The sequence below is a fragment of the Gigantopelta aegis genome, chromosome 4, assembly GCF_016097555.1.
Source record: "Gigantopelta aegis isolate Gae_Host chromosome 4, Gae_host_genome, whole genome shotgun sequence".
Lineage (NCBI taxonomy): Eukaryota > Metazoa > Mollusca > Gastropoda > Neomphalida > Peltospiridae > Gigantopelta > Gigantopelta aegis.
In genome coordinates this window covers 14,569,995-14,834,994 of record NC_054702.1, presented here as the reverse complement: position 1 = coordinate 14,834,994, position 265,000 = coordinate 14,569,995, and the positions used below count along the sequence as shown (strand labels likewise).

Sequence of the window (265,000 nt, the reverse complement as noted above, 5' to 3'; positions counted from 1 at the left end):
ATAAGGAGCCTCGTGTACACACAATGGGTTTAACACACACATAGACGTTGTTACGTGGACCAATGTGCATTAATGCAATCATTGAATGTCATAAGCATGTATTATATTTCCATATAAATTAGACCCAGGTCGTTCAGCAGTTATACCGACCTCGTTGGTGGTGGTGGTTCGTATCCCGGTATCGGCTCCCACTAAGAGCGAGTTTAATGAGTCTAAGGCTACTTCGCCGACTTTACTTCTCTCTCACTAAACACCAACAAACTAGCCACTAATCCACAGTCAAGACAATTGAGGTGTATGGCCAGGACAGTCTGCTTGAACCTTAAGTTGATATAAGTACGAAAATAAGTTTAAGTAAACGAATAAACTTTTGTTTTAGTGGGCTGTAGTGTACTATGGTCACTCAAAGAAAGGAATGTGTGATTAACGAGTCGACACAGTACATTTTAAATACGGCTAGTTGGTGTCTAATATGGTTAGTTCACACACACACACACACACACACACACACACACACACACACACACACACAGGGAGAGAGAGATAGAGAGAGAGAGAGAGAGAGAGAGAGAGAGAAAGAGAGAGAGAGAGACACACACACACACACACACACACACACACAGGCACAGAGAGATAGGGTGGAGGGGAGGAGCCACATAGTTTTCCAGAACTGATTTTAACCGCGCAGCCACTGTGAACCATACAAAAACTGCTAAGTCAACACAATCGATTTTTTTTACGCTTTCACGTACTTTTCGGCACTCACCCCACCCCCGCACCATAAACCGCACTCATGTAAAATGGCTTGCGTCGCAGGATCGAACCACATCGGTGGATCCATTAAGTCAACACAATCGATTTTTTTTTTTTTTGATTTGGGGGGGGGGGGGGGGGGGACGCTTTCACGTACCGAGTTCTCTGATGACTATATGTCAGAATTACCCAATGTTTGACATCCAATAGCTGATTCATAATTAATCAATATGCTCTAGTGGTGTCTTTAAACAAAGCAAAGTGTTTTACGTTTTACGTAGGATCGACCCTCCTAATAGACGTAATCTGAAATGTGCTGAGGTGTCGTCAATTTTTTAAAAACTTTTTGTAAAATGCACCTGTTCGTTTCATATCATCTCTGTATTTTTCTCTTATGTATAATCAACAAAACTGTATATAAACTAGTTCTTATCCTTTATATAGCCATATATATAATTGTAAATTATGACACTAACGTTTGATAAATTACAGTAATGGCTACAAGGTAAGCTTAATATTAATAATTGATGACATAGTTTCGTTTTTGACATCGTGACATTTGTGGTTTGGAGTTTTTATAGCATTATGTCGTAAAATATTCAGATACCTACCCCCGCCTCCTACCTACGACCTATAAGTCTGTCCTTCCTGTCAATATATTGTAATGTTTAAGCCATCTGGACAGCCAATAGCCGATGATTAATAAATCATTGTACTCTAGTGGTGTCGTTAAGCAAAACAAACTTTAACTTTTTAAGCCATCTGGCTGTTAATAAGGTACTGGGTTCACAACCCGGTACTGGCTTCCACCCTGAGAGTTGTATCGAGAGTTTTTGGCCAAATACAGTGATTTTCTCCAACTAACCACTAACAATCACTACTCTAGCTAAACAGCTAGGGTTTATATCCAGCACAGCGTGCTTGAACATCAACTGGATAGAGGCAGGTTGTGTCGTTAAACCATACTTTAGACATCAAATAAGAACAAATGTTAAATATATGTCTTACCTGTAACAAAATAAAGAAAGAAAAAAAATAATTAAAAAAATAATAAGAAGAAAAATAATTTAAAATAATACTAATAATACTACGAATGTTAATAATAATATGAACCATAATGATATGAATAATAATAAAAAGGTGACACATTTTGATGATTTGTTCGACAATGACGTCCTTTTCTCGTGATAAAAACATAATTGCTATTGAGACACATAGTCTGTAACCAAATAAATTGTATCACAAACGAAAAGTGCTTTATTTTTAAGGAATATGCTTGAAGTAGGCCAACCATATATTTGATAATAGGAAACACTTCGAATGAAAGCCAGTTTCAAGAAGAAGTTTGTTTTATTTAACGACACCATTGGAGCACCTTGATTAATTAATCATCGGCTATTAGATGTCAAACATCTGGTAATTCTGATTCGTAGTCATCAGAGGAAACCCGCTACATTTGTTCTAATGCAGCAAGGGATCTTTTATATACACCATCCCACAGACAGAATAGCACATACCACGGCCTTTGATATACCAGTCGTGGTTCCCTGGCTGGAACGAGAAATAGCCCAGTGGGCCCACCGACGGGGATCGATTCCACACCTTTTTACTACTGGGCTACGTCCCTTCCCTCCCCCCAAACATACAGATAAAAATTGCGAAATATGCAATCAGATCGAGAAATATAACACTTGTAATTTTAACATGATCTCTAACGACGCACACTCAACCCCATGGGCGTACATAGGGGGGGGGGGGGGGGTTCGATGGGTTCGACCGATCCCCCCATGAAATCGTTTTTTTTATAATTTAATATATCTGACATTGATATCTGACATTATTATATTTACTCAACATAGAAATATATGCCCAATATCTCTGCAATCTATTTTGGAACCCCCCTTTTCAAAATCCTATGTACGCCCATGAACCCTATGACCTGACCTGACCTCACATTTTAATTATGGTTACAAGGCGTCGGGGATTTAGTTCAGGACCATCGAGATCATTAGAGAGGAAACCCACTGCCGCCACTACATGGTCTACTTAATTAATTAGCAGCAGAAAGGATAGTAGGCTACATAGCACGGCCTTTGCTACACCAGTTGTGGCGCATTCCATGACTGGAACGAAAAATAGCCCAATGGGCCCACTATCGGGGATCGATACTTAACCGATCGCGCATCAGGCGAGCATTCTTTCAGCTTACACTGTACTAACTCACGTTACCGATACTTGCCTTGCATGTTAACTATTGTTCTCAAACTCCTCTCCCAAGGCCATCGGGGAATAAAACAACTTGTATCTAATGTTCAGGTTTATTCTTAAAGGGACATAGCCTAGTTTTTAAACACTGAGACATATTTTTCACTATTATTGCCGTTTTGGATAACTGAAATCATACTTTACTTAGATTTTATGGCTTAGATTATCAATTTCCGTACATCCGAAGTGGTTTTGGTCATCCTGGTGTTTTTAATATGACAAAATGCATTTCTCATGTTTTTAAAAACGCACGTGCGTCTGAGAAGTAAAAGTTATGGAGTCTATTTTTAGTCTATTTTTAGAAGGGTATTTCACTATTTCAAAGTCATGTTTCACTCAACTGTAACTTTATCCAAATGTGTTACAGGTTTGTAGATTAACTAAACTTAGTGTTATTTTCACGGGTTGAAACTAGGGTATGTCCCTTTAAGCATTTCTCCTACTAAGATTACATTGTCAGGCCAGTTTTCATTTTTAAAGGTGGAACTGAAAGTATTAATTGAAGGTGGATATTATCTGAAAGTTAGTCTGTGTATTTTGTTTTATTTAATATATGCATGTCTTGTATATATTGTTAGTTAACAACATTAGAATTACTGTGGCTAGTTCTTGTTTAATTACTTTATGAATGTATAAAGTAATGATTATTTATATTGGGTATATAGTGTATAGTATAATTGTGTATGTGTATGTGTATGTGTATGTGTATGTGTATGTGTATGTGTTTTAGTTCATCTTGTTTAACAATATGTGATGTATTAACTGCGTAATTGTCAATAGTTTCTTTATATGTCTTGCATTTGTCCTGTTCTCTTTCCGTGTGTTGGAGAATCCACTTTATCTCACACCCAGGTGTCATCTACCTGGTATGAGTTTTATGTATATTATGTTTATCAAATATCATTTCTCATGTATAACTGTGGTATATGACTAGTTGTATTTGTCATGTTCATCAAGTGTATTTATTACATGTATTTGCTTTATGTTATCGAATGTTTTTATAGTTTGGCATTAAATACTTAGGATTTAAAGCAGGATAATTCAATTTACATTATTTTTATAATGGGATGAATGTGATTAAAGATATACATTTGCTTAAATTGTGATATAAATATTATATGTATACGTAAATTATTTTACTTTGATGACATATACATGAATTCTATATGTATTCTATGATGTGATATTTATTGTTCTTGTAGGGTGTTTTTCCTTATCTTCTCATCCATTCTGTTGTGACATTAAATAAATCGTCTGAACCCACCCGTAGCTGTTACGTTTTCCTTCCTGTGTTCTGGAAAAGTGTAAAATCTGATACTACTACACTATTTCTAATTAATTTAGGCTAAATATCGCCTTAAATCTTTTGACTGCAAAAATTAATTAATAATAACATTTTTTTAAATTGCCATGGAAACTTAATTAGCCTAGCATAAATGACAGCTAAGCTATGAAATTGTAACTAATATTAGACTCATTATAACTGACAAGATAATTACGGTACTGTAATGTCTGTGAAAAGGGGGTTGTAATCCATTATTAAATGCTATTTATTTCATCTGCATAAAACAATGTACACTAATTAAGATTTTATCTCATTAACCAAAATGCACATGTACATACACTAAGACCTATGTTTACAAAAGCCATGTGAGCAGAATTGACCAATCAAATTCCTTGTTTTGTGTTAAGCCATTTAGGACATGTACATGGATATTGTAAAGTGGTGGAAATAGTGGTTAACCTTCCTTGTAGTACAGGTCGCCACTCGACATGCCAAATAAGACAAAGAAAGACAAGGTATGTCCATGTTTTATATGCGCCAAATAAAATGTGTAAAATAAAGACAAAACGTTCGCTTTGTTGTTATAAAGTAGGCCTAGCCTACGACGTTGTGTCTCTTGGCAGTGTGACGCTGCAACCGGACGATCTCCGCTGTAACTAAACCTATTTTATTTTATTTTTTAGACTACCGTGAAAGCTACAATAAGTACAAAAACCGGTGGTAAAGAAGGAACAGACAACGACGAAGCAGAGGTATGATTATGATCGCTTAATATCATTGTTTATACTTGTTTAGCAGTAGGCCGCCATATTGGATTTGCCTAACATGGCGGTCTGTTGTGAAGCGACAAGCGCAAAATGAACGACAGAAACGTGCTTTTGTTAAAATGGTCTCATGTCATCTGACCATATCAGTATTGGTGAATAGAGCTATCGTGTTGTATAATCCCACACATCTAATGGTTGTTTTAACTTCCGTGTTCAGTCAAATAAGTGGGCAAAACTCGTATGATCCACTCACAACTGAACCCTCCCCTAACCACAACTAACCCCAGCCCTCATCACAACACAACTACCTAATTATACAGCATAGGAACATTTAAGTGATATCTTTTTTGTTGAAAGTTTGTTTAAGATGTTCATGGTCTTTGCATTTTGTGTTGCTTTATAATGAATTTATTTCAGAGGTAGGTGCTTTATTAGCATTTCAGTGTATTGTAACCACAAGAATGCAGTGGATATTTGCAGAACTTGATAAAGTTGACTGTTAAAACGGAATATTTGTTAGCCGTATGGCAACACATCGTTCAGTCAGTAACTGTTACAGTATCCAGGCTGCTTCTGTGAACCCCAGACTTTTGGTCGGAAGCATTAGATTGAGATGGAATTCCAAATATCTGCATGTGTGTATTATAATATTAGTTAAATGTAATTTTTAAGATTCTGACAAAATCTTTGGGGAAAATTCCCAAATTTAATGCCTAATATGATCGGTAATTATACTCACTTGAGATCATAGCATCCATTATGTGTGTTGTTTCCCTGACAACTGGTACATCAATGTTGATGCTTTGTAAATATGAGGTGCATGTAATCAGTAAAGGGGATAACATTGATTTCTGATGAAGATACAGTGAAACTCCTCTAAACCGGACACCCTCAGCGACAGAGCAAAAAGTCTGATTTTAAGAGGTATGTTTTATAGAGAGGTTCTCTTCCATACATATACTCAGAAAGTGGCTTCGAAAAACATCCAGTTTTGAGGGAATTCCAGTTTACAAAGTGTCCTATTTTGAGAGGTTCCACTGTATATGATTTTTTTCTTTTAAAGCTGCAATGTCTTGATTTCAATCGTATACAATAAAGTTCTAAGTTCAAATACAAGCATGACTGCACTTTTAATTCACTTGCGAGTTGTCGTCATTAACACATATCGTCAAATGCTTACTAGCCAGTTAGAACAATTCTCGCCACTTTGTAATACCGAGCGGATTCTAGCAGCCACTTCCTAGCATCCAATTATGCTAGCAGCCAATTTCAGCAGACACGCATGGCAACGTTCTAAACACCGGACTCATACGCCTTTTATAATGTGTGTTGTGGTGTGGGCTATACGAAACTAGTTGGACATCTTATATTACCGTAGTACAGACAGATTTTTAAAGTGATACTTCAGATATTATAAAAGTGCTTAATAAAATGGTTAAGTTGTATTTATACAGATATTAGTAACAATAAGACTGTGAAAATGAGTCTTGGTTGTTATTTAGTTTTTGTGTTGTTATTATATAAAGATACTCTTTAAAACTCTAAAATTCTTAAGTTGTAGTGAATAATAAAAATTAGCATAACAGTGTGTTTAAAAGTGTGTGAAATACAGGTAACAATCGAAAGGTGCATGAGTCCGGTGTTTAAAACGTCGCCATGAGTGTCTGCTGAAATTGGCTGCTAGAATCCGCTCGGTTTTTGTAATGCAACAATAGCCGAACCATACTATTTTTAGCCCAGAGGGCGCCTGGCAAAAGTGTCCCACTTTCAAAATACTGGGTTTATTTTTAACTTAGAAAAGCCAGTGTAGTGAAACCAATTCGGAGTGCGGCATCTTATATGCACCAAACGTAATGGGATTTTCTGTTCTAAATGCTTAAATAATAAAAATATTCCAGACAATGCACGTTTAAATTAAGGTGGCTAGAAAATTGTATTATAACTGATATGACTCTACCAAAGATGCAGTGGGCCATAGCATTTCTTGTGGCCTGCCAATTTGTTCACATTCATACATGTATCAGTTGTAAACAACACAACTCAAAATTCACATGAATCACCAGTCGGTTACGTGGTAAACCGTAACATATTAAAATTAAAAGTTACGCACTTCACAACCACTGGAAGTTTATTCACATATTGCAGAAATTGATGTACATGTATTTGCCAAAAAAGTCTTGATTGATTTTTGCACACTACTGGTTTATCAAAGATAAATTTATATACCATCTAGTTGATAGGGGAGGGAACCCATCATCAGCTGCTTTTCAGTGGAAATAGCCTATATGTGGAAGCAAGGACTAAATGAGATTTGGCCAAGTGTCAAGATCATAGTTTAAAATGTGTTACTGTGTCATAAACAAATATTCCTTTTCGTATGATTGTATATATATATTAATCATTGCAGTATGTATTGAATTGCATAATTTCTTTAATTTTTTTATCCTAATTAATTATTCTTTCTCGCTACACTACTTGAACTTTCCCAAACCATGTGCATCAATACGTGTAGTGTCATGTTATAAATTTGATGAGCGGTTTTTACTTTTAAATGTTCAACCTAATCAAATGTTACAGGCAGGAAAGAAGAAAACACAGCAGAACTCGGAACAGCACCCACCACAAGTTCCAGTGAACAAGATCAAATTCCAGTCATCTCCACACATTAAGAAGGACAAGAGACAGAATTCGTCGCGCTTTAATGTTTCCAAAAACAGAGAGCTGCAGAAACTACCAGCTCTCAAAGGTAACAACAAACTAATTAATGGGTTTCTCACTGTTTTATTTATGTATTTGTTTTGTATTCCTCACTTGGTTCTACTATAAGACTTGGTGGTACAGCAGAAGCTGATGGTGCTGAGCTCAAAACTACTGTGTAAACTTTGTTACAGTGTTAACTGGCAGTGCTGGACATTTTTTAACTGAAAGATGCAACAGCGTGTAAATCAAATTGTACTTTTGTAAAGAATGTGCAGACCTAGATTACAAATGTAAATAATAGTGGAAGTATTCATCAGGCTGTTTTATTTTTTCGGAAGCAGTTAAAACCAGCATGCTAGAATGTAATTATTATTTATATATGTATTTTCAGTTCTGTATTAAAACAGACCTTCACAAAATAAATCTTTGCATAATAAATAAAACATTTAGTGATGCATTTTGCGTTTGTCAGATCTATTGTTAATGCTTTACTAAATTGCGTGAAACATTGTTAATACCAAAATTTCTGTATTTTGAAATTTGGTTGGTACGGAAAATCGGTATTGACATGATACCGATACTGAATGGTATATACGGTATACTGCCTAGCTCCTCATTTTAAGTTATTTTTATATATTATGGTACAATTGCAGATGCGACACCGGCGGAAAGGGAGGAGTTGTTTATTCAGAAGATAAGACAGTGTTGTGTGCTGTTTGATTTCGTACAAGATCCTCTCAGTGACTTGAAATGGAAGGAGGTCAAGCGGGCAGCGCTGAATGAAATGGTGGAATATGTCACGCAGAACAGGGGAGTTGTCACAGAGGCCATATACCCGGAAACGATGCACATGGTGAGTATTTTATATGCATCTGTTGTGAAGTCTTGTGGGGAGGGGATAGTGTTCGAGATTAATGGTATCCCGATATCCCGGGGATACCAGAAATGAATTTTGGATACCAAACTTCAATAACCCAGTATCCCACTGGGATACCATGTAATGTTGTTGTTGTTTTTATTTTGCACTGAAACAATGAAAGTCGTCATTTACTGGTGAAGTTAAGTAACAGTGTCGTTCAAGTTTGTTATGATGTTATTTATGAATTTCATGTAAGTGGGATATTAAATTGTCAGGTGGGATACCAGATTTTGAAATGTTAGTATCCAAGTGGGATACTGCCCCCAATTTTTAATCTCGAACCCTGGGGGACGTAACCTAGTGGTAAAGCGCTCACATGATGCACAGTCTGTCTAGGGATTGATCCTTGTCTGTAGGCCCTTTGGACTATTTCTCATTCCAGCCATTGTATCACGACTGGTATATCAAAGGCTGTGGTATGTGGTGTCCTGTCTGTGGGATGGTTCATGTAAAATATCCCGTGCTACCAATGGAAACATGATGCGGGTTTCCTCTGTAAGACTATTGTCAAAGTTACCAAATGTTTGACATCCAATAGCCAAGGATATTCAATTATAAAAATTAATAATCGATTGTGTGGGGAAAATTTTAACTTTTTGTTCCTCCAATTTAGGTTATAGAATTGATGTAAATTTACTGGGATTTGAGTTTTGATAAAGAAAAAATAATGAAATAGTTATTAAACGGAAATTCCTGAGTTTGCTGCATTGTAAGATGTTTCCGACTAATAAAATATTTCTATGATTAAACTTACATATTAAATATATTTTCTTGTTTAGAATATCACTGTCTGTATATTCAATGTGTTTCTGGTCGTCTTAATATTTGTAAGAAGCCCAAACTGGATTTTGTCTATAAATAATTTCGTACGTACAAAAAAATGAAATTTGAGGAAATAAAATAAATGTAGCTTAGTATAAATAATAAAACAATCAAAAACACATTTAATATGCAGCCACTAATATTTTATGCAGTAAAATATAGTTGATATGTCATTACAATCGTTATAAAGTCTCTATTAGTCAATAACAGCTTTAAAATTGCAGCAAACTCAGGAATGTCCCTTTAAAGGTAAAATAACCATTTGTTGGGTAAACAGGACCATAGGTGCATGGTCCTATTCATGACCTTGTTATGTTCATATCATTGTAATGGATTTACTGATAATCAATGATGAAATTTGAACCGATTCTCAACAGTAATTTTAACCAAATTGCAAGCTTATGTTACCAGAGCTTGAACATAACAACGGTATTTGCAATATGAATTGCCATCGGTCACCAATGACAGTTTTTTGTTGATGGATAATAAATATTGCTGTCGATTGAAGGGACCATTTTTGGAATTATATTTGTTGCAAAAGTTACTGATTTAACATTGCTGTAGGCAGGCACAAAATTACCATTTCAAAATTGCCGTAGGTAACAAATTCTGAAGTTGGAGCCCTGTATTACAGTTATAGGAAGTTCACAGTTCATGAATAATAGCTAAAAGATAAATGATCTTGTATGCTTCACAACAACCACTAGGTTAAATGAGTTAACAAAATGATAAGTATCGTTAGAACCAACATATAACAACTAAATACATGTGTATTTTGTCAGATTTTTGCATATATCATGGGTTAAATTTTACTGAAACAATGTTTAGAAGTTATCTGTATCAACATTTACTAAAATAATTAATATGACTAAAAAGTATAATTCAAGGCTTGAAATTCATTTTGTTGATCATTTGACACTTATTTATCGTGACACTCGGAACTTCTCGGCTGATTCCATCGATAATCGGTAAGTTCAGCCAGTAGTTTTTTTGCTAACATTCACTAGACTAGTTTTTACACTACATGTTAAACCGAACGACCACTCAGAGAACCAGTCTAAATAGTTCACAACATTTGCATCATTTGCTGTCGCTGAACTCTGATTTGAAAAACCGTAATCGGCCGATGTGATCCGAATGAGTTTCGAGAATGTTGTTGTTAAATAATTCTTCCATTATTGGTGTGCGCACCAGTGTAAAATGGCCGCATCCACGATGTCGGTACAAATGTAGTGATGTTTTAAAGCCGCACACCCTAGTTCCATCCAGCGAAAATAAATTATAATTTGGTTAATCTACAAACCTGTAACACACTTAGATCACGTTTTTATCAAATGGAGTGAAAAAGCAGGTTTTATATCGATAAATACCATGGGAATCACAATGTCCCAATTGCTTGAAATAATTTTGAAAGTTAGTATTCTGATGTCACCGGTAGATGTCGCTCGAAGCACAACAATGCCTACGTCACGACAAATTACACAGACTTGGGGTGCATTCGTTTCACCTCTCCTGGACATGTTCCAACTGTTCTGTCCTGGTTGTATCCCCTCTCCAGATATCGTAAGACTTAGCAAAATTATTGGTTTTAAGGGTTTGTAACGTTTTGTATTGAGACACTTACTTGTCTGAACTTTATTGTTACTGAAAATGTTCACGAACTGTGAAGAAAAATCTCACAAATGAACAACAACAAATCGGGTGTTGATTGCGCGAACCGTGCACGAGAAAACAAACCGAACCAAAATGGTAACGGTCACGTGATATACCAACGTCTGTGACATTGAAATGGAAATATCCCCTCTAAAAATAGATTGGAACTCACTTGCTTAACGTTTTTTTCTCGACAGCACGTTTTGTGAAAAGAAAAAAAAAATGCATTTCGTGGTTTTACAAACATCAGGATTACCAAAAAGCACTTCAGGTGAATGGAAATGTGTACCGTATATCTTCGCCTGTAAGTCGATCTCGGCTATAAGTCGAGTCCCTAATTTCAAGCCCTGAAAACGTATTTTTTTATTGACCCGTTTATAAGTCGACCCATGAAAAACTACTTATAAATATTGAAATATTTCTTATTTTTAGCACATGAGAACAATAATATTTGAACAAAAGAAAATTATTTTACAAACTTCGGTTTTCACGTTTTGTACATCGCAATATGATCAGACTATTCCAATCAAACTATCATTATTACATAGCATCAAAACGAAATATTCCCTTAGTAGAGAGTGAAAGCTGTTTGACTGTTACTGTATAGTACTGTACAGATGGTTTTGTGCACAGACAACAACTTTATTTATAAACACTGACAACAGATCACTACGATAAAACTGAAAGTATCACGTTTTGCCGCCATATTAATACATGTAAGGAGGATAACTCTGGAAAGTACACTGGTTTTTGTACCAAATGATGTGTGTCCCTATTGCTCTAGATAAGTGAACTGCAGAGATCAGTCTATTTTAAGGGAAAGCTTAGTAATATTCATGAAGTTAATCACCGCCAAAACATTGTTTGAACAACCATTAATGCCAGTGACCAGATTTCAAAATAAACTCAGGCAACAGGTAGTTAGTATTGTTTACATTTTTACTATTAGTTATGACTGTTAATTTAACTAAGTGGACTGTTGTCTTGGCATGTGAGTGAGATCGTACGCCTTTTCGCATAACCAAAACCGTTCTAATGCCAAACAAAATAGGTTATAAAAAATAAATGTGTCAAATTAACATATTTGAGTATAAATACATGGCATACTTCAACAATAAAACTTGTAAAATAATCCCCAAAACAGTAATATTTTGTGGTGATATTTTTTTACCCTTTTATAAGTCGACCCCCCAAGTTATAAAATAATTTTTGGGTGAAAAAAATTTGACTTATAGGCGAAGATATACGGTATGCTAAATAATAAAATGTAAGTAAAGTGCAATTTTATTTGTGAAAAATGGGGTTTAATAGCGAAAAACAACTCTGTAACTAGGGTGTGTCCCTTTAAAATGCAATGTAATTTTGACATATACTTTCAGAGAAAACATGCTACATTTTCATTAGTAGCAAGGGATCTTTTCTATGCATTTTTCTACAAACAGGACCACACCTACCACACCTTTTAATATACCAGTTGGGGGCACCGGTTGCTTTGGATGGTGCATATAAAAGATCCCTTGCTGCTAATCGAAAAGAGTAGCCCATGAAGTGGCTACAGCGGGTTTCCTCTCTCAATCTGTGTGGTCCGTAACCATATGTCCGACGCCATATAACCGTAAATAAAATGTGTTGAGTGCGTCGTTAAATAAAACATTTCTTTCTTTGGTTGCTTTGGAGAGAGCGACAGACAGCAGACAGACATTTACATTATTTAAGACTGAGTTTAATTACAGGCATGAAAATTTGCTTCATTTACAGGGTTTACAATGTTTTAGTGGCCACTGGGACCATTCCTGCAATTCTTGCAAATTCGAGTTTTCAAATGCCATTATAGGGCTATGGGGGAAATTGGAAAATGTACGTTCATAACCCATTGACATTACTGTCTGTAGTTCATTTCACTGGCTGGGTCAAACAGGGCTCAAACTGAAAGAAATTTTGTTTTAGCCAACATGTAAAGTACAGTCAACTCCATTTATTTGCAAATCGGTTTATAGCATAATTTGGTTAATCGACTATTTTTACCCAACATTGGAAACATTTGCTCTTTTAACACTACAAAACATCAGGTTAATTGCATGGACTACTATTTGCAAGTGAAAATAACTAAGATTTAATTTTTTTGGTGCTAAATTAATGTCACAAAGTACTGAGCAAGTCTGAAGCAAAAAATCTGAAATAAATCGCCGATTAATCTGTTTTGTTTGTGTTCACTGTGTCACGTGTGTGGTAAGCCGACTGTAATCGCCAGTCAACGCGTGTAGTGTCAATCACAATGTTCTACTACAAGATTTAAGAATGACATAATTAAATTGAATAACCCTAACTCCTAATGTTTTGTTTGCAATACACTGCTGTTAATCAGAAGCCATCTCAACAACAGGTACCATATATTGCCGTGTATTAGCCAACTTTTGAAGTCTAGAAATACTTTTACCAGTGACAATTGGTCTTAGTTTTATTAATTACATTTTATAAAGGCAATGAACATGTTAACAAAACGGTATGCTATATCACAGATCCATGTCATTGCCACGTTGAAGGAAAACTATCGAACGAAGAACCAACAATTAGACGTACTCGTTGGGAGATGTTAATTGTCTATTGGTGTTTACTGGCCATGATAGTGGATACTGCTGTATACTAGCCATGGTTGAACGAATTCGGAGCAAGTTATAAAAATATTTTGATCAGTTGGAACAAATTACGTCCGGTCAAGTGAAGCATATTGTCTTTATTTTTTAGAACTTGGTTTAGATAATGGTCGTCCAGTTCCGGAAGCTGAATATCCGGTTTAACAAACAAATTTATGTAGTGTAGAATTTGTTTTGTATACGTCGGGTGTCTGTTAGACACCAATCAGTCGGACCACAGCATGAAGGTCAGTCAATTGTGTTAGAACGGTCATGCATGCAATGTAGATTGCTGGAACTGATAATGACTCACTGGCCGAGTTTAACTTTAATTGCTTAACAATAGCCACGTCATTATTCGGAGATCACAAATAATGCCAAAGCTTGCCACACCTTTTGTGATGGAAAGAACACCAGATCCGTCTTCACTGCAACATCGTACATGGTCACGTAATTCTACCACTAAGGTGCATTCGGTCAATCAACGGCCCAGTAATTCCGGAAAGTGACGTCATTTTGTAAATGTGCACTGATGAACTGTGTGATGGTTCTGTTGTTTTAAGTTGATCTCATTAACGTTTATGTTTATCAGACAACTACGCCCAGTAACAACAGGTAACAAAGACTTAAAAAATAATATCGATTTCTGGCAGATTAAAACAAAAACATCACTAATTATAATTTTAATTTTTCCATTATTATTAAAAAAATATTACATTTATATATATCCAACTGCATGTGTTAACTATAATAATAAGCGGGTTTGACTGTATTTTCTTGAAAGTTATTAAAATGTGATTACTTTAAAGAACATTTTCTTAGCCAAACATTAAAGACTGTATCCACTTGGGACAGTGGACAGGGTGAACTCTGGTCAAATAAATGTTATTAACGAAACCAAAAAGCATCAGTTTAAAACTCCTTGAAAAGCAGCAAGAACATGCCAGGATAGCATTAAAGAAGGGGTAAATATTCCAGATATTTCTGGGGAAGGACCCCCATACCTCCTATCATGAGCTACACATTTTCAGCACTCAGCTCGTCAGGCCACATCCTCTACACAAGTTCTGTTTGATTTGGTCGATCTCCCCATTTGATAGACATTTTAGGGGCCTGGTGGTGAACACAGATTTGCAATCATGAAATACTTGCCGTTGACAGCAATCTATATACACTCATGTCACCTTAGTCTGCGCACGTTAATGACGTTACATTACGTCTTGAAACAAGTGTCGGGGTATATTTGTAAACAAACGAACAACGTTAAATTAATTCACAAAACCGTTGTTAAAACAACACATCTTGATTGTGAATATATGTATAAAATGGTCGATAACAATTTTATTGAAAAAACCCTCTGAATTAATGCACTAAAAGTATACTTTTGCCAGCCTCGATCAACATGTTTTTCTGTCACCTGTCAACACGTGTCTGTCAACGTTGTAATGATCAACCTTGTATATCAACTTACACAAGTTTACATAGAAGCTTCAATACATACCTTATTGTAATTTATGAATCCATAAATGAAACGAATGTCTTATTTTATCTGTTAACGTAAACATCCAAGCATATTTTGAATTTCCCTCCGAGTTACACAGTGCAGAATGGCTGCACATGGACTTTGAAGATTGCACTTACAGCATGGCCTATTTTAGCTGTAGTCTGTTTCAAAATTATCATTGATTGTCCTATATGTCTAATGAACACTATTTGTGCTCATTTACACAGTTAATAACAGACAATTTGTGTTGAATAATGATCAATTGTTTTCACATTGGCTTTTTTTATATTGTCATTTTGTCTAAGGAGCATGGAACACCATTTATATTTATCTCATTTGCACAATCTAAATGTTTCTGAAACAGACCATAACAGGAAGTGTTTGTTATTTAGAATTTATAAAAAGTCGAATCCATTGTTTATTGCTGTTTTATGTAAACATTAGCGACAGAAGTGGTTGTTTTAATGTTTGCTGCGCAGACTTACGTGCCGTCATGCAGGCCAGTAAATGCAGGGGGGGGGTCCCACTAAAAATGCGTTCATTACTTAAATTTAAAAAACATTAAAATTAAAATAACTTTGGTTGTAACATGTTTATTGTTCCATTGTACTGTGGCTGTGAAACAAATATTTTTAAAGAAATATTTTAACTTTAAAATATAACACAAATGCTTAGGTGCGCAGACTTAGGTGCCACCAGTGTATAATATAGTGGTTCAAATAGACATTAGCAGGGCACAATATTTTACAAGCACCGTTGTTCTGTTTGCATATCAGTTACGCAACTTTAAAATCACGTGAACTGCCAATTGGTTACGTGGTGAACAATTAATTTCTAAAATTAAAAGTATCCTATCAGAAGTCAAATTGAAAAACAGTTTATTTTTTTTAATACCACCAATGTAGCATAGAACTGTAGTTCCAGTGTTTTACAGTTAGGTAGGTCTAACTCATTGGTTACTAGAACTATATTTTAATTTATGTAACCGAACAATCGGTTACCTAAGTAAAACTTACGTGAATCGATTTCCAGTTATCTAAGATTTTGAACTTCTACTATATCAAGAGGAAGGATGTCACCCTCCAATGCCCTGCCTCCGTTCAATTTCTGTACGCTCCAGTCACCCTCTCTTTTGGCTCTGACCTAATTTGGAAAACTGGATATACAGTCGGTAAATAATGCAAACATTGATGTTTTTTGTGCATTTCAGTTTTCCATGAATCTCTTCCGGACACTTCCGCCTTCATCTAACCCAAGTGGAGCCGAGTTTGATCCAGAAGAAGATGAGCCGACGCTAGAAGCAGCCTGGCCACATTTACAGGTGATCACTTATAGGATTTTATCCTGCAGCCACCATTTCTATTGACAGAATATGATGACTGATAATGCCAAAAAAAAAAGAAGTTTGTTTCAGGTAACATGGCCAAAAAAAGTAGGGTAGGTAGGTAGGATTTTTTTGTTGTTGTTTTTTTTTAGTTCCAAGAAAGGTTACCCTACCTTAAATGTGTTTGCCAGAGAAAAACTCAGTCTCAAGATGAAAGACATGAAGGCAAGCTGTCTGAAAAATCTTAGTTTACTCTTTGCAGACACAGAAATAAAAACAATCTCACTGTCAATGTCAGTTTTAAGTTTCACATGCCATTTTCAAAAGACAGGAAAACAAAAAAAGTTCAAACTATTCCTTTCACCAATAAAAGTCAGTAGATGACTGCACAGAAACTTCACAGCTTTGTCCAGTTTTGTCAGAGGATGACTGCACAAATTTGTCCAAGTAGATGTTTGCACAAAAAGTTCACAGATTTATCCAGTCAGTAGATGACTGCACCAAAACTTCACAGATTTGTCCAACTTGTATTGGAAATAACAAAACAATACTAACTTTGTGTGCAATTTACAAATCAATCAGCTTAGAAATGAATAACTTGTAGTAAATTTCATAGTAATAAAAAACGCGTTCCTAACCCGAGTACTCTGACTGTAAGAGAGCTAGACGGACATTTGGACATAAATAATGAGAGCGTGTTTATGTTCAAATTTCCGTCCAGCTCTCTTACAGTCAGAGTACTCGGGCTAAGGCGTTCCCTGTGGGACGGACTTATAGTTTTAATGTTTATTAGCCTATTGAACGGACCCATGCTAAAATCACTCAAATTAATTTATTCCCAATTAACTGAAACACTGAAATAAATGTGAATTGTTTAATGTTAGTGGTTATTCTTGAATATTCCGTTTATTTAATTATTACCCATGCTCAGCAGTTGATAGGCCTATCTACATCACTGGCGTAGGAAGCGGCATCAATGGTTTATATATTAATTTTATATACGTGTGTGTACCCACCCACCCCACTTTTTGATATCTTCCTACAGGCTACACCCGTGTATATTACAAATTCTGGGTACTAGGCCTAAGCAGTAGCCAACAACGAAAATTGTACCAAGTCTTCTTCAAATGACCTTCACCTTTGCATGTGGAAAAAACGCGATGACTGAAGTCTGTGCATGTGGTATCGAGAAATCCTTTGTTTTGTTGAGATCACACGTTGTTTTTTTGGAAAATAAACCTACATTGTATGAGATGACTGGTGTTACGATAATACGATATATTTTCCTCTATATGCCTACAGTATTTAGCAGTTTGTAATAAAAGCCCTTTAATCGCCACACACGTTACCGTACTGTCATGCGATCTTGTGTGTCACCAGTTACCGTGGTACCTAATAAAAGCATGTGTTATTAACAGTGTTCTACACTCGGTTTTATAACTTACTCTTCTTTGGCTAGTGGACAAACAAAATTTACTAGCCAAGCTTAAAATGTTACTCGCCACAGTGCGACACTACTCATTTTGTATCATTTATGAATGTGTTGTAAGTATCTGGATTGTTTTCGCCAAATTACTAAAATCAACGATGAGTTCCGAATTGTACCGACAATTAATACAGAATTCACAGTGATCAATCGGACAACTTCGTAAATAGTGAAATGTTCCGACTGCACAATGATGTCAACAAATTTCATTTGTTTTCGCTGCTAGGACTCTGAACGCACATGGCAAATAATTTAATACTTAGACGTTTTTGGAGTCAGTCGCCAGATGGCGACGATAATAAATTCAATCGGTCGCCACGCCAACATTTTGGTTGCATTGGCGACCATTTTGGTCGCAACGTAGAACACTGGTTAATGATTCCAATTTCAGTGGGGGTGTATAAAAACCATCGCTGTTGCCCCCCCCCCACACACACACACCCCCCCCCAAACATCCATTTAACACACACACTGACGTGTAAGAGTTATCCTACTTGAGTACTTCTGTCGTCTGCTTTGTCGATCCGCGACCACAACTTCTCTGTGCTTCACCCCACCCCACCCCACCCCAAAAAAGTTCAGGGTCAGTGGCAAAATTTAGGGTCGGTCGGGTGACCGGAAACAAACAATTTTTTTTGTTTGGCCTAAAAGCAGTCTTATCCGTATAGTAGCATACTTGCCAACTGTTATGATTTCGGTGGAATAATTACGATTTTTTTAATTCCCATTCTGCCCTACAAATTCTAAAAATAGTACAGTGAAACCCCTCAAAACCGGACAGCCATGGGATCAAGGAAAGAGTCCGTTTTTTGAGGGTATCCAGTTTACAGAGGTTTCAGTATTGAGATAAACCATTTGTTGGTGGTTGTTCTCTACTGATATAGTAACTAATAAAACTGCCAATAAAATAGGTACACTTTTGAACTTTCGAATTATTTTAAGTTATCATCAAGTGGTAATTCAACATGGCGGTGTTTCGCTGGACATTGCGACATGTCCAAAGTAGATACTAAAATGAAACACTGTTGACAAATTTCCCACCAAACCAAGCCAAATAATTTTACTCTTGGTTACTCTTTATTGTGTTAAATAAACTGCAAAGAAAAAAAGAAGGAAAAAAAAAAAAAAGGGTTCAAACAATTGGAAAAATTAATTAAATTCCTAGTTGCTTTGCCGTTCATTGCGGTAATCGTGAGAAGTACCTGTAGGAGCTGTTAAATTCGTAAATTAATCTAACTTTGTAACAATCGAGCTAAGAATAAAGGGAGTACATGTGTTTCCTCCAGTTATTTAAACATCAAAGCTTTTAATTAATCCCTTAATTGGTATTTGTCAACTACACAACAGTAACACTGGAGCATGCGCACATGTAATTAGCTTTGCGTATGCAATCACGTTATCGGCTGAGTGGGTATTCAAAGTTAAAGTAATGTAGTACTGATTGACGACGGTGTGACCGTTTGGTTTTCTGAGGTAAAATTTGCATTAAAGAACCACAATGGGACGAGATAATTTCGTCCGGTGCAGTTTAGAGGGGTAAATTTTAGTATTAAAAGATACAAATCACGGGACCAGTGTTCAAGTTTAACGGTATCCTGATATCCCAGGGATACCAGAATTTAATTTTGGATACCAGACTTCAAGAACCCAGTATCCCACCGGGATGCCATATAATACTAGATTCTCAGGTGGGATACCAGATTTTGAAATGTTAGTATCCAATTGGGATACTGGCCAAAAAATTTAATCTCAAACACTGGGGACCGTGTAAAACGTCCGTGTTTGAGGAAATTCCGGTTTACTGAGGGTCCGGTTTTGAGGGGGTTTCACTGTATATCCCTTTATTATAAACAATTTTTTTTTTTAGTGAGTCCTTAAATCGGTCCTTTTAAGTTTGACCTGCTTGTAGTACGCAGGTATTACACTGGTCTTATTAGTGAATTACATGTTATGTCACACAGAGAATAAATTTCGACCAAATCGTCGCTCGTGTCATCCAAGCCGGCAAAAACAAAAAATGTCTGATGAATCCTATTCTCCAAAACAGAAGTCATCAATGAAGTTTAACACCCCCCCTCTAGCGCCTCCTCGCTTCGTTTGATTATTAGGATTTTCATTTCATTACAATTGGCAGGTATGTAGTAGCAGGATATGACTTTTGACGTCACACACATGGCTACATTACAAAGTATCTCATTTGACCTCCTTTTATCCTGTTCAGGCTGAATGAGAAATTATGTGTGTGTATATATATATATATATATATATATATATATATATATGTATAGAAAATACATAATGAAAATATATCTGTATTTTTATTGGTCGTAGATCAGTCACATGACAATGCGTAAATAGTGATACAGTCTCATCGGTCCGAGCAAAAGTGATATTGCCTTGGGAGATTTAACCAATGCAGTAGTATGCCAGGCTTTGTTCAAAATAAATTATATAAGGGAAGTGGTTTATAGTGTGATCGTTTGTAATTATTTTCTCGATAATATCATAAAGAAAACCGAAAATGTCCGAAGTCTGTGTGAAACAAAAACAGAATTTGTTTAATACTGAAACGGAAAAAAAATGGATTTTGTAACATTATGAAACGGAAAAGGGAAAAATCTGAAATGGAAAATCAGTGCCTCTACGTTATCATTTTGGTTCGGTTTGTTTTCTCGTGCACGGTTCGCGCAATCAACATCCGATTTGTTGTTGTTCATTTGTGAGATTTTTCTTCACAATTCGTGAACATTTTCAGTAACAATAAAGTTCAGACAAGTAAGTGTCAATACAAAACGTTACAAACCCTTAAAACCAATAATTTTGCTAAGTCTTACGATTTCTGGAGAGGGGATACAACCAGGACAGAACAGTTGGAACATGTCCAGGAGAGGTGAAAAGAACGCACCTCAAGTCTGTGCGCACTCTGTGAAATTTGTCGTGACGTAGGCCTTGTTGTGCTTCGAGCGACATCTACCGGTGACATCAGAATACTAACTTTCAAAATTATTTCAAGCAATTGGGACATGGGGATTCCCATGGTATTTATCGATATAAAACCTGCTTTTTCACTCCATTTGATAAAAACGTGATCTAAGTGTGTTACAGGTTTGTAGATTAACCAATTTATAATTTTCACTGGATGGAACTAGGGTGTGCGGCTTTAATGAGTAGGCAACGTAATGCAATGTCAACTGCTAATTCTAATGTAAACAACCACAAGCTTGTGACAAAATGCTTTGCTGTCCCTCACAAAAAAGATAAGATCTTTATTCATTCCTTCTGAGTTTAATTCTGCAAATACTACAACGACAAGGTCAATAATCGCCAAATTTTGTAAGAAATATCTCGCAGATTTAGAAACGTATATGATACATCAAAACGCAATTGGATTCGGCACTCCCTGGACCCATATTCACAAAAAAGTGTAAATTTACGTCTACGACTAGCACTTACGTGTGCCGTAGATTTACGTTTACGTGCAAGAAGCACCTTATTCTCAAAGATGGTCGTAAATGTAAACGTAACTTAGTTGGACGTAAATCTACGATGTAACATTCTCACTGGAGTAATTAATAAAAACACATTAGAAACGATGGCTACTGGGTAAATAACAAATGCGCAAAACGCAATTTTGTTTGTCGTCTGCTAACAATAACATTGCGAACAGTGAACCTTGGCATTTTGGTATTGGTGGGGATCCGCGTTTTGGTACGAACTTGAGGACATTTCTTAAAAAGGAAAAGATAACTCAGGAGAAATTGGCCAAGTCGAAAACATCCGTTCGATCACGAACAAAAATATGTTCAATCCGTGGGCGTTCGCCATAGCAAACTGCTTCATTTATTGGAAATGCTGCTAGTTTCCGTAAATAATAGTAAACAACGGCGATCTTGCTTGATTTATTATATGTACACAACTTACGTGCAGCGTTAGTTGCAACCTGAGGCACTCTTATATTTACGTCCAACTTTACACGTAACTTACGTTTTCGTGGTTTCGTGAATAGCTCTTCAGTCGTAGATTTACGTTTACGTGTAAAACTAGGCTTACGATAATTTGTGAATATGGGTCCTGGATTCTATGAACACATTACAAATAAAGAATGCAGTTGGAGGTAATCAGTAACTGTTCAGTTTACGTGTATGTTGAAATGTATCACATTTTATTCTTTATTTTGTTATTAATATGTTTTGAAACTCTTGCTGATCATAGAATGCTTGGACCTTAGTTAGATATAAGCATACAAATAAATTAAAATGAAAGTTTTCTGTTTTTTATTTCTCGAATGACATTGACAATTTTTATGCAAGTTTCTTTGGGAAATGTCAAAAGAAGAAAATTAACTTTTGTTTTGTTTAACGACACCACTAGAGCACATTGATTTATTAATCATCGGCTATTGGATGTCAAATATATGTTCATTTTGACACAGTCATAGAGAGGAAACCTGCTACATTTTTCCATTAGTAACGAGAAATAGCTCAGTGGACCCACCAACGGGGATTGATCCTAGACCGACCACACATCAGGCATGCACTTTACCACTGGGCTATGTCCAGCCCCTGCTGATCATAGTGTCTCTAATTAAATTTTTGTCTTGGTAATGTTTCAACTGTTTATTTCCTCATTCCTATGCTTGTCATACAATGTCGTAGGATTACGTGATGTCATTAAATCTCATCAGAATGCATTGTGTGGGGAATTATATAAGCATTGGCATATTTCGATTATGATAAACCACAGAAATATATGAGTGCTATGGACATCATTATGTAAAAACATAATTATTGACCACATTTCTGGCCGTATCAGGTTTTATGGACCGAAGAAATTGATATTTCCTTCAATGACAGTCCATACTTAATACAGATATATATATATATATATATATATATATATATATATATATATATAATTTTATTTATTACCCATATGGGCTCAGATATACGGGGTAATATTTTTTCGATCTCTGCACAGTGTGCAGATTGCTTCTACAGCCACTGATTGGCTGGCTTAAAAATCACGATATTTGGTTGGTTGCTTGTCATGGCCGGAACTTCACTTTCATTCATATAATGTTTCCATTCATGAGTCAGATTACACGTACGTTATACGATCTACAAAGATTTACAAAAACAAATAGACTCATTTGTTTCATAAACATGAAATGGTATAGTTTCATAAGCAGCGGCTTTAGTAATATATAAAAATAATTATTTTCAAATGCAAATACAGTCGTATTATTTTGTACTGTAAACATTTAGCTGTAAAAAGAACGCCGTTATGCTATGACGTCACTTACATTACGTCATGTAATGTGCGTAAGATTATATGACGTAATGGCTGATGGCTTTGTTGTAGAATGCAGAGGAATTTTTACATTAAAAATCAGTTAAAATTGACAATGGGTAATAAAGAGAATAACCAACTCGCTACGAGGAGTTACGAATTATCTGTCCCTCGTGAATGAATGTTGTAAAACCCTCGCCAAAGGCTCGGTTTTACAACATTCATTCACTCGGGACAGATAATTCATAATTCCTCGTAGCTCGTTAGTTATTCTCTAAATATATATATATATATATATATATATATATATATATATATATATATATATATATATATATATATATATATATATATATATATATATAAAATAACTAACAAGCTACAAGGAATTAATTATCTGTCCCGAGTGTGTGAATGTTGTAAAACCCAAGCCAAAGGGCATGAGGGACAGATGATTCATAACTCCTCGTAGCAAGTTGGGTTATTCTCTTTATTACCCATTGTCAATTTTAACTGATTTTTAATGTAAAAATTCCTCTGCAGTCTACAACAAAGCCATCAGCCATTACGTCATATAGTATTACGCACATTACATGACATAATGTAAGTGATGTCATAGCATAACGGAATTCTTTTTACAGCTAAATGTTTACAGTACAAAATAATACAACTGTATTTTCATTTGAAAATAATTATTTTTGTATAGGCCTATTACTAAAGCTGCTGTTTATGAAAATATACCATTTCCTGTTTACGAAACAAATTTGTTTCATTTGTCCATTTGTTTTTGTAAAATCTTTGTAGATCGTATAACGTACGTGTAATCTGACTCATGAATGGAAACATTATATGAATGAAAGTGAAGTTCCAGCCATGGCAAGCAACCAACCAAATGTCATGATTTTTAAGCCAACCAATCAGTGGCTGTAGAAGCAATCTGCACACTGTGCAGAGATCGAAAAAATATTACCCCGTATATTTGAGCCCATATGTATATATATATATATATATATATATATATATATATATATATTATATTGGTGGCAGTTTTGTGTTATGAATAAATGGTTGAAGTTTTCACTTTCCAGCCCATACACACATACTGATATATCATTAACTTTGATGGTGTCCTGTTTGCGGCAAACTGTATAAAATATCCTTTGTTGTTAGGGGCAGTTGGTTTCTAAACTCTGGACGATGAGTCAAAATTGACACACCTTAGTAAATTGACAAATATATGTAGTGTTCTGAGATGTTCAGGGATAAGCTAGTGCTGGTTAGGGCTGCCCATTACTCACTAGTCACAAATTATTAATACTGGGCATTTTGGATGGATACAGCACTTTCCCCAGCACTGTTAACTGCTAAATAATGTTTACTTTACTTTGCAAAGTATACAAAATTATGTGACTGACATTGGGTCCTACCCAGCACTAACTTTGGTCTAGGCATAACTGTTGTAAACAAACATTTAAGTACCGCCATTTATTTGCTGCAATATTCAAATGAGTAAATGCTAATATTAACATTCAGATGGGGATGGTAATAACTGACTTTTTGCATGATGATTAGTTTTCAGATTTGATATTGAAAATTCTCATTGCTCTTTGTCTTACCAACTCGACACTGGAACTGTCATTTCGGATAAGTAATTATGTTAAGTGCATATATACCCAATGTCAAGTGAGCCCCAAATTGATATATTTTAAATTTTCTTTTCTTGCTAAAACTAGAAAAAATCTATTTAACTATGATAACGAACACACGAAAAGTGTGTCAAGTGGGAGAGGAGAAAGTGTGATTGATACATTTTCTGTGGCATGTAAATTTTAGAAACATTTTGAGCTCTGCCAAAAAAACATGTAACATGAATATATAGCTACATATTATGGTAAACAATGTGTATATGTAAATTAAAATACTACTTATATCGCTGCAGTTGGTAAACACAATACATGTTATTGACATGCCATTCTGTCATTTAATATGAATTGGCTACAGAGAGTAACGATTCTGTCACTAGTTCTGTGACATCACAGATGAATAATCAATGACTCCATTACTTGTAGGCTTTGCTGTTTTTTAGTGTGAATGTCATTATGACACTGCACTGGTGTGGTCTGTCCTTAATGTAACATTTGATAAAAAACAAAACACCTTTGTAAATTCATATCGGTTACATAGCTGTATTCAAACAGACAGCAACTTTTTTAAGTGTCAATTGCAGTATTTTATAACGGTGTGTTTTGACATTAATAAAAATGTACCTACTTTGCCCTTGCCTGACTGACCGACAAAATCGGGCTGGCTAAAAAACCCACACCAAAACATGAATAAAAAAATTTAAGAGATACACGCAGTAGTGTTTTACTTTGCTATTGTTCTAAAAGATATGGATGGTTTATAAGTTAATGACAGTTTTAAATAGTGGAGATTGAAAGTAATGAAGGATGGACGAATGTTGAAACTGTTGATGCACTGGAGTTAATCCAAAGTAACTGAGCCTGGTAAACTGAGATCTATGAACAAGGACATACTGCATGTCTAAAACTTTGTCTTTTCTCTGTTAGATCAGAATTACAGCACCTGTGTTAATTTGCATTACATTATTTTTGTATTCCAGCTCGTATACGAGTTTTTTCTCCGGTTTTTGGAGTCCCCAGATTTCCAGCCAAACACTGCAAAACGGTATATAGATCAGAAGTTTGTCTTGCAGGTAAATTCATGAGAAGCATCTAATTTTATTTATTGTGTTTGATGTTGTGTTTTATTGTTTAGTTCAGTGGAAAAACTGAAAACACAATCACCAAATTGAAAATAGTATTTCTTGTCTGGACACCACTAGAGCACATTGATTTATTAATCATCGGCTATTGGATGTCAAACATTTGGTAATTTTGACATATAGTTTTAGAGAAGAAACCCGCCACATTTTTATTAGTTGCAAGGGATCTTTTATATGTACCATCCCACAGACAGGATAGCACATACCACAGCCTTTGATATACCAGTCATGGTGCACTAGGTGGAATAAAAAAATAGCCCGATGTGTCCACCGATGGGGATCGATCCCAGACCAACTGTGCATTTAGTGGGCACTTTACTACTGGGCTATGACCCTCCCCAGTTGTCTGGAGTAAATTCACATGCTACCAAATGTGGATGAATGATGTGCATACGGCGGGTGGGAGGAGTGCATATAGTACAAAATTTGTTCACAATATCCTGACTCGTCCATACAGTGCCATAAAAGTGGGGAGGCATCTCTCTAGTAGTCAGTTTGTTGAACATAATTTCTGAATTAATTATTTATTTTTAAAAAATTACGGCTTAAGTACTATTTTATTTTTTAAGTCATCCTGGGATACAGCAAACAAAAAATTGTATAAGACTGGGTTACTATTTTTGAAAAGACTTATCTCATGTCTCACATATTTTATATTTTGTTTGTTGCAGCTTCTAGATTTATTTGACAGTGAAGACCCAAGAGAAAGAGATTTCCTGAAGACTATCTTACATAGGATATATGGGAAATTCCTGGGTCTACGAGCTTACATTAGGAAACAAATCAACAATATATTTTATAGGTAGGTATTAGTGTTGTGAACTGGCTCACACTTTCATTCATGTTTCTCATCTATCACCCTCTGCCTGTCATTCTCGTTACCGTAATAAAAAAAAAAATGTCCACACCATCACCTACCTGTCTCAACTTTCTCCACGGGTGCAGTCTCTGTGTACTTGTGAATCGTTCAGGACCTGATTCATGTATTCCAAAAATGTTTGGACCCTTGATGTACAACAAGTCAGTAGTGAAACTGAAAAGACTTCCCCAGTTTAGATCAAATACATTTGGAATGTTAGTGTAGTACAAAATCGATTGGTTACATAGGTAAAAGTTATGCGGTAGAGGATTGTTAACAAACTAGCTCTCTGTCTCTCTGTCTCTGTGTCTCTCTCTCTCTCTCTCTCTCTCTCTCTCTCTCTCTCTCTCTCTCTCTCTCTCTCTCTCTCTCTCTCTCTCTCTCTCTCTCTCTCTCAGATTAACCATAAGTTAAGATTCCCAATAGCCATAGTTTAAAGTGTGTTGAGATTTGCGGGAAAGTAAATGTAGAAGATCCTCTTCTACTATTTAATGTGTCAAAATATCTGGATGTTAGACAACAAGTGACACTCTTTAAAACATGGTGCGCATGATCTTCATGGTTCACACGGTCTTGAAAAGTGCTTGAATTTAGGAGTTTGAAATGAAAAGTGCTTGAATTTCATGTCAGTGCGACTAGCGCGTCATTTTAACCAGAAATTATGGAACAATCTCGAAAGAAATTTAGCATTTTTACTTCCGTGTTCGCATTTTCATTCCAACACTCGCGACATTCCGCGACCCGAATGTACTCTGCCCATTCCGGGATAAATGCTATGTTCTGAATGCCTCAGCCGAGATTTACCGATTATTGCCTCGTTTTGAGAACTGCAAACAATAGTCAGGCGAGACGACACGGAATCACTTAGATTTTGAAGTTTTTGCAAGCACATGTTCAAATTTAAACATGCCTAGTGGAAAGTGTATTTTTAACAAAACGTGGTGTCGAAAATATGCGTGGATCAGTACTGTCTATATAAACATACATTTTCTATTAAAAAACATTGTTCGAAAAGGCTGGTTAAAGTTTGTATTTATGGTCCTTGAAAACATACGGTAGGTCCTTGAAAAGTCCTTAAAAAGTCCTTGAATTTTATGGGTCCTTGCCTGTATGAACCATGATCTTGAAAAGTTCTTGAATATTGAAGATGGGCCTGGAAAGTCCTCGAAAATTTCATTGGGCCTTGAAAAGTACTTGATTTTCATACATGTGCCTTGAAAAGTACTTGATTTTACATGAAACCTAATAGAATGTTTATAAAAATGAATTGAATCGTAACTGGAATGAATTTTGGGAGAAATTCCGGATTAAAAAATATATACTGATTGATCGTTTTATCACTGTCCATGAAATCCGAATTTATTTCCGTTTGTTTGTTTCTGAGTTTACACAACTTCGCAAAACCTTTCAAAGCTGCTCACACATTCATTTATCTTTTATTTTAATATAACAAACTTTCCAAGTTCTCCCACGATTTCAGTCTGTTTCGACCCTTTCTGTCAGTTTCCTCCAACTCTGTCTTCTGAGCTGTCCACACCATCGCCTACCTGTCTTAACTTCCTCCACGGGTGCAATCTCTGTGTATTTCCCTGCACCCACCTGGCATCCTCATCCTCTGCTGCTAATAAAGCTGGTCTGGCACTAATTAACGACCGCCGGTAGTAGGGGTGTATAGTAGGTGGTTACAAGTGCCTCTTAACAGTGCCAGAAGTAGTTACTGAACACTCCCCGAAGCGGTCAGACTAAGCTCACAGTAATAGCTGATGGGGAATGGCAGGTGTGTGGCACAGATAGCCACAAGAGACAAGCACCTGTTGCGGTTGGAGAGACAAGTACTGGGATTTGGAGGTAGATGGCAAAAGAAGTTGAAAGATAGAAGTTGTCAGGAAGAAATAAGATGGAATTCACAGGAGAAAAAAGAAAGGGTGCAGTGGGATAAAAACAAAAGAGAAAACAAGATGACTTCACTAAAAGTGAAAGATTTTCTTAAATTTGAAGTTGTTATTTTCACAAGCTGCAGTTAATGGATTTGCTGGACATATTTCAGTCTCTAATGATATAAAAATTTTTCCTTTTTAGGTTTATTTATGAAACAGAGCATCATAATGGAATAGCAGAGTTGTTAGAAATTTTGGGAAGGTGAGTTGGTTTTTTGAACTGATGTTAACAGCCCCTATAGTCTGACCCATCATTCTATAAAAAAAAAATGTATATAATTTCAGTTTAGTTTAATGTAAGAAAAAAAGTAAAAGTGTTCTGGAAATAACAAAAAAAAAACTATTTGTGTGTGCAACTTACAAATCAATCGGCTCAGAAATAAATAATTTATAGTAAATTGCATAGTATGAAAAAAGGTGTTCCCTGTGGGACGGACTTTAGGTTTCTATTGAGATCATTGTTGACATCTTTGAACCTATGCTAGGGTGGGATGAAGCTCAGTGGTAGAGTGCTCGCCTGAGTTGCGATGGTTGTGTGGGGCTATAGTTTGTGAGAAAACTAATATAAAAGATCCTTTTGTACAATTTGATAGCCTATGTGTCAAAACATCTGAATGTTAGACAAGTGGCACTCTTTAAAATGTGCTGAGGTGTTGTGAAACATGCATTCCTTTTATTATGTACACTACTATGATGTTACTGACAGTCACAGATATAGGATTCAGGGGCCTAGCTTCCATATATGCAGGTACTTACACAGCTGCGTACCACCTGAGATTACAAATTTGTTTTTATGTGTTTTATGCCAAAAAAGTCTGTGTACCACCTGAAAATCACAATCTAGGCCCCTGGGATTACACAGGTAATGGTTTTTGTTTTGTTTTTTAATTTACAATATAAATGAAACTTAAATTTTTAGTGGTGGTTTTTTGTAGTTGTTTTTGTAATCTGTTTTTATGTTTTATTTTCAGTATAATCAATGGCTTTGCCCTTCCCTTGAAAGAGGAGCACAAGGTATTTTTGTTGAAAGTATTACTGCCCCTGCATAAGGTGAAGTCTCTGAGTGTGTACCACCCGCAGCTGGCCTACTGTGTGGTACAGTTCTTGGAGAAGGATCCCAGTCTCACTGAGCCGGTGAGTTGCTTCTTAACCTAATTAAACACAAACATGACAATCATGACAGTATCAATGTGATACCCATTTCAAAAATAAAACATGCACAAAATTACACCACATACTGAAATAACAGTAATTGGTCAGCATTTCAGATTAAAATTTATTTTATGAAAACAGATGTCACCATTTTGGAGTAGCTATCACTTTCGCTTGCCCGTCATTCCACTGACACTAGTTGAAGGAGAGTATTATTTAGCTCTCTTTAGCCCATGAATTAATTTAGTTTTTATTCAATTGAATATCAATGCTCAATGTGGTAATTAATATCTTAAAAGGCTCCCCATAATCTAAGTTAGGGGTACTCTTTGTCACTCTCCTCTATTTACTTTTTACGGAAAAAGAGAGAAGAAGAAGCTGGAATCTGATGTTTCCGAAATAAATAGAAACATAAGGTTGCTAACCAGGAAACATTCTACAGCCATCAGGGCTGTTTGTCCCGGACAGGGGTTAATGGTTGGTTGTTAGTGGTCAGCAAGAGAGAACCCAGGTTCAGTGGCCACACACCTCCCAATCTGACATTCAGACTCAACTCTTGATTGGATTCTTGCTAAACCACAAAATAACCAAGGGCAAAGAGTTTGCCATAATCCTCAGTAATGGCATGATAAAGTGATGCTGAACATTAACAAATAAAAACAGTTGCTGTAATAGGAGTACATAACAATTGCCCCGAGACTCGTGTTTTTGAGTTGTTGTTTTTTCTCAAAATATAATCTATCTTGTTTTCTCTTTTAAATCCATGGTTGAAAGTTTACTGGCATATGCCGGATTTTCCGGGTCTCGAAGGGTTGTTTTTCCAAATTGTGTAAATCCGTTAAGATTTTCAGGGTGGGGTAGGGAGGTATGACCCAACTCCTCCGATTTTTTATAGATAATTTCTCAAAGTTCAACAAAAAGTCTGATTCCACAACCAATTTTTAGTTACGATTCATTCCGAGAAGGTCCCCCGATCTAGCAGGTGCACGTTTCAGTAGGTGCGCATTTGTTGTTTGCGGAGATCGCCGATCCTTCCGTTCGATTCTGGCAAAACTGTCTCATTGCAATCAACATTAAACGGACTGGCCTCGGTGGCATCGTGGTTAGGCCATCTGTCAACAGGCTGGTAGGTACTGGGTTCGGATCTCAGTCGAGGCATGGTATTTTTAATCCAGATACCGACTCCAAACCCTGAGTGAGTGCTCCGCAAGGCTCAATGGGTAGGTGTAAACCACTTGCACCGACCAGTGATCCATAACTGGTTCAACAAAGGTCATGGTTTGTGCTATCTTGCCTGTGGGAAGTGCAAATAAAAGATCCCTTGCTGCTAATTGGAAAGAGTAGCCCATGAATTGGCGACAGCGGGTTTCCTCTCAAAATCTGTGAGGTCCTTAACCATATGTCTGACGCCATATAACCGTAAATAAAATGTGTTGAGTGTGTCGTTAAATAAAACATTTCTTTCTTTTTTCTTTTCAACATTCAATGGAAAACACCAAATCGCAGTCCTGTCAAATGAGATCGAGAAAACAAATAAGGTCATGACCTGTATACGTCATTGTCATTTGTTTAAAACAATACTTTTGTTTGGCTTGCTTGATTTAGCCACCCAATGAATTAGCGTGTCTTTAATTGTTTTAGGATCACTCAAAAAAATGTCCTATACAAAATCGTTTGACGAGAAAACCAAAAAACGCTTTTGCCTGCGGGCTATAACATGACGGACTTGGAAAAGGAATCTAAAAACAAGTGGAGGTGGGAATGGTTGTTTGAGGTTGACAAAGGTGGTGATAGGGAAATTGACTTTAAAAACCCGATATTGCAGGAGTTGCATTTTGTGAATGAAAAGTTATTTTTATTCCCATAACCCTTTGACTTCCTTAAATCTCAGGAGCTTCCAGGACCTCTGGCCCCCCCAGCCAGGTCTTTGCCCCCAGCAATGTTTTTAGTTTTTTTCAAAATTTTCAACTTTCACACATGTAAATCTTAGTAACATAGCAGTAGTTTAAAATGTGCTGAGATGTGGTAAAATATTCCTTACCTTTTCTGTGACTGTTGTGTGAATTTAATATCGTTTTAATTTTGTCAGGTTATCATGGGACTGTTAAAGTACTGGCCCAAGGTGCATAGCCCAAAAGAGGTAAGTACATGAAGCATAGCGATGTAGCATGATTACAAAATCAATATGAAATGACATACACAGTCTTTAAGCTAAGCCAAGAAAAATATTAACTCTTTGACAGTTGGGGTGGGGTTTTTTTTTGAAAATGTGTAACTAATAGTTTGACTGACAACACTCTCCACAGTAAAGGCTTGTTAAATGGCAAATTTATTGTGTAATAATACTTGTCAGTTTAAACTTCAGTTCATATTTGATGACTTGGCAAGTTTATATTAAAATGAGTACATGTCTGTACCATGCAACAAAATAATTAGTGTAGTGGCAGCAGTGATCATGATGAAGTGGATCACATTCAGCAATTGGCAATTAATTATTCATTAAATTGATTAAAAGTATCTCATTTGATACTCTGTAGTGTGACCTGTTTTATAGTTTTATCATGTATGGGCATGGGCAAGACATGATGAGTAAACAAATTGTTATATTTTAGGTCAGTGACACAAAATATAAAGCTTGACTCAACTTCTGCAGGCTAGATTTTCAATTAGATATATTTTTATATTGCTAGTTTCAATACAGTACATACAAATGGACCGTTGTGTCGTGATAAACATGATTAAACTTTATTTACGAATTAGTGTTGAACAAAGCTTTATTAACTAGACAAAATAATTGATGTCTTGTAAAACATAATGCAAAACATTTGCTAGATTAATCATACAAATGTGTATGACAAAACTGGATTAAATATGATTTGCTAATTCTTTGTGCTGGATTGCATGATATTTAATTGGGTACTGCCTTAAGAAATAGAATTATCCTGTTCATGTTGAATGGTAAATGTGATTTGCCATAGACTTGACACTTTCGCTATTCTAACCTTTGTAGGATAAAAGGGTGAGCTAAGTATTGTGACACAAATATTTCTTTCCTTGCATGATACAGGTTCTGACATCTTCTGACAGTACTTGGTAACTAGTTATTCTGTGTGTCTACAGGTGATATTCTGACAGTACAAAGTTATTCGGTAACTAGTTATTCTCTGTGTCTACAGGTGATGTTCCGACAGTACCAAGTTGTTCAGTAACTAGTTATTCTCTGTGTCTACAGGTGATGTTCCGACAGTACCAAGTTATTCAGTAACTAGTTATTCTCTGTGTCTACAGCCCCTGCGTGTGCTGTAACCTCACCGTGGTGCAGGGGTGTAACATTCTCTTTGAGAATGGCCAATACAGCACAAAATTTAAGTTTTTAGTAAAATTCAGTATCCGTAAAATTCTGTGATATTTGTGTTTTTGCACAGTTATTTACACTGTTTTTGTTTAAGTCTTGAATTTTTATATTGATGTTGATCATCACTTTATTTATTTGCATTACCATAGTTTGACACCCAATAGCCGATGTATTTTTCGTTCTGGGGTGTCGTTAAACATTCATTCATTCATTCTGTGTTTACAGGTGATGTTCCTGAACGAGCTAGAGGAGATCCTTGATGTGATAGAACCAATTGAGTTTGTAAAAGTTATGGTGCCACTCTTCAAGCAACTTGCAAAATGTGTTTCCAGTCCACACTTTCAGGTATGGCTCGGTGATAAAGTGGTCATCTGAGGTGCCATAGGTCTTGGGATCGATGTCCCTCGGATGGCCCTCTTTTCTTTTCTTTTTCCTCTTTTTGTTTTCAAACCCATCTTAACCAGTGCCTGGTATCTCACGCCTTTGTTCATGTTGTCATGTATGTGTGAAAGTGTATCTATAAAAGATATCTTGCTGTTAGTTGGTAGGAGTAGCCTATGTGATGGCAGTGAGTTTACTCACGCCATCTACACCTAGTGTCACACCAAATAGTCATAATTTGAAAATGCTGAGTGTTTCTTTAAGCAAACATTCCTTTCATTTTTTTGTAAAAGGGGTGTTTGGGTGGACTTGTGATGGCTAGGATCAGGATAGCTTAATTCTGTGGTAAAATGCTCACTTGACATGCAGTCGATCTAGGGTCGATCCCTGTCGGTGGGCCCATTGGGTTATTCTCATGACAGCCAGGGAACCACGACCATGATATGTGCTATCCTATCTGGGATGGTGCATATAAAAGATCCCTTGCTACTAATGGAAAAATTTAGCAGGTTTCCTCTCTAAGACTGCATAATTTTTTTTCAAATAACCGATAATTAATAACTCAGTATGCTCTAGTGGTGGTGTTATGCAAAACAAAGTAACTTTTTATTCTGTTTTAGTCATGATAGCAGGTGTAGTGCAGTTGTAGGGCACATATATGTGAGAATCGGAACAGCAGTTATTATAGGAGATATCTGTTTAAAACACGCTCTGGTGTTTTACAGTAGTAATAGATTTTTAGTCATAAAATCGACAGATTGCTATATGGGTACATGCACTGGAATGTATGGAGAAGTGGTGAAACGACACAGATGAAAGAAAATATCAGTCGAGAACATGGTGAAGAAAAAGTCAACACAAAATAAAATAAAAACATTTGAATAGTAGTCACTACAAGTGAAATCTAGAAAACATGAGATGATGAAAGTTAGAAAAGATAGAAACAGAGGCACTTGCCAAAGATGAGATGCAAACCTGTGAACAATGTGAGTGAATTGGACTGCATACAGATTGCATTGGTTCAAGAAAGTGTCGAAGGGATAAGTTGTTGCAAAAGGTTAAAGAAACAACGAGCATATACTCCATTTTTGAACAAAATAATTTGTCACAAATTCAATAAACTGCCTTTTGAATATTACATGTGTCTGTTAAACTAATTGTAATTGATGACTTTTCTTTCTTGGTACAACAGCTATGACAATTTTGTATATGTTATGTATTGACTTGGTATTGGTTGATGACAAATGTGTTTTGTTCATTACCTAGTTATATCTCGTTGATGTCAGTTGTGTTACGTTGATGACAGTAATGATCTTAACCTTATGCATGATCCAAATTTGGTATTTGACCCTTTAGGTTATTTCGAATTCTAAGTACTGCCTCACAGTTGGTACCTCAAAGATCATGGTATGGGTATGGGAATTCTTGAGGCGTCCTTAAATAAAGCTTTGTTTGTTTGGTGTGTGACTCTTGAGTGCGTCTTTGACAGGTAGCTGAGCGGGCGCTGTACTACTGGAATAATGAGTACATCCTCAGTCTGATCAGCGACAATGTTTGTAGCACTCTTCCCCTCATGTTTCCAGCCCTGTATAAGACAAAGCACCACTGGAACAAGTAAGGACGTGCCGCCTGCATGACATGTTATTCTCGTTACTCAACACCCGACCGCTGTGTCGTGTCTTCTCAGAAACGTCAACCCTGCCTTTCTTTATTTATATATATATATTTATTTATTTTCATTCTGTTTTATCTCGGTGTTGAATACAAATCAAGAAAATTTATTTCATGATGTTGATATGATGTTCCAAAAATAAAAATTATGTTTTGTTTTTTGACAATACCATTGTGGTTTGTCATTATCAATAGCTTTGTTAAATTAAAATTTTTACAATGTTCATTTTAATATATTTTTTAAAAGAACACTTAAAATATCATTAATATTTAACATTTAAAAGCAATAAATCTTAGATACAAAATATCATTTGAAAAGCAATCTTGTCAAACATCATGATAATAATTTTGTTGTTTGTAAACTTGTGTCCAAACACCGATTTGATTGGAATGTATGTTTATTTACATTTGGTGGTCTTTGTGATTTGCATGAGATAAAAGCCTGTCTTCGTCTTCAGTTTAATCTCACTGAAATCAGACCTTACAGGCCAAATGAATATGAGGTTTCTATCAATAGATCTAATCACCAATGCCATCCCATGTCCAGGTGACCTTTTATTCAACAAACCAAAATGGCACTAGCATACATCTTATGGAATTTTCACCTTTGGATTATCCGATGAAAGGTTACTTGATGCCATACTTATATTAGGTTTTGAAATTTAGACGTTAATAAAGGCTGAGAGTCTCCCAGGCTTATAAATCCAGACTCAAGACTAGCACCAAAATGTACATTCTTTGGAACATGGGTGAGACTTTATCTCAAGTTGGGGTCTAGTCATTATAGTTTTATTAGCATAGGTGCAGACTGGAAGACTAAATTCCCAGGGGCTATCTCTTCTTCAGCTGCAAATTTAAAAACAGTTGGCAAATGTTCTTTTAATTTGGCAAAATAATTTCAGGTAATGATTGATATTTTGTGAGAAAATACCTGGATTCTGTCGTTTTTTAAGTTTAATAATTTGACATGTTTCTCCTCTCCCCATGCTGGCCCTGAACTTTAAAAGATTTGTAACTGGGGTCTGACAGGCAACGGTGTTGGTTCATATCAGATCTATTGACACAGACTGTGTGGAGTGGCAGTAAGATCGGATTTTAGTGAGGTCGTCTTCAGTTTAATCCTCATTATGTTTTTTGTCATCAGTTTTCTTTTCTGTTTATGCAGGTTGCTGAGCGAGCACTCTATTTTTGGAATAATGAATACATCCTCAGCTTGATTAGTGACAATGCCACTGCGATATTGCCGCTTATGTTTCCAGCTTTGTTTAAGAGCAAAGAACATTGGAACAAGTAAGCATGCTTTGGGCTGGAACGTTTACACATTTTATGTGCATTTCGTACATGTGCAGCTGTGTGTCACCAGTTGAGTTTTTATGTTACACCGAATGTGCATCTTGGTACACTTATTTGCAGAATATTTTGTTTTGGGAAGCAGACAACGAAATAAGTCTAGAATGCTCATTCAGGTGCTGTGCATATTTCTATGCCTGGAGCAAATGACATGTTTGGAGGTTCTGTATATTATCAAATTATATCAGTTAAATAATTTAAATTTGTTATGGATCTAACATTGTTTGCAAATGTATTTTTAAGCATTTTTTAAAATATGTGGTTCTAAGGTGGAAGTGATGTCGATGGAGATATAGAGAATAAGATGTACACATTGTAGACGATTTATCTTGAAGCAAGTAGGTACCAAATATATCTTAACAAGCAAAAGCGAGTCAAATATATACTTTTGGGAACGACAAGTTATAAGATAAATCATCCCCAGTGGGAACGAGTGTATTTTTCTATTGCTTACACACCCTTAAAAAGTCATTTTAAATATAGTTTAACTGGAAAACACTAAACAGAAAGCCTCAGCATGAAGTGTATATGTTAATTATGTCATAGACATAAATGACACACTTGGGTCATGACTTCAGAACAGCCAGTCACAAGTCTCAGAAGTGATCTACACCATATGTTGACTAAATATTGATCTACAATGGGTCGTCCCTTACATATGTGTGTACAATTTTGAGATAAGTAGGTGGCTGTATGAGATACGTAGGTGGCTGTTTGAGATAAGTAGGTGGCTGTATGAGATAATTAGGAAGCTGTTTGAGATAAGTAGGTGGCTGTTTGAGATAAGTAAGTGGCTGTATGACTTAAGTAGGTGGCTGTATGAGATAAGTAATAAGCTGTTGGCTGTATGAAATAAGTAGGTAGGTGGCTGTATGAGATAAGTAGGTAGGTGGCTGTATGACATCAGTAGGTAGGTGGCTGTATGACATCAGTAGGTAGGTGGCTGTATGAAATCAGTAGGTAGGTGGCTGTATGAGATCAGTAGGTAGGTGGCTGTATGACATCAGTAGGTAGGTGGCTATATGAAATCAGTAGGTAGGTGGCTGTATGACATCAGTAGGTAGGTGGCTGTATGACATCAGTAGGTAGGTGGCTATATGAAATCAGTAGGTAGGTGGCTGTATGACATCAGTAGGTAGGTGGCTGTATGAAATCAGTAGGTACGTGGCTGTATGAGATCAGTAGGTGTCTGTATGAGATCAGTAGGTAGTGGCTGTATGACATCAGTAGGTGTCCGTATAAGATCAGTAGGTAGTGGCTGTATGACATCAGTAGGTGTCTGTATGAGATCAGTAGGTAGGTGGCTGTATGAAATCAGTAGGTAGGTGGCTGTATGAAATCAGTAGGTAGGTGGCTGTATGAGATCAGTAGGTAGGTGGCTGTATGAAATCAGTAGGTAGTGGCTGTATGACATCAGTAGGTGTCTGTATGAGATCAGTAGGTAGTGGCTGTATGACATCAGTAGGTGTCTGTATGAGATCAGTAGGTAGGTGGCTGTATGAAATCAGTAGGTAGGTGGCTGTATGAAATCAGTATGTAGGTGGCTGTATGAGATCAGTAGGTGGCTGTATGAGATCAGTAGGTAGGTGGATGTATGAGATCAGGTGACTGTATGATGACCTGTTATAGATAGAAATATGAGATTTATTTACAATTTTACTGCAAAACATATGTAATATGAAACAGACTATAACACCAAGTTGGATATTGAACACCCCTGAGACCACCTCTCTGCTTAGCTTAGTAGTTGTGATTTCACCTGTCAAGTGTAATCAATATAAACCTGGGAGTTATAGTCTGTTCCAAATTACATATGTTTTGCAGTAAAATTGTAAATAAATCTCATATTTCTATCTATAACAGGTAATTTATTGTCATTTTTTCTACCGGTTTGAATACCATAACAGGTCATGATAATACTGACACATATGGTTTTTATTCCAGGGATTTTCATAACCAATATATAAGACTGAAAAATCACCTGGGTATAATTTTGATTAGTACTTTAGGTGGCTGTATGAGATCAGTAGGTAGCTGTATGAGATCAGTAAGTAGTGGCTGTATGATATCAGGTGGCTGTATGACATCAGTAGGTAGGTGGCTGTATGAGATAAGTAGGTGGCTGTATGGGATCAGTAGGTAGGTGGCTGTATGAGATAAGTAGGTGGCTGTATCTACTGAATGTGGTGTATAATTGTGGCAGTGGAGGCAGCAGTAGCTGGTTTTGAGAATCAGTTGGAATTTCGATTATACAATCGGTTAAAATTATAAGAACTTCACATATCAATACCATCATTCAAACTGTAGGAATCGGTTATGGATTTTTATAATCAATTATTACATCGGTAGAGCCCCACCAATCAATTTTGTAATATAATCGATCCATGTAACCTCGTTAGCAAAATCGTAAAATATTGATTTGAAAATCTTGACGGTTCATATACAAGTGTATTGTTCATAAAAGTAATGGGGACTGGACGTAGGCCAGTGGTAAAGCACTGATCTGATGCAAGGTTGGTCTAGGATCAATCCCTGTCTGTGGGCCCATTGTTATGAGTCTATGAGACACGAAATACAGTGATCTCATGGCCGTTAGTTGTGGGATGTATCAGACCCAAAAATATATCCAACTAAAGGAAATACAACAAATCAAATGAATAAGTTGGTAAGAAATAAACTTTACTTTAAAGAAAAGCTGCTTCTTTTTAAACACCCCCCCCCCCCCCCCCCCACCACCACCACCACCATCACCAAAAACCTTGATTTGTTTCATTAACATTACATAATAGGAATCATACTGCCATAAATAGAGAATGTTTTTGGAGACCAATTACAACAGAATAATTTGCTAAAAATGTTACAAATTAGATCCAAAAAGACAATAGTACTCGGGTAAATAACTGTTAGGGCGCTTAAGTAATTCTTTTCACTTATGAGTTTGGAAAAAGTGAGAATAGATATTGTTTTATGCGTGAGACAGCCATGCTGTGAAAGACATCTTATAAAAATATGTATACATTTATGTGCTTGTGTGTTGTTTCAGTGAAAAATTAACAAAGCTTGATGTGATTAATAATAATACATTAATCAGTTCTTGAAGTTCATAGGCAAAAATAATTGATGTCCACACAAACTTTAGTTTTAATTAAAAATGTTTATAGATAATACAAATTCAAGACTTGCCTAAGTTATTTTTGCTTATATACAAGTAAACTTAAAACTACATTCCCTGGCTCAATCCCCATTGGCAGGTATACAAAAAGATCATGGTATGTGATATCCTGTCTGTGGGATGGTACATATAAATGATGCCTTGCTAAAAAAAAATGTAGCGGGTTTCCAAGGCGCGTGTGCAGGGATTTCAGCGGGGTTGGGATTATAGACTGTGTTGAGCAAAGTTTATATGGGGCCATGCTCTCCCCCCCCCCCCCCCCCCCCCCCCCCCAAAAAAAAATACATTTCAATTTTTTTTAAGCTTGGGCATGTAAGGGTTTTGACCTCTAATACCCTCCCCCTGCACATGCACCCGATTCCTCTCTAAGATTATATGTCAAAATTACCAAATGTTAGACATCCAACAGCAGATGGAAGGAAGGATAGGATATGTTTTATTTAACGAAGCACTCAACACATTTTATTTATGGTTGTATGGAGTCTGATGATTATTAAATCAATATGCTTTATCTTTGATGTCGTTAAACACCCCCCCCCCCCCCCCAACTTTACCCTTTCCAAACGAAATAATATTTAACACGTAAAATTAAGGAGTGAAAACGTCTACTTTAGTATATATATATTTTTTAATATATACATGATTAATGTGTTACTAGTATACAAACTAAACTTTGAAAGTTCTACTAACACTTTATAAAATATCAATTCTGAAATAGGAAGGTACGACTGTCGATAATACGTTGTCAAGATCAAACCGGTTTTAACTAAAGACTCTAGTACTGTATCCTCAACCGAACGTTCTTCGTACAGCACAAGATTTCTCTCTTAATTTTTTGAGACGAACCCTACATTTTGAAATCGGCAAACACACGTGTTAACTGAAACTGACAACAGGCTGTCGTTTGTGCTTTGCCAAGCTATGGCGGCACAGGCGACGAATCAAGCGTATACATTTGACGATATCCGTTCATAGCGAACACACACGACTTTTTAAAAAGTGCATTTGAGCTTGTATTTCACATTTGTACATGATGTTATAATATGGTAACCAGAGAATGTAACTTTAAGGAATTATTCACTGCATGTGTAATCTGATCATGTACTAAAGTGCAAAGTGTGTTGATAGCGTTATACTCAGTTATGTGCTCAGTTGAGTACAAAGCTTACAAATAAGAAAAGCTTATAAATAAGATCAGAGGTTACAATGAAACAGTCTTTGTTATTTTTGCTTTGCTATATCCCACTGTGAACTTTATTGTACGTTTGGAGTTGTTTGTATGTGACTTGAGCACTGTTATTTCTTTGGCATTGTGCAATACTTCATGTACTTGTTGCGTCTGTTTGAATTATGTTTTTATGTGTTTATCAATGACAGATTCTTTCAAGTTATGACTTTAAAATTATCACTTTGATTTAATTTTTATATTTGGATAAAATCATATTACTGAAAATGCTAAAAACAAAATATATATATATATATATAAAAAATAAAATAGAATACTGAAGAATTAAAATTATAAAACTGAACTTAAATTTTTTCTTGTCTTTGTACTTCCAGTACTAGATAACATCTTTCTGATAATTTACGGTGTTAAATCACATCATTAACCTGATAACGCTTGTTGCTATAACCATATATAACATCACATTATTATCAGGTCACTTGAAAGTGATTTCAGTAGAGCTGGGTTGCTATTCTTTAAGATATAAAAAAAAAACCCATTTAGATGAAACAAGTAGTTTCTCTTAAGGTAGCTCATAGAGCAGTGTCTGACATCATGCATTTGTGGACAATAGCATGTGCTGTTTACACATGGTCAACCTGGTGAGGTCGATAGTAATCGGGGAAGCAACTAGTGTCCCATGACCGTTACATCAAAAAGAAAAGCTATAGCACGTGCTGTCCTCCCTGGGAAAGTGCTTATAAAAGATCTTTGCTGTTTGGTTTTTCTTACACACCCATGTAAGAAATAACCCGTTGTAGATTAACTTCATCTCCAACATGTGTTTGAGCTCGCTTGTGATTGGATATTATGGGGTCATGACCCCAGTGTCCCAAGTAACCATTAACACATAACGTCATGTTAGAATGTCATGTGTGTGTCTATGATGTCGTTAACTTGCACATTTCACTTTTAATGTTCAGTCGTTTTGTTTATTGCTTATCTGTTAAACTATATTAAAAATTACTTTTTCAGTGTGTGTAAGAAATAGAATACTACACTCATACCTGTTGGAGATTATTTATCTTACAACTCGTGGTTTCCAACTATATCATAAGATAAAGCATCTACAATGTATTATTATATATGGTGCTAGTGGGTTTCTTGTCATTTTCTAGACTGTCGCAGAAACAATCAAATGTGACCATGAGATACAAATTAATTTGAGCCACCACAAATCTCAAAGTAAAGCAAATATTTAAAAATTGTTTTAAAAATATGTGACTATGTTTGAAGCTGTGATGTTAAACTATGTGACATTGTTTGATCTCATTTGTTGCAGAACGATACACGGGCTCATCTACAATGCACTCAAGTTATTTATGGAAATGAACCAGAAACTGTTTGATGACTGTACGCAGCAGTTCAAAGCTGAGCGGCAAAAGTAAGGAGTTATAGACATTCGTACAGTTACACGCACATGCACGCGCACACACACACAGAGGGAGAGAGAAATAGACACATACACAGACAGACACACAGAGATGAGGGAGCAAGGACCTGTTGCTGTAACATAGGCTACTCTTATTGAAAAGAAAAGGAATATTTTATATTTCCATAGAAAGCCTTTGGGGCAGATGGGAAGAGAAAGAAACGGAGAGAGAGATAGAAGGATGGAGGGAGTGGGGGAGAGACAGACGGGCAAACAGTGTTAGTTCATGATTAAGTATTCAGCAGCAAAGAAGTGAAAATACAGTGAAATTAGAACCTATATATTAATATAGTAATACATTAGAATGCACCCCAACAACAACAAAAAAGAAAATCCAAATGAAAAAAGCGTCGCTAAGTATCTATCTTTTACTTGTATGCATAAAAGAAGACACTCTGGTTTTTATGAAAACATTTATTTCTACACATCTTACATCGTATTTGCAGAGAAAAGGAGAAGAACAAGCAAAGGGATGAAGCGTGGAATAAAATAAACACTTTAGCAGCAAAAAATCCCCAAGTGAGTTTGGACAGATACTTGGATCGTTTTGCTTGCATGTTGTTGTATTCTTGATTCAGTTGGAGTTGTTCTGGTTTGTTTCGTTACTCTTCACATTAGTACAGAATGCAATGGAAGCTGAACAACTACTGATATAAACATTTAACTTTCTGTTCGTTTTTTTGTTATTTTTCATAGGTCATTTGTTTACATTCAGCATTGCATGGAGGCTAGAATAAAATTCTGTATTTTATTAGAAACCCTTATGCAAGTTAACTAAATTAAATTAGTTTTAAGATTGTGGCTATTTGGCTATTAATTAGTTGCATGTAGTATGTTTGCATATAGGTTTATGGAAGTTGAGAGACAAACTGATCAGAAAATGAAATATGACTAATGCATAGAACAGCTTTTTATCTATTGGAATTAGAGTGGAGAAAATCACAAAAATTTACAAAATGGCTATAAACATACATTTTGTAAAAACAGGTTATCTAATTTGTAGAAATATTATGCTTAAATTAATGTGTATTTGGGAATAACTAAATAATTATAATTTACGAATGAAAACAAGTTTAACATTTTCAGCTTCATAGTCCTAGTATTTTCATTTTCAATATTGCTTTCGAGTTTAAATTAATTCTATTCTCCTAGGACTAACTTTAATTTTCAAATACCATTTTATTATGTTGTGTGTTGACAAATTTTCATTTTGATACATTGCTTTCGTTTAATTTGGTGCTTGTAAACAAAAATGATATTAAAAAATATATATATATACCACTGAGAAGGTACTCTGCGTCAAATGTGTACTAAAATTGACAGTCGACATACAGTCTCGTTCTACTACACCTAGATGTCTAGATATCTTCTAGGATCTTCCAAGAAAGTCAGCAGTGGTCATGTGGACAAATTCACCAACGGAAGAAAATCTTGAAATGTTGGGGCAGAAATAACGCTTAAAGAAATATTATCAATACACAACATAATGAACTGATTTTGTGCAAAATTCTAGTGCTCTGCCTTACTTTTTTGAAAAACTATACGTCAAAAAGTGGAAGTTTTAATATTTTTTTCTTTGAACTTCACCAAAATAGATGTACTGAAGTTTAAAAAAAATAAAAATAATAACATCCAGTCCATTAATAACAAAAACGTTTTGATGAATTAACGAGTGGGAAAGTACAAGAAGGCCGTGTTTTTGGTTTGGGAACTGGTGCCACATATTGGAACTAAGAAACTTGATGACCGAGTACGGAAATAAGTGATATCATCAGTCTATCGTAATGACCTACAGGCATAAAACGCGATGTGGTGGTGTTGTAACTTTCCTCCCACCCTGTAAATGTTGAGCACCGTTTTTCCATTTCGCACATACCCTAAAATAAATCCCATTGCAAAAAGAAGGAAAAAAGGTATATACTGGAGATAATGTGTAATTTGTTTTATAGTTTAGAAAATTACCAACACCTTCTGACTCGTCAACAATACGTGGCAACTCGCCAACACCAAATAATGGCAATGACGATATAGACGGAGACTTGAAGACGTCTTTGGAAAAAATGGAATTTGAAGCGAAGGAGGTAGGCAGTGGTCTGCTTTCTCAGTCTCCATGCTTAACGCATAGACATGCTGTACATGCAGAGTAATCTCAAGTTAACACGCGGCGAACATAATCATTGTATGCTTCACATTTTTAACTAGTGTATTCAGTAGAATGCTGAAAACATTCATTTTGCTTTGCATATATTTATGTTTGAAGCAGGCTTCCAGTTTATATATGTAGCCATTCCCTCCCCACTCCCATTAACTTAGTGTTGTATATATATATATATATATATATATATATATATATATATATACTGATGGAAAGAAATAAAGGAACATGTGACATCTTAGATCAAATGTAATTGGGTACTAGCATAGTTAAATCTGTATAGAGTACAGAGATATAATGTGGCATTGAATGTCAGTAATATGGGGTTGAATGTCAGTAATATGGGGTTGAATGTCCATAATATGGGGTTGAATGTCAGTAAGATCGTTATCTTCCTGACGCTGTGGATGAGGGATTTGGTTGCAGTCAACATTTGCTGTTACTACTTGTGTGTTCTTTCTTTTTCTTTCCATCATTATATTTAAGAGGCTGTTTTGGTTAAAACTGCTTTTACGTGCCTATAACCTTTTACGGTTCAGGCACTGTTTTGAATTTGCTTTTAATGTAACATGTTTCCAACTAATAAGATGACATAATAACGAGTAAGATGGCATGTTCTTGTTTACAATACCAGTGTCCTTGTATCCAATGCGTCATCCTGATGCTTGTGTTACCTCAAATTTGATTTTATCTCCCAATAGTTTTGTCCTGTTAAATATATATCATAAAGTAAGATGCTATTACAAATATAACGACTACCAAAAACACATTGGATATAACAACATTAATATTTTAAACCCAAAAAGGTAATTAATCAGTGAAAATTGTCAATCAGCTATATTAGTTGAAAATGTGTTACAATGTCTGATTTTTTTTTTTTAAATCTGTTATTTCTTTTAACCCGGTGAATTGTACTTACTTGTGATCTTTCTACTAAGGGTTAAAAGTCGGCCATTCATGAGTGGGTTTTTTGGTTTTTTAATTCTGCTTGTTTTGGTGCTGTGCAGTTAATTCAGTTTATAGTATTTAATATCCTGTCATTTTGGGACATCTATTCATCTGAACAACTACTGGCAATAGTAGCAGGTATTGGTATTTCTGTGAAGTCGCAGAATTTTGCTAAAAGCTTTCAAATAATTTTTTAAATAAACATAAACGGGTGGAATTTTTCTTTGAAAACCATTTTTTCTCAACTCTCTACCTATTGTAATAATATGTTTGACTATGAGCTATTCCGGGTAACATTGCAATAACCAGAATCGACTTTGTCCATTGTGTGACTTTGTTTCAAGTTAAGTATTTGGTTGGGTCTTAATTGTTACCTACTTATTAAAGAAAATGGATGTGGCCACTTCAGAGAGGTTTGTATCTTAAGTGCATAACAGTTAGCATTTTTGATTTTTTTTCCTTTTATTTAAATATATATATATATATATATATATTGCATTCATTAAAAAGGTTAATTTTTCATTTATTAATTTGAATTGTTCATTATTCATCTTTCAAAAAAGAGAAAGAAAATCATTTGCAGATATTACCTTTCAGACAGTATGATATGGAATCCCTATGACAAGTCAATTTTTAAAGATACTGACATCAGTTATAAGGCAGTGTAAGCTATTGTTTGCCTATTACAGTCTTTAGCCACATAATAAGATATTATTCGCATCATCTTGTTTAAGTTATCAATTTTGGCAAAGTTAATCTGTAAAGGCAAAACAAACTGTGTATCTGAGAACTAGGATCATTGACTGGAGCCTGTTAGAATAGGTATGTTAGCATAGGTATGTTAAAATAGGTATATCTTCATCTCTTTCTTCCTGAGTCAAGTTTAATGATCAGTGGTGGCTGCAGTGCTTAGTAGGTGGTTGCATTTGTCGCTTAACAATGATGGAAGTGGTCACAGAACACTTAAAAATTTCCAAATTGGAACCACAGCACAATTGATGACAACAGAACCATCATCATTGATCCATTGACTTTATTCAAGACAAATAGTCCATTGATGTTTTGTGTGGGTTTGCTTTCATGCTTGGATTTTCAGTAATAAATGAATTCAGTTAATTTGGTGTTTTTATGTGTAATTCGCCTTATGCTGTACATAATAGAGTAAATTCATTTCAGTAAAAAGGTTATGCTCTAAATGGTAGATTTTTGGTGAATTTCTTTAGTTTTGTAGCGTGGTGGATGATGACCATTTTGAGGGTAGTGGAAAAGTAGCAGTCTTTTGTATCACATATAGTCACACCTGTTGTCATAATTACTTAATACATTAACTCTATAAATGTTGTTAGTACTCAAGATAAAAACTTGGACAGTTTGTGGTGTTCTTTAGCAATACCCATTTTTATTTGTGCAACCTTTTTAGAATCGTATTTATATACGAAAACTGAATTAGTGTTATCCTTACTGGTAAGCTTTCAAAGTCTATAACATTTTGCAAGTATAATGTTCCAGTATGTGATAAATTTTCTAGCGTATTGGTTTTGACTATTTTATTCATATTGATAAGCTACCAAGATGCATAACATTTTACTGTAATTTTCCAGTAAATGTAATGATATTTTTTTTTTTTAGTGTTTTAGTTTTTGCTGGATTAGTTTTACCCTTATTGATTAAACTTTAAACTCTTTAATATTTTGCCATAATAAAACCATCATATGATGAATTTCATGACTTGTTAACAATGCATCAAATTGTGAGTTAGAATTATTCCTGTTTTCCATCTACCCACCCATAGATGTAGGCTGATGGACAAACAAGAGAGTGCGTCTAAGTCTTACGGTATGTATCGTATGTCAAAGTGCATTAACCCAGGTTTCGTGCTCACATTATCTGCAAGTATTGTTTAACAAAAGCACAGTTGCTTGTGCTGTTCTACTAAACCTTACACATGTGGTGTGTGTGCTGTTACATAAACTGGCAGTGTGAGAGTGCTCGGTGTTGGTGTGACTAGTTGATCGCAACTCAACATTTACAACGTGATGCATTTTTAATGTGTTTTTTCATTTTAAAAAAATTATAATAAAAATTCCAAAAGTAAAATTCATTTAATAATTGAGATTGTCATGAAAAAAATATAATTTAATTAAGAACTGAACATGATCACTTTTTAACATTTCATAAAAGACTGTGCATTGAATGAAAGTCATAACATATTACTGCTTGTACCTAGTGGTAAAATAGATCTGTTTTATTTGCCTGTGAATGTTAGAAATGATCAAATTTTATTCTTATAATTATAAGTCGTCTGTGTTAAAATGTGCTGAGGTTTTGTTAAACAAATATTCCTTTCTATTCTAGAGTATTCACTAACTTCAGTATGATGTGTTAAAACAACAAGCAAAACAAAACATCTGTTTATCACTTTGTCAAAATAGGCATAGTTTTCTAATAAACATTGCCAGTTATAATAAGCATAGTTGATACTTGTAATTCAAATTAATACACTACTTGATTTAAATGTGAAATTTGAGAGAAGTTAAAACACTTGACAATGTCACAAGTCAGACTGCATTATTCCGATTAGTCCTTTGTTGTTATGTTAGCATGTAGACTAGGTCTTATATAACTGTCCTCATTCTGAAACCAAGTGTGCCAGGTGTATTTGACGTGCCAGTTGATCGTATATGCTTGTTGACAAACCTGTGAAACCATTCTATTGAATCATAGCAGTGGAATGGCAAACACAATGTACAAATGGAGTATGCACCTTACAAACGAAATAGCTTTGCTTTTATTTACTTTCTAAAAAAATGTTTATCCAAGTTGCTTTTATTTACTTTCTAAAAAAAATGTTTATCCAAGTTGCTTTTATTTACTTTCTAAAACAAAAACAAAATTATCTAAGTTTGAAGAACTAACCATTCCATTACTTTTAATAAAACAAGCACTTTCTGTATTTGTAGGTTTTTGCACAAAAAACATACATTTATTTCAAATAGTTTGAGAACTGTCAACATGTATACTACAGCAGCCACCGGTATTACTGCTATACTCATAGTTAACATATCTCTTAGTTTCAGTAGTTTTTATCCAAATTATTTAGGCACATTTAAATCATTTTCTTTCTGGGGTTAATTGGTCTTGATCAAATAAAAATATATCTCAACTGTTTATATTGATTATGGTAATTGGAGTAAAGCATTTTTCTTTTGAAACTGTGAAACCAATAATTTCACTGGTTCAGGATTTTTATATGTTTTTAATAATGCATTCTTGCTAAGGTACCAACATTATAAAGCACAGGCAAATTTTGTGTAAGTAGTTTTAATACATTTCATTCAAAGTTTGGTCAACTTCATCTGTGTTAATTTTAATCGAACAAAAACATGAAATATGTCTAGCTACATGACATAACTGTTGCTTGCATGACTACTAGCATGATTTTGCAGTTATTGACTATAATAAGTAATTTTATTGATAACAAGTAGCAACCATTAATAGTATATCTGAAAGTTGTATAGTATTACTATTAGTAGTAGTAACACATATTGAGATTCTTTTCTCTGCTAAAACTGACACACCTTCAAAAGTCAGGGTGGAACATAGCCCAGTGATAAGCACTCGATTGATGCACAGTCAGTCTAGGATCGATCCCCATCAATGTACCTATTGGCCTATTTCTCATTCCAGCCCATGCACTACTGGTAGTATATCAAAGGCTGCACGGTATGTGCTTATTAGTCTGTGGGATGGTGCATATAAAAGATCCCTTGCTACTAATGCGGGTTTCCTCTAAGACTATATGTCAAAATTACCAAATGTTTGACATCCAATAGCTGATGATTATTAAATCATTGTGCTCTTGTGGTGTCCTTTGTTGTTGTATACCTAGTAATAGCTGTATTGTTACTTGTGAAACAATATGTAATAACTTCAGTCTCTCCCAATGAAAATGTTTAAATTAAAAACAAAACTTAAGAAGAATCAATCATTTCTTTTAATCCTGAAATGTTCCATACTTAAAATAATATCTTTGTCACATGGTTATTATACAAATGCAAATAAAACCATCCATTGATTGGTGTCCAATACTGGTGGGGAAAAAAAGGAACATCTTGCATTCTGTGTTAGATGTAAAACAAATGTGCACAATATTAAAATATATAGAGAGATACATCTCAGTTGCACAAGTGTTGTTAAAATTGTGGCACACTAATAATATGAACATACTAGTTGCTTTAATGGCAACTCTGGGTTAGCATATACACAGCCAAACAAATGTTTGTTTTTCTTTTGTTACTCTCAAATGAATATTGCTTCACTATTGCCAGTTAAGAACAGTCACCAAGACACCATACACGGATTAATGTTTATCATTCATTTACTGGTATTGGACTCCCAATAGCCAAGATTTTTTTTATGCTGGAGTGTCGTTAATCATTCCTTCATATACTCATTAATTCAGTCTTTATATGTCATTGCAGTTGTCCAAGAAGCGACCCAAGGATAAACCACTACTACGCCGGAAGTCCGAGTTACCTCATGACATAAACACATTCAAGGCTTTGGATTCGCACCCTCGGCCAGACAAATTCCTGCCGACCTCATCCGAGAATAAATGACGACCAGTGATGTAGTAAATTTTAAAAAAAAGTGTTTTTGTTTTGCCCACGTCTGTGGCAGAACCCAACTGGTGAAGACTACAACCTCTATCATAGGCATATTACCTTTGACTTTCACGCTCATGTTTTCTACTCAAAGCTCCAGTGATAAGCTGTGGTATATTACTTCAGATGATAACCTTGTTCTCTTTTCTTCTTTTTTAAATTCGACTAAAGGACACTTTTGCAGAATGTGCGTGTGTGTTTGTGTGTGCATATGTGCATCTGGGTTTGTGGGGTTTTTTAATTATTGAAGACGCTGCAAGCCCGACGGGGGAAAACGAATTGATGATTAAAATGTCTTCTGTCTATAAAGTGTTGTGAATACGCCGTGACAAAGAGGTTTTTCTCGTGTGACTATCATGGCTGATCGCTGTCACTTTAATGGTTAAAACTTGGGGCGAACAATCTTACGATTCTGTGATGGTGACCCCGACTATGTCATTTGTAGATAAAATCTGTTGATTTATTGTACAGTTCAACTACAAGGACTCGTTTTTATTTGCATACAAGAAATAAAACCAGTGTTGTTGGGAGCAATAAGGGAAACTAGAAATTTATGAAAACAATGCAGATGTTGATAGTACGAATTAGTTTTTACGTCCGTCATTGTTTTTACTTACATGTATGTTTATTTTTACTTTTATTTATTCATATTCTGCCTATATTTTAAAAATACAGTACATTCTTATGGTAAAAGTTATGAAGAATTTTTTTAATACGAATATACAATAGTGAAAGGGGAACATTTATTCCATATCAATGATGAAATTATGTAATATTTACATGATCATCATCAGTGTTAAGGCCAAAATAAAAATTACTATATGTGATTCCTCCAATATTTTGAAAATGAGGAGGGGGTATCATTCATGCATGTGCTGTTTACGTAACAAAGGTAGTACATTAAATGTGAGCACACTGCCCCCCTCCCCAATTGCATCACATGGCATAAATAATCACTGAAATGATGACATGATAAAATGTTTACTACTGTATGTCTCTGATTAGCAACTGCTGTGATGTTAGTTTATTTTTTAAATTGTTGGCACTAATGAAATACATTGAAATAACACATGCTAGTGCTTAGATCAAGTCATACAGTAATGGACACACAGACGGCTGTTACAGCCAGAATAGCAGGAGAACCATGGCATCCCTCCCATTTTCAACCAATGCAGTTTTGAAATGATTAAAGTTTTTTTTAAGTTCAGTTTAAAAGCATCAATGATACAAACCCCAACCCCAGCAGTTACTATTGTTGTGCTGTAAAGTATTATGATAATTGCGTGTGATGGGTTTGTATATAACACATTTGAAACCATTCTCATTGAAAGAAATGCACTAATCTCTCCAATGGTCTTCCATTATTTGCAAGTTTGTTGTGGTCTGATATGGCATAAAATGATGATTGTATTGTCGTACAGGGTTCTGTTGAGAGATTTCTTAAATATTTTAATTGGAGACCGTTAACTAATTATTCAAAGTATCATCTTGAATTAATCCACTTCAGACTAGTATTTTATTTTGAACTCTTGTTGCTGTAAATATATTCAAGAAGTGGTGATTATTAGTAAGTAAAAAATATCAATACCATCATCACACCCGATCAAGCATCCAACTTGATAATGGTACAGATAGGAGGAATACGGAAGTTATTTCGTACAAGTGGCAAAGTTATTTCATAGCAGTAGCGTCAAAATGTTAGCCAAATCAAGGAATTGAAAATACTTTACAAGTAGTATATTGTTAGGCAAATGAAGGTATGGATGATACTTTACTAGTAGTAATTAAATCTTCCATTTTTGTTTAGCAGCTGAGACTAATCACCTCTGACATATGGAACAAATTATCTGTATTTAGCAGCCATGTTAAAATATCCATTGATGGCTGGTTTATGTTTACATAGATTTATTTCGGTTATATATTGTTTTGTACAAGCTTTTGGTGAGGCATGTATAATCAAATCATTTTCATTTCTGATACATCATTAAAATAATGCGTGATTTTGTTTTAATATATACAACATGGATTTTACTACACAACTCTGTAATCATTTCTGCAAGTCATTATAAATAAAATTTTCATCATATTTTAAGGCTTGATGATACGATTTAGCATTACAACTGGAAGCACATACTGTATTTTATTTTGGTCTGAATACCAAAGACCGTATGGAATACTATGATTGTTATCTCCTCTGTTTGACTGTGACCTAGTCTGTACCACTTACATGTTGTTGCTGTCCATGTAACTCTGGCCATCAGAGATTTCATTAAGAGTTCACAAATACCTGTATCATGTGATAGAGGACGACAGTAATGCAGAACCACAATAATAAAGAGACATTGCATAAAGGAAGAAAATTACATGTTTAGTTGTTTTTTTGTTGCACACACTCACTGTACATCGGACAGTATGGCAGGAGTAATATTAATGGTGTTCACATTTTAGTTTTTCGAAGAAAGCTGAAAACTGAGATGTTGTTCAGTCTTCATACATGGATCATGCATAAACTTCGGCTCTGCTTGATGTCCAGAGTAGCTTTTTGCAAGGCAGGAACCAGACATAATGACACTGGAAAGTGACTTGCATTTTGATATAGCCCACTGATAGTCATTACTCGAGGTGTAACAGGTTATAGGATCAATAGCTTGTTCTAGCCAGTGCCGTCTTGATTGGTGCGTCTGTCAAAGACAGTTGTGTACTAATGTGCATGTGAAAGCATTGTATAATAAGATCAGAGATGAAAGACTTGAGATGAGCATTTGGCTGATGTTGCTTTGTGTACATTCTAAATGGGGCTTGCCATTTAAGATTCAGCATCCACGACCCTAAGGCCAATTTCGGTAACTTCTTTTCTTTTTGTAAGCCACTTTCATCTAAAGAGTTGTTTTGTGGCAGCAACATGTTTTTCTCTGTTTTCCACACCCAAAGGTTGCCTCAAAATGGCATTTAACCCATATTAAGAACTAAACCTACCCTATCCTGTTGTGAACAAGTTGAGGTCTTTTTCTTTCAATACAGACTTTAAAATAAATGAGGGACAACTTAAAATAACAGAATAAAATATAAATTTTATGAAGTTTTAGATCCGATGCTAGGTTTCAAAACTCCTTGATGTAGTAAATTAGAACCATGAATTTTAACACATTACTACGGATAATACTGGATCTCGACAACTGTTCACAATTTATTTCGACCACTAAAATGAAGTTGCTGGTACACTTGCCCCAAATTTGACAAGATAAAATACTTTGTATACAAGTAATATCCAAGTAGAAATAAAACAACCATGCTGAATAAAACTAAAATGTAAGCTAGAACACAGGTTTTTTGTGTGTTTTTTTTACATTTATTTAGAAGAAAGCAGACCACATATAATTTTTATATGTATATATATACTCTCCTCACTCTCAAAAACAAAAAAGAAGACCTAAAATGTTAGCAATCTTACAATTTGGCGAAATCCATAAGTGACATATTAGCTACAGAACATTAGCAGTCGTCATATCGGAAACTTAAAAAGAATAAGTTAAAGTTGTAACCTCAGCTGATGAATCTTGACGTACAGCTTACAGACATCTTGAATGTAGGAAATTGAAGTAATGTGCATGCTAACTATTATTGTTTGCTATGTATTTGGGTTTAATCAATAGTATGTAACCATTGTTGTGCCTTCAGTTGATCACAAACGATTTTTGGAACAATGTGTTGTACGTGTGTTTTAAATTTAGCATCTTGTATGATTAAGACTATATGTCAAAAATGACCAAATGTTGGACATCCAATAGCCGATGATTAATAAATCAATGTGCTTTAGTGGTGTCGTTAAACAAAACAAACTTCGATAAATTCACTGACATTTCTTGATTTACAGTACATGTGTATAATATATATTGTACATAAACAATCACAAATGCACATCCCACATTGATCATGTGCAATTTTTTTAATGTATGATGTATCGAATTTTGGTGAGACTATGTTTAAAAGTTACACCTGAACCAAACACAATGTTGCTTATTGAAAACTCTGATCATTCGCTTGAGAAGCTTGATTTGAAGGATTGAACCCCCTCTGTTGACCCATTCTCTGAATGCTTTTTTTCACATCCCAACCAGTGATCCATGTTTAGTATATTAAAAGGCTGTGTGGTCTGTCTGTGGGTAAGTGCATATAAAAGATGTCTTGCTTCGATAGTTATTCATTTCATATTTCCCTTGCTCTCACTTGCTAGTTTTCTGTTATGTATATATATTAAATATTACTCCAGTGGACATTATAACGGGGAGGGGGGGGGGGGGGGTGATCATAATTTATGAAAGTTGTAATAAAATATTTTAATACAGTGAAACCCCCTAAACAGGACCCTCAGTAAACCAGAATTTTATTTTGTATTTGTGCAAGAATAATTAAAAAGTTAATAAGACTAATCCAGGGTTAATTTGACTATGCTTTTAACCGTTCCTTTTTAAATATTACATATTGTGCTGAAGTGTAATAGTTGTTAAACATTCATTCATTTTAAATGTAGACAACAGAACCTTTCTAAACTGGATATTTCTTAAAACCAGAGTTCTTACTTGGTCCCCAGGGTGTCAGATTCATAATAACTTCATTGTACAATTCAATGCACATTTTTGAACAGAATAAATAGAACTTTGGTTTTTTAAATAATATCTGTGAACATTAATAAAATACAAAGTCATTGCAATACTCAAAACGGCGAAGTGGTTTGTTACATAGTTTCTATACACGTATTAACATGGGTGTTTTTTTAGGAGGAATAGCTGATTTTAATAAATAGAATAACAAACTACCGGTTATTAAATTACTATGTTACCATGTGTCCATGATGAAATGATTTTCATTTGTCAATTGCTAAAGCTTGTGACAAGTGAAAATTATCTCACACAGGACAGAAGTTTGATAACTTGTTTGTTATTCTTTAGTGTTATATGTCGTTGATTCATGTTAACTACTCACTTTGTTACAAAAAAGAAAGAAAATATAGGGCCCATTTCTAGTTCCAGCCAGTGCACCATGACTGGTATATGCTATTCTGTCTGTGGGATGGTGCATACATAAGATCCCTTGTATAAAAGTGGAATAATGTAGCAGGTTTCTTCTCTAAGACTATACCTCAAATTTGCTAAATGTTTGACATCCAACAGCCGATGATTAATAAATCGATGTGCTTGCTAAACCAAACAGCTGATGATTAATAAATCAATGTGCTTGCTAAAACTAACTTTTGTCATTGGTTTTCATTGTGACATAATACCGTTTGCATTATTAAAACTGCATTTGTTTTACCTTACAATAATCAATATTTTACATCATAGGCTAAAGACAACAGACATTTAGCCAGCGTAATATAACTTTCAGATATTATATTGGCCTATCATTTCTCCATCAGTACAAATAAACAGTTTTAAAATCTTCACATCGCTGTACACACTGTTTCAGCTGTTTTTAGAGCTCTGTGAAGTGCCTGCACCATGACTGTCTGTTGAACTAGAATTTGTATCCAGAGTATTGTTCAAACTGTCTACACTGATTTTAGACACAAGTTTTTCTTTCCACTCGTCGTCTGATATCTCCTTAGCCCAATCGGGAATGTTGGTTGTTGGTAACTGAAAACCAGCCATCGCTGCTTTTATCTTGGCTACTTTTTCTGAAACAAAAAACTATTTTGTTTTCAAAAATAAACAAATGAGGACATATTTATTTCTAAAATATATGAGTGTGGAAATTATCTGTGTAGAGAGTATGTTGCTAAGACAGCAAAAAGTTTGAGTAAAAGTAAACAAATAAAATGGGCCTCTTTTTAAAACGTTTCAGTATATGGAATATTCAATTGCACTGTTCAACAAAAAAAAAAATTCTGTAAAACAAAATACAACAAACCAAAAAACCAAAAAAAACCTGGGAATAAGTGTATTGCAGGAATGTAAAAGTATAACAGTTATTCAAATACACTGTTTTGTTTAGGCTAACTTTTGAAGAAAAGAAAAATATATATTCTATGTACTGGTACATTTTAAAAATTAATTCCTTTTTTTTTCTTTAGGTTTTTTTTTTAAGATTGAGATTATCTAGATTTAAAATAATTATTGAAACATAATTTTTAATGAGGTAGTAAATTGTGATGGGCTATAATAATAGTTTCTGGCAGTAGATGTTTTTGTATTTTTTCTGACAAGTCTCAAGTATCGTGTTAACTGACGATGTAGAGACCTTGTTGCTGCATTTTGTAGAAATTTATTTCAAGTTGAATATTAATATATACTTATTGATATTTAAGGATTGTCTGTTATTTCTTTTACTTTGATCAGGGTATGAACAAAAACAATCATCTGCAAATTGTGTGAATCAGCGAAGCCATTCTCACATATATTTGCTGATGATTTTGTTTGTTCATACCCAGATGAATGTAAAAGAAATAACAGACAATACTTATAATTAAATTTGAATCATACTTGCTAATAATAACACTAAAACTTCATACTTTATTTGGAATTATATTTGGTCCATAAATAATAACATTCAATAAGACAACTTGCCCATATAAAAAGACCTCATCAGATATGACGTTCCCTGACGACATAATTTTTACGTTCATCGAGAAATGAACAAACTCCTGTTGCTATGTCTGGACCAATGGGATGATGTTGTATTGTAATGCATGAAACAGAAATTTAATTATTAAGCGATGACCAATGTCAGAATAACATTTATCAAACAATCAGTGGAGAAAAAAATTATCGTGAGCTAGAGGTGGTTTTGTTTTTGTTTTTGGGTGTTTTTTTCAAAGCCACCAGCCCATCAGGCTACTAATTTTGCATTTGTCACTAACCATGTGTTAAAAAGCACTAGCCTCGAGCGTTGGGCTATCAGATTTGTCAAACTCTATGTAGATGTTTTTTTTCTGACACGAGTCAAGAAAATCAATCTTTGAATGAGTGTCGGGTGGGGGAAAAAAAAGAGAAAAAAAAGGACTCGTGGCAGAAAGCGTTTCTAGTTCAATCCTACTTAAATATAGTTAGTATAATCATTATAAAATTCACTGCATGTTATTTTGGTACAGTTATGTCACGACCCTGCTCACAGCTCATGTAATTTATTACATCACTAGAAGGAACACATATCACAGTGTTACATATCACATGACATCACATACTATCTTTAATTATGGAATGACGTAATGGACAGGTAGCAACAGCCGTCTACCTCCTACATGACAAAAGCAATTAACCAATGAACAGGACGCTTTACCGTCTAGGGAATGTATTCTTGGCATTTTTTCCGGCACCTTTCTACTGGTTGACTGAACTAGAACTGGACTTCGAGCATATTAGATAATTAATCTAAGAAATACAGTTACTTATGTCTTAACAGGTAAATATTTAACTTTATAGATTTATTAACAATATATTTTTCTATCTGACCATACATGTATCTACTGCACGTGATCTAACCTTGTCCCATTTGGATGTCACTTTCATGCCTTGTCTGGTTCCACAGAATGCATTTCTTCTCTGGTTTTGGCAGATCAGGAACCTATTCCATAATGAAAACATAACTTACTGTAGATCATGAAATTAATGTGTCCCAAAATTAATGCGAGTGACAGTAGTCTGACTAAAATGTGACATGAAATTAATGTGAATGGCCTCTCTTGAAACATTACTTTTGTATTGATACATAGCTGTGTACCTTTTAGTTAAATCTGATATCGAAACATCTTCATTGAAATCAACTTGCAAACTCCATCACCTAAAATCAGTAGAAAGGTGCTGGTTTCTTGACCCCAGCCCGCCTCAATGTTTAATACATCCTTAAGTTACTGTTGTTACTGTAAGTTTGGATCATTTACATTTATGTTTATGCTATTCAAAACATCTTTTTGTCAATGTGCATCTTACACTCAATATATTTCTTGCTACACTAACCTCTTGCCTGGAGTTTATGAGTGATTTATTACTCACCTACTATTTTCAAACATGAAGGACTAACAGTGGCTCACAGCGCTGCAACCCTACATGACACAAGTGGCTGACCGCTAGCTGGACTACCGATTTAATTTAATTAAGACTTTATTATATACCCTCATTTGTGTTTTTGTAGCCCAGTGGTAAAGCTATCTTTTGGGATCGATCCCCGTCAGTGGGCCCATTGGGATATTTCTCGCTCCATCCAGTGCATCACGACTGGTACATCAAAGGCTGTGGTAGGTGCTATCCTGTATATGGGAAGGTGCATATAAAAGATCCCTTGCTGCTAATCGAAAAGAGTAGCCCATGAAGTGGCGACAGCGGATTTCCTCCCTCAGTATCTTTGTGGTCTTTAACCATATGTCCGACGCCATATAACCGTAAATGAAATGTGTTGAGTGTGTCGTTAAATAAAACATTTCCTTCATTTGTATACTAATATTTTAATAACCTGTGATACAGAGGTAAGTTAGAAATAAACGTGTCAATTTATTAATACGAATAACAGCAGCTCGCATTTTTCGCATTAATATTATGATCGCATTAAGTTAAGAATTTACAATAATTTATCCAAATATTAAAAACAATCTTTGACAATACTTACAGTACAAAATAATGAGTATTATATATTTTTGGCATTTAGGATTTATAAAATCCCAGAAGCGGGTATAATGCTTGCTTGAGATGCAGTACTTTAAAGGACCAACTTTTCCCCTCACTGGGCTATTCTCCATCCCATGCATTGCTCTACTACCATATCAATGAATGGTATGTGCTGTCTTGTCTATGGAAAATAGGTTTTGGAAATAAATTTTAAAAATACAATTTTTGTGCACAATTTAGAAAACAATCTGCTCAGAAATAAATAACTCGTAGGAAATTTTATAGCACGAAAAAAGGCATTCCCTGTGGGACAGCCTATAATTTTAAATTTTAACTGGAATGGTAAGAAGCAAACATGTAAAACAATAGCATTTCATCTCCTTTAATATGTATTATTAGTGCACTAAGGACAATCCAACTAGAAGGGAAGTAACTTTGTAATATACTCCTTATTCTACTTGAACATGAAAATAGTACTCCATCACAAAAATTGTAAATGATCATTGAAATTGTAAGTATTGATCCTGAAAATGTATTCAATAATGAAAATTGAAAATTTTTAGTTAACTGGTCTAATGGCTCAAGCAAGCAATGCTTGACTAACACACAGCAGAGCCTCTAAAACCCACTCACCTGCAGGCATGATGGAACACCGTCCTTCGGAAAACCAGGATACAAACTGCTGTGAGAAATACCAGTGGCTGCTGCCTCCGACTGTTCACCCGATACACTAGAGACGATGTTATCATCATCATCGCTGTGGCCATTTTCTTCAGAGTCGGCTAAGTTATTGTCCGGTGGATCTTGTGACAGGGGGAGATAACCCAGGTAAGCACTGTTCTCATCATCATCATCATCATCTTCCGGACTCTCTGGGTCAGGTGGAATGATCAGGTCAGGAGAACTTAAATCTTCACATTCAGTCGGCTTGTTGTCGTCACTCTCTGATTCAGTATCCGGAATGGGAGACATCTCCAGGCTGTGACAAATATATAAACAACATGGCCATTAATGCATTATCATTTTAACAATTATACAATACAGTCCAAGGACGATTTTGTGAACATGTTTAATGTACATTTATTATTATTATGCAAATATTAAAATTACTTACTAAAAGATTGGGAATTTTAAGTTAAATTTCAAAAACATATATAATATACATTTTTATGAAATGTTACAGGAGAGATATGTGTTTGTCAAGTGTGAGGTATCATTTACAAAATATCTTTATATAATAATAAAAATGGGAATTATTTACATTCAGATTGGGAAATATTTACTCCAAAATTGGGAATACAAAAAGGCATAGCCATTGGGGAATGGTGGATTATTGTAGTCTAGAAACATAGCTGATAAAACCCTAAGTTATAAAGTCATGCTTTCATCTTTTTTTAATAAGCATTCACAGTGTTTCTGGGCCGGATTTAGCTCAGTCGGTACAGTGCTTCGAGCCTGAAGTGCTAAGTCAAAGGATCAAACCTTCTCATCAGACTCATTGGGTTTTTTCCCCCCCCTTCCCACTAGTGACACACACATGGTATATCAAACTTCAAAGGTTGCGGTATGTGATGTCCTGTCTATGGAAAGTGCATATAAGATTCCCTTGCTAATAATGGTAAAATGTAGATTTCCTCTGATGACCTATGTGTCAGATTACCAAATGTTTAGCACCCAACTTTTGAATATGGTATAAAAAAATTTTTATCATGCATACCTTTTTAATGATGCCTTGCTAGTGAATTACACGATGGCCCTAGTTACAGAAAGGCTTTTTGATTTGATTATAAATGTAACGCAAATTAAATCCAATCCCATTGTAATGATTCAACATTGATTGTAAAACAAAATATCATATATTAGATAGGCTATATCATATATCATTTTTTATTATATGGCACGTCACTCACTAGTTCATAAAAATAAACTCGAATGTAAATGCACATCAATGTGCATTTACATTCGAGTTTATTTTTATGAACTAGTCACTCACGACTCACTGACTTTTAAATATGATAATACACCTTTAATGGTGAATATACTTACATGTTACATGTATCAGTACCCACTATATAAATATCAAGGCGTCTTAAATTATACCCCCCAAAACAGAAAATGGAATTATGACGTTGAATTCGTACAGTAAAGTTTGTACTCAAAGATAAAAACAAAACGAACCCTTCTAAACTACTATATACTAGAGTACTCTCCCTTGGAATGTTGTTAAGAACTTTCGGAATAATTCGGCAATTTTCGTAAGTCACAATAAAACACAAACGTGTGGATTTAGGCGGTGTTTTAATGTGCTTTGTCCAGTTATATTATTGATAAAGAAATTAATTTTGCCTTTCGGCCTTTTGTATAAGACGTTTCTCAACATTACCAAGTATACTCTCCATCCCACCCCCTCCTCCGCCTCCTACATAGACATCGGGAAGGACCCCCTTGAAAAAGTTAAACTTTGTAAAGTTTGTTTTGTTTAACGACACCTGTCACCACTAAACTTAGAACATTGATTTATTAATCATCGGCTATTGGAAGTCAAACATTTGGTCATTCTGACAGTCAAAATCCACTACATGTTAAATGTTTTCATTAGTAACAAGGGATCTTTTATATGCTCAATCCTACATACAAGATAGCATATACCATGGCCTTTGATATGCCAGTCGTGGTGCACTGGCTGGAACGAGAAATAGCTCGATGGACCCACTGACAGGAATCAATCCTACACCAACTGCGCATCAGTTGAAAGGTGATCTAAATAGATATCATGGATTTGAATGTATGTTTATATAATTGTTTAACTCAGACAATTCTCCAATGGGTAGCCAGCATGAGGCAGAATTTCCCCAGATTTATTTTATTTTTCACCATGACACTGATATTTATTTTACAGGTCTGGGTTTGCCTCGGCGTTTTTTCCTCTCTGGCTACGCCCCAGTTCTCCATTTATAGAAATTGACTAGAGTTGACTATAAACATTAGAATTGTTTTATTTTTAAAATGTCCGCGTGTCCCATTTCATTAAACAACTGGCCTCTCCAGTTGCCGGTATTTTCCGACGCCAATGTCCTAGATCCTTACATGCTTCTGTAGCCAGAGTACTCTGCCGTTCGAGAGCAAGACGGACATTTTATTTGAACAGGGATGCTGGTACTGGTTATTTCTAAAATAATGTGTACTTTGTTCGTATATGATAGCTTTGTTTTGTCCCTTTGTCTTTGATTAAAATGTGTAAGCATATTATGCATGCAAACTAAAGTATATACTTTTTATTACTGAACTCCATTTAAACGACACCACCCGATTTTCAATTATTAGGCCCAGTAGGGATGAAATCTGGAGTAGGTGTAGGGGAGGCACATTCTCTAGTGATAACCAGATTTTAAAAATATTTATTTATGTGGAAACATCACTGTGATATCATCTCCAATTCTGTATCAAAAGAAGTGTTTTTAAAACCCTTGAAATAATAAACAAAACATTAAATTCAGCATTTGCACACAGAAATATTCAGGATGGAAAGTTTAAGTTACAAATATGGTATTAAATGAGCTAAATAAACAAAGAACACACCGTGTCAGTAATCATTTTATTACAAATCTGACTGAACCATGTTCAATGGAGTTCAGTTTGTTAAGGCCTAGGCTACTCCCCCCCCCTCCCGACTCTACAAAGAAAAATGAGCAGACACTAGGTGAAAAAAAAAAAAAACCATGAAAAAAAAAATGAAAGTACCTATAAATTCATAAAAAATGTTAGTACAATATGCACTGTACATAACATTTTATATGAATTCATAGGTGTGAATATATCAACAACAAAAATGAATAATAATTTACAAAATGGTACATTACCTAAACGCAATTTAAAATTTTAAAAGACCCTACCACTATTTATGATTCACATGGGCGTAGGAAGGTGTGAAGAAGTGGAGGCACACACACATATTTATATAAATACATGTATAAATATATAAAAACCATCACTGTTGCTACTATGCAATGTATGGGTGTTCTTGGACCTTATCAGGGTTTGTAAAGTACATTTCACAATTACTTCACCTAATACTAATATATGTAGCAGGGCCATACACTGGGGGGGGGGGGGGTTGCCCCCCCCCCCCCTTAAGAACCTCACTTATAGTTTGTTTTTTTACTCCAGAAAATAGCATACACATCTCAGGATTTAATTTGTATAGTGTTTCATTTGTTTATAAAAAGTAGTAGTGCCCCCCCCCCCCCCCCCCACACACACACACCTAGGAGTTTGATCAGGATAAGGCCCTGATGTAGTTGTTGATTAAACAATGTGCTGAGGTAGCCTCTAAAACAACAATGACCTGACTTCACTTATAGTTTGTTTTTTTACTCCAGAAAATAGCATACACATCTCAGGATTTAATTTGTATAGTTTCATTTGTTTATAAAAAGTAGTGCGCCCCCCCCCCCCCCCCCCCCCCCCCACACACACCTAGGAGTTTGATCAGGATAAGGCCCTGATGTAGTTGTTGATTAAACAATGTGCTGAGGTAGCCTCTAAAACAACAATGACCTGACAAGCATGTCTTTTCTTTCCTAAATATGACAAGTCTTCTATTACCTACCGAGCAAAAACCACCATGTCTTGTTCATATTTCAAGTACATTGTGTATCTTCAACAATTTACTTACATATAGCAAATATCCATTTATTGTAATGCTGAGACTATTAACAAACAAATCAAAACAATATTTGCTTAAAAACATTTTATTACAAAGCAAAAAAAAATTATTAACATTAAAACCCCATATATCCATGTTAATTATCAATGGCAATTTGTCAATATGACAGTTTTAATCACACATCCTAAAATAGATATCATGTTCATAAATAATTTTAACCTTTTTAATATTTTAAAAGGTTATACAATACTTATCTAATTTTTATAGTGGCAGAAAAAAAGATGGTACTATATAAATCATTTTTAAACAAACTTAAAAATTAAAACTCTTTTTGTTACAGCATTATTTTTTTTTTACAGTAATAGCTATAAAATATGAAGTCCAAATTGTAATATATTTCCAATTACATAATTCATTTAAATCTGTGGTAAATCTACTCCAGCATGAAATAAAATATTAAAATATTCTTATTTTCTTTTTGATATAATGATAAGAAGCATATTAGATTATGAGATACCACTGTATATGCTTTGCTGAAATTGTACTTGTCTCTGACAAGTTGAAAGTTTATTTCTCAATTTCAAGTTATCACTGGTGTTCTCTGGCCTTGAAATTACCAATATTATTGAAATGAAACTAAAATTTAATTTTTTATAAAAGTAGCAACATGACTGCAATAACTAGAAACATGATTAAAGTGAAACTAAAATAATTGTAAAAATGAAGAGGAAATATTAACGTTACTGATGGCTTTAACCTGGTATGGTATATGCTCAAATTTCCTTTGACAGCAATTCTGGGCCCCTTCCCTACCTTAAAAATGTATGGGGGAAATGTCAAGTTGTTCGATGAATCTTCTATCACAACCTCGAGAAGGTGAATATGATGCAGACATTTTGTTAGCAGAGATTAAAGGGTTTTTTGGTAAAAGATGTCCAAAACAATATTAAAATAATTTACCTACTACATTGTGTGAAATTTAGGAAACGAGCATTAAAATACAGGATATTGTGCATGTACAACAATAATCAAAACAAGAATAAAACATAGTCACTTTTACATATTAATACAAACTGAAACAACATAAAATTTCACTTTTAAAATGAAAGAAAACTTTTGAGTGATTTTTCTTTTAAAAAGTTACTTATTCTAACATGTATATATGTATGTATGTATGTATGTATGTGTATTTGCATTATCAACAAAAAAAAATCTGTTAGAATAAATGTCATTGGCAATATTTTTCGTTAGAATCAAGCACACACTGTAAATCATTAAGAATAACAGTAATGAGAAAAGTATTTGTGAACCACATCCTGCATATGAATACATCAAGCTGTAGTGAACACACCCACACATATATACCTGTACAGGTAGGTAACTGGGTGACAGGGCTTCAAACCTCAGTGCCACCCCCACCCTTTCATGTCCTCATTTATAACTCACCCCAGCCTTTGAGGCCTAAGTGAATTTAGAATCTCATAATTGTGTGGATTCATTATTTTCTTGTGTGTTTCACTGATAACATGAAATAATATATATGCTATGTGTATTAAGATTGATCAGAGAACAACATCCTGACACAATCATTTTGACTTTGTTCACAATAATTGTCATTTAACTTGCAATTAAAACATCCATTTTTTATAAATGGTTCGAATGAGTTTGTCAAACATTATTCACTAAAATAAATCTGTCATATGTGATGTTTGTGTTTGTATCTAATGCAAGTTTTACGTTCCACACACACAAAAACTGACACTGAATTATAGTATGATACTCTTAAACACAAATTTCTAAAACATCTGAAATATAAATTGAACATTATGTTAAAAAGACAAATATCAAAATACTTAACAAGTGAAAAATTATGAAAGAGAGACTTGACAAAATTAAACTTTCTTAATTCAGACTGAAAAAAAGAAAGATAGTATTCTTAAAACCCCAACATTTAGTATAAAATGCGTATTTCCATTAAGCTCTTTAAATAGACTGGCAACTATTGCTTTCTTCCTATGACATAAAATGCTTTTCATTCACCGACTAAGTGTAACATACGGTTGTACAAATATAGTTCTCATCAAACTGATCTCTTAAAGAAGGTTAGCCCTTGATGATGTAAGCCGATTGTAAAAATATCTGAATGTATTAAACCTGTGTTTTGCATGAGTAGTTTCCTAGATATGTACCTTTTCTGTCTGGCATCAAATGTATTTGGAGCTACTAAAGACACCAGCATGACCACAAACACACTGGATTTTTCAAAATATAATTTAAGTAAGAAGTTTTAAGTAATATGTGATTTAATGGTAGAAAAGGGGAGTTCCTCTAAAGGAAGGCGAGACTGGGACTTAAAGGCCCACATTTCATTAAGGTGATTCCGCCCGCAATTTATCATGTGCTTTTCTACACACAATTTATTATATGTGTTTCTGCATGCGGAAATGTATGTTTCCATATCTACGTTTTCACAAGCAGAAGTGTACTGTTAAGCTAAAAGTAAATACTTCGCGGGAAAATAGTACATTGATATTTTATTTCAGCGCATTGAATACCTGCGTGCAGAATTGCATATATGGAAAACATACCATCTAAATGTACTACATTGATAAACTCGTGGCAACAATGTGCATGAAATTGTGTTAATGTTAAGCATGCCTTAAACTAACAAACCTAAGGCTTTTAATTTTGAGAACATCAGTTACAAAAATCATATCAGCATAACCTTAACACTCAAGGTTCTCAGTTATACTGACATTTTAAATGTCTGTTAAACAAACTGATTTTGTACTGAGGTAGTATTTATTTTATTTTCTTACTCGCTGTCTCTAAAAAATATCAGTCAATTTTTTCGGAACAGATGGATTTTTGTAATACATGAAAAAAGGTTTGTAACTGTTAGTTAAAGGATTACTGTTAATCATGTAACTAACAGATTGCAATGTGAATTTACAATTGTCTGACACATGAACAGAATGACAGTTGAGGCATAAAATGATACCATGAATTTGTTTTATCTTTCACATTTTTATCATGAATTCATCAATGACAATGAGCTATTATGAGCCAAAAAACATACATGAAATGAAACATACTGTAATAATTAAGCTTATAACATTCACACAGATCCACAATATCCAAAGAGGATTTGTCTTGGGATAATATTAAATATGTCCAGTTGTAATTAGATGTGCTGTATTTATATTTACTCTCAGTCAAAAATGGATGGCCAATGTGTTATAATGCACACACAACTTTTGTTATGCACTGGTTTGGTATGTTTTTCTTAAATCAGATTTCCACATAAAATATTAACTATGTTATTACAATCTCTGCAATTAAAAAAATATCCAAAACAAAACATCATGCCATGAAAAAAACAATGCAACTGAATACAGTCTACATAAAAAAAAGTTCTGCAGAAAATAAAACTGCTCTGCAATCTCCACAGCACTGCCGACTGCAAGGTTTATTATTAATATTATTATATAACCACTTTCTCTTTAAAATTGACATGTCAGTGTCTTGCAACTATAATTTGATACAGAGGGTCATTTAACAGCTAAAAGTTTTTAACTAAACATAAAGATATTTTCCGTTTTTGTTTTCTTAAAATCACTCAACTAATCATAAAACAATGCACACATTTCAGTTCAAACAATTGTCATTGGAAGCTAACAGCTTATAACCAGTGCACTTTTAAAATAACATTCCCTCCTGGCCCAGGTAAAAACAGTCAACTGTAAGACGAAATATTTCACATTTGTAGAAATAATGAAAAATAATGGTCATCTATAGTTTCTAGAGTCGTTCCATCTTGAAAAGAGACCACGAAGCAAATCATACTTTCAGATTTCTCAGCTGGGCATATTAAATAATGTCGCATTTCCACAAAGTGTGTCAAAACTCATCCAATTTCACATCTGGCGACCTCAAAACCTGTTACATTTCACATCGGGTCACACCAAAAGTGGACACAACACTGATGTGGGTATGTCAAAATTCATCATCAGAATATGTCATCAAGCTATAGCAAAATGTCAACTTTCAGATATGGTCACATCTGAGAGTTTGCATCTGGGCACATAAAAATTTTACATTTCTCATCTGGGCACATCAGAATGTTACATTTCACATCTGAGCACATAAAAATGTTACATTTCACATCTGGGCACATCAGAATGTTACATTTCACATCTGGGCACATCAGAATGTTACATTTCTCATCTGGGCACATCTGAATGTTACATTTCACATCTGGGCACATCAGAATGTTACATTTCACATCTGGGCACATCAGAATGTTACATTTCACATCTGGGCTCATCTCATCACATAGAGAAGAAAATTTTAAAAACATGATTTCAAAATCAGTCATGTCAAAACATGTCACATTTCACAACTAGGCATGTCATTACTATTAGATGTTTCAACTGGGGTCATCAAAACACATCCAACTGCTGATATAAACACATCACAATTCACATGACCCCATACCTGACCAACAAAATATGCACATATCCTTTTATATGCTTACCAAACCTGTATGAATCTGTTGTGTCAGATAGGACACTAAAACAGACTTGGCAACTTCTTTTTTTTCCTTCTTCATATGTACATTAAAATCAATTTCAGCAATCACATTTTCATCGGAAAGGATTTGCCCCACAGATTCCCAGCATGGGGGAATACTGTTATTCAGCCTCCAACTCATGCATTTGCCATCAAATTACAACTCTTACTGGCAGCCACCGAGTTTAAACAAATAAAGGCAGCCACTGAGTTTAAATAGATAAAGGCAGCCACTGAATTTAAACAGATATTGGCAGCCACTGTGTTTAAACAAATACTGGCAGCCACAGAGTTTAAACAAATAAAGGCAGCCACTGAGTTTAAACAGATATTGGCAGCCACTGAATTTAAACAGATATTGGCAGCCACTGTGTTTAAACAGATATTGGCAGCCACTGTGTTTAAACAGATATTGGCAGCCACTGACTTTAAACAAATGCTGGCAGTCACAGTTACAACACATACCGACAGCCATGACTTTAAACAAATACTGGCAGCCTCCGAGTTTTTACAGGTACTGGCAGTCACTTAGTTACAACACGTACCGAGCGCCACAAGTTTAATCAAGTACTGGCGGCCTCCAAGTTACAACAGACAGGTGGGCGATATTTCTTCACTGTTTCTGAATCAGACCCAGCAGCATTTCGATATGTTTGGCGACGACGTCCACTTTGTTGGGACGTTCTCGGGGACTCTGGGACAGACCGGTTGAGGACGTGCTCGTACTGGGCTGGGGTGGCTCGCTAGCGGAACTCGTCGAGGGCTCAGGGGATTTCTGTGTCGTCGTCTTCTCCACATCCTCCTGAATGTGTGGCCCAGAATCACCTGGAGTTTCTCTGTCAGTCTTTTGTTGTTCTTCATCAGCATCATGGCTTATTCGGCGTCGCTTTGAAGGGATTTCTCCTGTAACAGAAAGTTATGACTTGAAAACATGTACTCGGTGGTATGCAGGAGGATAATCTGATTATTAAATGGACTTTTCTTTAAAGCTTGTCCAGATTCAGTCCTGCTAATTTACACTAAGCTATCCAGGCCATCTGTTCAGGACAGTGGGTTAATGGTCAGTTGTTAGTGGTTACGAAGACAAAATGAATATTCGTTCTGGATTAGAACCAGTATTTTATCTTAATCCAATTTTTGTTCTTATATCCACTTACGGTTCGATTACCTGGGCTGCTTCTCCAGGACAAGTTAATGGTTAGTTGTTCGTGAAGGTAAAACCCGTTCAGGCTCTTCCTTGAGGGCATTAACAACAGATAGGACAAGTTAATGGTTAGTTGTTCGTGAAGGTAAAACCCGTTCAGGCTCTTCCTTGAGGGCATTAACAACAGATAGGACAAGTTAATGGTTAGTTGTTCGTGAAGGTAAAACCCGTTCAGGCTCTTCCTTGAGGGCATTAACAACAGATAGGACAAGTTAATGGTTAGTTGTTCGTGAAGGTAAAACCCGTTGGCTTTCCTTGAGGGCTCTTCCTTGAGGGCATTAATTAACAACAGATAGGACAAGTTAATGGTTAGTTGTTCGTGAAGGTAAAACCCGTTCAGGCTCTTCCTTGAGGGCATTAACAACAGATAGGACAAGTTAATGGTTAGTTGTTCGTGAAGGTAAAACCCGTTCAGGCTCTTCCTTGAGGGCATTAACAACAGATAGGACAAGTTAATGGTTAGTTGTTCGTGAAGGTAAAACTTGGGCTAAAACCCGTTAATGGTTAGTTGTTCGTGAAGGTAAAACTTCTCTTCCTTGAGGGCATTAACAACAGATAGGACAAGTTAATGGTTAGTTGTTGTTCGTGAAGGTAAAACCCGTTCAGGCTCTTCCTTGAGGGCATTAACAACAGAGTTCAGGCTCTTCCTTGAGATAGGACAAGTTAATGGTTAGTTGTTCGTGAAGGTAAAACCCGTTCAGGCTCTTCCTTGAGGGCAAGTTAATGGTTAGTTGTTCGTGAAGGTAAAACCCGTTCAGGCTCTTCCTTGAGGGCAAGTTAATGGTTAGTTGTTCGTGAAGGTAAAACCCGTTCAGGCTTCCTTGAGGGCATTAACAACAGATAGGACAAGTTAATGGTTAGTTGTTCGTGAAGGTAAAACTTGTTTAGGCTCTTCCTTGAGGGCATTAACAACAGATAGGACAAGTTAATGGTTAGTTGTTCGTGAAGGTAAAACCCATTCAGGCTATTCCTCAAAAGCAGTAACAAGTGCTTTTACATAAACTTTCTGATAGATAGGCAAGCTGTATATGGCATTTTACATGCAAGTTATGTGTAATTCACTGAATCTAATATAATTTAATGGGTGCAGCAGAATGCACTTTCAAAAAAAACAATAGAGCAGTGTGTATCTCAAACCACAACACTGTGTTTTAACTTTCATTAAGGGGCGAGACGTAGCCCAGTGGTAAAGTACTCGGTTGATGCATGGTCAAGGTAAAACCCGTTCAGGCTCTTCCTTGGTCGGTTTGGGATCGATCCCTATCACTATTTCTTGTTCCAGCCAGTGCACCACGACTGGTACATCAAAGGCCGTGGTATGTGCTATCCTGTCTATGGGATGGTGCATATAAAAGATCCCTTGCTGCTAATCGAAAAGAGTAGCCTTTGAAATGGCGACAGCAGGCCGTGGTATGTGCCCCCCCCCCTGCTAATCCCTTTGAAATGGCGAAATATCTGTGTGGTCCTTAACCATATGTCTGACGCCGTATAACCATAAATAAAAATGTGTTGCGTGTATCGTTAAATAAACCATTTTCTTCCTTCCTTCCTTCATTAAGACAGTCATGGTACAACATCATCCCTCCCCTCCAGTTTATTCACCCTTGTGTTAGTCGCAGATTTTACTTTGAACCCTTGGAAACAATTTAGACACTGTTTGGTTAAGCTACAAAGCACTAATACATCTGAATAAAGATGCAACAGAAAGTTAAAATTTGTTTTGATTAATGACACCACTAGAGAACACTGATTTATTATCCATCGCCTACTGGAAGTCAAACATTTGGTAATTCTGACATAGAGTCTTAGAGAAAAGATGGAACAGAGTGAAACAAGAGTCTATGCTGTGGAAATGTGGAAATGTAAAAATAAGACCAGAACTCATCTCCACAATTGTTACTTATCAGACACACATGCACTTTTAGAATTATGAAAAATGCATTTCATGGCATTACAAACACCGGGATGACTATAAATACTTCAGATGTATGGAAATGGATATTCAAAACAATAAATTATAAATGTAAGTAATGTCCAATATCAATTATTGAAAACAGCTTTAATAGTGAAAAATCTGCTGTAGTGTTTAAAACCTAGTGTCTGTCCCTTTAAGCACTGCATGGGAACTGAAGGCCACACCCACCTGATTCTTCCTCCACCAACTGTTGTCGCTGGTTACTGTCAGCCGACGTGTTCTCCTCACAAGTCTTCTCTTTCACCTCCTCGCTCTCCGCGCTGGTTGTGTCCTCCATACACACATCCACATTGGAGTCGGCGTTCTGATCGGAGTCGTCTCCCCTCTCTTGCTGTTGCATCTGCTCGCTGTCCAGTTCTTGGGTTACCTCCCCTTTGTCTTGTTTCTCCGGCAGAGCCGGTGCCTCGGTCTCCTCGTCTTGTTGCTGGGACGACACCTCCACCTTTGTCTCCATCTCCACTCGTTTCTGCTGGTGTGAGCGACACACGCTGAGAATCAGCTCCAAGCTCTCCGTGAGTAGAGGACTCACCTGTTTAGGTGTCTGCACCGAGAAAATGATGAGCATAGCTCTCAGATCCTAGAAATAAAACAAAAAAGCCAGTTAACGCCAGGAAAACAGAACCTACAGCTGTTTGGCGACTAACATATTGACTAATATGTGGTTATTTTGACACGTGCACCGAGAAAATGATGAGCATAGCTCTCAGATCCTAGAAATAAAACAAAAAAGCCAGTTAACGCCAGGAAAACAGAACCTACAGCTGTTTGGCGACTAACATATTGACTAATATGTGGTTATTTTGACACGTGCACCGAGAAAATGATGAGCATAGCTCTCAGATCCTAGAAATAAAACAAAAAAGCCAGTTAACGCCAGGAAAACAGAACCTACAGCTGTTTGGCGACTAACATATTGACTAATATGTGGTTATTTTGACACGTGCACCGAGAAAATGATGAGCATAGCTCTCAGATCCTAGAAATAAAACAAAAAAGCCAGTTAACGCCAGGAAAACAGAACCTACAGCTGTTTGGCGACTAACATATTGACTAATATGTGGTTATTTTGACACGTGCACCGAGAAAATGATGAGCATAGCTCTCAGATCCTAGAAATAAAACAAAAAAGCCAGTTAACGCCAGGAAAACAGAACCTACAGCTGTTTGGCGACTAACATATTGACTAATATGTGGTTATTTTGACACGTGCACCGAGAAAATGATGAGCATAGCTCTCAGATCCTAGAAATAAAACAAAAAAGCCAGTTAACGCCAGGAAAACAGAACCTACAGCTGTTTGGCGACTAACATATTGACTAATATGTGGTTATTTTGACACGTGCACCGAGAAAATGATGAGCATAGCTCTCAGATCCTAGAAATAAAACAAAAAAGCCAGTTAACGCCAGGAAAACAGAACCTACAGCTGTTTGGCGACTAACATATTGACTAATATGTGGTTATTTTGACACGTGCACCGAGAAAATGATGAGCATAGCTCTCAGATCCTAGAAATAAAACAAAAAAGCCAGTTAACGCCAGGAAAACAGAACCTACAGCTGTTTGGCGACTAACATATTGACTAATATGTGGTTATTTTGACACGTGCACCGAGAAAATGATGAGCATAGCTCTCAGATCCTAGAAATAAAACAAAAAAGCCAGTTAACGCCAGGAAAACAGAACCTACAGCTGTTTGGCGACTAACATATTGACTAATATGTGGTTATTTTGACACGTGCACCGAGAAAATGATGAGCATAGCTCTCAGATCCTAGAAATAAAACAAAAAAGCCAGTTAACGCCAGGAAAACAGAACCTACAGCTGTTTGGCGACTAACATATTGACTAATATGTGGTTATTTTGACACGTGCACCGAGAAAATGATGAGCATAGCTCTCAGATCCTAGAAATAAAACAAAAAAGCCAGTTAACGCCAGGAAAACAGAACCTACAGCTGTTTGGCGACTAACATATTGACTAATATGTGGTTATTTTGACACGTGCACCGAGAAAATGATGAGCATAGCTCTCAGATCCTAGAAATAAAACAAAAAAGCCAGTTAACGCCAGGAAAACAGAACCTACAGCTGTTTGGCGACTAACATATTGACTAATATGTGGTTATTTTGACACGTGCACCGAGAAAGTGATAAGCATAGCTTTCAGATCCTAGAAATACAACAAAAAAGCCAGTTAACGTCAGGAAAACAGAAAAGGTAAGGCTTATTTGTTTAACAACTCCCTAGCACATTTTGAACAGCAGCTGTTTGGTGACTTACATATGGTTATTTTGAACAGCAGCTGTTTGGTGACTTACATATGGTTATTTTGACACATCACATGGGTTACTCCTACATAAAAGCAGCAAAAGAATTTTATATGTATATTCACATACACTAAACAGCATATACCACACAGTACATACCCTGATAATCAGTCATGGGGCACTACTTGGGATGAGGAAACACTTTATCATCAATTTTGTAGCTCATTCTATGTTTTGGATATATCAGTGATATCCGGACCCCCTCTTGCATCTATAACATAATGGCCTGACTCGTCAACCAAAATTTCAGAGTTGGCTTAGATTCACTATCTCCCCAGTATATTTACTAGATACAATTAACATTTAGATGGCTATTGTCGGACTAAATCCAACCACTATCTGATGATACATCACTCTACTCACCCCAGTCAGTCTGTTGCAGATATGGAGAAGCTCTCTGTCGGACTTGACGTTTTCAAATGCTGACTTTTCTGCTGTGACCGATGCCACCAGGCTGTCAAGTAACGCATTACCCAGCATCGACCTGCCCTGGTCATGTAACACCTGCTGATATACCTGGACAACAGAACAATTAAATAAAAACATGTTACACTCGATGATACACTTGGACAACAGAACAATTAAATAAAAACATGTTACACTCGATGATACACCTGGACAACAGAACAACTAAATAAAAACATGTAACACCTGCTGATACACCTGGACAACAGAAAAATTAAATAAAAACATGTTACACTCGATGATACACCTGGACAACAGAACAATTAAATAAAAACATGTAACACTCGATGATACACCTGGACAACAGAACAATTAAATAAAAAAACATGTTGCAACCGCTGATACACCTAGAGAAGAGAACAGTTGTTGCTTTTGTTTGTGAGGTATGGATGAAAACTAGCTGTAATATAAACAAGAATTCAGAGAGTACGCTAAAGCAATACATGTCCCCTACCAGACACAACAAATTGTTTCGGTATCAAGTTCAAGGGCCATAACTCTGTGAAAAATGTGTAAATCACAATGAAAGTGACACTTATCTGTAAAAGTACTTGATACAGCTATATACAAACTTTCATCTCAATACCTTCAGACATTACAAAAAACAAATCCAGAAAAAAAAGTTTTACATCTTCTAAGTTCAAGGGTCATAAATGTAAAAAAAAATGGGTGAATCAAACTCGATCTGTAACAGAACCTATACACAAAATGTTTGCTCAATATCTCGAGGCACTGTGAAAAATCCCCCAGAAAACTATATGTGGAATGGACAGACAGACAGATAGACAGACAGACAGACAAACAGATAGACTGAGATGAAACCAGTAGGGGACTAATAACAGTAAATTCAGGATTCTCTTTAATAAAAGTATTCCTGCAATATTTGGCATGAGCCGAGACACAAAGCCTACACTTACCTTCGGAAAGAAGTTGCAGAAGAACTGATATATGACACTGTTGTTGAGTGACATGCGTTCATCAAGTAACACAGCATCCACGTAGTCGATGAATGACGAACTGTTACACAGAGCCTGGACATATCCTTTGTCAGCCTGCTAAAAACATGACAACCTTTAGGACACACAATACCAGTAACACAAATAATATTCTGATTTAAACTTTATTTAAATATAAGTGAAGAAAACTTGAATCGTTTTCCATTTTTATGAATACTTAACCTGACCTATGCCATCCCACCCCACCCCCAATTCCATTGGTCTGAACATCCCAACAGCCAAGGAATTTGTAAAAATATTCCAACGAGTCCTGGGATTTGTTCTGGACTGATTATGGGTGAAAAGAAAAAACTCAGATCATGATAGCCTGGACACAATGGAAGATACTAGTCATGTGAATGGCTGCTGGAATATTACGTCCAGTCTATGGGTATGGGGTTGAAGAATGCATTTGATGAGAGATCAGGTTAATGTATGAGAAGAAAAAAAATCAAAGTGTAATACAATTTTTTTTATTCATTACATGCTCCTTTAAAAAAAAAAAAAAAAAATATTCAAAGCCACTGCATGCTGTCTAATTACCCAAACTGTTATTCTTTAACTTAAATCCACTGCATGCTGTCTAATTGCCCAAACTGTTATTCTTTAACTTAAATCCACTGCATGCTGTCTAATTGCCCAAACTGTTATTCTTTAACTTAAAGCCACTGCATGCTGTCTAATTGCCCAAACTGTTATTCTTTAACTTAAAGCCACTGCATGCTGTCTAATTGCCCAAACTGTTATTCTTTAACTTAAAGCCACTGCATGCTGTCTAATTGCCCAAACTGTTATTCTTTAACTTAAAGCCACTGCATGCTGTCTAATTACCCAAACTGTTATTCTTTAACTTAAAGCCACCGCATGCTGTCTAATTGCCCAAACTGTTATTCTTTAACTTAAATCCACCGCATGCTGTCTAATTGCCCAAACTGTTATTCTTTAACTTAAAGCCACCGCATGCTGTCTAATTGCCCAAACTGTTATTCTTTAACTTAAAGCCACTGCATGCTGTCTAATTGCCCAAACTGTTATTCTTTAACTTAAATCCACTGCATACTGTCTAATTACCCAAACTGTTATTCTTTAACTTAAATCCACTGCATACTGTCTAATTACTTAAATCCACTGCATACTGTCTAATTACCCAAACTGTTATTCTTTAACTTAAATCCACTGCATGCTGTCTAATTACCCAAACTATTATTCTTTAACTTAAATCCACTGCATGCTGTCTAATTGCCCAAACTGTTATTCTTTAACTTAAATCCACTGCATGCTGTCTAATTACCCAAACTGTTATTCTTTAACTTAAATCCACTGCATGCTGTCTAATTACCCAAACTGTTATTCTTTAACTTAAAGCCACTGCATGCTGTCTAATTGCCCAAACTGTTATTCTTTAACTTAAATCCACTGCATGCTGTCTAATTACCCAAACTGTTATTCTTTAACTTAAATCCACTGCATACTGTCTAATTACTTAAATCCACTGCATGCTGTCTAATTGCCCAAACTGTTATTCTTTAACTTAAATCCACTGCATGCTGTCTAATTACCCAAACTGTTATTCTTTAACTTAAATCCACTGCATGCTGTCTAATTGCCCAAACTGTTATTCTTTAACTTAAATCCACTGCATGCTGTCTAATTGCCCAAACTGTTATTCTTTAACTTAAATCCACTGCATGCCATCTAATTGCCCAAACTGTTATTCTTTAACTTAAATCCACTGCATGCCGTCTAATTACCCAAACTGTTATTCTTTAACTTAAATCCACTGCATACTGTCTAATTACTTAAATCCACTGCATACTGTCTAATTACCCAAACTGTTATTCTTTAACTTAAATCCACTGCATGCTGTCTAATTGCCCAAACTGTTATTCTTTAACTTAAATCCACTGCATGCTGTCTAATTGCCCAAACTGTTATTCTTTAACTTAAATCCACTGCATGCCGTCTAATTGCCCAAACTGTTATTCTTTAACTTAAATCCACTGCATGCCGTCTAATTGCCCAAACTGTTATTCTTTAACTTAAATCCACTGCATGCCGTCTAATTGCCCAAACTGTTATTCTTTAACTTAAATCCACTGCATGCCGTCTAATTACCCAAACTGTTATTCTTTAACTTAAATCCACTGCATACTGTCTAATTACTTAAATCCACTGCATACTGTCTAATTACCCAAACTGTTATTCTTTAACTTAAATCCACTGCATGCTGTCTAATTGCCCAAACTGTTATTCTTTAACTTAAATCCACTGCATGCTGTCTAATTGCCCAAACTGTTATTCTTTAACTTAAATCCACTGCATGCTGTCTAATTACCCAAACTGTTATTCTTTAACTTAAAGCCACTGCATGCTGTCTAATTGCCCAAACTGTTATTCTTTAACTTAAATCCACTGCATGCTGTCTAATTACCCAAACTGTTATTCTTTAACTTAAATCCACTGCATACTGTCTAATTACTTAAATCCACTGCATACTGTCTAATTGCCCAAACTGTTATTCTTTAACTTAAATCCACTGCATACTGTCTAATTACTTAAATCCACTGCATGCTGTCTAATTACCCAAACTGTTAAACTTTAACTTAAATCCACTGCATACTGTCTAATTACCCAAACTGTTATTCTTTAACTTAAATCCACTGCATACTGTCTAATTACTTAAATCCACTGCATACTGTCTAATTACCCAAACTGTTATTCTTTAACTTAAATCCACTGCATGCTGTCTAATTACCCAAACTATTATTCTTTAACTTAAATCCACTGCATGCTGTCTAATTGCCCAAACTGTTATTCTTTAACTTAAATCCACTGCATGCTGTCTAATTACCCAAACTGTTATTCTTTAACTTAAATCCACTGCATGCTGTCTAATTACCCAAACTGTTATTCTTTAACTTAAAGCCACTGCATGCTGTCTAATTGCCCAAACTGTTATTCTTTAACTTAAATCCACTGCATGCTGTCTAATTACCCAAACTGTTATTCTTTAACTTAAATCCACTGCATACTGTCTAATTACTTAAATCCACTGCATGCTGTCTAATTGCCCAAACTGTTATTCTTTAACTTAAATCCACTGCATGCTGTCTAATTACCCAAACTGTTATTCTTTAACTTAAATCCACTGCATGCCGTCTAATTGCCCAAACTGTTATTCTTTAACTTAAATCCACTGCATGCCGTCTAATTGCCCAAACTGTTATTCTTTAACTTAAATCCACTGCATGCCGTCTAATTGCCCAAACTGTTATTCTTTAACTTAAATCCACTGCATGCCGTCTAATTACCCAAACTGTTATTCTTTAACTTAAATCCACTGCATACTGTCTAATTACTTAAATCCACTGCATGCTGTCTAATTACCCAAACTGTTATTCTTTAACTTAAATCCACTGCATGCTGTCTAATTGCCCAAACTGTTATTCTTTAACTTAAATCCACTGCATGCTGTCTAACTGCCCAAACTGTTATTCTTTAACTTAAATCCACTGCATGCTGTCTAACTGCCCAAACTGTTATTCTTTAACTTAAATCCACTGCATGCCGTCTAACTGCCCAAACTGTTATTCTTTAACTTAAATCCACTGCATGCCGTCTAACTGCCCAAACTGTTATTCTTTAACTTAAATCCACTGCATGCCGTCTAACTGCCCAAACTGTTATTCTTTAACTTAAATCCACTGCATGCCGTCTAACTGCCCAAACTGTTATTCTTTAACTTAAATCCACTGCATGCCGTCTAATTGCCCAAACTGTTATTCTTTAACTTAAATCCACTGCATGCCGTCTAATTACCCAAACTGTTATTCTTTAACTTAAATCCACTGCATACTGTCTAATTACTTAAATCCACTGCATACTGTCTAATTACCCAAACTGTTATTCTTTAACTTAAATCCACTGCATGCTGTCTAATTGCCCAAACTGTTATTCTTTAACTTAAATCCACTGCATGCTGTCTAATTACCCAAACTGTTATTCTTTAACTTAAATCCACTGCATGCTGTCTAATTACCCAAACTGTTATTCTTTAACTTAAAGCCACTGCATGCTGTCTAATTGCCCAAACTGTTATTCTTTAACTTAAATCCACTGCATGCTGTCTAATTACCCAAACTGTTATTCTTTAACTTAAATCCACTGCATACTGTCTAATTACTTAAATCCACTGCATACTGTCTAATTGCCCAAACTGTTATTCTTTAACTTAAATCCACTGCATGCTGTCTAATTACCCAAACTGTTATTCTTTAACTTAAATCCACTGCATACTGTCTAATTACTTAAATCCACTGCATGCTGTCTAATTACCCAAACTGTTAAACTTTAACTTAAATCCACTGCATACTGTCTAATTACCCAAACTGTTATTCTTTAACTTAAATCCACTGCATGCTGTCTAATTACCCAAACTATTATTCTTTAACTTAAATCCACTGCATGCTGTCTAATTGCCCAAACTGTTATTCTTTAACTTAAATCCACTGCATGCTGTCTAATTACCCAAACTGTTATTCTTTAACTTAAATCTTGAAAATGTATGGGCTATGCAAAATCAAATTCAGGTAACCCATTTAGTTTTTGTGTCCTGACATGGATGTAAATGATGCCTTAAATTTAATAAGTGAACAAAAAATGGATGACTTATGTGAGTGATATAAGAATGGAACAATTGTTCTGACATTTTCCAGAGGCCTGTACATAACAGCATACTATTTTAGTGTTGTTTTTCAAATATTGCTTGGGTAACCTACTTAAAAGCAGAATTACCAAAAAATACATTTGTCCTGAAAAGTACTCTATGTAATCAACTATATACTAGGTGTTATACTCCATGTGCTATCAATATTTTGGGATCAACTGAATTAAAGATACATAACTATACATAATTTTGTTCATTTTTAGCTAACGTTTAAAATGTTTGCAACAGTTTATGGTAACTAATATTAATTAAAGAGAAATGTATATGCAGTGTATGTTTCAAATCAATTGAGTATATTTGTTTATAATTTTGTAGATCCAGGAAAATATGTCGGATTGAATATAATTTTCATTTGTACTCCAATACCAGGCAAATACAAACCTTATACACACCACAATGCCTTTAAAATAAATGTCCTATAACATCCATATCTGGAAGTTTTAACTTTGCAGATGAAGTAAGGAAAATGTTTTATTTAATGACACACTCAACACATTTAACTTAGCAGATGATGGATTGCTATTACAGTGAGAGTGTTATGAAATGGGTATCTTAAAAAAAAGAGGTAAATCCAATCTTGTAGTCAATATATGTAGAATAGAAGACTTATTTTATTCAAAAGGTCTACAGTTATTATTCAATATACTAGTATGTAGAGTAAAATATTTCTTTACTGCTATGTTAAGATTAAATGGGTGTATGTAGTAAGTACAAGATACTGACTCCAGAATGATAGATCTCTGTCCACAGCTTGGCGAAGTAAGGCAGGTGAAGAGGAACACCCTCGAAGGCTACCATTGCACCTGAAAAAAATACCAGAAATAAACTTAATACATATTCTAATTTTTTAAACAACACTTCAAAATATTATTTTAGGACAAAAAGTTATTACTATATAATTATTGATACTTGATTTAAAGTACACAAAACAAACAAAATCCCCACACTACTGCCATATATGTTACTCCAGGCTAGGGATTGTGGAAGCTATCTTAGCGCTATGAAATCTTAAAACCATTATAGGCTAAGTATGATGTCACTACAGCACACGTTATAGTGACGTCATAGCCTATGATGATTTTACGATTTTGCATACTAAAACTGTAACAGATGAACCAGACTCACTATGTATATGCAGAGGTCAATTTCACACAACATCTGACTTAGCGTTTATGGTAAAGGGCCGTACATTTACAAGTATTTGGTAATTACTTCATGCAGAAAATTACATCAGTATGTAAAATGGGTCATAGTAAGAACCAAAAGTAATTTATGTATATGTCTATCTGTATTATTTGTACCATTTGCAATTACAACAATAGTCTTATAGACATAAAATTTCTGTTTTTGTGAAAAAACTAAGATAGTAAATTCATATTTAAAAAACACTCCTTATAATTAAAGCAAGTTCGAAATCCAACATAAATGTATTTTTTTAATCTTTATTGTGATCCATACTGCATAATTTTCTGCATGAAATAGATACGAAACTCATGTAAACAATAAGTTACAATGTTTTGTAAATTTGGCATCGGTGCTCTACCAACTAAGTTACTTGGGAAACGTCAACTAGCTACAGACAGATACCAACACAACAACTACATAACGGTAAAACAAGCCATCATTAATCTTACTTAGGTTTATCAATGCTTCACTTGTGTTCTGCTGATTCACAGAAACCCGCACCATGGTGTCCATCAACAGGTGATACGGCAGAATGTAGTCTGATAAAGCCTGGTCGTACACTTCATCAACGCCCTGCAATACAGGTGAATATAAATACTATAACATACAAGTAATATAAATACTATAATACAGGTAATAGATATACTATAATATAGCAGGGATTCTAGAATTTTTATAAAATCCACTAGCCATGGGATCAGTGATCTAAAAAATTCACAATCCCTACTTTACTTTAAGTTAATACAATTTGACTAAATAATAGTAAAAATCAAACGTCAAATATTTAAGAGAAAGATATAGCTTAAAAACACAAACATTGGTGACCTGGGCTTGGGGGCAGGATATTTATATTTACAAAATACACTAAAGTGCAACATTTGACCAACAAATTCACTTGTCGTTGGGCATGGCAATAGTAGTTATTTACTAGCCCAACATTAAATATCACTAGCCATGAGAGTGGGGCTACCATAATCTAGAAGTCCTGATATAGGCAATATAAATTATACTATAATATACAGGTCAAATAAATATTATCATTTACAGGTCATATAAATACTATAATGTACAGGTGATATAAATACAATACAGGTAATATAAATTATACTACAATATAGGTTATATTAAATAATAAATTAAAAATATTATTTTTATTGTCAGAATTGTTTGTAGTTTAAATGATTAAAATTACCTAGCCCTCAACAGCAATAATAATTTTTAAAAATCCAGCTGTCATGTATAAAAATTTTTCACTATACATAGAGTACAGTCCCTTGGCAAATATGTCTGTTAAAAATAATTCATTCATTCATAAGGATGAATTTTAATAAACTGGTGTGAATAGACATATTTATTGAAGGCGATACATGGCAATTGTGAACTAAGATATTTACGTATAACTGCAACTTTATTTTCTGAAATTCCTGTGGTAGATAAACTTACCTTTGTAATCTCTATTTGACTACTGAGCAGAAACATCTGAAACTGAGGTCTCGGTGGTCGAATGTTTGATTTTGATCCAATAGGCTTCTGACCTCGTCTTGGAAAGTAGGGACCCATAGCCACTGTTACGAGACACACACAAGCATACTATAAGAACTGATATATGTAACAGTAATATTTTCATTTCCCGTACATTATTATTTAAAGATGGTATAACCATAATCCTTTCACATAATTCTGAACAAAAAATAACCCAATATGTTGCTGGTCTCTCTGCTCTAAGTGTAAAATATTTTAGGTGAATATGATAACATAAAAATTCCAAAGTTCCTTTGATATATCAAAAAAACTTAAGAAACTGATGTATGATGGGTCATAAAGCAATCAGTTTTTTTCCATCCCAAGTAGTGCCTCACATCAAAGGCTGTGGTATATACTGTCCTGTCTATGAAAAAGTGACATAAAAGACCCTATGCTGCTTATACAATAAGAGTAGCCTATGTGATAGAAGCAGGTTTCACCTCTGTTATTTGTTCAAGTATCAAAATGACCATATAATGTTAGACACCATAAAGCGATAGTGTATAATGTGCTGAGATGTCATTAAACAAATTCCTTTCCATTAAAGGAATATTTTACTTTTTAAAAATAATACTGACTACTTTTTATACACGATACGATTTTACTTTTTATACACAATACGATTTTACTTTTTATACATAATACTGATTTTACTTTTTTAAATACATAATACTGCCTTTACTTTTTATACATAATACTGCCATCACTTTTTCTAAATAATACTGCCTTTACTTTTTATAAATAATACTAACTTTACTTTTTATATATAATACAAACCTTACTTTTAATACATAATACAGATTTTGTTTTATACATAATACTTAGTTTACTTTTTATACATAATACTTAGTTTACTTTTTATACACAATACTGCCGTTACTTTTTATACACAATACTGCCGTTACTTTTTATACACAATACTGCCTTTACTTCTTATACACAATACTGCCGTTACTTTTTATACACAATACTGCCGTTACTTTTTATACACAATACTGCCTTTACTTCTTATACACAATACTGCCGTTACTTTTTATACACAATACTGCCGTTACTTTTTATACACAATACTGCCGTTACTTTTTATACACAATACTGCCGTTACTTCTTATACACAATACTGCCGTTACTTCTTATACACAATACTGCCTTTACTTTTTATACACAATACTGCCGTTACTTTTTATACACAATACTGCCTTTACTTTTTATACACAATACTGCCGTTACTTTTTATACACAATACTGCCTTTACTTTTTATACACAATACTGCCTTTACTTCTTATACATAATACTGATTTTACTTTTTTATACATAATACAAACTTTACTTTTTATACATAACACTGATTTAATTTTTTATACATAATACTGACTTTACTTTTTATACATAATACTGACTTTACTTTTTATACATAATACTGACTTTACTTTTTATATGTAATACTACCTTTACTTCTTATACATAATACTGACATTACTTTTAATACATAATACTGACTGATAATACTTATTTTTAGTATAATTGCCAAAAATCGCTCGCTTTTCAACTGTACTCTGTAGACCTATAATTTGTGTTAATGATAAAACGTATACGCTTGGCAAATAAAACATGATTTGTTGGTAGAAACTTTGGCCAAATACACTAATCATCCAGTTATGTTTATCTGTTGCAAAAGTTACTGCTGGTTTTCATTAGCGTATCAAAATGGATTTTTTTTAACTGAGCGTAGCAATTTGGACATGAGAGAAGCAGCGTAGCAAACTACGCCCAAAGCATAGCAGTTGGCAGCTCTGTCTACATAAAACTGATTTTACTTTTTACACATAATACAGACTTTACTTTTTATACATAGTACCTACTTTACTTTTTATACATAATTCCGACTTGAACACACATACTTTAACTACCACTGTCATTTGAACGTGTTCTCTACACCGTAAAGTGACTGACCTGGTATATTGCTGTCTTGGAAGGAGGCATGGGCCTGCGTAAGAATGGGGACCATCACGTTGATACACTCTCCTTGGAAGATGAGAATCATCTGCTTTAACACTTCTACAAGACAAAAGAGGAAACACGGACCATTTTTGTACATTATACTTTCTTTTTTTGTTTATTATTAGTCTTTTATTTTTATATAGAAGATCCTAATCCAGGGATGAAAATGACATCGGGCAAAACGTGTGGAAAACTTTACAGCTGTCTTGAAAAGTAAGTAATCTTTTCATCAAAGAATAGGAACAATTTTCAAGTGTCAAAAAAATAAGGAACTGTCAAAATATCCAATTGGCATTAAAATAAGGAATTACTGAAAAATTCAGGTGGCACTAAAATAAGGAATTACTGAAAAATTCAGGTGGCACCTAAATAAGGAATTACTGAAAAATTCAAGTGGCACCTAAATAAGGAATTACTGAAAAATTCAGGTGGCACCTAAATAAGGAATTACTGAAAAATTCAGGTGGCACCTAAATAAGGAATTACTGAAAAATTCAGTAGTAGTAAAACAAAAAACTATCACAATATATCCACAGAGCATTAAAATTAAGTAATTTCTGAAAAATCAAGAAACATTTTTCTCTGCTCCCTTACCACTCATCAAGTGCTGTACTATTTGGTTAGTTATCGGATATATAAAATGAGGACGAATGAAAATCTTACCAAAACATATGCTCCTAACTTCCGGTGGCGTGTATGAGTTGAGCAAAGTGATGAGTTTCTTGACGACCTCATAGCGTTCCTTCCAGCTGAACAAACACGCTTTGACGTCCGCACAACCTTGAGCTGAAACAATACAAATATGGCTTCTCTTATTCACAGAGAAAAACAAAAATAAAGTGTGTTTGTTTGTTTTGTTTAACAACACAACTAGACACTAGAACAAAAACAATCAACTGAAAGGATCCACCGTGGTGGCTTGATCCTGCGATGCAAGCACCTCATGCGAGCACTCAACCGACAAACGGTATTGTAGAGCAAATTTACTAAGTGGTAATGTCTGTATATAACACGAAGCTGCAATGTGAGAGTGAATGCCAGTAATGTGGGATTGAGCGTGAGTAACATGGTTAACTTCCCGACACTATGGAGGACGGTATTGCCTGCAGTCACTTTCTGGTGTTAGCTTTTCTGTGATCCCTCGTTTCTTGCCGTAAGTACAGCTGAATTCCGTTGGATCAAACCCTGTCGGTGCTTGAGAAAGTGTTCGACCCATCAGTTAGTTTGACCTAACCATGTAAGTGTAACTCGGGACTTTGTTTTTGGTTCGAGTTTTGCTTGTATTTTGTTTTTGGTTTGAGTTTTGCATGTATACGACCCTTATGAGTTCGACCCAATGAGATTCTACTGTATATGTATTACATGTAAAAATGTTTTTTAAAATTCGGTACTTGTAGTGCACAAATCTTTGCAACACTGATCCTTACATTTAGGGTTGTTCCAGAACTGACCACATGGGTTGTGGGGGATGGAAGCAGCACAATTATTTAATCAGGGGTGGGAATTGGTGAACTGTAAAAAAGAGGAAATCTAGAGGGGTCCCGAAATTCTTGAAATTCTAGATTAAAATCTGTGCCATCTGACACATTTTGGAGGAAAGGACGATTAAAATGCGAGGAAATGCAATGTCTCCATGAGAGGAAAACAGCTGATCCAAGGAGAATTCTCACCCCTGTTTAATACATGGCAAATCAGCCACGTTTTATTTATGCATTTAAATAAATATGTATTTTGTGGGTGGTGGGTGTATCAAAAACGAGCCTTAAACAATGTGACAAACATAGAGAGCTTTGACTGTAATGTAATTCTGGGTATTAAAATCCAACCTTTTTTGTCATGGCATTCCTTGCCGGTCTCCAGTATGTGTAGCAGAATCGTGAGCAGATCCACAATGTCCCCTGTGACATGGCAGGCGGTGGCTTCATGGTACATCACATGCAGGGTGTAGAATGCCTGGAAATAAACACAATCTTACAATCAAATACAAGCCTTAAAGTCACATTTGCTCTTTCGTGCATTGTAAGACACTGATTGATTGATTGATTTCATTCATTTTAACGCTGTCCTGGACATACAAGAAAATGTTTTATTTAACGACACACTCAACACATTTTATTTACTGTTATAAGGCGTCAGGCATATGGTTAAGGACCACACATATATTGAGAGAGGAAACCCGCTGTCACCACTTCATGGGCTACTCTTTTCAATTAGCAGCAAGGGATCTTATATATGCACTATCCCATAGACAGGATAGCACATACCACGGCCTTTGATGTACCAGTAGTGGTGCACTGGCTGGAGCGAGTCCTAGACATACACCTCAGCTATATGGGCTGTCTGTCCAGCACAGTGGGTTACTGGTTAGTTTTAGTTGTTAGTGAAAGACAAGTCGGTGTAGTGGTCTTACCCATTGTGTTGTTAAAACCTGTCCTGGGTGGAAACCAGTATTGGGCTGCGAATCCAGTACCTACCAGCTTATGTCCGATGGCTTAACCACAATACCATCGAGGCCGGATAATCCATTGAGAATACAATGGGCAACCATAGCCCCCACCATAAGTGTTCCACAGGTCTGTGATAACTCGAGCAATACCTTTTTTCTTCTGTTTTTTTAAAGTTTATTAAATAATACATAATCATGTGTCTTTAATGTGTCATTTAAGCATAATACTTTTCATAAAAGATTGGCATGTCAAAAAATATCCGAGGCAGGTGAATCTATTAATAGTAATTGCCCGGTTGTCAAGTAAAACAAAGAGTACCAGTGAGAAACATGATTCGCCATCACTTACAAGTAGGTTGTGGTGACCTAGTTATGGTACACAACACACCACCATCCCATGTTGTACTAGCATGCGAAGTTTAATGATCATATATGAACTGATATAGAAGACATAGCATGGACAAGGATTTCCTTTAATGTGCAGTAATGTGTGAAAAGTAGGTCAACGTGACCTAGTTATGGTATGTGACACACCACCATCCCATGTTGTACTAGCATGCGAAGTTTAATGATCATATATGAACTGATATAGAAGACATAGCATGGACAAGGATTTCCTTTAATGTGCAGTAATGTGTGAAAAGTAGGTCAACGTGACCTAGTTATGGTACACAACACACCACCATCCCATGTTGTACTAGCATGCGAAGTTTAATGGTCATATATGAACTGATATAGAAGACAGCATGGACAAGGATTTCCTTTAATGTGCAGTAATGTGTGAAAAGTAGGTCAACGTGACCTAGTTATGGTATGTGACACACCACCATCCCATGTTGTACTAGCATGCGAAGTTTAATGATCATATATGAACTGATATAGAAGACATAGCATGGACAAGGATTTCCTTTAATGTGCAGTAATGTGTGAAAAGTAGGTCAACGTGACCTAGTTATGGTATGTGACACACCACCATCCCATGTTGTACTAGCATGCGAAGTTTAATGATCATATATGAACTGATATAGAAGACATAGCATGGACAAGGATTTCCTTTAATGTGCAGTAATGTGTGAAAAGTAGGTCAACGTGACCTAGTTATGGTATGTGACACACCACCATCCCATGTTGTACTAGCATGCGAAGTTTAATGATCATATATGAACTGATATAGAAGACATAGCATGGACAAGGATTTCCTTTAATGTGCAGTAATGTGTGAAAAGTAGGTCAACGTGACCTAGTTATGGTATGTGACACACCACCATCCCATGTTGTACTAGCATGCGAAGTTTAATGATCATATATGAACTGATATAGAAGACATAGCATGGACAAGGATTTCCTTTAATGTGCAGTAATGTGTGAAAAGTAGGTCAACGTGACCTAGTTATGGTATGTGACACACCACCATCCCATGTTGTACTAGCATGCGAAGTTTAATGATCATATATGAACTGATATAGAAGACATAGCATGGACAAGGATTTCCTTTAATGTGCAGTAATGTGTGAAAAGTAGGTCAACGTGACCTAGTTATGGTATGTGACACACCACCATCCCATGTTGTACTAGCATGCGAAGTTTAATGATCATATATGAACTGATATAGAAGACATAGCATGGACAAGGATTTCCTTTAATGTGCAGTAATGTGTGAAAAGTAGGTCAACGTGACCTAGTTATGGTATGTGACACACCACCATCCCATGTTGTACTAGCATGCGAAGTTTAATGATCATATATGAACTGATATAGAAGACATAGCATGGACAAGGATTTCCTTTAATGTGCAGTAATGTGTGAAAAGTAGGTCAACGTGACCTAGTTATGGTATGTGACACACCACCATCCCATGTTGTACTAGCATGCGAAGTTTAATGATCATATATGAACTGATATAGAAGACATAGCATGGACAAGGATTTCCTTTAATGTGCAGTAATGTGTGAAAAGTAGGTCAACGTGACCTAGTTATGGTATGTGACACACCACCATCCCATGTTGTACTAGCATGCGAAGTTTAATGATCATATATGAACTGATATAGAAGACAGCATGGACAAGGATTTCCTTTAATGTGCAGTAATGTGTGAAAAGTAGGTCAACGTGACCTAGTTATGGTATGTGACACACCACCATCCCATGTTGTACTAGCATGCGAAGTTTAATGATCATATATGAACTGATATAGAAGACATAGCATGGACAAGGATTTCCTTTAATGTGCAGTAATGTGTGAAAAGTAGGTCAACGTGACCTAGTTATGGTATGTGACACACCACCATCCCATGTTGTACTAGCATGCGAAGTTTAATGATCATATATGAACTGATATAGAAGACATAGCATGGACAAGGATTTCCTTTAATGTGCAGTAATGTGTGAAAAGTAGGTCAACGTGACCTAGTTATGGTATGTGCGCCCAGTTTAATGATCACACCACCATCCCATGTTGTACTAGCATGCGAAGTTTAATGATCATATATGAACTGATATAGAAGACATAGCATGGACAAGGATTTCCTTTAATGTGCAGTAATGTGTGAAAAGTAGGTCAACGTGACCTAGTTATGGTATGTGACACACCACCATCCCATGTTGTACTAGCATGCGAAGTTTAATGATCATATATGAACTGATATAGAAGACATAGCATGGACAAGGATTTCCTTTAATGTGCAGTAATGTGTGAAAAGTAGGTCAACGTGACCTAGTTATGGTATGTGACACACCACCATCCCATGTTGTACTAGCATGCGAAGTTTAATGGTCATATATGAACTGATACAGAAGACACAGCATGGACAAGGATTTCCTTTAATGTGCAGTAATGTGTGAAAAGTAGGTCAAAATGACCTAGTTATGGTATGTGACACACCGCCATCCCAAGCTGTACTAGCATGCAAGGTTTGATGATCCTATCTGAAGCGATAAGAATGATATGCTCCGGAAACAAAAAGTTTAAGGAAGGATGGACGTGTGGACTGTGGACGTTAGGGACGACACCGTATCGTAATATAATGGGTGTATATAAAAAAATATGAAGATAATAAAGTGCAAAGTCCTATATAAAGTGTAAATAGATAATACCTCTGTTATCTTCTGAAGTCCGGAATGGTAAATCAACAAGACCCTCTCTTCTCTCGTCTCCACCAGGATCTTGAAAGCACTGAAATAGAGACATAAACATATACAGTAATTAGCTGAGATTGACTTTATGATTTTACCATCATGCCTGACAATACTTTAACATATACTGCACTTGAATGTCAAGGAAACAAAGTGATAATTGTGCAAAAAACATATTTACAGATATCATCCTCTCTAACATACTGTACAGAAACCTAAGATGGGTGTTGTGTCAAGTTTATTTCTCCTTATGCTGGAGATATATTATGATGTAACTTCTATAGAAACTGTAGTCTTTTGTCATGTTCATCTGCTGTCTGTAATTTTAACCTGATCAGTCTATCATCATACTTTATCAGTTTGCCTGTTGTCTTAAGGGCCTGTCACACACTACCGATGCACCTCGCCGGGACTAAACCAGAGCACACAATTAACAATGGCGAGAAAATCGGCAGAGCTCCGTCGAGAAAGCACTTGAAAAATCACAATTGGCCGTAGCAATACCGATGTAGTACCGGCGTTCCCGTTGTGATACCATTGTTCTACCGTTGTCCTACCGATGTAAGAGCCGATGTGCTACCGAATACCACTTTTCTGTCACCTTAGTGTTACCGATGCGCCGCCGATGTTATACCGAGGCGCTGCCGTTGTACTGCCGATGCACTACCGAAGTGCTACCGATGTGATACTGAAGTGTTGCCACGGCTATGTGACCAATCTGTATAAATATGGGCCCTTCTTGGAGAACCTCACCATTCCTGCCGTAGACGCCGAACTGACAACAGTGACTAATACTACTACAACTACTACGTTCAGGTCATGCCATCCAAGCGGAAGGGACCTGCTAAGTCACCTCCTAAGAAGAAGTTGAAGCCGGCTCCCAAGGGCCGACGAGGTCGTGGCAAGAACACTTCAACAACACCCCCAAGCCCCTGGTCCCCTGGCTGACGCTGCTGCTGATGAACCTGATGAACCTGCCCCAAGATCGCCTAGTCCTCCTCATGACTCCTCCCGTGAACCTTCTCCTGAGTCCCGGTCCTCCTCAGTGGTCTCCCAATCTTCAGCGGGCTCCAACGCCTCAGTGACCTCCACCGCCGCCTCCACTTCTCCATGAACTGGTCTGAGATCTCACGCCAGCCTTCAGGGGTTGTGGGGCAGGTCACCGCCTCGTCCAGGTACTTGTCAATGATGGCTTGGCAGACTTCTCTCACGGCCAGTGACTGGGTGATGTGGGGTACCCTCCAACCAAACTTCATGGCCTCGTACTTGGTCCCAGAGGCGATGTGGTGATGGCAGTGGTGATGGCAATCTTGATGGCAATCTTCAGACCAGGATCCAGGGGATCCCTGTACCAGGTTCTTTGTTTGGTGATCCTGGGACCAACTCGCTGTACCAGCTCATCGTACATCTCTGGGGGCATTCTGAGGAAGTTCTTGAAGGCCCTCTGGTCCTCTCTGCGGAGCTCCACCAGCAGCTGGTCATACATGCCAAACTGACGACGCCTGCTGATCCATGGTCTCACCCAGATTGCTCAAGGTACTTGAGGTCTTCTTCTTCTTCTTCTTCTCCTCCTTCTGGCCTGGATCTGGTGAAGTGCCAACTGAGTCACCAGGTTCTGGTGTTGGAGCACGGCTATTTGATAATCGTGTAGTCACAGGTCCGCCATCCTTGGTGACAAATGAAGAAATGACGGGCTGGTAGTCTGTGCCCCTATTTATATGCAGTACGGTAGTACTACGGTATTAGTACGGTAGTAGTACGATATCACATCGCTAGAACGGTAGTACATTGTTAGTACATCGGCAGGACTACGGTATCACATCTGTACCAGTACGGTACACACTGAGGCCACCGGAGAGCCGCCGATCCATTACGGGGCGCTACAGGTGCTCTACCGACATTAACGTAGCCATACCGGAGTACTGCCGTTGTAGTCCCGTTGCTCGCTCCGGCAGAATTTTTTTAGCATGTTCAAAACTTTATACCGTCGCCTGCCGTTGCTAATTTTTTCGCCGATGTTCTGGCGATGTCCTGACGATGTACTACCGTTGTTAGCGATGTGATACCGTTAGCGCTGCTGTACTAGTACCGATCTTCGAAAATCGCCAAATTTGTGCTCCGGTATCGGCTAGGTGTGACAGGCCTTTTACACGATCAGTCTGTAGTCTTACCTGATCAGAGTCTGAAGTCTTACTTGATCCGTCTGTAGTCTTACCCGATCCTTCAGTAGTCTTACCTGATCAGTCAGTAGTCTTACCTGATCAGTCTGTAGTCTTACCAGATCATTCAGTAGTCTTACCTGATCATTCAGTAGTCTTATCTGATCAGTCTGAAGTCTTACCTGATCAGTCTGTAGTCTTACCTGATCAGTCTGTAGTCTTACCTGATCAGTCTGTAGTCTTACCTGATCAGTCTGAAGTCTTACCTGATCAGTCAGTAGTCTTACCTGATAAGAGTCTGTCCTCTTACCTGATCAGTCTGTAGTCTTGCCTGATCACTCCGAAGTCTTACCTGATCAGTCTGTTGTCTTACCTGATCGGTCTGTTGTCTTACCTGATCAGTCTGCAGTCTTACCGTATCAGTCTGCAGTCTTATCTGATCAGTCTGTAGTCTTACCTGATCAGTCTAAGTCTTACCTGATCAGTCTGTAGTCTTACCTGATCAGTCTGTTGTCTTAGATGATCAGTCTGTAGTTTTACCCTATCAGTCTGTCCTCTTACCTGATCAGACTGTAGTCTTAGCTCATCAGTCTGTATTCTTACCTGATCAGACTGTAGTCTCACCTGATCGGTCTGTTGTCTTACCCTATCAGTCTGTAGTCTTACCTGATCGGTCTGATGTCTTACCCTATCAGTATGTAGTTTTACCAGATCTACTGTCTGTAGTGTTACCTGATCAGAGTCTGCCAGGTTGATCGGCCGTCGAGCAGCTGGAGGTACATCATGATGTTACTTCTACAGAAACTGCTGATTGCCTTCAGTTCCTCTTCCGTGCTGTCCGGGTACCGCGTCGCCATCAGCTTCATGATCTTAAACAGCTCTTCCACAGCCTAGTAAAAATAATCATGTTTTATTATCTCAAACAGCTCTTCCACAGCCTAGTAATAATAATCATGTTTTATGATCTTAAACAGCTCTTCCACATCCTAGTAATAATAAATCAGGTTTTATAATTTTAAACAGCTCTGCCACAGTCCAGTAATAATAAATCAGGTTTTATGATCTTAAACAGCTCTGCCACAGCCCAGTAATAATAATCAGGTTTTATTATGTTAAACAGCTCTTCCACAGCCTAGTAATAATATTAATGTTTTATTATCATAAACAGCTCTTCCATAGCATATAAATAATTATAACGTTAATTATCTTAACACTCTTCCATAGCCTACTAATAATCAAAATGTTTATTATTTCAAATAGTTCTTCAACAGCCTAACACTATTTTATTATTTTAAACAGTTCTTCAACAGCCTAACAATAATCATATTCCATTGTCATAAACAGCTTTTCCACATACAAGTAATAATTATATTTTGTTATCTTAACATTCTTCCACATTTGTAAATATGGTACTGGAAAAACCAGAACAAAACCAAAAGAAAGAAATTTAAACTTGACTGACCACTGTGTACTGCGTGGGGTAGGGTGTGATGTTCTTGAACGCCCACTGAATGTTCTGGTGCTGGGCCAGCTGCCGGGTGAAGGACTGTGACTGCTGACAGCACATGCGCAGCAGACCGTAATACGCGGGAAGCATGACGCGGTTAAACATCACCACATCCTGGTCATCATGGTCCGCACTGTGGAAAAAGCATTGTAAAAAATAATTAGAATTTTGTTTTTAATTCCAATTTGATTTAATGAATAATGCAAGGTGGAGTGGATAATACTCCTTTAAAGCAATTGTCTAATACAAAATTGAAAATAAATTTGTATAATTAACTCCTTGGTGAATATTTAGTAAAATCTGAATAATCCATTTTAAATAATTAACTACTAGAATGGTTAACACTAATTTTATACAAATTGTATAAAACAAAATTGAAAAAAAAAAAATCTTTGTTGAATAATCTTCTTTTTTTCACCATTGTTTTTAAATTGTTCAGCATTTTTCCATGGATATATGGCAGCAGTGGGGGTTTTTGGTCATTCTGTATCACCATCCCAGACAGGATAGTACATACCACAACCTTTGATATACCAGTTGTGGTGCATTGGTTGGATTGATTCCAGACCAACCATGCACCATGCGCGTGCTTTACCACTGGTTTACGTCCCCACCTCTTTACTTTTTGAGTAAATACTTACAGAATGTAGCTGAATGCGATGTTTTTACACACGTGAGGATTGGAAACAATCAGCTTGACGTTCTCGGGACAATCCAAACACACTTGATGCCAAAACAGCAGCAAAGTCTAAAAGAGAAACACAACAATCATTTTTTTAAAGTTTTTAACGACAAGTTATAATTATACCACAAGAATAGGTACGTTGATTAACACATTGGTTGACTTATGTAGGAAAACAGCCACATTAGACTTCATTTCAAAACTTCATCATGGCAGTATGTTAAAGGAGGGCTGGGTTGAGGGGTTTTGTGGAGGTGTTGGTGTTTTGTCAATTTTAAAAGTATTGTTTGTGTAATCTACATAAAATTAATATTCTCTAACATCCCTGTCTGAAATGCTTAGCTTTGCTGACAACAGAGTCCCATTTTACGAAGCGATCTTAGTGCTACGGTCATCTTAAGTGCATATGGTAGTCATGGACTTAAGATGATCTTAGCACTAAGATCGCTTCATAAAACAGGGGCCCAGAATACCATTTCAGCAACATCTATAAGAATCGGAATTCCCTTAATAAAAAGTAGTTGTGGCCTTGAATTCTTCTTTCTTTGACTGTTCAGTAAGAGACCCCTGTAGCCCAAGTCACATATTAAATATATGTTCAACACACAGATTCCTTTTATTCATCAAGTAATAAAATAAAATGGAAATGTAATAAAATTATTTATGGTTGCTAATGCTAGCTAACATCAGGTGAAGAATGTGCACAAGATATTTAAATAAAAAAATCACTAGACTAGCTCTGACATCACCTATGCTTCTGGGGATAATAAACAATAATTTTATTTTTTAAATGCAATGCTCTACTATACAAGTAGTTTAATGAAGAATTACCACTCAAAAAGACTGTAAGAAAGAAATCATGCACCTCTCCACCCCCCACCCCACCCTCACATACACAAATACAAAACTGAAACTCATGAGACTGAATACAAGGTATACAAAGTATATATCAGTGTATGGAAGGTGCATATCTAAGTACTCTTCATAGACAAACGGTTGTCACGCATGATTCTCTTTATACCAGGTTTCACTACTATATAACTCAAAACTAAAACCAACCTGTTTATTATGATGCATTGAGATCTGTGGTTCGGACAGTTTGGGTTGAAACAGTTGCCACATGTCCAGGAAATATTCTCCAAACTGCAAACAAACAACAACAAAAAACAATATATATATATATATATAACTACAGCAATTTGGTGTCTAGCATATGCAGGGATGGGAATCAGTGAACTGTAAAAAAAAAAGAGGAAATCTAGAGCAGTCTCGGAAATTCTTGAAATCATAGGTTAAAATCTGTGCTATCTGACATGTTTTGGAGGTAAGGACGATTAAAACATGAGGAGACGTAATGTTCCATGAGAGGAAAACAGCTGATCTGAGGAGAATTCCCACCCCTGATATGGTTATTTCGACAAATGGTTTAGAATGTGATGAAGGAAACCCACTGCCTACTCTTAACAAGTAGCAGCAAAAGATCTTTTACACAAACTTTCCCAAAGACAGAAATGTACATACCATATATTTGTATGGATCAGACAAGTCACTGAATGAAAACAGGAAAATGCAAAGGGCAATTGATTATACGCCTATTTCACCAATGTATTCTGTTCCCACCCTGTCTAACTGATTAATGGATGATGAATGGAACTTGAACAAAAGAAAGAAAGAAATGTTTTATTTAACGATGCACTCAACACATTTTACTTATGGTTATATGGCATCAGAGTTTGAGAGGAAACCCGCTGTCGCCACTACATGGGCTACTTTCCGATTAGTAGCAAGGGATTTTTTATTTGCGCTTCCCACAGGCAGGATAGCACAAACCATGGCCTTTGTTGAACCAGTTATGGATCACTGGTCGGTGCAAGTGGTTTACACCTACCCATTGAGCCTTGCGGGGAACTCACTCAGGGTTTGGAGTCGCTATCTGGATTACAAATCCAATGCCTCGACTGGGATCCAAACCCAGTACCTACCAGCCTGTAGACCGATGGCCTAACCACGACGCCACAGAGGCCGGTAAGAACTTGAACAATAACAAGTATTCTTTTTCCCACTATAAATCAAGTTTCATTGATATAGGACTTAACATTAACTTTAACACTGAGTTAAACGCACATGCAAAGTAATATCTAAATAACACCTTTTTACTTCATAAAGGCGAGACGAAAAGGACATACCTGATAAAAGCATATTTCTGATGTAAAATACAAGTTTTAAAAAGGCCAACTCAACAATTAACCTTTTTTTAAAGGAATGGGCTTTTTTATTTGCTTTTTTTTCCAGCAGTTTAAAAAAAAAAAAAATTAACACACTAATATGAGTCAGGTTATCAAACCAACGTGTTAAAAGATTGTCCTACCATGAGTTTTTCAACTCTTGAAATGAGACAAAAGTTCATCACAGCGAAGTAGCACATGAGCTTCGTGGTTCCATGAACTGCAGGATCTACAATAAAGAAAGATACCAGACTTTATTCCATATTAACAATATTATTAATATTTATACACTGTTTATACTGATTTCAATTCAACCATTCTGAGTCATTCAAAACACTTATTTTTTAAAATAATTCTGAGGTGTTTCTGAAAGTATGGTTTCCATTAACAATGGAAAAACACAGAAAAGTGAAAAGTATCATCAGTAATCTCTAATCCTATTTTAAAGAATTTACTGTGAATTTTCTTGAGGCTGTTGCCTATGGTGCATGATAAATACATGAATCACAATAATCGATTATCATAAAATCAGATACTGTTATAATTATTGCAGAATGTTTAAAATTCTTAAGTTTGAAACAAAGGAAAAGAAAGGAAAGGAATATTTATTTAATTACATCTCGGCAATATTTTAACCTATGGACATTTAGTGTCTATCACACCATTATTTCGATACTTTCGACACTTGCTTCAGAAAAATAGAGAGGTAACCCACCTCCTCTTCCTAGACTACTCTTACTGAAAAGCAGCAAAGGATCTTTTATACACGCTTTCCCCGACAGTACAGGACAGTACATTTTTGATGTACCTGTCAAGGAACACATATTTTACCTTCCAATAGTTTTATACTTAAAATATATATTACGAAGTAAACTGAAAAGTGACTGCTACAGACATTAGGACACGACCACAAACACACTGGATGTACAGACACTAGTATTATAAACAGGAAAATGTAATAAATATGTCATTCTAGCCTCCAATTTTTTTTGGTTAGACGGAAACATCTTACAATGGCTGCAAACTGAGAACAGTTCGTTAAAAAAAGCTGTGGTTACTGTACTCACCCACATACAGTCGGGCTCTAGACAGAAGGCTCAGCAGATGTTCATAAACCTGAAAACAAAGTAAAAAAACATACACTGACATGTTGCAAACTTTCAAAACCTGAGACTTGCCCTTTTTTTCCTCAGTTTAAATAAAAAAGAAAGGATGGCAGAAATGTTTATTTAACGACACTGTAGCATATTTTAAACTAGTTATTTGCTGTCAAACATGTTATTTCAAAATTTAGTCTAGATGGTGACAGTCATCACATAAGCTACTGCTACCAAATAGCAGCACTTTCCCACAGGCAGGACATCACATACTTACATGTCTTCCATATATCAAAGGACACAGACAGGAGAAAAAACAAAACTTAAAACAACTTTTTCTCTTTTCATGAATTCTTAACCTGACCTCTGAATTGCATTATTATATTTAGTATAGTCATGATCACAGATTACCATGAGCCAGTCAAATAGTACACTACAAATTATCATAAACTTACAATAAAATGACTATAATAACAAAATATATAACAACATTTACTAGAAACATCTAAAACACTAACCTGATGCAACACCATGAGAGCTTCTGTCGACATCTGGAAAAACACACACAAAAAACTGGTATTAACTTTTGAAATACATTTAAGATAAAGATGGAGAACCTGAAAACAAAAATGGGGATTAGCTACCCTCCCTTGGATGAAACGCAGTGTAAAAAGCTGAAAACTGATAAAATAAAATGAGTCGAACTGGATGAAGCTTTAAAGAAACCAGTTAAACATTAAACCCATTAAAGGGACATACCCTAGTTTTTTAAACACTAAAGTATATTTTTAACTATTAGAGACGTTTCTAATAACTGAAATCATACTTTACTTAGATTTTATTGTTTAGATTATCCATTTCCTTACATTCGAAGTCTTTTTGGTCATCCTGGTGTTTTTAATATCACAAAATTAATTTCTCATATTTTCATAAATGCATGTGCGTCTGAGAGGTAACAGTTATAGTCGAGTTTTAGTCTATTTTTAAAGGGTATTTCACCATTTCAAAGTCACAGACTCATGTTTCTCTCAATTGTAACTGTATCCAAATGTTACAGGTTTGTAAACTTAGTGTAATTTTAATGGACCGAAACTAGGATCTGTCCCTTTAAATCTAATCCTCCTACACCTTCTCTTCACCTCCCAGCCCCACTGGTTGGTAATTTAGGTAACTGTCATCCCTGATATATACTGTCATCCAAAGGAAACTTTACAGGCTTGACAATGTATTATAAAAAACCAACAAACCGTACAGTGGGATATGAAAGTTTTATTCACTTCAACATCTGAACGTCACAATGCACTTCGTGATACATGCAAAGTGTTTGTAAGGTAGTTTCTATATTGTTCTTTTCAATTAGAAACATTATTTATCAAATTATTCAAATTTTATGTCTGTAAAGTTTCTTTTGGACGTTAGTATATTATACAGGTCAATGGGCTTGGTACTGTGTACAAACCGGTAATTCCTTGTGTGGACTCAGCATGCTGCGAGCAGACCTGAATGACTGTCGGAAATGGTTGCTAGGAATCAGAGACACCAACAGGTACGCAGCAGCTGGAAATAAATCATTAAAACATTTGTAAATAATTTTAGTCTAGATTTGGAGAATTTTTTTGACATGAACAGTTACTGTATTAAAGCCAGGTAGAACCAGGTAAAAACCAGGCTGAGCAGAATAAGCAGATAACCTGCAAATTTCATCAGCTGTAGTCATTCTGCATGGGCTACATGGTACAGATTACATCACAGATTAGTTACATTGTTTATAAGGTGCTAAACACACATGCCATCTTTGAGTACACAGCCTCCTATTTTGAAACATAATCAACACCATGGTAAACTTTTCTTTAAAAAAAGAATGATACATTCATTGCCTTTTCTATTGCATAATCTCTTACAGGTTTTCATTAATTACACGACATACCACAAATTAAAGCCAAGTAACATCTTGAAATCCGACTCAAAGAAGATTTTTTTTTTAAATATATATTTAAAAATAAATCCTCATTATTAAGATAATTTGACAAACTCACCGTTCCTAACTCGCACATTGTTGTGAGCTAGAAGATACTGCTCTACCCAGGGTTCCATCTGATTGAGACACCAAACCTGTGCCAACTTGTTACGAGTCACCTGATTGGTCAACCACTCTAGGCACTGCTGGGGGCATGACTTGGTCAGCTAATGAGATGGAACAACAATATTAATTTAGAAACAAGATGGTACTGGCAAAAATACTTACAGGAATAGTCTGTCATTAAAACCACAAAAAATATGGATGTTTCAAATATAAAAAATACTTGACAGTCATTAATAGATGATAAAGTTATATGCAAAACTGTATCAGTCTAATTTGACATTAAGATGAAATTATTTTATACTGCCACAGAAAACAAGACTTTCTTTTTTCCTTGTAGTTTTATTTTTAAAATTATTACTCTTTTTATTACTAGCAGTATTTAAAAAGAAGAAGAAGCAAAAACATAATTTTTTTTAGATGTTCCAACAAAGTTATTGTTATTTCAATAAGCTACGTACCTCCTAGAATCTCTTATTTCAATAAGCTACGTACCTCCTAGAATCTCTTATTTCAATAAGCTACGAACCTCCTAGAATCTCTTATTTCAATAAGCTAAGTACTGCTCAGAATCCCTTATTTCAATAAGCTACGTACCTCCTAGAATCTCTTATTTCAATAAGCTACGTACCTCCTAGAATCTCTTATTTCAATAAGCTACGTACCTCCTAGAATCTCTTATTTCAATAAGCTACGAACCTCCTAGAATCTCTTATTTCAATAAGCTACGTACCTCCTAGAATCTCTTATTTCAATAAGCTACGAACCTCCTAGAATCTCTTATTTCAATAAGCTAAGTACTGCTCAGAATCTCTTATTTCAATAAGCTACGTACCTCCTAGAATCTCTTATTTCAATAAGCTACGTACCTCCTAGAATCTCTTATTTCAATAAGCTACGTACCTCCTAGAATCTCTTATTTCAATAAGCTACGAACCTCCTAGAATCTCTTATTTCAATAAGCTACGTACCTCCTAGAATCTCTTATTTCAATAAGCTAAGTACTGCTCAGAATCTGTTATTTTTATAACCTACGTACCTCCTAGAATCTCTTATTTCAATAAGCTACGTACCTCCTAGAATCTCTTATTTCAATAAGCTACGTACCTCCTAGAATCTCTTATTTCAATAAGCTACGTACCTCCTAGAATCTCTTATTTCAATAAGCTACGAACCTCCTAGAATCTCTTATTTCAATAAGCTACGTACCTCCTAGAATCTCTTATTTCAATAAGCTACGAACCTCCTAGAATCTCTTATTTCAATAAGCTAAGTACTGCTCAGAATCCCTTATTTCAATAAGCTACGTACCTCCTAGAATCTCTTATTTCAATAAGCTACGTACCTCCTAGAATCTCTTATTTCAATAAGCTACGAACCTCCTAGAATCTCTTATTTCAATAAGCTACGTACCTCCTAGAATCTCTTATTTCAATAAGCTAAGTACTGCTCAGAATCTGTTATTTTTATAACCTACGTACCTCCTAGAATCTCTTATTTCAATAAGCTACGTACCTCCTAGAATCTCTTATTTCAATAAGCTACGTACCTCCTAGAATCTCTTATTTCAATAAGCTACGTACCTCCTAGAATCTCTTATTTCAATAAGCTAAGTACTGCTCAGAATCTCTTATTTCAATAAGCTACGTACCTCCTAGAATCTCTTATTTCAATAAGCTACGTACCTCCTAGAATCTCTTATTTCAATAAGCTACGTACCTCCTAGAATCTCTTATTTCAATAAGCTACGTACCTCCTAGAATCTCTTATTTCAATAAGCTAAGTACTGCTCAGAATCTCTGTTATTTTTATAACCTACATACCTCCCAGAACAGTTATTTCTAAAAACTACATACCTACCAGAACCTGTTATATCTAAAAGCTACGTACCTCCCAGAACCTCTGCAGCACATACTGTGTGTAGTGTGGAAGGCCTGGTGGACCTCCCACGAACTCTACCAACATAGACAGCAGCTTGAAGAAAGGCTGGGATTGCTGAAAAATAAAGTACAATCCTTTAACAACCTGTGCATCAACTGGTTTTGCCAAAACACCATAAATGTGCAAAAAGTCTTATAATGTTCATGAATGATCGATACATAATTCTTGAAAACGATCTGATGTTTTCTTCAATATACCTTGTGCAAGACATGCACAGGGTCTTTTTACTGTGAGTATATTTTAGGAAATATAACAATGTTTAAGCTACTATAAATATTATGAAGATCAGAACTATACTGAAATATATACCGACAAGCATATTTACATATTCAATATGTAATTTTGGATATTAAAAACACTCTGTGAGACATAAACTTATTAACAGCAGCAATTATAGACATTTTAAAAAACGGAAAGAAGTATTAATTTCTCTAATGATTTTGATTATTAAGTCTTTCTGTTTTCAGTTAAAAATTTAAAGTTTGTTTTGTTTAACGACACCACTAGAGCACATTGTAAAAAAAGTAAAGTTTGTTTTATTTAACGACGCCGCTAGAGCACATTGATTTTTTATCTTATCATCGGCTATTGGACGTCAAACATATGGTCATTCTGACACTGTTTTTAGAGGAAACCCGCTGTCGCCACATAGGCTACTCTTTTTACGACAGGCAGCAAGGGATCTTTTATTTGCGCTTCCCACAGGCAGGATAGCACAAACCATGGCCTTTGTTGAACCAGTTATGGATCACTGGTCGGTGCAAGTGATTTACACCTACCCATTGAGCCTTGCGGAGCACTCACTCAGGGTTTGGAGTCGGTATCTGGATTAAAAATCCCATGCCTCGACTGGGATCCGAACCCAGTACCTACCAGCCTGTAGACCGATGGCCTGCCACGACGCCACCGAGGCCGGTAGAGCACATTGATTTATCACTGGCTATTCGATGTCAAACATTTGGTAATTCTGACATATAGTCTTAGAGACGAAACCCACTAAATGTTATCTTTTATATGCACCCTCCTACAGATAGAATAGCACATACCATGTTCTTTGATATACCAGTCGTGATGCACTGGCTGGAACAAGAAATAACCCCAATGGGCCCACCGATGGGGGTCGATCCCAGACCGGCAGCACATCAGGCAAGCAATTTGCCACTGGGCTACATCCCGAACCTTCCATTTTTAGGTAAAAATTTTAAAGTTGTTTTATCGCAATTTTTATTATTATTTTTATTAACAAAAATACTGTAGTGACAAATACTAAAAAAAACCCATTAAAATCAATCTACTTACGTCAGGATTCAGTTTTCTGATAGCACTAAAAACCATATTTACAATCTGTAAAGAAATTTAAAAAATAAAATTACAAGAGAAAACAAAAAAGATTTACAATCCATGAAAAAGATACCATGCATACAATCTGGGAGAAAGATTGGAATAATCATTTAAAATATATAGAACATGATCCCCCATTTTTAAACTAACAGAAAAAGGAACAAGGGATGAATTCATAAATGTCCTGTCAAGTAAAAATGTAACAAGATGAGTTTTTTACTCTCATGTAAATGGGGCAAAATGTAAAAAATTTCCGAAATGACGTCATTTTGGTAAGTGTTTATACTGAAGAAGCCACATTAAGTTATGACGTCGCTTCACAAAATGACGTCACTCGTTGTGCATGTGAAATCATCATGACACACATGGGTCACACTGGTTTTATTTCCTTGAATATCTTGAACTATGTGGATGATAAAAAAGTTTATTTTGAAGTTAAAACTATATCAACCTCCGTCGAGGGGATTCAAACCACCGACTCTCGGAGCAAGAATCCCATGCTCTACCAACTGCATTAACAGGGAAATTCCCACTAGGACGTTATACATTATCAACAGCAGTACATCAACTTACAGCCACTGCCAAACTGTCGCTCCACCTGGTGAGACTAAAGATCAGGTTGCACGTCTGTCGCACATTAATGTTGTCTCGGATCTGACTGAACAGAAATGGGAAGCCCTGAAACAAAACAAAAACAGTATTTTCATCAACAGTAGTAAAGGGATTCAGAATATCTGAGATGTTTTCATCAACAGTAGTAATGGGATTCAGAATATCCGAGATGTTTTCATCAACAGTAGTAAAGGGATTCAGAATATCCGAGATGTTTTCATCAACAGTAGTAAAGGGATTCAGAATATCTGAGATGTTTTCATCAACAGTAGTAATGGGATTCAGAATATCCGAGATGTTTTCATCAACAGTAGTAAAGGGATTCAGAATATCCGAGATGTTTTCATCAACAGTAGTAATGGGATTCAGAATATCAGAGATGTTTTCATCAACAGTAGTAATGGGATTCAGAATATCCGAGATGTTTTCATCAACAGTAGTAAAGGGATTCAGAATATCCGAGATGTTTTCATCAACAGTAGTAATGGATTCAGAATATTCGAGATGTTTTCATCAACAGTAGTAATGGGATTCGGAATATCCCAGATGTTTTCATCAACAGTAGTAAAGGGATTCAGAATATCTGAGATGTTTTCATCAACAGTAGTAATGGGATTCAGAATATCCAAGATGTTTTCATTCAGATGTTTTACACCTTGTGCTATAAATGTTTCAATTAACTGTTAGGTCAGGTTTGAGTTGTTGTTTTTTAACAACTCACTCATCCCATAGTGTGACCATAAACTGAATAAAGCCTGGCACCCATTGACAACTTATTGGATTGTTCAGCTTTTTTCTTTGCATAAAATAATTTCACACATTGGATTTGACTTGATTACAAATGTTAAAAAATTACCTTGATTAAAATGTGGTATAGTTTTTAGCTTTAAAAAGAAAATTTCGGGCTTTTTTTTTATGTTGTAAAAATGGTACATCCCATTAGTCCGAATATAGTTAAATTTTAATATTGAGATATAAAATACTTTACTGATTCAAAATCTTGGATATGCTGCATTTACAGGCTTAGTGTTAGTAAGAAATATGTTTGTTTTGTTTTGTTTAACGACACCGCTAGAGCACATTGATTTATTAATCATCGGCTATTGGATGTCAAACATCTGGTCATTTTGATAGTCATAGAGGAAACCCGCTACATTTTTCCATTAGTAGCAATAAATCTTTTATATGCACCATCCCACAGACAGGATAGCACATACCACAGCCTTTGATATACCAGTCGTGATGCACTGGCTGGAACGAGAAATAGCCCAACGAGTCCACCGATGTGGATCGATCCCAAACCTACCACACATCAAGCGAGCGCTGTACCACTGGGCTACGTCCCGACCATAGTAAGAAATCAATCCTTTATATCTTGAACAGTTGTATATGTTTTTGATTTCTTATTTTCTGGTTTTACTCCTTGTATTTCTGATTATTCCAGACGAGAAGTCTTTTAATTGGTTATGAAAGCTCTAGTACTAACAGTAAGTGACAAATGTTTCGAGATATAAATAAAAATATCCTCATACCTTTACGCCAATGATAGAACTGTAATCTCGTTCAAAGATCTGAAGCTGTTTTTCGTCAACACGAGATTTTTCCACTAACAACGCAATCAGTGCTATCATCTTCTCGAGGGCGACGGGGCGATAGTTGTCATCGGTCAGCGATATCACATCCTCTTCCTCATCATCGTCTGACAGAATCTCAACCTGACATAAATAACGTTTAAATGAGGAAACGAAAAGAAAGGAATGTTAGCAACACATCAGCACATTTGTTTACATGAGAAATATTTTGTGTCTAACAGTTATTTCGACTGAATAACGTCTGCTCCAAATAGCGTAAGAAACTGTAATAAAACATTAAAAAAAAATACGTACATAGTTCTCCTGTGCTTTCTGGCCCATGTAGAAGTTGATCATGGTGGATATCGCACCAATGTTAATTAGGAAGAGACATTCTTCATCTCCAGTCTTAGACCACTCCAGAAGGAATGCGAAGTATTCTGTCAGATATTTACTGTGTGGACGAACTCCATGTTCAACCTGAGTAGTAAATTAAAAAAAAAAAATATTGTTTAGAGTACAACCACTACTCTATTTTATGATGACTGAAAATCAAATAAATAAACTTGAAAAATAAGTCACCAAAGTAACAGCAAATAAAATGCTCAAAAAGCATAAAACAAATCACACCAGGGTTTCTGCCAGAGGGTAAAACAGGTATGGTGCCATACCCAATTTTTTTGGCAGATTTTATTTTTTTAAGTTAACTTTTTGACAAAATTAATTACTCTTATCATTACTGCAAGATTTTCTTAACCCTAACCCTAAACGTAACCCAGTTTCTTTATGGGGGAGACCCCCCCCCCCCATATACCCCATTTGACTGTGGTTGCATTCAATTCCATAGCGCCATACCTAAAAATTTATTTCTGGCAGAAATACAGCACACTGAACTAAATCAATGAAAAAGCATGCTGAACAGCTCTCCGTTTTATTCCTTTCTCCTAAAGATATTTAGTCTGCTAATGAAACACTGAACAACAGACTTTAAGCCATATCTTTTCCAAAGCGCCAATTACACAAATAAGTTAAATATGGCTGATATATCTTCTAATTATTTTTACATTCACAACCCAGCATTTGTAAAAGAAATTAAGTACGAAAAGGAAAATCGGTTTAATGACACCAACATTTGTTTAAAAACAAAAATAACCACTGGCTGGGACAGGAAAAAGGCTCATGGAACAACCAAGGTGAAGGGTAAATTTACAATCTATAACAACTCCAGCAAGTTCCCTACTACAAATGCACATCCCTCCAGAAACATATTAAAGACAAAAAGTTATATTTACAATCGCCAGCATCTTCTTAATAAATCTTGTAACACAGGACTGATTGCCAAGTTCAGAAATATCTATTTCTCCATCATCCCTGTAAACAAATAAAAAACATTAAAATTAATTTTCTTAACTCAAAAATGAATGGGGAAAAATAGTGTAAATTCCGGTTTAAAAATAATAATTTTAGAAGAAAAAAAACGGAAAGAAAGAAAGAAAGAAAGAAAACAAATGTGTACACAAAACTACATAAAACAAAAAGTAATTCTTCTACTGATTTTTGAAAAGATATTCCAGATTTTAAATATACTAAAAGGCAAAAGTTATTGCGACATGGATTATGTGGAGTAATAAATTTGTGAATGGATTTATGGATGTAAACCAGAGAAAATGTGCATGAAACAGTTCAAAGAAATGCAACGAAACACTTGTTGCAGCGATTGCATGCTTTGTGCAAGAAATATGGAATATTCGGGAGACATCCTGTTCACCATAAAATGTCAGACATTCAGTCGCAAATCATTGCCACTCTGTGCAGCCTTCAGAAGTCCAGAAGTCCGAAAAACACCATTAGTGAACTGTTGATGCAATTTCGTCATGCCACGCCTCAGTGAAAATGACAGATGGCGAGTCATAGGGATGCTTGAATCTGGGACCTCGCAGCGTGACGTCGCATGTCAATTCAAAGTCCACAGAAACACCATATGGCACTTATGGCAACGATATCAACAAAACAACCAGTTCAGGGACCGTCCCCGTAGTGGCCGACCACCCGTGACAACCCCTCTCCAAGACACATGGATCCTAACCACACATCTGCGAAACAGGCATTCCCTGGAACATTCTCCAGCGTTTAGTGGCCTCAATGAGACGACGGTGCCAGGCCTGTATCAATGCTCAAGGTGGACACACTCGCTACTGACTGTGTGAACTTCGCTCTGGACCTCCTCTAGTGATGTGGCTCATTTGCATATGTCAGGTGCGACATTTTCATGGACTATTGCTCATTTCCATACCTTCGGACATTTCTCTTTCTATATTATAACGTTTCATACACGGCAGTAAAAACTTATCATCAGTTACTTTTGCCTTTTAGTATATTTTGTAAATGTTTATACTTTTTCACTGTGATATCCATGTGTATAAAGTAAAAAAATGGACTCATTTCAACTCTTGTATATTAAGTATTAGGTTTGTTCTATAATTGATTACAATGAGGCGTGGGTGGCACCATAGTTATTATTTTAAGCATAGCGAGTCATACTCATCATTTCCTTTATGCAAATACGATTCAAATTAAATTTCATTTTGTTTGTGGTGTGTAATGTTAAAATTCAGGGGTGGGAATTTGTGAACTGTAAAAAACACAGGAATTCTAGAGGGGTTCTGGAAAATCTTGAAATCCTAGGTTAAAATCTGTGCCATCCGACACATTTTGGAGGAAAGGACAATTAAAATGCGAGGAAACGCAATGTTCAATGAGTGGAAAACAGCTGATCCGAGGAGAATTCCCACCCCTGAAAATTAAATTGTCTCCCATACACATACACGAATGTGATCCATTGTGGAACAGATCATATTCAGTGTTTAACACTTTTCATTGAGAACTGCAGTGTTATATCGTGTCCTACAGGAAACTGAACACACTGAGAAGACATACCCCTCAACTACAGGCTGCATGTAGAGGTCAACGTGGGTGTTCCTCAACTGACTGATCACGTGAATCACCAACCGCTGGAACATCTACAACACAAACAATCATATAGTGTGAAACAAAACTACAGCCAAAATTAACAACAAAATTTAAGGTTTGGAGAAAACTTGAGGTTTTTTCTCTTTTATAGATACATTACCTGTCCTCAAGGATGCACTTTTTTGAGAACAAGTAATGTGGAATAGAAATTAGTAATGCTTAAATGCTACAGGACATTTGCTTTAGCATTATACATTAAAAAGTTGCTAATTACAATATACATTAATTGTAAATATTTTGTTTTCAAGAAGTGATCATTTCATACGAACTGTAATTATTTTGTTGTTGTTTCAAAATATATAAAACCTTGAAATAAAACTTCATTCAAAAAGCCAATTTTGATAAATTATATTGCTAATTTTTAATCCCTTAAGCTATCAAATGCTGCTTAGATGTAAGAATTGACTTGGCCACATTGACTCCTATCCGTGCTTTAAACGAACCTGTCTGACCATCTGGTTGGGACATTTGATGAGGATCTGTTGAGGCCACCAGTCACTTTCAGCCATGTGGTCGAGGAACCACTGAAAAACAATAACAAAACAATGCAATGTTTACATAGGATGGTAAAAGTTAGGCTATCATGATCTGTACAGGCAAGAGAATAAATATAGATGTGCTACATGACTGTTAGTAAGAACTGAACTCATATTATGTCCTAAGAACTAAATAAATATCATATTTCCACAAGCACTGAATAAATGTCATGCATAAACATCAGGTCCAAGTTCAGCCAGGCAAACATTTTGTTAATGTTTGCAAACTATTTGATTGGTTCCCGGTGTGGCCATCTAGTTTATCATGAAGCACATAAACTAGTCTGGCTGATGTCTTTCTGCTTGGTCTGGCTGAACTCAAGCTCATGACAACAATTGATAAATGTTTCTGATAGGTTGCATGACAAGAATATCATGCATAACAGCAAGACGTTTGACGAAAATGCAAAAGTTGAGAAATATTCTACATCAAGACAAAACTTAAACAAACATCCTATCAAATGGATAGAAACTAATATATACACATTCAGTCAAAAGCCATGATGAATACAGAATTTAACATCAAAGTCAAAGAGTTGAGTAAATACTGATTAGGAAGACGTAAAGTTGCATGTCCTACCTCACAAGCTGCATGGCAAGAGTTGAATTGTTTGGTGAGCAGTTCAATCCACTGCAACATGGTCGGCTGCAAGATAAAACCACAATAAAATACATTGCCAAGCAACAAGGAGTCCAATTCATACTATAATAAAATAACAAAGTAATAAAACATTGCAAATGTTTACAAAAATTAAAACCAAAATATGTCAGCAGGAGTTAAGAGCTACGAGTTCATTTGGTTCCTGACCTTTTCAGAAAAGATTGGTTACAAACAAACATTTCTTTCCACTGCACTGAATTAGCCAACTTTTCAGAAAAGATTGGTTACAAACAAACATTTCTTTCCACTGCACTGAATTAGCCAACTTTTCCACCCCGGTGCTGGATGATTTCTACAAACATGTGATGTCATAACTCATGTTTTACAACGATTTGACATCTTAACGGATGTTTTTCCATAATTCTGTTTGCCATTTCAAGTTGTATTATTGTTTTAAAAATATTTATACAAATTAATATTTTCAAATTTATATTTATTGTTAAGTTGTTATATTTTTATGTCGTTGCATAATGTGGCCTATATTTTTCTGCGCATTATTAAATGAGTTTGCACGAATTGTTCTACAATAAACAAACCGTAGCTTACAAAACTAATAATGTTTTGTTACTGTAATTAAATGGGTAAGAAAAAGATTCAATCACCATTGTGAAGTGTAGATAAGGCAATTCCAATCCTCAGGACAAAATGTTTTTGTAAGGGCTTCGGTAAACCTCGGCCCTCACCACAAATATTTGGTCCCTCAGGAGGGAATTGCCTTATCTATAACCTCACAACAGTGATAGGTTCTATTAGTCCATGTATATAATAATGATTCCTGAGATATAGATACTCACCTTTTCCTTGGCGTGTATGAGTGTCTCGAGGACGAAGGATGTGCTGAGCTGAGCAGCTTTCAGCGGCACCACGCTGTCGTCATCTTTGGGCAGCGTTGTGGGAATGTAGCCACAGATCTGCCACATGAAGCTGAAGTAAGTGTGCTCAAACAGGTTCTTGTCTTGAAGAAACTGGGTATTGTCCCGCCATATCCACTGAAAAAATAAACAATATATAAGTACGTGTGCTCAAAGAGATTATTGTCCTGAAGAAACAGGGTATTGTCCCACCATATCCACTGAAAAAATAAACAATATGTAAGTACGTGTGCTCAGATTCTTGTCTTGAAGAAACTGGGTATTGTCCCGCCATATCCACTGAAAAAATAAACAATATATAAGTACGTGTGCTCAGATTCTTGTCTTGAAGAAACTGGGTATTGTCCTGCCATATCCACTTGAAAAATAACAATATATAAGTACGTGTGCTCAAAGAGGTTCTTGTCCTGAAGAAACTGGGTATTGTCCCACCATATCCACTGGAAAAATAAACAATATATAAGTATGTGTGCTCAGATTCTTGTCTTGAAGAAACTGGGTATTGTCCCGCCATATCCACTTGAAAAATAACAATATATATCAGGCCTCTGAACATTGCCAGAACGATAGTTTCGTTCATGCATTGCTCTCGCAAATCTAATTTGGCATAACCTAATTTTTGTTCACGCGAAATTTGGATGACCATATACTTGAATATAATGGGTTATGCAAAAAGAAAATGTATTACCTGGATTTATTTCTACGTAACCGATAAATGGGTACATAGATTTTCGATTCTCCAAGGCCTGTGTATGTATGTATGTTTGTGTGTGTGTGTGTGTGTGTGTGTGTGTGTGTATATATATATATATATATATATATATATATATATATATATATATATATATATATATATATATATATATATATATACTCTTCAAAAGAAGAAACGCAAAACCACATTGTCATAACATTTGGAGAATTGATTTATATTGAATGGTGAGTCCGATAATTACCAAATGTTGCAGGATTGTTCACAATTCACTCTAGTCCATTGTGAGTAAGTGATAGGACACACCACCAAGGTCAAGGTCATCTGGAGTCAATACCGGGTGTGGCCTCCGCGTGTGTTGACAACTGCCTGGCACCGCCTGCCCATTGAAGCAACCAGAGTACGGATGACGTCCCGGGGGATGGTGGCCCCACTCGGCCTGCAAGGCTAGCTCGGGCAGGGTCTGGGGCTGTGGTTGTCGCTGTCGGAGGCGTCGGTCCAACTCGTCCCATAGATGCTCAATTGGGTTCAATCCGGTGATATCGATGGCCAAGGAAGGACATTAATGTTGTTGTTCTGTAGGAAAGCCGTTGTGAGACGTGCTGTGTGAGGCCTGGCGTTGTCATGTTGGAACACTGCGTTGGCGTTGGCCATAACTGGAACGATGTGTGGCCGGAGGATCTGGTCAATGTAGCCCTGTGCATTCAGGTTGCCCTGCACGTGGACCAAGTGTGTGAGATGGCTGCCCACACCATGATACTACCCCCGCCGAATCTGTCCACTTCCTGCACGCAGTTTGCCGCATAACGTTCACCACGACGCCTATACACGCGACATCTTCCATCATGACGTCGGAGCAGAAATCGGGACTCGTCACTGAACCACACCTGTCTCCATCGCAGTTGAGGCCATTGTCGATGAATCTGGCACCACTGCAGTCGGAGTCGACGGTGTTGTGGTGTTAAGATGACACCTCGAACTGGACGTCTGGCACGAATTCCTACCTCACGTAGGCGGTTCCGTACGGTCTGGTCGGATATCCTGCGCAAACCTGGTATTGCTGCGGCTGTGGAGGTGGCAGTAGTCAATCGTTCCCGAAGGTGGCGTACCCGGATGTAGCGGTCCTGCCCGGGGGTAGTGACCCGTGGTCGACCGGATCTAGGGAGGTCACGTGTTGATCCATGTTGCTGGTAACGGTCCCACAGTCTGGAGATGGTGCTTGGGGACACATGGAATGCCCTGGCAACGGCCGTTCTGGATTCGCCTGCGTCTAGTCGGCCGATGGCATTGTTTCTCTGCGGTTCACTGAGACGTGGCATGTCCTGGATTGTCAACTGTCGGCCAGATACAGAGGCCAGGCAAGCGAACACCCTGCACTTTTATACTGTCGGTGTTCATGTTGCACGTGCAGACAACGCACGTGCAGTGGTGACATGGTTTGCACGTGGCTGCGTTTTTGCGAATATTCACATTTTGGAACTTTATTGTACAGTAGCTGCGTTTTATCGAATGTAACCGTGGGAATGTGTTTGGGACATGCAATGACCTTATATTCACAAAGCATGAACCGGTAGGAAACATAAAATCGGAGTTATAACCCATTTGTACCCTTTTGCGTTTCTTTTTTTGAAGAGTATATATAGATAGAAGCCATGTCAGAAAGAAAAATTGGATACTTTTTCACCATATCTACTGTAGTAACAAGACAAACACCAACAAACAGAGAAACAATGTACAAAAGCAGAAATTAGATATTGTTCAATAATATCCATTGAAAAACAATTATATCCAGAATGAGAATGTTTGCCTCAAAATTTCTTCAAATAATTTTAAGAATAAAGTGGAAGTATGTCAAGTTTTGGTAAATGCTGAGTGAAAATATCGCATTTAGCAGCTATAGCCATATTTTACTTATGTCCATGCAGAGAACATTTTGTTTTCAAAGTACTAAAAGAGACATTAACCTATTTAACATTTTATAATTATTTAGCAATATCTAAAAGTTGTATAGCAAATCAAACTCTACACTGAATTCTTTTTCCTTATAGTGGAATGCTTGGTTTTAAATTGTTTGTCTTAAATTAATTGAACAGCTACCTCTCCAAGGCTTGATGGCAACTCAAAATTGAATTTGCGTTTCTCTTCGACTGGCACTATCTCTTCAACTTTCTTGTCTGCTGGAAATCTCTCGTAAAACAGCATGTACGCACTGTTAGTCTGAAAACAAGGGGAAAATATAATGTTTGAATAAATTATCTCAACAAGGGGTCAAAATGCAATTACCTGTAGACAAGAAAAATAGCATAAATATTTAGGTATTTTAATCAAGCAAATGTTTACTGATATATCACTTTAGCCAGCTATTGCCTCTGAACAGTTGGAGGAATACAGATTTAACATTATCTATGACCATTTTCAGTTCAGACTCTTACAACATTACCATAGACAGAAAAGAAAAAGAATAGTTGTTAAACAACATTTCAGTGGTTAACCTTTAGACTACTGGATTAATTTTTAACAAAAACCTCGTTGAGTGGGTACAAGTTTATAATTTTTACTCACATATATTCACTTAAATGTTTCATAAATACATGAAATAAAGTTCATATATGAATCGGTAAGTATTATTTTTGTGTCTTTTTTTGTAATTTTTATTATTTTAGATCGGCTAATGGTGATTAAAATTAGGCAAAAAATCGAAAAAGTTGCATTTACTTACGGGCATTTGTGGCCAGCTGTCCAGTATTTATGTCCATTATTCCCGATAACAGTGGTTTTTTGACCAGAATTTTTTTTTAAACCCGAACTACGATTCATATTGCAATATTTGGTAATTTTCGTTGTTGGTAAAACGATCAAATTTATTATCAAATTAGCTGTTACAATCAGCTATCGATCCCTGAAAATTACCGCGACGTGCCGCCATTGTTGTCAAGCGAAAATACTTGCCGAAAACCACTTTTTGAACTCAAAATTTCAAGGTATTTTCAATTGAAAAAATCAAAACAAAAACCACCATTTTAAAAAAAAATCGTTTTTCTTTAATTATATTTCCGTTTCCGGTGAGTGTCGTGTGCAAAACGACAGGAAATATGAATTGGGGAATGCACTGTATACAGTGTACAGTATATCGACTGACGTGACGTCGGGCGAGATATCTCGCCTGCAGTAGTCAGAAGGTTAAGGACCACACAAATAATGAAAGGAAACCTGCATTAAAGGATCTTTTATATGCACCATACCACAGCCTTTATTACATCTGATGTGGAGCACTGGCTGGAACATAATCATTCAATAACAATATTTTAAAAACAAATTTTAAATAATTACAATTTTAGTAGTTGCTTTTCATATTAAGTCAGCAGATGTCAGGTTATAAGAAAGACTTACTTTTTCAAAAGAAAAGTCCATAAACTTGTCAGTGACAGAATCATAGGTCTTGCTCTGAAAGTTAAACAATATATATATAATTAGTTTTATTTTATGATGTATTTGTCACTGACCCATCAAATGCTTGTTTCATTTTAGTGGATGGTATTTTATTTTGTGAACCATAATTAGCACTCCTGGTAACATTTCTTTTGTATAAAAAAATATCTACATCTGACTCTTAACAGACAAATCTTACAATCTGCTATAATTCTACACTCATAAAACTTACATATCAGGAATAAATCAGTATTTCTGGTGAACCCATTATTGTAAAACCTATTATTTTCTACAAATAAAATTACACAACTAAGCAAATACTAATACATATATATTTTTTTATTAATAATAAAAAAAAAATGTCTTACAGTCATTTCTCCTCCAAAACACTCGGATGCAATCTGACATGGATCAAAAGGTTTCACTTCAGCATCATTGAACAAAAACCTACAGGAAAATACAAAATGGGATTTAACACTACAAGATTATACAGACCAATAAAAATAAGAAAATAGAAATTCACAAAATTGGCTACTGGGTCACAGTTGAGCCATACAATATATTCTGCATCTCAATAACATATGATCACATTCACACGTCGTTCATGTAGCTCTGTGAAATATTAACGCTAATAATTTATTGTAACTTTAAAATCATTCATAAAAACTGAAAATTATTATCTGTTGAAAAACATATTAAGAATAACAGTTCATGCACATTCTGATAATAAATATAATATCAATTATACATTCCACTTTATTCTTAAAATTCCTAAATAACTCCCCACTCTAGTACAGTGATTTTTCAAATTTTACAAATCAAGACAACAGTAATTATTTTTATAACCAGTTTTTGTTAATTTAATTGTTTAATAGTCATTTGTTGCCTGTAAATTAATAAACAGACTACTTGACAAACCCAGTGGAAATAAGCACTATTAGGCATTCTTTGTGTTTTTAAAAATTATTAAAATATGGTATGCATTCATGTAGTTCACTGTACAGAGGTCCTAGTTCACCATACCTAAAGACCATTTTAGAACAGATCACATGGTAAATAAAAATTTGGCTCACACTAATTTACCCATAAAATAAAATATTGTTTAACCAATGTATGCAGTAGGAAAAATACAGTGACAGACCTATCAGGCACAAAAAAATAATTATAGTCAATTCTGGAACCACCCTAAGGGACAGGCCCTTTCCCACCCTCCCCACTATAAGGCTGGTCGAAACAGAACCCACCATTTGTCTTGTCCATTCTCTGTGTGACTGAGCCGGTCCCGTATGAAGCTATAGTAATGGCCGCCATCTGCCGTGCCCGTGTGTACGGTCACCCCAATCAGCTCGTACTCACAGCTTTCGTCCTGGATCGTAACGTCAACTCCCATCATCGCTATCTCATCCTCCTCGCTCTCGTCAACTGAACAGTTTTAGTCAATAAATAATATTAAACAAATCTGTAATAACAGGGTGTCCACAAGAAAAAGTTAAAGTTTGTTTTGTTTAACGACACCACTAGAGTATATTTATTTTTTATCATTAGCTATTGGATGTCAAACATTTGATAATTTTGTCAGTCTTACAGAGGAAACCCACTACATTTTTCCATTAGTAGCAAGGGATCTTTTATATGCACCATCCCACAGACAGGATAGCACATACCACGGCCTCTGACATAATAGTTGTGGTACACTGGATTGAACAAGAAATAGACAAGGGGATATATCCCAATCTTATAAACTTCGTTAACTAGTATAATATCTTAAGTTAGTAATACGTATTACTTTTCCTAGTTGTTCCAGTATTCATGAGATACATTCACATGAAAACATGGCCAGTTATCATCAGTAATAGACTTGCATTCATAATAGAAAAGTTCAACCCCCCCCCCCCCCCCCCCCCCCCATATCAAGGTCAGTATCTGGTGTGTCCACCATTGGCCCGTGAGCATGCGTGAAGACGACGGGGAAAGGATTGGCACAAACATCTCAAATAAGCCACAGGAATGTTCCTCCACTCCTCCTGCAACGCCTGTGCAAGCTCAGCGATGTTACGCGGTGGTGGCTGGCGGTGACATACACGATGTCCTAACACATCGCACATGTTCAATTGGGTTCAAATCCGGTGAAACGGCGGGCCAGTTCATAACAGTGATACCGGCTTGTTGCAGGAATGCCTGGGTAATTCTTGCAGTATGTGGACGGGCATTGTCTTGTTGAAACAGAAGGGGAACTCCTGGTCTTTGGTGACGGCGCAAAAGTGGCTGGAGAACTGGTCTTAGAATAACATCAACATAACGCTGGGCTGTAAGGGCATCGTGGACAATGATGAGATCACTCCTGAAATCACAGTTGATTGCCCCCTATACCATCAGACATCTGCCGCCAGACTGATCACGTTCCCTCACACATCCGTCAGCGTACCGTTCATGGAGTCTCCTGTACACGCGTGCTCTTCCATCGGCAAAGGAGACAGAGAAACGGGACTCATCTGAGAAAACAATGATCCGATAAAAAGGCTGGTGGATGATTACCATTCTGGAGAGCAAACTGTAGTCTCGCAGCACGATGTCGCAGTGTCATGATGTTACCGTTGTACGGCGTCGTGTAGCTTGCTGTCATCGTCGCAGTTCTGAACTGGTCACGGAGGTGGTGTCGTCGAATCTGCCGATCTTGGCGTGGGTCATAACGGGGCGTTGACCAGGTCAAGGTCGATCGCGGACACTCCCAGTCTGTTGATGACGTTCAACAAGTCGTCCAATAGTTGATGGATGGACTCTGAAGGTCCTAGCAACTTGGCTTTGCGAAGTCCCCCCTTGAACCATGCCCAATGCTCGCTCCCTTTGTTCTTCTCCGAGTCATGGCATTCTTAATGTGACGAGGAATATGACACCGTTACGTGACTTTTATGTGTCCACATACTGGCATTTCACGTGCATTGCATGCAGCATGATTGAGCATGTAGTGAACGCATTTCACACCATTTTGTGTGTTTCTGCTATTGTATGTGTAACGAGAACAAAACCAGGATTAAAACCCAGACAAAAGTACCAATCAATGGCTTCCTCTCATAAATTGTTATTTTAAGTCCAATAAATATATTTTTCATTAATCACAACAAAATATTGAAAAATATCTGTTTTGCATTTTCATTGTGTGTCAGTATATGTTACCATTTTACTAGCGAGTTTGAAAGAAATTTATGTTATGCCATCATGATGTCATTTCCTTTTATTCTAAACAGAAACATAAAATTTAAGTTCAAATCATAAGTCTGCAATATGCATGAAACTGATACATTTTTCAATTGAGAATATGGTATCCAAAAAAATTATAATCATGAAATCGTCACTTTTTCAAGTGAATATAATGTATATCTAGTAGATTACTTTGGAGTTTGTCTGGTCCCATTAAGTTCTGTTCCATGTATGGTGACATGTCGAGTCGAAGAGGAAATGAGAAATGTGTGTTGACTTTCTCCTTCATCATCGTGACCATGTTGAACGTGTACCGCAGTGTGTTGAAACACAAGATACGTGGCAATTTGCGGAAACATGCTCTGAAATAATAAAAACAAAAAACAAATATGAAATATTTTCATGTGCATCTTCTCTTGTTCGGAACTTAAAGTATTTTAGTGATTCTAATATATTTAATGCATTGACCCTCATTATTAGACAGTGCAAAACATTTTTTTTTTTTTTTGCTGTTATTAGTATTTTTTTGTCAAACTGCACATTGTTAACAACTTCTTGTGTAAATTAATAATTATGGAAAATTGTATGTGTGTTTGGTTGTCTTGGTGTTTGTAATAGGTCCCAATGGATTTTTATGTGAAGACAGAAAAGGTAAAATGAGAAATAATATTTATACCGTTTTTCTGCTCTGACTTTTTTCTGACATTTTGAACAAGTATACATGTTATCTCCTTCCAACATGTCTTTGACAGTGACTTCGTCCAATGACTCCTGTAAATAAACATCAATACACAAATCAGATTTATACATTTTTTTCTTCTTTTTAAAAAAAATTAGATTTATTGTCCAACATCATATGTCAGTGTCAGGGTTGGGAGCCCAGAATGACTACTTTACATACATATCACTGTTCTAAACAATAATAAAACCTTTAAAAACTAACAAAAGTAACAGAAACTGATCACACTCAAGTTCATCACATGCATTCGCGTACATAGGGTCAGGATATATACAAGCAAAAACAACGACTTACTCGAATGCACAGATTGAAAGAAATCAGATATTTGATTGCAACACCACATCACATGATCAACAAATGTGTCATTCTAGTCTTTGTTTCAAATCATCACGCAATCTTTCAAAGTATTCATTTTCAGCCATCACATGGCAACTTTCAGTTAGAAGCAATGGGGTCCGTTTAGGAACGAACATTTAACGACAAAACATCACAAACAACGATTCTATCGAATTAAATGTCTCGCCTGCAATTAACATTTCTGGTGCACTGTGATGAACATGTACAGGTGCAACTATAAACCAAGTTTCAATGACCTAGGACTTAAAGTTTCCAAAACTTTAACGCAACAGTTGATGCCATCACTGATGCCATCAAAAACGTAATACCTTATTCTCGCTTTTACTTTGTTAAGTTTAAAAGTTAAAAACAAAACAAGAAAAGAATGTTAGTTTTACTGAGATCTCAGGACACTGTTAAACTAACGCTATAATTACAGTGGACGGAAGGAAGGAATGTTTTATTTAACGACGCACTCAACACATTTTATTTACGGTTATATGGCGTCAGACATATGGTAAGGACCACACAGACATTGAGAGGAAACCCGCTGTTACCACTTCATGGGCTACTGTTTTTGATTAACAGCAAGGGATCTTTTATATGCACCATCCCATAGACAGGGTAGTACACACCACGACATTTATAAAACCAGTCGTGGTGCATTGGCTGGAATGAGAAATAGCCCAATGGGCCCAAGGACGGGGATCGATCCCAGACCGACCACACATCGAGTGAGCACTTTACCACTGGGCTATGTCCCGCTCCCACAGTGGAAGGAAGAAGGAAGAAATATTTTATGTAACAACACTCAACACAATTCAATTATGGCTATATAGCATTGGAGAAAGGTTATAGAGCTAGTCTTCATACGCACTAGTACAATTTCTGTCACAATATAAACAATAAAGTAAGTAAAACCGAACTTACATAGAGGTCTTTCATATCGGTCACCTGACATCGGACAGTGTAGAACTCTTCAAATGTTCTACTCACATGTGGACAGTCCTAAAAATAAAACCATACACAAATACTGCATTCTGAATTTTATTAATGAAATCCTTTTCAGCAACTTTTTTTTCTTTCCTTGTTTTTCCCTTTAACTGGAATAAACTAAGTCCCACATGATCAATGTTCTAAAAGGTAATCATCAATGAATGAATGAATGAATGAATGAATGAATGAATGAATGAATGAATGAATGAATAAATGAATGAATAAATAAATAAATGGTTTAACGACACCCCAACACAAAAATACACACCGGCTGTTGGGTGTCAGAAAAGGTAGGTATATGGAAATATGAAAAAAAAAAAAAAAAAAGATAATCATAAACATGTTTAAAAAGTAAAGATTATGTATAGAAAACATAACAGAAGATTGTGTTAATATATTGCTGATAAATATAAATTAAAAATAATGCACACAATGTTGTTGTTAAACAGTTATAAATTAATTTTTATAATAAAATATTACCTATTTCTACTTTCACATTTGCTCAACAATAAATAGTTAATATTTGATTAAAAATCATTAAAAATTACTTACAAGAGAAACAACATTATTTGTCACTACTCCACCAAAGAGACTTTTCACCAGTGTTTTCTGTAAAGCAAAATGTAATGGCTCTGTTAAGACCATCATTTCCTAATCATTTGAAAACTGCACATGTAAACAATAACAATTACATTTCGATATAAATAATGAAAATAAACTAGTCCTTGTTTGTCGTGCCATAGTTTTAAACTCTATTCAGTGAAATAGAAAAATTAAATTTATTTAATATACCGTATAACCAGAAATTTTCGAGGATTTTTATTTTCGTGGGTTTCGAGGGTAAGTAGTCAGCATCGAAAATATAAATCCTTGAAAATATTTGAAAAAATCTACAAATTCTAACTAAAATATTTATTGTGAAAACCATAACGCACTGACAATTTACCGGAACATTTTATTTCCTGTCATGCGCAGTCCACCTGATACGACAAGAGAATAGTATAGTCAAAACAACAAGTTAGAATTTAAAAAAAGTTATTGCGTGAATCTCACTGTTTGTAGAATATAATGAAATATTTTTAAATTTCGTATATTGTTTTTGTCAATGTCCACCCGCACTGCATCAGAGATTCTGGGGTGGATGAATGCAGATTTCAACATTTCCTGGCGTATTTTTAATTCTGCCATAACTTTCATAATGCACCTTGCATGAATTGGTTTTATCGCCGAAGTACACATTTCGATCTTGATGTCCGTTACAACTTCACCGTGTTTCATAGCCAGGGAAACCCGCTTTGAATAACATGTGGTAAAATTAGACTTCATGGCGTCCTTAAGTGCTTTGTTCACACATACGTCGTAATTGCCTTTACACAAAATCAAAGACTGGGATCAGTTGTCTGTCGAATAGCATACCGGGTACACAGTGGCCAATTAGGCTACAGGAGACTGTTCTATTGTTTAACTTTACACGTTGGTAGTATCGAACAACTGGCAGCCTAAGTGAAACTTTAATCAACAATAGCAAGTATTCTCGCAACTAGACTTGCTAAAACTCGAAAATAAAATCACTTTCAATTTAGATTTGGCAAACAACGAAAATAAGAAACCTTGAAATGTTTTTATACCCCAAACCACGAAAAATTAAGACCACGAAAATTTCCGGTTATACGGTATATGGTCTTAGAGTACTTTTACATCATAAAATGTTGTGGTAGGCTGGGAACACAGAGTAAACGTTGATACATTGCCTTTTAACTTGTTGATCTATTTACTTACTTATACAAAAATCTAGTAATAAAAGTTAAAGTTTGTTTTGTTTAACACCACTAAAACACATTTATTAATTAATCATCGGCTATTGGATGTTAAACATTTGGTAATTGTGACACGTAGTCATCAAAGGAAACCCGCTACATGTTTCCTAATGTAGCAAGGGATCTGTTATATGCACCTTCCCACAGACAGGATAGCACATACCACATGCTTTGACCAGCTGAGGTGTACTGGTTGGAACAATAAAAAACCCAATCAGGTGAATGGATCCACCAAGGTGGTTCGATCCTGCAATGTAAGCACCTCAAGTGAGCGCTCAACCAACTGGGCTAAATCCTGTCTTCATTCAGAAACAAGACTAGATTATAATTAACTAGGTTTTAAACTGCAAAACAAAAAAGAAGAAACATTTGTTTAATGCCCTCAGCACATTTTAAACTATGGCTGTTAGCCATCTAAGATATTGCAATGTGACCATTGCAAGGCACTGACTGGGACTGGAAAACACCCAGGTTTATAACCCATAGCACTGCAGCCATTAACTCTATCAAAATGTTTTATACCTCCCCCTACTACCACTATTCCTCTCCCCCTAAAATGCCAAAGAAATGATGCCAACCATTTCTGGACACATTTCCTCGAGTTTGGAGATGAGATCGGTGAAGAACTCCGTCATGTCCTTCTGTTCCCCGGTGTTCAGCGGCTGTTTGTCCATCGTGTACACCTTACAGAAACTCTTTGGGTTGTACGCCTTTCTCTCACTCTCCTGAAAGCAGCATAGAGGCAGAGGATGTGAAACATATTTTAAAACAAAACCTAATATGACATTTAACAATGAGAAAAATCCATATCTTATTTAAATAAAATCATTATCTCGCCTTCATGTAAAATTCTTTGATCTCATTGGTTGTTTGCCGTTGGACAAATCCCTTATACCCCTGTGGGCGGAGCCAAATTCTCTTATACCCCGTCTATAATTTCCAACAGTTTCCAGCCACCCCAGTTAATGCTAAAGCAATAATTAGATTATAAATAACATTGCTAATCAATCAAGTATACATAATTAATTTTATTTTTACTATAAAATACACTATTTCAATACTTTTAAAAGCTGCAATGTTGAACTGGGCCACCTAATTACAGTCGTGGTGTTATTGTATTAATGCGCGATTAGCAACAGTTGTTTTTTTGTTTTTTATTTTTAATATTTTTATTTTTTTACTACATACATTTCTGATAAAAAAAAGGTGTTTTTTTTGTTTTGCTTTTATTAATATCTTTTTTCAGACAATTTCGTATTACAAACATTTGACGTTAAAAACTCGTTTATCGATGGAACTATTTTTCGTCACTGGCAAGTGGTTTTGTTCGCGTCTGCGTGGTACGGCTCCGTTAATAAATTGTTAACAATTATTGTCTGGCATTATTTTGATTATTTGGCTATAGGCCTATGGTTTAACATGTCGGCAAGATAAATTTGTTGTAGAAGCATCTCTCGGGGTATATGGCTTTTTATGTACCCTCTTGTGTGCTCTTTTACCCCCTCGCCTTCAGCTCGGGGTAAAAGAACACACAGAGGGTACATAAAAAGCCATATACCCCTCGTGATTCTTCTACAACTTGTATTATGCAACTTTTTAGATCAAATCCAGTGTACTTTTGTGAAATATCAGGGAACATTTCGTTCAGTATTGCTAATCAATTTTTAATCGACAAGAAATATCGTTAATCAAGATTTTGTAAACAAAATATTCCCTGAATATATTTTGTGAAAAACAAGAATAGATGACATCAGATAAAAAGCTGACATTTGTTTATCTCTACAGAAGCATAATATGGAAGTCTAAGTTAAAACTGGACTAAATTCATGCAAATTATTTTAGATGCAGATTAAACGAGAGCCTTTGGAAAAAGGTTATTTAAAACAACACCAAAAAAATACCAAGTGAAAAATGTTTGTAATAATTTGAGTGCATAAACCAAAGTTACAAACCTGTAGATATGCAAACATTTTTTGCAACTCTATCAATGTCCCTTCATGCTTGGCATAGTCGGAGCACTAGAAAAAAACAGAAGACAATTTTTTTTTCTTTAAGCAAATATACTCAACATATAGAGTAAAGGGTTTCTTAAGAGAATAAATAAATGCTACTATATGAATAACTTTTCAATACTGAAATTTCATATTTTTTACACTGTAATGTATTTCTATTCTCACTGTACTGTATTTCTAATTAACTAGATGTGTACTTATGTATATGCATTGTAACATATTTACGTGTGGTAATTCTAATAAACATATTTGTGTTTGTATGTACCTTTGCCTGTAGTACGGACTGTCTGGCCTGGGGAATCATGTAGAGATGCTGCATGCACGTGGCCATGTAGCAGGTGGCGCCGAGGTTCGTCAATCCCACGTAGCCACACTTAGACCGACCGTCTTCGTGCGGCCAGTAGTCCCATGGGTAGGGTGCGTGGCTGTCTGTAAATACAAGTAAAACAATGCAGTACTAGCAATATCATTAGTAAATGGCAGGAGGCAATGTTTTGTCACCTGTTTCATAATTGTTCACAGATTATAAGTTACAAAGGCTACTTCTACTGAAAAGCAGCAAGGAATATTAAAAACGCACTTTCCCATTGACAAGATAGTACACACCAACACCTTTCGTTCACCAGTCATAAGACATTGACTATGGTCGAAAACAACAACCAATGAATAACAATAATAATAATAATCTTTATTTAAAGAAGGTTACACAAATAGTAGTACACTAATCTCCCTTGTGGCCTTCTGTCTATTGAGTATTAAACATTATTACTCTACTTATAATGAAATAAACAATGTAATAACAAAACACAACATAATTATTCTTCATTAAATGCATCGAAACCAATGATGATCAATCCTACCAAATCAATGCACTATAGATGAACACTCCACATTGTGATACACTCCAGCTCCCTATACCAAGAGTAAATTCTCACCTTTGGTGTGCTGCACCATCATGTTTACGTGCAGTGCGGTGTAGTTGTCAATGCTGCCCTTCACCATCTCCACCAACAGATCGTAGGCGGCCGCTCGGGATGCCTGGCTCTTGCACCGCGGCAGGTAGCGTTTAGTCGGAGACGGCAGCGCGAACAGGCAAGACGAGATCTCATCGAGAAACTCCTGAAAGAAAAGAATGGATAACTAAGGTTTTAGATCTCACTAATTTGGGAACAACAGGTGTTTTGTCTGTTGTCAGAACTTTGAGATCTTGTTAGTATCATAATATTATTAACAGCTGGTAAAGATGTTGCAGGTATTCTGAAATTAATTTCAAGTTATTTCAATCTAATTATAGATTTTAATGGTTTTGATGTAAAATGTTTTGAACTTAGCATGTTTATACTCGATTTGGGCTTTCTTATTTTGGGCATGTTTATTGCCTTGACTTTGGTGCAATCGAGATTGTGATATTTTAAACTGTGGGTTGTGTTTCAACACTCACCTGTCCATCGTGTGATGTTTGAAACTGTGGGTTGTGATTCAACACTCACCTGTCCTTCGTGTGATGTTTTAAACTGTGGGTTGTGTTTCAATACTTACCTGTCCCTCGTGTGATGTTTTAAACTGTGGGTTGTCATTCAACACTCATCTGTCCTTCATGTGATGTTTTAAACTGTGGGTTGTGTTTCAACACTCACCTGTCCCTCGTGTGATGTTTAAAACTGTGGGTTGTTTCAACACTCACCTGTCCCTCGTGTGATGATTTAAACTGTGGGTTGTTTCAACACTCACCTGTCCCTCGTGTGATGATTTAAACTGTGGGTTGTTTCAACACTCACCTGTCCCTCGTATGATGATTTAAACTGTGGGTTGTTTCAACACTCACCTGTCCCTCGTGTGATGATTTGAACTGTGGGTTGTGTTTCAACACGGCCGTGAAGAGGTTTAACATGCCAATTAGACCATCGTCTTCCTCATACCCGGCTCGAGTCTCGTAGTAGGAACGGCTCACTATGTGCTGGGCGATGTCTTTCGCTAGGGCATTCAGATCCACAATGTTTTCCTGAAAATAGCAATACCATCAATTAATTACATGTTTTTAATCAAACAGAATATGGATTTTAAAAATCAAGAGTTTTGTTTTTCAAACTGACCTCAGACTTTAGACTTTAGGCTGGTAGGTACTGGGTTCACATCACAGAACTGGCTCCTACTCAAAATGAGTCTCAGCAGCTCAATGGGGGGGGTGGGGAGAGGGGGTTGGGTGGACTGTGCACCCAACCCCCCACTTGAGGACAACAATGTAAGTTTTTATTTTCTACTCTATATAAAGATAAAAATATGGCTGGTGCTCCCCCCATCCCCAACAAAAGACTGTGCCCCCTCCACTAGAGATTGTGCCCTCCACTAGAGATTGTGCCCCCCACTCCAGATATTGTTCCAATGGGCCTGGGAGGTAAACTGACTTCTCTTTGACTAATCACAGACAGCCCAGATAGTTTGTGCATGAATCAATTTTACTTCATCATTTATTTTATAACTAAAATTGAAAATAAACACATGTCTAACTAGTACCTACCGATTCAGCATTAATTTCTTCCTTTGAAATACTGTCAACTACTCTGCAGACAAGCCAAAAGTAGTCACGGCAACCAGGGCCAAATGGTTCCTTTTCCTTACCACCTCCATCAAACTAGGTGAAACAACGTCAAATATTTATAATGATAAAAAACTTTTTAAAAAATAATATGACATTTATAATGAAAAGAATAGTTTACTAATATTTGGTGCCTTACACATCGTTATTTTGACATTTAGATTTACACACAAAAAAAACATTATACAACCTCAAAGGTTAAACCTATTTAACAGCAACATGGAATTTTTTATATGCACCTTCCCAGACAGAACAGTACAGAGCACCTTTTTTTGTGTTAATATTTTGCTAATTATAGTACTTAAGCAGAAATTACAGCAACATAAAGCATTTTAAGGCAAATTCATTCCTAAATACCAATAAACTGTTCTCCCAAATCCTGATGCTTCATAGACCGATGACATTGATGTGTGTACATCAAAAAGACAACACCACTGGCAAATCCAGTGACATCATTAGAAAATGGGACGATTATTACAAGCTAATTGTTCAATGGTCTATGGTGAGGCTTGTATACAAGATTTTTAATTCGTAACATATATTTCCGTGGGAAAATACTTCAGTTTACAATGGACATAACCATATGGAGTTTTTACATTCGCAGGTATTACTGTCTATTTAATACCTACAAATGATTCTCTTTTTTTTTTTTTTTTTACTTCAAGCTAACACCTTCTGTCAAAAATGACATTTGAGGACATCAAATAGACAACACCATCCACAAATCTAAAAACTCCATATGGTTATCTCCTAATGCTGCGTTTATTTGGTGCAGGTGAATATCGTGAATTCACAAGTCCCAAATTATGAACACAACTTCACCAAGTGGACAGCGTTCAGGCAATTTATAGACAATCTGTTGTGTAGTTGAGACAGAAAATCCTACCCAAGTTCACAAGTTGTGCTCACGGGTTATTTCACCAAACAATATTCACACTTGTGAATTGGGAAATATGATATATTAAATGTATGGAAACAATAAGGTGGTGTAAAAACAATGTGAATACGTACGTCCACATTCTTCTGTGGCTTGAACAGCAGAGCCTCGGGTAGCAGACTGAGCAGACTGGAGAGGATAGGGAAGAGGAAGCTGTAACACCGCTTGTTGTCAGCCGTCTTTCCCAGCCGCAGCTTGTACAGACCCATACAGGCCTCCTTCCGCACATATGGCTGAAAACAAGAAATCACACAGCATTAGTCACAGACCTTATTTTCAACCTGTGAAAATGGACACTAAGTTTGGTTAACCTACAAACCTGTAACACGTTTGAATAAAGTTACAATAAAGTAAAAAACAAGAGTCTATGTTGGTGAAAGGGTGAAATATCCTTTAAAAAGATTAGCTTGTCTCCTTAACAGATATTTCTTTAGAAAGAAATGTTTTATTTAACGACGCACTCAACACATTTTATTTACGGTTATATAGCGTCAGACATATGGTTAAGGACCACACAGATTCTAAGAGGAAACCCGCTGTCACCACTACATGGGCTACTCTTCCGATTAGCAGCAAGGGATCTTTTATTTGCGCTTCCCACAGGCAGGATAGCACAAACCATGGCCTTTGTTGAACCAGTTATGGATCACTGGTCGGTGCAAGTGGTTTACACCTACCCATTGAACCTTGCGGAGCACTCACTCAGGGTTTGGAGTCGGTATCTGGATTAAAAATCCCATGCCTCGACTGGGATCCGAACCCAGTACCTACCAGCCTGTAGACCGATGGCCTGCCACGATGCCAACAAGGCCGGTGATATTTCTTTAGAGTTTTTAAATATATGAAATATGCATTTCGTGGTACTAGAAACACTTCGGGTGTTTGGAAATGGATAATCTAAACAATAAAATATAAATAATGTCTCATTTCAATTATCAAAAACGGCTCTAATAGTAAAAAATATGTGGTAGTGTCACCTTAAAATTGTATTCAATTAAAACTTGTTCTGAATGTATGTGACTTAATTCAAGACGTCTTCCTTACATAAGACTAAAAAAACAAAGAATACCACCACATTAACATCTTAATCCATTAATATTTGTGGTGTATATATGCAAGGCTCACGCTGTCGGTAGCCAAATTGGCCAATGGCTAATTTTTTACAAAAAGTGGCTAATTAAATCTGCATATGGCTAAAATGTTGGCTAAAGACATTTTCCCCTGTGTTTCTTCTTTTTTACACTGCAAATGACAATTTCAAAATGAAACAGTATGGGTATTAAAACAGACTTCCTTCCTTACATACAGTTAAAACAAAGAACAGCACCACATTAATGTATTATTCAGTTAATATTTGTTGTCCATAGCACCATTGTAACATCTTATTCATAAAATTCAGTCTGGAACAGCTCTTAGTTATAAACTAATTGTTACCTCGGGTGATTCAATGGTGAGTCGTTTGAGCCAGGTGTTGAAGTTTGGAGCGGTACACAGCAGGCCAGGCACATCATCACACGAATAGGCCAGAGACACAAGGAACGTCATGGCGTAGTGAACAACTAAAACAGATATAAAACTATTATCAACATTACTGTTACATGCAGTCTCGTCTTTACCAATTAAGGATTCATTTATTTTACGTTCATCTAGGTACGAACCAAACAAATCATTTGCAATCTTTGTGAATCGGTGAAGCTGTTCACATGTAACTTTGCGGATGATATTTTTTGTTTATACCCAGATGAACGTAAAAGAAATAACAGATAATACTTATACTTAAATTTGAAACATATGTACTAATAATAACACTAAAAGTGCATATTTCATTATTAATTATTTTTCTGGTTCTTAAATAATAACGCTCAAGAAGACAAAGTACCACTATAAAGTGACGTCATCAGATATGACGTTCCCTGAGTTATTTTTACATTCATCGAGAAATGAATAAACTCGCGTTGCTACAGCTGGACCAATGGGATGATGTTATATTGTAATGAATGTAACAGAAACTTAAGTATTGCTCTGACTAGAATATCAAGCCAGACACATCATCAAACGAGTAGGCCAGTGATACGAGAGAGAAGAAACCTACTGCTGCCACATAGGCTACTCCTACCAAAGATGTAGCACTTTTCCATTAGACAGGGCAGTACTTACCACAACCAGTGATATACCAAAACACAAATGGCTGAAGTTTATAAAATATTACATGTAGTGGTAAAACAAAACATCTGGAATCTTACCTTCTGCCCATCCCCATGATCCAATATACATTTGGTTTGAGTCTCTGAAATACAATAAAAAATATAATTTAAAAAAAACCCACCATCACGGTTATCATATACATGAAACCACTCAACACTAGACCCTTTGTAAGGGATCGTTTGTAAGCACCATCCAACAGAAGGATTGCACATACCACAGTCTTTAATATAATAGTCGTGGTGCACTGGCTGGATCGAGAAATATCCCAATGGGTCCAGAGACATGGAATCGATCACAGACCGACCACACATCAAGTGAGCGCTTTACCACTTGAGTATGTCCCACACCCCAAACCTTCACTCTAGAATTTGAGGTGATACTAAACACACAGCCAGCACTGTCAACCGTATCCAACAGACTAACAACTGCTGCATTGAAACTGGCAGATATTCCAAATATTGGACAAAGCAATATAAGCTATCACCACTTCCAACCGTTTTAATTAATGTGCATAAAAACATACATTCAGTGATGTCCCAGCTAAACGATGACCACTTACTCTGGCAATGCAGCATCGTATAATATCTGCATTAGTATCTTCAGCACCGATTCCGTGTTCAACATGTCCACTGTCGACTGAAACAGAGATATTTTTTATCATATAGAGAAACATTAAGTATCAACACAAAAATATAAAATGAACTGTATTGTTTTTGGCGTTGATGTCAAACACAGCTCTTGATATTCAGATTATCTTGTGTGATTTGGTACAGATAATAACAAAGTAAATACCCGATAATGATAAAAAATGCTGTTGCAATCAACTTTACCATGACAGTGCCAATTAAAGTTGGTCATTTTGAGGGCTGTTAACAAGATAGCACATACCATGTAGCATTTGATATACCAAATGAGGCACACTGCTTACAATGGTGAAAAAATAAATGATCCACTAACAGGGATCTATCCTATAACCCATCACATGTCATTCAAATGAATGAATGTTTAACGACACCCCAGAACAAAAATACACATTGGCTATTGGGTGACGTCATTCAAGTGCTCTACCACTGCACAGATCCCATTCCCAAATTAACCCCCCCCCCCCCCCCCCCCCCCCCCAAATACAATTGATCCATTTAATACCTGGTTCAAACGTGGAATCAATATCTTCTCCTGATTGGATTTGGATTTCTTTGGCTTTTTCTTTGGACTTTCAAAGATATCGTACGCATCCTCTGGACCAGTTTCGAGATCTGCTGGATTCACTGCGAACTTGGTGATGAGCTGGAGCAGGTAGGCCAGACACTCCTGATTCCACTGAAAAACAACATCCATGTATGTTACATACAATAAAGAAAGAAAGAAAAGAAAGACATTTGTTTGTCAGTAAGGAAGCTAGTTGCAACCTCATAAGCTACTCATGTTGAAAATTCAGCACTGGATGTTTTATGTGCAGGACAATACAAACCACAGCTTTGGATGAACAAGCATTGGTTGAGATGGAGTGATAATCATACAACTTATTGTTCAGCGAATTTAAATCTCTCACCTATCACAAACTGGTTTAGAGTTTTAAAAAAAGAAAGAAAAAACCCCCATCTGCATGATTAATCTAGTCGCATTAAAAAAACCCATCAAATTAAAAGTAATTAGTATTACAATGTTTTAACATGTAATAAGATGAACATCCACAGGTGAAACTATGATTAAGTGTCATTAATCTTGAATTTAATGTAATTAAATGATAAAACTTAGCATAAAGCTAATGTAAGATCTACATATTGCTTTTCAATAACAATGCAAATTTTAAAAAACTAAAATTTACAAAACCAAAGCAGAAAATTACCTGACTCCAGCTTCCATCATCCTTGGGTTGTAAAGTTCCCGACATAAAGATTTTCAACAGATGACTCAAACCACCTTTCTCAACAAACTGTTAAAACAAAGAAAAACGAGAAGCTGAATGTACAATCCAAGACTCATAATTTCATAAGATCAGTTACATAACTGTAAATCATGAAACGAACAAATTGGTCAGCTGAAAAAGAAAAATGCGAGCAGAATTCTGACAGATTATTAAATTGTCTAAACATTTTATACTGGGAACATTTTCTTCAGTACTGCGCAAGTTTCAGAGATCGCTACACCATTTTAAAACATTAAACAGTAGTTGCTAATTAATTTTCAGTTGACTAGAAATATCACTAATCAAGATTTATAAAAATGTATACATCTCTATAGATAAACATATATGAGCTGTCACATGGATAACTTGGAAAATAAATATATATATATATTTTCTTCTTCTTTTCAAATAACAAGTAATAACCTCAAAAAAACTGAATATCAGGTATTAGCGTTCCATCATAATTCTTATCTTGTAAAAACACAGCATCAATGACAGCACTTTTTCAACATCAAAATATACAACTTCAAACTTTGAGATGCATTTACTCAGTTTCTAACATCATGCTAAGTTATAGATTTTCACATGTGATGGCTCATATATTAGTGGGGGGAAAAACCGAGATGAAAAGTGCAAGTGAATGTACAATAGTAGTAGTTACATTTTGATTCCAAAGATTCTCTGTTGCTTCTTCTTCTGAATCCAGACTGGTGGCATCACCGCCTCCAGACAGCATCTGCAATAAACACCAATCAATTCATTAGTCAAACTGAAGAAAACCGGTTTTCTCTGTTCATGAATACTTAGCCCAACCTCTACCGATCTCAGGACTGTCTTGCATTTCTTTTAAGTTCATTGGGGTATGAAAAAACCCCCATCTGCACCCCATCTGTGTGAAGTGGTGGAAGTGGGGAAGAATAGACTGCAGTGAGGGTGATTAATCCAGAACCATTGCACCTCAAACAAGCATCCTACCATTGATGAACATCCCACACCATAGAATGGATTCAGTATTATCAGTAATTCATTTTTAACAGATTTAGTTGTTAATAAACTTTTGAGGTTTTAATTTTACATGATTAAATAGCCAACATAAAGAGATGAGTGTATGTACCAGTGACTACATCCCAAACCCATATAATGGAGTAAGTACTAATTTTTAACAGATTTAAGCATTGATATATATTTTTGAGGTTTTACTTTTACATAAATGTTTAACAGATTTAGTCATTGATATATATTTTTGAGGTTTTACTTTTACATAAATTGCCAAAACAAAGAGATAAGACTTACCAGTGACTTGCGTCTCAGTTTTGCACTGTGCGACATGGACTCGATAATCTGTAGGGAGTAGTACAGCTTGTGGGGACTTGACAGAGGTAGTAGGCTGTCCCAATCCACCGTTACTGTACCATCAGAATCACCAGTAACCTGTTCAAATAGATAAACACATAAACACTGGTATATTACATTATATATTTATTAGTGGATTTGTCGTACCCTGGTTAAACACTGGTATAATACATTATATATTTATTAGTGGATTTGTCGTACCCTGGTTTATTATGTAAATAGATTTTCCCAGTCTGTCCCAGTCTGTTGTTATTGTATCATCAGAACCATTGGTAACCTGTTCAAATCGATGAATACACTCAACACTGGAATTTTTTTTATTTTTACTGGCAAATATCTCAGTATTTAAATAAATGAAAGGTTAGAAATCATTATACACTATGTATTTATTATGTAAACAGGTACTAAGCTGTCCCAGTTTACGGTTACTGTACCATCAGAACTAGCATTAATCTGTTCAAATAGGCTCACAATTGGTACTGATTACTTTCACCAATAAAAACCTTTTACAATAATAACATTTAAAGATTTTTTCTGATAAATAATATTTAATATCTTTAAAATGTTTGGGGTTTGTGGATTAATTTTTTTTAACTTAACACCACCAACAATACCAATAACGTGTCCATTTTACAATGAACCACCATTTTCGACTACAAATAATTTCAACTCACCTTCTCTGTGGCGAGACTTTTGAAGCCATTGAGATAGTTTTGACAAGTTGGAAGGATCAGTAACAACTCCCACACATTCCTCGACAACCTGCGAGCTTCGGCTTGTAGCGCAGCCCGATCATGATTTTCCTGATAAAAATAAATGATTTAAAAACATCATCAAAGCAAAATGCAGGGGAAAATGGAAGAACATTGTGTTCAATACTGTAATACATTGTTTAATCAGCAGCAATAAGGTGTCTAACAAGGTAATTGTGACATGGACTAGAATAGAAATATACAAACTTGCAGCTACCACATATACAAGTCGTACAAATTAGCAAACAGGGGTGGGAATTGGTGAACTGTAAGAAAGAGGAAATCTAGAAGGGTCCGGACCACCATTTTTACTTCAGATATCACACGCAACGCCGGCTAAAGCTTACTCGTTCCCTTTGCAAATGAAACCAAATAAGAAACGTGGCCGCATTTAGATTCATAATGACGTCACAACGTAATTTGATGTGTAACGTCATCATTTAGGACAGTTTTACGATATCGTAGCGTTAAGATAGCTTCGAAAATCTAAGTCCTTACGTAAATATAGTTTGTAACCGAGTGTATAATCGAAAGTTGATTACTTGGTACAAATTGATTATAACCGATTATCAATAACGATATTCTTATCAAATCCCAACACAAGGTTACCGAAATATTCATATTCTCAGTAAGCAATTGTAATTAAATGATTTTTTTAATAATGTAAAAATATTTTATTTGATGAAAACCTAGTCCCTTAAACAATGAGCAGAACAAGAGAAATGTGTTACCATTGCGGAGAACTCAAACTCCCAGTCCCCGAGCTGCTGTAACAACATGAAGAGGTTGTCAAAGTGTGGTTCCTGCAGCAGGATTATCATGGGAAGTCTCTCTCGTGGCGGGGACGGGAGACTCGAAGACGGCAAAGTTCCGTCCAGTTTCCTTGGCTGTCGACTGGCTCCAACTGACACAAACACAAGCTGTAGAACAAAAATGAGTATCTATAAATTAGTGTTTTTTTTCTAGCTTTTTTTAGCATGGTGTCACACCATGCGTCAATAGTCTAGCGCCATCCTGCCTTAATCGATGTTATGTTGCCCTGAGATTAAAGAACCCTTTTCCAATAATTAATTCTAAAATTGCCTTTATAAAAGACTAAAAAAATCTATTATTAATTAATAAAATATGCCTGTTATATATTTTGCCATTCACTAATTAAAGTAAGCACATTAACTATATTTATTTTTATTTTTATTAATTTTTGTTGTCTTCAATGAAAAATGGTGAAAATGCCCCAAAAATGTTTTGTCTACCATGCCTAGGAAAAACACTATACAAAGCTGCCTATAATGAGCAAATCGCACCTGCATTCAGTAGACAGAACTGAAAAAAACATTCAGTAGTCTGGTTCATATGCTTCACGTTAAACTAAACAATCACATCAGGAACCAATCATATAGTACATGTATGTTTGCACCACCTGAACGCAGGGCAGATGTCTCATTTAATGTGTGTGTATGGTGTAATGTTTGTTTTGTTTAATGACACCACTAGAGCACATTGATTTATTAATCATTGGCTGTTGGATGTCAAACATATGGTAATTTTGACACAGTCATAGAGAGGAAACCCACTACATTTTTTATATGCACTGGCATGTGTGATGTATGTATGTTATGCAAATTGTGCATGTTCAAATATATAAAGTTTTTTAAGAAGACAAAATCAGGTATATTCGTCCAATTAGCAGCAAGGGATCTTTTATATGCACCAACCGAGACAGGATGTTGTGCACTGGGTGGACCAAGAAATAGCACAATGGACCCACCGACCACATATGAGGCAAGTGTTGACCACTTCGATATGACGGGGATCGATCCTAGACCGACTGCACATCAGGTGAGCACTTTACCACCTGGCTACATCCCACCCCCAATGCGACACCAAGACAAGAAATTAAATTAGAGATTTTTCTTTAGTATATCACCAGAAACATAAAATGATATATTAGATATTTTTGAGATTCCATCTCATAATGTGTTGCTTCTGACACAAAACCTGGAATTCACTGAACCACGGAATCATGTTAAGTTTACAGCCTGCAAAGTTTGGTTTTGTTTAACGACACCACTAGAGCACATTGATTAATTAATCATTGGCTATTGGATGTCAAACATGCTACATTTTCCTAAAAGTAGCAAAGGATCTGTTATATGCACCATCCCACAGACAGGATAGCATATATCAAGGCCTTTCATGTACAAGTTGTGATGCACTGACTGGATCAATACTAGACCGACCATTCACCAGGCGAATTCTTTACCACTGGGCTACGTCCCGCCCAGCAAGGTGTGTAAATACCTCCAAGGTGTGTAATTACCTCCAAGGTGTGTAGTTACCTCCAAGGTGTGTAAATACCTCCAAGGTGTGTAAATACCTCCAAGGTGTGTAAATATCTCCAAGGTGTGTAAATACCTCCAAGGTGTGTAGTTATCTCCAAGGTGTGTAAATACCTCCAAGGTGTGTAAATACCTCCAAGGTGTGTAAATACCTCCAAGGTGTGTAAATATCTCTAAGGTGTGTAAATACCTCCAAGGTGTGTAGTTACCTCCAAGGTGTGTAATTACCTCCAAGGTGTGTAAATATCTCTAAGGTGTGTAAATACCTCCAAGGTGTGTAGTTACCTCCAAGGTGTGTAATTACCTCCAAGGTGTGTAAATATCTCTAAGGTGTGTAGTTATCTCCAAGGTGTGTAGTTACCTCCAAGGTGTGTAAATACCTCCAAGGTGTGTAAATACCTCCAAGGTGTGTAAATACCTCCAAGGTGTGTAAATATCTCTAAGGTGTGTAAATACCTCCAAGGTGTGTAAATATCTCTAAGGTGTGTAATTATCTCCAAGGTGTGTAAATACCTCCAAGGTGTGTAAATATCTCTAAGGTGTGTAAATATCTCTAAGATGTGTAAATACCTGCAAGGTGAGTAAATATCTGCAAAGTGTGTAAATACCTGCAAGTCTTTGAACTGCATTTCTCCGAGTGTCTTCTCATCCATGTCGACAGTCAGCTCCTGGCCCTGTGTGATCATGCGGATGGGACCGTCGCCCAGCATGGCCCCGAGGATGGGCGACACCAGCCCGTGCTTCCCCTCCGCCTGCTTGCGCTGGACCTGCTGCTGGCATTGAAGGGTCTCCCACCAGCGCGCCACCTCCGCGCGTAACTCAGCAACCAGGTCGGTGGACATCATGTCTAGCTGGGTCTACAAACAAAACGATGACAGTTACACTGCATACAGACTAAAACTGAAGAGCTACATGTATGATGAAACAAGCATACATGTTCCCAGCTGGGCCCAACAAATATTCATATCACCTAAGTTCAGGGGCTACAATTCTGTGAAAAATGGGTAAAGTCAAACTTGATCTCAAATAGAACATCAGGGCTAGCTCTGCCACTGGCCAAATTCGCCAACTGCAAATTTTAGGAACAATTGGCGAATTTTATTTTAATTTGGCGAAAATAATTTGTGTAGTAATTGATATTTTGTTGGAAAATAGCTGTAGGTTTTGTATTTTTTAGATAATTTGACAAAATTTTCTGATCACCCAGACCTAGCCCTGAACATGATCAAGCTATACACCAAGATTACAGCTCAATATCTTGATGCACTGCCAAAAACAAAGTCCAGAAAACAACTTTTTGTATCTCCTAAGTTTAAGGGCAATAATTCAGTCCAAAATGGGTAAATCACTATGAAAGTCAAATTTGATCCGTAACAGTACATGATAAAGCTATACAAAACATATCTCAAGGAATTGTAAAAAAAATGGTATGTGGGACAGATAGATGGACGGAGATGAAACCTATACTCCCCTTCGGTTGAACCAATAGGAGACTAATAAATGATTACAATAACATAATTATTATACTGCACCCACTTCAACACCAACTCCTTTTGTGATTAACAAAGAGTTATGTTGTTAAAAATTAACTTTTAATGTTTACCTTTTCTGTCATGCCACCAGGTTGAAGTAGAATGCGGACGTTAGCGGAATTCTTTTCCATCCTCAGCTGCTGATGACTGATAATTCCCTGGCTGTCGATCTGCCAGTTACGCAGGTGGTACGAGTATCGCTTCTTGAAGGCTTCCAGGTGCGTCTTCAACAGAGTCAAGCCTCGTTTGATGATCAGTAAACTCGCACTGGCATCCTAAACACAAAATAAAACAATTATATACAGTGGACTCTGTCTAAACCGGACTCACTTCGTACCGTTGAAATAGTCCGGTTTACACAGAGGACCGGTTTAGACAACAATGACATTTGAACCCATGGATGGTTGGGAAACACAGTCATAAAAGTCAGACTTGCAATGGATTATTTCACAGACATAAAACTTAAACCTAAAGGGACATTCCTGAGTTTGCTGCAATTTTTAAGATGTTATCCACTAACAGAGACTTTTTAACGATTGTAATTACATATCAAATATATTTTTCTGCATAAAATATTAGTGGCTGCATATTAAACGTGTTTCTGGTCGTTCTAATATTTGTACTTGGTTAAATTTCATTTTATTTCCTATAACATTATTTATTCGTACGTACGAAATTATCTGAATACAAAATCCAGATCTAACAGCCTACCGCAATAAGAGTAAACTTCACACGAGTGTGATTACATTTTGTATTTGATCTTGCGACAGTGTCCTGATTACTTGGCAATCGACGATCATTGTTGAACTAATTAAGCAGCCCTTCCTTCAGTCAAATCCTAATCCAGTGTAGACAGAGGTAATTAATGCATGAACAGTTCTGTCGTTCTTGATTTTTGATCCGGAGTCCGGAGTAGACAGAGTACGGATTAGGCAGAGATTTATACCTAAGAGATAAACGGTAGCTGGACGGGGCTTTAGAAATGGACCGGTTTACGCAGAGATCCGGATTACACAGAATCCGGTTTAGACAGAGTCCACTGTACATTAAATATTGTTACTACTTTGTATAAAACAACAAAATAATTTTAAAAGTGAAAGTTAAAAGCATTGTATGAATGTGGGAACTACAGTTGTTTTCAAACAAAGAACTTGGGTTTTTTAGGAGTGGTGCATCTGCTTTCAATTTTTTCAATTCTTATTATAATATATATATAATACTAAAATGCTTTTCAAGTTACATCAGACTAGTTTTGATGGACAAGAGTGTACCAATATAGTGTCAAAATAACAATAGGTCAACCTTTCAAAACACTGAACACTAAAACATATCTGCTGAAAGAGTTCCGGTTTTTTTACTGTTTCTTGTATACATTCAACTTTATTTTTTATGAATTTGAGATATATTTTTATTGCTATGAACATGTCATTCTATGCAAAATACGGCAATCAATAGTCATCTTTCGACTGCCATCACTACAAACACTACACAGACTTACTTCAATCTGGCGAGAACACAGATGATCTATCATAAAATGTGATCAACACTACACAGACTACAGAGAGCTCAAATGATCTATGATAAAATGTGATTAACACTAAAATGATTCTACATAAAATGATATTAATCACTACACGGACCTCCTTCATTGTGGCGAGCGCGAGCAGCAAGTTCTTCATGCAGCGTTTGATGAATTCCTCCTCCTTGTCCAGCAGGCCGTTGCCGAAGCCGATGTAGTAGAGGTTGAGATACTGGATCGCCGCCATGCTGACATCCTTGTCAGTCGCTCGCAGAGCAATACTCCACAGCTGGTCCATCCCACACACCTGGTACAAAAAGGGCAGAAAGAGTAAAGGAAACGACGTCTACTATAATGCTAAAACTTGAAATAATGATCATAGTTGCCACATAACAGGCAGAACGTAGGAATCCATTCAACACTGTTAACCCTCGAAGTATTCTACACACAGAGAAAAAAAAAAAAGAAGTAAAGAAAACAATAACTACTATAATGTTAACTCTTATGCTTAATTGTTCAGGGCCCGAAACTGCCAGTCACCAGGTCGCCAAATGCAACCAAAGTGCCGTTTGGGAAAAATATTATTTGGGCGATCTATTAATAATTATTATATGGGATATATTTATTCCACATTAAATAATTACTCGTGATTAGCAAAACTGAACATATCGTCTAACCGTAATTTGTCAACATCCATTTATAAACATTGATTTTGTAATTAGGTGTAGTCTTCATAAAATAAAGACTTCCTGATCCAATTTGTAACCATTTGGAACATCTCATTTCAATACCATGTTTATTATATACATAGCAATGAAATATATAGATCTACGGAAACCATAAAAGTGATATCTGGTGAAAAGTCATATTTTCCTGGATTTTAGCTACAGTGAAAATATAGAAATCGTATTTACTTTTTTGTAAAAGAGCATGATTAAATTATTTCCCTTTGGCTCGTTTCTTCATGTATAAATTTGATGATTATCAATGCATCTGATCTTATTTGAAAAAAAAGAAGTAATTTAAACAACTGTACCTATAGAAAAGGGATACGAAGTGCAATTACGATAAAATATCTAAAACTAATTGAATACAAAGCTAAATAATGATGACACAATGTAGTGTCATTGAGTGTAAGTGTAAGAAATTAACAGCGTTCGATTAGTTTTGTTTTTGTGGGAGTTTTTGGAGGATCGCTTTATCAGGTATGTTTGCACAGCAGTATTATTAAATAAATGTTAATAAAGATAATTTTTATTTAAATTTCTTTTTAAAAGTCTATGGTCAAGTAAATTTTCTGGAAAAGTTCCATAGGAAGAAATATATCATGGCGTTAAGTGTTTTTGATAGGATAAGTGAAAAATATTACCAAAAAGCGAAAGATATTGTCAAAAATTAGGAAAGATGTATATAATAAATAGACCATTTCTAGAAGTGGTTCTTCAAATCAATATACCTTTATTGAAGCATATTTCATATGCTTACTTAAAAAGTGGTTTTAATAATTAAACGTTTTCAAATGTTTAAAACAAACCTAAAATATAAGTATTTCATGTTTGGGTTATCTAAAGCCAGTCTGGGCTACTGAAAAAGAAAATTTAATTGCCCAGATATTTTGTTTTGGGCTACCATACTTTTCTGAAAATGTGTCGGGGAGAATTTATTTTAGACATTTAATTCAACACTAACCAATTAAAGCAATGGATAAAAGGTAATTTACAATATAATCTTATACCCCATTGCAAAATAATTCAGTTATCTAATTCTTATCATTATACATAGTTAACAGAATACTGCTATTATTAGTGGAGTTTAATACTAGACTAATTTTTCTATGGGAATCAACATGTTGATATTGTTTCATGCAACAAGGGACTGATGATATGCTAAATGGGCTATCTGACAATAAACAAGCTAGTATTTTGACATCTGTTGTGTCGTTTTTGTTTTTGAAATCACAGAACTATATCACTTCCAAAATAAAATAGCAGCTTCAACTTCTCATTACTGCTTAATTGGTGACATGGGACAAAGTTCAGTTAAACAAAAGCGCCATTTTGCAGGCAGAAATAATCAGTGTACACAGTATTACTAACCTGGTCCTCTGACATGGGGTTGTCCAGTGAGTCGTTGGCAACGCGGGCGAGCTGGGAGAGCTGCTGGAACAGATTCAACCCAATCATGCTCATCGTCTCCGACCGCAGCTGTGGCATCTGCAGGTTGCAACATAATGGATAAAATACATGTATACTTTTGATAACTAAAAGCTATGTAATGTTTGTTTTGTTTAATGACACCACTAGAGCACACTGATTTATTAGTGAGCGGCTATGGGTGTCAAACATTTGGTAATTTTGACAAATAGTCTTAGGTACATTTTTAATTAAAATAGCAAGGGATTTTTATAAGCACCATCCCACGGACAGGATAGCACATACTATGGCTTTTGATATGCCAGTCGTGGTGCACTGGCTAGAATGAGAAATAGCCCAATGGGCCCACCGACGGGGATTGATCCTAAACTGACGCTTTATGCGAACACTTTACCACTGGGCTACATCCCACCTTTTTATTAACAACTAAAACAATAGTTAACACCTTTTCAACAAATAAATTGGAGAGAACAATGGAATATGTCAGTTGTAAAATAACTAGAAATAAATACACAACACAAAATGTAAACAATGAATTAATGGATGTTTATAAATACTCCAGCATAACACAACATATATGTACTATTGGGTTTTGATTGAATGTTTGTTTAACGACACCCCAGCACAAAAATACATATCGGCTATTGGGTGTCACTGTACTATTGGGTGTCAAATATCAACAACACACGGAATATTTACAGGGCAACAGTTGCTTCAATAAGACAAATACAAAACCATGACCTGAAGGCTTTCTGTCTTAGACTGGGGTTGTATTTAAAAACATTTTTTTTTTTAAATCAGATATTAAAAATTCATGTTTAATGTAATTAAATTAGAAACAAATTAAAATTAACTTACAATATTAAATAAAAATATATAGGGGCTACTGTGAATTTTTCATTAAAAAACAAGGAAAAGAACTGTTTTCAGGTGATACTAAAATCTGGAATTAAAAAATATTTGTTTTGTGAGATGAACATCCAGAGATGCAACTACAACCAAGTTTCAATAATTTATGACTGACAGTTTGTGAAAAATGGAGTAATGCTGTGTTCATTTGGTAATCATGAATATCATAATTCATAAGTTGTGTACACGACTTCATCAAATGAAGAGCATTCAGGCGATTTATAGACCATTTACACTGTCATCCCAATCTCCACATCTCATAATTAAATAAAAGATTTGTGTTTGTCCGCCATTTTTTCATGAATTGTCAAGATTGTGACAGAAAATCCTACCCCAGTTCACAAATTGTGTTCACGGGTTATTTCGCCAAACAATCGCTCTTCACAACTTGTGAATTGGGAAACATAATATTCACAACTTCTAATGAACACAGCATTAAACCCACAAACTTAACGCAGAGTAAAATGCATAGCTGATACCACTGCTGCTACCATCGGCAATGTAATACTTGTAACTAACCATCCGACTTAATGGAGACAAGACAAAAACCTTACCTTTTCCAGGAAGATATGTTTGAACGTCTCGAGGCCCAGTGCATGATGGTCCTTGCTCTTGGCCTGATTGAGAAACCAGCTAAGACAATCATCGGTACACTCGGGGTCCAATGCCAGACAATCCCACAGTTCATCCACTTGTTTCTGGTTTAACCCTGTGTCACAAAACAATTAATTAGAACGGAACTATGCTGAAAACAATCATTAACAAAGGACAAATATCAGAGATCAAAGTGGGTTTCGAAAAAATCAGTCCAGAAATTTTAATGTTGGTGGTTGGGTACTGAGATTGGCTCTTGGGTTAGATGTGCACAATGGTCTAAAATCACGGAACTTATTGAGAATAGTAAGTTTGTTTTGTTTAACGACTCACAAGAGCGCATTGATATGTTAATCATCGGCTATTGGATGTCAAACATTTGGTAATTCTGACACAGGAAACCCATTACATTTTCTTAATGCAGCAAGGGATCTTTTATATGCATTTTCCTACAGACAGGAAAGCACATACCACGTCCTTTGACCAGTTGTTGTGCACTGGTTGGAACGAGATATTCAGAATAGATGAAAAGCATCAGCTGAAACCATACTGTCAGTTTTGGATGGTGAATATGGACATTTTTGAACAGCGGAAAGCCAGGAAATCATGAATTCTGGATACATCCAGAAAACTTTAATCTCTAAAATATGGAGGCTAAAAAAATCCTAACTTTTGCAGAAAAGTATGTTCATTTTACAAAAACATAAAGAGGTGAACTAAAAATTTTTTAATACAACCATGCAAATATTAATTTGTTCATAGTAACCTATTCATGAATGAGTTTTATACATCACTTGGTTACCTTTATAGACAAGTTTTGACTCTAGGCTACTTTTCTTTATCTATAAAGTGGAAAGCTTACAGTCAATAAAACAATGAACTCTTAACTGGATGTAAAGCAAGCTGCAAAAGGAAGTAGTACTGCTATAAATACATACTGAAACCGTCCGGCGATAACGTGGAGAAAACACAGGTGAGAAACAGAAGTCGAACTTGAACTTGTTCTTGGTGGCTGTACCTAAATAACAACAACAAATACTGTCAAATGAAGATTTCAAAACATTCATTAGCTATTTTAACCACAGAGTAAAATTTTATAAATTATTCTTCTGGGTTTTTTATCAGGCCATATTTTTTTTGTTTCTTCCTTGTTTTTAAATTCTAAAAATAAAACCTTTTATAAAATTGTGGGTAAGGATGCATAAAGCAGACCAATTAAAAAAAATGGCTTGGAGTGTGGACATTTTATTATCCATGTGTCATTGATACAGCTGTTGACAATAAATACTTACAGTATATTAGACTGTTACAGTATATTAGACCGGTGATTTACACTTACAGTATATTAGACCGGTCATTTACACTTACAGTATATTAGACCGGTCATTTACACTTACAGTATATTAGACCGGTCATTTACACTTACAGTATATTAGACCGGTCATTTACACTTACAGTATATTAGACCAATTTACACTTACAGTATATTAGACCGGTCATTTACACTTACAGTATATTAGACCGGTCATTTACACTTACAGTATATTAGACCGGTCATTTACACTTACAGTATATTAGACCGGTCATTTACACTTACAGTATATTAGACCGGTCATTTACACTTACAGTATATTAGACCGGTCATTTACACTTACAGTATATTAGACCGGTCATTTACACTTACAGTATATTAGACCGGTCATTTACACTTACAGTATATTAGACCAATTTACACTTACAGTATATTAGACCGGTTATTTACACTTACAGTATATTAGACTGGTTATTCATTGTGTTGTTGTAGTGGACGAGATCTTGAAAGAAATGGGTCATCATCCCAAGCTCCTTTTCGGCCCACCTATAATGACACAAGGGATGTAAATGTAAATACATTTTCAAACAAATACACTACTAAAATTTATTATTTCATCAAACTACATCATACTCAACATGTATTTATTTGCATTGTCTATAGAGCAACAAGGAAATTTTAAACATATAGTCAGAGAGGAAACTGGTGTAAGTTAATCTTAGGAAATCGGGTATATTTATGTACGTGGGTATGTGTACGCATGGACAAGTATATTAATTTAATGGTCATTTAGACTTGTTTTTATGTTTGAGTGCAAATTATGTAATTGTTTCTAATTCTCTGAAGAACATGTCAACTGATATATGTGTATATTATAAATTGTATGTAACAAAGTATGTGTGGAGAGGCATTAATATAGGCTGATGGCCTGTTTGCCAATCCATTTCTTTTGTAAAATAAATATCGTTTAAACCACAGAGAGGAAACCTGCTACATTTTTCCATCAGTAGCAAGAGATCTTTTATATGCACCATTTCACAGACATGACAGCACATAGCTCAATGGGCCCACCAGCAGTGATCGATCCCAAACAAACCCCAGTGAAACAACAGCCAAAAAAAAAAGAGTAACTCACATAGTAATGGTGTGAGTGTCAGCTCCACTCCGGTACTGTTGAAATGAGCTGAAGATTTTTGGCAAAAGACGCAGAGAGACCACAACAGATCTACATGAAAAAAGAAAGAACAAAATCATAACAGTAATTAAAAGATTAAATTTGGAAACAAACAAAAACTCACACACCACAAATGCCTTGTGTTACAATTAAAATATTAAGTACTATGTACTAGTTTCACATTTAAAGTATATTATGGCACTAACTGATATAATTTACAATAATTATTGTAGGGATGTAATATGCAATAAAAATTAAATTTTTTAACAATTTAAACAACTGTTTTGGTGAAAGTAGCTATACTGAAGTATCTTGTAATTTATCACTTTAAAAAATTGTAAAATATATCCCCTTCATTTTTATTTATATCTCTCAAACAAAATACATTACAGCAGTATGCTACGTCCAATGAAATAACAGTGATATACATCATTTAGCAAGTTTCAGTGATATACATGGGGTCACCACATAACGTTATGAAGAATACAGGCTTGGAGTACTATTTGTGGTTAAAACTAGAAGCTTGCTTCTCATAAAACATAGCGATGCAATATGGAAATAGAACCCACTTGTGACTAGCAAGATTGTCAATGCAGGCTGCAATAAACTTGGTCCGGATTCGTTTATCGGTCGAGTAGCACACCAGAGTACACAGTGCCTTCTCCGCTTCCACTGCTAACCCTTCTGGCAACTGACACTGAAATATAAACATAAATATAACGGCTAAAAGGGCTGCCAAAGCTAGTGGGGGAGGGACATGGGGAGAGAGGGCCAAGGAGGCAATGTCCACCCCACATTTGGTCACCTCTGCTATTACAATGTTAATGAATTCAAAAGGTTAATAGAGCAAAATGCTTTGGTAACGACACCCCTACCCAGTAGCTTACTGCAGTGTTATTTTCAATATTTATTATTTAAATTTATTGTCCGTCACCTCATTCACTGTGAATTATCTATATCAGTCTTAAATCCAGACCCCAAAATTATATAAGAAGAGGCCTTTGAATATTATGATATACTTATAAAAGAAATCTCACTCACAATATTATAACCTTCACTACTAACCATGATGAATAAATTAATGTCTAATTTTTTTACGTATAGTCTTAGAGAGGAAACCTGCTACATGTTTCCATTAGTAGCAACAGATCTTTTATATGCACTATCCCAGGCAGGGTAGCACATTCCATGGCCTTTGATATATCAGTCATGATGCACTGGCTGGAACGAAAAATAGCCCCATGGGCCCACCGATGGGGATCAATCCCAGATTGATCGCACATTAAGCGAGCGTTTTACCACTGGGATACATCCTGCCCCTCTGCTATGAGTAAAATGAGTTCTACTCACGGCAACGTCTTCTTGCACTAGATCCCACAGCAGAGTGTTGCCTTTCTTACAAACATCGTCGAACGTTGAGTCAGGACATGACGGTATGCTGATGTCTTTCTGTGGTGGCCGATGATGGACAATGCCTAACAATGAACATATCAAACATTACAAACAATAGAAAACATGACTGAAGAAATGATAAAATAAAATGACATTGGTTTTTAAAGATTGAAATTTTTTTTCAAAGAATATGTTGTGATTTTTTTTTTAACTCTTAAACAGCCAAAACACAAATAGCTAAATGTTATATTTTTATTGCAATTTAGAAAACAATAATCTCAAAATAGTATGGAAAAAAAGGCGTTTTTTGTGGGAAGAACTACAGACTAGTTCTCAACTCACAGTGAGGAATGTTCAGGTACATGTTTAAATAACATTAAACACTAGACTGGTTCTCGACTCACAGTGAGGAATGTTCTGGTACATGTTCAGCTGCTGCATCTGCTGACTGTTGTAGTGGGCATGGGCGTTGATCTGAGCGAGTTCCTCCTCACTCAACCCTTCCTCCCCCTCAAAGTCGGCCATGTTTTTATCCGACTTTGTGCTGAGGTGAGAGCTGTGACAACTGCCATCGTCCGGACTTAAAATGTCCTCCGCATATTCACTGCAACATAGAAGATTCAACATTACCACAACATTTCTGCAATTTATTACCCATATGAGCTCAAATATACGGGGTAATATATTTTTTTCATATTTGCAGTGTGCATATTGCTTCTACAGCCACCGATTGGTTGACTTAAAAATTATGATAATTGGTTGGTTGCTAGCCACAGGCAGAACTTCACTTTCATTCATTTAATATCCCATTCATGAGTCAGGTTGTACATACGGTATACGATCTACAGAAGTTTACAGGAAAATGTGGCCTAATTTGTTTCATAAACATGAAATGGTTTATTTACATAAGCAGCAGCTTTAATAGCATAGAAAATGTTCTAATCCAACTAGTCGTATTATTTTGTATTATAACATTTGGCTGTAAAAAGAACACCGTTATGTCACGACGTCACTTACATTACGTCATATAATGTGTATACAGTTATATGACATAATGGTCAATAGCTTTGTTGTTGATAGCACATACATTTTTATATTAAAAAAGTTAAAATTGACTATGGGTAATAAAGAGAATAACCAACTCGCTATGAGGAGTTACAAACTTATCTGTCCCATGTGAATGAATGTTGTAAAACCCTCACTAAAGGCTCGGGTTTACAACATTCATTTACTCGGGAAAGATAATTCGTAATTCATAGTAGCTCGCTAGTTATTCTCCAAGTAAAATGGAGCCCAGGACTACAAGAACTGTGAAGCAATGTATAGTGTTACAGGGCTTCAAGATTATGGTAGCCACACTTCCATGGCTAGTAATATTAAATTTTGGGCTGGTAAAAAATTACTGTTGTCATGTCAGACGGCTAGTGAAAAGAAAAAAGTTGTCAAATGTTTCATTTAAGTCCATTTTGTAAATATGAATATCCTCCCAACCCCCCAAATCTAAGGGTTTTTAATCTTTATCTCTCTCCTTAGGTGACCTATCTTATTATTGCTATTAGTAAAATTGTATTTACTGAAAGTACGAGTAGTAAATTTTTAATCATGGCTAGTAAATGTTTAAAATCATTGATCTCATGGCTAGTGGCTTTTTATACCCCTGGAACTGTCTGTTTCTGTGAGCTGCCTTCAAGTGCTGTACGATGGATGAGCAGTCAAAGGTTTCGATCTCTCCCTCAGATTTCTCCGTGCGCTCGTGGTGCTGCCGCTCATACTCTTCCATCACAGCCGCCGTCACAACGATGTCCGAGTCCAGTGACTCCTGAAATTAAACACACAGTAATGAACACCATGATATTAGAGCATTCATTTCATGTCACTTTATTGTAAAGCATGTTTTCCTAGGCACACACAGTTCAATACAGTGGGCCACGAGTCCAGAAGAATGGTCAATCTCTGCAATTAAGAAAACGCCCACAGCAAAAAAACATACCATTGATAAACACCGTGAATATAGTCGAAGGCAAAAACGTGCCGTGGAGAATTAAAAACTCAACTGTATTGCCGATTGCTGTGGGCAATTGCAGGGGTTGATGGATAATGATTAGTGGAAAAAATGTTAACTGAATTCAAATTAAAAGTTAATTTTGTTTGACATTTTACTAAATGCATAAATCCCCATAAACATGACCGTAGCCAATTAAATCGTTAGGAGCAAAAGAAAAATTGCATTCAAACCACAAGAGTAAATGAGAAAGGAGGAAATAGCTAGTGAGATGTTTGTTACTTTGAGTAACTATAACAAAAGGAAATTTTGAAGAAAATCTTAATATGGTTAAAATCGTACACCCTTCCACCCCCACCCAAAACATTTTTGTGAATTAGACCTGTCCTGTACGGAGGAGCTGGCAAAAGTCAACACCTGAGCCCATGACAGGCGTGCGCTACAACAGCTTGTTCTGAATGTGCACGTAAAACCCTATGAAGATGTTACCACTCCTCACCTGAGACGTGTTCCCTACATCCTATGACTTGACCTGTGAATTAGAATCAAGATGCTACCACTCCTCACCTGAGACGTGTTCCCTACATCAGAAACCTTCATCTTCTCCAGATTCTCGTCACTCTGCCCGAGACCTTTCTCCATATCGTCGGAAAACGACTTGTTTGACTTGGCGTGCCCGACCACCTGTTGCCGCCCGTCCATCTTGTGCTGTCTCTGTAACACGAGCTGTGCCGCCTGGTGCAGTAGGTGCTGCTGCCGGTGTCGCTCGAGCTGCTTGCGCCGGTGTTTCTGAACAACCTCGCGCGCGTGACACTGCAGCTTGACCTCACGGATGACCTTTGCCTCTTCATCATCGTCATCGAAGTCTGAGCTGTCCTCGCTTTCGCGGTGACACAAGTGTTTGATCTTGACGAGCCGTGCCTCCTTCATCAGCTCCTCATCCTCCGAGTTCAGATACTCCGAATCTTCGTCCTCGTGGCTGTGTTCACAGCACTCCTCCATCTCCGAGCTGTCGCCCTCAGACTCCTCCTGCCCTGAGACGTGTTTCTTCTTCAGTCCCTTGTGCATGTGGATTCTCTTATGCACCACCAGAGCCTTCACGTGTTCGTGTTCGTCGCTAGACTCACTGCACTCCACCTCGCTGTCGCTCCCCGCCCCTCGTAGTCCCGCGTGGTGAGCCTGGGCGAGCTTTATCTGTCTTAAACGTTTCAACTGTTCATTTGCAACAAGCTGTTCGTCAATTTCAGACTCCTCGCTGAAGTCGGATCCGATCCCGAGACTGCTCTCCGACTCGCCGGTCACATGTTTGTGCTGGTGGTGACAACAGTGGTGGATACTGCCGCCTTCTCCCACTTCAGCACTCTTAATCATACTGCTGTCAATCTGTCAAAATAAAAACACAACTCTTTATAGTCCTTCTCAGCCTCCATGAACACTGTTTTTTGTAAATAATTTTCGTTTCAAAAGTAAAAATGTTTTGCAAATAACAATTTAGAAAACAATTGGCTCAAAAATAAATAACTTGTTGTAAATACCATAGTAAGTGAAAGATGTTCCCTGATGGGAAGGACAATAGGTAGAAAACTTTACTAATATACTGCACTAACATTAATCTATGGTCTATATTTTTGTACTAACTTTGACATTCAATTACAGCAAAAACAGAAAAAACCCATTTCATTTCTTTTTCTAGATCTTTAACATTAATTTACATGTACTTAACCAATACAAATTTAAAAGGTCATTGAACACTTATATAAGAATATTTCTTACCATCACCATCCCCTCCAAATGTTTTGAATGCAAAAACCTGTCCTCATTCAAATTGTACAATACTTCTGTCGACATCCCCTCCTTTCAGTGACACCATGACATTATTTGATTAACATTATTGGGTTTTCTGCTTCAAGCGTGGATTTATTTTTTTGATAATAAATACTTGACAAACAATCATGTACAGATGGGCCCACCGGCAGGGATTGATACTAAACCGACCACACATCAGGTCACAAAAGTTTAAATTATTTTATTGCTAAAGGCATGTAGCCTATTAGATATTAAATGAGTTCTTTTTTAACCTGCTTCGTGTGTTCTCCCTCAGATTCATGAATGCTCTCACTGCTGCTGACCTCGTGCTTTCCTGGCTTACCTAGACCTGCTAAATCAAAAACATTACACACACTTTAATGTCGTACTAATCCACTCTAGACCTGCTAAGTCAAAAACATTACACACACTTTAATGTCGTACTAATCCACTCTAGACCTGCTAAGTCAAAAACATTACACACACTTTAATGTCGTACTAATCCACTCTAGACCTGCTAAGTCAAAAACATTACACACACTTTAATGTCGTACTAATCCACTCTAGACCTGCTAAGTCAAAAACATTACACACACTTTAATGTCGTACTAATCCACTCTAGACCTGCTAAGTCAAAAACATTTCAAACACTTTAAAATCATACTACTCCAACCTAAACCTACTCAAACACATAATACTAATTCAACCTAGTCCTGCTGAAAACACAAAACATTTTTAAAAATTTAACATCATACTAATCAGTAATGTGTTAAGAACCATAGCTGATAACAGTCAGACTACACGACATCTTGGTGTATTATTATATAAAGCAAACATTCTATTAAGCTATAATAAAATAAATGCTAGATTTTCTTCCCAACTCTTTTTTTAAAATGGGGGTGAGGAGAGGATATTGGAAATACTAAACATTAAACATCATAGGACAAAATTGTTTTGGGAGTGGGGCTAATAAAACAAAACGAAATGGGGCACATCAAGCATGATAGGACTCATTTTGGAGGAGGCAATAAAACAAACTGAGATGGGCCAATAAAACCAATAAAACAAACAGGGGAGGGTCATTATCTTTTGGAAGGGTGAGGATGAAAATTAATATTCATTTTATTATGGCCTTATTTTCCATATAAATGCCTAACAAATGGTTAACTTTTCCCATCCATAAGTCTGTCTCTAGAAGTGACTTACCGACTTCCATCTCCTCATCCTCCTGTCTGATGGCCGTGTAGGCCTGGAGGTGGGTGGGGATGTTCTGTTGTATATTGTCTCTAGAAGTGACTTACCGACTTCCATCTCCTCATCCTCCTGTCTGATGGCCGTGTAGGCCTGGAGGTGGGTGGGGATGTTCTGTTGTATATTGTCTCTAGAAGTGACTTACCGACTTCCATCTCCACATCCTCCTGTCTGATGGCCGTGTAGGCCTGGAGGTGGGTGGGGATGTTCTGTTGTATATTGTCTCTAGAAGTGACTTACCGACTTCCATCTCCTCATCCTCCTGTCTGATGGCCGTGTAGGCCTGGAGGTGGGTGGGGATGTTCTGTTGTATACTGTCTCTAAAAGTGACTTACCGACTTCCATCTCCACATCCTCCTGTCTAATGGCCGTGTAGGCCTGGAGGTGGATGGGGATGTTCTGTTGTATATTGTCTCTAGAAGTGACTTACCGACTTCCATCTCCTCATCCTCCTGTCTGATGGCCGTGTAGGCCTGGAGGTGGGTGGGGATGTTCTGTTGTATGGCTGCGACGTGGTGGTGGGTGGCACCACATGTGTTCCACACTCGCTTGATCAGAGCAGACACAAGATACAGTGTCTGCAAAACAAAAACAGAAATGCTTGAATTTGATAAAAATTATAACTTTAACAAGACAAGAGAGAGAGAGAGAGAGAGAGAGAGAGAGAGAGAGAGAGAGAGAGAGAGAGAGAGAGAGAGAGAGAGAGAGAGAGAGAGAGAGAGAGAGAGAGAGAGAGAGAGAGAGAGAGAGAGAGAGAGAGAGACAGACATTTTTGGGAGAAACACACTTATAGATATCCCCCAAACTGTGATGACAGTAAACTAATATGTGTACTCAGATATATACATTTATTTACGAACATCTTCTTCTTTTTTTTCATGTACAATTGTGGATATATGCAAAATATCTCATATCTACATTGGACCCCAAACCACGAAAGTGTCATTAATTTTCATCTAAGGTGAAGTTAAATCAGTTACTACTTACCGATTCTGTGTGTGCCGACGGTTCCAGACTAGATACTAGTTTAAGTAAATGTTGAACGGGTGGTAGTTCCAGATGTTTGATGAGTGGAATCAAAATATCATACACTTGTTTTCCACAGTACTTCAGCTGAAAACAATTCAGCACACTCAAAATAAACTTGCAGAAACAAAATATTTCCACCCCTTCTCAAACAATTTATAAATCAATGTCTTTAACTTTTGTCGTTACACACAAACATTTGTAACATTCTATGCATTTCATCTTTCCTTCTTCCCCCGTCAGTTTATCACATAAACGTCCTTTGAATTTGTAAGATCGCTTCGTAAAACGGAGACCAAATCTTTGTGGTAAAAATAAATTTGTAATGGTTTACTTTTTATTTTTCTGAATGCTCATAACGAACCAGTCTTTATCTACTGTTTTCAAATCGCTTGTAGTTCATGTAGCTCAATATCTTGAGGCATTCCACACAAAAAAAGTTCGGAAAACAAATTTCCATATCTAAGTTCAAGGGCCATAACTCTGTCAAATATGGGTATATCACCAAGAAATTCAAACTTGATTGGCAACAGTACATGATAAAGCTATTCACAAAATGTTTTGAAGGATTCCGAAAACATGTTCTAGAAAACAAATTGTCATATGTCCTAAGTTAAAGGGATTTTTAAAAAGTGTTACTAACCTGACTAGCCGCCCAAATGCAGTCGAGATGTTCATTGGTGATTCTGTTCTCAACAGCCAGAAAATTCAGAATCATCTGATTCTGCTTGATCAACTGAAATAGTAAAATGTTTTTATTTTCACATCCATACATTCCAAACTTTCTTAGAATGTAAAGCCACATAATGAAAAATAAGTACACACAAAGTCATACATTAAGCCTTCTAATTTAGCACAAGAATATAACAAAAGTAAAGTTTGTTTTATTTAACGACGCTGCTAGAGCACATTGATTTTTAATCTTATCATCGGCTATTGGACGTCAAACATATGGTCATTCTGACACTGTTTTTAGAGGAAACCCGCTGTCGCCACATAGGCTACTCTTTTTTATGACAGGCAGCAAGGGATCTTTTATTTGCACTTCCCACAGGCAGGATAGCACAAACCATGGCCTTTGTTGAACCAGTTATGGATCACTGGTCGGTGCAAGTGGTTTACACCTACCCATTGAGCCTTGCGGAGCACTCACTCAGGGTTTGGAGTCTGTATCTGGATTAAAAATCCCATGCCTCGACTGGGATCCGAACCCAGTACCTACCAGCCTGTAGACCGATGGCCTGCCACGACGCCACCGAGGCCGGTCTTAAGAATATAACAATGACATGACAATATAAAAATATAATGAACAAAGTAAAGTTTGCTTAAATTTAATGATCACTGACTATTGGATGTCAAACATTTGGTAATTTTGACATGTCAGAGTGAAAACCTGCTAATCTGAGACACCATCCCACAGATAGGATAGCACATACCACAGTATTTGATCTACCAGTTGTCATACTGAACTAAGAAATGCAAATATTTATTTAATTTTTAAAGATTTATTTTAATTTATTCAGCCTGAATCTCATTAGTATTTGTATGTATTCAAATAACCAATGTCTTGTCAACATTTTAGGCCAATAATGACGGCTTATTTACCAAATTAATTATATTGTGAAAACAATATATACATTACAATATTCCTATTTCATTTATTGTGCAGTATACTTACCTCAGCATGCAGGTTTGGGCCAAAGATATGTTCTATTATTTTCTTGTCTATAAGCCACTGTGCAATTTCATTGCCGACTCTGCAACAGAAACAAATAATATAACATAAATGCACACAATTTTCAAATAGTATTAAGCCACATTTTTAATCCTAAGGAACTTACAGAATAGATCAGATTTAGGAAACAGTGGTAACAAGTCCAATGTATATAAAACAAAAATTTGTAAAAAAAAATGTTTTAGAAAATAATAGGCCTAGATATATATTCTAGAGTAATTAGGAGGACGGCTGGTGTGACATAAATACTGTACCCATTCTGCTTCATCCACCCTCCACAAACACCATTCCATTTTGTTTAACGACACTACTAAAGCATATTCATGTATTAATCTTTTGACTATTGGATGTCAAACATTTGGTAATTTTGACATATAGTCTTAGAGAGGAAACCCGCTTTTATATGCACCTTCCCAGAGACAGGACAGCACATTGGCCTTTGATATACCAGTTATGGTACACTAGTTGGAAAGAGAAATAGCCAAATGGGCCCACTGGCAGGGATCGATCCCAGAATGACCAAACGTTGATATACCAGTTGTGGTGCACTGACTAGAATGAAAAAGAGCCCAATGACGGAGATCGATCTTCGACACTTTACTACTGGGCTATGTCCCGCTCTCCCTCTCCATAATAATAAACAGAATGTGTCTTTCATATAGTTCTTAAACCACAGAGGTTTGACGTGAAGCCACAAGTGACAAGTTCTTTTAATAATGTTGAGTATGAACTTTGGTTCATCTGGTGTTAATAGTTTCAGAAAGAAATAAAACAAATAATAATATACACATAAAATCCACCATTACCATGAGAAATATCTAAACCTAGCCTTCCATGACCTGCATTGTAGTAAAAATAAAAACTTAAAACAGTGGTTTCGTTAGAACTAAACAAGTTTAAGAAATATTCAGAACAACGTAAATAGATATGAAACACAAAATTTAGTAAAATATTAATTTTATATCAAGCATTATGACAATACAGTTAATTGTGCTGAAACTAATACTAACTTTTCTGCATCTACTAGTGTCTCATTATTGCAGCTCTCATTGTAAAGGGTAATTTGATTCTGCAAAAAAACACAAAAACAATTAAACATCATAAATCCACAGTAGTAAAGCAAATACAATTAGCATTCATGGTTATAACCAAGACATACATTCAATATTGCCAGTTCTAACTCATAATATCCTTATCTTAACTCCTACAAATTACCCCAACTCATCTGTTTTTACAGCCATATATGCTTCCTTTTTTATCTTCAGATTATAACTTTAAAATAAACAAATCCTAAGGAAACAAAATAAAAATATGTATTATTTATGCCCTATCACCAAAATAATATTAACAAATGTTTTAAACATGAAAGTTCAAGTATGTTATATATTTTATTTATTGATAAATGATTCAAACATTATTAAAGTTCAAGTATGGTATACATTTTTTATAGCGAAAAACATTTCAAACATAAAAATTCAAGTATGGTGTTTATTTATTAGGCTGACAAATGTTTTAAACATGAAAATTCAAGTATGAAATGTGTTTAAACCGGACTGTGAACAAACTGGAATCCACTCAAGTTTCATATCCCAAATTTTCTAAATTCTAAAACGTGACCAGATCCTGTCTAAATTTGATAAATATTAGGTCCAGGACGTGATCCAATTCAGACAGGTTTCACTGTATTTTATTATACTGACAAATGCTTCAAATGAAGAAAATGCTAATTCTGCCAGGAGCCGTACATTTAACTGAGCAATGCCTGCTAGACGGATGGTCAGTGTTGAACATGTGAAGTATTTAAAGGCCAACTCCAGACCTTCCCGGTCAAATGTGAAGTGCGTGTCGAGGGGTTCTTTGACCGCCGCCCACATCAGGTCAGTCATGCTTCGACTTCCAGCCATTCGCAGATCTTTGTCCGACAGATTACACATGTACCTGAAAGTAACTCTCAATATTTATTCAAGTTCTAAAAGGAAGATGTAAATTTCACTAGTTTGGACTACACACATATCTGAAATTAACTCCCAAAATGTATCCAAATAACTGTCAATATTTATCCAACATCTAAAATAAAGATGTACATTTCACTAGTTTTAACTACACATGTATCTGAAATTAATTCTCAATATTTATTCAAGGTCTAATAGGAAGATGTACATTTCACTAGTTTTCATTACACATGTATCTGAAAATTAAGTTTCAATATTTATCCAAGGTCTAAAAGAAAGATGTAAATTTCACTAGTTTTAACGTTAAACAAATGTTTAAGTCTTGCCACTAAATGCAATACAATGTTCTACTGCTAAAACCATTGACCCAGTTATTAGGCATTTCTAGTCATCTAACAAATATCAGCTTTAAACCCTTTCATGAAATTTTTACTTTTCAAAATGACTCTTGCCTTGAAACTGTATTTAAATAGACTCACCTAATGACTGATGTTCTTAATGGAATAATACACTGCATGATGGTGGGAATATTCATCCATAACCGGAGCTGAAAAAAGTCATATGGACGCCACATATAGAGGGATGAATATATCAAAAACAGTAGATTATTATTTTGACAGTAGATGAAATTCACAGAACAAGGCTAAAGGTTGTGTTGTGAAGTTTATTCTCACCCATTTTAAATCTTTGTTGTATGATTCACCAGTGAAAAATAATTCCAATGATAATTTTCAAATATGTTACATATTTTCTATGTCCACATCTGGGCCACTCATCTGATCATTCTTAATTATTAATTAGTTTGTGTGTGGGTTTTTTATGTTTTCTTATTCTTTTTTAAGTTACAAAAAAACAACAAGAATATTTGGAAATGTTCATAACAGATGGAACATGATTCAGTTTAAAAACTAGGGTAGTCATAGATGCTAACCGTTATCTCTAAAATTAGCAGCTTGACCCCCATTTTTTCTGATTCACTTTAAGGGTGAGGGGTGGTAGTATTTATATCTGTGTTGTTTATTTAGATTGATACGCTGCAGGTAGGAGTTTTAGCCACATATTTTACTATTGTTGTCTGTGGGATTTGATTTGGTAGTATACATCCTTCAGCCATAATTATTCCCCCCTTTTTCACTAAATATAAAAACAAAATATTAAACATTTAAAAAAACTAAAGCAAAACTGTTCATTTACTAATATGCTTAAACTGGATAGTTTAAATATTGAATCGTAAAAATAATTTTAATATGAAATTTCTAACATAGCCCTTCCATCAAACAATCTGTACAAAACAGAACCATGTAACTTACATTAGCAATGAGGTTGATGAGCATATGTGCAAATGTGAAAGGAAGTGTGTTTGATGTGGCTTTCTCGAAACACGACTTGAGGGACGTGATGCCGTTGCTATCACAGAAGAAACAAACATTTCGCAACAAGTACAGCGGAACATCAGGATCCTACAAAAAAAATTCAAATACATTAACTATGACAATACATTTAACAGTAGAGAAAGCAAAACATAAATATCTTGTCCAATTCAGTTAGATCTTTCACAGTAATCTTGTTTGGTAATCCAATTTGTGTTCCACAGATGCAACCCTCAAAATTTGCGACAACAATCAGCATTTTTATCATTATCAGGTATTTATTTAATTATTATCTGTATTAATCTGCCGCTGCAAGATGGTCTGAATTTTGAGGGCTCCAGATAATCTATTGAAGTTCATGACTTGTTTATACCAATGAACAGACTGTAAGGATCTGTTTACAATTATCAACCTGTTCACAAAATACAGTAAATATACAATGTATTGCATTATGAAAGTATTATGAGTGATCAACACTGGCCAAAACTGTGTGTAGAAAATATTGCGATGTCAGCTGATGATTTATATTATAAAAAGACACAAGCACAGTCTATTAGTCAAGAGCCAAGGTGAAAGCTTATCTGTGTTGTTTTAATTAATAAGGAACTGTTTGTTGTATGCTGGATATTAAACTGTTCCCCTCCCAACATAAGTAAGTTAATAAATGTGAATGGCCGCTAAATCCCTTCAAAAATTTCAATAGTTAGCTACTCACGGATATTTCACAGTAGTTGTTCAAAGCACTGGTTTCTTGCTGAGACAATTCCTGTGCAAAAATCAAACACAAATATGTCATGTTAGCAGGCATAAAAACCCCAAAACCTTCAACAAGCATGCAGTGATAAGGAAAAATAATAATCTCATAATTAAGATACTATATAACCGAAAATGTCTGTTTATACAGTACTCATACATTGAATCTTTGTTGGTCATTTGCAGTGATAAAATATACTCAGCCAAAAAGGTTTAGCAAACAGATAAAAAAAACTTCATGTCAATTAAATTAATTTTACACATCAGTCATTTACTAACAACAATAAAACCTAACAGAATGTCACAAACACTGTCAAAGATGAGTAGATCCATTCTTTATAGCATATTCAAGAGTCAAGACCTTAAAATTACTTTTATCACGTGTGTCCAAAACCAATATTTAAAATTATGTTTACTTTTTAAGCAACTCTTATTTAATCAATAAGTAAAAAGTTAAACAATTTTTAGGGCTAGCTCTGGGTGTGCAGAAAAGTTTACCAAATTTTATATTAACCATCAAAAATTGCAGTTTTTCCATCAATGTATTAATTTTAACATGAAGTTATTTCACAAAATTAATATAAAATTAACCAGTTGTCCAAAATTTGAAATAGATGAATTTGGCAAGTGGCAGAGGTTTCTGTTACATATTTTGAGAAAAAAGAAGTTTGTTTTGTTTCATGACACCACTAGAGCACATTGATTTATTAATCATCAGTTACTGGATGTCAAACATTTGGTAATTCTGACATATAGTCTTAGAGAGGAAAGCCGCTAAATTTTTTCATAAGTAGCAAGTGATCTTTTTTATGCATATACCACAGCCTTTGATATACCAGTCGTGATGCACTGGCTGGAACAAGAAATAGCCCAATGGGCCCACCGACAAGGGTCGATCCCAAACCGACCGTGCATCAAGCGAGCACTTTACTACTGGGCTACATCCTGCCCCTTCCATTCTTTATAGCAGATTCAAATGTCAAGACCTTAAAATTAATTTTATCACGAGTTTCCAAAACCAATATTTCAGGATTATTTTTACTTTTTAAAACAAATCTTATTTAATCAATAAGTAAAACATTTTTGTCACCAGAGCTCACCCTGTCTATTGCCAAATTAGCATATTTTTATACAATTAACAAAGTGGCTACAACATTTAGTCTTTGGCTAATAAAATATTCCTTAAATTTAGCACATTTTAATAGCTTTCAAGAAAATACTCTGTATATCTGAAAATTGGCTCAACCAAAATTTCTTCCAGTGTGAGCCTTGTTACATATGCTGAGAAAAATATAGAGAAAAGAACTGCTTTAACCTCGAGTGATGAATGAACGACGTGTTTGTATGCGAGGTACGAGGGGAAGTTCATCAAGAAGACTTTAGTGACAAACTGCAGCAGCTTCTCCTTCTCCTCAATGTTCCAGTGTTCGTCCTCCTCCATCTCAACATCGTCAACCGCCACATCGTCAACCGCCACATCGTCTTTCTTCGACCCAGATGCCTCGCCTTCAGTCTTCTGCTCTTCGGAAATTCCTCCATCACACTTCACCTCGTCAGTCTTTACAGCCTCCTGCTCCCGTTTTGTGTTTTTTTCCTCCTCCTTTTCGCGTTCTTTTTCATAGTCGATTGGCAGGCTCTGGATGAAGCGGATAGCGACGGTGAGAATGATCTGCACTATGTTGTTGAATCGCTCGAAGTTCTTGAAGTCTTTGTAGCAGCACATGCACTGCCTGGAAATAAAACAATTGAATGTTTAAAACCAGGGATAGCTCTGGAACTCACCAAATTCGGCAGTTGCAAATTTTAAAAGTAGTTGAAATTTGTGATACGTGTGGACAAACCATAATTTACGCTTTGATTAGAACAGATGTTTAACGACACTCCAGCACAAAAATATATTGGCTATTGTGTGTCAAGTAATTTACAAATGACCAATAAATAATATCTTAAAAACAATCAAGATTATTCCTTCAATACCATTAAATATTTACCTTGTGCAGTACACGCATAGGGACATTTTTTAAATAAAATTAAATATAAATAATCTGAGCTTGAACTGTCAGCACTTGGCAAAATTATGGAAACTTTAAAATACATTTTAAAGCAATACTACCAGGTACTCAGAGGACAAAATTTAAAAATCTTAAGTAACCAACCACAAGCTGGCTCACATGATTTTCACCTATTGTTTAGTTACATAAATTACATTTTCATAGCAAATAAAATCCTGATGATCCTAAAGCTTGTCACTTTCAATTTTGAATGTACATAATGGTTCATCATGTAACTGAATGGCACTTTGCAAGAATTTAAAGTTTCGTAACCACCACGTTAACAGAATGACGGTTCGCATGAAATATTGTGCCCCGGATATAGTTATATTAATAATAATCCTGCCACTCATGGTTGGTTGTCCCTGTGTATGTATATACAAAGGGCTCGAAATATGATGTAACATATAGCCTGCTGTTATTTTTTATAAATAGCAGGCCAAAAGAAATATATGGCCTGCAAAGAAAATACAATGTAAATATATGGCCTGCTGGAAAATAACAAAGCACCAGAGTGAGTGGATGGTTTGGGACAGTGTGTGAAAAATTAAGACCTCTATGTCTAAGGTGTATGTTAGAGCATTATGGAATTAAAATATTTAACTGAATCACAAGCTAAATAGCAGATTAGATAATTGTTCAAACATTTGTCCCTTGAAAAATTGCTTGCGATTTTTTGGCTGGTTTAGGAGATGAATTTTCATTTCATCTGCTAGGTTTAAAAATGGACTGCGTTTAGCAGTCCGCTATTTTGAACCCTAATAAATCTATCTAACTATGGCTATATCTGGTATCTATGTATTACAGTCAGATTGTGATTCTCAGATACTCCATCGGCAGATTAATAATAATATTTTACAAAAATGTCATCACACATTGTTCAAATGTTAAGATTAGGAAGCAAAATTAATAAAATGGATAGCAATTTTTGTCTGCTGAATAAATGTAGATAATATATTTGCATTAAATTTTACCCATACGTTTATATTTTACACTCAGGAGTATGTTATGGAATAGACGACTAATCATTGTGACACTTTGTTCAGAAACATCTTGAATGATCACTTGTTATCATGCTAAGAACCCACATGTGTAGAGAATTAGGCCAATAAATTAATCCACTACTTACAATAAAATTTTACATTGACTTGAAATATTGACATAAATAAAACCAGTTTTGAAACATCAGTTGTCAATCATATATAGTTTGCATCTTTTTAGCCTTAAAATTATTTGACTAGCTTGACAACATTTAGAATGTAATTGAAATGGAAATGGTAATAGCAATAGAAATGGAATAAGAATAGAATAGGATAGGAAGTTTGTTTTGTTTAACGATACCACTAGAACACATTGATTTATTAAAGGGTAGGATAGGATAGGAATACTTTATTATACACATAGCTATGAAATATATAGATCTACAGAAAACATAAAAGTGATATTTGGTGAAGTCATACTGACCTCAATAATTAGATTGTAATACTTTATCATCGAGATAATTTAACCATGAACTTGTTCAAAAAGGTATAAATATGATTTCTATATTTTCACTATAACTGAAAATAACTAAAGCATGAAATAGCCTCTATTTATTACCTGAAAAGGGAATTTATCGTATATCGACAGAGCACACGATACACGTATAAGAAAATTATATAAAACAGACAATACGCTTTGGCTGAAAAAAAAGACTTGCAACTGACCTCTGTGGCCACGTGCAGACATACAACAACACGGACTGGATTTCTTTCTTGTTGAGATGAAGACCTTCTTTACAGTGCACCCGGTCATCGTCTGGAAAACAACAATAATACTGTCACTGTGAGGCACTATTACAGGCAACATTTTGTTTTTAAAAGCTTAAGTCATCATCGGAAGAAAAATAAATCAATACAGCCCCCGACATTAACTTTTTTTATCTATGGTGTCTACTTGTATTTTTATACAGATAGCCAAATGAAAACAATATATGCGACCAAATCGGTCACAATACTGTCACTGTCAAGCACTTTTACACTGTAGGGGTGGGACATAGCCCAGTGGTAGGGCGTTTGCTTGATGCGCAGTCGGTTTGGGATCGATTCCCGTCAGTGGGCCCATTGGGCTATTTCTCGCTCCAGCCAGTAAACCACAACTGGTATATCAAAGGTCGTGGTATGTGTTATCTTGTCTGTGGGATGGTGCATATAAAAGATCCCTTGCTGCTAATCAAAAAGAGTAGTGCATGAAGTGGCGACAGCAGATTTCCTCTCTATATATCTGTATGGTCCTTAACCATATGTCCGACGCCATATAACCATAATTAAAATGTGTTGAGTGTGTCGTTAAATAAAACATTTCCTTCCATCTTTTACACTGTAACACAAGGAACATTTTGTTTTCAAAATTTTTATTAGACATTTCTAGTCAACTGAAAATTGATTAACCCAAAAAATTGTGTAGCAATTTCTAAACTTGCATAGCAAATCATGATGTGAAGGGTCTAATTTAGCCGGCGAAATGGAGGGTGTTTTTTTGCTGGTAATCTGCTCAAGTCGCTGTTATTAGCAGGAATAAGAAGTCAAAGTCACAATACTATTTTAGATCTAATCTGATTTCAAAAACAAAATCACACAACAGATGTCAAGAAACGAACTTGTTTAGTGTCAAAGCTCACTTAACACCTGGTTGGTCTGTTGTTTTACTTTAGTGCCAGACTATACAACAACGCATGCCCGATACCGCGCCATATGCAGTGACCAGCCAAGCATTGTTTAGTTCTCAGCCAGATTTATTTTAGTCATGCCAGAAAATGTTAATTATTACTTTATTTTAAAATAACACTGACACTGACACATTAATTATCAGTGACTTAATACTATATTACATTTTTAATGAAAATATTCAATTGTTTTTATTTAATTTTATTACAGGAAGTAGTAGAATTTGACAACAAAATATTACTATTCATACTGAAAGCAGAACATGACGAAACCCACTGAAATGAACTGATAAATGTTAATGTCACCTATTTTGACCACTTCTCTCCTTTCTACTGGGAAGTGAGAAGTCACATCTCCTACTTTTTCAATTTTAGATTATGGCCTGGATCTTTAATTTATATCAAAATAAACTAGTCTGAAGAGCCCTAAGTTCAGCCAGCGAACGTTTCGCTAATATTCGCAAACTATTTGATTGGTTCCTGACTTTGCCATTTGGTTTAATGTTAAGCACATAAACCAGTCTAGTGAAAAATTTTCTGCTCGGTCTGGCAGCCCTGTTACCAGTTTCACTGGATGAAACAAAAACCCATACATTTGAAATATTGGTTATTATATTGTTGGCTTACTGGGATGGATATTACAGAACACTGCCATGCATGCCTGTTTTATCATCCCCCAAAATCAGGTACATTTGTTTCTTCAGTTTGAAGACTAATTCCTGACGTGACACGTTAAATATTACATAACCACTGGCTCGCAAGAGGGCATATTCATCAGGATGGAACAAAATGGCTGTTCCCATTATAAAATAGCAGTCACCTTTAACCGTTTTATTAATTAAATATAATAATATAGTTGTTGATATTAAGCAATAATGTGCATTATATATCGTTGAATATGCATACCAGTCCAAAAGCCTTGCGCGAACATTCCTTTAAATTATCTAACAGTAATTATTTTTTTTAAAAGAAAAGAGACATTCATGATTGTTTAGAAAAGAAAAAAAAATTAATGTACTGTAACCACGCTCTCCATTCCCTCATATCTGTGTAATAATCTCATTTGAGTCTGGCAATTAAATAATTACCGTTAGATAATTTAACCAGTATTTTGAACAGCTTCTAGCCTCAAGTCTACCATTTACTGTTGGTGGAAGTCTCTGTATATTATACACATATATATAACTATACGGGACTGACACTGACAGTTTAAAATGTTTACATTAAATTACTAATTTTAATATAAATTATTTTAAAATTGTATTATGATTTATCATTCAGTGCATGTTTTCTGGGGGGGAGGGGAGGGTTTGTTGTCATCTGTTTTTGTTTTTATTTTTGCTGACTCAAGGTTGGATAAGGTCACAACACATTTTCTTTCATGTTCAGTCTAGTTACATAATGTATAATATTTAGTGATTTCACGCAACTGAAAATGGGATCTATGTCACGACCTACTTCATCCCATGACCCTGTCTGAAATATCTCCACCGACAACCCTCAAGCTGTATTCATCACTGAATCAATCGATAAAACAAAACTACACACAGAAAATATTCTGTTGAATATAATGTCAGGATTCACCAAGTAAGTTTCCGAGATCTCTACACAATTAAAAGAAAATTTAAACTGTAGTTGCTAATCAATTTTCAATTGACAAAAACTGTAGCTTAGAATTTAAAAAAAACTGTTGCATATAATATACAAAAGGACAAATTGTTCACTGACATATATGTTAAGTACAGTCAATTACTATATCATATGGGAACCAATATGAGTGAATTAATTTCTTCTTGTCTTAAATATATAATATACCATCAATGTCCCAAACTGCGTTCACCTAACAACAAAAACATGAATATGATATTTACGGAAATCTTCCAATTCATGTTTGGATACCTGTATCTGCCAAGGAATAAACTTAAGATTTTAGCAGCACATTGTATTTGAACAATTCTTCAACACAATATTTATTGTATGTGTACACCAGTTTGGAGTCACAAAATTTAACATTTGGTATAAACACAATATTCTTTAAATTGAGGATTATTAATAATTCATTGTTTGGTCAAAACATAGAAGCAAAGAATTAATTGATAATAGTATTTTTGTACCTACATAAATCCATGTTAAATATTCAAACATGCTCCCACGAACATCCAGTTTCTCTGTTTCCGATTCTTAATGGTGAGAGCAAAAATATTGAACATGAAAGTAATTTCTTTTAGGTACATGTGCATTATCTAGTCCATTTTGCAAATTTCTCTATATACGGTAGAGAGTTTTAGTACATTTTTAATCTTTACTCAGTTTAATATGCCGTCTTGAATGTCATGTCCTGGCTCAATGTCACGTCCTGGCTCAAAGTTTGAGGTGGTTATTTTAATCATTTAATACAACCATTCATCATTATACCTTTTATTTATACTTGGAACATTGAGAAGAAGGAGAATTAAAAAGGATGTTTATTTCTGAACAATAGTTTTTAAATAAAACTAACTTTTATATGTCAAATCAGACAGGATGTGACATTATATATTTTGAAAAATAATTTAATATACTAATTATGATATGAAAGAAGGCAAAGTAGTATTTTTATATGCAGTATATTTTAGATATGATGTCCTGATACCCAATTTTTAAATTTGACATAACACTAATGAAATATTACCAAAAAACAAATGTCACGTCCTGGCTTACCAAACATATTTTTTGAAATAAAACTGTCATTAAAACCCATAAAACAAACGTAAATTGGCAATAAAAGTATATTTATATGTGCTTAAGGGTGTTAACTTAAAGCTATAATAAAAACTTAGTTTAACAGATCATTGTGAAATTTCCACACCCATGGACCAAATACCATGTAATGGCCCATCTACAAGTCATGTGGACTCGATATCGGTAATTTTAAGGAATAAGGGGTTTGTAAAGTTTTGTATTTAGATACTTACTTGTTTGAACTTTATTGTCAATGAAAATGTTCTAGAAGTGTGAAGAAAAACCTCACAAATGAACGACAAACAGACGACAACAAATCAGACGCTAAGTATGCGAACTGTGCATGAGAAAACAGAGTGAACGGAGTTGGAAGCATAACACAGTTAGGGACGTTGACAATATTTATAGATCTATGGGTCCATGAATTAAAAGTAAATTTCTTTAATGGGACATACCCTAGTTTCAACCCGTGAAAATGAACACTAAGTTTAGTTAATCTACAAACCTGTAACACATTTGAATAAAGTTACAATTCAGTGAAACATGAGTCTATGACTTTGAAATGGTGAAATACCCTCTAAAATAGACTAAAACTCGACTTCATAACTGTTACTTCTCAGACGCACGTGCGTTTTTAAAAATATCAGAAACTCAGAAAGGTATTTTGTGATGTTAAAACCACCAGGATGACCAAAAACTCTTTGAATGTATGGAAATTGATAATCTAAATCATAAAATCTAAATTAAGTGTGATTTCAGTTATCAAAAATGGCTACAATAGTAAAAAAATATGCCTTAGCAGGGCATAACATTTGGCACGAACGATTTTGTCGTTTGTCTGTCGGTTATGCAAAACCAATATCTACACGAACGACAGATCATTCGTGCAAAAAATATAATCGCTCTTCAGAAAATATAAACTGACGTGTTTTGGCTAATATAACTATTTTTGGAATAAAATAATAAGAAAACGGGCCTAGCATTGCAGGTGTGAGAAAAAAACCAATGTATCCGTTTGAACTCGACATCGCAGTCAATCACAAAGTCGGCACTGTCATTAGAAGTGTCAATAACATTTAGTAACATAGTCTCACGTTCCCTTTGATCATTTCGCTACGTGTGGAAAACAATATGCGGTTTGGAAATTAAAGCGGTTTACGAGTATTTATTAAAAAGTGACATCATCTTAGCCAGGCATTTATTTATAGAGTTGTATAATGTAAGGACCTATTGCGAAAAACGAAAAACGGACACCGTTAGTGAAAAAAACGTTCAAAAAATTGTGGTTTTCCAACGATTTCGCAGTTAATACAAACGAGAATGGTGACTATGTAGTTATATGCAACGTATGTACGGACAATTTTGTGGCTATCCGTAGTGAAACTAGATCTCGTGGTAAATATTCTTGCGCACAATAAACTTGTGCAATAAATAGGAAGCAAAAAAAACGTATGTGAAGTTCTGTATATGTATTTACTTTTTGACACCTGTGTGGTTCAGGGTTCTCATTCATCCAAAAATATTGAGAGTCCATGGACTCATGACCTTATATTTTGAGAGTCCATTAGGAATGTAGGAGAGTCCACATCTGAAGATGAATTGATATATCCAATAAAATATCAAGTGAATTGTATAACTGACAACACAAAAAACACTGATATTTTATGCCGTAATAAAAAGTACATGAACATGAATACATTTTTTTATTATTAAAATGTATGATAAAATATAAACAAATACCAGGTAACTCATATATATTCAACTAATAATGCGAGAAAAAAAAAATATTGCGAAAGAATTTTCGGTTTGGCGAAATCTTTTTTTTTCTAATACTATCGCGATTTTTAGAACCAAACATTTTCAACCAGTTTTGTTCAGTTGATCCGCCTCACGGTGTGAATAAGCGCTGTTTGCATGTCCACGTGGCTAGTCTACTAATCCCTGTTTCGTTCAGACTATTGTTTGGCGCCAAGTACGTAACAGAACCTATGGGGTAGTGTGCTGAAATGTAAATGGCAGCTTTCAAGTTAGTCCCTGCATACCAAATAATAATAATTTAGTATTTATGATAAGAATTTGGAGAAAAGCTACGAAAATCGCCCATCTTAGATTCTCATTTGATTACCGTTGCCGGTTAACCTTTTCATCTCACGACATCTGTATCTGAACCACTCAAGAAAATCATTCGTGCAAACACAAAAACCACACGAACGACATATCATTTGTCTGATAAAATAAAATTTTATGCCCTGCTTAGTGTTTAAAAACTAGGGTATACGCGTCCCTTTAAGAAATGGGAATGGTCGTGTTTTACCAAATATTATTTAGTTTATTCCACTCCAAAAATTAGAAACTTCATAATTTAAAAATGATAATTCCAAAGATAAAAACAAAAAAAATCCAACTAATTAACAATATTTTTAAAAACAAAACGGCAAAACTAAAAAGCAATATCAAAAATGAAGCGAAGATAGGGATGTTGAAACATTTTCTCTTCGTGTTACGTAATCATATCGATTTTCTTTTAACGGTTAAAAAGCAAACGAGAGGCCTACAGTTTAGCTTGATATAACATACATTTGGATACAATATTTCAGTTTGGTCATTAGACTAGTCACTCAGTACGAGCGAGTGCGAATAGTTGTTTTTTCACTTACGGTTTTCAAGAAGCACGAGCACATCTGAACATACATCGCACATGATGTGTTTGTCCTACTGTTCACATGCATTTAACATCGTATAATATTTTCCGCCATCATGTTTGCTTATCATGAAGTTAATTACATTTATTTTTAATTGTTTTTCTTATTCAGCATTCCAGAATATGCAACTCCCCGCCATATTGTTGGTCCAATTACATCCCTTAAAATGCCGCAATGTATATACATCATAAATATAACTACCTTTTAATATCGTATTTTTTGTCACCGACCGGATTTATTTTTTATTAATTTATTTTTTCAATTATTATATTTATATTTTAATAAATTTATTGAATTATGGGGAATAAGACTGTGAATATAAAGCACAACTTAAGACTAACAATCAAACGGAATTTACGGAGCTCTGGATTTAAAGGAGGAAGTGTACGTTATTCTTTTACTAGACCGTTCACCATTCGTATAAATGTCCTCAATGCAGAAATTACTGCAGATTACTTCAACATGGAAACAGTCGATGTATTTGGCCTATGTATTTACCTACATAATCCGTACAAAACTGAAGTTAAATTTGTTACTGTATTTGAAAATATTTTGTTGAATAAAATAACGGTATTGCATAATAGTTCAAAATATTTGTGCAGATATTGGGGATTAAATTATAAAAACATTGGACCGATTTCATAAGTCTGGGTTATCGGTGGGTTTTGGAAACATATGGGTTAAACCTAGGTTAAACCCTGGGCCATGTTTACTGTGCATTTCATATGTCTGGTTTTCAATAACCCTAGTTTAACACTGGGTTACAATTGTATTGCTTTTTTAAACCTGCTCTTGATGTGGTTTTTCGCTGGGTTTGCTCAAAGTAACCTTTCTTCATGGATAATTTCAGCAGCAAAATCGTGTTTTACATCAGTATCCCAGAGCCATGAAATGTGAACATACTGGATAAAGGGGGGAGGGGGGTCGGGATGTTCGACCCCCTTTTATACAAGATGCCCTTTTGCCTTTTTTTTTTTTTTTTTTTAGCACGACTGTATAAATAGATCCACCCTTTCACACAACAAATATCCACCATGTTCGTAGCGAACGAACAAAGCGCCTGAAATATATAGAGGATCATAAACGAGGTACCAGTTATTATTAAATTTATGTCCTAAATGAAATTATATTTGATGAGGGACATAAATTTGCTAATAACTGGTATATTGTTTATTATTTTATTTATTACCCCAGCTATTTTTTCTCTAAACGCCTTTATTTATGTATAGAAACGATGTAAACCACTTTCTTACACACCCTTTAGTGAGAACACGATACGTTATTTTTTATAACACATGGTTGTTTACACATGTACGTGTGTTGACAATTTCAAGATATACGATTAGTTGCTCCTAGGTGATGACCAGGTCACCAGTGTCATACATCTAATGAAAAAAAAACCCAGCTATGTCGGGTTCTGTACACATTCATGGGCGGATCCAGGAAATATTTTTAGGGGGGGACCAAAAAAGAAGGGCACATTGACTCGTCAAAAGGGCACCTTACTACAAGTTTTGATATTTACAATTAATATGAATTCCTACAGTTCTACGTCATAATATACTAGCAATAATGAAGTAAATTGGCGTCACTCGCGTTAGAACCTCAATGGGGCCCCATTGAGACTCAATAACACAGACACATATCTGCAAGCTTGCGCATGTACACGAAAATCTTGATTTCATTTATCTACAATATAATTATTGTTTACTTAAAAAAAAAAAAATCTACAAACAAAAAGGGCACTTGGACATTTTGAGGGCACTTGAACAATTTTTGGGGGGGACGCGTCCCCCTGGTCCCCCCCTTGGATCTGCCCATGACATTTTACATGGATTATAACTAATATTGCGAGTAGAATGATGGAAATACATGGTAAAACGTTTTCAGGCCAGCTCATTTTGGCCAAACAATTCCATAATTTTTGCCCGAATACGAGGGTTTGCTCCACTGTGTGTGTGTGGGGGGGGGGGGGGGGAGGTTGCTGATCCCCCATCTCATATGTGAATGCTAATAAATACCGGTACCGAGTTTCAACTATAAAGTGATGAAGTGTAAGCTATCCATCGCTTATGTCCCTTTCCAGATCTGCGGGTAACCCATGCAAAAAGCGTGGTTTTGTAAACACGGGTAAAACACACACGTGAAATGCACCACAGGTGCAGGTCTAGGTCAAGCTTTTCTGCGTTTTACGTAAACCAATGTTAAACCTAGGTTTTCATATAACCCGGTGTTACGAAACCCAGACATATGAAATCGGCCCATTGAATTTAACAGGAAATGTTTTATTTAACGACGAACTCCACACATTTTATTTTCGGTCATATGGTGTCAGACCACACATATTGAGAGAGGAAACCCGCTGTCACTGGCTACTCTTTTCGATTAGCAGCAAGGGATCTTTTATATGCACCATCTCACATAGAGGGTAGTACATATCACGGCCTTTGATATGCGTCGTGGTGCACTGGCTGAAGAACGAGAAATAGCCCAATATGCCCACCGACAGGGATCGATCCCAGACCGACCGCGCATCGAGCAAGCACTTTACCACTGGGCTACATACCGCCCCTGAATTTTACAGAGAATAAAACTGAATACTGATACATTTGGGTTTTTTTTTTACACTTCTATAGTGGGGAGTCAGGAGTCACTGGTTAGAAAGCCAGGTAAACTCAATATATAGTTTTCATGAATCCACAAGATATCCTGCAGTTTTTTGGTCTTCAATTGCAAACTGCACGAGCCTTTCCCTCTATTGTTGCGTGTAAATGTATAATTTTAAGTTATAAAGATATGCTGCTTGAATACGAAAAATGCTATTATATCCTCAACTGCTCTGCTTCACTTCTTACAATGGCACTGCTCTGTTCAGATATGGACTCAGCACAAAACACTCTGCCAACCAGACCCCGTCACTTTGTAATATTCAGGTTATGATTACACATACATATGTTACGGTTTACTTTAAAATCATATCCTTTCCATGGCTTGGCTGGTCACTGCATATGGCGCGGTATCGGGCATGCGTTGTTGTATAGTCTGGCACTAAAGTAAAACAACAGACCAACCAGGTGTTAAGTGAGCTTTGACACTAAACAAGTTCGTTTCTTGACATCTGTTGTGTGATTTTGTTTTTGAAATCAGATTAGATCTAAAATAGTATTGTGACTTTGACTTCTTATTCCTGCTAATAACAGCGACTTGAGCAGATTACCAGCAAACAAAACCCCTCCATTTCGCCGGCTAGATTAGACCCTTCACATCATGATTTGCTATGCAAGTTTTAGAAAATGCTACACAATTTTTGGGGTTAATCGATTTTCAGTTGACTAGAAATGTCTAATAAAAATTTTGAAAACAAAATGTTCCTTGTATTACAGTGTAAAAGATGGAAGGAAATGTTTTATTTAACGACACACTCAACACATTTTAATTATGGTTATATGGCGTCGGACATATGGTTAAGGACCATACAGATATATAGAGAGGAAACCTGCTGTGGCCACTTCATGCACTACTCTTTTTGATTAGCAGCAAGGGATCTTTTATATGCACCATCCCAAACAGGATAGCACATAGCCTTTGATATATCAATCGTGGTGCACTGGCTGGAATGAGAAATAGCCCAAGGGACCCACCAATGGGGTAGTCAGAATGGATGGATGAGAATGCATGTTGATAATTTGTGCTGCCTTTTCAAAATGTTTTAGCCACAGCTGGGCACTTTTTTTTTTTTATCCCAGTGCCCCCTTTCCTTTCTCTCCTTTGAATTCCATCTCATTTCTTCCCGATCTGGCAACTCCTCCTATCTTTCAACTTCTTTCGCTGTCCACCTCCACATCCCAGTCCTTGTCTCTCCAACCGCGACATGTGCTTGTCTCTTGTGGCTATCTGTGCCACACACCTATTCCCCATCAGCTTTTAGCTGTTGGCTTAGTCTGACCACTTCAGGGAGTGTTCAGTAGTTACTTCTGGCATTGTTAAGAGGCACTTGTAACCACCTACTATGCACCCCTACTACCGGCGGTCGTTAGTTAGTGCCGTGGGTCAGACCAGCTTTATTAGCGGCAGAGGACGAGGATGCCAGGTGGGTGCAGGGATATACACAGAGACTGCACCCGTGGACGAAGTTGAGACAGTTAGGCGATGGTGTGGACAGCTCAGAAGACAGAGTCGGAGGAAATTGACAGAAAGGGTCAAAACAGATTGAAATCGTGGGAGAAATTGGAAAGTTTTTTTTATATTAAGATAATGAGAATGATAGGCAGAGGGTGATAGATGAGAAAGATGAATGAATGTGCATGCCAGCTTTGACGGGATTTGAACCACTGTCGTCAGCTTGATTGTTCAGCAGCTTATCCACTAGACCACGGAGCTCAACACTTGATTCCCTGAGAGATCATGCTATAAAAGTACACTGGCAATAAACATGAATATATAGTGTAGCTTGCATAGTGGTTAAGAGCTCGATCCCTCCCACACCCCAACCCCACTCCACCCCACCCACAAATAAGTAGTGTTGTTATTGTATCTTTGTGAAAAACAGCAGTGGTAAGTTGTTTTCACTGAGAGGATTCGAACCACAGACTCTTAGTGTGAGAGTCCATCACTCTACCAACTGAGCTAATAAGGGAAATTCCTACTAGCTACTGCCAGAAGGAGCACTTTATACCAAAACTACTACATAAATGCAGCCACATTTAAGTGACACCCTGCCACCACCCCACTCCCTGCCTCCACTGTAACAATAAAGTCATCTGCATGGATGTCTGGCCAGTTCCACTGAATTTGTTTGACAGTTATATAAAGTGGTTAGTAACTAGTAACAGCTGATTAGCATTGGAGGGATGTAACACATATCCAACCACATCCATTGAGCAACGTATAATCGTTGAAGACTGTCCAATTCTGAAATACAGTGGTCATAAGAAGCAAGGCCCCGTTTTATGAAACAATTTTACTTACTATTGAACTTAGGGACTTAAGGTTGGTTTTACGCTACCAAGCTTAAAATTGACAACGGGTTCAATGAAACAATTACCGGTACACATTTTAACGTAATTATAAATGTCACTTCACTATATGCAAGATCTCTGTTATGATTACAATCTATTGTAACTATTCATGGTAACTTCTGGTGTTAGTATAACAGACTGTTGATCATAGGACAATGTTACAGTCACTACCTTAGTCACTTAAGGTGACTTTGTAAAACAGGATGCAGTTGATTCGTCCTCTGGGCGTTTCGTCCACTAAAAATTTGTCCACTGTTGAACTCCAGACGATTCGTCCACAACCAAAAATTGTTCTAGAGCAATTCGTCCATTATATATATATATATATATATATATTGGTATTAGTTATTTACCGTACATTACACCATGGACTAAATAAATGTACAGGCACTTTTTATTTTAGTGGAATAGAGAATTGCCAGAGAAGTGCAGATTGTAACCTAACCTAACAGCTTTCCCATACCTATATCTCTGACATCGTCAGTGGCTTTGCCCGCAGCAGAAGGGGGGTTACCAAGTATGATGGGGACAATTTGATAGACATAGTCTATTATAGTTAAATTATTGTAATTATAATAGGGAGTGGGACAATTAAAGTAAATTTATGATTATTGTATTTACAAATTTATTATGACGTTATTTTTTTAACAAGCTCTCAAAATTAATAATATATATATATCAATAAAGTACACAGACAGACAATAACAAGTTGATAGTGCCACTAAAATTGAGTTTGTTTCATATACTAGTAGTTTACCACAAAACGAAAATAATTAACCATTTCAATGGCTCTGAAATAACATTTTAGATTTATTGGTCTAAATGTTGTAATCAAGTGGATGAATTGTCCGAGGTGGGTGGACAAATTGTACGGTGGACGAAACGTCCAGAGGACGAACCGTCTGGAAAGCTGTAAAACTGGGCCCGATGTCCAAAGTGGAGCTGTGAACTGGCTTCCCCCACCCTCTGATCCCATTGAAATCCCACCCTCATATCCAACTCCCTCTTTCTCAAAAATGTTTATTCTGCTAATAATAAAGTTCAGGTACGTCCTCTGCTATTAGCTACATCCTGCCCTCATCTCAACGTTATTAAAATTATAAAACAATTAAATTTAAAAACTTAACAGGACAGCTGGATATCATCTCTTTTCAATACTGACCATTGTATTTACCCATCCAAATTATTTTAAACAAGCCTGTCATTAAATACAAATCATAGGCATCAGATGACATTAGCAACTGGGGGATGTCTTGATAAACATTTTTGGTTAAAAATATTTTGATAATGCTCTAATTAGATTTAAAGCAAACAACCAAAAAATAACAGAATTAATGAAGATGTTTTCTTCTTTTAATTCAGAAGAAATATTTATATACCCCTCCCTCCCCCCCCCCCCCCCCCCCCCCCCCCCCCCCCCGCTCTCCCCCCCCCGCTCGCTCTCTCTCTCTCTCTCTCTCTCTCTCTCTCTCTCTCTCTCTCTCTCTCTCTCTCTCCCTCCCTCCCTCCCTCCCTCCCTCCCTCCCTCCCTCTCATATATACATATACATAGACCACAAGCACACATGTATTATGTCAATATCTGAGGTGTATTGACAACATGGCCTCCTATATGGACATAGCATCACAATTCCACGTGCACCATGTTCAGTGTCCATATCTATAGTCTCAATGCATGGCCCTCCTCGTACTACCTAAAAAATAAATATATATTTGTGTTAATCAGGGCTACCCTGGGTTCCTTTTTATTTTTCGCCAATTCAGTATTTTATTCAAAATATTTTGTTTTAAAATCTCATGCTTCATAGTAAAGCCTTATGCTCAAATGTACTTATTATTCAGTTTTTACTAATATTTATTATTTTTCTGCAATTGGCAAAGTCGGCAAACAACAGTGCGAGAACTGATTAAGGTACATTTGATATTAACTATTTAGTATTACAGCTTGAAGTTTTCATTATTTTTGTGATGTTTGTTGATGGAGTAGACAGGATACTAAATTCATTTGATTTACTACGTAATTAATATTTTTGTTTCAATCACAAATTCTTCAATAAGATTTTTTTATTGTTAAAATGCATTAAATTCATTAAATGAAAACGTTTAAATGACTAGTACACGACAGGGCTGTAACTATAGTAGGGTGGGGGATCAGTTGACGACTATGTGTGCATATGTTTGAGTGTATGTGCAAAAATAAGCAGTAAAAATTACAAACTACCCTAGTTAGTGCTATCACTTAATTATGACATCACTGTAGCTGAAAATATGTATGCCTATTTTTAAGATATAGCTATTAGCTCCTGTTTTTGCTGGACATGAGTTAATTTAACATAACAGGGTCTCTGTGTCTATTTTAATTAGACAAAACATACATACCTCAAAGAGGGTTGGTCTTCAATATTTTTACCCAACACTGGTGGCTGGTTTCTGCTTGGTAGGACCTGGATGATGTCCTGTATCATTTCTGTTTTGGCCATCTTTGAGACGATTGTCATTTCTCAAAATTTCTTTCTTGGCATTAACAAGGCCAAAACGTTTCAAATATTTTCCACTGATCTGGCTTGAGTCTTGCCCTTGTGGATCTTCCAATATGGGAAGTTTATTTTTAGGGTTAAAGGCCCTAAGACGATCTATGGCAGCTTCCATATCATCGTCAAAATCAAAGCTGCGTTGCTGCAGACTGTGCTCTGATGATGTGTTATCTTTGTCTGTTGCTTGTTTGTCTACTGATGTTTGGTGTTCAGCAGATCTTTCATCTTCTGAAGATGCTGGGTATATATTCAGTGAATGTTCATCTTCATGTTCCAAAGACCCCAAATATTCGTCCGGAAATGTTCCATGTTCTGAAGATGCTGGTTGTTTGTCCGCTGATTTTTTATGTTCTGAGGACACCACTTTTATATGTGGTGATTTTTTATGTTCTGAGGACACCACTTTTATATCCGGTGATTTTTCATGTTCTGAGGACACCACTTTTATATGTGGTGATTTTTCATGTTCTGAGGACACCACTTTTATATGTGGTGATTTTTCATATTCTGAGGACACCACTTTTATATGTGGTGATTTTTCATGTTCTGATGATACCACTTTTATATGTGGTGATTTTTTATGTTCCGAGGACACCACTTTTATATGTGGTGATTTTTCATGTTCTGAGGACACCACTTTTATATGTGGTGATTTTTCATATTCCGAGGACATCACTTTTATATGTGGTGATTTTTCATATTCCGAGGACATCACTTTCATATCCGGTGATTTTTTATGTTCTGAGGTCACTACTTTTATATATGGTGATTTTACTAGTTCTGACACCACTTTTATATGTGGAGATTGTTCATGTTCTGACACCACTTTTATATGTGGTGATTGTTCATGTTCTGACACCACTTTTATATGTGGTGATTTTTCATATTCTGAGGACACCACTTTTATATGTGGTGGTTTTTCATATTCTGAGGACACCACTTTTATATGTGGTGATTTTTCATATTCTGAGGACACCACTTTTATATCTGGTGGTTTTTCATATTCTGAGGATGCCACTTTTATATCTGGTGAAGTTTTATGTTCTAAAGATGCCACTTTAACATCTGGTGATTTTTCATGTTCTGAAGATGCCATTTGTATGTTTGGTATCTGTAGATGTTCCAGTGATGCTTGATGGTGAACCGGTGACTGTGTTCCGTGTTCTAGTGATGCTGAATGTTGCTTCAGTAATTCTCTTTTTCTCCTTGCTTTGTATGACACTGAAATCAAGCAACAGTAAATATTATAGTATACCTACATATAACTGTAAAAGCTTTCAAGCACCTCTAATACAGTAATTGTTGTTAAAAAAGCAGTCATGGTTAGGTTTTTTCTTTTATGTTTCCAAGTGCATTTTACCTTGTGTTCCTGTTTGCCATTTTGTTGGCATCTTGTGTTTATTAATAAATTACCTATAGGAACTGTTAGTGTTGTATGACGATTTGATTCTGTGCCTTAATACTGGCAGAGAAAAAAAAGAGAGCTACTTCAGTCTTTTAAAAATAAAATTACATACCAATATGAAACAAAATCAGCATAGATTAACCAAATATTTAGGTTACCCTAAGTGACAGTGTACCTTTAACAAAAATGATTACTGTTATTTTATTATTTAAAAAAATATTAATAATATAAAAACCTCTCATAAGACGAAGTAATTTAAATACTATATAACTTAAAGCATACCAAGATTACTTGGCATTTGTTTGCTTATATTTATTGCGTACACGTTTATTTACCATATGTAAGTTACTTCTGCAAGTTAACATTTACTGATTTTTTTGTTTTGTTGTTTGCAAAAACTATTACTAAAACATAGCATGGCTAATCTGCCCATTATAAACAAATATGTGATGTCAGCTGGAGAAAACAAATTTGTGTGGTTCCTCTTGTGCATGCATTTGAGCATGGAGAAAAAAGAAGGAATGATTTGGTCAATCAAACTTGACAATGGTTGAATGGTGTTGTTTGGCCACTTTTTAGAATTGTTATGAGGTTTTAAAAAGAAGGGACCAACCTTTTGTTCCCTAATGACTGTTATATCTCAGAACAAAATGGACTACAGTCTGGTCATTTTAAAAATATTTATGAATGCAAAACAAAAACAAAGTCATTCAGGTCTTGGTTGAAGATTCTGGTGTTTATTTAGTTTGTTAATATTAATGAATAAAATGAGTTGATCATGATATGCTGTATTGCATGTGTGTCCATAAAAACAGTGATCCAACACAAAACACCACTCACTACAAATGCCCGCTGTGTACCAAAAAGCAACATTTACACTACAAAAACTACATTGGTCAATTCCTAGAATGATAGTCTTTTTATCTTTTACATTTAATATCCCTGAAAACTTGTGCAACTTCATTTCAGAAACCAGTTTTTATTACATTAGGCATGTCTCTAGTTAGTATTGAGGTCACCAGTTTGTACAGAAGGATTAGTTGACGATCCAGCTTTTCATTATCATATAAATAATTACTGAAGATATGTATTACATGTATATACACCGATAGAATTATTTGATCTCGGTTTTCATGTTTGATTGTTGAAATCGCCACGTCTTGCTATCTTTTCTCCACACTTGAAACCTTGAATGCATCAAACAGTCGAACCAAGCGATTTAATGTTTTCCCCTCTGATGTCATAGCTGGTTGTAAAGGGCAGGTAAGCCATGCTATGTTTTTACATATAATTTTTCAGCTGCTTTTTTTTTGTCACTTAAAAAGGAATAATTGCACATTATCAGCAAGACTTTTAATTATTAATATGATAATTGTTAAGACGTATAATAGTCTTATTAATTATTTTTAATAACAAACAACACTGCTGTGTCATTTGTGGAATCCTTTAAGTGGTTATAGCATCAACGATCACACCTCGGTCAATTCTTCGTGTCTTTTCCAATCCCAGACAGTGCTACACAACTGGAACATTAAAGACTGTGGACTATGCTGTCCTGCCTATAAACGATTATTTGATGTCTATTCACTAGGAACCCTGTACCTACCAGCCTGTAGTCTGATGGCTTAACCACTGCACCACCAAAGCCGGTAGTAGGAGTAGTGTATGTGGTGGCAATGAGCTACCTTTCAATCACCTTGGAAGCAAGTGTTAAATTGACCATAAGTTAAACACCAAATGACCCTGGCTTAAATTAAGCTGAAATGTTGTTAAACATTCCTTTCTCTCCATAATAACTAATTATGGAACAATGGCATATTGCATATTAAGTTTCTTTCCTTTTCTGTTTATATCTGGACTTTTTTTATACGGTTTAGCTCCAATAATAGGATCATTACTATCATAATTTTTCTCAACTATCCCATTTCTATTCTATCTACTCTCTACCTTCTATTACAATTAATAAATACTAATTATGTTAAATACTTTATGCCATTGGCCATCTTGTTTAGGAAAGCACTTATATATGCTCTGCCTGTTGTGCAATCCTTTTTACTTTTTTCTGATCAATAAAATATCTCAAAACAAAAACTTTATTTTATCAGTCAAGCATTGTGCATGCACCTTAGACTGGTCCTAAATAAAACATATTGGCCCAAATGTACAAAGACTCTTTTTTGTCTTAAACACATGTAACTTCATACATCTACAATACTTAAACACCTGTCAACAGGCTCCGTAAATTAGGTCCCTTTAGTTTAGCACTATTAAAACAGCACTGCGCTATTATATACGAGCACATGGTTAGTCTGCTGTAATTGAAGGAGAAACAAGATAGGTAATGGTGATCACCTTGTATTCGTTGGGCTGGTTTCTTAGAGTTGCGAATTTTAAACAGGTCTCGCTTCAGCTGCTCCACCTGTTTTAACAGCTTCAACTGGAAATTCTTCATTGATTTGATCAGCGGAATATTATGTATGAGCTGTAAAAAAACAAACAACACCAATTATTAAAATGATTTTGCACATACATGCACATGTATGCACATGTGGAATTTCATGCACCCACATGATAACAAACAAGAAAAATGACCAATTCTCATTGGCTAATAAATCCTTTCGTCTCGAAGACTATTTTGGCAAGCCAAAGCAAAAAATCAATGTCATAAAAGATTTTAAAATCTATTTAATTCACCCTCTCTCCATCCCTTCAGCAGTTATTGTAATATCAATACTGGCGGTGGATTTACCACACCTTCACTAAAATTTTTAGATATTCATAAATGTATAGAATTATTATTTATTATGTCTTTTACATTTTCACAAAAACTAAATATCAAACAATAAACAGGCAACCTTTAATAAACAAGGTGAGCCATTTCCGCCAACACCCTTGTTTGCTTGTTTTCTTTTGAGTGAACGGAGCTTCACAACATGTTGTATAGTCATACTGTGAGGTAATACAGTTACTGCTAAAATGGACCCAAGTTATTGAAAGGCAAAGAAATTAAGTTATCAATGTTTTGTTTCACACAACTCATATCTTTTTTAGGCAGAACCCTACACTATGCTGTACCTGTCCTGTTCTGTTATGTATGCATAATAATGGAAATCAAGAGATAGAGTTTTTAAAACCTATTATAACTTACTGGATGCTTCCTGCTGTTCAAAACGTCTGCCGACAAGCGATGCATCTGGTTCTCGAACTTCCCGAGGTGATGCATCACTTTTATCTGCTTCTTCTCAAGGTTGTGCAGAGAGTTCAGAACATTTTTGTACACAGTAGCCATCACTTGGATTTTCATCAGCATCTGACGCTGGAAGCAAAATAATATATATTTTTTAAATTAAGCCAAAATTAACTTAATCATTAGGTTCATACATTAATATTTAATTTAACAATATGTACATCATTAAATATTTTTGCAATCAAAGCTGATATTTGAAAACCACTTTGTAGAGTTTGTCCTAGACAAATGTTGAAAATCCATGAAAAATAATAAGAAAGTGTTGAATATCAAAGATAAATGTTGATGAAATTGTGAACATCAAATAATAAATAATGAGGAAGTGTTGAATATCATAAATAATGAGGAAGTGTTGAATATCAATAAGAAATAATGAGGAAGTGTTGAATATCAATAAGAAATAATGAGGAAGTGTTGAATATCAATAAGAAATAATGAAAAAGTGTTCAATACCAATAATGAGGAAGTGTTGAATATCAATAAGAAATAATGAAAAAGTGTTCAATACCAATAATGAGGAAGTGTTGAATATCAATAAGAAATAATGAAGACATGTTGAATATCAGTGATAATAATGATGGAAATTATTTTTTAATAATGATGGAATTAACAAACAAAAATTTTTGTAGGATGGGATGGATTATAAATACCATACACGACTCTTGAAATAAAGTTAACATAATGTAACCTAACTACAAAATCATCCTCTTGAATTAAATTAGGTAAACTAAATATCATACCAGCCTGCTGACATAAAGTTTAACTTTAAGTAAACTAACTACAAAATCATCCTCTTGAATTAAATTAGGTAAATAAATATCATACCAGCCTGCTGACATAAAGTTTAACTACGTAAACTACCTACAAAATCATCCTCTTGAATTAAATTAGGTAACTAAATATCATATCAGCCTGCTGACATAAAATTTAACTTTACGTAAACTAACTACAAAATCATACTCTTGAATTAAATTAGGTAAACTAAATATCATACCAGCCTGCTGACATAAAGTTTAACTTTACGTAAACTAACTACAAAATCATCCTCTTGAATTAAATTAGGTAACTAAATATCATACCAGCCTGCTGACTTAAAGTTTAACTTTACGTAAACTAACTACAAAATCATCATGTTGAATTAAATTAGGTAAACTAAATACCATACCAGCCTGCTGACTTAAAGTTTAAATTTAAGTAAACTAACTACAAAATCATCCTCTTGAATTAAATTAGGTAAACTAAATACCATATCGGCCTCCTGATCATGGTAATCCATCTTGAGTCGTTTGTTGGCTTCCACCAGGGCCACAACACTAGATTTGGTTTCTTGAGAAGAAACCTGCGCACTCATCAGATCCTTCACGAGCCGTGACAGGTCTGTCCTGGAGTAGGTCAAATCCTGTTTTAGCTTCACGTGGGACTTTTTCAGCATGTCAAGGTCAGACCGCATAGTGCGTAACTGGCTTGTCGTCTCGGCATTATCCGCAGACTTAAAACACAAAACAAACATATACATAAAAGTGAGTCAGCTAATATGCGGTACTAACCTTTTTGTACTAGATATTGAGGGGCAAAGTTAAGGTTTGTTTTTGTTTCATTGACACTGTTAGAGCACATTGATTTATTAATCATTGGCCATTGGATGTCAAACATTGGAAATTTTGACATACAAGTCTCACAGAGCAAACCCACTACATTTTTCCATTAGTAGCAAGGGATCCTTTATATGCACCATCTCACACAGGATAGCACATACCATGGCCTTTGATATACCAGTCATGGTGCACTGGCTAGAACAAGAAATAGCGCAATGGGCCAACTGACGGGAATTGATCCCAGACCGACCATGCAGCCTGGGCTTCATCCCTCCAGACAGGTAAGGTGTATCATAAAATATTGTTTGTGTCCAGTTACCCGACCGACCCTAATTTGAACCTGCCGACCATAAAACATTTTTTGTATATCCAAAAATGTTTTTTTAATATAACAACAATTTCCACGAAAACATTCCAAAACTATCACAAGCACTAATTTGGTGTAATTTAGGGGATAACCCTACTGTGTTTTCTGATTTGCTGACATATATCGGTGGTTTTACTGTCGCAAATTTAGCTTTATTGGCGACCCGTTAGCCACGAAATGTTTCCTTCTAACAATTGATTGAGTTACTTCCCTTCAAATTGAAGTTCGGTAACTTTCGTGAGATATCGGACGAAGAGTCGGAAAATTGTTTTCACGAATATATGCGATCTTTTCCGATTTACTCTACATCTAGCGTAGCGAGGTGTTCCAATTAATAATAATAATAATAACTACATTTAATGATTTACTCCAGCGACAAACTGGCCTTGTAGAAATTTAATGACCTTCTGATAAACTAGGGGAGGGAATGTTTACTGATACTGATGGTGTTCACTGCCAAATCAAATGATTAAATATGTCAGTTAGATCGCAATGCGTTTCGTTATTTTTTGTAAGTGGTCACTGGGAACTTTGCGAGTTTCCGCTAAAAACTGTCAGAATGACCATGTGTTTGACGTCCAATAGCCAATGATATTAAAGATAAAAATCAATGTGCTCTAGTGGCGTCGTTAAATAAAACAAACTTTACTTTTCAACATTCGTTTGAGCATCCTGAGCATTTGTACTGCATTTCTATTCATTGGACCAATTGATTGCTTCAAACCAAGTGTGTACTTTAATACTGGATGCATACAGAATAAAACCAACATTGCAAATTATAAAATTGGTAAGTCTACCATTTTTTAGATACACTAGGAAAGATAATATTCATAAAAAAATTTTAAATGTTATTGTTGGACAGATAAATATAGAACCCTTCTTTTCAGTTTTCATTAAAAGAAATTGTTATAACTTATTTACTGGTTTCTATCCAATTAAGGTTCAACCAAGTCTGTCCTGGACCAGTACAGAAGTCAAGTGTTAGTATGAGAGTAAACCGTCTGCCTATTATTAAACAGCAAGGGGTCTTTTGTATGTACTCTCCCACAGATAGGTTAGCACCATGTTGCCCTCAAAATCAAAATGCCTTGCCTTTTATAAATTTATAAGTTGCCCATGTAAAAAGAAGCCTTTAAACACACCTATGTGGATAGTACTACATATTTCCTTTTTTTAATTAAGTTATGAAATAGATATAAAAAATAAAATGGCCATAAGGTTTTTGTCCTTTTGAAAATTGTATAATGTAAAAAAAGCCCTTATATTTAAAACTGCACATAAAATATGCCCCCAAAACGTCACTTTACCATGCCTTACTTCATTTCTAGGGAAAACACTGTGATGAATGGTATTGTTGGTTTGCATAATGCATTTCTATACATGCAAAGGTTATTTTGGATACCGGTAGTCAACACCTTTATTTAATATCCATAAATAAAATTATTTTCCAAAATAAAATGTTTTTCCTACCTACCTACCCTATATTTTTCCAGGATGTAATAGGAAACAAAAAAAATATTTGGGAGGGGGGGAGGGGGGGGGGGGGGGGCCTAATACATCATACCAACTTTGTTGTACCAAATACTGAGAGGCAAGTTAAAGGGTCATCCTATCCACAGATCTACTATACCGGTACAGTTATATACAACAGGTAAACAACAAAAACAATGATTATATAAGTTTACAACCTTGCAGTTAGAAACCTTGCATTTTTTCTTCTTCTTTTAATTATGATTTAAAATTAAACAATATGTTAATTCATCTAGCCAAAGGAGAATAAGGTAAATATTTTGAGCATGGTTTTAGATATTTTTTCAATCATCTACAGCTATACACTTATAACAGCCTGGCCAATGATGTCTTGAAATTATCATAGCACTACGATATTATAAAACTGTCATAGGTTATGATTTTATGATATCGTAGAGCTAAGATAGCTTCGAAAATCTGGGACCCATGTACATAGATATGGAACAAAATCGCTCATTTGACCTCTAGGTCATCATCGTACAATGAAGATGAAATAACAGAAATAATAGCTTTTGCCCATAATTTTTATGGACTGCAAGATAAAAATAATAACGAGTTAATCATGTAGGATATGGGCTTATCCTGTTTAGGCCAAATGGGAAATTCTGCTCAACAAGCCCTGCAAAATTTCCCATTCTTACTGTCACAGAATAAAGCCTATATTCTACATCATTAACTAGTTATTTTTTATTTAATATTCATTTTAAACATGATTTTTTCTGTTTTGTGATTTTATTTTAAATTAGGTACAGCGTCAGGGGATGGTTCGTAAACAGATTTACTAACAGTGATTATCATACTTTATGTTACTGAATGTCAATTAATGATCCGACTTATTACCTGTGGATTTTGCAGTCTCGTGACATCATTTCTGACGTCCTTCAGTGTTTTGGCGAGAGCCTGAATGGCATCATTGAGAACTTTACGGTTTTCTTCCTCCTCCATAAGACGCCCACCCCACTCGTTGTTGGTGTCAGTAATGTGACTCAGTCGTCTCTCATTAATGGTGATCTCGCGATCTATGGCTTCAAGAGCCTGACCCAGGACTTGCTGGTTTTTCCGCATCTTTATCAGAGTAGGGTTGATCTGGATTAATACAACGAGGCTATGTTAATGGCACAGATCCTAACTATAATGCAGAGTAAAATATTTTGGTTATTACAGCTTTTTCACTATTATATTTGACATACTTACAACTTCTTGGTGGTCATGGTGTTTGTAGAAGCTCAAAATTAATTTCATGCGAACAGACAAGGTACATCCCTCCAGAATTAGTATGAGCATCTTTAAGTCTCAGATCATCCAGAGTTAAACAGATGTCACCACTAACAAGACTGGTACAACATACATACCTCATCATTAACAAGAAAGATGAGCGAAAGCTATCGGGTCAGTAAGAAATTAATTCTGCACATGACAGTGGGTTGGTTGCTTATTTTTCAAACATCCATTTCCAGCAATAAATGTAGAACATACCTTTTGTTTTTCAATTCTCCGTTCTTTGCCACCATTCAGAATGTGCCTGGATTTTTAATTAAACATTTAAAAACAAAAAAGTAGCTCCTGCAAAGAATGTTTACATTAGAACAGTACACATCTGATGTCACATGACCACTATAAAGCAGTTATGTTAATAGTAGCAACATAGAAACGCTTGACAGCCAGTGATGTAGATCTTCCTCAAGTAAGACGTAAACTTGTATTTATTTTCACAGAAAAAAGTAAAACATATAGCTTGAAAGATTGGTTTGCTGAAGCTCACCTGATACAACATTATGTAAACCTCGCCAGCTAACAACAATATCAAAACCTGATATTCTACTTTTAGTGTCTCAAGAAAGATTAGATTTAGCTAACCAAGTTACCCTCATTAAATAAAGAATTTATTATTATTATAATTAAAAAAAATTGTTTTAATTATTATTATAAATGGATCAATTAATCACTCCCTTCAATATGTTTTCACGGTGAGGTCTAGTTAAAGCTGTTGTACACCAATCTGTTAACTACAAATAGCCCACATTAAAAAAAAACATAACCAAGCAGATCTAGGTTTAAAAAAAAATTACAGGAAAAAATTAATTAATTCACATGATCTTAGTAGGATCTTTTCACTAAAGTATAAAATTAAGAAAATATTCAGGTTGCACTAAACTACAAATTCTGAAGGTTTTTCATCTTTTGCTGGGGGGGGGGGGGGGGGTTGGTATAAATTTCATCCTTCATTCTACGTTCTTAAAAAACCTTTGTTCTTAAAAAACCTTATCTATCAAGAAGTACAATTAGAGTGACATTAGTATTTAAAAAGAAAAAAGAAAGGTACTGTAAAACAGGTATTATTCATGAATGTGTAATTTTCGCGTTTTTAATTTAGCCGTGAAAATTACACTTACGCAAATAATAAAATCCATTAGAACAAAAAACAAAAAAACAACAAAAAGAAACAACTGTTTAGCAATTTTGGCATGCTGTTCTGCATCATACAGTCTATATTCACTGTGTTTTTGTTTACGATTTGTAGAAGTGTTTAATTTATCAACGGCATCATTGGCAACGGCAGGCCTGTGTCGATTGAACTTTTTCGATCGTTAAACACGTTGAAGGGTCAGGTAAGCCAACAGTTTCAGGTTTTTCCGCACTTTTTTTAACCACTGCAAAATTGAGTCTGCCATAACGCTGTTTTTGTGAAGAATGATAAATGTAGGTGATTTTTGGAACAGACATTCTTATTAATTAACTATATGATTATACGTGTTGATATTAAGCAATAATGTGCATAATAATTGGCCAATCAAAATAAGGGACACAAATGGTTTTGTAAATTTCTGGAAAAATGTCATCGACAAGTGACAAAAACAAAAGAGGTGAGACGTTTTTAACAACCAGTGTTTAAACATTAAAACAAGATTACTAGTACATGTGTTTGTCTTTATTTCACACTTTGTGGAGTTGATTGAACAACATCCTGGATTAATTTCATTAATTGTACACACAGTGTGGTCGTCGCTGGACATGTGGCTGCAGCACTTAGCGGAGTCGCTCAGAAAGGAATAATATTACGTATACCTCTGTTGACCACTCTAGTGTCGATTTAATGTTATGTACCAAAATATAGTTTTGTACGTGTTAGTAATTTAAAAAAACAAACAAAAAACAAAAAACAAACACCATGACACCAAGAAAATTAAAAACCGCGAACTGCTTGCATTTTACAGTATCTATGAACTAGTCACCTCAATTTTGGATTTCAAATCCATCAGTTGTCTTCGCATTGTAGTGATCTCCCTTTCAAAAGCAGGATTAGCAAATTCTTCCCCTGTCAACATCTTAGACATCTTTTCACTCGACTCCTTGGCTGACTGTACGTTTTTATCAATACCGGAGACCTTATCAGCCACGCTTGCCACTGCCCCGGCAATCTCTTTCTGGTACTCAGCTAGGTTTTTAACCTTGTTACCTAATGCTTCCTGCTTTTTGTCCATAAGAGATACCTCTTTTATTAAACGTGGATTTATATTTTTGAATTTTTTAATTGTATGTGCTAGCAGTTCAATGCGCCGTTTGGTACCAATTTCCTTTATTCCCAGATCGTGAACAATATTGTCCTGTGATTCCTTGTGAGAGCGCAGAGTTTCCACAGAATCAACATCACTTGCAACTTTCTGGATCTGTAATTAAAATTTAGAAATGTCCAGAAAAAAGATGTTTATGTAAAGGTTCAAGTGTTTACAGGGCAGAGGTAGTACAGGAAAGGAAAAGGAAGCCACTTGTTATTTGTAAGGCAAGTGTTCAATAATAAAATACAAGTACTGAACATTGGTGTATAAGTATACAGTCAGTGACACATAATTATACATTTTACAGTCATGAATTTTATGCTAACCCAAATAAATGTGCTTCATTTTTGTCACATTATTTTGATGGTATTGTATATTATAAGATTCCATCATATGCAGTCATGTTGGACAGAAAAAGTACACTTGAGGTGGTGGACATTTTCACCACCAAAGGTATACTTTTGTTATCCCATGCGACTGCATATGATGGATTTTTTCTCTCATCCATTCAGTAAATAAACTATTATTTTACATGAATTCTACGTGTATAGTTTATTTATGATTAAATTATAAAATAGAAGTTTTTTGTAAATAATTTCAGTTTCATTTGACATTAAGAAGAAAAGTAAGTGTTTTGGAATAACAAAACCCCCACTATTTTTGTGTGAAATTTAGAAAACAATCGGCTGTGAAATAAATAACTTGAATTGAATATATAACAGTATAAACCGACCTGTATTAAGCAACCACCTGACTTAAAGGCCACGTTGGATAAGCCCTTTGATGGCTGCTTAACACAGATTTGACTATATTTATTTTATTTTCAAATTAGCTTTTTAGCAATTTAATTCAACATAATTTGCATTGGTAATTTGATGAATGATGTCCTTGAACATATCTAAGCAGGAACAACAAGTGTACCATTCGTTTAAGTTGATCCACCTGATTCACCGAATGACTGGGCACTATAACTGGTTCTGCAAAATATTAACATAAGAATGGTCAGACAAAATCAATATCAACAAGCATTCTGAGAGTACTGCTAAAGAAATATATGACCCCATCTGGGACCAACATATTATTGTCTCTCCTAAATTAAAGGGTCATTACTCTGTGAAAAATGTGTAAATCGTCATGAAACTTAAACTTGATCTGTAACAGTACATGATAAAGCTATACACATATTAAGTTTAGCTCAATATCTTAAGCCATTGCCAAAAAACCTAGAAGTCTGAAAACAGATTCTCATATCTCCTAAGTTCAGAAGCCATAACTTTGTCAAAAATGGGTAACTTGCCAAAAGAGTCAAATGTGATCTGTAACAGTACATAATAAAGCTATACACAAAAGTTTAGCTCAATATCTCAAGGCATTATGAAAAAAAACCCATCCAGATAATTATATGTCTGACAGACTGATAGACAGACAGGACAGATATCAAACCTATAGTCCCTCCGGTTGGACCAGTAGGGGACTAATAATATATGTGTAAAACGAGCAGGTCAAAATTCTTCATGACAAAAAAAAGAAGTCATCAATGGAATTTGTAAGTTATTCATACGTGCATGAATGGACTCATGAATGATTGAACAAGCATTCTGAGAGTACTGCTAAAGTAATACATACTGGATCCAACAATTTGTCATATCTTAAGGATTTATAACTCTGTCAAAATATGGGCAAATTCCCATGAAAGTCAAACTTAAGTGAGTCAGTGAATGAATGAATGAATGAATGAATGCATGAATGAATGAATGAATGAATGAAGAAATGACTGAATGTGTGAGAGAATGAACAAATGAATATGAATGAATGAATGAATGAATGCATTCATTCATTCATTTATTCATACAGATACCTGTATATATACAGTAAATCAATTCATTCATTCATTCATTCATACAAACACAGATACCTGTATACATACAGTAAATTATAAAATATTATCAATCTTAAAACTTAGCCAAATCCAAATAAGTGATATATTGGCAACATAAAACTTTAATAAGGTTGGTTTTATCTGACATATAAAGCAAATAAGCTTAAGTTGTAAGATAGGCTGAAAGAATACTTTGGATATATTTTGACATTATGCAGCTTACAAACAATTAAATTTAGTAAAACAATTGCACTTAGTGTGCATGCTAACTATTGTTGTTTGCTATACTTATAGTTTATTCAATTATCAATAGCATGTAACCACTGTTGTGTGTTCAGTTAATCACCACCTAAACAATAAGATAATGGTTTATCGGAAGTGTCTTTTGGATGTCTCTTTAAATTTAGTGTCATGAAATTTTAGTGTTTTATATGGCCTTGCTACATTCACTAATATTTCTATGCTCACTAACACTACCCGATTTACAATATCAAAAAAAAAGGCCAACTACATCAGCTGTACAGTAAACAATACAGTACACATTATGTCAGATGCAAGACCACAAAGGCAAAGGCTTAAACTGCATCATACAAACTGAATGTACTTCAAGAAACTTTAACATAACTGTGGTTAGAAAATACTGCATCATAATTTCTTTCCAAATAGATTTTCAGATTCTGTGTCTCAGATAAAAAAGATGTTTTGTATTGCATGTGCTCCTTATCAGCCTTGGTGCCATAATGGGGTTAAGCAATCGGCTCTAAGGCTGGTAGGTTCTGAGATCACATCCCAGTACCAACCAAGGTTAGATGTAAGAGAGAAAACCTGGGAGAACCTGTCCTCCTCCCTAAAAATTAATGTGCCCTCTTTTTAAACAATTTGTCACATTGATTTATTCATCATCTTGATGTCAAACATTTGGTCATTTTCACATTTAGTCTTAGAGAGGAAACCCGCTACATTTTTCCATTAGTGTCATGTCATGTCATAGGGTTTAACGTGCACATTCAGAGCAAGCTGTTGTAGCGCACGCTTTTTCGTCCAAGACAAAAAGTTGGGGGGGGGGGAGGGGGGAGGGGGGGGGAGGAGACCGCCTGCACTGGCAGGTGCAAGGGAGCACCAGCAGTCCAACCGGCATCGGTAGCAGGCGGGGGTTTCCATTAGTAGCAAGGGATCTTTTATATGCACCATCCCAAAGACAGGATAGCACACACTAAGGCCTTTGATATACCAGTCATGGTGCACTGGCTGGAACGAGAAATAGCTCAATGGGCCCACCAATGAGGATCGATCCTAGACCGACCATGCATCAAGCAAGCACTTTACCACTGGGCTACGTCCCGCACTTTCATTTCACGAATGCCAAATTTTAATTGACTTGATTTATATGCCCTTTTGGCCTTGGCCTCCCTCCTAAAATATTTCTTGGGTCTGCCCTTACAAATCATTAAGCTCTGTCCTGGACAACCAGTTCCGAAAGACAAAGATGTATGTCAAGAACAACATGCTTGTACCTTAATTGGACACCAAAATCAAGTTGAAATAATAACATTACTTACCTATACTTTCATAATTCTTTCCCATGATGACACACTTATCTGTATGGAACAAGTAGCGCATACAAGTAAAACGTGTTTCTTCCATACACACTGAATAGCAACCTTTCCTTGAATTTAGTCTTCGCCAGCTGTAGGGAATATCATTAATGGTTATTACATTCCCGGTGTTGATAGTCAAAACTTTTTCTGGTATATCCTTCAGTTTCCCTGTAAAAAGCCATGGAGGCTTTTCTCGTATCTTCAGCGAAGCAAGGTTCTCCAGTTCTAAAATAAAATAACAAGAGAAATAATTATTAAATAGACTTCTTTCTCATTCCACTGCGCATTTGCCCATTGCGGAGTTACTCGAGGACGTAAACCACGAGATTTCGCGAAATCTCGCCAAAATAGACCTATCTGCAAATTGGGGGGCAAAAGCAATGGGAGGACACGACCATTGTTCAATTATTAACTGTTCCAATCGCATATGTCCAGGAAATTTGTTATCCTTCCATCGATATCCAGCCAATGGATATCGGAAACTTTTGTGGGTAATCGTTTCACGTAGAAAACGATTTTACTGATACTCTAAGTACGAGGGTTTGTTCGGCACATTTTGTAGGAGGGAAGCCAGTGAACGCATAAGGGACCAAAACCTTACCGGTTCTGTACAGGACGTTCCTACACAGGGCGGTCTAGTATATTTAGATATGGTGGAAAACACATTAACAGTAAAGAAAATAAAAATATGTTTTGTATATAAAGAAAATATATGTATATTTCGGATTATACTCAATAAAATATATAACGTCTGCGTGTGTAAATATATAAAAAAATATATGTAGTCAGGACAGCTCTGTACAGAACGTTCCTATACAGGGCGGTCTAGTATTCTCTACTTAGATATGGTAGTAAACAGTAAATAAAATAAAATAAATATATATTTTGTATATACAGAAAATATATGTATATTTCGGACAATACTCAATAGAAATATATATATATATACTCTTCAAAAAAAGAAACGCAAAAGGGTACAAATGGGTTATAACTCCGATTTTATGTTTCCTACCGGTTCATGCTTTGTGAATATAAGGTCATTGCATGTCCCAAACACATTCCCACGGTTACATTCGATAAAACGCAGCTACTGTAAAATAAAGTTTCAAAATGTGAATATTCGCAAAAACGCAGCCACGTGCAAACCATGTCACCACTGCACGTGCGTTGTCTGCACGTGCAACATGAACACCGACAGTATAAAAGTGCAGGGTGTTCACTTGCCTGGCCTCTGTATCTGGCCGACAGTTGACAATCCAGGACATGCCACGTCTCAGTGAACCGCAGAGAAACAATGCCATCGGCCGACTAGACGCAGGCGAATCCGGAACGGCCGTTGCCAGGGCATTCCATGTGTCCCCAAGCACCATCTCCAGACTGTGGGACCGTTACCAGCAACATGGATCAACACGTGACCTCCCTAGATCCGGTCGACCACGGGTCACTACCCCCGGGCAGGACCGCTACATCCGGGTACGCCACCTTCGGGAACGATTGACTACTGCCACCTCCACAGCCGCAGCAATACCAGGTTTGCGCAGGATATCCGACCAGACCGTACGGAACCGCCTACGTGAGGTAGGAATTCGTGCCAGACGTCCAGTTCGAGGTGTCATCTTAACACCACAACACCGTCGACTCCGACTGCAGTGGTGCCAGATTCATCGACAATGGCCTCAACTGCGATGGAGACAGGTGTGGTTCAGTGACGAGTCCCGATTTCTGCTCCGACGTCATGATGGAAGATGTCGCGTGTATAGGCGTCGTGGTGAACGTTATGCGGCAAACTGCGTGCAGGAAGTGGACAGATTCGGCGGGGGTAGTGTCATGGTGTGGGCAGCCATCTCACACACTGGCAGAACTGACCTGGTCCACGTGCAGGGCAACCTGAATGCACAGGGCTACATTGACCAGATCCTCCGGCCACACATCGTTCCAGTTATGGCCAACGCCAACGCAGTGTTCCAACATGACAACGCCAGGCCTCACACAGCACGTCTCACAACGGCTTTCCTACAGAACAACAACATTGATGTCCTTCCTTGGCCATCGATATCACCGGATTTGAACCCAATTGAGCATCTATGGGACGAGTTGGACCGACGCCTCCGACAGCGACAACCACAGCCCCAGACCCTGCCCGAGCTGGCAGCAGCCTTGCAGGCCGAGTGGGCCACCATCCCCCGGGACGTCATCCGTACTCTGGTTGCTTCAATGGGCAGGCGGTGCCAGGCAGTTGTTAACACACGCGGAGGCCACACCCGGTACTGACTCCAGATGACCTTGACCTTGGTGGTGTGTCCTATCACTTACTCACAATGGACTAGAGTGAATTGTGAACAATCCTGCAACATTTGGTAATTATCGGACTCACCATTCAATAATTAAATCAATTCTCCAAATGTTACGACAATGTGGTTTTGCGTTTCTTCTTTTGAAGAGTATATATATATATATATATATTATTATTATTACTCATTATGTTTCAAATTTAATTATAAGTATTGTCTGTTATTACTTTTACGTTCATCTAGGTACGAACAAAAAAATCATCCGCAAACTTATGTGAGAACGGCTTCGCCGATTCACACAGTTTACGGATGATTTATTTTGTTCATACCCCGATGAACGTAAAAGAAATAACAGACACTCCTTAAATAATAATAATAATAATGATATATAAATATATATAGTGATGACGGCTCTGTACAGGATGTTCCTACACAGGTCCATCTAGTATTTTATATACTTAGATATAGTGGAAAACACATTAACAGTAAAGAAAATAAATATATTTTGTATAATATTCAATGCGTTCATGTTGACACTGTATAAAAACATGTGTATGGGTAAACAGAACGGCACCTACCTTCAACACCCCCACCCCCCCTCCTCAAATCCCCCTTTTTTAAATTCCCACTTTATGGATATACATGTAACAGCATAAAATCTCCTCTTTTTTTTTTAACTTTTCCCAATTAGATAGACACTAAGCAAAATGCAACAAAACACCTTCTGATATATATATATATATATATATATATATATATATATATACACAGTCAAACCTGTCCTAGCGGCCACCTGTACTCAGCAGTCACCTGCCTTAAGCGGCCACTTTTTTCCTCCCAAACAATTTATAATGTAAATGCACCTGTAATAAGCGGTCACCTGTCTAACGCGGCCAGCGGCCACCTAAATCGGATCCCAAATCGCTAAAATACCTGCATTAAGCGGCCACAGTAAAGTTTTACTCTTATATAAAAGGGATATTTTAACAACAGCGATAACGTGCAGCAAATAACCGATCTTCACACCTTCAGAAATACAAGTACCCATTCAGTCCCGACATCTCCACTGTGTATCAATTAAGGAAGTATGAATCTGACATGCATCTAATTGCCTCTGGGCAGGCTACGCTTGACATTTGTAGATTCACTTACTATGACAATACATCGCATGAAGTCAGAATTAAATAATTAAATGAAAAAGAAAACAAACTTGTGGAGAACGGTTAATTTAATATATTCTATTTGCATTATTTCTGAAGGAGACAACATGTCAAAAGTTGATTTATAGTCAACTATGAAGCACACATCCGTTAATTAGCAGTACAGACGGTAAAACAAGAAACAACAACAAATGTTTTAAAGACTATATATGTGGCAACCTTTACTCAGCGGCCACCTGTCTTAAGCGGCCACGTTTATCTACTCCCTTGTGTGGCCGCTTAAGACAGGTTTGACTATATATGTGTGTGTGTGTGTGTGTGTGTGTATATACACACACACACTCACTCTCTCTCTCTCTCTCTCTCTCTCTCTCTCTCTCTCTCTCTCTCTCTCTCTCTCTCTCTCTCTCTCTCTCTCTCTCTCTCTCTCTCTCTCTCTCTCTCTCTCATATATATATATATCGATCGATGCCATAACCTGTCGATGCCATTACCTATGGAATCTGTCAAATGTTTTGTTTATACTTTTTATGAGATAGTCTTTTAATTTGGCGTTATGAAAACCCTCGGATACAAGTCGCAGAGACTTTGTCCAAGTTGTTGCACCGCTTTTTAATTTGAACCATTCCACTGTAAATTTCAGCGGACCGTTTTCTTCGGCCATTATACCACCTAATTCGAAATATGTACATGTTAGTTGCCAAGGTTTAAAAGTCTCCTACGAAGCTACTCAGGTCGCCCATAACAACCTGTCTGTCACGCCCCCCAATTTGTAAATAGACTAGTTTCAGTCTATTTTGTCAAGGGACGTTACTCTTCGCTCGCATGCGCAATAGGAATGCGAAATACCTCTATTGCATGAAAAATCAATGTATCATAAAAACAACAAAAATTAAGACCAGAATCGGGTCTTTGAAAAAACCCGACCAATTTAAAATTTTAAAACCTAGCAATTTATGAAAAAATTAAGACTAAAGTACTCACATAGGTAAATTGATTTCATTACAACTTGTTCCCTACATTTCGGCAGTCTCCCACCACCTTCAACAGGAGATTGTAATTCTCAAAGTTCTTTAGATTATGTCCATCTTTACTATAGAAGCCCTTTATGATTATATTAAACTGCTACTAGTATATTATTATGATTATATTAACTGAGTACTAGTGAAGATTATTATGATTATATTAAATGGTTACTAGTAAAGATTATGATTATATTAATTGGTTACTAGTAAAGATTACTTGGATTATATTAAACGGATACTATTAAAGATTAAGATTATATTAAATGGCTACTAGTAAAGATTAATATGATTATATTAAATGGATACTAGTAAAGATTATGATTATATTAAATGGCTACTAGTAAAGATTAATATGATTATATTAAATGGATACTAGTAAAGATAATGATTATATTAAATGGATACTAGTAAAGATTAATATGATTATATTAAATGGCTACTATTAAAGATTAATATGATTATATTAAACGGCTACTAGTAAAGATTATGATTATATTAAATGGCTACTAGTAAAGATTAATATGATTATATTAAATGGCTACTAGTAAAGATTAATATGATTATATTAAACGGCTACTAGTAAAGATTAATATGATTATATTAAATGGCTACTAGTAAAGATTAATATGATTATATTAAACGGCTACTAGTAAAGATTAATATGATTATATTAAACGGCTACTAGTAAAGATTATGATTATATTAAATGGCTACTAGTAAAGATTAATATGATTATATTAAATGGCTACTATTAAAGATTAATATGATTATATCAAATGGCTACTAGTAAAGATTATTATGATTATATTAAATGGCTACTAGTAAAGATTATGGTATGGTACTCAATATTCGTGCCTCATGTCTTTTCGTGCCCAAACAGGAAATGATGAAATCTCGCGTGCTCAAATGCTGCGCGTGATTTGCAGCTGTCAAAAATAAAGGGTAAATACTAATCTATTTTAAGCAGCAGTTACAAAAAGAATGCGACACAAAAAGGTAAATGATAGCATAATGAATTATGTACTTCATATTTTATCACTTTTCACTAATACCAAAATGTCCGCTTCCAAAAATAGCCACTAATTTTTAATAAAATCCCTGAATTATCGTGACCGACGTACTTGTGGATTGCCAACCTTCTCTACCAGGATATGACGTCGGCAAAACATTTATTTAAGGCCAAATATAATTTTTTATTCGTGTTTCGGCGAAGTGGAAAAATTAGCTTAATTTTTTAACAAATAATTTTTCTCTCTCTTAGTTTGGACCTTAAAACTATTTTTTAAGCTATATATAATCATGTTTCATGACAGAAATGGTTGTGTTTGTGAACCTAGTATTTACTTGATGACTTTCATATTTTTTTCCAGCAATTCAGTCACTAATATATTTGTAAAACGCTTTTTTATCCATCTATGAGTAAAACTTTTTTTTTTTTTTTTTTTTTTTTTTTTTTTTTTTTAGTTAAATCAAAGAGAAGGTAGAAAATACCGATCGTACAGTACCAATACCCTCACAGAAGCTTACTTTGCAGTAAAAGATGGCAAAATTACAGTTAAAGGGGCATCTAGACAATTTGGTATTCCTGAGCAAACACTCAGAGATCGTGCGCTTGGAAAAATTGACATTGACTGTGTTAGTTCAGGTTGTTTGCCAGTACTTACCTTGGATGAAGAGGCCAAGATTGTGGAACATTTGAAGAGGATGGCATCGTATGGGTACGGTTACACCAGGCAGGAGGTGATTGATATAGCCACAGACTATGCTGTCAAACTGGGAAAAAGAATTTCTGAGAAAAACCTTTTACATTAGGCTGGCTCTATCTCTTCATCCGTAGATGGCCTGAACTGCGACTTATCAAACCACGTGCCCTTGAACAGTTTAGAGCAAAGTGTACCTCGTCTACAGTTGTCTGTTCATACTTTGATGAGCTTGAAAATATCATCACTAAGTACAGTCTTTACGATAAGCCACACCTGATCTTCAATGTCGACGAAAAAGGTATCACCCAGAACCACAGTCCCCCACGTGTTGTTGCTGGAAGGGACCAACATCCCCAGGCTGTTACCTCAGGAAAGTCACTGACAACAACCATTATTGGATGTGGAAGTGCTAGTGGTATAGCAATACCACCATTCTTCGTTTTTGCCGGAAAGAGGAAGATGCCAGAACTGATGCATGGAGCGTCTCCAGGTGCAGATTGCGAAATGTCAGATACAGGATGGTCAAATTCTGACATCTTCCGACATTACCTGCAAGATCATTTTATAAAGTTTATACCCCAAAGACAGCCAGATCAGCACTTACTTCTTCTACTCGATGGTCACAAATCACACGTGTCTTTAGATTTGGTGGAGTGGGCAAAAGAAAAGAAAACAATCCTGTTTATTTTGCCTGCACATACATCCCATATTTTACAACCCTTGGATGTTGCATGCTACGGTCCTTTACAAAAATTCTACAGTTATGAGTGTCACAAAATAATGAGGCAAACATCGACAGCTATAACTCGATACAATATCTGCGAGTTGTCCTGTAAGGTTTACTCCCGAGCCTTGTCAGCCGAGAACCTTCATGCTGCATTCCGTAAGACTGGAATCTTTCCTTTATGCAGAAACGTGATCAGCAATGAAAGTGTAATGCCAGCTGAAATTTATCACAATGGTCAAGACAATGCCGAAGCCAACGGTATTCAAACAGAGATACCAGATGGCCTGGACAATCAAACTGTTCCTACTGAAAATGTTTGCACCACAACAAACAAGGAAACAGAAGTTTGTCTTTCTGAGTCACCAAGTGCATTTTTATGCCAAAAAATTGCTAATCTAAGAAACACAAAGCAGCTAGATAACAACAAAAAGCCACGGAGATCTCTCAGTAAAGTCGTATCAGGTCGACCTATAACGGAAAGCCATATTACTCAGAAAGTTGACGACTACATGCATGCCAGTGGAACAACCAAACCTACTATCAAAAACAGTAGGAACTCCAAGAACAAGTCAGGGAAAACTGCAAAGAAACAAAAAAGATTTGAAAACTGCAAAAATACAAGCTCTCCTCAACCTGGACCGTCAACTTACAACAATCCTGACTCGTATTCACCTTCATCAGACAACAGCGATATCGATATCGAAGAGAGTGAAAAATGCTGTGTTTGTCACATGTTTACACCCACGCAAGTACGACAGAGCATTTCAGTGGTGTTTACAAAATGGGTCCAATGTGACGGGTGCCCTCATTGGGTGCATTTGGGCTATTGCACCAAAGAAAGGGTGATACGCCTTGGTGATAATTTCTTTTGTCATCACTGTGTTACAAATCAAAGCAATGAGCAATAAGTATGCACTTATTCTGTCGTTTGTGTGCACTTTAAATTGTTGGAATTTTAAATTGTTATGGTGTTGCAGTTATTTCCCTTTGGATATTGATATAATAGAACTTCTACAGTGTTAAATGTGAAAACAATCAAACAGCAATCCAATTTTAAAAGTACTGAAAATCCCTTAATTTTTTGGCGTGGCCTAAAATGGTTATTTCCGGTTTTGGAACAGGGCACGAAAATAGCTGTCGTTCGATTTGTCGGGGTGGATTTCACTTGGTCCTTTCAAAAATATCTCAACATTACGTGCAGCTTTGTGTTTTCTTTGTGGATTGTGCAAACAAAGGATAAAAGGACACTGTTCGAGGTTAGTAAATCTTTTTTTATTTATTATTTCATTTCCAGAAGTTATCGTCGCGTGCTTGCTTAGGGGCACGAATATTAATGTCGCTAGTATAATATAATTATATGAAATGGCTACTAGTAAAGATTATTATGATTATATTAAATGGCTACTAGTAAAGATTATGATTATATTAAATGGCTACTAGTAAAGATTAATATGATTATATTAAACGGCTACTATTAAAGATTAATATGATTATATCAAATGGCTACTATTAAAGATTAATATGATTATATCAAATGGCTACTAGTAAAGATTATTATGATTATATTAAATGGCTACTATTAAAGATTAATATAATTATATGAAATGGCTACTAGTAAAGATTATTATGATTATATTAAATGGTTACTAGTAAAGATTAATATGATTATATTAAACAGCTACTAGTAAAGATTATGATTATATTAAATGGCTACTAGTAGAGATTAATATGATTATATTAAATGGCTACTAGTAAAGATTATGATTATATTAAATGGCTACTAGTAGAGATTAATATGATTATATTAAACGGCTACTAGTTAAGAATATATGGTTATATTAAACGGATACTAGTAAAGATTAATATGATTATATTAAACAGATACTAGTAAAGATTGTGATTATATTAGGTTTCACTACACAGATATCATCTGCAATTGAAACCCATGTTAAATTGCCCAACTTCAAATGAAGATTGCCAATAGAACGGGTTCCTGTTAGCACTAACAACATACACCATTGTGAACATATATTATATAAGCATTTATTTTCACTCCAAAATTGAGAACATTTCCGTCTCAGTTTTTTGCTATATGACCGCATCTGGCTGTAGTACCGGTCCGAACAGGTGTTTCATTAACCGATTCACTCCGGCTGTCACTTGTGCTATATACCCATGTCCCAAAAGGTTGATGCACAATATTACAAAATAACATGGGCAAAATACAGCCAGAAGGCTTACCATTAAACATACATATTATTTTAATTCTTCACCATTTCCTAGAAGTGAATATGTGAACCATAACATGTGTCACAATTAGGAACTATAGTGGACCGTGATGAATGAACTCTCACCCGGAAGTGATCTGTGGAGTGAGACCTTAAACGGATACTAGTAAAGATTAATGATTATATTAAACGGATACTAGTAAAGATTATGATTATATTAAATGGCTACTAGTAAAGATTAATATGATTATATTAAACAGCTACTAGTAAAGATTAATATGATTATATTAAATGAACACTAATAAAGATTATGATTATATTAAATGGCTACTAGTAAATATTATGATTATATTAACCTTCTGACTACTGCAGGCGAGATATCTCGCCCGACGTCACGTCAGTCGATATACTGTACACTGTATACAGTGCATTCCCCAATTCATATTTCCCGCCGTTTTGCACACGACACTCACCGGAAACGGAAATATAATTAAAGAAAAAAGATTTTTTTTCAAAATGGTGGTTTTTGTTTTGATTTTTTCAATTGAAAATACCTTGAAATTTTGAGTTCAAAAAGTGGTTTTCGGCAAGTATTTTCACTTGACAACAATGGCGGCACGTCGCGGTAATTTTCAGGGATCGATAGCTGATTGTAACAGCTAATTTGATAATAAATTTGATCGTTTTACCAACAACGAAAATGACAAAATATTGCAATATGAATCGTAGTTCGGGTTTTAAAAAAAATTCTGGTCAGAAAACCACTGTTATCGGGAATAATGGACATAAATACTGGACAGCTGGCCACAAATGCCCGTAAGTAAACGCAACTTTTTCGATTTTTTGCCTAATTTTAATCACCATTAGCCGATCTAAAATAATAAAAATTACTAAAAAAGACACGAAAATAATACTTACCGATTCATATATGAACTTTATTTCATGTATTTATAAAACATTTAAGTGAATATATGTGAGTAAAAATTATAAACTTGTACCCACTCAACGAGGTTTTTGTTAAAAATTAATCCAGTAGTCTAAAGGTTAAACGGATACTAGTAAAGATTAATATGATTATATTAAATGGCTTCTAGTAATGATTAATATGATTATATTAAATGGCTACTAATAAAGATTATGATTATGTTAAATGCCTACTAGTAAAGATTAATATGATTATATTAAACGGCTACTAGTAAAGATTATGATTATGTTAAATGCTTACTAGTAATGATTAATATGATTATATTAAACGGCTACTAGTAAAGATTATGATTATGTTAAATGGCTACTAGTAAAGATTAATATGATTATATTAAATGGCTACTAATAAAGATTATGATTATATTAAATGGCTACTATTAAAGATTAATATGATTATATTAAATGGCTACTAGTAAATATGATTATATTAAACGGATACTAGTAAAGATTAATATGATTATATTAAATGACTACTAGTAAAGATTAATATGATTATATTAAACAGCTACAAGTAAAGATTATTATTATATTAAACGGATACCAGTAAAGATTAATATGATTATATTAAATGGATATTGGTAAAGATTAATATGATTATATTAAACAGATACTAGTAAAGATTAATATGATTGTATTAAATGGATACTAGTAAAGATTATGATTATATTAAATGGCCACTAGTAAAGATTAATATGATTATATTAAATGGATACTAGTAAAGATTAATATGATTATATTAAACGGATACTAGTAAAGATTAGTATGATTATATTAAACAGATACTAGTAAAGATTATCATTATATTAAATGGCTAAAAAAACCTAGTAAAGATTAATATGATTATATTAAACGGATACTAGTAAAGATTAATATTATATTAAATGGCTACTAGTAAAGATTATGATTATATTAAACGGATATTAGTAAAGATGAATATGATTATATTAAATGGATACTAGTAAAGATTATGATTATATTAAACGGATACTAGTAAAGATTAATATGATTATATTAAATGGCTACTAGTAAAGATTATGATTATATTAAATGGATATTAGTAAAGATGAATATGATTATATTAAATGGATACTAGTAAAGATTATGATTATATTAAACGAATATTAGTAAAGATTAATATGATTATATTAAACGGATACTAGTAAAGATTAATATGATTATATTAAATGGATACTAGTAAAGATTAATATGATTATATTAAATGGATGCTAGTAAAGATTATGATTATATTAAACAACTACTAGTAAAGATTAATATGATTATATTAAACGGCTACTAGGAAAGACTGATTATATTAAACAAATACTAGTAAAGATTAATATGATTATATTAAATAGCTACTAGTAAAGATTAATATGATTATATTAAACTGATGCTAGTAAAGATTAATCAGCGGTTGCAAAACGAAGTACTAGTAGGCGTTGGAACTGACAGAGTAGGAGTTGGGGGTTTATCGAGAGCTACAGACACTCAGTAATGGGGGCACCCGGGGGGAGGGTTCTATAGGCCGGAGTCTGTTACCACAGAAGTGTGCGATGTAGTCCACTTGTAATGAATATAGTTGGTGAAATTGTTGGCCCAAGAATAGAACAATTATGACTGAGTGGTTTTCCGTTTTAAAAACAAGCTATTTTCTGTTTCATGTTTTTGTAAATTCTGTTTCATTTCCATTTCAGACTACAATATGCAATTAACAATTGAACTAACACAAGTTGTGACAAAAAGTCTGAACTAAATCGTTAACAACTACAATAAATTACTCTCCTACCTTTAATTGCCGATACATTTCCCCCAAATTTTGTTTAGATATGAGTTGTGAAAAAAACATTACAGTGACATAGATTCCACATACGAGACTGTAACGATGTTGCCAGTGTCGACTTCGCTGAGATAACATAGGGCAAAATACATGCAGTTTTCTGCCATCTCCCATTTTGTTTCTTTATGGAATACTCTTCAAGAGGGGTGAAAGCCTCAAAAGTATGTGTCATAATTAATATAAAATCAATGATCTCTAGTGGTATCATTAAAAATAATAATAATAATAATAATAATAAAATTAATATGTCGTCGCTATTTGTCATTAAATCAAAGTAACCCTACATATTAGTAGCGAAAAATCAAAGCAAAGGCTACAATTATAATAACTACATAAAGCATGATTGTCTAATAATTAAGTACACTGCACTTAGGGTTCACAAAATGTAAACATTTATTTTTTCATCTCTGTGACAGTCTAACGTTGTCTGCAAATTGAAGTATGCACACGACACAGCGGAAATAAAGTAACATTGCAATGTTCAGCCAGCCTTTTTTTGCTAAACGTTTGCAAACACATTTTGACTGGTGGTTCCAGAAATGGTCATTCGGTTTAATGTGTAGTGTAAAAATCTGTGGTTCAAGACAAGCGTTAGCGACAAACCGCTGGCTAAACTTACTCCTGGAAAAAAAAAAACCTGTACCATCTGCGTAGGCGCAACAGACTAAGCAGTAAACCAGCCCCAAGTTCAGCCAGCAAACATTTCGCTAACGTTCGCGAAGTATTTGATTGGTTCCCAATGTCACCATTTGGTTTACCATGAAGCGCATAATCCAGCGTTTGCCAATAGTACTGCGCACGGGTCAATCGTCAGTTTACAGTGTGGCAATAGTAAAATAGTATTAATTTTTTGAACTTTGCGGAAAATTGTAATTCCATTTCCAAATGTAAATTCCGTTTCACAATGGGAATTCCGTCCGTTTTCCGCGATCGCGGAAAATGACTGGGTCTACTGTGCTGATGAAACAAAACATAGGCAATGAGCAGTAATGGACACTGTATTCGTGGGAAACTCAAAGTTTTCCTGAGGAAATTAACCCATAGAACTCTGAAGCCGAGCTATACATTCAGACAAGAACCAAGAAAATATGAACTGGAGTCTGAGCAACTGTGGCGAAAATAGACGTCGGGAATGAGGGTAGTAAACGTTGCATGCGATGCCTTGTTTTGCAACCACTGTTAATATGATTATATTAAATGGATGCTAGTAAAGATTATGATTATATTAAATGGCTACTAGTAAAGAATGATTATATTAAATGGTTCTAGTAAAGATTAATATGATTATATTAAACGGTTACTAGTAAAGATTATTATGACTACTAAACTATTCAACAAATATCTAGTGAAATGTTTCATGCTTGATTTAAAAGAATCAGAAAAACCTGAAAAGGGGTTATTCCCAATTATATATTTTTTCATTTGGCATAAAATATTTAGGTTTGCAGAACTATTTTTTAGGTTAAATTAAAACAAAAATAAATAACACATCAGAGATCTCATTAATAGGTGGTTGCCTGCCAATATTATAAATGTTCACCAAGTATAGAATTACAAATAATTAATACTTTCTGTCTGAATGTTAGTATTTTATATATAATTAGTGCATGTTGATAACCGTGTCATATATATTGAAAAGTTGAAATTTAGTAAATGTGATGAGACATAAAACGGTTATAGCAAATAACATTGCATAACCAATGCATGAACTAATTTTTGGAGGCCTGCAAAATACAACCATCTGTAGCCTGCACCAACCTCATCTAAACATGTTTTTTGTCAGTTAGTTATTTCAATTTTGTTTGTTGTAAAATGAAAAGAAAACATAACTGAAAATAAAAAATGTTCTATTTTTACATGCAGTTTCTAAACACATTGGTCATGGATGATTAGCTTATATATTTGATATTTGATTATTCTTTTATTAATATGTCTCTAGTTGGAGATCAATTTTGTATGTATGAAGGATTAAAAAAACAAAAACATTCTTCATTATGGGTGATTACTGCTCTTTAGTTTCTTTTAAATGTTTTCACAAACTGCAAATACTTTTTAAAAAATGAATTTACAAACCAGGTTTCTTGGGGTTTTTTCTTTAAATCAAACCAAACTGAAATGACTGACAAAAAGTACTTTTAGTGAAGCCTGGTATGAGGAATGGACAATTTACTACTTACTAGTGTAACTCTTCTCCATCATAATACACTTGAGACTGAGTCCGTCAAAGTAATACCTCACACAATTAACAAGTTCTTCATTTCTACACGCATTGTAGCAGTCTTCCTTGGAAGCCCTAGGCCGCCAAATGTAAGTGATACCTCCAGTGGTTATCTCCATTCCTGACACACTTTCCATAATTCTTGGTGGTATGTCTTCCAGTTTTCCCAAAAAGGGTTTGGGTTCGATATTTATTTGATGAAAGGTATCCTTTTCTAAATAAATAAAACAAGAGTACATACATGTGTATTAAAAGACATGAGATCTCGGTTGGGAAATAAAGAGGTGTGATTTTGTATCACTCGGTATGTTCAAACCAAATTTTTATTGTAAACTGTCACAGTTGTGTGTTGGTTAGTTATTACATATTCACAATAAAAACAAGACAAAAAACACACACACATTTAATATCAAGAACTGAAAAGCAGGTCTCTGCTAACTGAACATTTATATAACCCATATACAAACATAAATTATAGGTTTCCGTTTTGTGTAACCCATTATGTCCAGTTAAATAATGTTCTGAATTTAATGATTAAATGAAATCAGTGATGCAAACTTAGATGTGTGCGAACAATGAACAAATGAAAGGACTGTTCTTGCAATTTTGAGACTGGGGTCTGGAAAAATAAATGAATCAATGAAAATTGATTGTACTGCTGATGTCATGTGAAAAGTAACACCTTACTACAGGTATTAGCATAATATCACTTTATCTGGTAATCATATTCTATCAGTATATAATTCCATTTTATAATTACTGTTTTGTAATAGGCATCTGGATTGGTTAAAATGCTATCACATGATCTATAAAACCAACGTTCATTCTTCCATGCACTTTTTCATTAAAAACCCCCAAATAAAAACAGAATGTTATTACCGGAACTACTTTTTATCAATTACATCAACAAGGGAATACCCGAGGATTCCATCATTTCTATTTTTTATCCCAATATCCTCTGCACTGTGAGTGACAGTGACAAACTGACAGATGACAATCACAATGTCGGATGACAAACACAAAAGTTTTGGTGGAGACTTTAGAAGTGTTAGCAGAAAATGATCAACAAATCAGAAGAGAGACATGAGCGCAGCGCTGACATATTTGACAAAAACACCAAATCGACAACTTACACATGCAAAAACACATACGCCTTCGTGCACAATTACGCAACCTGTTCTTTCTAATAATAATATCACACAATCACAAGCTACCTACGAAATCCACACACACAGTAACAATGAAACCACTTTATCCCTTTCAAGTCAGTCTTCACATTCACTTTTCAGTAACTGAACTTTTGCCAACCGCAATTTTAATATAGCAATTGATAAATCTTCTAAATAATTTGGCCGCCAAATGTAAGCGATACCTCCAGTGGTTATCTCCATTCCTGACACACTTTCCATAATTCTTGGTGGTATGTCTTCCAGTTTTCCCAAAAAGGGTTTGGGTTCGATATTTATCTGATGAAAGGTATCCTTTTCTAAAATAAAATAAAACAAGAGTACATACATGTGTATTAAAAGACATGAGATCTCGGTTGGGAAATAAAGCGGTGTGATTTTGTATCACTCGGTATGTTCAAACCAAATTTTTATTGTAAACTGTCACAGTTGTGTGTTGGTTAGTTATTACATATTCACAATAAAAACAAGACAAAAAACACACACACATGTAATATCAATAACTGAAAAGCAGGTCTCTGCTAACTGAACATTTATATAACCCATATACAAACATAAATTATAGGTAACCCATTTCCGTTTTGTGTAACCCATTATGTCCAATTAAATAATGTTCTGAATTTAATGATTAAATGAAATCAGTGATGCAAACTTAGATTTGTGCGAACAATGAACAAATGAAAGGACTGTTCTTGCAATTTTGAGACTGGGGTCTGGAAAAATAAATGAATCAATGAAAATTGATTGTACTGCTGATGTCATGTGAAAAGTAACATCTTACTACAGGTATTAGCATAATATCACTTTATCTGGTAATCATATTCTATCAGTATATAATTCCATTTTATAATTACTGTTTTGTAATAGGCATCTGGATTGGTTAAAATGCTATCACATGATCTATAAAACCAACGTTCATTCTTCCATGCACTTTTTCATTAAAAACCCCAAATAAAAACAGAATGTTATTACCGGAACTACTTTTTATCAATTACGTCAATAACGGAATACCCGAGGATTCCATCATTTCTATTTTTATCCCAATATCCTCTGCACTGTGAGTGACAGTGACAAACTGACAGACAACAATCACAATGTCGGATGACAAACACAAAAGTTTTGGTGGAGACTTTAGAAGTGTTAGCAGAAAATTATCAACAAATCAGAAGAGAGACATGAGCGCAGCGCTGTCACATTTGACAAAAACACCAAATCGACAACTTACACGCGCAAAAACACATATGCCTTTGTGCACAATTACGCAACCTGTTCTTTCTGATAATAATATCACACAATCACAAGCTACCTACGAAATCCACACACACTGTAACAATGAAACCACTTTATCCCTTTTAAGTCAGTCTTCACATTCACTTTTCAGTAACTGAACTTTTGCCAACCGCAATTTTAATATAGCAACTGATAAATCTTCTAAATAATTTGATGCTCTCCCTGAAGTTAATTAGTTCAAAATTCATACTCTAACCACTTTGCAACAAATCTTTCATGTAAGTATATAGATCGTTCAATTCTTAAATAATTGTCGTTTGATATTTTTGAAAAAAACTGTTTGCGTTATCAGTTAATGTTCAGTTATTTTAAATTTTATAACTTTTTATGCACATTTGATTCAGAAAATTAAAATTTATAAAACCTCATGTAAATCCTTATAATGAATCGGAAATTTGATGGAAAAAAACAAATGTAACTTTCTAAGGGAATTCCCTTATTTGTTTATTGTTACACTTGTAAATCATTGTGGAATAGAGATCGATGGGTGTTTCAATATAGTTTTGTATAATGGCAATATTAATGCATTTGGAATTGTAAGAATTGAACGTTATATTTTTGACGTTCATGTGATGATAAACACCAAAACCATTTTACACATTTATGTATTAACGGCTTCGTGCTAATGCGCTACGTCATTCATACAGTGTGTAAAACGGTTTTAGTGTTACCGTAATCATTTCATGAATATCAAAAATATAGCGTTCAATTTTTAAAAAGAATAATACATCACCAAGGATTTCCAGACTCATCTTTTAGTCCAGTCAATATATGAAGAAAAAAAGCTTAACCCAAAACAAATTGTAACAGAAGTTTTTTTTAGCATTTTTGTATTCCACATTTGTTCCTTATTAACATACTAAAAGTAGAGAAAAATTTAAGTATATATAATGTTGTTTTTCATCAGTTTTAAGTATTTATTTTGAATACTGTACTTACATTTATGACTACCGTATATCTTCGCCTATAAGTCAAATTTTTTTCACCCAAAAAATATTTTATAACTTGGGGGGTCGACTTATAAGAGGGTAAAAAAATTTCACCCCAAAACATTACCGTTTTGGGGATTATTTTACAAGTGTTATTGTTGAAGTATGCCCTGTATATATACTCAAATATGTTAATTTGACGCATTTATTTTTTAATAACCTTTTTTTTTTTTGGCATTAGAACGGTTTTGGTTACGCAAAAAGGCGTGCGATCTCACTCACATGCCAAGAGAACAGTCCACTTAGTTAAAATAACAGTCATCACTAATAGCAAAAATGTAAACAATACTAACTACCTGTTGCCTGAGTTTATTTTGAAATCTGGTCACTGGCATTAATGGTTGTTCAAACAATGTTTTGTCAGTGATTATCTTCATGAATATTACTGAGCTTTCCCTTAAAACAGCTTAGACTGATTTCTGCAGTTCACTAGAGCAATAGGGACATACATAAAAACCAGTGTACTTTCCAGAGTTATCCTCCTTACATGTATTAATATGGCGACAAAACATGTAATTAACTGATACTTTCAGTTTTATTGTAGTGATCTGTTTAGGGCCTCCATGAGTCCAATATATTGGACTCGAGTACTCGAGGGTCAAACTCGACCCGGACCCGAGTACCCGACGCTTACACAAGATGATAATGAGACAAAGGAATATAACGTAAAATAGCATTATATAGCTTAATTCCAGCACTGAACATGAATGCCAAATCATGCCATTGTATTGCATTTAGAAACCCGTTGATACGTTCAGTATTGTGACGGACGAACGGACGGCCAGATTAAAAAAGAAACTAGCAAATAGTCATATAATTATTGTGTAACTTGTATCATTAATTAGTTACCGCTGAACTAGTTGCTCTACACTGTCTCACTTGTACGGGTACTCGAGTCCTGTGAATGGACTCGAGTCTTTGCTAGACTCGACCCGTGCCCGAGTACTCGAGTACTCGTGGAGACCCTAGATCTGTTGTCAGTGTTTATAAATAAAGTTGTTGTCTGTGCACAAACCCATGCTGTACAGTGCCATACGGTAACAGCCAAACAGCTTGCACTATCTACTAAGGGAATATTTCGTTTTGATGCTATGTTACTTGTTTGCGATCTACAAAACGTGAAAACCGAAGTTTGTAAAATAATTTTCTTTTGTTCAAATATTGTACATTATTGTTCTCATGTGCTGAAAATAAGAAATACTTCAATATTTATAAGTTGTTTTTCATGGGTCGACTTATAAACGGGTCAATAAAAAAATACGTTTTCAGGGCTTGAAATTAGGGACTCGACTTATAGCCGAGATCGACTTTCAGGCGAAGATATACGGTAGGTATGTTTAATTACAATCAATACCATCATGCCAATGGCATACTATTATCAATTGCTTCTTGTATAAATGTCTTTGTCTATAAATATAACAAATAATATGACAAATAATACATCTAATTCCACCCCCCCCCCCCCCCACCACCCCTTTCCAATACATAATATAAAGTTGTAATTGATAACTGCTTAGTAATTAGAAATAAAGTATTTTCCCCAAAATATATCTGACCTATATATATTTATATATAATAATTAAACACACCAAATATTTAATAACACTTTGACTTGGACACACACACACACACACATCCACATCCACAAACACACACACACACACACAGTTATACACACACATGCTCACGTGTTTGTGCATGCACATGCATACCCCATTTCCATATACGTGCATATAACTGGCTGAATGTCCTATAGATGAGGCACTTCATACAAAATCTACCAAAATACCTTTTGTTTGGATTTGCTAGTAGTAATCTGCTAGTAGTAAGGTGTCCACATCTCCCGAATTGTTTAACTGGATAGAGTTAAGACAACTAATGCCTCTGCATTCAGCACACATAGCAGAGCATCCCAAGCCATGCTTTCTGCAGGTGCAGTGAGCTGTCATGCAATCAGTCTTGCACTTATATCTCACTACTTTCAGCAAGCAATCTGGAGCAGGTAAATTCAGAGTTTGCACAGCCACCATTTTTCCTTTAGACACTTTCCAACCCCAGTCTTCTGGTTTTAAATCTTTGTAACCCTTCTATGTTTGTATTTGGTAAAACACTCTTAGATTATGATGCATCGCTGCTGCACACATTCGTGGTATACTATCGGGTGTCACAAATGTGTTGCTTACAGCCACTTTCTGGAAGAATTTAACAACTCTTAGAGAATCTATTGTTTCTCCAGCTTTCCCATTATAAAGAATGACTAAAGCCTTTCCTCCAGCTTACACAACACCCATCTCAGTTGCAATATCTCGATCAAATACACGTGCACACTCACGGAAGTCCTCATTTTTTCCAAAATTCTTCAGTGAAATACCTTTTCCAATGCCAAATAGATGAGAGGTTGTACCACATCCTAAAATTGTATGTACAAAAAGTAAGTCTTGGCACAAATCTTTTCCCAGCCTTTCCTTTGTACGTTTAATATCCCAAATCTTGGTTTTGCCTTTCATGTGTATCTTTGGTTCAGGTTTGAAGTAAATGGTATAGGAATCAAGGTCAGACTAATGGCAAAGAAGTACCAATAAATCTGTGTCATCTCCAACAACAACTGTTGGCCTTGTTTGTGCATTTTCAACAGCACTTGTAATTATCAGAACATTTGCATCATCCGCTGCCTGGTGGGTTTTGATTCCAATTGTATTCATTTCCTCTTTCAAAAGGTCTATCAGGCATTGCTTATTCTGGGAGTTCGCAAGAAACATGTCTTTCTTCATGTCCAATGTCATGTTACTCACAAACTTTATCATCTTTCCAATCTGTCCCTTATTACGTCTAATATGTGCATTGTCTTTAGTCGATGGCTCATCTGAATATCCATCAAAAACAACCACTGCCTCTTTCCCATACTTGTTGATGATGTACTGCACATACAAATTGCAGATACCAGAATATCTGATATCTCGAGGCCATGGAATGCGTTGTAGTAATGATCTACCATCTAACACATATTGCACATCAGAAGGAATAGTTGCAGATTCCAAACCAACATAATTTCCGATTGCATCAGCTAACTGGGGTTTGTTAGCAGCCCTAAGCAAACCATCTGTATCAAAGAGTGCTGGAGGTTGTGTGCACAATTTATATGTGAACAACGAAGACAGTTTTTCAGGAGACAGCATTCCTCTAGCTGCAGTATAAAGTTGCTGAAACAATAACTGTGGATCAACATGAACTTTTTCATCATCATCATTTTTCATCATCTATCTTTATTATATTGCAACGTATGTATTCATGGTTACTGCCTGATCTTTTTTCTTGTAAACAAAGTCACTGACACTTTTTCCCTCCATGGATTTCAGAATTCTGCATCCACATTCTTAGGCAGTGTCAGCATTAACTGTCTCATCTGCAACCATACCACTAGCAATGTTACAAAGAGAAGTGTCCTCAATGAATGGAGTTCTTCATTCAAGAAACCCAGCTAGTTTGGTCATATCATGAACATCTCTTAACTGCCTAACCTTGCAATTGTCCTTATAATGTTCAGTGGAAGTGTACATTATGCCAGTAAGATTTCGCATTGCCTGATTTACATCAGCGCAGACTGGAGAAGACAACAGCCAAACTGTCCATTGTAATTCTGTCATACCTCTCCCTTTGGTGAAACCTCCAGATGTTTTCATGGTGCGCATAAGCATTTGTTCAATAGCCAAATCTGTTGAAAGACCACCCCAGTATCTATGACTTCTTCTTATGACATGGTATCCTTCTTGAAAATATTTAAGTACATCAGAATGTTCTTCACCCAGCTGGGACATGCTATTTAAATAAAGGTATACAGACTTTGTATAAAATAGTGTCCTGAAGCTGCAAAGTATGGCAACATTTCAGATAAAGCCTGGATATAAAGATCCCAGTTTCCCGTACATTCTGCTTTGATGAATCTTGTCAAAATTTCAATCATCTCCAGGTGGTGTACCATCATATCGCTTAGCCTGCTTGCTTACAAACTTCATGTTGGAATAGATACATCTCTCATCATTAGACTTGAGATCGATCATTGGCATAAATAAAACTGACGATTTCCCTGGGTGAGGACCATGCTGAACCATCTGCATGAATCCATTCCACGAAGGTGTATGAGGGTTAGTAACCAGGAGGTTTTCCAAAGCAGGTCAGCATTGCAAGTGTTATCGACAGCTGGTGAAATCAGAGCTTCTTGTACTTCAAAGAAAACTATCTGTCGCAAAATTTACGGTGCGCCTCCCTAGATCCGCCCTACGCGACTTACTGCCATATATGGCAATGTGTGGATTACATTTGAATAAAATGTTACTTCTACTATCTATATGTTATCTTACAAATTAATTATGCTTATATAATGCCTTACAAATTTATTTTAATTAAGATAAATATGTAAAGCAATAAAAAATAACAATTTTTAAAATCCCCCCAGCCCCCCCCCGACAAAAATTATTATTAAGGAATATATCACGATTAGAAAATTGCACAAAAACCTTAAGTTGCAATTTATTTTGGATCATTTCATATACTGACTGGTCTATAGTTCTTAGACTTAGAGAGGAAACCCGCTACATTTTTCAATTAGTAGCAAGGGATCTTTTATATGCACCATCCCACAGACAGGATAGCACACAGTAAGGCCTTTGATATACCAGTCATGGTGCACTGGCTGGAACGAGAAATAGCTCAATGGGCCCACCAATGAGGATCGATCCTAGACCGACCATGCATCAAACGAGCACTTTACCACTGGGCTACGTCCCGCACTTTCATTTCACGAATACCAAATTTTAACTGACTTGATTTATATGCCCTTTTGGCCTTGGCCTCCCTCCTAAAATATTTCTTGGCTCTGCCCTTACAAATCATTAAGCTCTGTCCTGGACAACCAGTTCCGAAAGACAAAGAAGTATGTCAAGAACAACATGCTTGTATCTTAATTGGACACAAAAATCAAGTTACTTACCTATACTTTCATAACTCTTTCCCATGATGACACACTTGTGGTCATCTGCATGGAACAAGTAGCGCATACAAGTAAAACGGATTTCTTCCTTACACACCGTATAGCAACCTTTCCGTGAATTTCGTCTTCGCCAGCTGTAGGGAATACCATTAATGCTTATTACTCTCCCGGTGGCCATAGTCAAAACGTTTTCTGGTATATCCTTCAGTTTCCCTGTAAACAGCCATGGAGGCTTTTCTCGTATCTCCAGCGAAGCAAGGTTCTCCAGTTCTAAAATAAAATAACAAGAGAAATGGGTATTAAATTGTATGAAAAATCAATGTATCATAACAAACAAAAAAGTAAGACCAGAATCAGGTCTTACTAAAGTATTCACATAGGTAAATTGATTTCATTACAACTTGTTCCCTACATTTCGGCAGTCTCCCACCACCTTCAACAGGAGATTGTAATTCTCTCAGTTCTTTACATTATGTCCATCTTTACTATAGAAGCCGTTTAATATAATATGATTATATTAACTGGGTACTAGTAAAGATTATATTAAACCGCTACTAGTAGATTATTATGATTATATTAAATGGCTACTAGTAAAGATTATGATTATATTAAATAGCTACTAGTAAAGATTAATATAATTATATTAAATGACTACTAGTAAAGATTAATATGATTATATTAAATGGTTCTAGTAAAGATTAATATGATTATATTAAATAACTACTAGTAAAGATTAATATGATTATATTAAATGGCTACTAGTAAAGATTAATATGATTATATTAAATGACTACTAGTAAAGATTAATATGATTATATTAAATGGTTCTAGTAAAGATTAATATGATTATATTAAATGACTACTAGTAAAGATTAATATGATTATATTAAATGGCTACTAGTAAAGATTAATATGATTATATTAAATGACTACTGGTAAAGATTAATATGATTATATTAAACGGCTACTAGGAAAGATTACGATTATATTAAACGGATACTAATAAAGATTATGATTATATTAAATGGCTACTAGTAAAGATTAATATGATTATATTAAATGGTTCTAGTAAAGATTAATATGATTATATTAAACGGATACTAGTAAAGATTATTATGATTATATTAAACGGATGCTAGTAAAGATTATGATTATATTAAATGGTTCTAGTAAAGATTAATATGATTATATTAAATGCCGACTAGTAAAGATTAATATGATTATATTAAATGGCTACTAGTAAAGATTAATATGATTATATTAAATGACTACTAGTAAAGATTAATATGATTATATTAAACGGCTACTAGGAAAGATTATGATTATATTAAACGGATACTAGTAAAGATTATGATTACATTAAATGGCTACTAGTAAAGATTAATATGATTATATTAAATGGTTCTAGTAAAGATTAATATGATTATATTAAACGGATACTAGTAAAGATTATTATGATTATATTAAACGGATACTAGTAAAGATTATGATTATATTAAATGACTACTAGTAAAGATTATGATTATATTAAACGGCTACTAGTAAAGATTAATATGATTATATTAAATGGTTCTAGTAAAGATTAATATGATTATATTAAACGGATACTAGTAAAGATTATTATGATTACTAAACTATTCAACAAATATCTAGTGAAATGTTTCATGCATGAGTTTTAAAAATCAGGAAAACATGAAAATGGGTTATTCCCAATTATATATTTTTTCATTTGGCATAAATTATTTAGGTTTGCACAACTATCGTTTTGGTTAAATTAAAACAAAAGTAAATAACACATCAGAGATCTCATTAATAGGTGGTTGCCTGCCAATATTATAAATGTTCACCAAGTATAGAATTACAAATAATTAATACTTTCTGTCTGAATGTTAGTATTTTATATATAATTAGTGCATGTTGATAACCTTGTGATATGTATTGAAATGTTCATCCCTGATTGGTTAATATAGCTGGTAGTTAATATGGTGTTAATATTGAAAATAAACCAATGAAATTGGGTTATTCTTAGGCTTCGGTATCAACGTGTTTAAGTCACATGACATTCATAGCTACCCATAACATTATTTTCACCTGTTATTTTTATTCTTAATGACACCACTGTGTATTGCTACTACTGACAATTTAGTGAATGTGACGAGATATAAAAAGGTTATAGCAAATAACATTCATAACCAATGCATAAACTAATTTTTGGAGGCCTGCAAAATACAACCATCTGTAGCCTGCACCAGCCTCATCTAAACATGTTTTTTGTCAGTTACTTACCGTATATCTTCGCCTGTAAGTCGATCTCGGCTATAAGTCGAGTCCCTAATTTCAAGCCCTGAAAACTTATTTTTTCATTGACCCGTTTATAAGTCGACCCATGAAAAACTACTTATAAATATTGAAATATTTCTTATTTTCAGCACATGAGAACAATAATATTTGAACAAAAGAAAATTATTTTACAAACTTCGGTTTTCACGTTTTGTACATCGCAATATAATCAGACTATTCCAATCAAACTATCATTATTACATAGCATCAAAACAAAATATTCCCTTAGTAGAGAGTGAAAGCTGTTTGACTGTTACTGTATAGTATTGTACAGATGGTTTTGTGCACAGACAACAACTTTATTTATAAACACTGACAACAGATCACTACGATAAAACTGAAAGTATCACGTTTTGCCGCCATATTAATACATGTAAGGAGGATAACTCTGGAAAGTACACTGGTTTTTGTACCAAATGATGTGTGTCCCTATTGCTCTAGATAGTGAACTGCAGAGATCAGTCTATTTTAAGGGAAAGCTCAGTAATATTCATGAAGTTAATCACTGCCAAAACATTGTTTGAACAACCATTAATGCCAGTGACCAGATTTCAAAATAAACTCAGGCAACAGGTAGTTAGTATTGTTTACATTTTTACTATTAGTGATGACTGTTAATTTAACTAAGTGGACTGCTGTCTTGGCATGTGATTGAGATCGTACGCCTTTTCGCATAACCAAAACCGTTCTAATGCCAAAAAAAATAGGTTATAAAAAATAAATGTGTCAAATTAACATATTTGAGTATAAATACATGGCATACTTCAACAGTAAAACTTGTAAAATAATCCCCAAAACAGTAATATTTTTTGGTGAATTTTTTTTACCCTCTTATAAGTCGACCCCCCAAGTTATAAAATAATTTTTGGGTGAAAAAAATTCGACTTATAGGCGAAGATATACGGTATTTCAATTTTGTTTGTTGTAAAATGAAAAGAAAACATGTTTTGAAAATATAAAATTGTTCTATTTTTACATGCAGTTTATAAACACATTGGTCATGGAGTGTAAAATAAATTTTTTATAATTAGCTTATATTTGATATTTGATTATTCTTTTATTAATATGTCTCTAATTTGAGATCAATTTTGTATGTATGAAGGATTAAAATAAAGCAACCGACATTCTTCATTATGGGTGATTACTGCTGTTTAATTTGTTTTAACCAATGTTTTCACAAACTGCAAATACTTTTAAAAAAAATATTTACAAACCAGATTTCTTGGGGTTTTTTTTCTCTACATCAAACCAAACTGAAATGACTGACAAAAAGTACTTTTAGTGAAGCCTGGTATGAGGAATAGACAATTTACTACTTACTAGTGTAACTCTTCTCCATCATAATACACTTGAGAGTGAGTCCGTCAAAGTAATAGCTCACACAATTAATAAGTTCTTCATTTTTACACGCATTGTAGCAGTCTTCATTGGAAGCCCTAGGCCGCCAAAGGTGAACGATACCTCCAAAGGTTATCACCATTCCTGATGCACTTTCCATAATTCTTGGAGGTATGTCTTCCAGTTTTCCCAAAAAGGGTTTGGGTTCGATTTTTATTTGACGAAAGGTATCCTTTTCTAAAATAAAAATAAAACAAGAGTACATACAAGAGTACAAAATGGAAGCTTGTTTAATATCTTTTATCCCACAATCACTGTATTCATTGGCAAGATATGACGACGATAAATCTATATTTTCGATCACTGACCTAAAATATAGGTCACTTGACGTAAGACCGACTTGACTCGGAAGTATTTCAGATTAGATTTTCAAAAAACATACTCTTTAACCTTCTGAGTACTGCAGGCAAGATATCTTGCCCAATGTCATGTCAGTCGACATACTGTATACAGTGCATTCCCCAATTCATATTATCCGCCGTTTTGCACACGACACTCCAGTAGTCTAAAGGTTAAATCATTTGTTTTAGTATAGTAAATACAAATAATTTTTAGTTTGTGATAACAATACAAAATATGTATATTTATTTATGAATTAAGAGTTTAGAAAAGCTTTTTCAATGTGATAGAATGTAGCCAGCATCTTACAAAGAATGACGTCATGTATCTTGTATGACTTCATATGGCAAAAACCTTGCTAGGTTAATAATACTTGATTTGCATATACAAAAATGGATTAAATAATGATTTTCCTACTACCGTATATCTTCGCCTATAAGTCAAAAATTTTTCACCCAAAATTTATTTTATAACTTGGGGGGTCGACTTATAACAGGGTAAAAAAATTTCACCCAAAAATATTACCGTTTTGGGGATTATTTTACAAGTTTTATTGTTGAAGTATGCCCTGTATTTATACTCAAATATGTTAATTTGACACATTTATTTTTTATAACCTTTTTTTTTTGCCATTACAACGGTTTTGGTTATGCGAGAAGGCGTGCCATCTCACTCACATGCCAAGACAAGAGTCCACTTAATTAAAATAACAGTCATCACTAATAGCAAAAATGTAAACAATACTAACTACCTGTTGCCTGAGATTATTTTGAAATCTGGTCACTGGCATTAATGGTTGTTCAAACAATGTTTTGTCGGTGATTAACTTCATGAATATTACTGAGCTTTCCCTTAACCTTCTGACTACTGCAGGCGAGATATCTCGCCCGACGTCACGTCAGTCGATATACTGTACACTGTATACAGTGCATTCCCCAATTCATATTTCCCGCCGTTTTGCACACGACACTCACCGGAAACGGAAATATAATTAAAGAAAAAAGATTTTTTTTCAAAATGGTGGTTTTTGTTTTGATTTTTTTCAACTGAAAATACCTTGAAATTTTGAGTTCAAAAAGTGGTTTTCAGCAAGTATTTTCACTTGACAACAATGGCGGCACGTCGCGGTAATTTTCAGGGATCGATAGCTGATTGTAACAGCTAATTTGATAATAAATTTGATCGTTTTACCAACAATGAAAATTACCAAATATTGCAATATGAATCGTAGTTCGGGTTTTAAAAAAAATTCTGGTCAGAAAACCACTGTTATAGGGAATAATGGACATAAATACTGGACAGCTGGCCACAAATGCCCGTAAGTAAACGCAACTTTTTCAATTTTTTGCCTAATTTTAATCACCATTAGCCAATCTAAAATAATAAAAATTACAAAAAAAGACACGAAAATAATACTTACCGATTCATATATGAACTTTATTTCATGTATTTATGAAACATTTAAGTGAATATATGTGAGTAAAAATTATAAACTTGTACCCACTCAACGTGGTTTTTGTTAAAAATTAATCCAGTAGTCTAAAGGTTAAAATAACAGACTGATCTCTGCAGTTCACTAGAGTAATAGGGACACACATCATTTGGTACAAAAACCAGTGTACTTTCCAAAGTTATCCCTCTTACATGTATTAATATGGCGGCAAAACATGTGATAAACCGATGATGATACATGTACTTTCAGTTTTATCGTAGTGATCTGTTGTCAGTGTTTATAAATAAAGTTGTTGTTTGTGCACAAAACCATGCTGTACAGTGCCATACGGTAACAGTCAAACAGCTTTCACTATCTATTAAGGGAATATTTCGTTTTGACGCCATGTAGTTTGATTCATAATTGCGATGTTACGGATGTACAAAACGTGAAAACCGAAGTTTGTAAAATAATTTTCTTTTGCTCAAATATTGTACATTATTGTTCTCATGTGCTGAAAATAAGAAATACTTCAATATTTATAAGTTGTTTTTCATGGGTCGACTTATAAACGGGTCAATAAAAAAAATGTTTTCAGGGCTTGAAATTAGGGACTCGACTTATAGCCGAGATCGACTTACAGGCGAAGATATACGGTATTCCTGTAGGATTGCAGGATAAAAGAAATAACAGGTTACGGTCTTAAGATATGGGCCTCGCTGCATTCGCTATTCTAACTTTCGCAGGATATGGCCTCGCTGCATTCGCTATTCTAACTTTCGCAGTTATTCCCTATATAAATCTTAACCTTCTAGTGTCTGTGCTGGAATGATGTCATGCACTACACATTTTCATGATGTCAAACTAACAGTGGTGCACAGCACATGATCCCGTCCTCAATGTAATTAAATTGATGGTGAGCAGCATGCCATCACACTGAAAGCATTAAATGGCTTTCGAGCCTTTCCTGTAATCTAAGTTATGGGAACAATTAAAGGGGCTATGTCAAAGTTGTAACTATAGTATTTTGTTATTTTCACATTTATTTATAATAAATAACTATAAATTAATCAATCCCACGCATAATCTTTCCATAATTAACTCTAGAAGAATAATTTTGAAGTCTTGCACTGGATGACAAGAGGGGTTTCCCAAATAATTTGTGGCTAAATATGACCTGGTTTGTTTCTTTCGTTAGTTGACCGCAAAGAATGCTGGGCAAATTTAGTGTGTTGAATGTGTACGCATAAAAAAAGTGACGTCACTAGTTAATGTGTGTGACACTCTCAAGATTCTCCCCTAAAATAAATAAAATTCTACAAGAAATGGAATTATTTACTTGTAATTTTTATAGGCCAATAGCTGAAGGTATAAAGTTTATGTTTCACAGCAAACATTAATAAATATTTTTGGTGGGAACAGCCATTATTGCATCTTTGACATGGTACCTTTAATCACACCCCTCAACTGTTATGATGGCAAGGTCTGATTTAGACGTATATTAGGACTACTGCTTACTTGCACTTATCTTTCCCATGAGGAAACACCTGTGCCCACTTGTATCAAAGAAGTACTGAACACACACAATCAGCTTCTCATCTTTACAGGCCGAGTAGCATCCTTCCTGGTCAACTCTGGACAACCAGATGTGAGAAAGCCCTCCAAACGACACCACGGTTCCTGCCAGACTGTCCCGCACTCTCTGGGGTAGATCCTTGAGACCCCCGAAAAACATTTCCGGTAGCTTCTCTCTCTGATACAACGAATTGAAGCTTACGGATTCTGAAAAAAAGTAGAAACAAAAGCAATATTTTTAAAACTACAGATTTTTTTTTTTTTTAAAGAAAATCAAAGCAATGTTTATAAAACATACAGGATTTAATGGAGGAATATTTATACGTTATATTATGAATTATCATATTATGAATTAATGTGCTAGTTATTTTGTTTCATCCATATCTAGTATAGTAGGCAAGACCATGGCTAAAAGGTTAATATTTTCAGTTCTCTTTTGCCAAACAAAAAATGTAGTTGTTTCCCTTTCCATGGAATCAATAGTGATCAGTGTGAAGTTTTACATATCTGTAGCGTTAACTACAAGTTGATTGCCAGTAAATGTTATCCAAGCTAATTGATTAGTGTATGTTATCTGTCTAAACACCTCTCCAGTCACTCCCCAACCACCCTCACCAATCACCCACCCACGCAACTCATCTAAATTACTCAGTATTTTTATACACTGACTTGAAACAACAAATATTCAGAAACATATTTGGCCAGTAATGAAACAAATTTGGTTTATGCAAGATCCGATTTCATCAAATGGCAACAACTGTACTTACTTTTAGAATTCTTCCCAAACATATAGCACTTCTGACTAACTTTGTCAAATAAGTAACGGACACAGTCAATGCGTGTTTCATCTTTACAGGTCTTGAAGCAATTGTCCTGAGATCCCCTCGGTCGCCACATGTATGGAACACCATCTACAGTGACGACTCTCCTGGAAATACTGGCAATAACGTTGTCAGGCAGGTCATCTAGGTCTCCAGAAAACATGATGGGCTGTTCTGTGTCAGATGGGATATTAATTTCTTTAAAAAAAAAAAGGAAGGAAGGAAATGTTTTATTTAACGACGCACTCAACACATTTTATTTACGGTTATATGGCATCAGACATATGGTTAAGAAATAGCCCAATGGGTCCACCAAGGGGGATTGATCCCAGACCGACTGCGCATCAAGTGGGTGCTTTACGACTGGGTTATGTCACACACACACCCCCCCCCCCCCCAAAAAAAAAAGGGAAATGAATAAGGCACATCGACAATAGAAGAATTGTCTTGCAACAAACAGTATCAAAAGCTAGAGTATAATCTCGACAACTCCATGGTTGCATTATACTTTTCCCAACTCCTGACTTACGATGGGTGTGCTCAGGTTAACAACTGATTGGATGTAGGAGTTGGTTGTATACAAGAACTGAGTAGTGCCCAGACTAACAACTGGACAGTCGTAGAAGCCGAGATCAGCATATTCTTACAAAATATTAGACTTTAAATAAAATATTAGCATAAACAATTATAACCTGGTAAACATGTAAATATAAGTTATTCACTTCAGTGACCTATCTATTAAATGTGTACACCCAACCTTCCAGCAAACATACAATAAAAACAAACTGTATTTCATAGTAATATCTTTTAAATTACCCTACCTCTTTTGATTCTTTTCACTGTATAAACGTTATTCTGAAAAACATTTAAATAAAAAAAAATTTAAAAACTATATTCATATGCATGTACTACTGAACTTCATAATCCATAAAATAGCAAGCTGTCTTTTCTTCATTTGGGCTATTTTAAAGACAGAATGAATGAATGAATGAATGAATGAATGTTTAACGACACCCCAGCACGAAAAATACATCGGCTATTGGGTGTCAAACTATGGTAATGCAAATAAATAAAGTGATGATCAACATCAATATAAAAATTCAAGATTTAAACAAAAACAGTGTAAAGAACTGTGCAAAAATACAAATACAAATATCACAGAATTTTACGGACACCGAATTTTACTCTAAACTTCAATTTGTGCTGTATTGGCCATTCTCAGAGAATGTTACACCCCTGCACCACGGTGAGGTTACAGCACGCGCAGGGGTTTAAAGACAGAAGTCAGATATTGTGTCCAGGAAAGATGTGATTGAACCTTAATTGGATATAGGTACGTTAATATGTTACCCAACTCTCAATAACAGAATAATAATTTTAAAAAATAAAAAATTAGGTGGGGGAGGGTGAAGGATCGTGATTTTCACAATGCAAATATGCCAAGTTATGAATGGATGGATAATTTATGGGATGGCTAAACAGGAGTAATGGTTTAGAAGATGAAATGGATGGATGGATGCATAGATGGATGAATCCATAGATGAATGGATGAATCCTGAAGATTGATTGATGAATGGATGGATGGATGGATGGATGAATTTTTTTTATTGGTAGTCTTTTGCAGAAGAAACAAACCACTCATTCACATCAACAATGACAATCCAATCAGAATCAATATATCCTAATTTGTACTAATAGAATCTATCACTGTTGTAAGGTATAGATAAGGCAATTCCAACCTGAGGGACAAAAGGTTTTTTGTGAGGGCCAAGGTTTACCGAGGCCCTTACAAAAACATTTTGTCCCGAGGGTTGGAATTGCCGTATCTATACCTCACAACGGTGATTGATTCTTTTTCTTGCCCATTTAATTTCAGTAACATAACATTAATTTTGTAAGTGACGATTTATTTATTGTAGAACGAGATGTAGGCCTAAACATTTTACCTACAAACACATTTAATCATACGCGGAGGAAAAAAATTAATCTATATATATATATAGTCCACCTCATGCAACGACATAAAAATGTAACAACTTACCAATAAATATAAAGTTGAAAATATTAATTTGTTTAAATATTTTTAAAATAATGATACAACGTGAAATGGAAATTCTGAAAACCATGAGTTATGACGTCAATCGTTGTAAATCATGAGTTGTAATGTCACGTGTATGTAGAAATCGTCTAGCCCTCGGGTCGGACAGATTTATCTAGCCCTAAGGTCAGACAAATTTTTCTAGCATAACATAAAATAACATAACCGATGAAACTTAGACAAAATAATTGTACCTGTGTTTGTTGTTGATCCACTGGTAGGTCTGATCTTGTGACAGGCTCTGTAAAAATCATCACCAAAAAAGCAGGTGAATGTAGTGGCGTAGTCAGATGAATGGCATCTAGAGGCATTATCACATAACTAGATTTATTACCGGTGTCAGCAGAGAGCTTCGGTGAAAGATTTTGCTATCTTTTCCTAGCAACAGATCAATTTTTCAGGACATATTGTCTGTGTTTTAGTGCTGTGATATCATAGTATGCAAGAAAACCCAAAACTATTTCATTCAACAGTGTGGTGATGGTATCAATGTATTTGTGGCCTGTTGAATGCTGTGTTTGCAGTACCGAGTTTAGGCCTAAAACAAGTATTGATGATGGGTGGGGGTGGGGATCAATATAATACTGTCTCCATTTCTCAGATTTTAATTTTTTTATTTATTATCCCCAGATCAGTGACATCACTGCCTGACAAACAAATCTGGTTTATGCAAGATCCAATTTCATCAGATGGCAACAACTGTACTTACTTCTAGAATTCTTCCCAAACATATAGCACTTGTGACCAACTTTGTCAAAGAAGTAATGATCACATTCAATGTGTGTTTCATCTTTACAGGTCTTGTAGCAATTGTCCTGAGATGCCCTTGGTCGCCACATGTATGGAACACCATCTACAGTGATGACTCTCCCAATAATACTGTCAACAACCAGGTCAGGCAGGTCATCTAGGTCTCCAGAAAACATGGTGGGCTGTTCTGTGTCAGACAAAACATTCATTTCTTAAAAAAAAAAAAAAGGAAAAAAAAGTGCTCAAGGCTCAAATGCCACTCAAAATGCCCAACATGTTTTCCAACAATCAGTTTGACAAGAAGCTTTTTGGTTTCCTTTTGTTTTTTTTGTTTTTTTAAATATTCCAACTCTATCCAGATTCTTGATTTTCAGGAGTGATGTATTTTCCATTCACTTTTGTACTGTATTTTTGTCGAAAAAGTTAAAACATTTAAAATGTTTATCATGAATATATTGTGTTTACGTAAATTGCATGGACATGGCAGAAATACATAAAATATGGACACACTGATATTCTAACCAAGAAAATGTTAAATAATATGTAGTTTAAAAATTGAATTACAAAACAATACGGGTAGCTACAGAGTGAGGAATATTCCTTTAGATATTGTTAATAGCACCGTCCTTACCAACAGAGTTCTTTTTTCCATCATGAAGCACCTTTTATCGAAGTCATAAACGTATAAGTCAATACAATGAAGTTGTTTCTTCATTATATGTTTTGAAACACACTTCTTTTGTGGCAATGAACTGCCAAATGAATCTGGTACTTTCAACTTTGTTTACTTTTTCTGATAAACTGTTCCAAACACTTTCATGGTTTAAAATAAAAGTTTAAAAAATAAAAGTTTACAATGCCACCAAATTGTGAACTGTGTAGGTCCCAAAGCAACTAAGGGAGGTCTGTACTGTTAATTAATGTTTACTGTTAAATGTTTATGAAATAAGTGATACATTGTTCACTGAGCAATCAAAGAAAGACTATAGCCACCAAATTACTAACAATTGTTAGTCACTGTGCTAGTGCAGAAAGGACCTATCTGTTATCTTATATCAAATATCTAATGTTAGTCACTGTGCTAGTGCAGAAAGGACCTATCTGTTATCTTCTATCAAATATCTAATGTTAGTCACTGTGCTAGTGCAGAAAGGACCTGTCTGTTATCTTATATCAAATATCTAATGTTAGTCACTGCGCTAGTGCAGAAAGGACCTATCTGTTATCTTCTATCAAATATCTAATGTTAGTCACTGCGCTAGTGCAGAAAGGACCTATCTGTTATCTTCTATCAAATATCTAATGTTAGTCACTGCGCTAGTGCAGAAAGGACCTATCTGTTATCTTATATCAAATATCAAATATCTAATGTTAGTCACTGTGCTAGTGCAGAAAGGACCTATCTGTTTATCTTATATCAAATATCTAATGTTAGTCACTGTGCTAGTGCAGAAAGGACCTATCTGTTATCTTCTATCAAATATCTAATGTTAGTCACTGTGCTAGTGCAGAAAGGACCTATCTGTTATCTTCTATCAAATATCTAATGTTAGTCACTGTGCTAGTGCAGAAAGGACCTATCTGTTATCTTCTATCAAATATCTAATGTTAGTCACTGTGCTAGTGCAGAAAGGACCTATCTGTTATCTTCTATCAAATATCTAATGTTAGTCACTGTGCTAGTGCAGAAAGGACCTATCTGTTATCTTCTATCAAATATCTAATGTTAGTCACTGTGCTAGTGCAGAAAGGACCTATCTGTTATCTTATATCAAATATCTAATGTTAGTCACTGTGCTAGTGCAGAAAGGACCTGTCTGTTATCTTATATCAAATATCTAATGTTAGTCACTGTGCTAGTGCAGAAAGGACCTATCTGTTATCTTATATCAAATATCTAATGTTAGTCACTGTGCTAGTGCAGAAAGGACCTATCTGTTATCTTATATCAAATATCTAATGTTAGTCACTGTGCTAGTGCAGAAAGGACCTATCTGTTATCTTATATCAAATATCTAATGTTAGTCACTGTGCTAGTGCAGAAAGGACCTGTCTGTTATCTTATATCAAATATCTAATGTTAGTCACTGTGCTAGTGCAGAAAGGACCTGTCTGTTATCTTATATCAAATATCTAATGTTAGTCACTGTGCTAGTGCAGAAAGGACCTGTCTGTTATCTTATATCAAATATCTAATGTTAGTCACTGTTATCTTCTGTTATATCAAATATCTAATGTTAGTCACTGTGCTAGTGCAGAAAGGACCTGTCTGTTATCTTATATCAAATATCTAATGTTAGTCACTGTGCTAGTGCAGAAAGGACCTGTCTGTTATCTTATATCAAATATCTAATGTTAGTCACTGTGCTAGTGCAGAAAGGACCTGTCTGTTATCTTATATCAAATATCTAATGTTAGTCACTGTGCTAGTGCAGAAAGGACCTATCTGTTATCTTATATCAAATATCTAATGTTAGTCACTGTGCTAGTGCAGAAAGGACCTGTCTGTTATCTTATATCAAATATCTAATGTTAGTCACTGTGCTAGTGCAGAAAGGACCTGTCTGTTATCTTATATCAAATATCTAATGTTAGTCACTGTGCTAGTGCAGAAAGGACCTGTCTGTTATCTTATATCAAATATCTAATGTTAGTCACTGTGCTAGTGCAGAAAGGACCTGTCTGTTATCTTATATCAAATATCTAATGTTAGTCACTGTGCTAGTGCAGAAAGGACCTGTCTGTTATCTTATATCAAATATCTAATGTTAGTCACTGTGCTAGTGCAGAAAGGACCTGTCTGTTATCTTATATCAAATATCTAATGTTAGTCACTGTGCTAGTGCAGAAAGGACCTATGTGTTATCTTCTATCAAATATCTAATGTTAGTCACTGTGCTAGTGTAGAAAGGACCTATTTGTTATCTTCTATCAAATATCTAATGTTCACAAAAGAAAACACTAGATATTAATACTATAAAGTCTTAAAAATTAAAAATAATCATACCTCTTTGGGGTCCTTTCAGAAAAGATGGTATAATGACGTCAAAATAGTCCTGTAAAAAAAAAGAAAAAAAGAAAGAAACAAATTATACCATGTTTACACTTAAAATGTGCTGAGTTATTTTTAAACAAATATTGTTTCCCCTATTTTTAAAGCTTTATGATGCCTCGTAAAGCATAAGCTACTAATACCTAAATTATCCAAATACATGTATATGTAATCTGAAGATAAATTTGGTAAATATATTTCATAATTATTTCAGATTAGAACACAGCTGTTGTATATCTGTCAGTCACAATGTTCTAGCCTTTAATTAAAGATCTTGAAACATAAATAGTTGGTATAGTTGTAAACAAAAGGTTTTAAATGTATTAATTTTGCATGATAACAAATAAAAAGGAGTTTAAATAGTTCTAAATTCTTTTTTTTTTAGAAAACTTCACATTTTGTTGAACAAATTTTATTTGCATCTGTTAAGATATAAACAAATAATTTATTATTTTCCATTATAATATGTTTTCGTGTTTAATCATTCATTAGTTTGGATGAGTTTTAAGTTATTTCCACAACTCTGAGTTATATAAATCTACAAAATATTATGTAAAGCTGTTTACTTTTGTATCAGTCCATGTTATGTTACCAGAAAATCCTGAATAACACTTAAAACACAAAGCAGTCATCTTGGTATCATTGTTTCTGAAATATTTAGATAATTAATATGTTGTAAAAGTACATGCAATTTGAATCTTTGTTGGCTGTTTGATTTTTTATGTGCGATTCCCCCAAAAAGGAGCTCTAGAGCCTAGGACGATCCACATATAGTTTCTCACCTGTTTCACACTGTGATAAATGAGTAAAATCAACACACACAAGCCCAAAGCAATAAGATTCATCCTGGAAGCAAACAGTATGTGATTAGTATAATTAACATTGATGATTATAACAAACAGTATGTGATTAGTATAACTAACATTGATGATTATAACAAACAGTATGTGATTAGTATAACTAACATTTATGATTATAACAAACAGTATGTGATAGTATCAATAACATTGATGATTATAACAAACAGTTAATGATTAATATCAACAACATTGATGATTATAACAAACAGTTAATGATTAATATCAACAACATTGATGATTATAATTGATGAAGCAAAAAGTATGTGATTCTTATCAATAATATTGATGATTTTAACTGATGAAGCAAAATTTGTCACGAATTTAATGTTACTAGAATGTCAAATTTTTAGGGATGCATTATAAAAGTACTTTTAATAGAGAAACACATGCAGAACTTCATAAACATACTACCAGTAAATGCAAAGATAAAATAAACATTTTATGTGGTGAATTTTAGTTAAAGAATACAATAGTCACAGTTGTAGTAAAACCATCTGTTGAAAACTCCATAAACTGCAAGAACTTTTAGGTAGACTGTTTAACCACCCCTCCCTGCCAGAAAATATTTTGAGGGAATGTAATAAAAATAAAACAGATCATAAGTGCCTCTACTAAGTGGTTATGGGTTTGAAATCATTTGAAATTAGACACTGCATTTAATGTACTTTGATAAATTTTTAGACCGTAATTGAATGTTAAGCTGTAATTATATTAAAATACCTTGAAATGCCCTTCTGAACATGTACAACTCTTTACCAGCTATTATTAACATTTGCTACCCTAAAAAGACAATAAACCTGTAGTGCCCAAATTAGTGAGATCTAAAGCTCTGCATGCATTGGCTGCCAATCAACAATGGGGTTTTTTTGTGGGTTTAATTTATTCTTACAGATCTTAAACAAGCTTCCATTTCATATCATGTTTATGTCCCAAGTGAAATAAACGAGGGACATAAACATAATACAAAATGGTAGCGAGTTTAATATCCTATACATTTATTACCTATAATCGATCTTAATTTATATCACTCAACTCGCTAGGTTGACATTCCTGTAAGCTTAGGTTGTAGTGTACCAATCAATGATGTCATGAAGTGTTACGTCCCACTTGGCGTTCTAGTGGGACATATCACTTTGAAACATAGCAAGATATTTTTAACCATATGGGTAATCATTTTTTATACTGCCTAGACAAAACCCACAATATTCGATATTTAAAGCCTTTTATGATGAGATTTGTTTTCCCATAGATAAAAATTAGGTTTTCTAGTTTGTGGCATATGTAAAGAAGATGTTAACCCCAAAGGCCGTTTCACAACTGATAACATGGAGGAGGGTAGGTGGTAGGATGCAATTTATATATACATTTTACTTTATCAACAACTGATATACATTTAAAACAAAAATGTGGCATTCCCTCTGCCACATGATAAACTTTGGAACAGCCCTGAGACAAATTGGTCACATCCCGTGCTTTTAAAACTTTGCCTAGACTCAAGTTTTTAACATCTTGAAACTTTAATGTCATGGATATGCATACAAATTGCATATGTGGTGTAGACCCTAACGTTTATAAGCATATGTGACATCATTAAAGATTTGTGTCTAGACCCTAAAGTTTATAAACATGTGCGACATCATTAAAGATTTGTGTCTAGACCCTAAAGTTTATAAACATGTGTGACATCATTACAGATTAGAGTCTAGACCCTAAAGTTTATAAGCATGTGTGATGTCATTAAAGATTAGACTTTAGACCCTGAAGTTTATATGCATGTGTGACATTATTAAATATTTGAGTCTAGACCCCAACGCTTATAAGCATGTATGACGTCATTAAAAATTTGAGTCTAGACCCTAACATTTATAAGCATGTGTAACATCATTAAAGATTTGAGTCTAGAAGTCTTCTTCAGCTTGTAATGACCTCAGTGGTTTAAATAAGACCAGAGTTAAGAGATTTTAAATCATCTTACCTCTTTCGATTGAGATGGGATGCATTGATGCTTGTCGTAGGACTCTGTAAAAATAATGAACCCTTGTAAACCATACAATTAACCAAATATCGAAGAACAGACAAAAGACAATGGAACCTGTTACACTACATGTACTTTATTAAACAAGAGTTGTAGTTTAGTTTTTTTGATGTTAGCGTTTAATTTTATGTACTTTATTTTTGCTGGTCAACCAGACTATGTTTTTATTATACATATATGAACATGGAAATAAAGTTATTGTATTGTATTGTATCGTATTGTATTGTATTAATGTACACTAGTTAAACCTAAAAATAATCTTCAAAACAACAAGATGTTGTAGTTTTTTGCCATTACATGCTGGGGAATAATTTCAAATTATTGTCCACATGATTTACAATATAGATAGTTACATAATTGCTATTGCACTCTTGTGACATCACTATAAATTATTTAATAGTATAATTTTATTGTTTTTACTAAAAAATTTGATGTAATTTATTTAATATATTTAAATCTATATAAAAAATGTTGTGTTCTTTTATTTTCAAAATGAACATGACAACCAGTCTTAATTTAATCATTTCCACATGATTGTCAGCTTTATCATAATTTTGTTTTATCAGAATTATTTTAAATATGGGCCTCCTGTCTAAGACTTATAGTCCTTCTCACAGTTAGGTATACAGTTAGCTCCGGTGTGTTCCCCAGTTCGGTACCAGTTTGCTTGTTGGTTTTGCATAAGTCCATGTCTGAAGGCTAATTATTTGGAACAGGAAATAAATTCTTAAGCTTAATGATAGCTAAGGAGTTATTTTAATAATGACAAATGACAGTGCAAAGGGTTTAACTGTAATGAGGCTTGCTCAATTTGATCAGTTTGGTTAATTTTCAATTTGGCTGATGTACTGCATCATTCAGTGACCTGAAAAATATCCCAAGTATATTTTCCCAATCCGATTGGACATGGGACCTTGACGAAAAATTCTGGATAAATCCCCCGACTTAGGCCTACCTGCTGAATATCAATGCTCCAACTTCCCTCCTGTTGGTCCATGGGTTACAAGTTTTGAAGCAGAAGTTTCAAACACAATGTAACTACTAACTTATAACAAATAATTTACCAAATTTGTCTAATACAATCGTACTAAATTGCAAACAATTCGATTCATTACGAAACAATGTTGCTAAGTGACTGGAATAATAGGAACGCATGCGCAAACATGTTTCACTTACGTCATAGTTGCATACAGAGTTAGAAGTTTTGAAGCGGTAGTTTCAAAGATATCATAGCTATCAACTTAATTATAGCTATCAATTTAATTATATCAACTAATTTATCCTTTTAAATGATTGTGTATATAAATATTCGATAGTCGTACTATTCAAATGCTAAAGAGATGCACGCATGCGCAAACCTTGTTTACCGTTTAGGAACGTCTACGTCATAATAAAGGTGAGAGGTAATCGGAAACAACTTTAAAGGTGCAATAAATTTAGATTATATAAAAATTAGTGGTCAGTACAATTAATTGTAACCTAATTTATTTTCTTTTTCTCACCTGTTTGTCGGTTTTATTTGTCGGCTTTATATTGTTTTCATTGCATTCACTGTTGGAAATGTATGGAATAATTTTCATTTGCAAGTTTTGTATAGATCTTTTGTATTCTCGTTCATCGACATTATCGTTATATAAAAAAATGTAAATAAATAAATAATAATACTTTTTAATAAAAAAAATTTAAAAACAATTAAATACCCAAAGCAATGAATATCATTTAATTTTGTGTCCTTGTCCCGTTAGTTCGAGTTAAAATTTGTGCACAAAAACATAAGATTTTCCTCTACTATTGATATAATCATGACCTAGTTGTAAACGTAAAACTTTTATTCTATTGTTGTCAGGGAGAGTAGTAATAATGACGTAATATATGCTTAGTTGAACGAATAGTGAACACTTTAGGACTCGGACATCATGACACCATCGTTTTAGCTTGGAACACAAAGTTAAGTTTATCTTGCAACAGGCCCTTGAGGACCAAAATGTACGGGGTTTTCTGTCCTACGCTACATAAATAAAATAAAAAATATGGCTAGAGACTTTGCCCCTTCCAGTACAGATATAATTACTTGCAATGAACAACTGTATGGTCCAATCAAACACTTCGTTACAATTACAGTCGCAGATATCATGCATATTAATAGCAAACAATCGAATTACTACGTATAATGTAGAACTTTCTATTCAAACGTTTAGATGAACTCTAACTGGTTTTCTTTTAAAACGTTTAGCTGAACTCTGGTTTGACTCTCTTTGTAGTGCATTTACGTCAAATCTAAACGGTTTTAGGGCATGTTACCGCGAGATTGTTTTGGGGAAAATGTATGTTCTAAAATACAAATTCCTGGAGTTTTTTCAAGTAAAATTTATAATAGCAAATGTTGGTAAATGCCAACATTTAAATATGTAAAGCTAACATATACTTAAAAGTTTAACTCTAGCAAATATACGTCAAAATGTGTCAGGTTTAGGCCTATATCCACATCCTAATAATATTTCAGCTAAAATGTGATATGTATTGTGTACGAAAGAAAGAAAGAAAGAAAGAAATGTTTTATTTAACGACGCACTCAACACATTTTATTTACGGTTATATGGCGTCAGACATATGGTTAAGGACCACACATATTTTGAGAGGAAACCCGCTGTCGCCACTTCATGGGCTACTCTTTCCGATTAGCAGCAAGGGATCTTTTATTTGCGCTTCCCACGGGCAGGATAGCACAAACCATGGCCTTTGTTGAACCAGTTATGGATCACTGGTCGGTGCAAGTGGTTTACACCTACTCATTGAGCCTTGCGGAGCACTCACTCAGGGTTTGGAGTCAGTATCTGGATTAAAAATCCCATGCCTCGACTGGGATTCGAACCCAGTACCTACCAGCCTGTTGACCGATGGCCTAACCACGACGCCACCGAGGCCGGTTTATTGTGTACGAATGAATGATTGATTGAATGATTGAATGAATGAATGAATGACACCCCAGCACGAAAAATACATCAGCTATTGGGTGTCAAACTACGGTAAATGCAAAAATGAAGTGATGATAAACATCAATATAAACATTCAAAAGTTAAATTAAAACACAGTTTAAGGAACTGTAAAAAAACAACCCAAAACCCCCCCAAAAAACAACAATAAAAAAAACCTTCAAATATCCACAGATAACTAAAATTAAAATGTATAATAAAATTCTGTATCACGAAGAAATTTCAACAAAAGTTCAAGATGGAATCGAAATGATTTCTTCTACCAAATATATAGTTTCTAGTTTCCTTCAGATGATGGCACTCCACCAGTATGTGGTGTACTGTCAGAGTACACGGTGGAGGATCTTTCTTCAGAATGAATGAATGAGTTAAGACAAGTATACGTGTATGACCGATGCAAGCACGATACGACTATTTTATCCTTCCTGCACCGCCAATAAGTCTGCCCTCTTTCGGGACTGGCTCGAAGCTTGTTTGCAACCGCACCGTCCCAATCATCTTGCCAGGTTCAACAGATCAACTGTTTAATGATATGTTTAAAATCAGTAGAAGGTACGCCAACCCTGGCGTGGGGCAACTCCAAAGCAGACTTGGCAACTAAAACTGCCAACATGCTGGTCAGTGCACCTAACAAAATACAATGTCTTTATTCAGTCAATCTGTGTGGTCCTTAACCATATGTCTGACGCCATATAACCGTAAATAAAATGTGTTGAGTGCGTCATTAAATAAAACATTTCTTTCTTTGGTTGCTTTGGAGAGAGAAACATGTACACAGGCATGTGTGTGACATAGGGGTGGGCAAAATATTAGTCCGGTTATGACCACCACGAGCCCTGATGACAGCTTGACAACGGCGACACACGGAAACAATCAAACGTTGCACAACACGTTGTGGAATGTTTTGTCACTCATGCTGCAGTGCCGTAAGATGTTGCGAAAGTGTCTGAGGTGGTGGATTCCTCCGGCGCACACGCTGATCCAGTGCATCCCATATATGTTCTATTGGATTTAAATTCGGCGAACAGGCAGGCCAAAGTAATGTCTGGACGTCGTGACGCTGCAGAAACTCCTCACTAATACGTGCAACATGTGGTCTGGCATTGTCATGCTGAAACATTCCACCGTTGACGTTCATGTGCGGAATGACGTGATGCTGCAGGATCTCGTCTCGATACCCGATGTTCGTCAGTGCACCTGCCACATGTACAAGAGCCGTCCTACCACCATGATGGATTCCTGCCCACACCATGACATTGCCACCACCAAAATGGTCGACTTGTTGCACGCAGTTTGGAGCATAACGTTCCCCATGACGTCTATAGACACGTGTGCGTCCATCAGCACGTGGCAGGAGAAAACGAGACTCATCTCATCAGTCCTCCACCTGGCACGTGTCCATCTCACCCTCTGCTGGCACCACTGCAGACGCTCCGCTAAGTGACGTGGGGTCAAAACGTTACGTCGCACTGGTCTTCTATGGAAAATTTCTGCCTCCCTCAGCCAATTATGAACTGTCTGGTCAGAAATTCTGCGTTCTGTTGTGGTTCGATTTCGAAGATGAAGCACCCGGATGTATCGATCTTGAGCGGCGGTGGTTACTCTGGGACGACCTGACCTTGGCCTGTCATTAACACTTTGAGTGGTGTTGTACCGTGCCCATAAGTGCCTTGCCACAGCTTGTTGAGTTGCCCCTGCTTGCAATCTCCCAATGGCATTATTGCGCTGAGCTGACGTCAATCTTGGCATTATTGCGTTACCTACAGTGTCGTTATGCGGTCTGTTTGAATCACTGCTGATGTGGCCTTTTATGTCCCACCAAGGGATGGTTCGGCATGCAAAGTTACAGAACTTCATGATGCACGTGCTTCTCCGAGGATCGCGCTTTTGCATTTCAGTACAAACATTGACTATGGCAATGTTAAAAGTATGCGAATCGAACGTGTTTTCTAGTGTTTTTGCATCACCATTCGCACACTTACTTGACTGTCTTTACGATGATTCTGTAAAAATAATCCGATAGCATTATTTTTACCAATATCAAGTTTCTTTTTTTGAAGAGTTTATAAATAAATACATGTATAACTATATAAAAACCATCGCTGCTGCTACAAAGGGGGGAAGGATGTCAACCCGTGATTTAGTGATTTAATCTTGGAATACTGCAGAAAAAGCTTTGTATGTCTAGCACCCAAACAAGGTTCGTGTGCATCAACGTACAAACTATCTACATATGTTCTAAAGGCACCAAGACAAAGCCAGTTCCTGGTTATGTACAGGATCTAGCATCTGCAAGTAAGACCTGCGTGCCGACCCATACACAATGCATCCATAATCAAGTTTTGATCTGACTAAAGATGTATATTGACGGAGCTTAACCTTTCGGTCTGCTCCCCATTCTGTATTACCAATAATTTTTTTAATATCGAGTGTTTTTAAGCCCTAAGGGCCTTCTTTTTAACATATATATTGTCCCCAGAAAGTTTTTTAACATATATATTATCCCCAGAAAGTTGGTCTCCTCCACTACTGGAGTCGGATTTTTGTCCAGAAACAGTTGTGGATCTAAGTGAACACTTTTTTTTCTCTTGTTTTTGGCAGATATGCAGTCTTGAACTTTGAAAAGATAAACCCATTGTCAGTTGCCCATTGGTGAGCTTTTAAACCATAACAGGGTGGAGTCTAAAACAAAACCGCTACATGCTCAAATGCATCATTAATCGTTGATTTACATCTTATATCTGTGTGATGTTGTAGGTCAGTTGCAAGACGACTTGTCATTGGTTGAAGTAAGACTGGCATTGAACTTACATATACATCACTCATCAAAACTGAAAGGTAGTGTATTCCAAAACGTCCGATTGTTGCTAGTCAGACATGACACATGCAGTTTGCGGCAGTCTGCCACACCGTTTGCTTTGCCATTACACATTGCCGACTTTGGCAAACTTGCCCTTTTGTTAATGTACGATTTCTTACATGCAACCTTTTGCATCTCTTGGACTAATATAATACAGAGGCGAATCTAGGAGGGGATCTAGAATTTTTTTATGTTCTTGCTGTTGCCCCATTGTCCGTTAGTTCTTACCAGTAGCTATTCCATGTTGAGTCATGCTAGCACCTACTTAACTCCTCTTCAGTAAGCTACCGGTCAGGGTCCACTCCGAGCTATGCCTTCGATGAGGAAAGACGTGTCGCTCTGCTTTCTCGAGTTGCCCCCCCCCCCCCCCCCCCCCCACACACACATACACCTGGGGGGACTTATTGCAAGTACCGCGTCGCTTACATTGGCTCACGGGCAACCGTGACTTTGGTGTATGGCGACGCGGTAACGAACACGATGATGAGGAAGGGAACAGGAAGGAGGAAGAGGAAACCTGCACCAGGGACGGCTCAGGGGGAACCTAAACTGGCGGCTCAACCGCCAGCGGCGGTCCTGTCTGCGTCGCCGCCCCCACCCCCGGAACCCGATCAACCAGTGCCAGCCGACGCAGATACCTCTGAACAGACTGAGCCAACGGACCAGTCGACGCCGCTGTTGGACACAGCGATCTGCGAAACTCCACGGCGTGCGTCTCCCGTTCCAACCCCTTCGAGGCGGTCGGCGTCGTCCCCCACCCCCGCGGGGCTCCGCCAAGACCCCTATGGATGGCGCTGCTGCGAAGCGGAAGGCCGTCACCCCACCGAGTAGTGACCAGCCAGCCAAGGCCCGGCCTTCCGCGACCGCCCGGGGCAGGGACGCCGCCTGGAGCCTAGCCATCTCCAAGATCAAGGGCCAGTACGCTCGATACTTGGTCGGGGACACCTCGGACACCAGCTCACTGCCGGGAGGCATTCTTGAGGGCAACTTTAAGAAGTTTCCTGACGGAGTTGAGTGTGCCATCCACGCCATGGAACTACGAGACGGGAAGTTTGGACTTGTGGTGACGTCGCGCCGACATGATCTCTACAGACAGGGAATACTCTTCGAAGACGTGGACAATTACACCATCCACAGAGTAATTAAGATCATCGCCGGTGCCCATTACGTCGAGCTAGCTAAGACCTTGCTAGCCCACCGTTGGAGGAAACTGGTGCCACAGTTCAACGCCAAGCACTTCATCTCGTCCCCGTAGTCGCCAACCGTTCCAAGGGCTTAGTTGGACTTTAATCTCCTTTTTTTTTTTTTTTTTTTTTTTTGTAAACAGTCCGACGCACTTTATTTTGACAGCCCGTCTAAATTGCTCAAATCACCTTAAAACCCTTTCGGTCGAGCAGTCTAATTTTGTTCTTTGGACTTAAATTTTTGTCCAGACATGAGTTGTATGAATGAGCTCATTTTGGCTTTAGGTCTTTGACCTAACTACTAAATTCGTATTCCAAATTCCGCCCACCTTAAACTCACACGCCCCCCCCCCCCCCCCCCGGCCCGGACCATTTAGATCGGACTTTAAACTTTTAGACCTCCGTTCAAAATTATATGTCGAAATTATTCTCTTTTTTTTCATATTATTAAATAGTCCGATCCTCTCTTCTTTCTCTTATTTATTTTTGGACTGTTCATCTAAAATGCTCCAAATTATATAAATATTCGGCCGAGCAGTCAATTCTTTTTATTTTTGGCTTGTAACTTTTTATTTATTTTTATTTTTTACGACACAGTCATCAGAAGAAACCTGCTACATTTTTCCTAATACAGCAAGGGGTCTTTTATATTACGCATTTTCCCACAGACAGGAAAGCACATACCACGGCCTTTGACCAGTTGTAAATGCACTGGCTGAAACGAGAAACAACCCAATCATTTAAATGGATCAATTTAAGCGATTTGACCCTGCGACGCAAGCACCTCACGCGACTGACTGAGCTAAATCCTGCCCCATGTTGAGGAAAAAATATATGAACGAATTGCTGCACTAATGAAGTATCACTGGTGACACATTGAAATGAGGAGAGTAAATGAAGACTTTTAATGAAGCATTCTTACATATACCAATTTAAATTGTTGGGCCACTTATCATTGGTTGGTGTATTTTGTTAACTGAAATATTTTTATTAGGTGGCAGTCCTCGTGGCTGACAAAATACAATTAATCACTGACAAAGTATATTTCTACTCTATTATTACAACACAGAAGCCAAAAATTATTTTAAAAAATGATTCCCATACTCAACTGGACATCAGTCATTTGTCTAGGCTTAGATCGTTTTGGATGAAAAAGCTACACAAAACAAGATGACTTAGTGTATGCAAGAGAAGGTACTCTAGCATGTCTATACTACGACACGTCTATACAATGACAGGTCTATACAATGTTACAGCAGGAATCGAAACAGTGTGATGTAACTGCAAGGTTTGATGTGAGAGTATGCGAAGTTCCTCTCACAAAGCTGGTCTCAGTTGTTCCACTGGGTGTGGAGAGTGTTGAGGCAGTCAAGCCAATTTGTCTGCTGCAATAGCAGATAACCATAAGTGTAGAGATGGGGGCAGAAGGGACGATTGCCCCCCTAGTGCTGGAGCAAAACCTTAAATCCGAGCAAAAATGATAGATATTAGGGCAAAATGTGCTAACCTGAGACCCTTTTACCATGTATTTCCATAATTCTACTCTCAAAATTAGTTGTAATCATGTAAAAATGCGTAGTGATTCATTTCCAACCCTATATAGCCGTTTGGCAGTAATGCTAATATTATTACAGGGTAATGTATGCCTACACAGAGAACAATGAGACACAACATCACCAGCAAATTCCAAGAATTCTGCTCATTTTATAGTTTTGATTGCCAAAAACCTACAAGAAACATTCAGTTCTTATTAATATAATAAATTTAACTGACTTTTGATAATTATCTTTTTCTCTATTTTTGTGTAGTATATCAATGTATTCTCAAACTAAATACACCTATTTCTTAGCATTTGATACAAGCAAAGAAAGAAAGAAAGAAGTGTTTTATTTAACGACGCACTCAACACATTATATTTACGGTTATATGGCGTCAGACATATGGTTAAGGACCACACAGATTTTGAGAGGAAACCCGCTGACGCCACTACATGGGCTACTCTTCCGATTAGCAGCAAGGGATCTTTTATTTGCGCTTCCCACGGGCAGTACAATCAAAGACTTCACATGGAAATGGAATTGTTTCAAAATTAGGTTAGTGTGGTTGCCATTTTGAACAGAAGTATAGGAAGAAAAAAGTAAATTAGCTCACAGTGTGTTTAATTGTCTTTGATACTATTATAAACAATAGTTCAGCAATTTAGATCCAGTATAAAGTAAACAATTGATGAAGTCAAATGAATTATTATGGTGGCTATCTTAAATTTGTGTCAAAAAAAGTTAACTCTGCCTGCATAGGTTCTAGACTTTTAGTATATTATTCTAATAAGACAACTGAAGAAAAACATTTTGTTGCAATTTGTGGTAGGTTCATCTATATTTTGACTGGACTATAAAGCTACTATAGATGCAAAGTGCATTTTGTCTCAGATTATAACACAAAAGCTGATTTAAAAAAAAATGTTTATTGCTTTACATTGTATTATTATACATACATAAACAATACACGAGAGAGAGAGAGAGAGAGAGAGAGAGAGAGAGAGAGAGAGAGAGAGAGAGAGAGAGAGAGATGCAACAAGAAATACACACAGTTCATTTTAACATGACACAGTAAAAGTTGCTACATGTATTAGCAAAGCAAAGGCCTTACATACTGAAAATGTTCTGGAGTCTAGGAAAAAAAAAAGAGTACTAGAAACAGAAAGAGAGAAAGAAGGAAACATAAAAAAGCCCCCCAAAACCTTTCTTAAAAGATAAATAAGATCAATGAAATTTTAAAAAGAAAAGAAATTGGTGTTGCACACTTGCTTTTAAGGTAACATAACACAATGTTACACAAACCCTCTTCTATTCAAATGTTTATGCAGATGTCTCCAAATGATATTATATGAGGTAAATATACAATAGAATTATTGGGGAATAGTGTCACTTTGCACTGTTCTATTTTAAATTGTGTCCTTTGCGTTGTAAATATTTTTTTTATAAAGGACCTGTAATACATACCCAACTAAATAAACATAATATTAAGTAATTTCTGAGAAGTAAGTTTTTAAAATTTCTCTTTTTAAAAATTAACAATGCCCATACACATATTCACTGTTAAATTAAAACTATATACATTATAAACTGTTATGTGAAGAATAATATTAATTAAATAGCTTCCAAATTATTACTATTATAGTTTGCACAGTGGTACATGTTATAAATAGTTTCTGTATTGTAATGTTACAACCATTCATACTTAAATTTGCAGTAATGTGGTCCATAAAAACTTTTACTCCCCCCCCCCAATTCACACACCCACCAACTCATTATTTAAAAAATACTTAGAACAACAAACTTGACATTTTGGGTTTGAATTTGGTATTTCAATTAGATCCATGCATCCGGTTTTTCACTTCATTGTGATCATTCATTCACTGACTGGTAATCGCAGACAGTATGTTTCACTGCCTTCCATAAATAGCAAATTATATCATGAATACCAGTTGGGCTACTTTTGCCACTGCCATTATGGAACTTGAAATGTAAAAAAAAAAACCCACTAAAATCTGGCTAACTGTGTGACTGTTACCAATCAACTGGCTAATTGTCTGACCAACCAACTGGCCAACTGTCTGATCGACTGACTGACCAACTGTTTGGCCAACTGTCTGGCCAACTGTCTGACCAACTGACTGGCCAACTGACTTGATCAACTGACTGGTCAACTAATTGGTCAATTGACTGACCAACTGATTGGCTAACTGGCTGACCAACTGACCGACCAAATAACTGGCTAACTGACTGGCCAACTGTCTGACCAACTGACTGGCTAACTGTCTGACCACCTGATTGGCTAACTGTCTGACCAACTGTCTGGCTAACTGTCTGACCAACTGACTGGTCAACTGACTGACCAACTGACTGATCAACTGACTGACCAACTGACTGGCCGACTGTCTGATCAATTGACTGCACAACTGTCTGGCCAACTGACTGACTGGCTAACTGTGATCAGCCAACTGTCTGACTGACTGACCAATTGACTGACTGACAGGCTAACTGTCTGACTAGCAACAATGTATACTGACTAACTGACAAGCTAACTGTCTGACTAGCAACAATGTATATTATGCATGATTATAAATGCAAAAAAAAAGAAGATATAAATAGTTTCTTCTGCAATTCCACTGGTGCACTGTTAAGCAGAGAATAAGCTATTAATAGCTCATCTATGTCATGACAACTGCATGCATTAAGCACTTTTATGCAGTTATTAATGGTTTCTAAACAATAACAGTTAAATACATTTCTGTTCTTAACTGATGTACAAGAATATCTGGTTTAAGGTTACTACATTTTGATATCATGATTATTTGGCAAGGTTTAGATAATGGTTAACAGGTGAGCTTCAGCAAAAATAAACACAAGGTTAGGTGAGACTGGAGGAAGATTACCTTGCTGGCTGCTAATGACTGTTAATGACGTCAGACACTGTTCCTATGAAAAAATTCTTTGCTGGAAGCTACTTGTTTTTTGTTCTTTAATATTTTTAAAAATATCGCTTTCCAAATGATAATTATCTACTATTAGGGCTTGTGATGCGTTATTGTTATATGTACTTGTTTTTTCAGTGGCTGAAAAAAAGAATGAAAGAAAGAATATTATATTGCATACAAGGTAATTTCTTAAGAAGCACACAAATTTGGTCAGACCAACTGACTGGCCAACTGTTTGACCAATTGACTGGCTAGTCCACCATTACTGAAGAAAATATTTTACTGTTTTAGTACTCAGCAAGCCTTACCTTAGAAAGCTAATAATAAAGTGTATTAAACTTGGGTTCAAGCATGCGGTCCTGGGCAAGTAACTTGGGTACCTGGGCTGTGTGTAACTAGATAGTGGAAAAGATGAAACCACTTTAAGTGACCTGCACTATTCCTACTGATTAATAGCAAGGGAATGTTCGTGTGCAGTTATTAAAAAACAGGACAGTACATACCACATATTTTGCTATATCAGTTATGGAGTACATCATAACTCTCATTGTTCCATAGAAGGAAGAAATTATTTATCTAATGAAGCACTTAACACATTTGTATTTACGGTTATATGGCATCGGACATACATGAATGGTTAAGGACCACAAGATAACGAGAGAGGAAACCCATTGCTGCTATTCTATGGGCTACTCTTCGAGAATAGCAGCAAGAAATCTTTCATATGCATGATCCCACAGACAGTACAGTACATAGCTGGAACAAGAAATAGCCCAATGGGCCCACCCGACAGGAATTGAACCTAGATTGATTGCACATCAGACAAGCGCTTTACCACTGAACTCTGTCTCACCCCCACCCCGAATGTTCCAATGAGACTACATGCTATGTTATTAGACAAGATGTTATTAAATCCATGTGACCAGACTTGAAGCCAGTTTTCTTTATCATGAATAATACATATTTTACCCAGCTCTTCACAATATAACACTAAGCAGGTAGCTGTTTAACAGAACCAGTTATTTATGCATTGTATATAAACATTCCTTTATATGGAATCAATATTATGTTATTGTAATAGTATGGCATGTTACAAACCCATGCAACACATGAAATATAAAATATAATATAAGATGCCAGTAACTTGGTGGAGGCCAGTTATTATATGTGAGGTCATATACAAAAAAAAATTGAATGATTATTATCAATTCTAGTCATATTGAAACTGTTATGAGCTGCCGTATACACAAATATTTTCACAGATCAAATAATTCGCGATTAGGCTTTCATTTTACATTTTTGAGAGGAATTATTTCAGCAACTGTGTCCCCCGAAAATAAAATCAAAATTACCCATATTTCATTTGCCAAACTCCTTTCAATGACAATTTCATGCACACACTTGGACATATTACCATTCTGTCAGCAGAATGTCAATCTTGTCTGTATGTCTGATAAGACATGTTATTGATGGAACATGCACATGCGATACAGAAAATATCAGATGAAATAACTTTTAATTATTGGTGGTATCTACAAATTTACATTCAGGGTTACATCAAAACAAACAAAACTGAGATTAAGTAACAACAGACTTGCAACCAATTGTGTGTCACTGCGATCAAATCCACGTGACCATGCTGATAATTTAGCGGTAGAAACAAAGTTGAACAGGCACCTCTGACTGCTTGATTCTGATATGGGGTGGGCGTGGAGAGATAAGAATATATATTATATTGTAAATAATATATCTATTTCGAATGTTAACATATACTTAACTCCAAAAGAAACGCGAATACGTAGATTGGAGGTTTTGAGTGCACTCAATGAAATACGTCCCAAAGTTCTTAAAATAATCGTTTCTATGAAAAACTTAAACAATTCGTAAAGATGAGATTTCATGTTATTGACATGTTAAAAATCGAGGTCGCATTGTCATTTGAAATGTCAAGGCCATGGCACTTCTTCAATGGCGTCACATGCCACTCAAACATGTCCACTAATAGCGGGTGTGTCCGCCATTGCTGGCCATGACCGCCGCACACCTCCTACCCATGGAGAGGAAGAGGTTCCTGATGAAGGCCCTGGGCACGTTGTTGTAGGTGTCCACGACGGCCTGGCGGAGCTGCTGCTGTGTCACCACGGGAGCAGGGCGTTGGTTCATCATGCGCTGAACCTCGTCCCACAAGTGCTCGATGGGGTTCAGATCCGGGCTTAAAGCTGGCCAGTCCATTGTGATGATGTTGTGCTGTGCCAGGAATGCCTGGGTGGCCCGTGCCGTGTGTGGCCTGGCGTTGTCGTGCTGGTAAACCATCTGACGGTGACCCGCGAAAAAAGGCACCACCACAGGCGTGAGCACTTCGTCGATGTAGCGCTGTGCTGTGACGCCCCTGCCGCGTCCTCGGCCGTTGTTGTCGAAGATGACAGGTTGTACACGACGTCCCCAGGATATGGCACCCCACAGCATGACGGAAGGCCCTCCCCAACGGTCCCTCTCCATAACACACGCATCTGTGAAGCGCTCACCTCGACGCCTCCACACCCTCATACAACCGTCGGCCCTATCTAAGCAGTAGCGTCTTTCGTCGGAGAAGACGATGTTCTGCCACTGTCGGTTCCGCCACTGTCGATGCAGAACAGCCCAGTTGTGTCGTGCAAGGCGGTGTCGCTGTGTGAGACGTTGTCCAATGTACGGTCGACGACAGTTCAGATGGATGGCGATCAGACGACGTCGTACCGTGGTGTAGGAAACGGGGCGGTTGTGGGTTCCCACTGTCTGCCGGGCTGTTGTGGTGGCTGGTACGAACCGATCACGCATGTGAGTTCGGACGATGTAACGGTCCTGGCGCTGTGACGTCACTCTGGGACGGCCGCTACGTGGACGGTCGACGACGTTGTTGTTCTGTAGAAATCGGTCTATGAGACGGTAGATTGTCGAGACATGGACACCGAAAGCACGTGCAACCTGCCTGGCATCCATTCCGGCCTCCAAATTCCCCAAAGCTCTATGTCTGGAATCAGCGTTAAGTCGTGGCATCGTTGTATCGCTACTCGTAAAATGAGTTGAACATTGCTGTCTGGCGTTTCTTTTATACCCAGGCCTGGTAGTGTTTCACGTGCAATTCGCATCTTTCATGATCCACCCGTTTTGCATTCCAGATCGATTTTGGTCGTCAATTTCAGCACGTGCGTGACGTCACACTGTACTCATTTTTTTCATGCGTTATGTGGAATTGGATACGCTGACAAGATGGCTATTGGTCAACTTAATCGATTTGTACATAGTTTATTCAAATGTGGGTTTTTTAATATTTTAAAATTTTCGCGTTTCTTTTGGAGTTAAGTATATATACACATCCTTCGTAAAAATCGGAAATAAGTTAGTGCATAATTAAATTTGCAGTGCTACAACATGTTTACCATTTTCGCGGTATATTTTATTTGCAAAAATATTTGCATATGTATGTGAACTGTCGACTGCCTTTCAAACTGGGGGTGGCAAAACATACTCTGGTCCCTCCAACTTCAGAGTTGTGGGGTGACTACCTCCATCCCCAACTCTAAAGAAAATGCAGTGTTTTAAAACAGAACTGACCCCTCCAGTTCCGATGCCTATATTCATGTATGTGTACGTGTCAACCTGCATACCATTGCATGTACATGTACAAGTTGGGAATCACAACCTCTCTAGCACTGCACTTTCAAAAATAATCTACTGTATAGTTACCTTTTCTACGTGGATGTCATGCAACAATTTTAGTTTTCCATCTTGATATCCTGCACAATAAAATAAATATATGGTCTTATTCCACACTGGATACAAACAAAAAGACGTATTCTAAATTTTAAATGTTACCGTGTTCTCACTGGGTGAAAATTAAATGGGTGTGTGACAACAACAACATAAAATCATAAAAACATTTGAAAGCTTGGTTACTGTATATTGTTGTATATTGGCCGGCACTGTGGAAAGGCTGATCCCTTATTCTGCCCCTCAGTATTTGGTACTAAAAAGTTGGTATGATGTATAAGCTGAACCGAACTGTCATGATAATGTCAGTCTCTCATTCACAGGAATTCATTTCAGTAAATCGATCAAAGTACTAATGCATGTATCACATTTTAATAAAGATTTCAAGATGTCTAAAAAAGAATAAATTAGAGTCTTGTACAAGAATCCTTTTTATGCACACCGTCCCAACTAGATTTATGTGCACATTTCCGGTTGGGGTTATGCGCACATCCCTAAATGTCTATTTATGGTACATTTGCCCTGCTTTGATTGGCTGATTAGTATACAGCCTTCTCTTGTGGAATCGCCATTGCCGCTGGAGAAAATTTACGGGTATCATATACAAGAAAAATGTTGACTTTGTTTAAACAAGTAAGTGTTATTTATTACAAATGAACCGTGTACTTTTGAGAAGATATAGATTAATTTTATCTATTGAAATCGTGTGTTAGGGAGTGCACTAGTTAGTTCTGCACTTGTAAACTTTGAAATGGCAGAACCAATGCCGAGTACTTCGCGTCATGTCCTGGTTCTTGGGCACAGCTTGGTGAGGCATCTCGGGAAATATGCAGCCGAATCACCCGAGAGCAAGAACTTCGGTCTTCTGAGGGATCGGGTTATGTTTCATGGCATTTCGGGTGGAACAGTTCCCTTGATTGGCTCCCAGCTGGGCGTAGTGCGAACACTGAAACCACAGGTAGTGGTTTTACAGATTGGGGGTAATGATTTATGCAAAACCACCGTTATGCCCCAAATGGTAGTACAAAGAAAGAAATGTTTTATTTAACGACGCACTCAACACATTTTATTTACGGTTATATGGCGTCAAACATATGGTTAAGGACCACACAGATTTTGAGAGGAAACCCGCTGTCGCCACTACATGGGCTACTCTTTCCGATTAGCAGCAAGGGATCTTTTATTTGCGCTTCCCACAGGCAGGATAGCACAAACCATGGCCTTTGTTGAACCAGTTATGGATCACTGGTCGGTGCAAGTGGTTTACACCTACCCATTGAGCCTTGCGGAGCACTCATTCAGGGTTTGGAGTCGGTATCTGGATTAAAAATCCCATGCCTCGACTGGGATCCGAACCCAGTACCTACCAGCCTGTAGACCGATGGCCTACAACGACGCCACAGAGGCCGGTCAAATGTTAGTACAAGGAGTTGGTAACAAATCTGCAACAAAATTATAGCATTGAATCAGTAATTGTAGGTGCTTTGTTTTTTAGGAAAAAGACCAGAAAATTCAAAAATGATGTTAACGTAGAGGTTACAATGACAGAGTAATGACAGTAAACAAAGAATTATCAAAACAGCCAAATTTTAAATTCTGGCGACATGCTCGCATGGGTAACGTCTTATTTGTATAAACCAGATGGTGTTCATTTTAAAAATCAAAAACCTTACTATCGATCTGTTAAAGGGGCAGCGCTCTTTTTTTATAAAGTGATCTCCTAATGTATGATAACATTGTTGTATTGTTCTTTTATTTGTTTCATTAAACAAAAAATCAAATAAATCTATCACATTGATACCACTAGACGATAAATGTAGTTTCATTTTTATAAAAGCAGTGTAATTAATATTTTGCACTGAAGATAGATAATTGTAATGATGAACACTACCACTTCCGTTGTAAGCAGTAAAATCCCTAACAATGAAAAATTTCTGATCTTTTATTTGATATTGCAGAATAATCAAATGACAGTAACTTAAATAAAAATCATCAATTACGACCAATTAAATCTGCAACTGGGGACTAAACATCAGATGCCAGTCAGTGGACACAAAACACTGAAAGACCATTCTGAACACATGACAAATGTGATAAAAATAAACTAAATATGTTTTCATTGCTCAAATAAAAAATAACTTTTGTGTACAAACACAAAGAGGCCGTTAAAAATAGTGATAATTATGTAACAGTAAGCAGCTATTGAATACTGAAATATGACTGATACACTTTCACCAGTGATGCATTTCCGTACACACTGCTATTATATTGGGGGATTTTTGTACATTTTTTGTTCACTGTGCATTAATTGGTTGACCACTCTTTCCGGGATGATATCTAAAGATTTGGAAAATCATCACAAGATGCTTGTTTTCTTTGATGTCGAGTGTACAAGAAAAAAGAAAAGAAAAGGGGATGGCAAAATATGAAAGGCGTGGTGGTAATGGACTAGTGAGTGATATTGCAGCAAAACCATACTTTCTCAAAATGATATAAATGGATATGTAGTGTTTTGGAAATGAACTTCTTCATATACAAGATCCCTTTCTGCATTCTCGATGGTGTCAAAATGACTACATGTTAGACACCAAATGGCCATACATGTAGGTTAAAATGGGCTGAGGTGTCGGTAAACAGATATTCTTTCTTTCTAACTGCATAAAAATCAAGTTAAAATAAATGAATTAATGAGGTCAGGTATGTGGTTGCTCAATACAGATATTAATCAATGTCTTCTAGTGGTGTCGTGTGTGTGTGTGTGTGTGTGAAAAATGGAAGCAACTCTAACTTAATCTCCATAAACAGGCGCAAGACATGCATGATACAGTATTCAGTTCTAGAGGCAGGAATCAACTATGTTTTTACACCATAACCTAACAATAAAATCAGTGTGCATTCCAAAAAAATTAAATAAAAAAGAGCCAGTCTTCTCATTGGAACTATATATTCATTGTCTGAAATACTGGTATGATCCTTACAAATCAATCTTTTTTATACGAGATAAATTCTATGGTGGTGTCTTACAGCTGGCTATACATAGGATTAACTCAGTGGTTAAAACATTTGCTTATAGTGTGAAGGGTCATAGTATCAACCCTCTTCATTGGGTTATTTTCTCATTCCAACCAGTGCTTCACAACGGGATATCAAATGCCTTGGTATGTGCTGCCCTGCCTGTTGTAAAGTGCATATAAAAATATCCCTTGACGCTATTTTGAAGAAGCAGCCTCTTTGGTGTCCAATGGTGATGAATTATCTTTTGTTGACAAGGAAATTAGGAGACAGTTTTATAAGTTAGCCAGCTTACATCAAATCTTCTTGAGTGCAATCAACTATGCTCTCATAACATAATGGGGCGGGTGGTAGCCCAGTGGTAAAGCACTCGCTTTATGTACAGTCGGTTTGGGACCAATCAAGTACGTTGTTATGTAATAAAAACAACAACAAAGTAATAACCACTGACTAAACAATGTGCTGAGGTGTTGTTAAACAAACATTCCTTTCTTTTCCTAAAACAGGTTTTAGATGACAGAAAACTGATTACCTTCTTTGTAAGCTCCACGCATTTTGGACGCTTGTGACTTGATCTCAATTTGTTTTTGAAGTTTCAACAGGTCTTCTCTCAGCTGGTCCACCTGATTCAGAAGTTTCGTCTGGAAGGTTTTCATCGTCTTAATAAGTGCTAGATTCTGTAATATAAATATCATTATTATCCATATGGTTCAACATATCTGAGTTAATAATAATCATACGAAGCACACATGTAATAACAAGTGTAATGACGTAATTTTGGGAAGCGACGTCATAACATGACATTACTTCTCCAGTCCTATCTCAGACTGTGCATTTGAAATATGACGTCATTTCGTCGTCTCCTTCTAGTTGTGGCTGAAACATTTTGAGTTGGATTTTGTTATTCATAAAGAAAACAACAATAATAATATGGATAATAAAGAAATTATTACACTCGCATGTGAGTCGTACTGAATTTATGAAACTCGTGTCAGGATTCAGGTATTACCCTCGCTCTCGCTTGGGCAATACAAAAATCCTGACACTCATTTCGTAATATCAGTACAACACACAAGCTCATATAATAATCTCTATATCATTATAATAGCTGTTATGTTGTTTAAGAAGTAGCAAGTTCTGTAACATAAATATCATTCATTATCATTGCTGTTATGTTGTTAAGAAGTGGCCAGTTCTGTAACATAAATATCATTCATTATCATTGCTGTTATGTTGTTAAGAAGTGGCCAGTTCTGTAACATAAATATCAATCATTATCATAGCTGTTATGTTGTTAAGAAGTGGCAAGTTCTGTAACATAAATATCATTCATTATCATTGCTGTTATGTTGTTAAGAAGTGGCAAGTTCTGTAACATAAATATCAATCATTATCATAGCTGTTATGTTGTTAAGAAGTGGCCAGTTCTGTAACATAAATATCAATCATTATCATAGCTGTTATGTTGTTAAGAAGTGGCAAGGTCTGTAACATAAATATCAATCAATATCATAGCTGTTATGTTGTTAAGAAGTGGCAAGGTCTGTAACATAAATATCAATCATTATCATAGCTGTTATGTTGTTAAGAAGTGGCAAGTTCTGTAACATAAATATCAATCATTATCATAGCTGTTATGTTGTTAAGAAGTGGCCAGTTCTGTAACATAAATATCATTCATTATCATTGCTGTTATGTTGTTAAGAAGTGGCCAGTTCTGTAACATAAATATCATTCATTATCATTGCTGTTATGTTGTTAAGAAGTGGCAAGTTCTGTAACATAAATATCAAGCAATATCATAGCTGTTATGTTGTTAAGAAGTGGCAAGTTGTGTAACATAAATATCAATCATTATCATAGCTGTTATGTTGTTAAGAAGTGGCAAGGTCTGTAACATAAATATCAATCAATATCATAGCTGTTATGTTGTTAAGAAGTGGCAAGTTCTGTAACATAAATATCATTCATTATCATTGCTGTTATGTTGTTAAGAAGTGGCAAGTTCTGTAACATAAATATCAAGCAATATCATAGCTGTTATGTTGTTAAGAAGTGGCAAGTTGTGTAACATAAATATCAAGCAATATCATAACTGTTATGTTGTTAAGAAGTGGCAAGTTCTGTAACATAAATATCAAGCAATATCATAGCTGTTATGTTGTTAAGAAGTGGCAAGTTGTGTAACATAAATATCAATCATTATCATAGCTGTTATGTTGTTAAGAAGTGGCAAGGTCTGTAACATAAATATCAATCATTATCATAGCTGTTATGTTGTTAAGAAGTGGCCAGTTCTGTAACATAAATATCATTCATTATCATTGCTGTTATGTTGTTAAGAAGTGGCAAGGTCTGTAACATAAATATCAATCATTATCATAGCTGTTATGTTGTTAAGAAGTGGCAAGTTCTGTAACATAAATATCATTCATTATCATTGCTGTTATGTTGTTAAGAAGTGGCAAGGTCTGTAACATAAATATCAAGCAATATCATAACTGTTATGTTGTTAAGAAGTGGCAAGTTCTGTAACATAAATATCAAGCAATATCATAGCTGTTATGTTGTTAAGAAGTGGCAAGTTCTGTAACATAAATATCAATCAATATCATAGCTGTTATGTTGTTAAGAAGTGGCAAGGTCTGTAACATAAATATCAATCAATATCATAGCTGTTATGTTGTTAAGAAGTGGCAAGGTCTGTAACATAAATATCAATCATTATCATAGCTGTTATGTTGTTAAGAAGTGGCAAGGTCTGTAACATAAATATCAATCATTATCATAGCTGTTATGTTGTTAAGAAGTGGCCAGTTCTGTAACATAAATATCATTCATTATCATTGCTGTTATGTTGTTAAGAAGTGGCCAGTTCTGTAACATAAATATCATTCATTATCATTGCTGTTATGTTGTTAAGAAGTGGCCAGTTCTGTAACATAAATATCAAGCAATATCATAACTGTTATGTTGTTAAGAAGTGGCCAGTTCTGTAACATAAATATCAATCAATATCATAGCTGTTATGTTGTTAAGAAGTGGCAAGTTCTGTAACATAAATATCAATCAATATCATAGCTGTTATGTTGTTAAGAAGTGGCAAGGTCTGTAACATAAATATCAATCATTATCATAGCTGTTATGTTGTTAAGAAGTGGCAAGTTCTGTAACATAAATATCAATCAATATCATAGCTGTTATGTTGTTAAGAAGTGGCAAGTTCTGTAACATAAATATCAATCAATATCATAGCTGTTATGTTATGTTTTCCAGTCCATATTGCCCATCATTGTTAAAATACACTTTTGTTTGCTTTGTTACAATACTGCCAAAAAAAAAACCCCAAAAACAAACAAAGGCACACACACACACACACACACACACACACACACACACAATGTGCACATTTCTATAAATAACGTTTAAAAACCCACTATATCAGCCTCAAATTTTCTTGTTAAACAAGTGGTCACAATAAGTGGTCAACCTATTTCGATAGATTTACAATATGATGCTAGCTGCTGTGTGTGAGCCTATATGTAACCTGTAATCTAAATTGATCAGCATTACTTGATCTTGACAAAAAGAAGTGTTTTATGATTACTTTAGAACCTGATTAACCAGGTACATGATGAGACCAATCCAAAAAACTAATTTCCTGTAAAAAGGTTCACTTGTAAAAGTTGTCTATCTTATACTACACTGGTTTTTTGGGTGTGTGTGTGTGTGAGTGTGTGTGTGTATGTGTGTGTTTTGGTGGGGTCTTCATTTTTCATGCTGTGATGTAGCTCAGTGGTGAAGCACTCATCTGATGTGTGATGACGACATAGGATTGATTGTTCTCGATGATCATGAGTTTTCTTCCCATCCAAACAATGTCCCATGACTGGTATACCAAGGGCCATGGTGTGTATTGTCTTACCATTGGAAACATGCATTCTGGTATAGCAAGGGCCATGGCATATATTGTCTTGCCATTGGAAACATGCATATAGGAGTCAATTCTGTCGCAGCAGTAGATTTTCTGTCCCTCTTTGTCTCAACCATGTGTTGAAGTAACCATATGTTCAGCACTAAGTAGCTATAGTGTTAAAATGTGCTGCGATGTCATTAACAAAATATTCTTTCCTTTCCTACATTTTTAAAATCTAATACAGTATTGATGGTTGATTATCTGATCTTTCCTAAATCTTAAATCTAATACACCATTAATTACCTGATCTTTCCTGAATCTTAAATCTAATACAGCAATAATGTCTGATTACCTGATCTTTCCTAAATCTTAAATCTAATACACCATTAATGTCTGATTACCTGATATTTCCTTTCTTAAATCTAATACACCATTAATGTTTGATTACCTGATCTTTCCTGAATCTTAAATCTGATACACCATTAATGTCTGATTACCTGATCTTTCCTTTCTTAAATCTAATACACCATTAATGTTTGATTACCTGATCTTTTCTATCTTAAATCTAATACACCATTAAGGTTTGATTACCTGATCTTTCCTTTCTTAAATCTAATACAGCATTAACATTTGATTACCTGATCTTTCCTTTCTTAAATCTAATCCAGCATTAATGTTTGTTTATGTGATCTTTCCTTTCTTAAATCTAATACAGCATTAATGTTTGATTATCTGATCTTTCCTTTCTTAAATCTAATATAGCATTAATTTTTGATTATCTGTTTTTTCCTTTCTTAAATCTAATACAATATTAACGTTTGATTACCTGATCTTTCCTAAATCTTAAATCTAATACACCATGTCTGATTACCTGATCTTTCCTTTCTTAAATCTAATACAGCATTACTGTTTGATTATCTGATCTTTCCTTTCTTAAATCTAATACACCATGTTTGATTACCTGATCTTTCCTTTCTTAAATCTAATACACCATTAATGTCTGATTACCTGATCTTTCCTTTCTTAAATCTAATACAGCATTAATGTTTGATTATCTGATATTTCCTTTCTTAAATCTAATACAGCATTAATGTTTGATTATTTGATCTTTCCTAAATCTTAATCTAATACACCATTAATGTTTGATTACCTGATCTTTCCTTTCTTAAATCTAATATAGCATTAATGTTTGATTATTTGATCTTTCCTTTCTTAAATCTAATACAGCATTAATGTTTGATTACCTGATCTTTCTTTACATCAGTTTTTGCTGCTAAAACCTCAGTAGATACACGGCGTATTTCATTCTCGTTTCTTCCAAGATTATGCATCACTTGAATCTGTTTGAGTTCGAGACTGTGAAGAGCAGCCAGGACACTTCGGTACACAGTGGCCAGAGTCTGTATCTGAGTTATCATCTGATTCTGTGGGGTAACAATTACTGGAAACTTAGTCAACTGACTGATACTAATTAAGTAAAGTAAATAATTGAATCTCTACTAACCAAATTTGATGAGATATTAGTGTCATCTCACCTAAAAAAATGTAGAATAAAAAAATTTAAGTTTCAGATTATAAAATCAAGTTTAACCCATAAAATATATACGTTAAATGTTAACATTAGGATGTTTTCATTTTAAAAGCGTAACTAGAAAACTAACCCATGTGGAGTCATACAGTGTGCACATAGTTTTTTCGGTTCATACTTGCATGAACCAAAAAATAATTGTGGTCAATTCTTAAATAAACTGGGATTAATTAACACACCAGGTCAGTCTTCATCTAGTGATATTCACACCTGATGATAGAAAGTCTGTGATTATAATACAATAAACTGGGATTAATTAACACACCAGGTCGTCTTCTGCCGGTGATATTCACACCTGATGATAGAAAGTCTGTGATTATAATACAATAAATTGGGATTAATTAACACACCAGGTCAGTCTTCATCTAGTGATATTCACACCTGATGATAGAAAGTCTGTGATTATAATACAATAAACTGGGATTAATTAACACACTAGGTCAGTCTTCTGCTGGTGATGTTCACACCTGATGATAGAAAGTCTGTGATTATAATACAATAAATTGGGATTAATTAACACACTAGGTCAGTCTTCATCTAGTGATATTCACACCTGATGATAGAAAGTCTGTGATTATAATACAATAAACTGGGATTAATTGACACACCTGGTCAGTCTTCTGCTGGTGATATTCCATTGCCAGGTTCTTGTTCGCCTCTACCAGTGCCATAATGCTTGTCTTGCTGTCGTGAGTAGAAACCTGCACGTTCATTAGATCTCTGATGAGTCTTGTCATGTCCGCCCTTGCACGTGCCACATCTTGTTTTAACTCAGCATTTGATTTCTCCAGTATGTTAATATCAGACCTCATTTGTCTGATTTGTTTGGTTTTCTCAATGTTTTCTGCAGACTAGAAAGAAATAACAATCATTGAACAAAATAGTCATGCACACAAATCACAATCATTAAAAACACAATCACTTCAAAAATTAGAATCAGTATATAATTACATCATTAATTGTTAATCCAAATATGATAGAAACTAAATGACAATTAAAAAATATATATGACAACTTAACAAATTACAATCACTGAAAAAAAAAAAACAACATTCTACAAAAATCACCATATTTTCAACACACTAAAAAGAAATAACATTAATAATCAATAACAAAATCATAATCATTTATAAACTTACAATCACTAAAAAAATCACAACTTCAAAATTCACAATCACTCAATTCTTTCAATATAGCTGTTTATCAACTAATTAACTTATCTTACCTGTGGGTTTTGCAGTCGTATGACATCATTTCTGACATCTTTGACGGCCTTACTGAGTGTCTGAATGGCGTCGCTCAGAGCTTTCCTGTGTTCCTCCTCGGCCATCAGACGGCCGGCCCAGTCCCCTGTGCTCTCGTCAATGTGGGCCAGTCTCCGCTCATTGATAGCAATCTCACGATCCACCGCTTCAAGCGCCTCGGCCAAGACACGCTGGTTCTTTGTCATCTTTAACACAGTGGGGTTCATCTGGAAATATCAAATTCATCTAGTAATGTATGCATGACCTGTCTTTTGATCTTAGTCACTTTCAACACAACCAGCCTCGGTGGCGTCATGGTTAGGCTATCGGTCTACAGGCTGGTAGGTACTGGGTTCGGATCCCAGTCGAGGCATGGGATTTTTAATCCAGATATCGACTCCAAACCATGAGTGAGTGCTTCACAAGGCTCAATGGGTAGGTGTAAACCACTTGCACCGACCAGTGATCCATAACTGGTTCAACAAAGGCCATGGTTTGTGCTATCCTACCTGTGGGAAGCGCAAATAAAAGATCCCTTTTTGCCTGTTGTAAAAGAGTAGCCTATGTGGCAACAGCTGGTTTCCTCTAAAAACAGTGTCAGAATGACCATATGTTTGACATCCAATAGCCGATGATATGATAAAAAATCAATGTGCTCTAGTGGCGTCGTTAAATAAAACAAACTTTACTTTACTTTTACCTTCAACACAGTGGGGTTAATCTGGAAATATCACATTCATCAATCTAGTACATGTATGACCTGTCTTTAGATCGCATGTAGAAGTATGACCTGTCTTTGATGGCATGTAGACTACAATTACATCAATAAAGAGCTACAACTCACAGGCTTGTCACTAGACAATTTTGATTACTGGAGAAGAGCAAGCTGTCAAATAAAAGGCCACAAGATTTTTAGCGGGTCTGGAACCATATTTCTCTTTAATTGCAGGTGTTCTTAGGTGTATTCTGGGTTATTCTGAATCAGCTTTCCTAGTATTTCAAGTATATTTGGAAAAAAAAAGTTCTTCACTGACAAAAAAATAATATTAGTGTCTGGGCACATCACCAAAATTTAAATTGCAACATTAATAATGAGGGTGCTTCAGGTTCTCTAACTGGCGGTCAAAACTTGCCTCTAAAATTTAAAAAAATCAAATATTTCTTTAAACAACTCGTAAAATAAATGGTATCTAACAGACAAGAATGTAGTATTCTCTACAACAGTTTTATTCCAAAGTAGTAATTGCTGACATCTCCAATAAGACCACATATACTTACTTCCACTCTTGACATCAGATCTATCATCTGTCTCCGCAGAGCAATAATCTGCCGGTTGAATTCGGGGTTGGCCGCCTCTTCACCACTCAGCTGTCTCGACACCTTTTCATTTACTTGTTTGATGACATCTAGATCGTCATCCATATGTGTGACCTTCTTGTTGACGTTGGCCATGGCACTGGCTATCTGCTGCTCATAGCCGGCCATATTTTTCACCTGTTCAGTTAAAGTCTGCTGCCTGCTGTCCATTACATTGATCTTATCAACCAAGCGATGTTTCACTTTGTTCAAGTTCTTAACATTATCAGACAGAAGACCTATGGTGTTTTGAACAATGTTTTGTTTAGCCTGTAGTCCTTCCACAATAGAATCATGTCTCTCCTTGCCATCATGCAGTGATTCCACAGCACTTTTGAATGCACCTTGAATTTTTTCTATCTGTAATTAGGTAAATTTAAAAAGACAAATGTAGTTTTCCTGCTATATACAATGATCTCTTAAATTAGCTTTTAAAACAATCTTTATTTAACATTTATCCAAACTGACTTCCTTTCAAACAATTAATTACAAATATTTGGTATCAAAGTCCCTACTAAGATACATGTATCTCGACAGTTAGCCATTATTTCAATTTGTCAAAAGAGAATAATTGTGTTGTTACATTAAATAAGTCAATTCCTGAATCTAACCAAACTGACATGTTGTTTTGGTAATAATAGAGGGGATAATTTTCAAATTTGGCAAAATCCATTTCTGATTTTGACAAATTCTAGTATTTAAAAAACATTTTCTAAAGTTTTCACCAGTTTTAACCAGTATTCTTACAAACAATTTAAAATTCTCCCAAATGGTTTAACGGATAAACCCAAGTATAAGTTTTATGTATGTAAATTACTGTGTTTGATAAATGCATAACTTGATTAACTTATGAACGAACATTCTTTATACACTTAGAATATCATCAGTACTATATACAGTCCACGACCTCAGGGTCAGCATACAACAGCACTACAAGTTTTTTTAATTGTATAATACATGTTAGTAATGATGTTTGAGTAAGCAATGGAATTCTTGTATGTTAATAAATAAATAATAGAAAACAAAGAAAAGTCCACAGAAAGTGGTAATTTCATTTCAGTTACTGAATTGTGTGATTCAAATCCATTTTCCTGTGATCATGGATAATCATCCCATCTACAGAAGCATTACAGATTTTGACAATATAATTAGAAAATTAAATATAATCCCCATTACAATGGTAGATGGTCAAATCATACTAATTTCTTTTTAAAGCATGCATTAAGGCTGTAATCTCGGCTATATTTCATGTTTAAAAAAATGGTGAAGAGTTTTGTGTATTGAATGTCAGTAGCAGATGGCAATATGGGCTGCCAGTTAAAATACACACGGTGTTGTTGTGTTTGCATATTTTATTACACTGTAGTAAAGATTTTACAGGACGGGGAGTCAATTGCAGCTACAAGTTAAAAACTTACCATTAATTTGAGTTCAGTTAGATCATTACTCTTCGGTTGAACGTGAACAATCTTTATTATTGTAGCTGGTGTTGCAGGTGGTGGTGGTGGAGGAGGTGGTGGGGTGGTTGTAGTTCTTGGTCTTGGTATAGGTATAGGTAATTCTTTAATTTTAATTGACACTATAAAATATAAACATAAGAATTAGCAATCTGAGACATTTGGTCAGAAAATGTTTAGTCAAATGCTAGTTTCAGTCAACCAATCAAAATTAAGACACTGGAATAGTGTGGGTGGAACACATGGGGGCCAAGACCCCTCACGAATGATACCCATGTCACAATATTGCTAAATAAAATTAAAATGTTCTTCAACAAATAACCTGTCATCCCTAAAATAATAATGGACATCAACCGACTAGGTTTATTACTGAAAATAATTCTGAAAAACTCTTGATTAAACAGACTGTCCATCTAAAATCACAAATTGACCAATTACGTAGTTCCAAAGTAAAACAAATTATTACTTGGTTATCGTTGGTGGTGTTTTTGCTCAAATAGGCCTAATAGTATGCATCTTTTTCTTTGGAATTTTTCAGAAGAAAAAATACTGTAACCACAATTTCTTTCTGTAAATGTACACTGTAATATGCTTAATTAAACAGTTTATTATATTATCTAGGCATTTATATTGATTTATAAGTCAGGCTGATAAAAGCAAAGTGCCTTGCCATGTAAATTACTACGTTGTTTACTCTGTGCATACAGGAATTGACAGGAGCTGATGTCACTTCCCTTTCAAGGTTAGAGTACTGGACGAAACAAAAAAGAAATAAAATGGCTGCCCCCCCGTTAGCAGGAATAATCATGTTTTCTTTATTAATTCTAAAATCACATGTTTTTCATTTGTTAAACTTTTAGTACCCAGGTATGTACTGGTGGTCCTGATATCCATCTTTCCAACACATAAGGCTCATATTTGACCTCAGTGCCCCCTTAAACGGTGGCTGCTGGTGGTTTTTCACCACCTATTTAATAAATGTTTGTCGGATACCGAATTTTAAAGAATACATGCTTCCCGGGTGACCGAATGTTGGTATTTTCAGCTAATTTGTGCATGTTGATATGTGTTTGAAAGCTTGTCCCTGATTGGTTCATGTTAACTGGTAGTTAATGTATGGTGTTAATATTTAAGATAAACCAATGAAACTTGTTTTGGTCATCTATAGCAGAATGTAACAGCTGCCTTCAGTTTCACCTGTTACTCCTAGTCTTAATAGCTGTTCTTAATAATAATAATAATAATAATAATAATAAAATCTTTATTTATAGAAGGTAGCTCAGTTAGTTCTAGACTATTCTCCCCTGAGGCCTTCTTACTAATTATAACAATAATAATAACAATAATCATATTAATTATTAAAAATAAAAACTAACAAAACCATACATGTATATACAATATATACAATCATAAAAGATATTAAGACATAATTATGTAGTAGAGCAATCATGTTTCTAAGAAGTGTTTGTAAAAAACATTCTTAAATATATTAAAAGTACATTGTAGTACATTTTTAAACATCATTAGGTAATAACATCACTAATAACACAAGTCGTATGCAATGTGGTCGACCCTCCCCAAATCTAAAATCCTGGCTACACCAATGAATTACAATTCTTAAACAAATCTAACCAGTACACCATAACCAACTGATACAATTACTGTAGGAAGCAGGCCTCGAACTTAACAACGGCACTGACAGCAATTGCCATCATTGAGATATAAATTGCTGTATGTCGGGAGTATCACCAACAGCACAAAAAGTGCTGTCATTAAAGCTCCTCAATGACAGCAAAGTGTTTATGCCTGATGTTCATTATCTGCCAGTATTTAACATTACCACATTTAAAATATGTCTACTTACAGCAAAATAACCTTTCAGTCTTATTTACTTGCTGCAAAAGTAATTTACAAAAAAAATTGCTGTGGGCTGGCTTTAATGTTGCATAGTACCAAAGAAGAGAGTACTGTGTCAAGGTTCGACGTGCACCGTCAAATATTTACGGAGTAAAAGCAGCTGTGGGTGTGATTGGTAGTAATATGGGTATAATATCTGCCCGGTCCCCTCCATTATTATTTTTAGTTAGGGTTAGGGGTTAGGGGTTATGTTTAGGGTTAGGGTTAGGGTTAGGGTTAGGGAGGGGGGAACCGGGCGGATATTTTTCCGTAATATGTGACATTGATTATTTGTGCAAATACTATTATTCATTGACAATAAATAAATACACTTTTATTTGTTATACAGTTGTTATGCAGTATATACCAGAGGTTGAAACTAATGCGGGGTACCCCCAAAAATGGAACTGCAATTTTCAGCAAAAATGACAGTTGCTATTAAAAACATAAATTAAATCTCTTAAATGATACTTGACCCCCCATTTTCTTGCAGCTAGATTAGATGTGAGGTGCCACACTTTCTATTGCTGTACTTCCTGGGTGTGTTGAAATGCTGCTTATATCAGTTTTATTAGTAAACGTTAACATTATCGGCAATAGGAATTGATTTGGTCTAATGGAACCTATAGCATATATTCACTATATTATCATTATTTTATATTGTGTGCCATTTACTGTTATTTGACAGTCATAATTGCTTAATTAGGTTACACTCAGGCATGGGAGTTCATAATGACCTTGACCTTGGCATTAATTTACTGTGCACTGCTGAGAATAGAGTTTGAAAAAAAGTCTGTGCTGACCAATTGGAGATTTTGGCCCATATTTTTTACTTAAAATATTTTAAAGCTTATTTATCCAAGGTGATGGACATGTCATATAACACTAATCTTATTTAGGATAATAAGTCTAGGCAAGATGAAATAAGCTGTTAGTAATAATTCATTTTTAGTTAAAAAATAATGTTAGCTGATATTAGGTTAAGCTTTTAGATCTCCATTAACAATGTGTATTTGAATGCAATTGGCTCTGGAATGACTATATTTAAATAACCTGATTTCTGCTGTAATTTTAACATACTTTTTAGGTTGGTGAATTATGTTTTAGGCAAATATGGGAGTTTTTACAATTGTTTTTGTGAGTTTGGCAAAAACATTAAAATCTACAGAAGTGGGTTCTGTGTAGCCATTTTGCATTCTCTTCTTTATTTGTACACAAATATAAGCTTGGTAATGATAGCTTTAGGTCAGTTCATTAAATCTTGTCCATATATTCAGTGAGTTTTCTATAGTAAAGGGTATTTGAAGTATATACCAAGTACAAGAGCAATTTTGACACATTTGTTAATCTACCTAGGAGTGTGTTAGTATTATCTTCCACTATCACCACACTTGTAAAGCTATATTTTCCAATATTACTATGTAAATGATGTGTTACATTACAGATTGTAGTAATGCATACGATATAAATATTATATTCAGTTAAAACAGAAAATAATTTTTTAAAAATGACTTTTGCACTCTTTTGATGGATTGAATGTGCTTTTTTTATGACAAATAAAAAATAAAGATGTAACACCCTAATGATAACTCTAGATATGATACATGTCTGTAAGCACCAATCACTGGAGATTATTAATAAAATATCAACAGATATATTGGTAGCTGTCAGTGGATTTAATAATGCATATATAAAAACCAACTAGGCTGATGGGTTTGAAAATATTGCATTCAGTGACTTGACATCCAAGCATAGTCCATACCTTGGGTGTTTACCCCACCATGTGTACCACATTAATTTACTACTATTTGTGGATGCAGTGGTGTTCATTTCAGATACCACATGTAATATACTTTTTTTCTAGTGAAGTTCTTATCATATGCCCATTAAAGTCTTTCAAAACACAGGGTCACTGCAATAAATGAGTTTTAAGGTAATTATTTATTGGAAATGAGACTCTCTGACTATGCATGCACACACTACATATACAACTAAGCATACACAACCAACCCATAGTATGTATCTTCAAGAGTAGTATTTTTATTTATTATTTGTTTTAAATATGATACATTGCATTTGTATACAACTTTGCATAACACTGATGCTTCCTGAGGTGTACATTAAATCAGGTTGCACTGTAGGAACAACACTTTCAATTATGTTGTCACATCATATCAGAATCTCTTAAATGATATGTGACCCCCCATTTTCTGGCAGCTAGATTAGATGTGAGGTGCCACACTTTCTATTGGCTGTACTTCCTGGGGTGTTGAAACGCTGCTTATATCAGTTTTATTAGTAAACGTTAACATTATCGGCAATAGGAATTGATTTGGTCTAATGGAACCTTAAATTGCCATAGGTGGACCATTTCACCCATGGCAATTTTGCTTTTAAATTGCTGTGGGAAGGAAGGAAATGTTTTATTTAACAACATACTCAACACATTTTATTTACGGTTATATGGCATGAAACATATTATGGTTAATGACCACACAGATATATAGAGAGGAAAGTCGCTGTCACTACTTCACGGGCTACCCTTTTCGATTAGCAGCAAGGGATCTTTTATATGCACCATCCCATAGACAAGATAGTACATACCACGGCCTTTGTTACACCAGTTGTGGAGTACTGGCTGGAACGAGAAATAGCCCAATGGGTCCACCGACGGGGATCGATCCGAGACCGACCATGCATCAAGCAAACGCTTTACCACTGGGCTAATGTGTAATGCATGTATTGATACTAGAGGAGGTCCAACACGATTATATTGACATCTTGTGATCTTCATGACTTCACCCCTGACTTGCACTTATTATGGGACTTACAAAAAAATTTCATGTTGTAAAAACCAATGAAATTCACTGCACATGTAAGTTATGTATATGTTAATGTTGAAATGTTAAAATGTTACTAGGGTTTTATCAGCTATATTTCTAGACTCCAATAATCGGCACCATTCCCCAATGGCTTTGTTGTTTTTTATTCCCAATTTTGGAGTAAAAAATTCCTGATCTGAATTTAATAATTCCCATTTGTATTATTATATAAAGATACATTCATTCTATAAACGATATGTAACACTTGACAAACGCACCTTCCATCCCTATAATGTTTCATAATGCAAAATCAATATATTAATTTGTATAAATACAAGTGTATGTATAATATTACTCTTTTAAATTCTAACTTAGCCTAATGATATGTTTTTGAAATGAAACTAAAAATCCCCAATATTTGGTAAAACAACACTAAACTTCCCAAAGTCAAAGCCATTGGCGACAAGTCAAATTTAAAAAATGAAACCCTAGTTACGGTTTTGGTAATTTTGGGTAATATCCCTTTTTTTGAGCAGTATGTATCAGACATAATGCCACAAAGGAAAAAGCTTAAACTGCATTACAGAAATTGTATGCACTTCAAGAAACTTCAAAATTAACTGTGAACTGAATTCAAAATGCTGCATCACAATTTTTTTCAAATACAATTTCAGGTTTTGTGTCCCAGATATAAAGGATGGTTTGTATTTTGCATGTGCTCTATGTCAGCCTTGGCAACATTGTGGAGTTAAGCAATCAGCTATCAGCCTTGGTGGCATTGTGGAGTTAAGCAATCAGCTATAAGCTTTGGTGGCATTGTGGAGTTATGCAATCAGCTATCAGCCTTGGTGGCATATTGGAGTTAAGTAATCAGCTATCAGCTTTGGTGGCATATATAATAGTGGAGTTAAGCAATCAGCTATCAGCCTTGGTGACATTGTGGAGTTAAGCAATTAGCTATCAGCTTTGGTGACATAAATAATAGTGGAATTAAGCAATCAGCTATCAGCATTGGCGACATTGTGGAGTTAAGCAATCAGCTATCAGTGTTGGTGGCATTGTGGAGTTAAGCAATCAGCTATCAGTCTTGGTGGCATATATAATAGTGGAGTTAAGCAAGCAGCTATCAGCCTTGGAGGCATTGTGGAGTTAAGCAATCAGCTATCAGCGTTGGTGGCATTGTGGAGTTAACCAATTAGCTATAAGCTTTGGTGGCATTGTGGAGTTAAGCAATCAGCTATCAGTCTTGGGGGCATATATAATAGTGGAGTTAAGCAATCAGCTATCAATCTTGGAGGCATTGTGGTTTTAAGCAATCAGCTATCAGCTTTGGTGACACATTGGGGTTAATCAATCAGCTATCAGCCTTGGTGGCATATTGGAGTTAAGTAATCAGCTATCAGCCTTGTTGGCATTGTGGAGTTAAGCAATCAGCTATCAGCCTTGGTGGCATATTGGTGTTAAGCAGTCATTTCTAAGTCTGGTAGATGCAGAGTTCGCATCCCAGTACTAACCATTAACCTCTGTCCTGGACATGCAGCCCAGATAACCAAGATGCATGTTATTGTTAAGAACAGCATGCTTGAGTCAATTGGAAATTAATCCTTGAATCTTAATTGAAAATGGTACAAACAACAGCATGCTTGAATCTTAATTGGAAACGGCACAAACAGCATGCTTGAATTTTAATTCGAAATGGCACAAACAACAGCATGCTCAAATCATAATGAAGAACAGAATGCTCGAACTTAATTGGAAATGGCACAAACAGCATGCTCG

The 265,000-nt window shown here is 35.6% G+C and overlaps 5 protein-coding genes across 13 annotated transcripts in view; 1 reads left to right on the top strand and 4 right to left on the bottom strand.

Moving 5' to 3' along the window:
- Positions 1–4,704: 4,704 nt before the first annotated feature.
- LOC121372696 (serine/threonine-protein phosphatase 2A 56 kDa regulatory subunit delta isoform-like) lies at positions 4,705–52,849 on the top strand. Of its 3 annotated transcripts, XM_041499165.1 has the most exons (17): positions 4,705–4,818; positions 4,987–5,055; positions 7,648–7,816; positions 8,424–8,623; positions 16,512–16,622; positions 26,024–26,116; positions 26,857–26,987; positions 29,124–29,183; positions 29,953–30,115; positions 32,223–32,273; positions 33,714–33,833; positions 36,706–36,830; positions 42,570–42,671; positions 43,166–43,238; positions 44,669–44,800; positions 47,615–47,658; positions 50,304–50,441. In XM_041499165.1, the coding sequence occupies exons 1-16, from the start codon at positions 4,792–4,794 to the stop codon at positions 47,618–47,620; spliced, it is 1,632 nt and encodes a 543-aa protein (XP_041355099.1). In that variant the 5' UTR covers positions 4,705–4,791; the 3' UTR covers positions 47,621–47,658; positions 50,304–50,441. The 3 variants fall into 3 exon arrangements, with proteins under 3 accessions (XP_041355099.1, XP_041355097.1, XP_041355098.1); XM_041499163.1 differs by lacking the exon at positions 47,615–47,658 and having other exon boundaries at positions 50,304–52,849; XM_041499164.1 differs by lacking the exons at positions 44,669–44,800; positions 47,615–47,658 and having other exon boundaries at positions 50,304–52,849.
- A 963-nt stretch (positions 52,850–53,812) lies between these two features.
- LOC121372697 (male-enhanced antigen 1-like) lies at positions 53,813–61,265 on the bottom strand. The gene is made up of 4 exons (XM_041499166.1): positions 61,130–61,265; positions 59,717–60,062; positions 57,965–58,046; positions 53,813–56,160 (listed from the first exon to the last, which is right to left on the bottom strand). Exons 2-4 carry the CDS (start codon positions 60,053–60,055, stop codon positions 55,949–55,951), a joined length of 633 nt encoding a protein of 210 aa, XP_041355100.1. The 5' UTR covers positions 60,056–60,062; positions 61,130–61,265; the 3' UTR covers positions 53,813–55,948.
- A 2,553-nt stretch (positions 61,266–63,818) lies between these two features.
- Positions 63,819–168,736, bottom strand: LOC121372695 (ubiquitin carboxyl-terminal hydrolase 34-like). Of its 5 annotated transcripts, none has more exons than XM_041499157.1 (80): positions 168,563–168,736; positions 162,187–162,277; positions 159,745–160,159; positions 158,392–158,442; positions 157,617–157,766; positions 156,786–156,853; positions 156,100–156,292; positions 155,365–155,423; positions 154,298–154,376; positions 153,263–153,355; positions 152,581–152,706; positions 152,024–152,171; positions 150,615–150,694; positions 149,104–149,919; positions 148,190–148,353; positions 146,939–147,138; positions 146,493–146,617; positions 145,712–145,839; positions 145,104–145,193; positions 144,425–144,514; positions 143,595–143,674; positions 142,617–142,771; positions 141,097–141,213; positions 139,122–139,307; positions 137,553–137,756; positions 136,558–136,806; positions 134,342–134,530; positions 133,533–133,661; positions 132,799–132,936; positions 132,167–132,241; positions 131,446–131,532; positions 130,743–130,916; positions 130,156–130,232; positions 129,635–129,678; positions 128,826–128,950; positions 127,466–127,624; positions 126,377–126,490; positions 125,684–125,860; positions 124,794–124,977; positions 124,124–124,287; positions 123,799–123,864; positions 122,425–122,571; positions 120,582–120,638; positions 119,964–120,041; positions 118,635–118,729; positions 118,151–118,320; positions 116,005–116,182; positions 115,129–115,207; positions 114,722–114,775; positions 113,429–113,548; positions 110,542–110,736; positions 109,667–109,732; positions 108,994–109,074; positions 108,458–108,540; positions 106,813–106,891; positions 105,836–106,000; positions 105,482–105,664; positions 103,911–104,015; positions 103,296–103,340; positions 101,946–102,050; positions 100,012–100,159; positions 99,435–99,532; positions 98,494–98,526; positions 97,946–97,994; positions 97,022–97,107; positions 95,713–95,796; positions 94,613–94,719; positions 93,927–94,104; positions 93,197–93,354; positions 90,267–90,345; positions 86,554–86,680; positions 85,391–85,513; positions 84,680–84,784; positions 82,645–82,766; positions 81,651–81,774; positions 80,740–80,819; positions 75,213–75,350; positions 74,194–74,346; positions 71,669–72,077; positions 63,819–69,224 (listed from the first exon to the last, which is right to left on the bottom strand). In XM_041499157.1, exons 1-80 carry the CDS (start codon positions 168,603–168,605, stop codon positions 68,935–68,937), a joined length of 10,878 nt encoding a protein of 3,625 aa, XP_041355091.1. In that variant the 5' UTR covers positions 168,606–168,736; the 3' UTR covers positions 63,819–68,934. The 5 variants fall into 5 exon arrangements, with proteins under 5 accessions (XP_041355091.1, XP_041355093.1, XP_041355094.1 ...); XM_041499159.1 differs by having other exon boundaries at positions 75,213–75,347; XM_041499160.1 differs by having other exon boundaries at positions 150,615–150,691.
- Positions 168,737–175,144: 6,408 nt separating this feature from the next.
- On the bottom strand, positions 175,145–231,998 carry LOC121372694. Of its 2 annotated transcripts, none has more exons than XM_041499155.1 (22): positions 231,619–231,998; positions 230,604–230,647; positions 228,551–228,614; positions 227,724–227,772; positions 224,676–224,927; positions 224,161–224,207; positions 222,690–222,723; positions 221,815–222,066; positions 220,991–221,254; positions 217,624–217,878; positions 213,964–214,233; positions 206,883–206,996; positions 205,470–205,724; positions 191,299–191,562; positions 188,782–188,837; positions 187,537–187,971; positions 185,144–185,389; positions 182,058–182,300; positions 180,713–180,880; positions 179,917–180,046; positions 176,005–177,380; positions 175,145–175,319 (listed from the first exon to the last, which is right to left on the bottom strand). In XM_041499155.1, exons 1-21 carry the CDS (start codon positions 231,658–231,660, stop codon positions 176,032–176,034), a joined length of 4,833 nt encoding a protein of 1,610 aa, XP_041355089.1. In that variant the 5' UTR covers positions 231,661–231,998; the 3' UTR covers positions 175,145–175,319; positions 176,005–176,031. The 2 variants fall into 2 exon arrangements, with proteins under 2 accessions (XP_041355089.1, XP_041355090.1); XM_041499156.1 differs by having other exon boundaries at positions 224,676–224,903.
- An 8,218-nt stretch (positions 231,999–240,216) lies between these two features.
- The window catches only part of LOC121372692 (FK506-binding protein 5-like), a 47,906-nt gene continuing 23,122 nt past the window's right edge, over positions 240,217–265,000 (bottom strand). Inside the window, exons 10-17 of one of the 2 annotated variants that reach the window (XM_041499153.1) lie at positions 258,465–258,625; positions 256,969–257,406; positions 255,672–255,917; positions 255,055–255,297; positions 254,103–254,282; positions 249,475–249,619; positions 245,907–245,956; positions 240,217–242,318 (exon numbers count right to left, since the gene is read on the bottom strand). In XM_041499153.1, the coding sequence (XP_041355087.1) occupies positions 242,271–242,318; positions 245,907–245,956; positions 249,475–249,619; positions 254,103–254,282; positions 255,055–255,297; positions 255,672–255,917; positions 256,969–257,406; positions 258,465–258,625 (1,511 nt within the window). In that variant the 3' untranslated portion in view covers positions 240,217–242,270. The other variant, XM_041499154.1, reaches the window with a different exon arrangement.

Coding starts and splice junctions, on each gene's coding strand:
- LOC121372696 (XM_041499163.1), top strand. CDS start 4,792: ATGCCAAATAAGACAAAGAAAGACAAG. Junction 30,116..32,222: donor ATCCCAGTCTCACTGAGCCG/GTGAGTTGCTTC, acceptor TAATTTTGTCAG/GTTATCATGGGACTGTTAAA. Junction 44,801..50,303: donor TGGAATTTGAAGCGAAGGAG/GTAGGCAGTGGT, acceptor ATGTCATTGCAG/TTGTCCAAGAAGCGACCCAA.
- LOC121372697 (XM_041499166.1), bottom strand. CDS start 60,055: ATGTCTCCCATTCCGGATACTGAATCAGAGAGTGACGACAACAAGCCG. Junction 58,047..59,716: donor GTGTTCCATCATGCCTGCAG/GTGAGTGGGTTT, acceptor ATTATGGAATAG/GTTCCTGATCTGCCAAAACC. Junction 56,161..57,964: donor TGACATCCAAATGGGACAAG/GTTAGATCACGT, acceptor TTTTTGTTTCAG/AAAAAGTAGCCAAGATAAAA.
- LOC121372695 (XM_041499157.1), bottom strand. CDS start 168,605: ATGTGCGATGTATGTTCAGATGTGCTCGTGCTTCTTGAAAACC. Junction 152,707..153,262: donor GCATTTGGGCGGCTAGTCAG/GTTAGTAACACT, acceptor AATTGTTTTCAG/CTGAAGTACTGTGGAAAACA. Junction 97,108..97,945: donor TAGAGCCCGACTGTATGTGG/GTGAGTACAGTA, acceptor TCTTTATTGTAG/ATCCTGCAGTTCATGGAACC.
- LOC121372694 (XM_041499155.1), bottom strand. CDS start 231,660: ATGGACCAACAGGAGGGAAGTTGGAGCATTGATATTCAGCAG. Junction 217,879..220,990: donor CATGGGAAAGATAAGTGCAA/GTAAGCAGTAGT, acceptor TTTTTATTTTAG/AAAAGGATACCTTTCGTCAA. Junction 188,838..191,298: donor AAAGAATTATGAAAGTATAG/GTAAGTAATGTT, acceptor AATATTTTGCAG/AACCAGTTATAGTGCCCAGT.